General features: G+C 46.2%; 1 protein-coding gene across 1 annotated transcript; it reads right to left on the bottom strand.

The window, feature by feature from the left end:
* Positions 1-59,683: 59,683 nt before the first annotated feature.
* LOC138287989 (annexin A1-like) lies at positions 59,684-184,755 on the bottom strand. Its single transcript, XM_069229075.1, has 13 exons — positions 184,604-184,755; positions 180,670-180,740; positions 169,864-169,948; positions 161,469-161,563; positions 126,384-126,497; positions 104,388-104,478; positions 98,763-98,842; positions 98,249-98,305; positions 93,483-93,576; positions 86,251-86,346; positions 84,931-84,989; positions 83,249-83,371; positions 59,684-60,165 (listed from the first exon to the last, which is right to left on the bottom strand). Exons 2-13 carry the CDS (start codon positions 180,736-180,738, stop codon positions 60,106-60,108), a joined length of 1,023 nt encoding a protein of 340 aa, XP_069085176.1. The 5' UTR covers positions 180,739-180,740; positions 184,604-184,755; the 3' UTR covers positions 59,684-60,105.
* Positions 184,756-288,358: the final 103,603 nt, after the last annotated feature.

The following is a 288,358-nucleotide window of genomic DNA, read 5'->3' as shown; positions in this document are numbered from 1 at the left end:
AGGCCCAGTAAAGCCTAAAGAGTACCAGGCTGTAGTCTCAGATACCAACCCCATTGAGAATTGTGTGTTTAGTGATGTGTTGCCGGAGTATGGTGGAAGCAAGGTAAAATTTGATATGAGTGCACATACCATGGACGCAGGACACAAATGCATATGCCTTGTCTCTAGAATGTAAGTATCTTCAAATGTCCTCAAGTCACTCTCCCTGTGGTAAGTCAAACAGGAGAACCCAGTCCCCATTGCGGTTCTTCTCAGGTCTACCTAATCAGTCCAGATCTGGTTTAAACGTCATATTCCACTCCAGTCATCTCCCATGGGAGCCTTGTATCATGCAAACTTTGCTATTGTTCTAGACAGATGGGAGAAGAAGGGTGCTTTGTACTCAGAAGGTGCATAAATTGAGCTCAATATCAGTGTCTTACTCTGAACAGAAAGGCAACAACATAATGTCCTTCATTATCCCTACACACCTAAAAAGGGTGTCCACCACACACTTTCTGTACGTAGTCGTATTAGGTTCCTCTTGTTAATATTGGATCAACTGATGTTGATGCACACAGAGATACATTTCTATACACAAACAAAGTCCCATCACCATTATTAGATTCCCCCTTTGTGAACTCTTCGTCAACCCCGGCACATAGGTGTTGAAGCAGATATGCTAATTGAGAAAATTATTAATGATGTATATGTAATTACTATTGAGAAAATGTGTAGAGAAATTAATCATAGAAAAATAATATGCACGTTTGAAAATGTGCCCTCTGGTAATGATCACCATGTGTACTAAAATGGCTGAAATTGTCTGAAATAATGAAAATATGTGAGAAAAATGTAATAATATGTCATAATGGGATTTATAACCTATGCTTTATATTAACTTGTAGTATTAAGTAAGCTGGACTAAGGGCCTAGTTCCACTGGGCCTCGCACACTCTGAAAGTATGAAATACTGAGAGCTTTGCAAAGGACTGGGAACCGCTATAACCAACCTTGACCCGTTCGAAGTTCAAGTAGCTAGAACGTTCTGCAATATACCGGCTGACAGGAGACGATGAAGACAATTTGATACAATTATGTGTAGAGCAGGCTAAATGTACGTTCCCAGGACTTGAGCAATAGGAGCACTGACTGAAGAAGGATATGCAACAATTTTGATACCTGAAGGGCCGGAGGATGAGGACATCATATGAAAAACCAATCCGCTTCTTGTGAACAGAGACATATGAAAATTAGTAGATTTGGTAAACAAAAACTATAGGTTAAAATCATATCTGCCGACTGACTGACCAATTAGCAATTAGGGGGATGGACTGGGAGACCCTAATAAAAAGTCATGACACGGGGCAAGAAATGAGAGTTGATGACGCTGTCCGAGGTGCTGATATTGGGCTCATGGTCTGTGAGCCTGATCCGTAGCTGACTGATAGATGACCTGAGGACGAAGACTGACTTGTTGCTGATCCATCCTGGATGGGTAGCTATGAAAATGTGACCGATTATTTTTGTGCCTTTTCTTCTAGGTACCAACTGCACTGTGTTTTAAAGATTCTCACTTAGGTAGATTATTTCCAAATTGATGTTTTCTCTAAATTGTTTTCCCATGAAGACCCCCATGCTAATGTTAATCTTGGTTAGGTAGGTTGTTAGGGTGACGCTGACAGTGACAAATGACTGACAAACTTAATTGCTGAATTTCACTACTAATGCTGGTAATCTTAGTTTGTGGTATTGCATTGTCGTATAAGCTTTCTTTAAAAATGTATGTCTTTATAATTGAGTGATAAAATATTGATTTGAATAAAGATTGAACTAACTGATGATCTAGAATTGTAATCAATAGGGAATAAAAATTGTTAACTCCTTCCTGTGTAGTGGTTATTCTTGAGTATTATGGTGTAAAGCTGTTTTCCATAGAATGTTCCTTGAGTATTGATGTTAGCTATCGATTCAGTAGTTACTGCATGACTACAATACTCCAAGCGATTCAAAAGGTTCATTGACCTATACGCGTTCCCTTGTAAGTTTACTTACTAAGGACAAGGAGTGCTAGCATAGGTATGTGATCAGACAGGCTCTGAGACCTAAGCCTGAGATTAACGACTGACAGGTCACAGGTGGGATAACACTTAGCCAGCAGGAAAATGCACAAACAGGAAAACTTCGATCAGATCCCACAGATAGGCAGCAATACTACAATGGCCCCCGGAGATTGTTCCTAATAGCGCACACATGGCCAGAGAGATGTGTGCATTCCCAAAAACACCATAATGTTAGATGCCACATATAGTTAGGAACGCTTTGCCAATCAGGACACAGCACACGCAGTACATGCAGTGACCGCACGTCCCTAAGGCCAAACATCAGGACACATACTCGCTGACCCTCATTGTGTCAACGCCAAGTTGAGGCCCATTTGCATTCCCTATCTGGAATTGTATTTATGACTCCATGGCAACTGCACACATTTTTACCAGAAATAAATTATTTTTGTGGATTTTTTGGTACTCAGAGAAATGTATAAAAACCAGCTTCAATTCAATGTACATTGAGAGACAGTCCTCAGACCCTGGTTCCGTAACTGCTCTCCTGGCCGTAATGTTTAATTAAATGAACCATTCCTGAGTGAATGAATTAATACGTTTATTGTTTTAATGAGTTAAAACAATAACAATATTTGCAACACAATCAAAAACTTTCTTAAAATAAATCAATGAGTGTTCTTTTAAAATAAAATAAAGTTATTAAGAATAAAAAGAAGTAAAAAGAGAACATCAAGATGGAAAGGTGGAGAAGGGAAGAAACTTGGGAATTTGCATGTCAATTGTGTGAATGCTGACCCATGCACACTAACCACTGTGGCTGCTTCAGAACTTATCACGTGGGGTGAAACCAGCCTCTGGTGTCTGTCTGCCAGTTCAGCACATGTGGTTCCAAGGCAGTGTAGATGACTTTATGGTGGGATGATCAAACATGCGCCAAGTACAACTTGACCAATTTACAATTTAAGGCTCACTATTATGGCGCTTCTGCATGTGCGGATGTTTCTGTCACTAAGCCCCTTTTTTTAAAGTTCTACACAGAGAGGGCGCAGAATGGGACGGATGCATAGAGGATGAATAAGGTCCACTTTTTTAGCTGTGCAATATCTGCATTCCAGCGATCTGGAGTACTCCCATTTTGGCTGACTTGCCATTGCCAGGGTGCATCCAAAACAAATAGACATTAATTAATGTTTTATGTAAGCTGGGTAGGGGGTACCAAGATACGCTGCTGGTTTCAAGATACCATAGCTATTGATCACTGTCCAAGCATGATATCTGGCACCAAGGGCGATTTTATATGTCAGGCATGAGTGAACTTTCACTATTTTATTTACTGCCCTTTTAAAAAAAGCACACTTTGGATTCAAGGTCCATAATTCCAATAAGGACAGCTTTTTTATGGATTTTTCTGAGTAGTCGTGGTAAGCCAACTTTGGATCTTAGCATGGGTGTCCATAAAGTGCGGTTTAATGGAATATCCTGTGCTTGTCATATTTTTAGCCAGATTTTTATAGTAGTTGGTCTTCTATCCAGATCTTGGTTCCTAACTCTGAACTCAAGTCAAACTTGTGCTGGTGATGAAGTATGTGGCAAGGAAAATGCTTTCCTGTAGGTGAGGATCTGCAGTTTATCCAGCCGTGCTGTATCTTGGCCTCATAGGGCTGCACTTGCATAGGTGAGGGTGGGGAGCAGTTTTGCTGATATAACTGCCAATAATGGTTGGAGCGAAGGGTCGATCAGCTTTTGACATAGTAAACTAAAAGCATTAGTTAGTGCCTTCTCTTTATGCACCATTGTTAGAAATGGGGTCTTTGGTTGACAGTCAGGTTACCCCCTGTTCAAGCAAGGACCCTCACTCTAGTCAGGGTAAAAGAGAATCACCCTAAGCTAACACCTGCTTACCCCCTTGGTAGCTTGGCAGAGCAGTAGGCTTAACCTCAGAGTGCTAGGTGTAAAGTATTTGTACCAACACACACAGCAACTTAATGAAAACACTTCAAAATGACACAACACCGGTTTAGAAAAATAGGAAATATTTATCTAAACAAAACAAGACCATAACTACAAAAATCCGACATACACAAGTCAAGTTATGAATTTATAAAGATTAAACTCAAAAATAGCGCTTAGAAACAAAAATGCTTCAATGAGATTTTAACACGGCGTCGTGACGGAGTCGTTCCCAACAAGCCGACACCAGCGGCGCCGGACACAGAGTCGTGTAGACCCCCAAGTACAGTACCTTTGGTGTAGAGTGAAAACAAGCCGAGGCGCGAAGTCAGGTATCGCGGCGTCTGTGCAAAACGTTGAATCCGTGCACTTCAAGCGGCGTCAGTCACGACGTGGTGCGGCGACTTCCACGGAGTCGCGGACTTCAGCGGGGCTGCTGCAGCGACGGGCCTGCGAAGAGTGTCGCGTTCCAGCGAAGGTCACGGCGTGAGGTGCAGGCGGCGTTACCGGATTCAGCAGCGGCGTCGGTCCGAAGTCGATTTCCTTGGATTTCCACCAGCTTTCCTTTCAAGGGCCCAGGGACTGGGTAGGGCACCACTTGTCAGAGCAGGAGTCTCTTCAGAGACTCCAGGTGCTGGTGGAGAGAAGTCTTTGCTGTCCCTGAGACTTCAAACAACAGGAGGCAAGCTCTAAATCAAGCCCTTGGAGATTTCTTCACAAGATGGAAGGCACACAAAGTCCAGTCTTTGCCCTCTTACTCTGGCAGAAGCAGCACTGCAGGAAAGCTCCACAAAGCACAGTCACAGGCAGGGCAGCACGTCTTCCTCAGCTATCAGCTCTTCTCCAGGCAGAGGTTCCTCTTGGTTCCAGAAGTGTTTCTAAAGTCTGTAGATTTGGGTGCCCTTCTTATACCCATTTTAGTCTTTGAAGTCACCTTTCTTCAAAGGGGACTCACACCTACTTGTGAAATCCTGCCTTGCCCAGGCAAGTCATCAGACACACAGCAGGGGGTTGGAGCCGGCATTGTCAGAGGCAGGCACAGTCCTTTCAGATGAGAGTGACCACTCCACCCCTCCCTCCTAGCAGAGATGGCTAATCAGGAAATGCAGGTTACACCCCAGCCCCCTTTGTGTCACTGTCTGGTGTGAGGTGAAAAACAACCAACTGTCAAACTGACCCAGACAGGGCATCCACAAACAAGGCAGAGTCACAGAATGGTTTAAGCAAGAAAATGCTCACTTTCTAAAAGTGGCATTTTCAAACGCACAATCTTAAAATCAACTTTACTAAAAGATGTATTTTTAAATTGTGAGTTCAGGGACCCCAAACTCCACATGTCCATCTACTCTCTAGGGGAATCTACACTTTAATCATATTTAAAGGTAGCCCCCATATTATCCTATGAGAGAGACAGGCTTTGCAACAGTGAAAAACGAAATTGGCAGTATTTCACTGTCAGGACATATAAACCACATTACTATATGTCCTACCTTATCCATACACTGCACCCTGCCCTTGGGGCTGCCTAGGGCCTACCTTAGGGGTGCCTTACATGTAAGAAAAGGGAAGGTTGAGGCTTGGCAAGTGGGTACACTTGCCAAGTCGAATTTACAGTGTAAAAATACACACACAGACACTGCAGTGGCAGGTCTGAGACATGATTACAGAGCTACTTATGGGGGTGGCACAACCAGTGCTGCAGGCCCACTAGTAGCATTTGATTTACAGGCCCTGGGCACCTCTAGTGCACTTTACTAGGGACTTAACAGTAAAACAAATATGCCAATCATGGAGAACCAATTACATACAATTTACACGGAGAGCATATGCACTTTAGCACTGGTTAGCAGTGGTAAAGTGCTCAGAGTTGAAAAGCCAACAGCAACAGGTCAGAAAAAAATAGGAGGCAGGAGGCAAAAAGACTGGGGATGACCCTGCATAAGCAAAAGTCCAACACGACCCCCTACCAGCCTAAAGCCAGGGGAGAACAATCAATACCTTGATGTACTTCCCTGATTGGGGCGATAGAACAAGGACCCAGGCCCACAACAGCAGGGGCATGTTCCAGTTCTACGCCTTCCTGACTCCAGTTGGATCCCTCTGTCCATACTCTCAGGGCCCACTAAGCTAACCCATGGAGAACCCTTCTCCACATCTACAGACACCATCTGTGCAGCACCTAACTTTACTTTGCTCACAGATGTATTGCAATGGGCAGATAGTACCACCAGGGCCAACACAGTGGTGTTGCCCACTCCACCCCCGGGGTGTGACTCTCGTCCCCCCCCCCAGGGGCAACTCTGTCCACCAGGACAGCAAGCCACGGTGGCCCCGGACAACTGTCAGGGATGAGAGCTCGACCTCAGGCCTCTCCAACCACTGTGACTGCGGAGAGTGGGGGGCGGTAGCCCCAGGTGCCTGGCACCCTTTGACCACTCTCTCTTCCACCAGGTCAGGGATGACAACCTGACCCTGGTCCTCCCCTTTGGGGCTCTGTACCCTCCCTGCAGAAGCGGCACCCCCAGAGTCAAAAACTGTCAGGGTGCTTGTAGAAGCAGTTCTGCACAATTCTTCCACCAGTGCAGGGCTGTTAACCTGCAACTGGTCCGCCAACCTGGGGTCTGTACCTTCAGGTTGGACCAGGGCCAGGGGTGAGGCTTCCCTCCCCCTGCCCTCCCTTCTGGGGTCCTGCACCCCCCAACTAGGAGTGGCCACCTCAGAAGACAACATGGGATGGGCACTGTTAGCAGTAGCCCCTTCCTCCAGGTCAGGGGGGACACCCTGAACCTGGCCTTCCAGTCCAGAGTCTGTACCCACAGACTGGACCACTACCTGGCAACCCAGGAATTCCTGGGGGGCATACCTACCCCCCACCAGGTCAGAGTTTACCCTCTGAACCTGGTCATCCAACCCAGGGTCACCACCCTGCGGTTGAACCACTGTCTGGCGCACCAGGACTTCCTTGGGAGCACACTTACCCCCCATCAGGTCAGAGTTTAGCCCCTGAACCTGATCATTCAACCCAGAGTCACCACCCTGCGGTTGAACCATTGCCTGGCACACCAGGACTTCCAGGGGGGCACACTTACCCCCCTCAAGGGACACACTGTCCCGAAGGGCCACACAAGAGTCTGGCTGGCGCAGGTCTCCTGACCTCTGCCCATCTGACAGAGCCTGGATTCCTCCCAACCCAGAAATGGTCTCACCAAGGTCATTCATGGGGGACTCTGCTCTCAGAGCTGACCCCTGACCCTCCAGGTTCTCCACTGGGGTCCGCAACCCCCTCTCAACCCTCTGTCTGGACTTCTGCACCCCCTCACTAGGAGTGGTACTGCCAGACACCAGAACTGGTGGGACGCTGGCTACAGCCGCCCCCCCAAGTTCTCCTGACACTGTGGGATCTCCCTCAACAGATGGCCCTATGGTACAGGCTAGGCTCCCCTCCTGGTGTTCCCTCATGGAACCCTCCAGGACCTGGGACCGGATCTCGGGCACCTTGGACCTCAGCCCATCCCCATTCCCTCTCCTCAGAGACTGGACATGGGGTCCCTCACCCATCCCACTACACGGGGACCTACCTGGGACACTACAATCCTTCTCTACCTCACCTGGTTGGGAAATACCTAGACCACTCCTCTCAGGAGCCCCCCCAAATGCCTCTTCAGACTCTCTGGTACTCACCAAGAGGTCTGCCTCTATTGTAAGCTCCCTGGGGTCAGAGAACTCACACTCCACCTGGTGTTGGCGTAGCTCTGGAAAATAAGGACTAGACATATGCTCTCCAGCAATTACATCACTCAGCTCCTTACATGAATTAACCAAAGTACCCTTCACCCAACCATCCAGTGACTCTGCTTTGAAAAAGCACCCCACATCACCCTCCTGAGACTGGTGAGACAGTACCCGACTGTCCCTGACACTCAACCCACACTCTTCTGGGATGTCTTCACACTCCATAACCAGGACTTCTACCTGGGGGGAACCCCTCTCCCTGTCACTCTCACCTAGAGTCAGTAGAGTGTCCCTCCCACCAGTAGGAATATGACTCCCCATGCCAGTTCCCCAATCCACCTCAGGGACTCTGTGCATCACTGGAGCTACCTCATACCCCTGAACCTCCTGGTGTGTGTTAACTCCCTCCTTCAAGTAGGGCACCACATCTCTGGGCATGTGCACTTCTTCAGCAGCACTAGATAAAAAATTGTTGCTGCCCCCATTCCAGCTGGATTCAGCCCTCATGACTTCCAGCTCCTTCATTTTGAGCTCATAAGCCCAAATCCTCTTTTTGATCTCTAAGTCCCTCCTCCTTTCTTCCAAATCCTTCTCCCTTTGCATCCTCAACTCCTTGAACCGGCGAGCCCTCTCTGCCTGTCTGTCCTGTAACTCTTCAGGAGTCAGACCCTTGGACGACACCCTGCTACCCCTCCTGGGGACCCTCCCCCCAGGCGTAACAGGTACCTCCACTACACCACTGTGTATCCTCTGCACTTCCCCACCCACATTCTCCTCCTCTGTGTGCCCTCCAGCCTTCTTGATTGTCACCCAGGCCCTCTGTGCCTTTTGCAGCTCCCCCTCCCTGGTGGAGCTCTCAGTGGGACAGTCAAGATCTTTAAGGAACTGTTTCAATTGAGCAACTGAGTACTCCTTCAGTTTCTCCATTTCAAACACAGCTCCAGCTGTTGCATCTCCAGATTGAGACATGATGGTCACAAGTGCAAAGTTCCAAAGGCAGAAAATAAGTTCCCAATGAAGTAAAAAGAATCAGTCAAGGGATCAGCAAAATCATGGAAGTAAAACAAAAAGGAGTCCTTAAGAGAAAAAGCAAAAGATCACCAAACAAGTAGTATGTGGTCACGTAGTGGTCTGAACTCAAACAGTAGTGTACACTTAATCACTGTATGTCAAGTACAAATACAAGTCCAAATCCCAACCGCTGATCACCAATGTTAGAAATGGGGTCTTTGGTTGACAGTCAGGTTACCCCCTGTTCAAGCAAGGACCCTCACTCTAGTCAGGGTAAAAGAGAATCACCCTCAGCTAACCCCTGCTTACCCCCTTGGTAGCTTGGCAGAGCAGTAGGCTTAACTTCAGAGTGCTAGGTGTAAAGTATTTGTACCAACACACACAGCAACTTAATGAAAACACTACAAAATGACACAACACCGGTTTAGAAAAATAGGAAATATTTATCTAAACAAAACAAGACCAAAACTACAAAAATCCGACATACACAAGTCAAGTTATGAATTTTTAAAGATTAAACTCAAAAATAGCGCTTAGAAACAAAAATGCTTCAATGAGATGTTAACACGGCGTCGTGACGGAGTCGTTCCCAACAAGCCGACACCAGCGGCGCCGGACACAGAGTCGTGTAGACCCCCAAGTACAGTACCTTTGGTGTAGAGTGAAAACAAGCCGAGGCGCGAAGTCAGGTATTGCGGCGTCTGTGCAAAACGTTGAATCCGTGCACTTCAAGCGGCGTCAGTCACGACGTGGTGCGGCGACTTCCACGGAGTCGCGGACTTCAGCGGGGCTGCTGCAGCGACGGGCCTGCGAAGAGTGTCGCGTTCCAGCGAAGGTCACGGCGTCAGGTGCAGGCGGCGTTACCGGATTCAGCAGCCGCGTCGGTCCGAAGTCGATTTCCTTGGATTTCCAGCAGCTTTCCTTTCAAGGGCCCAGGGACTGGGTAGGGCACCACTTGTCAGAGCAGGAGTCTCTTCAGAGACTCCAGGTGCTGGTAGAGAGAAGTCTTTGCTGTCCCTGAGACTTCAAACAACAGGAGGCAAGCTCTAAATCAAGCCCTTGGAGATTTCTTCACAAGATGGAAGGCACACAAAGTCCAGTCTTTGCCCTCTTACTCTGGCAGAAGCAGCACTGCAGGAAAGCTCCACAAAGCACAGTCACAGGCAGGGCAGCACGTCTTCCTCAGCTATCAGCTCTTCTCCAGGCAGAGGTTCCTCTTGGTTCCAGAAGTGTTTCTAAAGTCTGTAGATTTGGGTGCCCTTCTTATACCCATTTTAGTCTTTGAAGTCACCTTTCTTCAAAGGGGACTCACACCTACTTGTGAAATCCTGCCTTGCCCAGGCAAGTCATCAGACACACAGCAGGGGGTTGGAGCCGGCATTGTCAGAGGCAGGCACAGTCCTTTCAGATGAGAGTGACCACTCCACCCCTCCCTCCTAGCAGAGATGGCTAATCAGGAAATGCAGGTTACACCCCAGCCCCCTTTGTGTCACTGTCTGGTGTGAGGTGAAAAACAACCAACTGTCAAACTGACCCAGACAGGGAATCCACAAACAAGGCAGAGTCACAGAATGGTTTAAGCAAGAAAATGCTCACTTTCTAAAAGTGGCATTTTCAAACGCACAATCTTAAAATCAACTTTACTAAAAGATGTATTTTTAAATTGTGAGTTCAGGGACCCCAAACTCCACATGTCCATCTACTCTCTAGGGAAATCTACACTTTAATCATATTTAAAGGTAGCCCCCATATTATCCTATGAGAGAGACAGGCTTTGCAACAGTGAAAAACGAAATTGGCAGTATTTCACTGTCAGGACATATAAACCACATTACTATATGTCCTACCTTATCCATACACTGCACCCTGCCCTTGGGGCTACCTAGGGCCTACCTTAGGGGTGCCTTACATGTAAGAAAAGGGAAGGTTGAGGCTTGGCAAGTGGGTACACTTGCCAAGTCGAATTTACAGTGTAAAAATACACACACAGACACTGCAGTGGCAGGTCTGAGACATGATTACAGAGCTACTTATGTGGGTGGCACAACCAGTGCTGCAGGCCCACTAGTAGCATTTGATTTACAGGCCCTGGGCACCTCTAGTGCACTTTACTAGGGACTTAACAGTAAAACAAATATGCCAATCATGGAGAACCAATTACATACAATTTACACGGAGAGCATATGCACTTTAGCACTGGTTAGCAGTGGTAAAGTGCTCAGAGTTGAAAAGCCAACAGCAACAGGTCAGAAAAAAATAGGAGGCAGGAGGCAAAAAGACTGGGGATGACCCTGCATAAGCAAAAGTCCAACAACCATCTACTTTTTTTGGTGTAAGAAACTGCCATTTGAAGCCAAATACATGCCAAGATACATGTAGGTATCTACTACTTCCAGAGCGGAGTAATTTATCCAAGCCATAGCCCTGCTCCCGGAGGGGTTCGAGCTTGACATTGTTTTCGATTTTGTTGTGTTAACCTCTAAGTGATTTGTGTTGACATAAACAGCCAGTGCATTAAGTAATCTTTGCAGGCGCATTTCATCATGCTAAATGGCACAATGTTGTCGGCATAGGAAAGGTGGGGAAGGCGTAACGGACCAAGCCAGAGGGGGATGCAAGCCGTTCCTGTTTTGCCAGACACCTCATGCCTTTTGTTTTTTAAAGTAAATTCTCATTCCAGTAACACTCTGACCCATTGTGACCTTAATTATAGGCAAAAGAAGCCTGCCCACTCAGTCCCTTTTAAATGTCACCCCATCAGTGGGTGAAAGATGCATCTCTCAATAAAACAATGTTAGGTGTTTTGAAGAAAAGAAACAACAGAATTTTCTAAAGTTCAGTTAAAGTGTCAGCCCATTAACATTCAACAATCTTTTGTCGCCAGCCCAGAGATGGCTATGTGAACAATTAAATTATACTAAGGCATCAGTGGCATAGCAGTTAGTATATGGCGACTTATAAACCTTCATTTAAATGCCTAACAGATAAATTAATGCAAAATTAAAAATGTGCATGTTTGAATCATGGTGAACAATGTGACCTCCATTCATATTTGACATCATGTTTTGTAATGAAAGATATAGGGCATTTATATTTGAGTGATCTACTGACATAAATTATTACGAAAAGTATTATTTTTAGAAGAATAGTAGAAATGAAGTATATTATGAGTACTCAACGAACATGGATTAATTATACTTTTACTGATTTAAATGGATTTATTATTGTAAGTTATATGTGTGCAGAAAATTAATTCATGATTAAACATTTTTAATATAGTAAAACATGTTTGTAATTGGATTTGCATATTTGATTTAAATTGCAAGGTGTGCAATAGGATTTATATGTATTAATTGTATTAACATGTATTTAGGCTTTCTTGGCTACATCAGGCCTGAAATTCATTTTGCAGCTGTAGAGGAAAACTGCTAAATCATTTTGTTCTCCCTGACCTAAATTATTTCCTCAGATTGGTGATGTGTTAGAGAAGGTCCTATTGTATTAATGTCGGAATCCATGGTTATGTTACCAAAGGTAACAGTATTTGTTCTAGCTGTCGAACAAGACAGGAAGCCTTATTCATTTTGCCTGAGAACTCCTAGAATAAGCCAGTGTGCTGTGGGAAATAATTGTAAAGCAGCGATTGGCGAATAAATGTTATATTTTGGTGAAACTGTATGAATTCCTCGAGATGACTTTGCATCTTCCCTGAGAAAATCCACAATAGCTGCAAACTTGATGTCGTAAAAAAATGTCCATTGGTTATTGATTGATCTGTGCAAAATGGGCCCACATAATCAACCAATCAGAAACTTGAAGACATTTCTAGTTAGGGAGGGACTTTTGAAACGTTTAGGAGTCGAGTCAAGTTACTGGATGTGGGGCTGTTCTCTCTCTCTCTTCTCCTGAATCCTTACGGGCCTTAGATGTGTTCTGAAGAATTAAAGTCATTGTTTCAAATTGCCTGCTTGCTTATACTGTTCAGTACTGATATGCCATATAAATTCTAAACTGCTGACCTGCCCTAAGTGCAGCCCATGTTCTGCACTGTCCTTGATGCTGCAGTCTACTTATGCTGAGAAGCTGCAAACCCTCTTTTCAACTGATCTTTCCTGTCTGCTGCCCCATGAGGAGAAGTCTAATTTATAATGTGGTTTCTTGTTTCTTTTTCAGCTTAGATGATTACACCAGTGTACTTTTATAGTAAGTTACTCTAGTTAGATGATTTTCCAAAATATTTTTGTCTTTCTTTTGGTTTTGCCTGCATGTATTAGCCCGACCCACACATGCAAGTCTAAATTCGTACTAGAGAGAAGGATGGCCCAGCTCTGAAAACTGATTGTGGTTATCTGAATTTTTATGATTTACTCATGTCACCATCATCTGCTTTGAAATCTGATTTTAATGTGGATATTATAGTTCTGTTGATTTGTGCTATCCTCTTTGAGTGTTTAATAGTATTGATATTCAGTAGACAATCTTTCCAGACATTTTGGTCAGCCTATGGTTAACATGCATGTTTGTAACTTGTTTTGCCCACCATTTACGTTACATTGGCGTTGTGGTTGTAATAAAGCTTTGAAACTTTATTCAATTTGAAGTCTCATTTTGTATTGAAATTGGTCATAGTGTTTAAATTTGTTTATTTTTCTCATGTTATCAATTGTGTTCAATAAATTTGATTACCACACTGCTCACTGAGTCCAAAGATCTGTTCGGCCTCTAGTGTAGGTGCAATAAGTCGTGACATCTCACCAGATCGCATACGGTTTTTGAACCTGAGACAGGAAAAAGACCTCCGCGAGTGCCATAGCAGTTTTGACTGCAGGGGTTTGAACCTCTGGCTCCGGGCTATAGGACATGGCACTTGTGATAGTAGAGTACCAAAGGGCAATACGATAAAGGTGTACGAGGTATGCAAAATATAAAGATGGAGAATTAATAACTGTTCACAGCAGGGCCAGGCATGAAGGTAACCCCTTGTAAAGAACTTGTGTGCCATGGTACCAGATAGAGCAAAACGCAACAAAAACAGGGCCCTCTACAATGTAGTGGATGATATGGAGGAAAAAGAGTGGAATTAAAAAGTACAAGAAGGGAATGGGTCACCCAGCTGATAGAGGAAATAATAATATAGTGTTGATCGAAAAAGGTTAAGGTGGGCCCTCAGCAAACAAATGTCTGTGTGATCATGGTTATGAACCAGGAAGAATTTCTCAGATTTCAACTTTTAAACCTTAAACTTTGAACAGGAGGCTTAAACATTTGGTCCTGCTGCAGCGCCATGGAATCCTAGATATTATTTTCACCAAATAGGGGATTCTGTGCTAGAGGACGATGGATCGAAGCGACATAGGTTTTGAGGGGATGTCATCAATGAGTATTATGAGCATCAACAATTGTCAACATAATCAATAATACTAAACCTTACTCAATAACCACACCAGTGTATTTCCCTATATTAACAATGCTAATGTCACGAAAATAACTCTCAAACACAAATGATAAGCATATAAGACTAATAGCAGTTGATTAAAGCATCTTGTATATCTCAATCTAATTAAAACAACCAAATTATCTCCAAAAGTATCATGCTTATTAATAATACAAAAAACGGTAATAATGGCAATGTATACATTAGTTCAGCATTAAAATGATTTCAAGATAAGTCATGAGCATTCCAAATGAGTTCCCTCACTAACTACAAAATAGCATCAACATGTTGGGCTTCATGTGAAAAGAATTTAGTAACACAAACATAGAAAACTTTTAACTTCATTAATAAAAAATATTATTAATGTGCAGCAGTTTAATCATTAGTTGCAGCTGGTACCTGAAAAGCAAAAGAGACACATCATACAATACAATGACATACATTACCAGTAATGAACAGCTAATAGCTTGCTTCGCCAGGGGACACCATCAGTTGTATCATCAGAAGATTTGGGCCTAACAACAGCTAAACCCACTGAGCTAAACTCGAACCATCGGAATCCTCCTCTCAAGTCTCTAACATGGAATTTCTCTTCATCTCAGGCATAGGATTGCTCTAGTCTTCTTCTGCCCACCATCGTTTGTTATACCAAATCCTAATAAGCTTATGGTTGGTCAATTTATGGGGTGGTTACGTTTCAGCCAATCAACAACTAAATTGATGACCTAGAACACAACAATTCTACATTAAGAAGAACATTTTTCTTCAACAGTAGCATTTCCTCTTCTGTCTCACCTGTAGCTCCATTGTTTCATTGCTTCTCAAATGCCTCATCTCAGGAAGAAACTTACAGTTTCTCTTTACTTCCATCCTCGAGGAAAGACCAAACATTAGTAACATTCTCAAACAATAGGACATTTCAACTTATGCAATGCTCGGTTAAAACATGACCTTGTAAGACATAATGCAGCAACCCACTAGGGGTAGCTTTGGGCACATCAACACAAACTTCGAAAACACTTTTATGTAAGCTTTGAATTATGGAAAATAACCATCACATTTAGTTAGAATTTTGCTCAGTTAGGGACAGGAAACAAACATTAATAATCATTTTTTTAAAGTTACTTGTTTTACACGTTAATTCATTACACATTTTAGTATGGAAATTATTAATAAACATATTAGAAAACTCACACTCTCACAGTCTCAACCTTCCTGGCTTCCAGACTTAAACACATATGAGCAACATACTGTAATGGAAAGTATAAAGAGCAGGAAATGTAGGAAGAGAGAGGAGATAGGGTATAAAAGCTAGTAATTTGCATAGACAGCAAATCTACTATTAAAAGGAGAAAATGTGTACTGTTCTTACACAGTCAAATGTTCTACCTCGAGCTCCACCATAATTCTGAGGACTCCATACAATTGCCTCACCTTCAGGATATCTGTACGAGGTTCCATCAAACAGTAAGATTCTACCTCACAGGGTATATTGTGTAGAGACACACAATCTTGTAGGAGGATTTGTGGAACTCTCAATTAAACAGTCCCAATAATTGTTGTTATACCTTTTTCCTCTTGTTGCCTGTTACTCAGAGTGGTCATCCCTTCATAACCAATTATATCCAGTCGAGCATCCAGCATCTAGATTCTCAGGCTCACAGAATTCCTTGTTTCTACCATGCACTGTGATTAGCATTGTAGCAGGTTATATTAGACCATATTTGATGTCACATTGGTAAAAGAAAATCAGAAATGTATTTTGTTTAATGTTCAAATAATGTGAACAGTCTGCCAAAAATAAAATATTGTGGTTCTCATAAAGAAAATAATTTGACAGCCATCATGATTTGTCAACCCTGCAGGTATTTGAGAAAACTGAAAAGAATGGATCTCTGCATACTGTTTTTTGTGGAGAGTCTGGTCCAAACGCTATGGCCTCCTTGAGATTTAATTGGAGGTGAGACGATTTTGCCCACTAGAGTGGGGTGAAAGGTTCGCAGAAAAGTCACGATATCTGTGCCCATAGCATTTTCAGGAACAAATGAAATCTTTACATTGTCCCACTTGCTCCTATCTTTTAAGTCCGGAACGTTTCGGTGGAGTTCCCATAATTCCTCGTCCCAGTTTGGTGACCTACTAAGCCGGTAATGTTGCTTTTTAACTGCTGCAAGATAGTGGCAAACAAAAAAACACCATGCAGCACGCTCGTAGGTAACGCACAAATCCCTATGAGTGCCTGGTTGTCCACAATACTATGTAAAGGAATGATTATTTCTATTATCAGAAGGCGTGCAACTCCACCAAGGCCCCTGCTGCATAGAGAGCCTGAGAGGCAAAAATAGCCCCAATAAAATAAACTCAAACAGGCGGTGCACCACTAGAAAAGCAAACCATTAAATACAGAAAAAAGAGAGTCCAATACACCAGTAATAGTGATAAAGCAAATCTTCCATTTAATTCTTTTTAATTTAAATTTTTGATATTCGCACAGTTCTCTGATTGCGGCATAAGGTACAGAAAATTGACAGCCAACGCCTTTCGCCCATTGTTAGAAATGGGGTCTTTGGTTGACAGTCAGATTACCCCCTGTTCAAGCAAGGACCCTCACTCTAGTCAGGGTAAAAGAGAATCACCCTCAGCTAACCCCTGCTTACCCCATTGGTAGCTTGGCAGAGCAGTAGGCTTACCTTCAGAGCGCTAGGTGTAAAGTATTTGTACCAACACACACAGTAACTTAATGAAAACACTACAAAATGACACAACACCAGCTTAGAAAAATAGGAAACATTTATCTAAACAAAACAAGACCAAAACGACAAAAATCCGACATACACAAGTCAAGTTATTAATTTTTAAAGATTAAACTAAAAAATAGCGCTTAGAAACAAAAATGATTCGATGAGATGTTAACACGGCATCGTGACGGAGTTGTTCCCAACAAGCCGACACCAGCGGCGCCGGACACGGAGTCGTGTAGACCCCCAAGTACAGTACCTTTGTTGAAGAGTGAAAACAAGCCGATGCGCGAAGTCGGGGATCGCGGCGTCTGTGCAAAACGTTGAATCCGTGCACTTCGAGCGGCATCGGTCACGACGTGGTGCGGCGACTTCAACGGAGTCGCTGACTTCAGCGGGGCTGCTGCGGCGTCGGGCCTGAGAAGAGCATTGCGTTCCAGAGAAGGTCACGGCGTCAGGTGCAGGCGGCGTTACCGGATTCAGCAGCGGCGTCGGTCCGGAGTCGTCCGAAGTCGATTTTCTTGGATTTCCACCAGCTTTTCTTTCAAAGGCCCAGGGACTGAATCGGGCACCACTTGTCAGAGCAGGAGTCTCTCCAGAGACTCCAGGTGCTGGCAGAGAGAAGTCTTTGCTGTCCCTGAGACTTCAAACAACAGGAGGCAAGCTCTAATTCAAGCCCTTGGAGATTTCTTCACAAGATGGAAGGCACACAAAGTCCAGTCTTTGCCCTCTTACTCTGGCAGATGCAGCACTGCAGGAAAGCTCCACAAAGCACAGTCACAGGCAGGGAAGCACTTCTTCCTCAGCTATCTGCTCTTCTCCAGGCAGAGGTTCCTCTTGGTTCCAGAAGTGTTTCTCTAGTCTGTAGATTTGGGTGCCCTTCTTATACCCATTTTAGTCTTTGAAGTCACCTTTCTTCAAAGGGGACTCACACCTAATTGTAAAATCCTGCCTTGCCCAGGCAAGGCATCAGACACACAGCCGGGGGTTGGAGCCGGCATTGTCAGAGGCAGGCACAGTCCTTTCAGATGAGAGTGACCACTCCACCCCTCCCTCCTAGCAGAGATGGCTAATCAGGAAATGCAGGTTACACCCCAGCCCCCTTTGTGTCACTGTCTAGTGCGAGGTGAAAAACAACCCAACTGTCAAACTGACCCAGACAGGGAATCCACAAACAAGGCAGAGTCACAAAATGGTTTAAGCAAGAAAATGCTCACTTTCTAAAAGTGGCATTTTCAAACTCACAATCTCAAAATCAACTTTACTAAAAGATGTATTTTTCAATTGTGAGTTCAGGGACCCCAAACTCCACATGTCCATCTACTCTCTAGGGGAATCTACGCTTTAATCATATTTAAAGGTAGCCCCCATATTATCCTATGAGAGAGACAGGCCTTGCAATAGTGAAAAACGAAGTTGGCAGTATTTCACTGTCAGGACATATAAACCACATTACTATATGTCCTACCTTATCCATACACTGCACCCTGCCCTTGGGGCTACCTAGGGCCTACCTTAGGGGTGACTTATATGTAAGAAAAGGGAAGGTTTAGGCCTGGCAAGTGGGTACACTTGCAAAGTCGAATTTACAGTTAAAACTGAGCACACAGACACTGCAATGGCAGGTCTGAGACATGATTACAGAGCTACTTATGTGGGTGGCACAACCAGTGCTGCAGGCCCACTAGTAGCATTTGATTTACAGGCCCTGGCACCTCTAGTGCACCTTACTAGGGACTTACTAGTAAATCAAATATGCCAATCATGGATAAACCAATTACATACAATTTACACGGAGAGCATATGCACTTTAGCACTGGTTAGCAGTGGTAAAGTGCTCAGAGTTGAAAAGCCAACAGCAACAGGTCAGAAAAAAATAGGAGGCAGGAGGCAAAAAGACTGGGGATGACCCTGCATAAGCAAAAGTCCAACACCCATCAACAAAAGGGCTTCTTCAGGGCCAATGATAGGCAGTTGGCTGATGGTGTTCAAAACCTCGGTAATCAGGTAGGTCTGTATTTGTAGTCAAACGAAGATAATAAAGGGTCTGTGGTATGTAGTTGTTGTGACTTCGGAGATAGAGTTCCGTTATTCTTCATAGAATAAACTATATGGCAAGGCTATGATAAGCCTTATTCTTGGTATTAGTGCTGTGTAGCAAGTGCAGTAGGTGAGGACTAACACAAAACATCTCAAAGAGTACTGAGCTGGTAGGGTCAGAAGCCCAGATCTTATACCGAGTGGTGCCTTTGAGGTGTGGGAGACTTCAAAGAAGGGCTTTGAAGTGCACAGAGGGCCTCTCTTCCTGCCCTGGCTCCAGACTCACTAGAGGGAGGTCTGAAATCCTTTGTGTTGGGACTGGACACTGCTTATTCAGGTGTATTAGTCCCTTCCTCCCATCTTGCACAGAATGACCCATCAGGATCAATCACACCTAAGCTCTTTTTGTGTGTGGCTGTCTAGAGGCAATGCACAAGTCCAGCTGCCACCCCACCCAGACGTGTATTAGAGACACGCTGAAGGTACACAGGGCCAAGAGCAAGAAAATGTCATCTTTCTAAAAGAGGCATTTTCAAATTTGTAATATTAAATCTGTCTTTACCATTAAAGAGGATTTGTCAGTACAATTCCATAGGTACTAAACATGCTAGGTCTACTCCTTCTCTCATCAGGAATTACAACTTGTTAAGTGTAATAAGGAATCCCCAATGTTATCCTATAAGGAGGGTAGGCCTCACAGTAGTGAAAAATGAATTTGAGAGTTTTTCACAACCAGGACATGTAAAACTTAAAAGTATATGTCCTGATTTTTACTGACATAACACCGTGCCCTATGGGCTACCTACAGCCTACCTTAGGGGTCACTTACATGTAATAAAAAGAGAGTATAAGGCTTGGTAGGGGTTTTTAAATGGCACAAAAAGATGATGTATGGACTGAATGCTGATTATTGTCAAATGCTCACCCCCAGTCACAGATCTGAGTTAAATCCATCGTTTTTTTGGTCACAATGCCACCCCAGTTGAGACACAGCCATAGGCAAATCACTCTTGACCCTGCTCCCCATATGAACAGTCCAGGCCAGGTCCTCACTGGACCGAAAACAAGCATTCTGGGCCTGGTAAGCTTGCATCCAGTGGCACAGTGAGCATGAGACCCACGTATGGGCATCACCTTTCCACTTAGGGCAACTACAGCAACACAAAAATATGGACGGAATGCTGAACATTGTCCAACACTCACCCCCAGTCGCAGATCTGGGCTAAATCTATCATCCAGGCTGTACTGCTCCTATAGGGAGCAGGGTCAAGACTGATTTGCATATGGGTGGGTCCAAACTGGGGTGTCATGGTGGGCAAAAAAACAATGGATCTGGGCCCAAACCTCTGACTGGGGTGAGTGTTTGACATTGTTCAGCTTTCTAACCATCATCTGTCCTTTTTGCATTTGTCAACCTTGGTGCATCAGGTGTGCCCAGACGTGGCTCCCAAGGCTCACTGTGCCACTGGATTCAAGCTAGTCTGGTAGGTGAGGGATGATACCCTGAAACCGGTCCTAGGATCGGTGTTTCTGGTCCAGGGAGGACCTGACCTGGCAATTTGGGCTGGGAGGTTCCAATGGGGAGAAGAGTCAAGACTGAGTTGCATATGGCTGGGTTCAAACTGGGGTGGCTTGGTGGGCAAAAAATGATCTATTTAGGCCCAGATCTCTGACTGGGGATGAGTGTTTGACATTGCTCAGCATTCAATCTGTCATCTGTTCTTTTTGCATTTGTCAACCTAAGTGCATTCAGTATGCCCAGAGGTGTGTCAGGGGCACACTGTGCCACTGGATTCAAGCTAGCCTTCCTGATGAGGAATAATACCCCAGAACTAGTACTGGGATACTTGTTTACGGTCAAAGGAGAACCTGGCCTGGCAGTTCAGGTTGGACTGTTTCCATGGGAAACAGGGTCAAGAATGATTTGCATATGGCTGAGCCCAAACTGAGGTGGTATGGTAGGCCAAGAACCGATGGAGTTAGGCCCAGATCTCTGACTAAGGGTAAGTGTTTGACATTGTTCAGCATTCTCTCCATCATAAATCTGGGGAAGCCCAACTTAAGGCTGTCAGGTTTAACAGCCTTTCGGAGAACCTTACCCATCACACCACCATATGCTGGGTCCCATAACACGATAACTGTACCTCAGTGGTCATCAACACAACTTGAAAACATTTCCCTTCATAGGCTCAAAACAAAAACAATGCCCTGCCAACCATACACCCTAAGCAGTGTAGCTTGATATACATTTGGATAATCCCCCCACTTAGGGGTAGTAAACACCATACAAATGAAACATTAAAATACAAGGATTAGGCTTGTGAGTACTCCTGGCAAGCTAGGACAGACACAGACAGATTCGTAGAAGTACTCCTGGACATCTTTGTGAATTCCGACGTTACAGGCTTTGGACTTTCTTTTCAAATGGGTCCAACATGTGAACCCAGAAAAAGCACAATATAAGCCGTATTTAAGCCAGAAATAGAAAAAAAAAGTCTGTGGATACTGCATCTGTTATTACTTGTTTTTCCCATCACAAATTCCATCTACTCGGAGCAGGTGGAATTTTCGTGCCGAATATGGCATAGAATTTAAGAATAGCACACAGTATGTAGCTCAGTAATACAAGGTCCTGTAAGTTGTTCGCTTGTTGGGCCTCACATTACATTTCCCAGTAAATAGGGACTAGTCCCACCTAGTAATGGTGATACTGGGCTAGTATCACCACCTCAATTAACCATCCAACTAGAAATGAGGCCATTACCACACTTCTTAATACTTATAATCAAGTGCAGTAGAACTAATTGTAGTTCCAGCTTCGGGTGAAATACAATGGAAATTCCAGGCAGCTCTTACTGAGAGCCTGTAGGAAGTTGGCTCTGTATGTGCTATTTCAAAGTAAGGAATAGCATGCACAGAGTCCAAGGGTTCCCCTTAGAGGTAAAATAGTGGTAAAAAGAGATAATACTAATGCTCTATTTTGTGGTAGTGTGGTCGAGCAGTAGGCTTATCCAAGGAGTAGTGTTAAGCATTTGTTGTACATACACATAGGCAATAAATGAGGTACACACACTCAGAGACAAATCCAGCCAATAGGTTTTGTTATTGAAAAATATATTTTCTTAGTTTATTTTAAGAACCACAGGTTCAAATTTAACATGTAATATCTTGTTTGAAAGGTATTGCAGGTAAGTACATTAGGAACTTTAAATCATTTCAATTGCGTGTATACTTTTCAAGTTATTCACAAATAGCTATTTCAAAAGTGGACACTTAGTGCAATTTTCACAGTTCCTGGGGGAGGTAAGTTTTTGTTAGTTTTACCAGGTAAGTAAGACACTTACAGGGTTCAGTTCTTGGTCCAAGGTAGCCCACCGTTGGGGGTTCAGAGCAACCCCAAAGTCACCACACCAGCAGCTCAGGGCCGGCCAGGTGCAGAGTTCAAAGTGGTGCCCAAAACGCATAGGCTATAATGGAGAGAAGGGGGTGCCCCGGTTCCGGTCTGCTTGCAGGTAAGTACCCGCGTCTTCGGAGGGCAGACCAGGGGGGTTTTGTAGGGCACCGGGGGGGACACAAGCCCACACAGAAATTTCACCCTCAGCGGCGCGGGGGCGGCCGGGTGCAGTGTTAGAACAAGCGTCGGGTTCGCAATGTTAGTCAATGAGAGATCAAGGGATCTCTTCAGCGCTGCAGGCAGGCAAGGGGGGGCTTCCTCAGGGAAACCTCCACTTGGGCAAGGGAGAGGGACTCCTGGGGGTCACTTCTGCAGTGAAAGTCCGGTCCTTCAGGTCCTGGGGGCTGCGGGTGCAGGGCCTTTTCCAGGCGTCGGGACTTAGGTTTCAGAGAGTCGCGGTCAGGGGAAGCCTCGGGATTCCCTCTGCAGGCGGCGCTGTGGGGGCTCAGGGGGGACAGGTTTTGGTACTCACAGTCGTAGAGTAGTCCGGGGGTCCTCCCTGAGGTGTTGGTTTTCCACCAGCCGAGTCGGGGTCGCCGGGTGCAGTGTTGCAAGTCTCATGCTTCTTGCGGGGAGTTGCAGGGTTCTTTAAAGCTGCTTCTTGAAACAAAGTTGCAGTCTTTTTGGAGCAGGTCCGCTGTCCTCGGGAGTTTCTTGGCATCGTCGAAGCAGGGCAGTCCTCAGAGGATTCAGAGGTCGCTGGTCCCTTTGGAAGGCGTCGCTGGAGCAGAGTTCTTTGGAAGGCAGGAGACAGGCCGGTGAGTTTCTGGAGCCAAGGCAGTTGTTGTCTTCTGGTCTTCCTCTGCAGGGGTTTTCAGCTAGGCAGTCCTTCTTCTTGTTGTTGCAGGAATCTAATTTTCTAGGGTTCAGGGTAGCCCTTAAATACTAAATTTAAGGGCGTGTTTAGGTCTGGGGGGTTAGTAGCCAATGGCTACTAGCCCTGAGGGTGGGTACACCCTCTTTGTGCCTCCTCCCAAGGGGAGGGGGTCACAATCCTAACCCTATTGGGGGAATCCTCCATCTGCAAGATGGAGGATTTCTAAAAGTTAGAGTCACCTCAGCTCAGGACACCTTAGGGGCTGTCCTGACTGGCCAGTGACTCCTCCTTGTTGCTTTCTTTGTTCCCTCCAGCCTTGCCGCCAAAAGTGGGGGCCGTGGCCGGAGGGGGCGGGCAACTCCACTAAGCTGGAGTGCCCTGCTGTGCTGTGACAAAGGGGTGAGCCTTTGAGGCTCACCGCCAGGTGTTACAGCTCCTGCCTGGGGGAGGTGTTAGCATCTCCACCCAGTGCAGGCTTTGTTACTGGCCTCAGAGTGACAAATGCACTCTCCCCATGGGGCCAGCAACATGTCTCTAGTGTGGCAGGCTGCTGGAACTAGTCAGCCTACACAGACAGTCGGTTAAGTTTCAGGGGGCACCTCTAAGGTGCCCTCTGGGGTGTATTTTGCAATAAAATGTACACTGGCATCAGTGTGCATTTATTGTGCTGAGAAGTTTGATACCAAACTTCCCAGTTTTCAGTGTAGCCATTATGGTGCTGTGGAGTTCGTGTTTGACAAACTCCCAGACCATATACTCTTATGGCTACCCTGCACTTACAATGTCTAAGGTTTTGTTTAGACACTGTAGGGGTACCATGCTCATGCACTGGTACCCTCACCTATGGTATAGTGCACCCTGCCTTTAGGCTGTAAGGCCTGCTAGAGGGGTGACTGACCTATACTTGCATAGGCAGTGAGAGGCTGGCATGGCACCCTGAGGGGAGTGCCATGTCGACTTACTCGTTTTGTTCTCCCTAGCACACACAAGCTGGCAAGCAGTGTGTCTGTGCTGAGTGAGAGGTCTCCAGGGTGGCATAAGACATGCTGCAGCCCTTAGAGACCTTCCTTGGCATCAGGGCCCTTGGTACTAGAAGTACCAGTTACAAGGGACTTATCTGGATGCCAGGGTCTGCCAATTGTGGATACAAAAGTACAGGTTAGGGAAAGAACACTGGTGCTGGGGCCTGGTTAGCAGGCCTCAGCACACTTTCAATTGTAAACATAGCATCAGCAAAGGCAAAAAGTCAGGGGGCAACCATGCCAAGGAGGCATTTCCTTACACAACCCCCCCCCCAAACGAAAGAGGATGAGACTAACCTTTCCCAAGAGAGTCTTCATTTTCTAAGTGGAAGAACCTGGAAAGGCCATCTGCATTGGCATGGGCAGTCCCAGGTCTGTGTTCCACTATAAAGTCCATTCCCTGTAGGGAGATGGACCACCTCAACAGTTTAGGATTTTCACCTTTCATTTGCATCAGCCATTTGAGAGGTCTGTGGTCAGTTTGAACTAGGAAGTGAGTCCCAAAGAGGTATGGTCTCAGCTTCTTCAGGGACCAAACCACAGCAAAGGCCTCCCTCTCAATGGCACTCCAACGCTGCTCTCTGGGGAGTAACCTCCTGCTAATGAAAGCAACAGGCTGGTCAAGGCCATCATCATTTGTTTGGGACAAAACTGCCCCTATCCCATGTTCAGAGGCATCTGTCTGCACAATGAACTGCTTAGAATAATCTGGAGCTTTGAGAACTGGTGCTGAGCACATTGCTTGTTTCAGGGTGTCAAAGGCCTGTTGGCATTCCACAGTCCAGTTCACTTTCTTGGGCATTTTCTTGGAGGTGAGTTCAGTGAGGGCTGTCACAATGGCTCCATATCCCTTCACAAACCTCCTGTAATACCCAGTCAAGCCAAGGAATGCCCTGACTTGAGTCTGGGTTTTTGGAGCTACCCAGTCCAGAATAGTCTGGATCTTGGGTTGGAGTGGCTGAACTTGGCCTCCACCTACAAGGTGGCCCAAGTAAACCACAGTTCCCTGCCCTATCTGGCATTTGGATGCCTTGATAGAGAGGCCTGCAGATTGCAGAGCCTTCAAAACCTTCTTCAGGTGGACCAGGTGATCCTGCCAGGTGGAGCTAAAGACAGCAATATCATCAAGATAAGCTGTGCTAAAGGACTCCAAGCCAGCAAGGACTTGATTCACCAACCTTTGGAAGGTGGCAGGGGCATTCTTTAAACCAAAGGGCATAACAGTAAACTGATAATGCCCATCAGGTGTGGAGAATGCTGTTTTCTCTTTTGCTCCAGGTGCCATTTTTATTTGCCAGTACCCTGCTGTCAAGTCAAAGGTACTTAAGAATTTGGCAGCACCTAATTTATCTATGAGCTCATCAGCTCTAGGAATTGGATGAGCATCTGTCTTGGTGACAGAATTGAGCCCTCTGTAGTCCACACAAAACCTCATCTCTTTCTTTCCATCTTTGGTGTGAGGTTTGGGGACTAAGACCACTGGGCTAGCCCAGGGGCTGTCAGAGCGCTCAATTACTCCCAATTCCAGCATCTTGTGGACTTCCACCTTAATGCTTTCCTTAACATGGTCAGACTGTCTGAAGATTTTGTTTTTGACAGGCATGCTGTCTCCTGTGTCCACATCATGGGTACACAGGTGTGTCTGACCAGGGGTTAGGGAGAAGAGTTCAGGAAACTGTTGTAGGACTCTCCTAAAATCAGCTTGCTGTTGGCCAGAGAGGGTGTCTGAGTAGATCACTCCATCTACTGAGCCATCTTTTGGGTCTGATGACAGAAGATCAGGGAGAGGTTCACTCTCTGCCTCCTGATCCTCATCTGTTACCATCAACAGATTCACATCCGCCCTGTCATGGAAGAGCTTAAGGCGGTTCACATGGATCACCCTCTTGGGGCTCCTGCTTGTGCCCAGGTCCACCAGGTAGGTGACCTGACTCTTCCTTTCTAGCACTGGGTAAGGGCCACTCCATTTGTCCTGGAGTGCCCTGGGAGCCACAGGCTCCAGAACCCAGACTTTCTGCCCTGGTTGGAACTCAACCAGTGCAGCCTTTTGGTCATACCAAAACTTCTGGAGCTGTTGGCTGGCCTCAAGGTTTTTGGTTGCCTTTTCCATGTACTCTGCCAGTCTAGAGCGAAGGCCAAGTACATAGTCCACTATGTCTTGTTTAGGCTCATGAAGAGGTCTCTCCCAGCCTTCTTTAACAAGAGCAAGTGGTCCCCTTACAGGGTGACCAAACAGAAATTCAAAGGGTGAGAATCCTACTCCCTTCTGTGGCACCTCTCTGTAAGCGAAAAGCAGACATGGCAAGAGGACATCCCATCTCCTTTTGAGCTTTTCTGGGAGCCCCATGATCATGCCTTTTAATGTCTTGTTGAATCTCTCAACTAAGCCATTAGTTTGTGGATGGTATGGTGTAGTGAATTTATAAGTCACTCCACACTCATTCCACATGTGTTTTAGGTATGCTGACATGAAGTTGGTACCTCTGTCAGACACCACCTCCTTAGGGAAACCCACTCTGGTAAAGATACCAATGAGGGCCTTGGCTACTGCAGGGGCAGTAGTCGACCTAAGGGGAATAGCTTCAGGATACCTAGTAGCATGATCCACTACTACTAGGATGTACATATTTCCTGAGGCTGTGGGAGGTTCCAGTGGACCAACTATGTCCACACCCACTCTTTCAAAGGGGACCCCCACCACTGGAAGTGGAATGAGGGGGGCCTTTGGGTGCCCATCTGTCTTACCCCTGGATTGACAGGTGGGGCAGGAGAGGCAAAACTCCTTAACCTTCTGGGACATATTGGGCCAGTAGAAGTGGTTGACTAACCTCTCCCACGTCTTGGTTTGTCCCAAATGCCCAGCAAGGGGAATATCATGGGCTAAGGTCAGAATAAACTCTCTGAACGACTGAGGCACTACCACTCTCCTAGTGGCACCAGGTTTGGGGTCTCTGGCCTCAGTGTACAGGAGTCCATCTTCCCAATAGACCCTATGTGTTCCATTTTTCTTGCCCTTGGACTCTTCAGCAGCTTGCTGCCTAAGGCCTTCAAGAGAGGGACAGGTTTCTTGTCCCTTACACGGCTCCTCCCTTGAGGGTCCCCCTGGGCCTAAGAGCTCAACCTGATAAGGTTCAAGCTCCAAAGGCTCAGTTCCCTCAGAGGGCAGAACTTCTTCCTGAGAAGAGAGGTTCTCTTTTTCTGACTGTGTTGCAGTTGGTTTCCCAACTGACTTTCCTTTTCTCTTGGTAGGCTGGGCCTTTCTTCCAGACTCCAGCTCTACTTTTTCACCCTGTGCCTTGCATTGTGCTCTTGTTTTTACACACACCAGTTCAGGGATACCCAGCATGGCTGCATGGGTTTTTAGTTCTACCTCAGCCCATGCTGAGGACTCCAGGTCATTTCCAAGCAGACAGTCTACTGGGATGTTTGAGGAGACCACCACCTGTTTCAGGCCATGGACCCCTCCCCATTCTAAAGTTACCATTGCCATGGGATGTGCTTTAGTCTGATTGTCAGCGTTGGTGACTGTATAAGTTTTTCCAGTCAGGTATTGGCCAGGGGAAACCAGTTTCTCTGTCACCATGGTGACACTGGCACCTGTATCCCTCAGGCCCTCTACACTTGTCCCATTAATAAAGAGCTGCTGCCTGTATTTTTGCATGTTAGGCGGCCAGGCAGCTAGTGTGGCTAAATCCACCCCACCTTCAGAGACTAGAGTAGCTTCAGTGTGGACCCTGATTTGCTCTGGGCACATTGTTGATCCCACTTGGAGACTAGCCATTCCAGTGTTACCTGGATTGGAGTTTGGAGTGGAACTTTTCTTGGGACAGGCCTTGTCTCCAGTTTGGTGTCCAGACTGACTACAGTTTCGACACCAGGCCTTTTTGGGATCAAAGTTTTTACCCTTGTACCCAGGATTGGTTTGTGAAGAGGCTCTGGGCCCACCCTCCTGTGCAGGTTTTTGGGGGCCTGTAGAAGACTCTTTACTATTTTTATTTTTGGCTGTCTCACCACCTTTCCCCTGGGGAGGTTTTGTGACCCCTTTCTTTTGGTCACCCCCTGTGGAAGTTTTGGACACCCTAGTCTTGACCCAATGGTCCGCCTTCTTTCCCGATTCTTGGGGAGAAATTGGTCCTAGGTCTACCAGATGCTGATGCAGTTTATCATTGAAACAATTACTTAACAGGTGTTCTTTCACAAATAAATTGTACAGCCCATCATAATTACTTACACCACTGCCTTGAATCCAACCATCTAGTGTTTTTACTGAGTAGTCTACAAAGTCAACCCAGGTCTGGCTCGAGGATTTTTGAGCCCCCCTGAATCTAATCCTATACTCCTCAGTGGAGAATCCAAAGCCCTCAATCAGGGTACCCTTCATGAGGTCATAAGATTCTGCATCTTTTCCAGAGAGTGTGAGGAGTCTATCCCTACACTTTCCTGTGAACATTTCCCAAAGGAGAGCACCCCAGTGAGATCTGTTCACTTTTCTGGTTACACAAGCCCTCTCAAAAGCTGTGAACCATTTGGTGATGTCATCACCATCTTCATATTTAGTTACAATCCCTTTAGGGATTTTCAACATGTCAGGAGAATCTCTGACCCTATTTATGTTGCTGCCACCATTGATGGGTCCTAGGCCCATCTCTTGTCTTTCCCTCTCTATGGCTAGGATCTGTCTTTCCAAAGCCAATCTTTTGGCCATCCTGGCTAACTGGATGTCCTCTTCACTGGAGTTATCCTCAGTGATTTCAGAGTTGTTGGTCCCTCCTGTGAGGGAACCAGCATCTCTGACTATTATTTGTGGAGTCAGGGCTTGAGTAGCCCTGCTCTCCCTAAGTAGGACTGGAGGGGGGGAATTTACCTCCAAGTCACTATCTTCATCCTCTGAGTTTCCACCCTCAGAGGGGTTGGCCTTTTCAAACTCTGCCAAAAGCTCCTGGAGCTGTATTTTGGTAGGTTTGGGGCCCATTGCTATTTTCTTTAGTTTACAGAGTGACCTTAGCTCTCTCATCTGTAGATGGAGGTAAGGTGTGGTGTCGAGTTCCACCACAGTCACATCTGTGCTAGACATTTTGCTTCTAAAAGTTGGAATACTTTTTAAGAATCTAAAACTGGTTCTAGAATCTAATTCAAACTTTTACAAACTTTTAAACTCTAAAAGAAATGCTAAACAGGATCTAACACAAGGCCCTAGCAGGTCTTTTAAGAATTTAGAAAACTTTTCAAATTGCAAAAATCAATTTCTAATGACAATTTTGGAATTTGTCGTGTGATCAGGTATTGGCTGAGTAGTCCAGCAAATGCAAAGTCTTGTACCCCACCGCTGATCCACCAATGTAGGAAGTTGGCTCTGTATGTGCTATTTCAAAGTAAGGAATAGCATGCACAGAGTCCAAGGGTTCCCCTTAGAGGTAAAATAGTGGTAAAAAGAGATAATACTAATGCTCTATTTTGTGGTAGTGTGGTCGAGCAGTAGGCTTATCCAAGGAGTAGTGTTAAGCATTTGTTGTACATACACATAGGCAATAAATGAGGTACACACACTCAGAGACAAATCCAGCCAATAGGTTGTGTTATAGAAAAATATCTTTTCTTAGTTTATTTTAAGAACCACAGGTTCAAATTTAACATGTAATATCTTGTTTGAAAGGTATTGCAGGTAAGTACATTAGGAACTTTGAATCATTTCAATTGCATGTATACTTTTCAAGTTATTCACAAATAGCTATTTCAAAAGTGGACACAGTGCAATTTTCACAGTTCCTGGGGGAGGTAAGTTTTTGTTAGTTTTACCAGGTAAGTAAGACACTTACAGGGTTCAGTTCTTGGTCCAAGGTAGCCCACCGTTGGGGGTTCAGAGCAACCCCAAAGTCACCACACCAGCAGCTCAGGGCCGGCCAGGTGCAGAGTTCAAAGTGGTGCCCAAAACGCATAGGCTATAATGGAGAGAAGGGGGTGCCCCGGTTCCGGTCTGCTTGCAGGTAAGTACCCGCGTCTTCGGAGGGCAGACCAGGGGGGTTTTGTAGGGCACCGGGGGGGACACAAGCCCACACAGAAATTTCACCCTCAGCGGCGCGGGGGCGGCCGGGTGCAGTGTTAGAACAAGCGTCGGGTTCGCAATGTTAGTCAATGAGAGATCAAGGGATCTCTTCAGCGCTGCAGGCAGGCAAGGGGGGGCTTCCTCGGGGAAACCTCCACTTGGGCAAGGGAGAGGGACTCCTGGGGGTCACTTCTGCAGTGAAAGTCCGGTCCTTCAGATCCTGGGGGCTGCGGGTGCAGGGCCTTTTCCAGGCGTCGGGACTTAGGTTTCAGAGAGTCGCGGTCAGGGGAAGCCTCGGGATTCCCTCTGCAGGTGGCGCTGTGGGGGCTCAGGGGGGACAGGTTTTGGTACTCACAGTCGTAGAGTAGTCCGGGGGTCCTCCCTGAGGTGTTGGTTCTCCACCAGCCGAGTCGGGGTCGCCGGGTGCAGTGTTGCAAGTCTCACGCTTCTTGCGGGGAGTTGCAGGGTTCTTTAAAGCTGCTTCTTGAAACAAAGTTGCAGTCTTTTTGGAGCAGGTCCGCTGTCCTCGGGAGTTTCTTGGCGTCGTCGAAGCAGGGCAGTCCTCAGAGGATTCAGAGGTCGCTGGTCCCTTTGGAAGGCGTCGCTGGAGCAGAGTTCTTTGGAAGGCAGGAGACAGGCCGGTGAGTTTCTGGAGCCAAGGCAGTTGTTGTCTTCTGGTCTTCCTCTGCAGGGGTTTTCAGCTAGGCAGTCCTTCTTCTTGTTGTTGCAGGAATCTAATTTTCTAGGGTTCAGGGTAGCCCTTAAATACTAAATTTAAGGGCGTATTTAGGTCTGGGGGGTTAGTAGCCAATGGCTACTAGCCCTGAGGGTGGGTACACCCTCTTGGTGCCTCCTCCCAAGGGGAGGGGGTCACAATCCTAACCCTATTGGGGGAATCCTCCATCTTCAAGATGGAGGATTTCTAAAAGTTAGAGTCACCTCAGCTCAGGACACCTTAGGGGCTGTCCTGACTGGCCAGTGACTCCTCCTTGTTGCTTTCTTTGTTCCCTCCAGCCTTGCCGCCAAAAGTGGGGGCCGTGGCCGGAGGGGGCGGGCAACTCCACTAAGCTGGAGTGCCCTGCTGTGCTGTGAAAAAGGGTTGAGCCTTTGAGGCTCACCGCCAGGTGTTACAGCTCCTGCCTGGGGGAGGTGTTAGCATCTCCACCCAGTGCAGGCTTTGTTACTGGCCTCAGAGTGACAAAGGCACTCTCCCCATGGGGCCAACAACATGTCTCTAGTGTGGCAGGCTGCTGGAACTAGTCAGCCTACACAGACAGTCGGTTAAGTTTCAGGGGGCACCTCTAAGGTGCCCTCTGGGGTGTATTTTGCAATAAAATGTACACTGGCATCAGTGTGCATTTATTGTGCTGAGAAGTTTGATACCAAACTTCCCAGTTTTCAGTGTAGCCATTATGGTGCTGTGGAGTTCGTGTTTGACAAACTCCCAGACCATATACTCTTATGGCTACCCTGCACTTACAATGTCTAAGGTTTTGTTTAGACACTGTAGGGGTACCATGCTCATGCACTGGTACCCTCACCTATGGTATAGTGCACCCTGCCTTAGGGCTGTAAGGCCTGCTAGAGGGGTGACTGACCTATACTTGCATAGGCAGTGAGAGGCTGGCATGGCACCCTGAGGGGAGTGCCATGTCAACTTACTCGTTTTGTTCTCCCTAGCACACACAAGCTGGCAAGCAGTGTGTCTGTGCTGAGTGAGAGGTCTCCAGGGTGGCATAAGACATGCTGCAGCCCTTAGAGACCTTCCTTGGCATCAGGGCCCTTGGTACTAGAAGTACCAGTTACAAGGGACTTATCTGGATGCCAGGGTCTGCCAATTGTGGATACAAAAGTACAGGTTAGGGAAAGAACACTGGTGCTGGGGCCTGGTTAGCAGGCCTCAGCACACTTTCAATTGTAAACATAGCATCAGCAAAGGCAAAAAGTCAGGGGGCAACCATGCCAAGGAGGCATTTCCTTACAGAGCCTAACTGCATAGAATTCTCCACATAGGTACTTGGTGGTCAGCTCCTTGGACGTAACTTCCCTGCAATGACAAAACTTGAAAATCACCTGCCATATCCAACATTAACAAACTTTCACACAAATTAAGGATCCCACTTCAAGGTTACCCTTACAAATCCCTGGCCCTATACCGCACTTCAATCTTCTTTCACTAGTGTGTGCCTTCTTTACTGATTCCAAGTAAGATTCTGAATCGATGTAAGACACTAAGGCTACAATGTGTTTCTATTTGAGGACAAAAAAATATAATTTTGCTTTGCACTTAATTAATGCATGTCTCTGGGAACTAACGAGCTCCGGCATAGGGTAAAAAGGTAAGATTACTTTTCTCGAGTAAATATTATGCCATGTAAAAGTAAACCTAGCCAAATTATTTAAATGTATACCTTCGGGACAATATTAAATGTAATACACCGGATTCAATTTATGACAGCAGTTGGCTATTGGACTGCTTTGGTTGCTTTCTAGGTACAGCTAAATGGAGAAGAGTTTTTTTTCGGTAGGCAGCCACTGCCTGTTTTCAGAGTTTTTTTCACACCTCACGATATACGGGAGGAGTCGGCTAAGGATGAAAAATCAGAGTAATGAAAATACAACTACATCAAGTAATCATTCCTCATGCTATGGGCTTCCACAACACAGACCTACACTGTCCTCTAATCTTTGCTGGTATGTCCCTGAATGAGGTTATCTGATAGCGATTTCTAGTTGCAGATACCTTACCTTTGAATTCTACCCAAGGGTCAGACTGGCTCTGGAAGATTTTCATGAGCAGTACCCCTAAACTCCATTAGGTGGGGTCAATTGGCTCTGCATCCATCATCGGCATCGTCTGCACCAGGTATGTTGCAGTGGTTCCTATATTAGAGCTACCCAGGCGTTCTGAAGTCAGTTCTTTTCTTCCCACACCAAGTGCTGATCCAAATAGAGCTACCCCTCAGTCAATTTTTTACAGTTTTTTTTCTCCAACTTTTTGTCAAGTGTTTTTCAAGTGTTTTACTCCTGGTGGGTCGAGGATGTCCTCTAGAAAGACTGTCTCAAAGCCCTGTGGATCCTGTCATTGGGTGATCCGCACCGGATATGTCATTGGTGCCTAGAGCATGACCATGACCAGAAATCATGCCCCAAGTGTTGGGACATAAATCCAAAGGCTTTGAGGGAGCAGTCACTGAGGCAGATGGCGGCCCAATGCTCAACTCTGCACAAGTCGAGATCTAAGTGGAGAGGAAGGTCCCGGGATTGGTCGGGGAGTCCTCCATTGTCCTCGTCCCACTCCAAGTCCTTGGGGATATCGTGTAAGTCGAGGCACAAAAATCCCAAGAAGTTGAAACACTCTTCGACTTCTCCTCACCTGTCGGCCAATGAGATGAGGGAGCATTGACGATCTAGGTCTCATTTTGTAGAACCTGCACCTGGGCCAACTCCACGTCTCCCTGAGTTTTTGGGAGCCAGAGCGACCCCTGCCCAGCTCATAGACTCTTACAAGGTCATGTGCCTCATTTTTTAGCAGCCCGATACATCTGGAGCACCTTTGGGCCTCTGGAGACTGAAGAGACCCGTTCAGGTTCCGCGCTAGCATCTGTGACCTTGGCACGAGAGGCACCCAAGGATCCATTTCCTGAATCTGGAATGGCATCAGTTGTACCACTCTGACCTTTCTGTCAGTCCTGATGCCAATGCTCCTAGCACCGTTTGCACCCACGGATGGCGGCGTCACACCCATTGTCATCGCCAACTCTGATACAGAGTCAGATAGACATCATGCAACGCCGACTCCAACAGTGACAGGAGCCTTGCCTCCTAGGTCGGATCCTGAGTCCTTTTCTTATGCCCTCTGCTCATCTGAATAGGGAATCCAAAATATTGGACTCACTTGGGAAGAAGATTGTATTCTTTTGTTAGACTTGCATTGTGGTCCGTGAACACCACATGCCTTTTGGGACATTATTCCCACACAATGTGGGATACAATTTTGCAAATGCTGCCACAGATCCCAGAGGAGGCCGGGCTGTACTCTTGCAGGCTGTTGCATATAGGAGAGACGCAGCGATGATGACACTCCATTGCAGACTAGACATGGCCGAATCACTGGGCAGAGCGGTTTCATCAACAGTAGTCCTGAGGTGCCACACCTGGCTGAGAATGTCTGGCTTTTCAGGGGATGTCTGAGCTTCCTTGACGGACATGCCCTTTGATGGCACTCTTCTCTTCCAAGACAAGGCGGACTCTGTGCTTGAGTACTTCAAGGATTCCCGGGCTACGGCCTGGTCCTTGGTCATCATGACTGCACCACATCCCCCCAGTCTACCTTTTCCCCCTTTTGTGGCTATGGAAAGGGTCTCCAAGCACATCCATACCAGCCAGCCACTGTGGTACGCATATTGCCCAGCCTTTGCATGGCTGATGGCATGGGATCCATCGACCTTGTGGACCAGGTGATCAGCAATCTCGACAGTCTACCTCCCCACCTTCTGCAGCAGCCTCTAAACTTTCCTGGTCTGACTCTACCCCCACCAAGGGCCAGTTGGAGGACGGATTCACAATCACCTGCTCTGCTGGCAATCTCTCACGTCAGACAGATGGGTTTTGCTGATAGTCCAAATGTGCTACTCTCTCCCCTTCAAGACTACCTCTCCATCCATGCCACCATCCTGCAATTGATTGATGGAGGATCACTTGTCCCTTCTCCGGGAGACATTTATGGCTCTCTTGGCCAAGGAAGTCATAGACAGGGTTCCCCTTGCCAGAAGTAGGTTGTGGTTGTTATTCCCACTACTTTCTGGTCCCCAAAAAGGACAAGGGCCCCCACCCTATCCTAGACCTTCAATCCCTCAATCTCTTCCTCAAGAAAAAGAAGTTCAAGATGCTCACCCTGGCTCAGGTTCTATCTGCCCTGGACCCAGGAGATTGTATGGTAAAGTTAGACTTGCAGGATGCGTATTTCCATATACCCATTGTAGGAAGTTGGCTCTGTATGTGCTATTTCAAAGTAAGGAATAGCATGCACAGAGTCCAAGGGTTCCCCTTAGAGGTAAAATAGTGGTAAAAATAGATAATACTAATGCTCTATTTTGTGGTAGTGTGGTCGAGCAGTAGGCTTATCCAAGGAGTAGTGTTAAGCATTTGTTGTACATACACATAGACAATAAATGAGGTACACACACTCAGAGACAAATCCAGCCAATAGGTTTTGTATAGAAAAATATCTTTTCTTAGTTTATTTTAAGAACCACAGGTTCAAATTCTACATGTAATATCTTATTCGAAAGGTATTGCAGGTAAGTACTTTAGGAACTTCAAATCATAAAAATTGCATGTATACTTTTCAAGTTATTCACAAATAGCTGTTTTAAAAGTGGACACTTAGTGCAATTTTCACAGTTCCTAGGGGAGGTAAGTATTTGTTAGTTTTACCAGGTAAGTAAGACACTTACAGGGTTCAGTTCTTGGTCCAAGGTAGCCCACCGTTGGGGGTTCAGAGCAACCCCAAAGTCACCACACCAGCAGCTCAGGGCCGGTCAGGTGCAGAGTTCAAAGTGGTGCCCAAAACACATAGGCTAGAATGGAGAGAAGGGGGTGCCCCGGTTCCGGTCTGCTTGCAGGTAAGTACCCGCGTCTTCGGAGGGCAGACCAGGGGGGTTTTGTAGGGCACCGGGGGGGACACAAGTCCACACAGAAATTTCACCCTCAGCGGCGCGGGGGCGGCCGGGTGCAGTGTAGAAACAAGCGTCGGGTTTTCAATGTTAGTCTATGAGAGATCTCGGGATCTCTTCAGCGCTGCAGGCAGGCAAGGGGGGGATTCCTCGGGGAAACCTCCACTTGGGCAAGGGAGAGGGACTCCTGGGGGTCACTTCTCCAGTGAAAGTCCGGTCCTTCAGGTCCTGGGGGCTGCGGGTGCAGGGTCTCTCCCAGGCGTCGGGACTTGGGATTCCAAGAGTCGCGGTCAGGGGAAGCCTCGGGATTCCCTCTGCAGGCGGCGCTGTGGGGGCTCAGGGGGGACAGGTTTTGGTACTCACAGTATCAGAGTAGTCCTGGGGTCCCTCCTGAGGTGTTGGCTCGCCACCAGCCGAGTCGGGGTCGCCGGGTGCAGGGTTGCAAGTCTCACGCTTCTTGCGGGGAGCTTGCAGGGTTCTTTAAAGCTGCTGGAAACAAAGTTGCAGCTTTTCTTGGAGCAGGTCCGCTGTCCTCGGGAGTTTCTTGTCTTTTCGAAGCAGGGGCAGTCCTCAGAGGATGTCGAGGTCGCTGGTCCCTTCGGAAGGCGTCGCTGGAGCAGGGTCTTTGGAAGGCAGGAGACAGGCCGGTGAGTTTCTGGAGCCAAGGCAGTTGTCGTCTTCTGGTCTTCCGCTGCAGGGGTTTTCAGCTGGGCAGTCCTTCTTCTTGTTGCAGGAATCTAATTTTCTAGGGTTCAGGGTAGCCCTTAAATACTAAATTTAAGGGCGTGTTTAGGTCTGGGGGGTTAGTAGCCAATGGCTACTAGCCCTGAGGGTGGGTACACCCTCTTTGTGCCTCCTCCCAAGGGGAGGGGGTCACAATCCTAACCCTATTGGGGGAATCCTCCATCTGCAAGATGGAGGATTTCTAAAAGTTAGAGTCACTTCAGCTCAGGACACCTTAGGGGCTGTCCTGACTGGCCAGTGACTCCTCCTTGTTGCTTTCTTTGTTCCCTCCAGCCTTGCCGCCAAAAGTGGGGGCCGTGGCCGGAGGGGGCGGGCAACTCCACTAAGCTGGAGTGCCCTGCTGGGCTGTGACAAAGGGGTGAGCCTTTGAGGCTCACCGCCAGGTGTCACAGCTCCTGCCTGGGGGAGGTGTTAGCATCTCCACCCAGTGCAGGCTTTGTTACTGGCCTCAGAGTGACAAAGGCACTCTCCCCATGGGGCCAGCAACATGTCTCTAGTGTGGCAGGCTGCTGGAACCAGTCAGCCTACACAGATAGTTGGTTAAGTTTCAGGGGGCACCTCTAAGGTGCCCTCTGTGGTGTATTTTACAATAAAATGTACACTGGTTTCAGTGTGCATTTATTGTGCTGAGAAGTTTGATACCAAACTTCCCAGTTTTCAGTGTAGCCATTATGGTGCTGTGGAGTTCGAGTAAAACAGACTCCCAGACCATATACTCTTATGGCTACCCTGCATTTACAATGTCTAAGGTTTTGTTTAGACACTGTAGGGGCACAGTGCTCATGCACTGGTACCCTCACCTATGGTATAGTGCACCCTGCCTTAGGGCTGTAAGGCCTGCTAGAGGGGTGTCTTACCTATACTGCATAGGCAGTGAGAGGCTGGCATGGCACCCTGAGGGGAGTGCCATGTCGACTTACTCATTTTGTTCTCACTAGCACACACAGGCTTGTAAGCAGTGTGTCTGTGCTGAGTGAGGGGTCTCTAGGGTGGCATAAGACATGCTGCAGCCCTTAGAGACCTTTCTTGGCATCAGGGCCCTTGGTACTAGAAGTACCAGTTACAAGGGACTTATCTGAATGCCAGGGTGTGCCAATTGTGGATACAATGGTACATTTTAGGTGAAGGAACACTGGTGCTGGGGCCTGGTTAGCAGGGTCCCAGCACACTTCTCAGTCAAGTCAGCATCAGTATCAGGCAAAAAGTGGGGGGTAACTGCAACAGGGAGCCATTTCTTTACACAAGCCCCCCCCAGCCCACAGGCCAGGAGACTCAGCCCAAGCTGGGAGAGTCTTCCTAGTCTGTCAGGCGAGGAAGAGTAGGAGAAATAGGCTGGTTAGTTGCAGGGCCTACTCTGCCTTACATCCTTCTGTTCAGGTCATTCCCTTTGGGGAACTGACCCACTTCCACAGTGATAGGACCTAGTCTGAATTGCCTCTTGTCTGCCTCTTCAATGTCTCCACCCATTCTTTTTATTTTGGGTTTAGAGGTATCCACCTCTGCTAATCTTATCTTAGCCAGGGTCATCCCTAGCTTACCCAAAGAGGTTACCCAGAGCTGGAGTAACCCCACCATGACCAACAGGGTCAGGGGGCCTAACTTGCTATTTGGCATGGGGTCTGACCACCATGCCAAGGATAGTGCAGCCATAAAGGCTAACACCCAGCAGAGGCCACTGACAGCTGTCAGTGCCCAGAACCACACCTTTAGCTCTTCACCTAAAAGGGAAGGGGCTAAGTTACAGGCCTCTTTGGGTTCAGGCTGCCTGTCTGCTGTATTAGAGTGGGGGGTTACCACATCTTGTAGTAAACACCCTTCTTCCACTCTTTCTTCTGTTAGCTGAGGAGCCACCCACTCAGGTTTAACAGTTGCCTGACTAGCCAGGACTTCTTGTGGGTCAGGTTGGACTTTATCAGGGCCATTTTTGGAGTTCTCCCCTACTGGAGCAGAATCTCCTTGGCTTGCTGTAACCTTGGCTAAAGGTTGTCCACCCTTCCTACTCTGTTTTCTTTTCTTCTTCTTCTGGGGCCTGCTTGCATTTACTGCAGAGGCAGGACTTCCAGAATCCTTGGGAGAGGACTGGCACTGGACCAGTTCCTCTCTTGGGCTCTGACTAACCTCTGGGTAGTCATTTCCAAGGAGACAATCAAGGGGGAGGTCTGTACTGACTACTACCCTTCTCCAGCTAAGAGTGCCACCCACTTCTATGGGTACTAAAGCCACAGGCCTCTTAGTGACCCTGTCTAGGCTAACTCTTACCCTGGCAGTCTCACCTGGGATGTACTGGTTTGAGAGCACCAGCCTGTCATGCACAATAGTGTGACTGGCACAAGTGTCTCTCAGGGCAGTGGTTGGGATTCCATTCACCAGTAGGTGGTGGAAGTGTCTACTTCCCTCTGGAATCTCCAACTCACCTGTTGGGCCCTGTTTCCAGTTGAAGGCTATGAAGACCTCCTCATCTGAGGAGTCATCTCCCATGGCTACACTGGTTACCCCTGGAATTTTGTTCTGGGGTTTGTTTTTGGGACAAGAAGTGTCCTTGGTGTGGTGCCCAGACTGTTTACAGTTGTGGCACCATGCCTTAGTGGCATCCCAGTTCTTACCCTGGTACCCACCTTTGTTTTGGGTTGTGTCTTGGGGCCCACCCACCTGTTCTGGTTTTTGGGGGCCTACAGAGGACTCTTTTTCTTTGTTTCTAGTGTCACCCACTTTCTCCTGGGGAGTTTTTGTAACCCCTTTCTTTCGGTCACCCCCAGTGGAAGTTTTGGTTACCCTAGTCTTGACCCAGTGGTCTGCCTTCTTTCCCAATTCTTGGGGAGAAATTGGACCTAGGTCTACCAGATACTGATGCAACTTTTCATTGAAGCAGTTACTTAAAATGTGTTCTTTCATAAACAAATTATAAAGCCCAACATAGTCACACACTTCATTTCCAGTTAACCAACCATCTAGTGTTTTTACTGAGTAGTCTACAAAATCAACCCAGGTCTGGCTCGAGGATTTTTGAGCCCCCCTGAATCTAATTCTATACTCCTCAGTGGAGAATCCAAAGCCCTCAATCAGGGTACCCTTCATGAGGTCATAAGATTCCGCATCTTTTCCAGAGAGTGTGAGGAGTCTATCCCTACACTTTCCAGTGAACATTTCCCAAAGGAGAGCACCCCAGTGAGATCTGTTTACTTTTCTGGTTACACAAGCCCTCTCAAAAGCTGTGAACCATTTGGTGATGTCATCACCATCTTCATATTTTGTTACAATCCCTTTGGGGATTTTTAGGATGTCAGGAGAATCTCTGACCCTATTTAAGTTGCTGCCACCATCGATGGGACCTAGGCCCATCTCTTTTCTTTCCCTTTCTATGGCTAGGAGCTGCTTTTCCAAAGCCAATCTTTTGACCATCCTGGCTAACAGGGGGTCATCTTCACTGGAGTTATCCTCAGTGATTTCAGAGGTGTTGGTCTCTCCTGTGAGGGAACCAGCATCTCTGACTATTATTTTTGGAGTCAGGGTTTGAGGGACCCTGTTCTCCCTAGATAGGACTGGTAGGGGGGAATTTTCCTCCAAGTCACTATCCTCTTCCTCTGAGTTGCCACCCTCAGAGGGGTTGGCCTTTTCAAACTCTGCCAAAAGCTCCTGGAGCTGTATTTTGGTAGGTTTGGGGCCCATTGTTATTTTCTTTATTTTACAGAGTGACCTTAGCTCCCTCATCTTAAGATGGAGGTAAGGTGTGGTGTCGAGTTCCACCACAGTCACATCTGTGCTAGACATTTTGCTTCTAAAAGTTGGAATACTTTTTAAGAATCTACAACTGGTTCTAGAATCTAATTCAAACTTTTACAAACTTTTAAACTCTAAAAGAAATGCTAAACAGGATCTAACACAAGGCCCTAGCAGGTCTTTTAAGAATTTAGAAAACTTTTCAAATTGCAAAAATGAATTTCTAATGACAATTTTGGAATTTGTCGTGTGATCAGGTATTGGCTGAGTAGTCCAGCAAATGCAAAGTCTTGTACCCCACCGCTGATCCACCAATGTAGGAAGTTGGCTCTGTATGTGCTATTTCAAAGTAAGGAATAGCATGCACAGAGTCCAAGGGTTCCCCTTAGAGGTAAAATAGTGGTAAAAATAGATAATACTAATGCTCTATTTTGTGGTAGTGTGGTCGAGCAGTAGGCTTATCCAAGGAGTAGTGTTAAGCATTTGTTGTACATACACATAGACAATAAATGAGGTACACACACTCAGAGACAAATCCAGCCAATAGGTTTTGTATAGAAAAATATCTTTTCTTAGTTTATTTTAAGAACCACAGGTTCAAATTCTACATGTAATATCTTATTCGAAAGGTATTGCAGGTAAGTACTTTAGGAACTTCAAATCATAAAAATTGCATGTATACTTTTCAAGTTATTCACAAATAGCTGTTTTAAAAGTGGACACTTAGTGCAATTTTCACAGTTCCTAGGGGAGGTAAGTATTTGTTAGTTTTACCAGGTAAGTAAGACACTTACAGGGTTCAGTTCTTGGTCCAAGGTAGCCCACCGTTGGGGGTTCAGAGCAACCCCAAAGTCACCACACCAGCAGCTCAGGGCCGGTCAGGTGCAGAGTTCAAAGTGGTGCCCAAAACACATAGGCTAGAATGGAGAGAAGGGGGTGCCCCGGTTCCGGTCTGCTTGCAGGTAAGTACCCGCGTCTTCGGAGGGCAGACCAGGGGGGTTTTGTAGGGCACCGGGGGGGACACAAGTCCACACAGAAATTTCACCCTCAGCGGCGCGGGGGCGGCCGGGTGCAGTGTAGAAACAAGCGTCGGGTTTTCAATGTTAGTCTATGAGAGATCTCGGGATCTCTTCAGCGCTGCAGGCAGGCAAGGGGGGGATTCCTCGGGGAAACCTCCACTTGGGCAAGGGAGAGGGACTCCTGGGGGTCACTTCTCCAGTGAAAGTCCGGTCCTTCAGGTCCTGGGGGCTGCGGGTGCAGGGTCTCTCCCAGGCGTCGGGACTTGGGATTCCAAGAGTCGCGGTCAGGGGAAGCCTCGGGATTCCCTCTGCAGGCGGCGCTGTGGGGGCTCAGGGGGGACAGGTTTTGGTACTCACAGTATCAGAGTAGTCCTGGGGTCCCTCCTGAGGTGTTGGCTCGCCACCAGCCGAGTCGGGGTCGCCGGGTGCAGGGTTGCAAGTCTCACGCTTCTTGCGGGGAGCTTGCAGGGTTCTTTAAAGCTGCTGGAAACAAAGTTGCAGCTTTTCTTGGAGCAGGTCCGCTGTCCTCGGGAGTTTCTTGTCTTTTCGAAGCAGGGGCAGTCCTCAGAGGATGTCGAGGTCGCTGGTCCCTTCGGAAGGCGTCGCTGGAGCAGGGTCTTTGGAAGGCAGGAGACAGGCCGGTGAGTTTCTGGAGCCAAGGCAGTTGTCGTCTTCTGGTCTTCCGCTGCAGGGGTTTTCAGCTGGGCAGTCCTTCTTCTTGTTGCAGGAATCTAATTTTCTAGGGTTCAGGGTAGCCCTTAAATACTAAATTTAAGGGCGTGTTTAGGTCTGGGGGGTTAGTAGCCAATGGCTACTAGCCCTGAGGGTGGGTACACCCTCTTTGTGCCTCCTCCCAAGGGGAGGGGGTCACAATCCTAACCCTATTGGGGGAATCCTCCATCTGCAAGATGGAGGATTTCTAAAAGTTAGAGTCACTTCAGCTCAGGACACCTTAGGGGCTGTCCTGACTGGCCAGTGACTCCTCCTTGTTGCTTTCTTTGTTCCCTCCAGCCTTGCCGCCAAAAGTGGGGGCCGTGGCCGGAGGGGGCGGGCAACTCCACTAAGCTGGAGTGCCCTGCTGGGCTGTGACAAAGGGGTGAGCCTTTGAGGCTCACCGCCAGGTGTCACAGCTCCTGCCTGGGGGAGGTGTTAGCATCTCCACCCAGTGCAGGCTTTGTTACTGGCCTCAGAGTGACAAAGGCACTCTCCCCATGGGGCCAGCAACATGTCTCTAGTGTGGCAGGCTGCTGGAACCAGTCAGCCTACACAGATAGTTGGTTAAGTTTCAGGGGGCACCTCTAAGGTGCCCTCTGTGGTGTATTTTACAATAAAATGTACACTGGTTTCAGTGTGCATTTATTGTGCTGAGAAGTTTGATACCAAACTTCCCAGTTTTCAGTGTAGCCATTATGGTGCTGTGGAGTTCGAGTAAAACAGACTCCCAGACCATATACTCTTATGGCTACCCTGCATTTACAATGTCTAAGGTTTTGTTTAGACACTGTAGGGGCACAGTGCTCATGCACTGGTACCCTCACCTATGGTATAGTGCACCCTGCCTTAGGGCTGTAAGGCCTGCTAGAGGGGTGTCTTACCTATACTGCATAGGCAGTGAGAGGCTGGCATGGCACCCTGAGGGGAGTGCCATGTCGACTTACTCATTTTGTTCTCACTAGCACACACAGGCTTGTAAGCAGTGTGTCTGTGCTGAGTGAGGGGTCTCTAGGGTGGCATAAGACATGCTGCATCCCTTAGAGACCTTTCTTGGCATCAGGGCCCTTGGTACTAGAAGTACCAGTTACAAGGGACTTATCTGAATGCCAGGGTGTGCCAATTGTGGATACAATGGTACATTTTAGGTGAAGGAACACTGGTGCTGGGGCCTGGTTAGCAGGGTCCCAGCACACTTCTCAGTCAAGTCAGCATCAGTATCAGGCAAAAAGTGGGGGGTAACTGCAACAGGGAGCCATTTCTTTACACCCATATTGCCTGCCCACAGACGTGACTGGCGGTTCACAATAGGTTATGAGACCTTTGAGTTCACTGTGCTTCCCTTTGGCCTTACCAGTGCCCTTCGGGTGTTCACCAAGGTGATGCTCATCTGCAGAGATCAGGGGTTTCAGTTGTTTCCTATATCAACAACTGGATGTTGAAGATGGGCTCAATTCAGGCTGTCACCTCCCTCCTCCAGACTACGGCGGACCTCCTGCATTCGCTGGGGTTCACTATAAATGTGCTGAAGTCATACCTTACTCCCTCTCAGATGCTCCATTTTATCAGAGTTGTTCTGGCCACAGTGCAGTTTCGGGCCTATCCTCCCAAGAGGTGAGTCTGGGATATTCAAGCATGATACTGATGTTTCAGCTCTATCCTGGATTTTGGTGAGAATGACTCTAAGGCTGCTGGGCTTCATGGCCTCCTGCATCCTGCTGGTGACAGATGCCAGATGGCATATGTGGGCTCTGCAGTGGGACCTGAGGTTCTAGTGGGAACAGCATCAGGGAAATCTGTCTGATAAGGTCCCGATTTCAGAGGGAACTGAAAAAGATCTGCAGTGGTGGTTAACGAATCACAATTGGGTCAGAGGCAGATCCCTCCCTCTTCCCCAAGAAGTTCTGACAGTAGTGACTGAGGCATCACTGCTGGGATGGGGTGGCTACTTGGGGGAGGTGGTGATCAGACGCATATGGTATCTGGTGCAATTCAGACTCCATGTCAGCCTGTTAGAGCTCCATGCGATCTGACTGGCATTGAAAGCATTTCTTCCCTTTACTAAGGGAAAGATGGTGCAGGTATTCACAGACAACTCCACTGCTTCCTTGTAGCCATTACCTCTGCCTGCAGGGTGAGTGAATTGCAGGAATTGTCATGTAAGCTGCCCTACCTTTCCATCTATCCTACAAAGTGGTGCTTCATAATAGGGCCTCCTTTCTGCCAAAAGTGGTTACGCCCTTTTAAACAGGCCCATTCATCACCTTGCTTACTTTTTATGCACCCCCACATCCTTAAAAGGAAGAGGAGAGACTCCACCACCTGGACCCAAAAGGAGCACTTGCATTTTACCTTGATTACACGAAAGAGTTCCTGGTGGATGACCAACTCTTCGTAGGTTACATGGGTGCGAAGAAAGATCGGGAGGTACAGAAGCGGACCATTTTCAAATACGTCATACTCTGAATGAAGGTCTGCCATGCACTGGCCAAAAAGCTAATTCTTGAGGGTTTGTGTGCTCATTCTGCCCCAGCTAAAGCTGCAACTACTGCATTAGCACGTGGAATTCAGCCATTATTCTTGGATTCTGCTTTTAACTTTTTGCCACAAGATGAGCAAATGGAAAAGTATCTCTGCAGACACTGGGAGTTGAGCATCAGATGTAGCCCAGAAGGACTCAGCCCCAAAGGCCTCTTCAAGTCAATAATACTTTCCTACCTAACTACAGTGGTGGGGGGCAATTAATGACGAAATTAGCACATGTGAGGAGAGGTTGGGTATCCCATTTGCCCCAACTGTATCAGTTTAACTTCCGAATTTATTCCTGTGGAAGCTCCCACAATGGGCCTTGATGTCACGATCCAAAGCGTTGAAGGACGGTCTAAGTATTCCCAGCCAGCAACTGCCACAACTCTTATTGCTGATATTTATCAATGGGAGGCGGAGGTTGGGACCAGAGATTCCCTTGTGGACTGTCGGCCCTCAACACAGAAACATAAAAAAAGCAAATGGGCAGAAATAGCTACTGCACGAACTGAAACTAAGACCAGTGGCAGGCTAGTTCAGCAGTCATTCGCAGAGCGTAACGGCCAGAAACTGTGCAGCGACCGCATTGCAAATACCAATCTTAGTGAGTTTTCCCCAATGATGCAGTCCATGATAGAGGCAGCGGTCAGTAAATGCTTAGACAAACTTTCATCAATTGAGGCCAGTTTAGATAGATTAATACAGATCTCTAAAACCAATTTGCCCAAGAACCAATTTTAGACACTGACAGTCTTACCCCATGAAGAGTTGCGGTAGGTGGGTGCAAAGACTGTGATGGAGGCGGTATTGTGCTCTACAGGTATACATTGTTCAATTAAACATGGTGCATTAATGTCCCCTACTGACCCACCAGACAGGAACATTTAAAGACTCAAATCAGGTGGCCTGGCACCTATAGGCACCCTGAATTGTTAGCACATCTGATGGACCCTTGGTATAGTAAAGCTGCTAAGCCCTCACAGGGGGTTAGGTGCTGTAAGTAACAAAGATGGCCCAATACCTCCTCATTAGTTTTAAACTTCCCACCCATCTTGGCACCTTATGTTGTGGTACTTACTGGGGTTCCTATTTTAAAACACAGAACCAGGAAAGATTATCAGGGCCTAAGGAATAAAAGATCATTGTTTGTCCCTTTTAGGCAATGAAGGTCACAATTTGGCGAACAGGCTCATCATGGCCCGGGGGGTTGATTGGGTGGGCCCTCCACCTCCACCACCACCACCCCACTCCCCCAAGCCCTCATTGGGGACTGTGTTGTTGTCAACTTTGGTTGCTATGGAGTTTTACCCACAGTTTTGGATCTTGCCAGTCTGATGACTTCATTTACCATCAAGGCCGGCCCTTGAGATATTTTTACCGGCCAACGACTGCCTCAATCCATCGGGATCCAGTGTAAGCACCAAACGCCACAATATTAGGAACATGAGACAACATGAGGCTAACTTTGTCTTGAAAAGGTAGAACAGGTTTGAGACCTTGGGAGCTGACGCACTGGATTGAATCACTTTCCCCAAAAATACAGTTCATTCAGGGGGGGTAGGGCCTGTGATTGGGTCCAGTAGGGCGTTAACTCAGTTGCTAGATCCTGGGGCCCTGTTACCTAAGGTGAATGGTGCTTCTGTGATGAGACCATCATGTTCTTTGATGCAGGATGTTAGTGGGCTTTGTATACAAACTGAGGGTAGCTCCAGTGACCAGCCTGTGAAGGCACTCGTTGTGGGGAACTGGTGTAAGTCACTCATCCCAGGTGAATGGAAATTACCTATCTTGTATTGGGGTTCACTTGAGTGGATCTCTCGGCATGGACACATATGTTGCCTGTAGCTCGACTAGTTTCAGAGGGAGTCATGTTATTAACGGTATCACCAATGCAAGTCCCTCTGGGCTGGCTCCCTGTATTATGAACGAGGTCTCCAGCACTACCAACATTACAGAGGCCAAATATTACCTAATGGTAGTACGCTGTCAGTGTCCCTAGGTTGGCTTCCTGGAAAGTGGCATGAGTAATAGCAAAAGATATCACCCAGATTGGTTGGAATACCTTAAATCATTTGCCACAATTTGTCTACAGGAGATGGGGGAGGTTGAGGGATCCCTTTTTCTGGATGGCTATATGTCTTTTTCTAATCCTGCTGTGCCCTCTACAAATGGATGCTTAAAAGGTGGCTGGTTAATTCTGGTCTCACTCTCTTTAAACTGCAGGTTGGAACATTCGGCTATAATTTCACCTTCTGTGCAAGTCATTCTGTTTTCCTCACCAGTTGTCAGTAGTTTTGTTGTGCTGAATTTTTACAATGCAACCAATGGTCCTACTTTTTGTAATGCACTTTCCGCCCTTAAGGACCGTTTGGGATCATATAAATAGTGAAGATACTTTGCACCTTGAGCATAGCCAAGCTGGAGTTGTTTTTTTTAATAATATCCCGGCAGAGATTAATTTGGAATGTTATGACTAAAGCATCTCAAAGTTCATATAGTACTTTTCCTCCCACGTCTGTATGAATTCTACAATAGATTTTATTTTTGTTTCTGTATTTTAGTAGAATTTGTTACGCCATTTTGATATAAGGGTCTCTGGTTTCACTGACCACTACTGCATTCCTGTTTGTGTCGATGACCTGTTTGTACGAGCCCCAATACATAGTGCCATAATCCACTGGTTGTAAGGTAACCAATCAGGGAAGAGGAGTAAGGTTGTCTAAGATCATTCCTGAGGATTTTCGGAAGTGTCTTGTTGTTGCTAAGGGCAGGGAATTTAACTTGTGCTTAGGGGACCTGTAGATTATAATGCATTTCTGAATGCTTACGCTGATATTTGGGGTGTATATTAAAGCTAGAGTATCCTTCCACCTAAATTGGTGGTTAATAACAAACCTTGATGGTCAATAAAAGACTGTCAATAAATTGTTAACATCTGCATCCAAAGCTCAGGCCAATCATCGGCACCTAATATCTTCTAGACGCATTACTTACAATAAAGCTCTTGAGGGGAGAAAGAGGGAACTTAAAGAGGATGATTGGTATGATCTTATGGAAGGCTTAACCAAGGCTTACATCAGCCGACTTTGGGAGATAGATAATCGCCCATTATTTAATGACAGTGGGCCAATGCCATTTCTTCCCATATCCTTCCTGAGAAGTGGAGTGAACATTTTGAGGTCATTTACAGTTCTTTCGATTGTGATGTCTCTCATGAGCCCCTGGCACTAACAAAACATCAGTGTAATTTAACATTTGAAGTGGACAAGGTTATGTTAACAATTGAATGCATTACAGGTCACAAGGCCCCTGTCCCAATGCGATTCCTGCTGATTTGTTGAAGATGTCATCTAGTTTGCGAGCCCTGATATTAGGTTGACTATTTAATCTGGTTGTGCACATTTTGACTTCTGCACTCATGGTCCCAGTCAATTACTATCGGTGTATATAAAAAGAGTTCTAGAGATCTCACTTGTTGTTATAGGCCCACCTCTTTGACAGATTCAGTAGTCAAGGTGATGGGCAGGGTGATTCTAGAGAGGACCATTTCATGGGAGGGGGACCAGTCCATTCTTTCAGATTTGAAGTATGGGTTTTGACCAAGTCTGGACACGTGTGACCAGTGCTTAAACCTTTTTTTGTTGATCAACAAGTAGATTGTTGCTAAACCAGAGTCATTTTTCATTGCATTAATGGATCTTCTGCCTTTGATAAGGTGAACAGATCCAAATTGTGGCAGATCCTGTTGGATATAATTGTTTATTTCCTTAGCGAGTTAAACAGGGACTTGAGGGTGGTTGTCCATTAAAAGATGGACAGGTCTTGTATCAGCTCCTTTTGTCTGAAGAGTGGAGTAAGACAGGGTTATATAATGGCCCCTTTCTTGTTCACTTTGTATGTGAACAACCTGGGGGCCAGGTTACTAGGTAAACAACCAGAAACTGCTCAATGGTTTTCTATCATATATGAATAGCCTCGACCTTTCTCCCAGTTATAGCAAATCACAGCTCATGGTTCTGGGACCTAAAAGGACAAAGTCGAGATCTTTTCATGTTCAGGGCAATAGGTTGTCCAGGGTCCTGACCTTTACTTATTTAGGGGTCATTTTTGATGGTCGGTTCATATAGGCCCCTTCAAAAAAAGAATCTAAGAGAATGGCCTTGTATACATCTATAAGTGCACTTCACTCCTTCTCCACTAGAATTGGTAGCAAACCACTAGGTACTCTGATTAAGATTTGTCAGGCCAAATCTGTTTTGGTAGCTACCTATGGTAGTGATGTATGGGGATATGTAAACTCAAGGGACCTCCAACTGAAGGAGACTGGGTTTTGTAGGCATCTGTGCGCCACTCCCGCTTCTACCCCTGCTTTCATGGTCCACAAGGCGCTTGGGCTGCCTTATATGTCAGATCTCATTGCCCTATGATCCCTGATTAGGAGGCTTACTATCTGGAGACATCCGAAGAACCATCTAAGTAGGAAAATAGGAAAAGATTGCTTGAAGTTGGATGGATGGAAGTCAATCAAATGGCTGACATATATTCAGGACACTTTTGTCAAGTTAAGTAGACCTGCCCTGTTTGACTCACCATCTACTCTTTTGAAAGCAGATATTCCTTGGACTAGGGACAATTTTCCACTATGAAGGACATCTGAGAGTGAGTACGGAGCTGGTGAAACTCTTGGTCCGAGGATATCCAATCATTCTAACAGGTCCTGCCACTGAACCTTACTTGCTTAGTATTCTTGAAGTTCATCATTGATTCCTCCTTAACAGGTTTAGGTTCAACCAGTTTCACATGTTGCTGGTTTTTGTTAAGCCTGGAGCCTAGAGTATGGAGTCGAGCTCTTGCACTTGTGACAATTTCTTCTCAGGGCCTTTTGCATTTTGTATTTTTTTGTGCTTTTTATGACATCCCTCAAAGAACATTTTTATTGCATTTGTTGAAATCTCTACACTTTGTTCAGGTTCAGCCCACTCTTATGCACTTACAGTTACTCCCGGATGTATGTATAACATGCTGTAGCCTTCTTTCTGGCCTCATCGCTGAGGTTGAGAAAGACGTTCGAAGAGGGGCCCAGAAATCTTACCTGATCATCTTATGCATTACAGGGGGAGTCAGCTTTTCATATAATGCACTTTATCATGCCTCATTGTTTTTGGTTACGTTAGTATGCTTTTCAACCATCTGGTATGTTTATTTGTTTGCCTTATTTGCACAATGTCTACTTGAAACATATTTAGCTGGACTTAAATGTGGTGGTATTTTATACTGTGACTGTTGTCTGTACAGTATGGTTTCTAGGGTTGCTAAAGGATTCATTGTTTTAAGTAGGACTGTTTCAAATGGTTATTATAGCCCCCCCCCCCCCCACTTTGTATAATATGTTCCTCGTCAGTTTTTAATTGTGCATGGTGATTACTGTTGAGATGCACTTTGAGTAGGACTTAAGTTTTGCTATCGTTTTTTTTTACTAATTTTTCTCTTGTGGATATGGTTTATTTTGTTTAATTAATTGATGTATATAACTATGCTCTATGTAATGTTATGGTCTTGTTAGACTGAATAAACGTATTTTTGACCTTGAGATCCCAATTGTCAAGCCCACAGAGTGGGAGCCCCTAGACCTGCAGCCAGAACAAGACCAAAAGACCTTATTGCAAAAAGAAACTGTGGGCTTCTTGCAGAGGTGACAGAATAATGTGAGAAGCCAAGTTGACGAGCTCACCTACCAGGACCAAAACATGAACTTGTATCAGGATCGATGCAAGGCTACCTTGAACAAGAGACAAACACTAGCCTCTGTGTAAGCGGAGATGCACAAACGACAGATTCACTAGAGTTGGGTCTACCTGTTTGTTCTCGGATTTCAGCTACACAAGAAAATCCACATGGTGCGCACTCTGGGAAAGGTTCAGGAGATCTTGGGCCTGTCCTTGGAACACCTGTAATCCCCAGTAAAAGAGGAACACAACTCGAGATGGGGTCCAAGGGGATAAATGGGGGAAAACGCAAACCACCACGCTTGACTATTCAGAGGTAAGGAGGCTTATGGATACAGGAATCATACAGGCATTATAATAGTGAACTACCCCATGTGTGTTTTCCTGAAGTAGCTTCTGAAAAAATTGCCACATGATGTGCAGACAAACTTTACAGCGGATTACAACACGACTCATCCTTGTGTTAGGGATGTATCTGACCCAATCTCACCTGGAGGAGGATGTCAGAAGTTATTTGGAGGGGGGGACTGGATAGAAGTGGGGAGCTGGGAGGGAAGGAGAGTACGAGGTGAGACCAAACAAGGGTCAGAGAGAGCACAGATAGAGTCACATTAAGCATAACCTTGTAAATAAGAACGTGTGCATGGCAAGTCAGGTTCAGAATGTTTTTGTCCAAAGTTGCACTCACATATTACTAGGAATATGATCAGAGTTATCTCATAGAATCTAAACGGTCTGAACTCGCCCATTAAGCATCACAAAATCTGGAGGGGGGTGAGCAATTACACCCAGATATCATATGCCAGTAGGAAACACACTTGGAAACTACAGACACCCACCTGATGATGCACAAACTCTACCCCACACAATACTTTCTATTGGGATCCATAGGGACTTGCAACTTGAGGAAACTGGAGCGATCAGGGATACTAAAAAGGGTGTGCTTATTTACTTAGTGCAGGAGATACCAGGGACTTCCCTGCATTGCCCACAACCATGGACAGGAACAATTCCTGGCCCGTGTGTTGACCTTGTTTGGAGATTGAGACCCGACTAGCTTGCTGAGTGCCCCCTGATGCCCTAATGGATAGACCCCCTTCAGGTAGCTATTTGCATAGCACAATTTCATCAACCCTGTTAAGGGAGATTAAGGAGCTAGGCTTGGTAAACCTATGGTGCAGCAAACACCCTAATGTTGGAAGCTACCTCGTCTACTACCCATAACACGATAGCTTTATCCAACCATGCTTTTATTATTTGGGAAGATAGAGAAAATTGAACTAAAAAGTTAGGCCAGACTGGAGATATGACAAATCCCTGTTGAAAGACGGACCAGTGAGACCAGAGTTCGGCAGAGTAATTAGCCAGTATTTTGAGACAAATTATTCTACAATACATCCCTAAACACATTGTGGGATGCTTTCAATGCGGTTATTCATGGGTGATGTATTGCTAAAGGAGAGCCCCAGCAACACTAACTAGACGTTCCCTAAAGTCAGACCGGAAGGCAGCATCACAGCATCATCAACGCACGGGTTCCATGAAGAATCGACTAGAAGCCATCTCCCTGAAAGGTCAGATCACTCTCCGGGCAACAGAAAGGAAAAAAAAAAAAAAAAAGAAAGAAAGAAAATCAGAAAAGCGCTGCTGTGAATTGCAAAAGTGGTTTTACGAACAGGTTACTCTAAAAGGGTCACTTCTTTCAGCTAACAGCTCACACACTGACACAATTGTCCATCAGTGTTTTGTTGGGATCTGTTGGGCAAAACAGAATACTAATACGTTTAAGGCTTTTGAAGACTATTATACATCACTGGTAGATGTTTTTATAGTGGCAGTCCATGTGCTAGTTCTAAGCAGGACTAATATGGACATGCTGGGGGAACTTATTACAGAGGTGTTCATCAATGCTATCAAGGAGTTACACGTTGATAAATCTCCGGGTCTGGATGGGTTAACATATGTCTTCTAAAAGCACTTTAAACTTGTACTGATTCTATATTTAGCAGACCTATTTCATTTTTACCATCTTGCAATTTGACTGACAATGGCAGATGCCAACATTATTCTCATACATAAACTGGGTAGGCCTCCTGATGGGTGTGAGGCTTACTGTCCGATAGCCCTGCTAAATACCGATGTCACAATCTTCACAAAAATCCTCATGGACCTACATCGGTCGGGCTTTCTCCCACAGAGACAGGCAGTGGATAATATTAGGAAGTTTCTTAATTTAATCGAAAAAGCCAACCACAATGGGATACCCACATTAATTCTGTCTGTAGACGGTGAAAAGGTGTTCAATAGGGTTGATTGGAGTTTCCTATCTAGAACGCTTGAAGCAATAGGGCTGGAGCCACCGATGCCAGCCTGGCTGGCTGTTAGCTATGCTCACAATGGAGACAAATCAGGCAAGATCCTGCGACATAGTGACCCACACCAATGGCTGTCTATTCTCCCGCTTCCTATTTGCCCTTCCAGTGGAACCTCTTGCAGTGATTATTCACCAGCAGGCGAAGATTGCAGTGTGCCCTTCAGAAAGAATAGCACAAAATCCACCCATTTGTCAATGACATACTGCTAATGGTGACTGGCCTACTTAGTATCATCCAGAAAATTGTGGTAATCCTGGATTCCTACAACAGTGTCTCAGGATTTAAAGTGAATTAATGATAAGTCTTAGGTGCTCAGAATAGGTTTAAATCCTGGACTCAAACAAAAGCTGAAAGATCTACGCATATATATCACCCCACAACATAGGCAGTTCTATACTGCAAACTACCCCTGCTTGCTTATTGCTATTAAAGCAGATTTGGCCAGGTGGAGGAACCTTTAGATAGTGCCCCAGTGATTAAAAATATGTACTTTCTTGACTAATTTACATTTTCCAGGCCCTGCCTGTAAAGCTACCCGAGAAACATATTTGCAATCTCCAATAGGCTACCAACTAACTTATTTGGACAGGAAAGTGGGCAAGAGTGTCCACAAGTGTGTCAAGAGCTCCTAGGACAGTTGGGTCTCCCACAAAATAAAAAATCTTACCAGGCAGCCCAATTGAGAATCCCATTCAAATGGTCAATTATCAAGACTGACCTTCACTGAATCCATATGGCTGCAGGGGTGATGGGCTGCGCCACACAGCCAATCCCCTGGCTCTCCCTAGACATGCAGGACCACCAGTCTGTTACTGCTCAGAGATGATTAGACCTAACAAGGACATATGGGATTCCTTCACTTGAATCCAAAGCCTGACCTCATTCCCCTCCCCGTTTATATCACTGTTTGGCAGCTTCTATTTCTTTTTGTGCATATTGGGAATGCCTTTGTGAAATGGGCAAATGCAGAGTGGTATGTGAATTTAGAATACCGCTTAAACAAAAACGATTGTAGGCAATACTTTCAAGTACAGAACAGGGTACTCTTTCCACTGAATACACTGGTGGCCATTAGACAATTAGTGGGAGAACCTATTTAGAACATACAAGAATCCCTACGATTTCGACGGATAGTTATCTGTGGCTAAGGACTTGCGAACAGCGACTTGTCACTTAACCTATGTATGAGGAATAATCGTTGGATGACTACAGAAAACCTACTTCACTTGCACACATAGTTGTGTGTTTACAGTTGCTGGGGGTGCTTGGGGAAGGGGTAGGGGACGAAGCTTTCAAACAGTTTGGGAAATACTGTGTGTAATGCTGAGAAACCAAGTAGTGGAGGGAGGATCCACCTCTCCTGGTGGAAAGATCGAAATATAAACCTAAATAAAATGTGAATGGGTTTAAATAAAGAGAAAAATAAATCACTACTTATGTTTAAGACAGACATGCTATTCTATTTTAAAACAAGTTACATGGTCCCTATTTGCAGCAATTTATTTAAAAATATTGAAGACGCAGACTGTTCCAAATGTAACCTCGGCAAAACTATACATTCTTGGTACAACAATTTTGAGTTATCTTGGTGCGTAATATAAAATACACTGCACACAAATAGGGTGCAAATAAAATTACAACCAGAGGCACAGTGAAACTATAAATACCTGTATTAACATGCAGCTATATACCCACAATAAAATATAATAATGAATTATTTGCAGACACCATATCATTTTTAGAAAACCATATCCCATTTCCGCTCTGTGCGTGAACCACCCCTCCATTCTACCATACTCCCGATAGCTTCAGTGGCTCCGGTATGCTTCATTACTAGTTTTAAGTTCTGAACTTTGGTCTGGCCAGATGTCCCTGTGTCTTCACTCAGCTTTTGGATCTGCTTGTTTGTTGCATTTTCAGTGTATTGTTTTGTATCCTTATCTTGACGACTGGTTGATGTCTGCGCGTTCTTTTTCCAAAGCAATTCAAGATGTGGATCTAGTCCTCTCTACTCTGCAGTACGTCGGTCTTCTGATGAATGTGTCCAAGTCACATTTCATACCCTCTCAGGAACAGACTTTCATCGGTGCTTATCTGGACATTCGAGTGGGTGCAGCTTTTCTCCCAGAAGACAGGCTTCTTCCCCTCTAGTCGGGGGTACGGACACAATTCGTCAAAGTGTTGGTTGCGGGACAGGGTCTCGGCGGCGTCAACTGCAGTGGTCGGGTTGGCACATTTTTATTTAAATCTCATTGCCAACCACATCCTCCCCCATTAGGATCTCCCCTCACAGCACTACAATGTGTGAATTCCCATGTTGGATAAGGCTGTGCCGACCCTGTCATGGTGGCTCGATTGGGCCAACTTGTTGAAAGAGGTTTATTTCCAGCTGCTAACTCCTGCTCTAGTGACAACAGATGCCAGCATGTGGGGCAGTGTTGGGTCTCCAGGAACTGAGTGCCCCTTGGTCCAGGTGGGAGAGTAACAGTCCTCGAACTGGAGGGAATTGATGGCTGTCCTTAATGCATTGGTGGAGTTCCAGGTTAGTCTACGGGGCAACAATGCTGTATTCCCCACCAACAATTAAGCGCCAAGGGCATACTTGAAGAGCCAGCAAGGCACATAGTACGGCTCCCTAAATCAGATTGCGTCCCCGATCTTTCACTGGGCAGAAGAGTAAGTTCTGGGGCTGACTGCAGTGTACATTCAGGGGAGTTTAAATTTTGGGCAACCACCTCAGCAGGAACATCCCTTCCTCAGTGAAGTACCATCTGCCTCTTCCCCCTTTCTTGTCTGTCAGAAGTACTCTGTACCCAGCTTTTTGTACAGATTCCATCTCCTCTGGCATACGGGTGGGAGGTGTTGATGCCCTGTCAGTCCTATGGCCTCAGGGGATGCTGTATGCTTTCCTTCAGATTTCCCACCTTCCACACGCCCTGCAGAAGATCAGACGGGGGAGGTTCAGGTGATCTTCACTGTCCCAGACATCTGGTTTCCTCTCCTTCTGGCTTTCTCCTAGGGTTGGATCCTTCATCTTCCTTGCAGGCCCTCTCCTCTTCAGTTTCCATGTTCTGTCTCTCAAGATGCTCCACAGGTTGAGTCTGACAGATTGGCACTTGAGCTTAGGGTTGGATTCTCTGGGTTGTTCCTCTCAGGTGGCTTTGGAGATCGAGTCGTCTCGTAGGCAGTCTACACTTAAATCCAAAAAAAAAACCACTGGGCTTATTTTTCCAAGTGGTGTTTCTCCCAGTCTAAAAGTTCCTACAGCCATTGACTTCTTTCACATTCTTGACTTTTTGCATAATGGGTCTCTCAACGGGCTGACTCCTAATACTATTTCTGCTCAGTGGGAGCGAATAAGGCATTCCAGTCCTTTTGATATTTTCTCTACCATTTCTCCTTTGGTTTACCGATTGCTTAGGAGTCTCTAGCTGTAGCACCTCTCTGTTTGGAAGGAGGTTCCTTCTTGGCACTTGTTCTTTAAGAGTTGTAGGGGGCTCTTTTTGAACCTTTTAAAGAGGTGGAGTTGGTGTGGTTCTCTGTTAAGAGGATCTTCTTGATGGCCATTACTTCTGCTAGATGCCTTGGGGAGATTGGGGCTCTCATGGCACTTTTCCATTTATCTGAAGTTTTTCCTGACCGTGTGGTGCTTTGCCTGGCCCCTAAGTTTATTCCTGAGGTAGCTTCTTCCTTTCATTTGGCTCAGGAGGTCAGTCTCCGTTTTTTGGTGGATTCTTCCTCTATGCTCCATTCCAGTCTAGATGTCAGCTCTTCTGCTTTATTTGGAGAGCACAAAACTGCTTAGGATGTCCAACTCTTTGTTCATTGCTTACAGGTTTGTCGTGAGATGCAAGGTCTCCACTCCACTCCACTCTGGGAACCCAAAGCAGATCTGGCAAATTCCGTCAGACCAGACCCTGTTCAGAGCAGAGCAAGCTTCTTTGCTACAAGGGATGTTTGGAGAGGCCCAGCACCCCCCCAACCCCCCCCCCCCCCCCAAAAAAATATAAAAAAATAAAATAAATTGTTAATATGGTGCATTCTACAACCCGTATTTCGTTATATATTCACTTTTAAAGCATAGCAAATGCTGACCTTATAGTGCACCAGTAAACAACAGTTTTTGTTGAGGCTCTTCAACAATTCCCTCACTATCACCCTCCTACAGCCTCTCACCCTCCTCAGTGTCCCTAGCCCCTCCCTCCTATGTATTTCAGTTGTTTTATAGTGCCTCTTACACCAGTGTAGGGTGCTGTACCACGTTACATCATGTATATATATATATACACACACACACACATACATATACATACACACAAAGAATCATACATGTACATGATCAGTGCCATTGATCTGATATTGCAAGAACATTTTAGTTGGAGGTGCTCAATGTTAAATTTGCTGTCCAAAATTATTCTTAAGCTTATTCGTAAGCTAAAAGACAAAGTAGGTATAGAAGACGAATGTATATTTATTGTGACAACAAGGTGATGGATGGAATGCTTGAATCTATTTCAGCCACTGGCAATTGCTCGGGCCACATCCCATTTCAGTTTTTCACCAACCATGCCACCTCAGTTTGGACCCAGCCATATGGAAATCAGTCTTGACCCTTCTCAAATGAGAACTGTCCAGCCTGAACTGCCAGGCCCTCTCAGAATTGGAACACAAGAACCTAGGACCAGTTTCTCTTTGATTAGGGATTATTTGCCAGTGGCACAGTGAGCACAGGACCTATGTTTGTGCATACCCACCACACTTAGGCTGTCAACTGCAAACAATGTGATGAATGGAAGGATTGAATTAATCGAGGCCACTAGCAATCGCTTGGGCAGTGTCCCAGTCCATCCTTTTTCACCCACTATGCCTCCTCAGGTTGTATGCTGCATTTGCCTTCCACTTACTTTATTGGTGATATTTTGTTGCATTATTGAATTCTGTAGTTTCTACTGGTTGGTTCATTTTTTTTACTGTGTATATCGGTTCCCTTTTATTTTTAGTAGTGAAATCCTGGATTAATATTTTATCTGTATTGTTACTATAATTGGAAACTGCCTTTTATATGCAGCCGGATCAACTCATAGCATTACCATGCTTACCTGAACCATGCAAATGCGCGGTTAAGGCACCATGCATATGCGTGGTTCAGGCACGCAGCAAGAACAGCTAGAAGAGGAACGAGGTCGCCAGGTAAGTGGGGCTGGGACAGGTGGGGTAATTTTTAGGACAGGGTGAGGGTCGGTTTTAGGACAGAGAGGGGTACTTTTTAGGACAGGATGTGGTAGGTATTAGGGTGGGGGTCAAGGTAGTTTTTATGGCGGGTAGGTTTTAGGACAGAGTGGTGTAGTTTTTAGGGCAGGGTAGGTTTTAGGGTGGGGGTCAAGGTAGCTTTTACGATGGGTAGGTTTTAGGACAGAGTGGTGTAGTTTTTAGGACAGGGTAGGTTTTAGGTTTACGGCAGGGGCATCGGGGTAATTTTTAGGACAGGGTGGGGTAGGTTTTAGGGGTCAGGGTATCTTCTAGGACAGAGTGGTGTAGTTTTTAGGGCAGGGTAGGTTTTAGGGTGGGGGATTGGGGTAGTTTTCAGGATGTGGTAGTTTTTAGGACAGGACGGGGTAGGTTTTATAGTTCAGGGCAGGGGTGGGTCAGGGTGGTTTTTAGGACATGGTGGGATAGGTTTTAGGGTAAGGGCCAGTGTAGTTTTTAGGACAGGGCGGATTTTAGGGTAGTTTTTAGGACAGGATAGGGTTTATGGCTAGTGGAGTCAGGGTAGGTTTTAGATTTCTGGGTGGGGTCGTTTTTTTTCCCAACAGGGTAGGGTTTAGAGCGGGCAGGGATAGTTTTTAGGGGTTACAGCGGGGTAAGGGTAGTTTTTAGTACAGGACAGGGTAGGGTTTAGGGTAGGATGATGGGGTAGTTTTTAGGACAGGGCAGGGTAGTTTTTAGGACATGGTGGGTTTTAGGGTTTAGAGGGTTGGGGTAGGTTTAGGTTCCAAGGTGGGGGGGGGGGGTCAGGGTAGTTTTTAGGACAGGTTAGGTTTTAGGGATTAGGTCGGGTAGTTTTTTTAAGACAAGGGTGGGGTAGTTTATTGTACAGGGTATATTTTAGGGTGGGGGCGAGGTGGTACCACACAACCACACATGGCGTTACCTCATAAATCTACTATAAACGTTATACTGTATCAATTTTTGACCTTCACAACACTGCCTTTGAGCTAGGTCTTGACTTGTTACAAAGTTACCATAGACAGTCAAAGAAACTTGGTAGGCCAGCTCTCAATCACAGACATATCTAGTGCCCTGTGATGTAAAGGACAACAGAGTGGTTCCTGAGATTAAAGCTACAGGTACAAAGTTTGACAGGTATATAATGGTTCCAAGACATGACAAACTTTGTCAACGTTTGTCATATATGGGAACCACTGTATGAACAAATTCATTTGCAGATACACTGGAGCTAGCTCTATGAAAATTACATAAGCTTTCCATTGAGAACCAATCCCTATTTGAATTATTGAGGCAACTAGACATTGTGGCTGTGAGCTCATTGCTAGACAAAGCAACTAAGACATCACCAAGCTGTCCAAAAGTACTGAATACATTTGACGGGGGAAAACAATTGTTTTTCAGGATTATGTAATTAAAGTGTAAATGAATACTGGTTGACAGGAGTCAGCTGCATAGTTTATTTGCATCTTTCCTGCAAAAAGAAAAAATACATTGCGGATACAACTCACCTTGAGACTGCTAAAGCAACGGAATTACAATAGTCACTTGAAAATGGAGAGCATCTTTACAAACTGAACTGAAAATGAGTCAACTATAGGCTATTGTTTAAAAATATATAAACAATATTATTTTGGTATGAGTGAGTGACCACAGGAAAATAAATATTCCAAACTAGTTAAGCAAGTGTTTTATTTTATTAAAAAAAATAACAGTGAAACAAACAAGCATGATATAAATTGTGTCCAGTGCCATTTATGGCATCCATGTTCCTTGCCGGTAACAAGAGCTGTGCAGTGCTTCAAGCAGTTGCTGCAACATAAACCAAGCACATGCTGTATCTCAGGCATTCATGCAATAATTCAAGTGAACTAAGTGTTTACATTGAAGTTTAATCACAACTTCTGCTAAATAGAATGCATGGCTTAGAAAACAGAAAATCTGAGGCCTTTTTTGGATTACATGCACACAGGTCAAATCCGAACAAAGAGTTAATGGAATAAATGCTGGGTTTCGATTGCTAGTTGAGCACAGCCTAAGCAAGAGGCAGCAAAATTCTTTGGTCAGCTAGAAGTCCACCAGATGGAAGCAGGCCATTTAACTGTCAAAGCCACACAGAGCCACGAGAATAGTTTCATAATCGCCTTTGGTTTCATCCTGTGAATTTAAGCATAAAAGAAACAAATTAGAGCCGCTAAACAAGCATAGCAAACAGAATTTGATGGCTTATGATGGCCAAAGGCCAACCAACTGAACTGCTTTTAGTTTGTGCTGTCTGAAAAATACAATATAAAAACAAATAAAAGGGACTATCTTCTTTGACCATCACTATCCTTACATTATGGATGTTAACTATTCTCCAGCTTTTCCTTTATGATTGATTTGCCAGACTGTACCAATATAGGATTTTTTTCCCTAGAGATTATTTATATAGATATATGCATATACTTAAACATCAGAGTTGGCCATCCTGCGTCTAGTCTAATTTTAGTTCTGAGAATTCACTTTCTGCTGCAATGTGTGTGCCTTTCTGTACCCAAGCCGCCCCTGTAATGGATCCTTATTCCTTTTGGCTTATCCTCTCCATTTATATCTTTCATAAAACAGGTTAAATCCTAGAGGCATTTCAATTCATCCCTTCAGGGTGTTCTTTGAATCGCCTTTATCACAAGCTTGCATGTCGTTATCCAGACAAATTCCTCAAGATTTTCAGTAAAAGTAAAACAAGTTAAATATAAAGCGGCACATATCTACTGCTTTGCTTCCACGCGACCAGTCAATTTGCAGTGGTCTCTCAAAAATGCCAATTAGGACCATCAGGAAGGTAAAGATTTACAAATTGAACTAAGACTGCACATAAAATTAAAGATGATCCGACACGTCTTTGTAATCTAAAATTTTGCATTTAATTATATCACGCCGATCGCCATCAGAAAAAAGCAGTGGCAGCTCCTCCGTTAGGGCGGAGGAGCATTGCCCCCTCACCACCCACCAGCAGAAGCTGCAAAACCTTTCACAACCAAAGAAAAATAAACGGTTTGTCAACCTTTCGTTATGAAAGGGGCGGGGCATTGGGGGATGACAGGAATGAGGGGAGTGCACTCTCCACTACCCTCAGAGCGCATGCATGTTTGTCAGGCCGTCTCGGGCTGGCCAAACACACATGCGCAGTGTGCTCTCTCCAGCCAAGCACTGTGTTGTTGGAGACAGAAGGCACAGGCTCCCAGTCTGCCTGGGAGCTCTCTAGCTCTGTGCTCCCAGCCAATCCTGATGCTGCTCTGAGCAGCACTGGGATTGGCCGCAGGACAGGAGAAAGAGGGGCACATCGATGGATCTGGTAAGCTTTATTTACATGTTACCCCCTGCGACAAACCCACACCCCTGCACACCGCACCCATCCCTTGTGAGCGCAGCGAGCTGCGGTTGGAAAACAGATAGATGCATTGTTGTCATGCCTTCAAAATCTATTTACTTTGAGCTTCAATTGCTCTTCAATGACTACCTTCAAACCCTTCTTTGATGAAATAATATTCAATTTATGAAACCGTTTTATAGCCTTTTAGCACTTTAAGGGTGGTTCTCTCTGAGCTCTCTACTCCCCTGCATGGTATACGAGTTTCATTACCAGTCTACCCTAATAATGCATTTGGCTCAGATAGAACACTATGTTACAAGCCCTCCTTTTCCTTCAGCTTTGCTAGTGCTGCTCCCAATATGTGTTCTGTTTGTTAGACATTTTCAAAGGATCATGAACAAAATGCATAAAGGTGACCCTCCTAGATCAAAAATACATACACCTACAAGCTTGCAGTAGGGCAGGTTTAATATAGTAACACTGTCTTCCAATGCCTTGACGGCAGGCACTGCAAACAACTCAATGCAACTTTAACTGTATTACACAGTCTGTAATGATTTTAAGGTTCGTCAATATTGCAGAGTGAAAAAATTAAATAAAATCACTTCCAAAATGTTTAACTAGAGGCAACATATGCTTTGTATGAGTAATACAAAATAACTAAATGAAGGAGGAAATTGTTTTTCCAGGATAGTGTGCTGCAAAAAAAAAAAAAGTGATTTTTGGGTGAGGGTTTCCCAGCTGCAATTGGTTTTGCTATGATAGATGCACGCTACAAGTCTTACCTTTCAAATTCTAACTAGTATCATGATTTACTTAAACAAGCTCCAATCTAAAGAAAAGAGCAAATGAAAGGTACAATTTAATTTAAAGGCATGTTCTAGTTTAACTGTCATAGGAACGCTCCTGTAGGCTATCCTATATGTCAAACAATTGGAAAGTCATCTGATTTATTAATCTGTGTGTGTATATATATGGAAAATGTCACTTACCCAGTGTACTTCTGTTCGTGGCATGAGACGCTGCAGATTCACATGCTGTGCATTATCCTGCCATCTAGTGTTGGGCTCAGAGTGTTACAAGTTGTTTTTCTTCGAAGAAGTCTTTGAGTCACGAGACCGAGGGACTCCTCCCTTTCAGCTCCATTGTGCATGGGCGTCAACTCCATCTTAGATTGTTTTCCCCACAGAGAGTGAGGTAGGAGTTGTGAATATAGTAAATGTGACCATGCAATGGAGTAAATATGTATGTACATAATGTGTATTAAAATAGTATTTATTTACAAATTTTCAATTTTCATTCAACTTATAACGGCTACAGGCTCCCGGGGAGGTGGAAGGGCGCATGTGAACCTGCAGCGTCTCAAGCCACGAACAGATGTACACTGGGTAAGTGACATTTTCCGTTCGATGGCATGTGTAACTGCAGCCTGACCTACTGTGGCTTGTTGTGTTGTTAACACATCTACACAGTAATGTTTTGTGAATGTATGAGGCGTAGACCATGTGGCTGCCTTACAAATTTCTGTCATTGGTATATTTCCTAGAAAAGCCATTGTGGTGCCTTTTTTCCTAGTGGGATGCGCTCTTGGTGTAATAGGTAGATCTCTTTTTGCTTTAATATAGCAAGTTTGAATACATTTCACTATCCATCTGCAATGCCTTGCCTGGATATAGAATTTCCTGCATGAGGTTTTTGGAAGGCTACAAACAATTGTTTTGATTTGCGAAACTGTTTTGTTCTGTCAGTGTAATACATTAGTGCTCTTTTTATGTCTAATGTATGTAAGGCTCTTTCGGCTACTGAGTCTGGTTGGGGAAAGAAGACTGTGAGTTCCACCATTTGGTTTAGGTGGAATGGTGATATGACCTTTGGTAAGAAATTGGGATTTGTACGGAGAACCACTTTATGTTTATGTATTTGTATAAAGGGTTCTTGAATAGTAAATGCTTGTATCTTCTAAGTGATGTGATAGCTATTAGAAAGGCTACTTTCCAAGTTAAGTATTGTATTTCACAAGAGTGCACGGGTTCGAGTGGTGGTCCCATGAGTCGTGTTAATACAATATTAAGGTTCCACGAAGGTACTGGTGGTGTCCTTGGAGATATGATTCGTTTCAGTCCCTCCATAAATGCTTGAATGACTGGGATTCTAAAAAGCGATTTTGTATGTGTAATCTGCAGATAGGCAGATATTGCAGTGAGATGTATTTTAATGGAAGAGAATGCTAGATTAGACTTTTGTAAGTGTAATAAGTAGCTTACAGTGTCCTTTGTGGAGGCATGTAGTAGTTGAATTTGATTAGTGTGGCAGTAGCAAACAAATCTTTTCCATTTGTTTACGTAACAATGTCTTGTTGAAGCTTTTCTAGCTTGTTTAATGACCTCCATACACTCTTGTGTAAGGTTTAAATGTCAGAATTCTAAACCTTCAGGAGCCAGATTGCTAGATTGAGCGATGCTGGATTGGGGTGTCTGATCTGTTTGTGTTGTGTTAACAGATCTGGTATGTTTGGTCATTTGATGTGAGGTACTACTGATAAGTCCAACAGTGTTATGTACCACGGTTGGCGAGCCCAGGTGGGTGCTATGAGTATTAGTTTGAGTTTGTTTTGACTTAGTTTGTTGACCAGATAAGGAATGAGTGGGAGAGGGGGAAAAGCGTAAGCAAATATCCCTGACCAACTGATCCATAGTGCATTGCCCTTGGATTGAGGGTGTGAGGACCTGAACGTGAAGTTTTGGCATTTTGCCTTTTCTTTTGTTGCAAATAGGTCTATATTTGGTGTTCCCCAGCGGAGGAAGGGATCCTGTAGGATCTGGGGATGAATTTCCCATTCGTGAGTTTGCTGGTGACCTCGACTGAGATGGTCGGCCAACTGGTTCTGAATGCCTGGTATGTATTGTGCCATCAGGCGAATGTGATTGTGAATTGCCCAATGCCAAATCTATTGTGCTAAGAGACACAGTTGTGACAAGTGTGTCCCCCCCTTGTTTGTTGATATAATACATTGTTGTCATGTTGTCTGTTTTGACAAGAATGTGTTTGCGAGCTATCAGTGGTTGAAATGCTTTTAATGCTAGAAACACTGCTAGCAGTTCCAAATGATTTATGTGAAGTTGTTTTTGTTGATTGTCCCATTGACCCTGTATGCTGTGCTTGTTGAGGTGTGCTCCCCACCCTATCATGGAAGCACCGGTTGTGATAACAGCTTGAGGCACTGGGTCTTGGAATGGCCGCCCTTTGTTTAAATTTATAGGGTTCCACCATTGAAGCGAGAAGTGTGTTTGGCAGTCTATCAACACTAGATCTTGAAGTTGACCCTGTGCTTGTGTCCATTGTTTTGCTAGGCACGGTTGTAAGGGCCGCATGTGTAATCTTGCATTTGGGACAATGGCTATGCATGAAGACATCATGCCTAGAAGTTTCATTACAAACCTTACTGGGTAGTGTTGGTTCGACTGTATGCTTGATGTTCTAGTTTGGAACGCTTGGACCCTTTGTGGGCTTGGAGTGGCAATTGCCCTTTGTGTGTTGAGTGTTGCTCCCAAGTATTGTTGTATTTGGGATGGTTGCAGATGTAAGCCAGTCGTCTAAATATGGGAATACGTGCATGTGCTGTCTCCTTACGTGAGCAGCTACTACTGCTAGGCATTTTGTGAATACCCTTGGGGCCGTTATTCCGAACGGTAACACTTTGAATTGATAGTGTATGCCGTGAATTACAAACCTTAAGTATTTTCTGTGAGAAGGATGGATGGGTATGTGAAAGTATGCATCCTTGAGATCCAATGTTGACATGTAGTCCTCCTTTTTTAGTAAGGGAACCACGTCTTGAAGTGTTACCATGTAGTAGTGGTCTGATTTGATGAAGAGATTCAGTGTTCTGAGATCTAAGATAGGTCGTAACGTTTTGTCCTTTTTTGGAATTAGGAAATATAGTGAGTAGACGCCTGTTCCTTTCTGATGGTTGGGTACTAGCTCTATTGCTTGTTTTTGTAATAGTTCTTGTACTTCTATTTGTAATAGGTCTAAGTGTTGTTTGGACAGATTGTGTGCTCTTGGTGGCACATCTGGCGGGACATTAGTGAATTCTATGCAATAACCATTTTGGATAATGGCTAGGACCCATGCGTCTGTGGTAATGTGTGTCCAGTTTTGATAGTATGCGGTCAGTCTCCCCCCCCCCCCACTGGTGATAAGTGTTGGGGTTTTGGGACATTGAAGTCACTGTTTGGTCTGGCTTATTTTGGGTGTCTGGAACTTTCCCCTTCCTCTTGGAAATTGTCCTCCTCTATAGGAGCCACGCAACCCTCCCGTTTGGTATTGTGCCTGATAGGTGGGTCTGGTTTGAGAGGTGGAAGGCGCTGATGTTTGCATTCGAAAACCTCCTCTAAATTGTAGCTTCCTAAATGTGCCTCTGACTTGTGGCTTTGGCTGTGTCCGTGTCTTTTTTCAACTTTTCAATTGCTGTGTCCACTTCCGGCCAAAACAATTGTTCTTGGTTAAATGGCATGTTCAACACCGCTTGTTGTATTTCTGGCTTGAATCCAGAGTTTAACCATGCATGCCTGTGAATGGTTACTGCAGTGTTGACCGTTCGTGCTGCTGTGTCTGCCGAGTCTATTGCGGACCTTTTTGGTTGTTGGATATTGCCTGTCCTTCTTCCACAACCTGCTGGGCACGTTTCTGGTGTTCTTTCGGCAAGTGTTGTATAATGTGTTGCATCTCGTCCCAGTGTGCCCTGTCGTAGCGAGCAAGTAGGGCTTGCGAATTAGCGATCCGCCATTGATTAGCTGCCTGTGCTGCCACTCGTTTACCCGCTGCGCCAAACTTTCTACTCTTTGTCAGGCGGTGGTGCGTCTCCTGATTGAGAGTTTGCTCTCTTTCTTGCTGCTCCTACAACCACTGTGTCCGGTGTAAGTTGTTGTGTTATGAACACAGGATCCGTTGGGGGAGGCTTGTACTTCTCCATCCTAGGCGTGATAGCCCTTCCTTTAACTGGCTCCTGGAATACTTGTTTTGCGTGTTTGAGCATACCCGGGAGCATTAGCACACTCTGGTAGGAAGCATGGGTGGATGCCAAGGTGTTGAACAGGAAATCATCCTCTATTGGCTCAGAATGCATTGCTACGTTGTGGAACGTAGCTGCCCTGATAGTACCTGTGTATATGCAGTACTGTCCTCTGGAGGTGACGGTTTTGTTGGGTAACAATCTGGACTGTTATCTGATACTGGTGCATCATATAAGTCCCATGCATCAGGATCATCCTGTGTCATCCCTGTATGTGTGGGTGGCTGCATTGGAGGTGTTCCCACTGGCGACAGTTGTGGTGAGTGTGGTGGTGAAAACCTTGGTGTGGGTATTTTTCTCTAGCCACCTTCGCCTGCATTTCTGTCTCCTGAAATGCCAGTTTCCTTTTGGTCTTAATTGGGAGAGTTTTTATTTTCCCAGTCTCTTTCTGGATAGGTAATCTCCTCTGTGTATGGTCCGGTTTGTCCATACTTATTTTCTGCTCAAACCTATGTCTTTCCTTCATTTGGCTGGAAAGTCCTTGCTCTTCTGTGTAAGAGCTTCTTTTCAGCTCCGAAGCCACTTTTTTTCGGTACCGATGTTTCCGAAAATTTCTTTTTCGGTTCCGATGCTGTTTTTCTCACTTTGGGTGAGTCGAACTCTCGGTGTCGAGATCGTTCGGTGCCGGAATCTCGACCGGAGTCGGAAGTCTTTGGCAAATCTCTGGCCTTTTTCAGTGCCGATGTTTGTTCACCTTCTTTTTGATGGGTAAGCCATGGCCTGCTGGCAGTGGCGTCCCCTTGGCCTTGAAAATCTTTGTGTGAGTTTTGGACGGGGCAGGTTTACTCACTGTTCACTGCACCGTCGAGGTTCGGTCACTTTTGGATTTGTCCGAGTCCGATCCCTGGATGGAAATTCTTTCCTCCTCTCCGACGTCTAGTTGCTCTCTCGGTGTCGACGCCATTTGTAGTCTTCTCACTCGTCGATCACGTAGGGTCTTTTTAGATCGAAGCGCTCGACAAGCTTCGCAAGTATCCTCCCTGTGTTCTGGTGATAAACACAGATTACAGACCAGGTGCTGTTCTGTATAGGGATACTTGGAATCGCACTTCGGACAGAAGCAGAAGGGGGTCCCGTTCATTAGTTTTCGATGATGGATGTGGTCGGGCCGACCAGGCCTCGCTGAAGAACGGAAGCCCTGAAGGGCCGCTGGAGAGCTCCTGCAGTCGGTGCCGATAGAATAACACTAACCCGGTACCCAACGAGAACAGTACCGTCGAATTTTCGATATTTACCTAACTTTCCCAATTCAAAATACGGAGCGAAGAGGAACACGTCTGAACCCGATGGCGGAAAACAATCTAAGATGGAGTCGACGCCCATGCGCAATGGAGCCGAAAGGGAGGAGTCCCTCGGTCTCGTGACTCGAAAAGACTTCGACGAAAAACAACTTGTAACACTCCGAGCCCAACACTAGATGGCAGGATAATGCATAGCATGTGTATCTGCAGCTACACATGCCATCGAACATACATATAAATATATATGGAAAATGTCACTTACTCAGTAGACATCTGTTGGTGGCATGTAGTGCTGCAGATTTGCATAAGTCCACCATCTAGGGTTGGGCTCGGAGTGTTACAAGTTGTTTTTCTTCGAAGAAGTGTTTGAGTCACAGGATCAAGTGACTCCTCCTCTTCGGCTCCATTGCACATGGGCATCGACTCCATGTTAGATTGTTTTCCCGCAGAGGGTAAGGTAGGAGTGATCATAAAGAAAAGAGATGTCCATGCTAATAGAATGTTAAATAAGAGGATTACGTCCAAACTCGATGGCGGAAAGAAAACTATCTAAGATGGAATCGATGCCCATGCGCAATCTAGCCGAAAGGGAGGAGTCACTCGGTCCTGTGAATCGAAAAGACTTCTTCAAAGAAAAACAACTTGTAAGGCGCCGAGCCCAACACTAGATGGCAGGAACAGTGCACAGCGTGTGTATCTGCAGCTACACATGCCAAACATACATATATATATATATATCTGCATATGTACAAATGGTGTTAACTTAAATGACTATAGGCTGCCAGGGAGGTGGAAGGATGCATGTGAATCTGCAGTGGAACATGCCACGAACAGATGTACACTGGGTAAGTGACATTTTCCATTCGATGGCATGTGTAGCTGCATATACACATGCTGTGCATAGACTAGAAAGCAGTTAGTCCTCCCATAAAAGCGGTGGTTAGCCTTTAGGAGTTGAAGTTGTTTGAAATAATGTTCTAAGTACAGCTTGACCTACTGTGGCTTGCTGTGTTGCTAAAACATCTACACAATAGTGTTTAGTAAATGTATGTGGTGTTGACCAAGTAGCTGCTTTACATATTCCAGCCATTGGTATGTTTCCTAAAAAGGCCATTGTAGCACCTTTCGTCCTTGTGGAATGTGCTTTAGGAGTGACTAAGAGTGGTCTTCTGCCTTTAACATAGCATGTTTGGATGCATCTTACTATCCATCTTGCTAAACCTTGTTTTGAAATGGGATTACCAGTATGGGGTTTTTGGAAAGCTACAAACAGCTGTTTAGTTTTTCTGAATGGTTTTGTTCTATCTATATAGTACATTAGTGCCCTTTTAATGTCTAAGGTATGTAGAGCTCTTTCTGTGACAGAATCTGGCTGTGGGAAGAAGACTGGTAGTTCCACTGTTTGATTGTTATGAAAAGGTGATACTGCTTTAGGAAGAAATTTAGGGTTAGTTCATAGTAAGACTTTATATTTATCTACTTATATGAACGGTTCTTTAATAGTGAAAGCTTGAATTTCGCTAACTCTTCGCAATGATGTAATTGTGACTAGGAAGGCAACCTTCCATGTTAAGAATTGCATTTGACATGAGTGCATATGTTCAAATGGTGGGCCCATAAGTCGTGTAAGCACTATAGTTAAGTTCCACAAAGGAACTGGAGATGTTCTGGGTAGAATGATGCGTTTTAAGCCTTCCATAAAGGATTTGATAACAGGAACTCTAAATAAAGAGCTGTGCTGTATATTTTGCAAATATGCAGAAAACTGCAGTAAGATGTATCTTTGTGGAAGAGAATGCTAAATTTGATTTTTGTAAATGAAGTAAATAGCATACAATATTTTGTATTGATGCTGTAAGAGGGGCAATCTGTTTGACAGTAATATACAAATCTTTTCCATTTGTTAGCGTAGCACTGTCTAGTAATGAATTTTCTTGCTTGCTTAATCACTTCCATACATTCATACCCAAATTCTATGACCTCAGGAGCCAAATCACCAGATTGAGTGTGTTGGGTTTTTGGGTGCCTGATCTGCCCTTGGTTTTGCGTCAACAGGTCTGGTCTGTTTGGGAGTTTGGAGTGTGGTACTACTGACAGGTCTAAAAATGTTGTGTACCACGGTTGACATGCCCACGTTGGTGCTATGAGTATCACATTGAGTGTGTTTTGACGCAATTTGTTGACTAGAAATGGAATGAGTGGGAGAGGGGGAAAGTGTAAGCAAATATCCCAGACCAATTGATCCATAAAGCATTGCCCTTGGATAGGGGATGTGGGTGTCTGGATGCGAAGTCTTGGCATTTAGCGTTTTCGCTGTGGCAAACAGATCTGTGTTTGGTGTTCCCCATTGTTGAAAGTATTTTTGAAGTACTTGAGGGTGACTCTCCCACCCGTGTGTTTCTTGATTTCTGCTGAGAACATCTGCCAATTGGTTGTGTATCTCTGGAATGTATTGTGCTACCAGGCGAATTTGGTTGTGTATTGCCTATTTCAACATTTGAGCTAGGAGGGATAGCTGGGACAAATGTGTCCCTCCATGCTTGTTTAGGTAATACATAGTGGTCATGTTGTCTGTTTTGATCAGGACATTCTTGTGAGTGAGAAGAGGCTGAAAGGCTTTGAGTGCTAGGAAGACAGCTAACAACTCTAAGCGATTAATGTGTAGCTGTTTGTGTTGGGCATCCAATTGTCCATGGATGTTGTGATTGTTGAGGTGAGCCCCCAGCCAATCATTGATGCGTCTGTTGTAATTATGGTCTGAGGCACAGGGTCTTGAAATGGCCGCACTTTGTTTAGATTTGTGGAATTCCACCACGGAAGGGACATGTATGTTTGGCGGTCTATCAACACTAGATCTTGAAGTTGACCCTGTGCTTGTGACCATTATTGTGCAAGGCACCATTGTAAGGGCTGCATGTTTGGTCTTGCATGTGGAACAATTGCAATATATGATGCCATCATTCCTAACATTTTCATGACAAATTTGACAGTGTACTGTTGACCTGTCTGTATGTGTGCAATTATATTTTGGAATGCTTGCATTCTCTGTGTATTTGGACTTGCTAGCCCTTTTTAAGTATTTAGTATTGCCCCTAAATACTGTTGTATTTCCGCAGGTTGTAGTTGCGACTTTTGGTAATTTATTGAGAACCCTAGCGTGTGCAGGGTTTGTATTACGTAATGCGCATGGTTTTGACACTGTATGACTGTTTGATTTTATCAGCCAATCGTCTAGATGTGGAAAGACATGTATTTGTTGTATATGTTGTCATCTTAGGTAGGCTGCGACTACCGCTAGGCACTTTGTGAATACCCTTGGAGCTGTTATTCCAAAGGGTAACACTTTGAACTGATAGTGCTTTTCCTTGAATGACAAACTTGAGATATTTTCTGTGCGCCGGATGGATGGGTATATGAAAATACGCATCCTTGAGGTCTAATGTTGCCATGAAATCATGTTTCTGGAGTAGTAAGATAACATCCTGGAGGGTTACCATGTGAAAGTGTTCTGACATGATGTAAAGATGGAGGGTCCTGAGATCTAATATTGGCCTTACGGTGCCATCCTTTTTTGGAATGAGGAAATATTGTGAGTAAACTCCAGTCCCCTTCTTGATTTTGTGGCACGGGTTCTATTGCTTGTTTGAGTAATAGACATTTGACTTCTTCCTGTAACAGAGTGATGTGTTCTGTGGATAGTTTGTGTGGTTTTGGTGGAATGTTTAGGAGTTTGTATCAATTCTATGCAATAGCCTTTGCGGATAATTGATCATACCCAATTGCCTGTGGTAATGTTTTGCCAATTGGTGAGGAACTTTTGCAGTCTCCCTCCCACAGGGGAGGTGTGGAGTGGAAGGGAAAGAAACAAGTCACTGTTTACTGTGTTGTGAGGCTTGTTTAGGTGTTTGATATTTCCCTCTACCTCTGGGGTACTGGCATCTATATGTGCTCTTAAAACCACCTCGTTGGTATTGAGGTTGGAAGGCCGGTTTTGGCTGCGATGTGGATGCCTCTGCAGTTTGAGCCCTAAATCCACCTCTAAACTGGTGTTTCCAAAAGGATCCCCTGTATTGTGTGGTGTATAGTGTACCCGTCGCTTTTGCGGGGTCACAATCCTTACGCATTTTTTCAATTGCAGTGTCCACCTTTGGACCAAAAAGCTGTTTTTTGCCGAACGGCATAGTCAACACCTCTTGTTGGATTTGGGGTTTTAACCCTAAGGACCTGTGCCATGCATGCCTCCTAATTGTTACAGCAGTGTTGATGCTCCTGGCCGCTGTATCTGCTGAGTCTAGGGCAGACCTAATCTGATAGTGGAGGAAGGGCAAGCCATCACCAACAATCTGCTGTGCCCTCTTTTGATGTTCCTTGGGGAGATGCAGAATTATATCTTTCACCTCGTTCCAATGGGCCCTGTCATATCTAGCCAACAACGCCTGCGAGTTGGCTATTCTCCATTGGTTGGCTGCCTGGGATGCCACACTCTTCCCTGCAGCATCAAATATTCAACTCTTTGTCTGGTGGGGGTGCATCACCTGACGACTGAGTTTGCCCTCTTCCTGGCAGCACTTACTACTGAGTCTGGAGGGAGTTGCCGAGTTATATAGACAGCATCAGAGGGAGGTGGCTTGTATTTTTTTCATACTTTAAGTGTCATTATTCTTGCTTTGACAGGCTCGCTAAATATTTGATCAGCATGTTTTAGCATGCCCGGGAGCAAAGGGAGTGACTGGTATGTTGTATGCGTGGAGGAGAGTGTATTAAACAAAAAAATCATCCTCCAATGGTTCAGTGTGCATGGTGACACTATGGTATGCTGCAGCCCTAGCTAACACTTGATTGTATACTGTACTATCCTTAGATGGTGAAGGCTTAGAGGGATAGCAATCAGGGTCATTGTCGGGAACAGGGTCTGGATCATAGAGATTCCATGGGTCCACATTGTCTTGCTGCGAGTCAAATGAATGTGATGGTGACTGCTTTGGTTTAGGACTGGTAGTAGGAGAGATATGCAGGTGTAGAGTGAGGAGGAGAAAATTGAGGAAGTGGAGGTCTCTCCTTTGTCTTTGGCACTTTAGCTGGAGGCTGTGTAGTGTCCAATTCCTCCTGAAAGGCTAATTTCCTCTTAGGTTTTAGAGGAGGTGCTGTTAAAATCCTGCCAGTTCATTTATGGATATGAATCCTGGCTTGTCCTTCATCCATTACTTCCAGTATTGGCTGTATTTGGGAGAGAGTCCTCCTGAGTAGTTTTATGGCTTTCTTTGAGTGTTTAAGAAAGTACATGCTCCTCAGTGTAACCTGCTGTTTTCGGCTCCAAAGCTGGCTTTTTCAGTATTGAAAAAGATGGTGGCGTGGATGGTCTCGGCTCCGAAAGGTTTTTTTCAAAATTTCAACTCGGAAGAGCAGTGTTTGCTTGAGTCGGAGATGGAGCTTTTGGTCGACTCAGATGGCTTCGGAGGAGTGGCCTTTTCCGTTGCCGAACTGGGGGTTTGGTCACCGGGTGTCTTCTTTCGGGTCCAGCCAGGGCCTTCCGGCAGTGGCGTCCCCAAAGCCTTATATTTCGGTTTAGATGGCACAGGGGCAGGCGTACTCCCGTGCTGTCCTGCCGTGACCGGTCTGTCCTCCTCGGAATCCTGGTCGGAGTCGGATCCTCAAATGGAGACTGCGGTCTGCATAATCTCTTCCTCTTCGACGTCGAGATGTTCGGAGCTCTTTGACGCCATCTCGAGCCTTCGTGCTTCTCTGTCCCGAAGTGTCTTTTTTGATTGGAAGGATTGGCAGGCCTCGCAATTTTCTTCCTGATGATCTGGGGAAAGGCAAATATTACAGACGAGGTGTTGGTCTGTATAAGAGAATTTAGCGTGGCACCGAGGACAGAATCAAAATGGAATCTGATCCATGATGCTTGCACGCAGTCGGCCCGACCAGGCCCGAGTTGGGCGCACGGACCCCAAAGGGCGAGTAGAGATGTTTGTTCCGACGGTACCGAAGTGTCGATAGAAGATGTAACGCGATCGAACAATACTGATGAGTAATAAAGCGTTTTCAAAGTTTTCCGGATCGAAATATCGAAGCAAAAGGAAACCCGTCCGAACCAGACGGCAGAAAGAAAACAGTCTAACATGGAGTCGATGCCCATGCGCAATGGAGCCGAAGAAGAGGAGTCACTTGATCCCGTGACTTAAAAACACTTCTTCGAAGAAAAACAACTTGTAACACTCCGAACCCAACACTAGATGGCAGAAGTATATGCACAGCATGTGTATCTGCAGCTACACATGCCATCAAACATTATATATTTATTAAGAAAAGAAGATGCCCATGCAATGTATATACATATTTACATAAAGAAAGTACTACAACGGCCACAGGCTTCCAGGGAGGAGGGAGGGCGCATGTGTATCTGCAGCACTACATGCCACAATCAGATGTCTACTGGTTAAGTGACATCTTCCGTTCAATAGCATGTGTAGCTGCAAGTACACATGCTTTACATAAACTGAAAAGCAGTCCCCTCCTAAAGAAAGAGGTGGCAAGCCTTTAGGAGTTGGAGTAGCTTGAAATAGTGTTTAAAGCACTGCTTGACCAACATTTGCCCGTTGGCAAGATACACATCCACACAGTATTGTTAGTAAATGTGTGTGGTGTGGACCATGTGGCTGCTTTGCATATGTCTGCCATTGGTATATTTCCCAATAATGTAATTGAAGCTCCTTTCTTTCTAGTAGAAAGTTCTAAGGAGTTACTAACAGCTGTCTTTTAGCTTTAAAATAGCTAGATGGATAGTAAAGTGTATTCAAACCTGCTAATCCCTGATTTGAAATAGGATTACCCTTATGGGGTTGCTGAAAAGCTACAAAAAGTTGCTTAGATTTTCTGAAGTCTTTTGTTCTATCAATGAAATACATGAGAGCTCTTTTGACATCAAGGGTGTCAAGAGCTCTTTTGGCAACTGAATTTGGCTGTGGAAAGAAGACTGGCAACTCCACTGTTTGGTTTATGTGAAAAGGTGATACCACTTTTGGCAGAAATTTGGTATTTGTTCCAAGTACAACTTTATGTTTGTGTACTTGGTAGAAAGGTTCTTCAATAGTGAATGCTTGTATTTCACTAACTCTTCGCAATGAAGTAATGGCCACTAGGACGTAACTTTCCATGTTAAGAATTGAATCTCACAAGAATGCATGGGTTCAAAAGGTGTGTCCATCAGTCTGGTGAGTACAATATTTAGATTCCAAGTAGGAACAGGTGGTGTTCTAGGGGGGAAAAATACCTTTTAGTCCTTCCATGAAGGCTTTTATAACTGAGACTCTAAAGAGAGAGGTATGTTGAATAGTTTGCAAGTATACTGATATTGCAGTAAGATGGATTTTAATGGATGAGAAAGCTAGATTTGACTTCTGCAAATGAAGTAGATAGCATACAATATCTTGTATTGATGCTGTAAGTGGATCAGTATTTTTAGATTGACAGCAGTAAACAAATCTTTTCCATTTGTTAGCATAGCATTTCCTAGTTGGAGGCTCACATGCTTGTTTGAGAAGTTCCATGCATTCTAATGCAAGTTTTAAGTATCCAAACTATGATTTCAGGAGCCAAATCACTAAGTTGAGAGCACTGGGATTTGGATGTCTGATTTATCCTTTGTTTTGTGTTAACAAATCCGGGCTGTTTGGAAGTTTGGAGTGAGGTACTACTGACAGGTCTAGGAGTGTTGTGTACCAATGTTGCTGTGCCCAAGTTGGAGCTATGAGTATCATGGTGATAGAGGTATGACGTAGTTTGTTGACTAGAATGGGAAGTAGTGGGAGGGGGAAAAGTGTAAGCAAATATTCCTGACCAGTTGATCCATAGAAAATTGCCCTTGGATAGAGGATGTGATGTGGGTGTCTGGATGCAAAGTTTTGGCGTTTTGCGTTTTCGCTTGTTGCAAATAGGTTTATTTCTGGTGTTCCCCACTTTTGAAAGTACTGGTGAAGTACCTGAATGTGAATTTCCCATTCGTGTGTCTGTTGGTGTGTCCTGCTTAGGAGATCCGCTAGCTGATTGTGTATTCCTGGAACGTATTCTGCTAATAGATGAATGTCATTGTGAATTGCCCATTTCCATATTGTTTGGGTTAGAAGGGACAGTTGAGATGAATGTGTTCCACCTTGTTTCTTCAGGTAATACATGGTGGTCATATTGTCTGTTTTTATCAGAACAATCTTTTTTTTGAGAAGGGGTTGAAACGCTTTTAGGGCAAGGAACACAGCTAATAATTCTAAATGTTTTACGTGAACATTTTGCTATTTTGAATCTCATTCCTCTTGAATGGTAAGGTTGTGGAGATGAGCTCCCCAACCTGTCACTGATGCATCTGTTGTTATTGTGGTCTGAGGCACAAGGTCTTGAAATATCTGCCCCTTCATTAAATTGCTGACATTTCACTCTTGAAGGGACTTGTGTGTTTGGCGGTCCAACAACACTAGATCTTGCAATTGGCCCTGTGCTCGAGACCATTGTTGTGAGAGGCACTGTTGTAGTGACCTCTTGTTTAGTCTTGCATGCAGTACTATTGCTATGCAGGATGCCATCATTCCTAATGGTTCATGATAAATCTTACAGTGTATTGTTGATTTGGCTGCATTTATGGTATGAGATTTTTGAACGCTTGTATCCTTTGTGTATTTGGATAAGCTAAGGCTGTTTGTGTATTTAAAATAGCACCTAGGTAAGGTTGTACATGTGTGACTGAAGATGGGAGTTTTGGTAGTTGAGTGAGCCCTAGTGTATGTAGGGTCTCTATTACGTATTGAGTGTGTTGTTGGCATTGTATAAAATTGATTGATTTTATTAGCCAATCGTCTAGATATGGATAGAGATGTATGTGTTGCCTTCTTAGGTAGGCTGCTACTACTGCTAGACATTTTGTGAATACCCTTGGAGCTGTGGTTATGCCGAATGGTAGAACTTTGAATTGATAATATTTTCCTGCCATCACAAACCTTAGATATTTTCTGTGAGCTGGATGGATGGGTATGGAAAATGTCACTTACCCAGTGTACATCTGTTTGTGGCATGTTCCGCTGCAGGATCACATGCTGTGCATTATCCTGCCATCTAGTGTTGGTCTCGGAGTGTTACAAGTTGTTTTTCTTTGAAGAAGTTTTTTCAGTTCATGAGAGAGTGGGATGACATCCTGCAGGGTTACCATGTGAAAGTGTTCTGACAGGATATGTAGATTTAGGGACTGAGGTCTAGGATGGGCCTAAGAGTGCCATCCTTTTTGGGAATGAGGAGGTATAGCGAGTATACTTCTGTTCCTTGTTGCGAGTGTGGGACCAATTCTATTACCTGTTTTAGTAGTAGCAATTGTACTTCTTGCTGTAATATAACATTGTGTTCTGGGGACAGCTTGTGGTAATGTGAGGAATGTTTGGAGGGGTAGAAATAATTTCTAGGCAATAGCCATTGCACACAATTGACAATACCCAATGATCTGTGGTGATATTTTGCCAATGGGAGTGGAATTGCTGCAGTCTGCTCCCCACAGGAGAGGTGTGGGGTTGAGGGATGGTAAATAAGTCACTGTTTAGCTGGAGTAGTGGGTTGTTTTGAAGTCTGGAACTTGCCTCTAGTTCTAAAGTATTGACCTCTATAAAAGACCCTCTAAATCCCCCTCTCTGGTACTGCTGTTGTTGTTGCCCTTGTTTTGCCTGGGAGGTAGAAACCTCTGTGGATTGTTGTTTGAATCCTCCTCTGAACTGTTGTCTGTGAAAGGAGGCTCTATAGGGTGTTTTGTATAAGGCTCCCATTGCTTTGGCAGTGTCTGAGTCTTTTCTCAGTTTTTCTATGGCCATGTCGACTTCAGGGCCAAACAGGTGTTTTTTATTAAAAGACATATTGACCACTACCTGCTGTATTTCTGGTTTGAAACCAGATGAATGTATAGTAATGGCAGTATTCATGCTTCTAGAGCTGCTGTATCTGCAGCATCACGGGCAGACCGTATTTGATTGTTGCTTATGGTCTGACCCCCTTCCACAATTTGTTGTGCCCTTTTTTGGTGTTCCTTTGGGAGGTGTTGTAGGAGTTCCTGCATCTCGTCCCAGTGGGCTGAATCTTTTTACCTTGCTATCAAGGCTTACGAGTTTGCAATTCACCACTGGTTGGCAGCCTGTGTTGCTATCCTCTTGCCAGCAGCATCGAATTTTCTGCTCTCCTTGTCAGGGGGAGGAGCTTCCTCTGATGACTGGCTATTAGCCTTCTTTCTAGCACCATTCACTACCACGGAGTCTGGAGGAAATTGGTGGGTAATATAATCAGGGTCTGTAGGAGCAGGTTTATATTTTTTATCAATGTATGGTGTTATAACCCTAGCTTTGACTGGCTCATTGAATATTTGATCTGCATGTTTAATCATGCCAGGCATTGATATTTTGAGTGCGTGGAGGATAATGTGTTAAAGAGAAAATCTTCTAGGGGGTTCAGTGTGCTTAAGCACCCCATGGTACCCTGCCGCCCTCGGAATAACCTGCGAGTATGCAGTAGTGTCTTCTGGAGGAGAAGGCTTAGAAGGATATAAGTCTTTGTCATTGTAAGGAATAGGATCTGGATCGTAGAGATCCCAAAGATCAATTGTATCACCATGAGTATTGTGAATGAGTTGGTGAAGGCAAAGGTGGTGGGCTGGTGGCAAAAAAGAAAGTTGTGGTGAATGAGGGGGGAGAAGTATGGATGGGTCATGGCTTCTCCTTCCGTTTATAAATCTTTGCTGGTGGTTGAGCAGTGTCTAAATGTTCTTGAAAGGCCAACTTTCTCTTGGTCTGTAGAGGAGGTGTAGTAATTATTCTGCCAGTCTCTTTATGGATGTGAATTCTTGATTGTCTTTCATCCAGGATCTGAAGTACAGGTTGGATTTCAGTGTCCTCAGAAACATGAGAAGGTTTATAAGACTTTTCATCCAGTGATTTTGAGCTCAGTTTGAGAGGACTCGAAAGTGCTTGCTCGTCTGAATAAGAAGACTTTTTCGGCTCCAAAGACCGTAGTTTTTTCAGGCCCAAAAATACAGTCGGTTGTTTCGGCTCAGAAGCAGGGCGTCGAGGCTTCGACTCCGAGGAGGGAGGATGCTTGCTCTAGTCGAAAGCTGAACTTTTGATGGACTTACTCGACTGCGATACTGATGGAGAAGTGTCCTTTTTCGACACCGAACCCGAAAGTCGGTTGACGAGAATCTTTTTTCGGGTCGAACCATGGCTCTCTGGCAGTGGTGTACCCAAGGCCTTTGAGGACTTTATATAAGTAGGCGTGGGGCAGACGTACTCACATGCTGACCAGCAGTGATGGGCCTATCGTCTTCCGATTCTTCTTCGGCGTCTCTGATGGAAACCGCCGTCTGCGCCTGTTCTTCTTCCATGGTGTTGAGATGCTCCATACTCTTCAGCGCCATTTCCAATCTTCTGGCTGTTTGATCAGACAGGGTCTTCTTGAATTGAAACAATAGACAGGCCTCGCAATCCTCTTCTTTGTGATCAGGAGAAAGAAACAGATTACATACAAGGTGTTGGTCTGTGTACAGAAATTTTGCGTGGCATGGAGGACAAAATCGAAATGGAGCCCGATCCATCAGGTTTCGACGCGGCAGGCCCGAATAAGGCGCACGCGCCCAGAAGGGCAAAATTTAGTTTAAGCGTACTATCCTTTTGAGGCTAGGTGGAAACGTGATCAAAACAATACCGACGATTAAGGGAGTTTTCGAAAGTTTGATTCAAAATCTCTGAGAGAGAGAGGAAACACATCTGAACCAGACAGCGGAAAGAAAACAATCTAACAATGGAGTCGATGCCTATGCACAGTCTGACAAAGAGGAGGAGTCACTCGATCCCGTGACTCCGAAAACACTTTTTCAAAGAAAAACACCTTGTAACACTCCGAGCCCAACACTAGATGGTGGAATAATGCATAGCATGTGTATCTGCAACTACACATGCCAATAATCATGTTAGTTAATACTTTCTATTATGACACAGGAAGTAGTCAGTTCTACATTGTAAATATTGCATTCATCAATTACATGCAGTTGCAAAAAGTTGTTTGCTTTGACTGAATTCAAATCCTTCAGACCACAATTTCAATAGTACAGCTCAAGTTATTTTGCCAGACTTGTCATAGTGCTATAACAGATCATTCAAAAGATGTAACTCAAATCTGCTTTTCTAAACATTCAAGAAAAATAGGTGACTGCCTCAAGAAGAGTAAATAGGAAAATGTAGTTTGCTATGAGAAATGAGTAACGCTACGACAACTGAGAGGTAAAGTAATCACCCAGAGAATGCCACAAAAAATGGTTTTATTTAAATTCAGTGCTGAAAGATGACTGCATCAATATCCTTATTTGTGAATCCCCGAGATTCTACTATCCCCAATAGTTTGCCACGGGCAACTCTAGTTTCCTCTTATTCGCTGCTCCTAGTACTTTAATTTTGCCACAATGATGTTGATGTTTTCCCTTTTACTTATTCCACATCAAGGTTCTGCTCCCAGGCTGTTTTACAAACTGCCCCACATAGGGCCTGATTGCAAGTTGGGTGCTTACTTCTGTCCCATGCGTAAAGCCCTGTTTACGCACATGATGAAATTACGAGTTTGACTTTATTAATTATCAGATGCGTTAAACAGTTCAACTGTTGTTAAATTTCAGTAGGTCAAGCATACCAGTATTTAACAGAGGAAAATATACAGTATTTATTGTATCATGCGGATTGTAGTGCTTTACCGACAAAATCCACATATCATTCCCCATATACTCCTAATGGGTGCTATTTATGGCACCTGATAAATAACATCCCCCTTGGTATTGCTATTTATCAGGGGCGACAAATAATGCCTTAACTTGTAATCAAGGCCCTTGGTACTGGTGTGCTTTTGGATATCTTTACAAAACCTGGTATGCAAGAATTAGGACAACTAATAGGACTGGCCTTGGCAGGCTAGCACAAGAGCTGAGTAGTCACTTTTTTATTTTTTATTGCAAGCATGTGCCACAAAGAAAAAAAAATGCTGCCACCTGAACGTGGCAACCATCTGACTGCAATATAAAGTTTAAATAAAACAAATAACAGTCACATATTATAATACACAAGTTTGGTGTTTCATAGCAGGCAAATGTACTTAAAACAGGTAGAGAAACCGGTTAGTTTTAATACACATGCCTGGAAAATAAGATCCTCATAAGCTTGAACAAAAGGTACTATTAACATTGAATTACTGTAACCTGACCACATGGATGACAAAAACGATGAACAAGTGAAAGCACAAAGAACTGAACTGGATCTTTTAAAAGGTAGATTTACACATGGGATAAGGCACAGTGCATGACAGCTAACCGCTGAAGGGGGCTGTCTCATACTGTATTTTTGGTGGGTGGAGGCAAAATGACAGTTGAACAAAGAAATTGATGAAGACAGCTGACCCGATGCCCATATTTATACATATTTTTCTATTTATGATTCTCTTTAGTATATCAGGCTAGCAACATTGTCTTTAGGCCAGCCATAAAAACAAATACAATTGAAAAAATAAAAACATACAAAACAAAGTAAGGCACAAGTCCAGGGATAACTTTAGTTAGTTGGCATCCATTTTAAATCAGTTTTAGCCCATAAACAGAAATAGCCACAACACTAACAAAGCACTGACAATATCTGAAGGAGCAGGTAATAAGAAATGTACATTTGTATGTATCCTCATGGATTCAAAAGATTCTTCACAGGACCTTATATGTGAAGGTAGTGGTAGTCAGTTTTCATAAATAAACAGGGTTAGGATGTAGAGGTGGCTTATGAGGACAGTTCTACAGATCACCCACCACTGACTGGAGACTAGACTTTCAGTGCTTATAAAATCAGTACACTAGCCCATCTGATTATTGCCTCGAATGTTAAAGAGTGACCGTTCTACCGAATAAGGAATGGGCTCAACAGGGGCCTTATGGTAGATCTGTAGAGGACAGCAGGATGGGATGTATGAATTATGCTGATTGGCTTACTGCTCTCCAAATTTTGATGCCTCAGTGAATTGTCACAATTGTTTGATATAGGTGTTCTCTGGAGTTGCCGCAATAGTAATTGCATTTGTAAGGAAATCAACGAGTCATGTGCATCACTCTGACAGGACACATGGCTTGTTAGAGCGTGCACAATGGTGGACAAAGGTCAGTGCTTGGAGAGTGGATTCAATCTGCTAACATGATGTACTCGCAGTCTTGAGTCTAAGCTAGTGTTGCCATTTCTCTGTACCCTCTCCTAAAGGTATTTCACTCAAAATCAGGCAAAGTTGAGACTGCTTGGGTGTGCTGGATTTAGGCAATTGATAGCAAGTGCACTCAGCCTCCCTGCGCACAATTTTTAGATCAGAATATCAATTGTGGAAACAATTTTGAAAGTGTTGCTCCTCCCAGAAAATACCTCCAAAATGATCAGTGAAACACCATTTCCCGTTGTAGCTAATTTTGTATCAAAGCCATGGTAGGGAGGGACGTAAAAGACTAAAAGCCTCATTTAGAGTTTAGTGGACGGTTACTCTCACAAACATGACGGATATCCCTTCTGCCGTTTTACAATCCTTTTTATCCTACATACATCGTAATATGGTGGCCAGGATATCCTTCAAATTTGTGACGGAGTAACCCGTCTGCCAAAGTTTAAATCAGGCCATAAGAGTGCCGAGTTAGGATTTTAAGTTATGTGCAAGTCCAGCTCCTGTTTAACACACAAATCTCACAGAATAACAACTGATACCGTTGGTGTAGGGTGTAGCCAGGAATGGGAAGGAAACTGGAGTTCTAGAAATGTGAGAGATTGAAGAAAGATAGGTTTTGGGAATGAAGACACTGTTTGCAATGAGTACTGTATAAAGAGAAAACTGGTCATAAACTGTTGATCCATATTTTCACTATACGTGGATCAGATCTGGTGATGAAGAGTATAGGAAGTATTTAAAAGATTTCAGGAGTTTATGCCATGTTTCCTACAATGGATTGGTCATTTAGGGTTGTAAGTCTAACTGGTCAAGTATGACGCGATTCTGAAGTGAGAGCAAGTCATGTGTGTAGCTGTGATCAGTTCAGAGGGGCATATCGTAGTAGAAAATGAAAATGCGAGGTTAGCAATGATATGGGGTTTTGTTGAGACAGCAGTAGATAGAGACCTACTTGCATGAAGCATTAGTTAAAATATTTTACATCAACTTGGTTCATGGCTATTTGATATTAAGTAATGAATAATTTGATTTATAGGAGAAGAGAAGTGAAATAGTATTGTGGACTAGTAATTACAAGTTGTGAACTACTAGTAATAAGATGAGAATTATAGTTAACATACATTCCATGGGCATGACATTAACGCCCCAAGAATTTTTGACAGGCAAGAAAAAATAATGCAGAAAAGCAAAACTAAATACGCGGCATGTAGCCTACTACCTTTCATGTGTTAGAGGATCTAAAGCTTAGTCACTGATGCTGATAATTCGCAGAAACCTTTTTTTTTTGCCAAACAGTTTTACTGTAGAGAATGAAGACAAAGTACTTACCAAAATAGCCTGGCGGAGTGGTATGCCATACTTTCGCTTGTAATGCACCTTGATCTCATCCATATCAATTCCGGATCGGGAAACCATGATTCTAATTAATTGCTTGTCACGAGTTCCAGATCCCTGTTTGGAGTGTAGGCATTCTTTGTTAGCTATCTATCACATCAATGCATATTCTTGGTACGATTCCTGTACCATTTCCACTCACTTAGTGGCAGGATCATCTAATTTTCACCTAAAATCATGGACCCTATTTAGATCTGGTTTGAGGACCCTCATCCACCCAGGTATGAACTTCAAGACCAACTTACCAGTCTGCTGCCACATCAGATGGTGAATTTGCCTACTAATTACAGTGATGGGACTGGCGAAGGGAATACCCAGAATTACACTGTTGCAGGAGGCAGCTATGTGCCCCATAATTATTACTAGAGTCCCCCTTTTTCTCCCTAAAAAACAAGCCTGCAGCTGATGCAGCAGGTGAATGAAAACTCTCAGGATCTCTGCAAGTCCTGGAGACGGGAACTGAGCTATCACACGCAAGAGCTGGCAGGTCCTACCACAATCCCATCCCCTTAAGAAGCAGGCATTGCTTGCAACCTCCAAAAAATTAGGCATTTTAATTTGTCAATGTTCCATAATTTAGCTGTCAATTGCATGCCCCAGTGTTGGAACAAATGAAAAGCAGGAGACCAGAAATGTTGAGAGTTCTTTTCAATTAAACTGAATACGCCTTTAACACAGGGAACTACAAAGCAGCCATGTGCTTCTAATCTCTATACAATGGTTATAATCAGACTACCAACTATCTTGCCAGCAGATTGCCCTGGACAGTTATTACAACATCTTGGCAGACAACTCAAAACAAGGTACTTCTCATCCCTTTCAATAGAAACTCGCTGTAATTCCTTTGGCAAAAAGCTATTAGTGGAATTCTTAACTTTAGATCCATAACCTCTCACTTATTTAGTAGTTTTACATAGTAACAGTAAGAACTGTCATAATGATACAGTAAGTACACTGATAGAGCTGAGACAGTGTGATCATATATCTATGGCTACAGCAATTACACTAAGTTTTACAATCAAAATAATTATTTTCAAAGCAGCATATATGCACTTGTTTACTGAAGGCACGTCACAACATATGATCAAGACATATACTAAATAACACCCTCGTACACCAAAGAGGTACGCTTTTCTCCTCCCGCTTACAGTACCAGAATGAGATATACTTTAACATGTTTTTTTCATTTCTTCATCCAGTACTTAAATGATTCCCCATTCAATTCTGTACTCGCTAATAAACCGAAATAGAGTTCTCCTAATCTAAACTGTGGTTCGTCATGTTTGTATCACGTTAGTTTTGAACTCCGTGTGGTGCTTGGCTAAAGATTGATCAGTCCAGATGGCCTCTTTCGGCATCCAAAAATGACTTCTTTGATAGTTACTATGCTCATTTGAAGGGAATTCTTCGTCAGGTACCCTTACACTTGGGAACCTGTAGTGGGTGGATGGCAGTCTCATAGAACGATCATTCACCAGCCCAGAGTCCTGGCAGAGAACCTAACATTCTGAGAGTTCATAAACTGACTTATATTTTAAATTACAGGGTTGAGGGTCTACTTTGGGTCATGGTCTGCAGGCAGACAGAGGTAATAGTGTTAAGAGTAATGTAATTACCTTCATAGACAAGTACAGTCGTTCAGCAAAGTAAGATGGCTTGCTTACTGCACATTGCACTGCAAAATTAAATTATTAATACATTAAAATAATTGCAAAAATTAATACAGGTAATACTAAAACAGTTCAATAACTTCAATGTCATTAGCCAATTAAAAATGTTTTACAAATAGGAATATTATTATTTTCAAATCATAATAGTATATTACATTTCATCATTGATAAGAGAATCCATCTAATAAAATTAGGTTGTCAAGAAAACAACGTTAGGGGCCTGACTTAAGGTTTGACTGATGTTACTCTGTCACGCTGGTGGATAAACATAACTCTGCAGTCCTGATGGAACACCCTCCATCAAATTTAGAGAGGACTACGTGCCCAGAGGTCATCTCCATAACTTGAGGGAAGCCGCTGTCACAGTGGTTCCCTTCAAACTACAAATATTTGGTGAATAGCCTCTGTAGGTTTTGACAACTTTTTCAATGATTTTATTTTTCCGAAACAAACTCCTTAATATTCAAGAAACTAATGACCGCCAAACCCTGGTGTTTCTCTCCCAAGGTGTTTAGATTTTTTTTTCCTGCCATACTGCCAAGATTTTTATGGTGGTGACTAACAGAAAAGAAAATACATTACACCTTCCACATTAAATAGTCCTGGCAGTGTAATGTCCTTCTTTCCATGCCCACCTACTCCATTGGAGAAAGATTTCCATCAACCGAGCCGTAACAAAGTTCCACCGTTCAACTCTACCACTTTTCAAGTCTGTATTAATTTTCCAAAACACCTTCCTAAACAAAATATGTAAAGAAGCTGTCAAGATCTGTCAATAAAATATGGTTGTGAAGGAGTAATGTCTGAAAAGCAGGAACATCACGGTTAAACAAGTTATTTGACTAATGGATGCTACCTTGCATTCCAGAATAATAATCTTCTACATAGCAATTGCTACCACTGTTTTGCTCTGTAGTAGAGTAGTAACTAACTGGAGAGACTATTAAGCCATTTCATGGTACTCAATTCCTAATAACAAATGGAAAAAAGCGGAGTTGGATAGATCAGGATTAAGACTTCTGTCCTGCAAGTCAAAACACATTGTCCGTATTGTAAAAGTACTATATTTTTAACTATACAAAGTATAGCAACAATATTTTTAATTAATTATGGTAAGTTAAAATGACATCCCAGCAATATATGAATGAACAATATTTATATTCCATAGATGAACACTAGAGCAGCAAGATTACTATCAATACAGACCTACCAGCCTAATGAAGAAAACCTTGAAGCATGCGTTCTAGTTGAAATAAAGTTACATACCAATAGCTGTCAGGCATTTTTCAATATCACCCTTTAGCTCGAGATCCAGGGCCTTGTTCATGTCATGCTTGCTGTAGCTGGTATACCTCTGAAAGACTAATCAAATATGAGTTGGTTAGTTCAAGAAAAGGAACGCTCTTAAATCACACTCCATGCAGTGCCATCTTTTTCATAGATGACAGAGGTGTGGATTACTTTGGATTTACGTGAAGAATATATGAACAGTATGCCTATTGGGTACTAGATTGTCTGCTCGGAAGTCAGATTAGTATGCATAGCTTTACTGTATGTACTTTGAAGTGTTGTTTTCCTTGAAGAGTGAATGAGTGAGAATCATCACCTATACATGCCCAGTGGTGATAGGAAGAATTAGCTTAACAATGAGAAGAACCATCAGCTCAAATCGAGAGAAGTTTGTGGATTCCACAGTTTCTTGTGGTGGACTGTGCGCTTGAAGTCAAAATACATAAAGAAGACATCTGACTAGGAAAACAGAACAGTGGCAGTCACGATTTTCAGTGCCAGTTGTTTCTAAAGGGCAAATAGACAATTTTTGTAAGTACTGCTGATGTGGTTGGAAACACAGAACCCAGACAATAGTGCCAGCGCTCTAAATACGACAGGGAGTAGCCAAGTGACAGTCAAAGCTTACTCTTGGAGAGTAGAGGTGGCAGAGCCTCTATTGCATGCAGCACACGTACCACTCACAAATATAATGTAAGCACGGCTGTTTGTATAAACGAATTATATTAATATTAAGGTAACTAATTCCCACTTTACAGCAAAGTGCAGCACCCACTTCTGTGTATTCTTCCAGTGCACAGTTCAATTCCTCACTCTTTTTATAGCAAAGAGTTATAGGACTGCTTATGGTAAGACATGTATGGCAATAACGCTGCTTGGCGGCGGTCACACAATTTGAGTGTACCATTTGTGGGTTATTCAGCAAGCCTTAGTCGAAGCCAACCATGAATAATTACCAGCAGTCACAGCGGGCATACAGGCACACCAGTTGCAACCAGTAGTTATTAGGAGTCGGAGAACAGTTCTTTAGTAGCAGATGCAAGGTGTAGTGCATAGGCTCACATGATCAGCATGTGAAACAGAAGACAAGCAGCCTTGCAGGGTGAATCTCAGGAGCTCACATATCATCACTTGCAGAAAAATTGATACGCAATGCCGAATTTAGCACACTGGCTCACACAGTCCTTGGCTGCAAATACATTTGAGGCAATGCAGGGTGCACTACATGAATTCGCAGGCATCAGGCACAGTAGAAAATGCAGGCTAAATGCACAGCACATATGAAACGATCATCAATCAGTGTAGAAGTGCACTAAAAGCAGTGTGTGGGCTCACCAAGCCTTGGAAATTAATCACAGAAGAAGCTGCCATGGAGTAGCAGCAGGATGAAACATGCAAGCTTTGGGGACAACACATGGGGAGAAGGCAGGTTAGCCAGGACAGTGGCTTCATGTTCTCAGTCTAGTCAGTGTCTCTAACTTCCTCACAGAAGATGCTGAATGTTGAACTTCAGCTCAGACTATGCAGGACAGGTGCTTTACAAGGCACCTCCTGGGTCGTTAAGGGGCAGCAGAGGTTCTTTATCAGTCCTTGCTGTATAGTTCTTATCCCTACAGGAAGTCAGACAAGATTTCCACCTCCGGTTCTCACCTTTCTCTGCAGCAGAATGCAGAGCTCCTTGAACTCAAAGGAGAACACTGGAGATGTCAGCCTCCTATATCAAAACAACAGGGGGTGGGAGGGAGTAAGAAGTAAACAGAGTGAGACCACTCAACTTTCAAGAATATATAGAACTAATTAGAGAGGAGTGGTGTCACTATGGCACCTTTCCTATCCTGGATATCCTAAGAAATTTTTAAAAGGACTCTCACTCACTGGAGTTAGCTTTCGTGGCATGCTTCATCATCAAGTTCACATCCAAAGCATATTATGTGCCCGGATGGGCTAGCCCACTAAAAGAAGGGCGCTCTAAGGATAACATCCTTATCAGGATCCGTGTGTATTTAAAATTACACCTAGTACTCAAAAGGAAGGATTCTTTAATTGACAACTGGTACTATGATAAGGTTAAAAACAAATGTTTGGCTAATGACGCAAATTAAGATTCCCCCCATGCATCAAACAAATCTTGGTTGACATGTTTCAGGTATCTTAGCACTCACCGGGTCTTCTGGCTTTCTTCAGGACCGCAAGTTAACATAGCCTGTCAAACAACCGTTCTTAAATGGGACGTGTCTGCTGATTTGCCAATTAACGTTATTACAAATCTTGAAAGAAAACAGACATTCATGCGTCTTAGACTTAGAGCCCTTTAAAAGGCACCCAAACTTGAGTGCGTAACGAGCCCCATAGGGTAGTACTGGTGGAGGACCGGCCTTGCAGTCAAACACTCATCAAGGATCCTTTCCTGCCAATAAACCTAGTGAAGTCTCCAAATGCAGGGTATGGGAGAAGCCTCCTTGGTGCTTCAGGCAGTGAGTTTGGAGTTCTGTGATCTATACTTCTACGCACAACTCCAGCACCTTCATCCTCCTTGATAATCTCAATTTCCACCAGGAGGATGCCACCGACCCAACATTGCCAGCCTCCTAGAAACCCTGAACATATTTGGACTCACCCAACTAATAAAGGATCCCACCCACACTGCCAGATATCTCTGTTCAACCTTCATCAACTTCTGTGACATCACAGTGGACAAGCCCAACCCTTGCCCTGGACAAACCACTCTCTCATCGGACTTGATCTTCATCTAACTTACAAGCAAATAACTGCTCCGACCAAAACCAACTGACACAACTAGAACACAATTTCTGATAAAACAGATCACAGAACTCCAAACTCATTGCCTGAAGCACCAAGGAGGCCTCACCCAATCCATTGACAACTGGCTTGCCTCCTGTGCAAACACCCTGGCCCAGCTCAAAACCAGTAACACTTCTCAAACCAGACCCTAAGCAAGCTGGTATTCTGACAAGGTGCTTCTTACCATGCACCACTGCATACACTGGGGCACAGACAGAAACTCACCTAAAATAATAGACCTATATATCAGCCCTCCCACACTAACCCCTGCAGCTCACAGCCACTAAGTACTCAGTCCTGACTAAACTGACTGACAAGACAAATAACTCAAAGGAAATCTTCTCCACAGTGAAAGAATTAATTACCCACACACTGCTTCCAGCGGACAACTTTGCACACAAAAACGACCACTCTCCTCTGCAGCCCTCCAATGAGACTATGAGAACACACCAGAAACTGCCCTGGCCTGCTGGAGCACCATCGCCCCCAAGGAAACAGTCACCATCCATTCTATCCATTCAGGAGCTCCTTTGAACCCCTGTCCGCACTTTACCTGCACCAAAGAACTCAAACCCATCAGCACCACCATCACCATGATCCTCAACAACTCACTACTGCTACCTTTCCAGACACATGAAAAACACCTTCATCCTGCTGCTAATGAAAAAAAACTACAGCTGATCTAAACACAGTAAAGCACAGACCCATGTCCCTGCTACCCTACCCAGAGAAACTCATCAACAAGGGACAGCCGAACACCTAAACACCAACAACCTCTTGGGACTCAACCCAATCATGATTCAGACCAAGCCACAGCACTGAAACTGCCATTACTGTTATCAACAACATTTGTCCCATCATGGACTAGAGCAACACCTTCACAACCTCTTCACAGCCTTCAAAACAGTCTCCTACCTGATCCTCAAACACCACCACGAGACAGAAAAGTGGACCAGCTCTTCAGTGAGCCAGCTCCATCCTCGCAGGCCGCATGCAGGCTGTCAGCCTGGCCCCATACATCTCAACCATCCAATCGGAACTCCCCTAAAGCTCACCTCTCAGCCCCATGGTCTTCAATATTTATATGGCCCCGCTCACCAACATCTTCCATACCCATGGCCTCATCTGGTACGCCGATGGCACATAGATCATCCTCTCCGGAGGAAAGTAAGGTGGTATTCTTCAGAAAGGACATCTCTCTAGTTCTCAGCCTTGTGGCCATCAGAACTAGGACCCCACCCGATCTCATCTACCTAACCTAGGAATCTAGGGATTGTGATTGATCGATATAGCTCAATGTCCAGCCACATTAACTTCGATTGCCTCCTCCTTTTTCCACACCCTCAAGCTTCTAAGAAAATGTTCAGATGGCCTCCTCTCAACACCGGTCATACAATCCCCCAAGCTCTAACAACCAGCCAGCTAAACTACAGAAAACTTTACTATCTCTGTTAAACTCACCAAGAGGCTCCAGGTCATCCAGAATGCAATAGCTAAACATTCACTCAACCTTTCACTCAGCATTCATGTTTCCATTAAACTCCAGGACCTCCATTGGCTGTGCGTCCACAAATGCACCCTTGTCAAACTACTCATGGACACAAAGCAATGAACAAGTTAGGACAGTGTATCTGAACAGCCACATCAGCTTTCACACACTTGCAAGGCACCTTCACTCGGCCAGCCTTCTGCTGGTCTCGGTCCTTTACATCTGAAGAGCCAGAGCTGGCGCACGTGCCTTTTCTTACCTGGCTCTTGAAGCCTGTACAGCCTTCCCTCTCAGTCCTAGAATTCTGAAAGAAACTGAAAACCGGACTTTGCTACATATGGCCCCTAGTGCCTATTGGGAAAAGTTTACCCATTCTGTGTCTATGGGAAAAAGTGTTCGTACATATGGCCCTAAATGGGGAAACTACCCTTTCTCCTAAAGGGTCAGGATACCCACACTCGGTGAGTTGCATAGGGTACAAGAAACCATAACTTAACAGTTGACAAAATAATATAATATAAAATCTCTCATAATAGGGCCTAAAAAGAATAATCATAGTGCAAATATTCTGTGTGCATGATTTGTTCCAGTAGGTCACAAACACTAAAACCTTACCTACTATGGTAATCAGTGAGATTGTTTGTTACAAAACACCTGCCGATAGGCTTTAGCAAAGTGTAAAAACAACCCACCTTTAAAAATCTATTGCCTTTTATACATGCTCTACTCAATAAGTAAAATCAGGCCTACTGGCATTGTCATATCTTGTTTATGGAAAACAGATCAAAACTATAGCATATGGCATAACGTTTCCCAAGAAACCAGTAAGGCTGGTAGCCTTTATCATGGACTTCTCACAATTAACATAGGCCTACTGAACTGCAAATATGTTCGAGATCCATCAAGCATACAGTTGAAACACTGCAAGTATGTAAAAAAATTACAATTGGCAAAAGAATACACAACTCCACTCAAAAGTAGTAACAAGGATTATAGCAGTGAAATTATTCTAACCCCAGGGTTTGCCTGAGGTGGTGAGCATCACTAAAACCCTTGCCCACTACGTAATCTGTGAAATTCCATTGAACAAAATACCTCTCGGCAGGAATTCATACAAAGTAATAACAATCCATCCTTAAATATGTTTTTTACAATTAAAATATAGGGTCTACTGCATACATTTTCGTAATAAACAGACCGGGCCTATAGCTGCAATCACTGACCTCTTGCCATAAACTCAATCCTGCCATATTAAACATAAGTGTTCTCACAAGGCAAAACATGCATTACAGACAGTGGAACACATTCTCAGTAGAAGTGAACAGATTCTACACAACAGCGGCTCCTCCGCCTTAGCGCTGTTTGCAGTAGACAAAGGGAAAAATAAAATGATAATAACGCGTAAAGTTATTATCATTTTATTTTTCCCATGGGAGCCAGGTTAGGGCAGGGTGGGGCTGGAGGAGGAGGGCTGGAGGGGTAGTGGTGAGTGCACATAAGTGCGCTTGACGCTTTGGCCGGCTAAACAGTCATGCACATTTTGCATTCCTCCATCTGGCTGTACTGAACAGCCGGAAGGAGAAAGTGCACAGAGCCCTACTCCCTGTTTGAGCACCAAAGCAGGCGCTCAGACCAATCACGATGCTGCTGTCATGCTGTTGAGTGCATCGTTGTGACGGGAGGGGAGACTGGAAGCTTTGTCCTTCTGGGAGCCTGAGGAGGACACCGTCTCTCACAACACAGAGGTACGTTTTTTTTGTGTTTATTAATTTATTTTTTTAATACCCTTCCCTGCCCGCCACCCTCTTTGACAAGAGGCCGCCACTGATTCTACCCAATCAAATGATGTACTCAAGAAAATCAACAGGTGGGCACAGCCAAAGTCTTCTTCTTAGTAGTACCTTTGAAAGCTCCTTTTCTGTTAATCATATAAGGTTATACAGCTCTGCTGTCAAGCTAGACCTAAAAAGATATACAGTAAATGGCAATCTAGTCTTAGCTCCTACTGTTGGATTTCCCTGAACTAAAAGCTGCATGTGCAAAAGAAAATTACCTATGATCATCCACATCCAAACCCTCCCTACCGCAGTCCTCCTTCGGAAGATTCCATTGACGAATTTAGACAAAAGCTTCTGTAAGATTTAAAAGTTATTATTTTTAAACCGGTGTAGGTTCTCTACCCAGTTCATGATATGTATCCAGGTAGAAAAAACGAAACAAAACACAGTGTAAGAAAATACCCTGCACTTTTTTTCCATCATTTTTGATCAGGGTACTTCTTGTGCAGGTGAAGTTAACAAACTTGAAGTCAAAGGGCAAAGTGTTTTATTTCACATAACTTTCTCGCTAGAATTATAGCTCACGCCCTAGAGTAATGACCACTCCAGAATGTGGCATAATATGCTTTCATGTAACTTTTGTTAACTATTCACACCATGTATTTTTTTCTGTTATGTGCTCAATTCTTCTGTTGCACTTTTTTAGTGCTATAGATTTCCTTAACACAAGTAACAACAATACATATGTTTAACCTCTGATAGAAATTTAAGTGTGTACATAATTCCTCCAGGTACAAATGCACTTTAGTGTGAGAATTAAATGTCATGCATTTGCATATTCCTAGGAATCTGTTAAATTCGCTGGTTCCTGGCAGTGTTCCTGAAGTTCTTTGACACTTAAAACAGTCAGAAATATATGCAAAACAGTGGTGCAAGGCTTTAAAGACTTTTTTGAGACTAATGATGGAAATAATCCATTGTTTTGCTAAGCATTAAGTGCAACACTACGAAGAAATCTTGATTATGCAAGTTTCCTACTCAACCCGATCATTCACTATTTAGAAGTTGAGATTCTTTCATTAATGTTTAACCAAAATTCTGAACTACGTTTATGTGCGAAATTGGTCAGTGACACCTACCCTTACGAAGGTGTGCATAGCTTCTTGTAGTAAGAATGTTGATGAACACCTTAACATCGGTTCCTTTTCTCCTTTCTCCTGCTTCATACAAGGCCTGGTGAAAAACAGAATGAGAAAAATATTTCAGCCAGTATGGGTTTTCAGAAATGCATTCGTTCGTTCACCTGTGTATCTAATTGATTGAACACTTCTACCCAACTGCTACAAAAAGCAATTAAATTGTCCTATTTAGGAAAAAGCGAGTAACCGGATTTTTTTTGTTTTTTTGGTACAATGTCAATTATAGTAATCATGATAGGGATTCAGTTAAATATGTAAGAAGTAAAACACTAGGTTTTTAGATGTTTAACCCAGGGAAAATGCTCTCTTTTGCAGGGAGGCAAGTTCCAAACCGCAGGCCAATTCGTGGGTTAATAGGCCTCCATTGTGGTGATTGGGTAGGTTTGCCTCTGAGGTCCTGATGCTGATTTACAATGGCCTTGAAAACTGAACACCATTACACTCCTTCAGCACTTGAGTATCAGGGTAGCAAGAAGAGTAGTCCAAGATTTACTGAGGAGGTGGAGTAGGGTTTCAGGCTCAGAACCGGGAAACTCATGAATTAGCCCCCAATTGAGTTTTGTTTTTTAAAATATTTATTTAGCACAAAACAAGACCAAGGAGACATGAGAGTTCTGGAGTCAGAGCTCCTTAATTGGTTTATTGATGCCATTTGAATCTGGCCCCTCCACTAAATTCTCACAGGAATGAGGGCTAAGTCACTCAAGGCTCAGCTGAGGGCATGAGGCACACGAACTTTAGCAGCCAGTAGCAAAGGGGCTCACCACAGATCCTTGCACCATTCTCGTACTAGGAGTTTGCAATGCAGTGATCCCCTGTACTCTACTGTGCAGTCTCGCCTCACTCTGGGCAACTCCTCCACTAGGTAGTCATGACTGCCTTCTCCTCTGGGCAGACTCCTGCTCAAGGGACACCTCCAGTACCCCTTACAGCAGCAAGGTAAGCTCCTCAAAGCCCAATCCACTGCACCTCTAGCAGGAAGTTGCAGACTTCTCAGCTAGTGTCCCCACACTTGACTGGGAAGGTGGCTGTTAAGAAAGCCTGTTCTGAATCTCAGAAGATTCTTATCTACACCAGTCAGCAAGATTCTTGTTACACTGACTTGAGATTTATCCTATTATACCACTTTTGCATACAGCTTGTGTATTTCCATGGCACAGTTCCGGGACAGGTTTAAAACAGTTCTTTCACATTATTTATTCATCACTAGATGGGATATCCAGTGTTTTCAAGTGGCAGCAGGAAAAAGGGATGGAGCTGGGAATTTCCTACTTAGACAATAAAAACATGGGCACAAAAAGGAGAGAAATGTCACACCTTATTCTCTTCAACCTTTTGGGACCAACTTCTACAGGTGTACAAAAGGGCAGGTGAAGGTCACAAACTAAGGGGGATATTTAGTGGATAAGGTAATCTACCCCAAATTTGGCAGAGTACACTGCCTGCCAAATTAATGGTCCACCTGTTCTATTTGGATTTGAAGGATATTTGTTTTTGCCTGCGGTGCCTCAACTTCCTCCACCATCAGAAACTTTGCAGCCTAATGGAATTGGGGCCATTGGTGTAAGTACCTCAGACTGTCTGCCCTATTTAGAGCAGATGGTCTGATGCAATTCACTTTTTCAGGGAAAGCCTAGCTGTCCTGAAAAGAAATATGAAAACATACCTCTACACTGTGAAAGTAGACCCAAAGATTTCTAGGGTTATTAGTATTTTGTTTTACAAAAACAGCTTTATGAGTTTGTGCTACACATCAAAGTTTGCTAGGAAGCCACATGAAACATGATGGACGCTGATTAAACATAGTGCTTTCAGGGGAACCACCACTAAATATGGTGGGTGATAGTCTGCCAGAAATGCTAAGGTAATGACCACCACTATACTGGCAAATGACACCACCTGCCTGACTCTGCACATGTTAAGAAACCTCTATCTCCTTTCGTCCCACATCTCCCAGCAACCCGACAAAGGTGACACCTGATGAAAATAAAGGGGCAGGATCTCACAAAACACTATCCCTTGCATGTCTAATGACACCATATTCCACATACACCACATTCCATCCACACCCTCTAGTCTGGGGACTCTCGCGTGCATCAGGAGGGGCAGGGATAAACAAACTAGTCTGTGATGCTACCTTCAAGCTACATTTTGTACACCATTTTCAAGAGTGGAAATTTAAAATGGATTCAACTGTGACCACAGCTATTCTTGACACACAAAAACTCCCGCCTCATCCTGCTTCACAGATGTAAGGTACACATATGTGGACCTGCTGAAAAACAATGTGTTTCAAAAGAATGGACAGGACCATTTTTTATCAGGCAGGGCCAGTAAGCCAACCACCAGCCGATGCAGGGAACAGACAAAAAAGCCTGCCTTGCCAATATAAATATACACGCCAGTACCATCAGGACCATCTAGGGCAATACACAGGAACAGACAGTAATCATGCTCACTATGGAGGGCATGGATAGTGCACTCCTCCTGACCACGGAGGCTTGCTCTGGGTCTCAATTCATAACTTAGTTGTCCTCACCATGTAAGTGCAATTGTCATTATGTGTAGAAGCCAAAGAAAGAAAAAAAAGCTATTTCATGGCAGAAGTGATTGCTTAAATATCCATGCAAGGAGTCATTCACATCTCAATGGCAATGCAGAAAGCAACAAAGCATTATACAACAAGATTTCTTTCTTTTGCCTATGATGCCATAAATGTGGGCTAGAGCACAATATGAAAAACATCACTGGAATTCAAAGGTCCAACTCCCAGGATCAATGAAACCCCATATTGCTCCAATACTGAGCTCTAGATCTAGATGTAGCTTTTACATTGCAAGTAACTTGAAATATTTTAAGATGTTTGTCTCCGTGATCTTGATAAAATTGCGTTAAGTGTATGATATCACCTAAAAGGAACTTCATCGAACAAAGAGCACCAAACATCAGTGGAATCAAATAGGTCTGGCTAGTGACATATGCAGAATATTTCAACCTTCTCAAAGCCCACACAAAGGAGCAAGCTTTCCAATGTGAAGTCATGCACTTATATAAAGTCACTATTTACAGCGAACACAATAATTACAGTGAACAGAACCTTTGTAATGGGGCTTCATATTGAGATGGTAGATCCGAACAATTAACATTTTTAATCATTAATCACATACTTACGTACATATCATTTACAGAGCCACCATGATCACCGCCCCACTTATATTGACATGCTCACTATCTCTGGTGGCTTTCTGCTGCAAGTCACCTTCAGACTGCAGACCAAGAAGTGTAAAAAACAAAAACACAAGACAGCAGGCCTTCTCCATCTATGCACAGAGGATCTGGAACAGCACCCTTGTATCTATAAGGACTGTTTCAACGTTGCTCTAATTTAAGAAGGAGCTGAAGGCATGTCTATTTAAAGAACACTACCATAATGCAGTAACATTCCAGTAGCCAACTACGTCTTCCACTTGTTGACTGTGTGCTTGCCTCTTAGCCTGTAAAGCTCTCCACTGCCTTTTTGGCTAGGTTTGTACTGTACAAATAGCACATACATAATTGGACAGCTGGATTCATTGCAGAGGCTTTCCAATATTTAAACACTATTTTGCACCATCAATGGAAAGACGAACACTTGATGCAGACCTGCTATCATTTTAAAATATGATCCTGAGGACTGTATAGCCTGAGGCAGAGATATAGGAACTTTGTATGAGTGAAAGAAGGGGTAAGTGTAGTTCTGCCAGTGTGGTTGCTTATTTAACATCAAACTGAGAAACTGAGTCAGTACAACACAAAGACTGGTCTCTGGGCAAACTAATTGCATACTATTGGTACTGTATTTTCAGTCCACCTCTTTACTCAATACAGAAGTATACCATAAATAGAGCAACATCGCCAGGCTATACTTTTAAAGACAATGGTTTAAAAAAAAAAAAAAAGTGTTACATACTTAGTTGGTAGCAATAGTTCCACAATCCATTTGGCCGTGTAGAAACTATTGCTGTACTATGGACTACACTGCCATGTGCTTTAACAAGCAGTAGTCTTTTCACAAATATATTGCATCGAGGCAAAGCAGAGCTAATCTAATCTATTTTGCACTATTTTGGTGTTTCTGTAGTAAGGGATTGTGCGAACAGGTTTTACTCTGGTAATTGTTACAAAACAGCTCTTGCCTTACCAGCTGATTGAGAACAGATTATTTTGAGGGGGAGCGTTTTTGACAAAGAACACCTAATCGTGAATAATTTGGCACCTTTTTTGCAATCTATACAACAACAAAAATGGAACAAACTGATTTTGCCTTAACCTTACATTTTATATTTTAAAAGCAGAGGAAGTGTATTTTATGTAATCTACAAAAAAGTTAATTTGGTTCATATTTTGCTCTGGTAAAAACGCCATTAACTCGATACTGTATTATGGTTGCAACAATGGAGCAAATTGATTTTGGTGCACTAATGCCAAGGTTGTATACTATGATTTCACATTTTAACAGAGATTTTTGCCAGCAGAATAGAAACAATCATCAGCAGTACGGTAAGGAACACTGTAGCCATTTACCCTGCACCTACTTCAAGTATACTAGAATGCTATAGGACTCATAGTAAAAAAATTAAATTTTTTAACCAAGGCAAAGCTTTTGTAAAATAGATATTCAAAGTTTTTGGGAGAAAGGCAAATGGACAAACTCATTTAGTCCTTACCCTTGCATCATTATCAACTAGTTCATCATTCACACGATTATCTTCACTTCTTTCACCCTAAAATATAAGGATACATTGTTAGAAGGCAAAAATGATTGTTACAAAAACGACTAGCGGGAAATAACGGGTAGAAAAGTAAACAAGGAGACACTTTATTGGTGAAAGTTAACCATGTTCACTAATTTTGACAGCGAGTGATTCAGTAGTCCAAATAACTGTCCGAAAACACCTACGATGCTAGTGGTCAGGTCAAAATTAAAACATTTGGTAAAGATCAAAATCATTGGTTATTACCTATTTAGGAGGTATTGCAGAAAAGGACCAAAAAGGCTAACAGCTTTACATTAAAACAATTCTCAGGTGAGAGCACTACTAAATACTTCGAATGTAATTACGCATGGAGAAAAACAATATTAAGTGGAAGAGAATTGCATGCTGTCAATCTACGAAGACAGCAGAAAACATTTACAAAATTGAGGATCATATGTATAGGTTCGAGGTTTGAAAACTATACCTTGGCTAGTTCCAACAGGACCTTCTGGAAATCTCCACTTGTGTCACCAGCAAGGTCTTTGGCGAGCTCAGACTTATATGCTGCATAAAGTAAAAGAGAATCAGTTACAAACTTTAGCAAAAAGAGGGATTGAACCCCATTTTTATCTTTAAGACTAAGAAACTAGCTGCAACACATTCCAATTATAAAACAGCTTCAATGATCCCCAAATTGGGACTAAGACAGAGCGACTATTTTTAATTAAGATTAAGCTGGATGCATTAAAAAAATTGTTTTTAAAAAGGAGATCTTGGCCTTTCCTTGCATAGATTATGATTTGACAGCAGTTTTACATACCACTCTTGTTTATGTAGAGCTTAAAAGGCACCCAAAAAAAAAAAAAAAACACACACACCGCAAATCATTTGCTCTCGGGAATAGGGATGAGGACAAAAAAATAAATATATATAAGGATACTCAAAGATGAGGTTAAGTAAACCTGCAACTGGGTCCTTTTCCAAACTTTGGCAGAAGGAGCAAAACGCAAGACTTCCATTTTGGAATAACACATCAGAAAGCATTCACTTTCTGACAATAGCCCTTAGCCAGAGAACTACCTAAGCTTCTGGGACATGGCATTTAACAGACAAGCTATTACATTACGTTGGGAAAAGCTTGGGCTAACAGTCACATATCCAAAATAAATTGCCAAGTTTATAATTAATCACACATCTGCAATAGATACTTGTGTGGGTTGGGGGTAGGCACTTTATCATCCAACAGTCAATTTGGCGGGGTGAGTACACGCATGTTTCCCCATTTTCTTTGTTCTCCAGACAAACATATATATATATATATATATATATATATATATATATATATATATATATATATATATATATATATATATATATATATGTGTACCATTTGTGTACATCTGGAATTGCACCTACATTGACTAGTAGATGCACCAGAAAAAAGCATGTCTTTGTTGAAGAGTTGAGGAAAACAGATACATGGTGGTTGTCCCCATTGCACTTTGGGGGAATATTAAAAAGTACATGCTATTCAAATTTGCTGGCACCTGGTTTTAAGGCTGGCTCAACTCCAAATAGAAGCCAGCCCAAATTCAAGATGAGGTTCCGCTCTACATACTCTCTTGCAAATTAGCTTGTAACTTCCCTTTTCAACATTTTGCTTGTAAAAGGGAATGGATTAATAATTAGTCAGCACTCAGGGCTTATTTATAACGCAGGAGCTGAAGATAGCATGTTTTAGTAAAAAGGCAGCTATGCCTCTTACTCATAATGCCATCTGAGTTTTGTGGGAACATTTTGCACACAGGCGGATAGCCATGTTTCCAAAGACAGGCTCAACAATTTGATTTTCATATAGTTTAGAGGCTTCCTCCTTGGTCATTGTTTTAATGAGGTGAATGGTGAGTTGAAAGGTGGAGGACTAGTGAAGTCAGGGGACTGTGCATCGTTGGACAGAATCAAATATTTGAACTCTTAGGATCAAAGAAGTATAGCTGAAAAGTGCGGGGAATGTTCTTCAGTACTTCAGGCTTGCACATTTCTTCAAAGAAGTGAAAGATTTCCTTTATTTCAGGCCCTCATTTATGTGGCTGATGAAACATTTTTGTTCACATTCATGTCTACTATTCTATATTCAGCACAGATGCAGCGATATCTGGATCCTTCAGACCGAAGGACCATTTTGTATGCTCTAATTCGAGGCGGATGAACCTTTGCCTGATTCCCTAGTTACCCATTATGCATGGTTCCAAAGTCAATCAACATTTACAGTGTAACCCATTTGGCCACACAATAAAAACACAAATTGGAAATAAAGTTAAAGGGTTTTTATTACAAATTACCACTGAGGTTAATGAAAACAAAATCTCAAGAAGATACTGTAAAGCTACAATATAACCATAGGGTAACCGAACAGTCCAAAGAAATTAAGTCAAGTTAACGTGAGAAACCAAATACTCTGTAACCGCAGTACAGAATTTTAACAACAGAATCTGGTGTCTAAAAAATAATTACTGGCCATTTCTCTTACACATTAGTGCAAGTCCGAAGAATCTAGTTATGTTAACTAAGGAACTTTCTCTAGAACCTAAGCTACAAAGTGAAGTGCAAAATTATGACAAACAGAATTTGGGAAAATGGAAATGGATATTAAAAGAAAGGCGTGTGGGGAAATGAAAGGGGTCCGCATTTCAGAAGCTCGGTCAAGAGTCCTCTTAGGGGGTTAAGTGTAAGCCACACTCACTAAGCATGTGGCAAAAGGGAAAGTCAGAGGTCTGTACCTCTCAAAGTCTAGGGGAATCTCTCCTACTCTTAGTTAGGGAAAGTTCTAGTTAATACTGCACATCTTGATCAGGTAACGCCTCTGGATCACCCCATCATATGCGTCATTCTGCTCCCATCACATGGTGTAACTTGCAACACTGGGATTAGGTCCCACAGCAACTCTGGGAAGGTTGTGGTCCTTGGTTTTCTGTTCAACACTAGCAACATGTATGAGTAGGGACAATCACCTCTTTCTCGACCTCTCCATGTACCTTCTCCAAGGTTGTTCTCTCAGACCCTCTATGAATAAGACAATAGCACATCAATTTTTAAACTAACAAATTCAGGAGAAATACCTGCAATGAAATGGTACATTAGCAGAAATGGAAAACAGTTTCTCATGTTAAGGAAATTCAGGCCTAGTACAGCTAACATTAAGAAAACATTTAAATGTATGTTATGATATGCACACGCTTAAACCTGCATCAATATAATGTTGGTTACGCTTTCATTTTAAACTTCTTGTTATAATTCATTAAAGCACAATGAAATTGTTAACTTATCTATTCAATTATGATGGGGAACTACATTTTTCAACGTTAACCTTTAGCATTAGGGCACACATCACTTAAAACTGTTATCTTGACTGAAATTACTCTGAAATAAAGTGAGGATGGTTAATATAATGTACTCGATGATCACATTTCAATTAGTAATGTCAGATCACACAGTACATGTCCTTTCTCCAACCCTACAGTGAATGCACTTAGTATTGACTTCAAGTGCACCACTTTATGTTAGTGTAACATTAATTAACAGGTTATGGGTTCATGATGGTTACATATAAATCAACATTATAAAACCAAGGGTAGCATCCAGTTCTCTGCTGCACCAATACAAAATTATTGTCGGGTCAACATGGACCATGACCTAAGCCCATCTCATGGATTGCGGACTGGTTAGACTGGGAGGAGCGTACAATGCGCTACCCATATAGTGGTGAAGGGCTACAGCCCGTAAAAAGAGCTAAGTAGCCTGAGCAGGGTGGTGACAACATACCTTTTTCAATGAATAATCAGTAGCATGGCCAGGCTGGTTTATCTCTGCCATGCGCCTACTGGCCCACTCAACAGCTATTGCTGTGTTCTTCGTTTGCCCTTGGCCTGCCTCAGGATGGATGGAGGGCTGGAAAAGCACATTATGTTACATTGCATGCTTTTATGTATGGATACCGGTGGTAGCAGTGCATGGAGACCTGCAGAGGATTCATTGCACTGTGTGCTGTTATGCATGTGTGCTGAAGGCAGCAGTGCATGCAGGCCTGTACACATGAGCACTGTTATATACATGTGCCCATGGCAGCAGTGCAAGGAGTCACTATCACAACAAGAGATAAAGAGGAAAATAGACTAACTTTTGCTCTTTATTTTTACTCGAATTTGGGAATGGCATGTTTATCAGTTAAATACCCTAGCTCTAAACAAAATCAAACTTTATTGAAATAGGTTAAATTCATTCATTTTACACTGTAACTGGTAAATCCATCATAATAAAATACCGTCTTTGCATCTATAGCTGAAAAGCACCCTCACTCTACCCCCAAAAAGAGAAACAAGATTATAACCGAAGAATCAAAATTAAAATTTCTGCACTTGCCCACTTGAGAGTTCTCTATAACTAGAGCCCTATTCTACCTGATCTCCAATGACAGCAGAGGGATGTGGACTTGATGGAACTTCAGTCTATGAGAGGTGGTCGAGTTGCATCCTAATTGGGCCTACTGTGAGTGCAGACCAGAGAGAACGTAACAGGCGTGCCTCACAAAAGTGATGCACCAGTAGAGTCCTGGGAGGGTATACCAGTTGGGCATTCTAGGAGTGCTAGACCAGAGAGCGCACAGGAGGGGCACTGAATGGATGAATATCCAATGTAGACCCAAAATGGCATGCAATAGGGCAGTTAGGTGTGTTGGTCCAGACAAGAGATGATAAAACAAAGAGGCATTCTGTGGGTGATGGCCCAGTGAATATCTGATGGGGTAGCCAAGATGTGAATTCTAGGGGTGGAGGTTTAGTGTAGATGCAAAGATGGCAATGCTAGCTTTGAAGTGCGCTATTTTTTCCAAATGTTTTGTGGAGGATAACCTCCCACCTTGAATCTCCCTAATGCCCATCAGCCTCACTCCCTATTCTCGCTCACTAAGTCAAACTTGCCCCTATCATTTATGCCACACCACTCTGAAAAGTCACTAGCCACCATTATTAATGCAAGAACATTTTTGCACTTGTATTCAGTTATTTTCTCTGCTTTACTTTGCTTTTGAACACCTGGTTTTCCTTATTTTTGTCTGACTTATTCTATTTTTTATTCTTAAAATTGGTGTGTTGCACAAAACATTGCATTTTCTAAATGGACTGTCTTGCTGCTCAGGCTGGCACACCAAAGACGACTGCCACTAGTTTTACTCAGTGAAACTCAAACTCTACAGTGTTAGAAGCACAGACAGCAGCCACACCCACTAGTAATAAGATGCACCCTCGCACAGCCTGCACACGCTTTCTTCTGCATACGTAGCCTGGGTCAAAGCGGTTGAAATGTGATCAATGGAAAGAAACCGTAATTAAGAGTCTATTTAAAGGACCCAACTGTTTTGTTTTCTGTACTAGCCAATGTTCTTCCTAAGAAAACAAGTATCTATCATGTAAAAAGGACTTACAATGTTGTCTAGTAAAGTGTTATTTTCACACAGGGCAGCCTCTCCATTGTCACTATTCCATCAATATTGATCAAGTGAGGGGACATTGTCTGGTGGTTATTGGCTGAACACGTGTCAGAATGTTTTGGGATGAGCCCCAATGCTCCAACTACTCTAGGTTAATAACTTTAGCTGCATGTTGTACAACACACACTAATCAAATGGGGAGGTTTTTTTTTAATGTTAGTGCAGTATACTCAATCTTATTTCACGGACCCCACTGAACTCTGGTGCCTTTAGTAACTAAATGATGTGTGCGAAACTAATGAGCTGCCCAAGTAAAAATGCAAATTCCATGTTGTAACATTTACAGGCTGTTGCACAACACAAAAACTCTTTAGGAAGACGTGCAGAGTCTTGAAATTCAGATTTTTTTCAGTGTTTGGCTAATATGGACAGTGGCCTTACTAGCTCAAGTGCATTAATTTGACAGTTCTCCTAGTTTTGTACAAACACATTTTAAATTGTATATTGATCAATATTTTTACCATGATGACTTTCTTGGGCCTCTGGAAGTTCATAGAGGAAGTTCATACCAATGATATGGAAAAATTAGCACTTCCATTTAGGAAAATGTGATTTAAGGTTTACCTTCTCTGTAACACCTATTGATCTCCCTTATCTCTTTGTTGTTCCTCGACGCGAGGATTTCAATGAGGGTGTCTTCATCTGTTCCCAGGCCCTATGTTGAAACATAGTTAATTTAACGGTTAGCAGAATACTGTACCATCTGGCATTACAACAGGAAGGAAGAGCAGATCGGACAGTTACTTCCTTCCCCTAAAACATAAAATACTGAAATACAGCACATTTACCACAGAATTTCAAAATGCATCTAGTCAGCTAAGTATAAATTAGAAAGACTGTCAGAACTGGGAAAAAACTCACTCTCTATGGCATGTGGATGCAAAAAAAAACTTGTTTGGGCTACTGGGCATGCCCGAAGCTACCAGAATTGCCATTTTCCTTAACATGTTTAATGAAAAAGGAATCCCTTGGAAATGTTCCCCAGTGATAGTTTGTTTATATTGTACCAACAAGTCAGTACAACAGTATGCAAATCACGTGTGGTAGTGGCGAGAGTACAGGTTAGCATAACCTGTGCAGGTACATGTGATAAGGTAGTAGACTGGGCCATTGGATGTTAAGCACTTTTGGGTATTCATAAATTGCAATTCCCATCCAGGTCTTTGGGTCTGAACCACAAAAAGAAGCTTGACAATGGGGGGGGTGGGGGGGCATGGCCAAGATGGCGGCCAGGACAGTTGCCTAAACGTGAGCTCAGGCTAGCCACCTGTTCCTGACATCCAGAGGATGGATCTGAGCAATGGCAGGTAACGTGGATTAGCGAACATGCACCCCCCAGAGGCGGCACATAAGGGACCCAGCCATGGGCCCTGAGGGGGGACACATGGGCAACACTGCATCCAGTGGCCGCCATCTCTTACTCAACCAGGAGAAGTGGAGACGACCTTGCTGGGCACTGGTAAAGAGGCAACAGGAGCGGAGATGCAAGATCAATTATGTCCAATCGAGCGATGTGAGGTCGGACGGTATGCCTACGCACATCCAATACTAGCCATAATCACGCTGCAGGGGGCATTTTGGGTACTCCCATCAGTGGAAGAGCTTGCGACCTGCCCACTGCTCCCAAGGTTTGATCAGAGGACCGCTGGATGTTTTGCTGGTGCCACGGAAGAGGGCCGGTCCAAGGGAGGGTCCACCAACAGTGAATGCACACCCCTCCCCATTACAAATCACACTAGATCTCAGATGGTCTCTGTGGGGAGCGTCAGCACAATCCACGCACTTGATCGCTAGGAGGACTGAAAGTAAGACACTGCTCACCAGGAGGGACTGACCCACTGGTGTGTTTTCTTTGGCGAGAAAGGAGAAATAGGGGACTTTGGATTCCATCTCTCCATTCAGCAGGCCACCAACAGATAGGACTGGCTGCCTAAACTTACTGATTGCCTCCCCTCGCCATACCTGTTCTGAGTGATTGGCGGCTGTTCCTCCTCAGGGGATTTGATCTTCAATTTCCCCAATGTGGACTGTTTGCTCTGCACCCGATGAAACTACCTGTTCCTCCCAGACAGACTCATGCTGGTCTGGCACCTGAATATCATCATGGCCAAAGTGAAGGCTGGTAGGACTGGTGAATGGACCGCAATAATACTGCATCCTACAGTTGAACATGGGTATCTGACTGAGGGGTCAGTGGTGCAGTGCCTGCTACATGACCACTGAGAGAAATTTTCTGAGTTCCTAGCCATTGTGGGTAATCTTAAAACCTCACTGGAACCTAAGCTGGACACACTGATGTTGGAAGCAGGGTTTCTGCATGAAGACCACAAAAAACTGAAAGAGTGAAGCATGCGGAGTGGGAAATGGCGACCATGCGCCCCTCTGTAGCTGATCATGATCAACACAGTGTCACTCCAGAAAGAGGTAGCGGTGTTGCATGCAGGGTGGATGACATGGGAAGGTCGCTCCAGGAGGAGCGATATCAGGGTGGAGAGCCTGAGCATGGACCTGTATCTAGAGACTTGGTTGACCGAAAATGTTTTGAGGGGCAAGACGCCAACCTTCTTATCGGTAGAACGGGCTCACAGAGAACTGGGTCACCCCCCTTATCCAGGCTCTTGTGGCAAGCGCTATCAAATTCATTCATACCTGCAACACCATGAGGTACAGTTTGCAGGTATCCAAGACACACACTTAACAACTGGGGAACTGGGCAAGCTACTCAAACACTGGCAGGGAGCACTCTACAGCACCGCCTACTCGGCCTAAGCCAGGGGGTTTGTGGTATGGGTGACTCCTGGAGTTCAGTTTGTTGTGGAGCATTTCATAGTAGACACTGAGGGTCGCTATGTTATTCTGGAAGGTACCCAGGATGGGGAGCCTCTTACACTGGTCACACTATACGACCAAAATGGTGCAACCTCCTCTGCCTTCCTAACACCTGCTCTGGTGCTCTGCACTTGCTCTAGTTTTCTGGTGTAGGAACTTTAATTGTGTTCTGGATCTTGTGAGTGATAGATGGAGCTCTTCATCTGTGCCTGCAGGGCTATTCACACTACTCTGCACTGCATGCCCTACACACACAAATTGATGTGATATATGGCAGTGGGGCCTTGATCAGTAAGTGTATGCATGCTGAACACCTGGGCAAGTCACCTTTGGACCATTGCCGATGTGTCCAGTGATTCCCACCTGGCACTTATAGCCTCTGGCGTTGAAGGATGGGCCATTCAGCACACATGTGGGTGAGCACATTACCCATTATTTTGCTGACAATGAGTGTCTGTTTGATGCAGTGGTGGAATGGGATGCATCCAAGATGGTAATCAGGGGGTTTCCATGACAACACAATATGGCATTAAGCGTGAGCTTAAGAGGGAGGTTTTGGAGCTAGAGGATTGATTGACAACCATAGAGAGGGAGTGGGTTGCCAAACTGGAGTTGTTTGCACCATTAAAGGGCGTCAGAGCTGAATACAAGGAAATGCTACAGCAGTGGTCTGCATTTGACTACAAAGAATATGTTAAACATGAGCTGGGCGATAAGGCCAGTAGCCTGCTAGCTTGGTGCTTACAGTCAGAGGTACCAAGCGCCCCCATGGGGCAATCCACACCTCCGAAGGCCTCATGGTGAACTTGCAGTTCAGTATCTATGGGAAGTTTGATAACTACTATAGGGCATTTTACAGGGTCTTTGGGGACTCGGACCAGGGGTCGATAGCAGCTTATCTGAGTACTATTGGATCCTCGACCCCCCTACAGAAATGGGGATTGAACACTCCACTGTCTCTTGAGGAGGTCAAATTGCTATACAGCAGACGGCCAGACTTCGGGTACGTATTGCTTCAGACTCCAGGAGAGAGGCCATAATAACAGTATTCCCAAAACCAGGGCGTGATTCGTTGGAGGTCAAAAAGCTCTCCCTTCATCAGAGCGGAGCAGAGGTTTCCTCTGTCTCTTTGCCTTCATCTTTGCAGGCAAGGATACAGAGGAAACAAATGCCCTCACAGAGAGAAGGCTAGTTTACTCGCAACAAAACAGAAATTTAGCAGTTATAGTTGAAGTTATTTCAAGTAACTATAACTCATGGCCTAAGGTAACTATAACTCACGCCCTCACCATGCACTGCTAATTACCCCAGATATTACAGCACTCATGACAACTTTTATAACGTCAATAAAAATATCACTGAACATTAGAAGTCAAATTATTAAAGAAAAAAAATCCTGGGGTACGATTTATAGTTACCTTAGGCTGCAAGTTATAGTTACTTGAAATACCGCCAACTATAACTGCTAAATTTCCCTGGTTTTGTGCAAGGAAAATCAGAATTCCTGTTCTCCATTGTCCATTTTTCTGCCACTCCCTTCTGCCCTCCATGCTCTGTTGCGCTGCAACTGCCCCTCCTGCCTGCTCTACGTGGTCTGTTGTGAAGCCCCTTCCCCTGTCCTCTCTTGTCTATGTCCAGCCCCTACCCCTCCTTTCTGTCCTCCATGGTCCCCTGTGCATACCCCTGCCCCCTCCCTCTTACCCACCATGGCTGTTGTGCTGCTACTAACCCTCCTGCTTGCCATACATGGTCTTTTGTGCTGCCACAGCCCCTCAAACCTGCCCTGTGTGATCAGCTTGCTGCCCCTGATTCCCTCCCAACTTCCCACTGTTGTCTGTGTGTATGCCATTATAGTCTGTTGCCCTTCATGGTGTGTTGTGCTTCCAGTGCCCATTCCACCTGCCCTCCATGGTCAGCTTGCTGCTCCTGCCCTGCCCCCCTTGCTCCCTGTTTTCCATGTGCAGACCCCTATCCCCTCCCTCCTGCCTGGTTTGGTCAGTTATGCTGCAGCTGTCCCTCCTGCCGGCACGGTATAGTCAGCCTGCTGCCCTTGCCTCTTTCCCCTCTGCTCTGTTGTCCATGTGCATGGCCTTGTCTCCTCCCTATTGCTTTCCATGGTCCGTTGTGCTGCACTACCGTCCAGCATGCCTGTGTTGTGTATTGTACTGCTGACACCCCCCCCCCCCCCCACGCTTGCCCTGTAAGATCAGTTTGGTGCCCTTTCCCATCTCTCTCCTGCCTTCTGTTATCAAAGTCCATATCCGTACCACATTCCTCCTGCCCTCCATGATGTACCATGCTTGCCAACATTTAGAACTTGTTAAGGGGGTGAGGGGGGAACCTGGGGAGTTGATTTTCCCCATAGACTTAAATTGAAAAAGAGGTGCTTTTAGGCAGGGGGCCGATAAAATAAAGCCCTTTTGGGTTTACAACATCAGGAGTCTCCTGCCTGAACCAAGTCTGTTAGCATGTATGTCACTGTCACTGCCTCTTCTTTCTGCCCTCAGTGGTCTGTTATATAGCCGCAGCCTCTCTTGCCTGTCCTGCATGGTTCGTTTGTTGCCCTTATCCCTCTTGCCGTCCATGATCCGTTGTGCTGGCCCTCCAGTCTGCCTAGCATGGTCAACCTGTTGCCTCTGCACCCTCCTCCCTGCCCTCTGCCTCCTCACAGTATTCTAATGAACAACTAGATTGCTAACATTCTATATTTATTACAAAAGTGTAGCACACCTGGCGTCATCTTAATGTGCCACATTAGGTATTACAGATCTGTAATACCTAAATCATTTTCTTTAAAATTATAAAAGTGAGAGGGTCTTATTCCCATAGAAGTTATGGTTAGTACTCAAAAAATCTAAAATGAGGACATATTGTTCTAGTTCTCAAACAGTGACAAGGCACTTTTCTTATTTGCTATCTTTATGTTTTTTTATCCAGTTGAGCACTTGATTATATGTTACACTCGGGGAAGAGGATGTGGTGTTCTGGCCAGAGCTGCAGACTCTACAACTGGGGAACCAGGTTAGAGTTTCAGCGTCAGCTAGACATCCTGGGATTCAGGGCAAATCACTTAATCGACCGCCCCCATGCTTAAAACCAAAATGAATGTGTCCTTGTGTAATGTAACTGATGTTCATGTAAAGCACTCCAATACCTTCCGGTCAAATCTGTGCTATGCAAAACTGCAAAAAAATAAAATAATAATAATTGTTTTGCACACTTCTTTTATTGGGCTATATTTGGGTGGTATGTGCGCTACATTTGGGCTCTTTTTTTCCTCTGGTGGCTATCAGTAGAAAGTGCTTTCAGGTATCTACTTCGATTCCATTAAGATGGCCACATTTTGGCATAAATTCAGAATGTTACCAATCTAGTTGCTCATTAAAACACTGTAGTAGAGCTGCAGATCACCAGGGAGTTAAATGGCAGTCTGCTGCTGGTGTTGATAGTGCATGTTTCAGTCTGCATGTCAGAATGTTTTAATGAAATAGAAGAGGAAGATGTTTCTGAACTCGCTTAAAACATGTCCTAATTTGTCTTTCTACAGCACTAGCCATCATTTCTATGACAAAATGAACCCTTTCATTTTGTTCCTTTCTAGATTGAATCACACTGGTAAAACTTAAAACATTTAATCAAGAAGACTTCAGGTGTGCCACACTTTTGACATAAGTAAAACTGTTAGCACTTTAGTTGTTTTTTAGAACACTGGGAGGCTATAGTACAACACAAGGAAATCAACTGACAAGCAGTTCCTGTCCTGTTTGACGTACATGTTTTACTGAAAATGTCAGACTTCATTCTCATATGGTTAAGAAAGATAGAGTGATTTTACACAAAATAAGCTCTCATTTTTGGTTCTGGAGCACCTCCCATAACCTCTATGGGAATATCACGAGAAAACGGTTCTCTCAAACTGAATTCAGAAATCCTAGGAGAAGGCTTTTACACAGAGTAAAATCACCTTAGTACACACCACAATTCCTAAAATTAGAATGGTACCATCAAAAAATGATATATGTTGTAGCTAAAATCTGTTATCACCCTTCACACGTTCTTTTTGTGGCCCTCAAAACCCACCATTCACTACAATGCATTTCAATGGGGTGCTATCATATATATATTGGTCTCAAGATGGCTGCCAGCACTTCCTGGTTGAAGAGCTGACAGACAATCAGATTTTACCATGAGATCTGTGCTTAGGCTCCACCCAGATATGCACATTTCTTTTTCCCTTAATACCTCAAAATCTACTGAACAGATTCCCACAAAAATCACAAAAACTGCACTTTCTGAAACAAAAGCTACCTTTCTGCCAAATTTGGTGCAATTCAGTCCAGCGGTTTAGGCTGTTGTAGTGTCTAAAAATCTTTATGGAAATTGCATGGGGAAAAGTGTTTTGGGCCCCCCCCCCCACACTTTTTTCCTTGGCCCCAGCTTGACAAATCACCCAGAAATCCCACAGCAGCGGAACTGACTGTCATACTAGTTCTGAAAATTTCGTGAAGATTTATCAAACAGCGTCAAAGTTATTGGCAAAACAAAAAACACTTTTCCTATGGAAACTAGGTCCTAACTTTAACTACCTAATGGTGACTCCGCTTCAGCAGAGTCCCATGATGGCTTACCACACTTCTATTGCTGAAGTGTTATCAGCCAATCAGATCTCTGCACAAGATCGTTAGGGGTCACGAATCCTTTGCATCCCTATATATACACACAGAACTGGATTTCTTTAAATTTCCCAAAAACTACTCAACGGATTTACACCAAAAAACAAAAAGGGCCATTTCTGGACCAAGAGCTACCTTTCTGTCAAATTTGGTGTCATTCAATCCAGCGATCGCTGTTCAATTTTTCCTATGGGAATTAACACTGGAAAAGCTCTAAATTTCCCCAACTCTTTATCTCAGCCCCTGCTTGATGGATCACCCTGACATTTTCCAGACAGCAGCTCACGTGACTGTCGAATTTCTTGGGAAAATTTTGTGAAGATTCGTCAAACGGCACCAAAGATATAGGCAAGCAAAAAGCAGCTTTATCTATAGAAACTAGGTCCTAACTATAACAATCTACTGGCGACTGTCAGTAGGTAAGATATTTATTTATATATATATATATAGAAAATGTCACTTACCCAGTGTACATCTGTTCGTGGCATCAGTCTCTGTAGATTCGCATGTTTTGCATAGCTCACCATCTGGTGTTGGGCCGGAGTGTTACAAGTTGTTTTTCTTCGAAGAAGTCTTTCGAGTCACGGGACCGAGTGACTCCTCCTTTTGTCTCCATTGCGCATGGGCGTCGACTCCATCTTCGATTGTTTTTCCCCGCAGAGGGTGAGGTAGGAGTTGAATTGTAGTAATAGTGCCCATGCAATGGAGTGACTAAGTATGTACCTATTTAAGGTTGAGATGATACATATACAAATAGTTGAAGGTAACTTCCAAACTGCTACAGGCTCCCGGGGAGGCGGGTGGGCACATGCGAATCTACAGCGACTGATGCCACGAACAGATGTACACTGGATAAGTGACATTTTCAGTTCGATGGCATCTGTCGCTGTAGATACGCATGTTTTGCATAGACTAGTAAGCAGTTATCTCCCCAAAAGCGGTGGCTCAGCCTGTAGGAGTGGAAGTAGTTTGAAATAATGTTCTTAATACGGCTTGACCTACTGTGGCTTGTTGTGCGGATAACACGTCTACACAGTAGTGCTTGGTGAATGTGTGAGGCGTAGACCATGTGGCTGCCTTACATATTTCTTGCATTGGGATGTTTCCTAGAAAGGCCATGGTAGCATCTTTCTTTCTGGTTGAGTGTGCCCTTGGTGTAATGGGCAGCTGTCGTTTAGCTTTAAGGTAGCAGATTTGGATGCATTTAACTATCCATCTGGCTATACCTTGTTTTGATATTGGGTTTCCTGCATGAGGTTTTTGAAATGCAATAAATAGTTGTTTAGTCTTTCTGATGTTCTTTGTTCTGTCAATGTAATACATTCATGCTCTTTTGACATCTAATGTATGTAGTGCCCTTTCAGCTACGGTATCTGGCTGTGGAAAGAACACTGGAAGTTCCACTGTTTGATTTAGATGGAACGGTGAAATCACCTTTGGCAAAAATTTAGGATTAGTCCTTAGGACGACCTTATTCTTGTGTAGTTGTATAAAAAGGTTCTTGTATTGTAAACGCCTGAATCTCGCTTACTCTTCTTAGGGAAGTAATGGCGATGAGAAATGCAACCTTCCAGGTTAGGAACTGTATTTCGCAGGAGTGCATGGGTTCAAAAGGTGGACCCATAAGTCTAGTTAGGACAACATTTAGGTTCCATGAAGGAACAGGTGGTGTTCTTGGTGGTATAATTCTCCTAAGGCCCTCCATGAATGCTTTAATGACTGGTATCTTATAAAGGGAAGTTGAATAGGTAGTCTGCAGGTATGCAGATATTGCTGCAAGGTGTATTTTAATGGAAGAGAAAGCTAGGTTAGATTTTTGTAAGTGAAGTTAGTAACCCACTACATGTTCTGGAGTTGTGTGTAATGGTTGCATTTGATTAATATGGCAGTAGCAAACAAACCTCTTCCATTTACTTGCATAGCAGTGCCTGGTGGATGGCCTTCTGGCTTGCTTTATGACTTCCATACATTCTTGGGTAAGTTGTAAGTGCCCGAATTCTAGGATTTCAGGAGCCAGATTGCTAGATTCAGCGATGCTGGATCTGGGTGTCTGATCTTTTGGTTGTGTTGTGTCAACAGATGTGGCCTGTTGGGCAATTTGATGTAGGGTACTACTGATAGGTCTAGCAGCGTTGTGTACCAGGGTTGCCTTGCCCAAGTTGGTGCTATTAATACGAGTTTGAGTTTGTTTTGACTGAGTTTGTTTACCAGGTAAGGAAGGAGAGGGAGAGGAGGAAAAGCGTAAGCAAATATCCCTGACCAGTTCATCCATAGGGCATTGCCTTGGGACTGTTTGTGTGGGTATCTGGATGCGAAGTTTTGGCATTTTGCGTTCTCCTTCGTCGCAAACAAGTCTATTTGAGGTGTTCCCCAGAGTTTGAAATAGGTGTTCAGAATTTGGGGGTGAATTTCCCCATTCGTGGACCTGTTGGTGATCGAGAGAGATTGTCTGCGAGTTGATTTTGGATCCCTGGTATAAATTGTGCTATTAGGCGAATTTGGTTGTGAATTGCCCAACGCCAAATTTTTTGTGCTAGCAGGCTTAACTGCATGGAGTGCGTCCCCCCTTGCTTGTTTAGATAATACATTGTTGTCATGTTGTCTGTCTTGACGAGAATGTATTTGTGAACTATTATTGGTTGGAAAGCTTTTAGTGCTTGAAAAACTGCTAGAAGTTCTAGGTGATTTATATGCAGTTTTGTTTGATGTACGTTCCATTGTCCTTGTATGCTGTGTTGATCGAGGTGTGCTCCCCACCCTGTCATGGAAGCATCTGTTGTTATTACGTATTGTGGCACTGGGTCTTGGAAAGGCCGCCCTTTGTTTAAATTTATGTTGTTCCACCACAGAAGCGAGAGGTAAGTTTGGCGGTCTATTAACACCAGATCTAGAAGATGACCCTGTGCTTGAGACCACTGTGATGCTAGGCACTGTTGTAAGGGCCTCGTGTGCAGTCTTGCGTTTGGGACAATGGCTATGCATGAAGACATCATGCCTAGGAGTTGCAATATCATCTTTGCTTGTATCTTTTGTGTTGGATACATGCGTTGTATGATGGTGTTGAAATTTTGAATTCTTTGGGGACTTGGAGTGGCTACTCCTTTTGTTGTGTCTATTATGGCTCCTAGGTATTGTTGTACCTTGCACGGCAGAATGTTGGATTTCGTGAAGTTGACGGTGAACCCTAGTTTGAAGAGGGTTTGTATGATCTGATTTGTGTGATTTGAGCACTCTATTAACGAATGGGCCTTGATTAGCCAGTCGTCTAGATATGGGAACACATGTATTTGCTGCCTTCTGATGTGTGCAGCGACTACCGCTAGACATTTGGTAAAGACTCTTGGTGCGGTTGTTAATCCGAAAGGCAGTACCTTGAATTGGTAATGTATTCCTTTGAATACAAACCTTAGGTATTTCCTGTGCGATGGGTGTATTGGTATATGGAAATACGCGTCCTTGAGGTCTAAAGTGGTCATGTAGTCGTGTAGTTTTAGCAATGGTAATACTTCTTTTAGTGTGACCATGTGAAAGTGGTCTGATTTGATGAATGTGTTCACTATTCTGAGGTCTAGGATTGGTCTCAGCGTTTTGTCCTTCTTTGGTATCAGAAAGTACAGTGAGTAAACTCCTGTGTTTATTTGTGTGTTTGGCACTAATTCGATTGCATTCTTTTGCAATAGTGCCTGCACTTCTATCTCCAGGAGATTGGAATGATGTTTTGTCAAATTTTGTGCTTTTGGTGGTATGTTTGGAGGGAATTGTAGAAATTCTATGCAATAACCATGTTGGATAATTGCTAGAACCCAAGTGTCTGTAGTGATTTCCTCCCATACTTTGTAATAATGACTTATTCTTCCCCCCACTGGTGTTGTGTGGAGGGGGTGAGTGACATGTGAGTCACTGCTTAGTAGTAGGGGTTTTGGGGCTTTGAAATTTTCCTCTATTCCTAGGGAATTGCCCTCCTCTATATTGTCCCCGAAAACCTCCTCTGTACTGTCCCTGGTAACTGGACGGTGTTGCCTGTGAGGTGCTGGCTTGTGTGCTCTGACCCCGAAACCCCCCTCTAAAGGGTGTTTTACGGAATGTGCTGTAATTCCCTCTGCTCTGCGGGGAGTAGAGTGCGCCCATGGCTTTAGCAGTGTCCGTGTCTTTTTTGAGTTTCTCAATCGCTGTGTCCACTTCTGGACCCAACAGTTCTTTTTCGTTAAAAGGCATATTGAGAACTGCTTGCTGAATCTCTGGTTTAAATCCAGACGTTCGGAGCCATGCATGCCTTCTGATAGTTACAGATGTATTAATTGTCCGTGCAGCTGTATCTGCAGCGTCCATGGAGGAGCGGATTTGGTTGTTGGAAATGGTCTGTCCCTCCTCAACCACTTGTTTTGCCCTATTTTGTAGGTCCTTGGGCAGATGGTCAATCTCATCCCAATGGGCTCTGTCATAGCGCGCAAGTAGTGCCTGGGAGTTAGCGATGCGCCACTGGTTTGCAGCTTGTGCTGCGACTCTTACCAGCTGCATCGAACTTGCGGCTTTCTTTATCTGGGGTGGTGCATCTCCAGATGTGTGGGAGTTGGCCCTTTTCCTAGCTGCTCCTACAACGACAGAGTCTGGTGGCAGCTGTGTAGTGATGAAAACCGGGTCTGTAGGAGGCGCCTTATACTTTTTTTCCACTCTTGGTGTGATTGCCCTACTTTTGACAGGCTCCTTAAAGATTTCTTTTGCGTGCCGGAGCATACCAGGGAGCATAGGCAGGCTTTGGTAGGAGCTGTGGGTGGAGGAGAGTGTGTTGAATAAAAAGTCATCCTCGACCTGTTCTGAGTGGAGGCTTACATTGTGAAATTGTGCTGCTCTAGCCACCACTTGAGAATACGCAGTGCTGTCCTCTGGTGGAGATGGCTTCGTAGGGTATGCCTCCGGACTGTTATCTGACACTGGGGCGTCGTATAAGTCCCATGCGTCTTGATCTTGGTCACCCTGGCTCATGGTGGTGTGAGCTGGGGAATGTGATGGAGTTTGTGCTGGTGAGACGTTAATCACAGGTGGAGGAGAGGGTGGTGGGGTAACTTTTCACCACTTTTGTATTGTGGTGTTTGTTCAGTTTGGAACTCCAATCTTCTCTTTCTTCTAATAGGGGGAAGGGTGCTTATTTTTCCTGTCCCCTGCTGTATGAAAATACGCTTTTGCGTATGGTCTACATCAGTTGAGTGTAGCTCTTCCTCAAACCTATGCTTTTGCATTTGGGAGGTTAGCGAGTGCTCTTCTGTATAAGAGCCTGAAACTGGGTCGGTTGCAGTTTGTTTTGGCACCGAAACCCTGTCTGCATCTTTTCGGCTCCGAGGTGACTTTTTTCTTTTTCGGGGCCGAAACCTCTCGGCGTCGATCTTCTTCGGTGCCGCTGTCTCGGCGTTGAGCCGTGTCTACACCGGCATCTCGGTGTCGATGCTTGTCTCCAGCACTTTCTCGGTCCCGAGAAGGCTGCGTGCCGGTGTCTCGACCGGAGTCGGACGATCTCGGCACTGTTTGGGCCTTTTTCGGTGCAGACGGTCGGTCACCGAATTTATGGGTCGAGCCATGGCCTGGTGGCAGTGGCGTCCCCTGGGCCTTGTAAATCTTCTTCTGAGTGGTTTTCGACGTCTTACTCACGGTTTGTGTATCGTCGAATCCTTCGGAGTCCGATTCTTGGATCGAAAAGGTTCCCTCCTCTTCTTGTTCCTCGAACTCCCGGTGGGCTGTCGGCGCGGACGCCATCTGAAGTCTTCTGGCTCGACGGTCTCGGAGTGTTTTTCGGGACCGGAACGCACAACAGGCCTCGCAGGTGTCTTCACTGTGCTCAGGTGACAGGCACAGGTTGCAGACCAAGTGTTGGTCTGTATACGGGTATTTATTGTGGCATTTGGGACAGAAACGGAACGGGGTCCGTTCCATCGGCGTTCTTCTGCACGTGGTCGGGCCGACCAGGCCCCGACGGGGGATCGGAAAAATTACCCCGAAGGGCACCGGAGCTCTTCAATCTTAGACGCGGTGTTGAATCCAACTACGCCGATCCCGAATGCAACAATACCGACGAAAATATTCCGAAATTAGCTATCTTTCCGTTCCGAAACTCGGAGCGACAGGAACACGTCCGAACCCGATGGCAGAAAAAAAACAAATCGAAGATGGAGTCGACGCCCATGCGCAATGGAGACAAAAGGAGGAGTCACTCGGTCCCGTGACTCGAAAGACTTCTTCGAAGAACAACAACTTGTAACACTCCGGCCCAACACCAGATGGCGAGCTATGCAAAACATGCGTATCTACAGCGACAGATGCCATCGAATATATATATATATATATATATATATATATATGGAAAATGTCACTTACCCAGTGTACATCTGTTCGTGGCATGTTCCGCTACAGATGCACATGCTGTGCACTGTTCCTGCCATCTAGTGTTGGGCTCGGAGTGTTACAAGTTGTTTTTCTTTGAAGAAGTCTTTTAGACTCACAGGACCGAGTGACTCCTCCCTTTGGCTCCACTGCGCATGGGCATCGACTCCATCTTAGATTGTTTTCCCACATAGGGTGAGGTAGGAGTGGTAGAATGAGAATACTAAAGATGTCCATGCAATAGAATAGATATGTATGTACATAGTTTGTGCTAAAGGAATGTATATTTACATATATACAATTTTTAATTGCAACTTAAACAGCTACAGGCTCCCGGGGAGTTGGGAGGGCGCATGTAAATCTGCAGCGGAACATGCCATGAACAGATGTACACTGGGTAAGTGACATTTTCCGTTCGATGGCATGTGTAGCTGCAGATACACATGCTGTGCATAGACTACAAAGCAGTAATCCTCCCCAAAGTGGTGGTCAGCCTTTAGGAGTTGAAGTCGTTTGAAATAATGTTCTTAGTACAGCCTGTCCTACTGTGGCTTGTTGTGTTGCTAACACATCTACACAGTAGTGTTTGGTAAACGTATGAGGTGTAGACAAAGTGGCTGCCTTACAAATCTCTGTCATTGGTATGTTACCTAGAAAGGCCATTGTTTCTGCTCCTTTCTTTCTAGTGGAGTGTGCCTTTGGTGTAATGGGTAACTCTTTTAGCTTTGAGGTAACAGGTTTGTATGCATTTGACTATCCATCTGGCTATGCCCTGTTTGGATATAGGGTTACCAGCATGGGGTTCTTGAAAAGCAAAAAAAAATTGCTTAGTTTTCCAAAATGGTTTTGTTCTGTCTAAATAATACATTAGTGCTCTTTTTATGTATAATGTATGTAGTGCTCTTTCTGCTACTGAGTCTGGCTGTGGAAAGAAGACTGGAAGCTCCACAGTTTGGTTTAGATGAAACGGTGAAATAACTTTTGGCAGAAATGTTGGATTTGTGCGGTGAACCACTTTAGGTTTGTGTACGTGTATAAATGGTTCTTCGAGAGTGAACGCCTGTATTTCGCTAACTCTTTGTGGTGAAGTGATGGCTATTAGAAATGCTACCTTCCAAGTTAAGAATTGGATTTGGCAAGAATGCATGGGCTCAAAAGGTGGACCCATGAGTCGTGTAAGTACAGTATTCAGATTCCACGAGGGTACTGGTGGGGTTCTTGGAGGTATGATCCTTTTTAGTCCCTCCATAAAAGGTTTTAATAACTGGGATTCTAAAAAGTGACTTTGTATGTTTAATCTGCAGGTAAGCAGACATTGCAGTGAGATGGATTTTGATGGATGAGAAAGCGAGATTTGCTTTTTTTTTTTTAATAGGTGTAGTAAATAACTCACAATGTTTTGTATGGAGGCATCTAACGGTGTGATTTGGTTTGGTTGGCAGTAGAAAACAAACCTTTTCCATTTATTAGCATAGCAATGCCTTGTCGTCGGTTTTCTTGCCTGTTTAATGACTTCCTGTAGGAAGTTGGCTCTGTATGTACTATTTCAAAGTAAGAAATAGCATGCACAGAGTCCAAGGGTTCCCCTTAGAGGTAAGATAGTGGCAAAAAGAGATAATTCTAATGCTCTATTTTGTGGTAGTGTGGTCGAGCAGTAGGCTTATCAGAGGGTAGTGTTAAGCATTTGTTGTACACACACAGGCAATAAATGAGGAACACACCCTCAGAGACAATTCCAGGCCAATAGGTTTTTTTTGTATAGAAAAATATCTTTTCTTAGTTTATTTTAAGAACCACAGGTTCAAGATTTACAAGTAATACTTCAAATGAAAGGTATTTCAGGTAGGAACTTTAGGAACTTTGAATTAGCAAAATAGCATATACAGTTTTCACATAAATGACATATAGCTATTTTAAAACTAGACAGTGCAATTTTCAACAGTTCCTGGGGGAGGTAAGTGTTTGTTAGTTTTTGCAGGTAAGTAAACCACCTACGGGGTTCAAGTTTGGGTCCAAGGTAGCCCACCGTTGGGGGTTCAGAGCAACCCCAAAGTTACCACACCAGCAGCTCAGGGCCGGTCAGGTGCAGAGGTCAAAGTGGTGCCCAAAACGCATAGGCTTCAATGGAGAAGGGGATGCCCCGGTTCCAGTCTGCCAGCAGGTAAGTACCCACGTCTTCGGAGGGCAGACCAGGAGGGTTTTGTAGGGCACCGGGGGGGGGGGAACACAAGTCCACACAGAAATTACACCCTCAGCGGCACGGGGGCGGCTGGGTGCAGTGTGTAAACAAGCGTCAGGTTTTCAATAGAAAGCAATGGGAGACCAAGGAGTCTCTTCAGCGATGCAGGCAGGCAAAGGGGGGGCTCCTCGGGGTAGCCACCACCTGGGCAAGGGAGAGGGCCACCTGGGGGTCGCTCCTGCACTGGAGGTCGGATCCTTCAGGTCCTGGGGGCTGCGGGTGCAGAGTCTTTACCAGGCGTCAGGTCTTTGAAGCAGGCAGTCGCGGTCAGGGGGAGCCTCGGGATTCCCTCTGCAGGCGTCGCTGTGAGGGGTCAGGGGGGTCAACTCTGGCTACTCACGGTCTCGTAGTCGCTGGGGAGTCCTCCCTGTGGTGTTTGTTCTCCACAAGTCGAGCCGGGGGCGTCGGGTGCAGTGTGTAAAGTCTCACGCTTCCGGCGGGAAACGTGTGCTGTTTCAAAGTTGCTTCTTTGTTGCAAAGTTGCAGTCTTTGGGAACAGAGCCGCTGTCCTCGGGAGTTCTTGGTCCTTCTAGATGCAGGGTAGTCCTCTGAGGCTTCAGAGGTTGCTGGACCCTGGGAACGCGTCGCTGGAGCAGTGTCTTTAGAGGGGGGGGGGGGGGGGGGGGGGAAGACAGGCCGGTAGTGCTGGGGCCAAAGCAGTTGGTGTCTCCGTCTTCTCTGCAGGTTTTTCAGTTCAGCAGTCCTCTTCTTCTTAGGTTGCAGGAATCCGAGTTCCTAGGTTCTGGGGAGCCCCTAAATACTGAATTTAGGGGTGTGTTTAGGTCTGGGGGGTTAGTAGCCAATGGCTACTAGCCCGGAGGGTGGCTACACCCTCTTTGTACCTCCTCCCTGAGGGGAGGGGGGCACATTCCTATCCCTATTGGGGGAATCCTCCATCTGCAAGATGGAGGATTTCTAAAAGTCAGAGTCACCTCAGCTCAGGACACCTTAGGGGCTGTCCTGACTGGCCAGTGACTCCTCCTTGTTTTTCTCATTATCTCCTCCGGCCTTGCCGCCAAAAGTGGGGCCGTGGCGGGCATCTCCACTAGCTGGGGTGCTCTAACAAAGGGGGTGAGCCTTTGAGCCTCACCGCCAGGTGTTACAGTTCCTGCAGGGGGAGGTGTGAAGCACCTCCACCCAGTACAGGCTTTGTTACTAGCCACAGAGTGACAAAGGCACTCTCCCCATGTGGCCAGCAACATGTGTGGTGTGTGGCAGGCTGCTAAAACTAGTCAGCCTACCCGGATAGTCGGTTAAGGTTTCAGGGGGCACCTCTAAGGTGCCCTCTGGGGTGTATGGTACAATAAAATGTACACTGGCATCAGTGTGTATTTATTGTGCTGAGAAGTTTGATACCAAACTTCACAGTTTTCAGTGTAGCCATTATGGTGCTGTGGAGTTTGTGCATGACAGACTCCCAGACCATATACTCTTATGGCTACCCTGCACTTACAATGTCTAAGGTTTGGCTTAGACACTGTAGGGGCATAGTGCTCATGCACTGAGGCCCTCACCTATGGTATAGTGCACCCTGCCTTAGGGCTGTAAGGCCTGCTAGAGGGGTGACTCATCTATACTTATAGGCAGTGTGAGGTTGGCATGGCACCCTGAGGCGAGTGCCATGTGGACTTAGTCGTTTTATCCCCACTAGCACACACAAGCTGGCAAGCAGTGTGTCTGTGCTGAGTGAGGGGTCCCCAGGGTGGCATAAGACATGCTGCAGCCCTTAGAGACATTCCCTGGCATCAGGGCCCTTGGTACCAGAGGTACCAGTTACAAGGGACTTACCTGGATGCCAGGGTGTGCCAATTGTGGAAACAAAGGTACAGGTTAGGGAAAGAACACTGGTGCTGGGGCCTGATTAGCAGGCCTCAGCACACTTTCAAATCATAACTTGGCATCAGCAAAGGCAAAAAGTCAGGGGGTAACACCATGCCAAGGAGGCATTTCCTTACACTTCCATACAGTCATTTGAAAGGTTTAGATTCTAAGACTTCAGGAGCCAGATTGCTAGGTTGAGCAATGCTGGATTGGGGTGTCTGATTTGTTATTTGTGTTGTGTTAACAGATCTGGTCTGTTTGGGAGTTTGATGTGAGGTACTACTGAGAAGTCCAACAGTGTGGTGTACCACGGTTGGTAAGCCCACGTTGGTGCTAGGAGTATTAGTTTGAGTTTGTTTTGACTCAGTTTGTTGACTATGAAAGGAATGAGTGGGAGAGGGGGAAAGCGTAAGCAAATATCCCTGACCAATTGATCCACAGAGCATTGCCCTTGGACTGAGGGTGTGGGTACCTGGATGAGAAGTTTGGACATTTTGAGTTTTGTTGCGAACAGATCTAGGTCTGGTGTTCCCCAGCAGTAAAAGTATTCTTGTAGAATCTGGGGATGTATTTCCCATTCGTGAGTTTGCTGGTAATCTCGACTGAGATTGTCGGCTAACTGATTGTGAATGCCTGGTATATAATGCGCTATCAGGCGAATGTTGTTGTGAATTGCCCAATGCCAAATTTTTTGTGCTAGAAGGCATAGTTGTGATGAGTGTGTTCCCCCCCCCCCCCCTTTGTTTAGATAGTACATTGTTGTCATATTGTCTGTTTTGACAAGAATGTGTTTGTGGACTAGAAGGGGTTGAAAGGCTTTTAGTGCTAGGGAGACCGCTAGCAGTTCTAAGTGATTTATGTGTAGCTGTTTTTGTTGATTGTCCCATTGTCCTTGTATATTGTGATTGTTGAGGTGTGCTCCCCACCCGATCATTGAAGCGTCTGTTGTGAGAATGGCGTGAAGCACTGGGTCTTGAAATGGCCGCCCTTTGTTTAAATTTACAGGGTTCCACCATTGAAGCAAAAAGTGTGTCTGGCAGTCTATCAACACAAGATCCTGAAGTTGACCCTGTGCCTGCGTCCATTGTTTTGCTAGGCATTGCTGTAAAGGCCGCATGTGTAGCCATGCGTTTCGGACAATAGCGATGCATGATGCCATCATGCCTAAGATTCTCATGACAAATCTGACTATGTACTGGTGATTTGGTTGTATATTTGACACCATAGTTTGAAATGATTGAACTCTGTGGGCTTGGAGAGGCAATTGCTTTTTTTGTGTTGAGTGTTGCTCCCAAGTATTGTTGTAGCTGGGATGGTTGCAAGTGAGATTTTTGGTAATTTATTGAGAAGCCTAGTCTGTGTAGGGTATCTATTACATGCGGTGTATGATTTTGACACCGGTGTCGAGTGTTGGCTTTTATTAGCCAATCATCGAGATATGGGAATACGTGCATGTGATGTCTCCTTATATGAGCTGCTACTACAGCAAGGCATTTTGTAAATACTCTGGGTGCTGTTGTTATCCCAAATGGCAGTACCTTGAATTGTTAGTGTTTGCCCTGTATGACAAAATCGGAGGTATTTTCTGTGAGATGGATGGATGGGTATATGGAAATACGCATCTTTTAGATCCAATGTTGCCATGTATTCTCCATGTTTCAGTAACGGAACTACACCTTGTAACGTGACCATGTGGAAATGTTCTGATTTGATGAAGAGGTTTAATGTCCTGAGATCTAATATTGGTCTTAGTGTTTTGTCTTTTTTGGGAATAAGGAAATATAGCGAATAACCCCCTGTTCCTTTTTGGTGGTGAGGTACTAGTTCTATAGCTTTACCTCTATTTGTAATAGTTGTATATGTTGTGCCAACAGTTTGTGCGTTTTGGGGGGGGGGGGGGGGACATCTGGAGGGAAATGTGTGAACTCTATGCAGTAACCATGTTGGATAACTGATAGGACCCATGTGTCCATGGTTATGTCTGACCAGTTTTTGTGGTAAAGTGTTAATCTTCCCTCTACTGGTGATGTGTGTTGGGGAAGTGTGACATTGGAGTCACTGTTTGTTGCTGGGGGCCTGCTTGGTAGGCTGAAACTTTCCCCTTGATCTTGGGAATTGTCGCCTGAATGTTCCGCGAAACCCCCCCTCTCTGGTATTGGGACTGGTAGGTGGGTTTTGCTTGAGAGGTGGATGCCTCTGAAGGTTGCTGTCTAAAACCTCCCCTAAATTGTGGTTTTCTAAATGTCCCTCTATACTGGGAAGAGTAGAGCGCGCCCATGGCTTTGGCCGTGTAAGTGTCCTTCATCTTTTCGATGGCTGTGTCCACTTCTGGCCCAAATAGTTGTTGCTGGTTAAACGGCATCTTTAATACTGCCTGCTGTATTTTAGGTTTGAATCCGGAGCTTCGTAACCAAGCATGTCTCCTGATTGTGACTGCCGTGTTTACAGTTCTTGCGGCAGTGTCAGCGGAGTCCAGTGCATAACGAATATGGTTGTTGGAGATGACTTGCCCTTCCTCTACTACCTGTTGAGCCCGTTTCGGATACTCCTTAGGTAGATGCTGAATGATATCATTCATTTCATCCCAGTGAGCTTGGTCGTAATGGGCAAAGAGGGCCTGTGAATTAGCAATACGCCATTGGTTGGCAGCTTGCGCTGCCACCCTCTTTCCCGCTGCGTCAAACTTGCGGCTTTCTTTATCAGGAGGTGGTGCATTTCCCGATGATTGCGAGTTTGCACATTTCCTTGCGGCCCCAACCACTACAGAGTCCGGTGGGAGCTGCTGCGTAATGAACACAGGGTCCGATGGGGGTGGTTTGTACTTTTTTCCACCCGGGGTGTGATGGCTCTTCCTTTGACCGGCTCTTGAAAGACTTGCTATGCATGCTTAAGCATGCCTGGTAGCATTGGCAGGCTTTGGTATGACGCATGCGTGGAAGCCAGGATATTGAAAAGGAAGTCATCCACCAATGGTTCCGAGTACATAGTGACATTATGGAATGTTGCAGCCCTGGCCAAGACTTGGGTATAAGAGGTGCTATCCTCTGGAGGGGATGGTTCTGAGGGGTAGCACTCAAAGCTATTGTCGGAAACCGGGGGATCGTAGAGGTCCCAGGGATCTACCTCATCCTGTGTTTGCACAGTATATGTGGGTGACTGTGCAGTTGGCGTGCCAAATGGTGACCCTGTCCTTTGTGGCGAATGTGCTGGCGATATTTCTGGGGAGAAATGGCTGGTTGGCGATTTCTCTCTAGCCACTTTTGCTCTTGGCTGATCAGTTTCAGTCTCTGTCTGTTTGAAAAGCCAATTTTCTCTTAAATTTGAGAGGAGGGACAGTTTGAATCCTTCCAGTATCCTTCTGGATCTGTATTCTTCGTTGATTTTGATCAAACTCTTCAACATCCAGCTCCTCTTCAAACCTGTGCCTCCCTTTCAGTTGTTTGGAGAGCCCCTGTTCCTCTGTGTAAGAGGCCTTTTTAGGTTCCGAAGCCGGTTTTCTCGGCACCGAAATGCCCATGGAAATGGTTTGCCTCGGCTCCGAAAGGCTCTTTCGAGGCTTAGTGGCTTAGATCAAGCGATGTCGACTTTTTTCAACACCGGTTTCTCAACTCGAGTCGGAAGACTTCGGCATGATTTTGGCCTTCTTCGGTGCTGAAGGTGTTGCTTGGTCACGGCTTTTTTTATGGGTCAAGCCATGGCCTTCAGGCAGTGGTGCCCCCGAGGCCTTTTGTTTTTTCAGCTGACTTTGGGGATGGGTTGGGGCAGGCGTACTCATTTTGGCCCGCTGTCGGTGGTCGGTCTCCGTTGGAGTCGTCCGAGTCCGATCCCTGGATGGAGATAGCCATCTCCTCCTCTTCGACTTCGAGGTGTATCGACGATTTCGACGCCATCTGTAAGCGCCTTGCCCTCTGATCTCTTAAGGTCTTTTTCGACCGAAAGGCCTTGCAGGCCTCGCAGGTATCCTCTCTGTGATCCGGTGACAGACACAGATTACAGACCCGATGCTGGTCTGTGTAAGGATACTTAGTGTGGCACGTCGGACAGAAACGGAAGGGGGTCCGGTCCATGAGGCTTCGGCGACGGGTATTGTCGGGCCGACCAGGCCTCGAATGGGCGCAGAAGCCCCGAAGGGCCACCGAAGCGGTTGTCTCGTCGGTGCCGATGTATCGATAGAAGATCTTTCCCGAATGCAACAATACCGACAGATTTTCGATGATTTTTATACTTTCCCGATTCGAATCACGGAGCGAAGAGGCACACGACCGAACCCGATGGCGGAAAGAAAACAATCTAAGATGGAGTCGATGCTCATGCGCAATGGAGCCAAAAGGGAGGAGTCACTCGGTCCCGTGACTCGAAAAGACTTCTTCGAAGAAAAACAACTTGTAACACTCCGAGCCGAACACTAGATGGCAGGATAATGCACAGCATGTGTATCTGCAGCTACACAGGCCATCAAACATTATATTATTATACATATATATACATACATATATATACTCACACATAAATATACATACACACACAGATTTAACATGTGCATTAGACCTGAAGAAAATTAAGTAAGCATCAAAGCACCATTTGTTCTTCCAAGAAACAGTTTGTGATATTAGTATGTAGTCTTACCTTAGTGGCTTGCTTCAGCTCCTGGGCATCAAATTGAGCAGGGGTCTTCAGCAAGGCCAGAACAACTTCTTCATAGTGACCAGAACAAGCTTTCTTCAGAGCTTCTTCCAGGGACTGAGGGAAGGTAACACAGATGGGCAAATGTCATTAAAGAAGCATCCAAAGTGCTCTTGAAGACATTTGATGAGACCATCCAACTCCCACCCCCTAAACTGTTGCACGGATGAGAAGACCCTGTAATGAAGCATGACACCCAGGTTAGTGTGTGACTTTCCGTAAAATATTCTAGACATGCATTCTATTGATGGTAGGTTCTTACACATAGGAAATTCCTTGAGAATCTTCGCTCAGATCGTTCCCAGGTAACTCATTCTTTTTTTTCCTCAATGCTTAATTTTTTTTAAGCCAGTGGATGGCAGCATGTTTAGTGCTATTGCCTTTGTAACCGTATTATTCTTTCAAACTCATTGAAGTGTGTTTCACTTGACATATTTTTTTATACCATTCGTTTTTGTCATTTCATTTTCAAAACTAATGATTTTGGGGTTTTACACTTTCTGCATTGTTGCCAACAATCTACAACAGAGTTGTCATCTTGCTGCACTGTGAATACCTAAAGTTCTGTCCTTACACAAACGTGTAAGAGAAATAGCTCAGCAAGTGGATTGCATGCAAGACCTGCAGATTTCAGGCTTGAATCCTGGGTGGTACAACTCAGACTTTCAATCTTTTGAGGTTTATAAAAAGTTCTCAAGGTTTGGTAACACCAATGACAATCACCAGTCACCCCTCGACACTCAAGATGATGGTGACCCCTATATAAATATCAATATCCTCATGCTGTCATCTCAGCACTAAAAACATTATAGGCTTGCAGGCGTTGAAGAACTGAAACTATAGTAAATTGGAGTGGAGGTTTGAACCCAGCGCTAGCGAGGAGAGAACCTAGGTAAACATTTAGGGCCCGATTTAGTTCTTGGCTGACGGGTTACTCCATCACAGTGGTGATGGATACCCGGTCCGTTGAAATATAAATCCCATAGCATATAATGGGATTTTTATTTCGGCAGACAGGATATCCGTTATGGTTGCGACGGAGTAACTCGTCTGCCAAGCTCTAAATCGGGCCTTCAATGTGTTGGGCAGAGGTCACTGAGGTGTGCAGCATCCTGCCTGGGTGTAAGGATTACACCTGGGGCTGTATCATGAGCACCTGCTTGACCAGTCTAAATTGCATTCATTTAGCAGGATATTTCTCCAAATTAAAGCAGGATGTTCAGATGGCACAGCTTCCAAACAGTGGGTAATGCCTCTTTCTGGTTGGTCTGATAATCATGCACCAGTTCAGTTAAATCTCTGGTTAAATGAATGTACTTTAGAAGGTGAAAGCATATGAAAACAGGCCCTTAGCTCTGGGCAAGCAAGTGCAGCTGATCATGATACAGCCCCTGTACCTCTAGGGCTGACTCATGAAGAGCTGTGCTGGTGCAGCACAGAGCTGTGCTCCTCTTTTCCTGTGAGATGAATATAGTTCATACACATAACTTAAAGATTCTCAGAGTTAGCACATGAAATTCAGACAGCACAAGTCAGAAAAAGAAAGTAGCGATGGTCTGTCATGGTTTCCACTTTTTCTGTCTAAAGTTCATGCATGAACTCTTAAGAAATCCCAAGTTATTAGTACGAACTGTAGACAGTGCAATAGCCCGCAACCAGAGGGTGCTAGAGGGGCTGGAGCGGAAAGGCACGCCGGACAAAAGGGTGCAAAGTTTAAAGGGCCAATGGTAGGACTTGTTTGGATTTGAATTTTTCCCTTCACACCTTGAGGGTAGTGAGACTCTTAAAAGGGGGCTGCCGTGGCTGGGATCCCTTCTTTTAGCAGGGCAGGCGGGCAGCAATTTAAGAAGAAAACCAAGATGTTATGCTAGTCTCACCTCCGTGCACCACAGAAATGCACAGAGAAGAGGACCCCTTTCCTGGGAGCGCTCGTCTGCTTCATGGTCATCAGGAGAACCCATCTTACACCCTGCAACCCAAGGGGGTGCCAAGGAGTACCCTAGCTTTTGCCTCAGCACAGGAAGAGTGGCCAGCGGCCATTGAGAAAGCGAGGACACCACCACAGCTGAGGACCCAGCGAAGGAAGACAGTACGGTGATCCAGGTCACCGGAAGCACCATAGCGAGTCAGCCATTTAACACACAGGAGGAGCAGTCAGCAGCCATCAAAGGAGTGAGGTCACCAACGCAGGCCAAGCGAAGGATGAAAGCAGGGTGATCCAGGTCTCTGGTAGTACCAAGACGGTGCAAGCGGCAGATCCAGCAAGCCAGGTCAGACAGCAATGGAGCCGGAAGGCACAGTCGGAGCAACCGGCCTGAGCCCCGCCCATAGCGAATGCGTTCCGTGGGCATTTCAAGTTTTTCTGTCCATGCTAGCAAACTGGGGCAACCGGCTGTGGAGTACTTATAGCAGATATTGCAAAACACATTGAGTGGGGGAGGCAATAAGCCCCTCAGCAGCTGGGCATAGGCAAAAAGGGCAACAACAACTGCAGAGAAGGCAAGCAAACAAAAGGGGTGGCCAGGGACTGCTTCTGGGTGATGTGAGCTGGCTGCAGAAGCAGCCAAGAAGCAACAGAGGTAACCTACGCGACCTGAGCTGACCAGAGAATGGGCTATTATAAAGGATAGTCAGGAACTGACCGCAGGGGCGACGTGACCCGGTTGCAATCCACTGAGTAGCAGGCAGCTGGGGACAGCCTACTGAGGCAACTCAACCCAACGGCCATGAGAGCAGTAACTTCAAACCATACCTCCTCCTCCCAACTTGAACATGGACAGCCAAGGTACCAGTAAAAATTCCAATCTGGAGGAGATAATCAAGGCAGAAAGGGAGGCTGCAGTGACAGAGCAAAGAGTGGATCCTCAGGCAAATCAGGGGAAAGGGACCAAGGGGGCAGCCTGCGCAAGAAGCGCCCAGCGACGTGGGCAACACAGAAATAGCCAGGGAAGAGACGGCAGCCAGAGAAGCCAAAGACGCAGCATTGGAATCCAAGCAGAGGCAGCAAGAAAGGAGAAAAGAAGGACACAGGAGATGCAGTAGCAGCATTGGGGTTCCCAGGACCTAGCAAGTGGGCAAAGGCAAATTATGGTGAGCAAATCAGGACAATAGTACAAGAATGCTTACTCATTTGCGCCACTGCTGTTTGCAAGTAAAGGGGGCTTGGTCACAACAGGTAGGACTGAGGATGAATCACTCAGAGGCCAGGAACACACCAGGCTCCCCTAGTAGTAGGGCTCCATCGCTGAGGATCACAATCAAGGGTGCCCATCACCAAAGAGGGTAGAAGATGAGACGGCAGCAACAAGCACTGAGGCACTGCCCACACAAGTATGGGGCACAGAACCAGGAGTTAAAGGGAAAAGGCAGGCCAACGGAGCCACAGGAGAAGGTTTGGCCCCAGAAGCATACATAGGGGGCAGCCTAGGGAGGCCTTATATGGTCACCAGGGCCCCTGGTTTAGCAAGCATGATACAGCTGGCGGTCAAAGAGTGCATTTGGTGCAGGGAATTCATGGACATTCCCACTTCTAGAGATAAAGGTAGAGGGCCTTGATTTGACCACGGTAAATAAATAAAAATAATTAAAAAAAATAAAAAAAGGGGAGGAGAAGAAGAGAGGAACAGGATGAAAAAAAAAAAAAAGGAGAGGAACTTTGATAACTGGCTTGATGTCTTTAGGATCATGGCCTGTATCATAGTTGAGAAGTTCCCGCACTGTGCAAAAGATCTTTGGCTATATGAGTCAAAGATACATGAGGCACAGAGGCAGTGCGTGGGATATGCATGGCTAGATTATGATAAAGGATTCAGGCTAAAAATACAAGCTCATCCAGAAATGGAATGGGATGAGGAAGACGTGGGAGGTACATGCACAAGATGATAGCAATGGAGGCCATGAGCTGGTCTGGGAAACGTGACCAGCCCTTTTGTGGGAGCTATCAAAAAGGGAAGCATGAGATGCAGAAGCCCTACTACAAGCAGCCCCACTACACAAGCTGGAAGGGAACACAGTCAGGGAAAGGTGCATTGTCCATTAGTTTTAAATATGACAAGGACGAATGTACCTGTGGGGCAGCATGCAAATTCAAGCATGTATGCTCCATATGCAGGGGCGGGCACCCTGCAGCTGAGTGCAAGAAAGGAAGGGGAGTCAGTCACAAGCGGTGAAGAAGAAATAGCCCTAGCAAATGCAAAGCCTGGTCAGCGGAGAAAGTGGAGTTGGCTCGGTCCCTTGTGAAAAGATGCAGGCTAAGGAAGCTAGCCCACGAATACAATAACAAAGATCAACAGCAAATTACTGTGTGATGGCTTTGAGCAACGATTTAGAATCTCATCCAAGGGAGAGTCCTAAGGACAGAACCAAGGAACATCTGCTCGGCAAGCGAGCACCCAGAAACAGTCAGGAAGAAAATCAACAGGGAAATGGAGCTAAGGAGGGCGGAAGGCCCTCTGAAAAACAGTGCCTCCCCTGGCTTGGTCTCACCCCTCGGTTTGGTGCCCAAGAAAGAACAAGGCCAGTTCAGACTGATCCATCACCTTTTGTTTCCAGGAGGCAAATCAGTGAATGATGGACCAGCCCCTGAAGACTGTGCAGTGTGGTTTGCATCAGTCGAGGATGCAGTAGAAATAGTGCCCTCAATGGGCCGAGGGGCGGCTCGGATGGTGAAAGCAGATATTGAATCCCCCTTTAGGCTACTGCCAGTGATCCAGAGAGCCATCACCTCCTGGATTTCAAATTTGAGGGGGGAAAACACATTTTGACAAACCGCTGCCCATGGGGTGCTCTATCTCATGCCTACTTTGAGCTCTTCAGCACCTTCCTAGAGTGGACCCTACATAGGTGACACCCAGAGGGTGGAAAGCTGCACTACCTAGATGATTTTCTATGTGTAGGTAAGCCTGATAGACCAGAGTGGGGAGAACTGCTAAAGGCGTTCCAAACCCTACTAGCAGAAATAAGAGTGTCGCTGGAGAATACAAAACAGTGGAACCCACTACAAAGTTGGTATTCTTAGGCACATAGTTGGACTCTGAAGCAGGCACATCCAGCATGCCCCAGGACAAAGTACAGGATATGAGGAACGACATACAAAAGGTTTTGGGTAAACAGAAAGGCACCCTTGGGAACTGCAGGAGCTAACTGAGAAGTTAAATTTTGCAGCCAGTATCATCTCAAGAGGGAGGGTGTTCGCTAGAAGGCTCATACACTTGACAAGGGGGCTTCAGAACAAGCATCACCACACGAGACTGGGCTCAGGTGTGAAGCGGGACCTACAAACCTGTCTAACATTTCTGGAAGAATTTAACTGGACTCTCACCAGTAGAGAAGGCTTGGTTTCAGCAAAACAGATAGAGCTATACACCGATGCATCCGGCAGCCTAGATTTTGGGGTGATACCTAAGAACAGGTGGTGTGCCAAAGAATGGGCTAGGGTGGGTCTCACCAAAAACATCACACTCCTGGAGCTATTCCCCATAGTGGTGGCCCTGACAAAATGGCAAGAACAGCTGATGAACATGAATATCAAGCTATGGTCAGATAATCCAAGCATTTAACAAAGGGGCAGCCCAGTACCCACGAGTATTGAGTCTGCTTCAGTACTTGGTTAAAACGCAGCTAGCAAGCAATTTAGATATCAGGGCGAGGCATGTCCCCGAAGTAAATAATGTTAAAACAGATGCACTCTCTCGCTTCCAGATGAAGAAATTCAGGAGACTGGTGCCGGAAGCTTGTGGGGATTGGTAGAAGTGACCTGTCCCACCTAATAGAGAATGCGTTAGCCCCCAAGGCATCCAAATGCTACACAAAATATGCACAAACAGTCAAGAAGATAACAGGGCCGACAGCTTTTGATAATCACAAGGCAACAAGCAGGGCAAAGGAGGGGCTCATACTGTGGGCTTCCTAACAAAAGAAGTCAAAGTCATGGGCACAGGTGCATCTAACAGCAGTGGCGCATTTTAGGTGAATAGTAACAGGGAGGGATGCCACAAGGGTGGCAAAGGCTGAAAGGTACCACACAGGATACAAGGTGCCTGATTGAATTACACACACTGAAACTGCTGGTGTCTGTGTGCACAGACACCTTTGAGACCACGCTGTTCAAAGCAGCATTTACGCTAGTACTGTTTTTGGGGCATTTTGTGTAGGCAAACTAGTGGCCCCTTCAAAGCTGGGGGGGGGGGGGGGGGGGGGGGAGATCTGAGGCATGCCTACAGAGCCAGGACATAGATAAAGGCACAGGGTAGATGCAAGTGCTATTGAGGAGATCCAAGATGGACCACCTGGATACAGGAGCCAAGGTGGAACTGAGGTGCATGGTTGATAACAGCCTATGCCCGGTGTGCAGTGTCAGGAGTTACTTACTGCTGAGACCAACAGGGGACGTGGACCAACGGGGGGTGGAGGTTGCCCCCAGGAAATCCCTGGCAGAAAGGAGGTATAAGGTGGACCACCGGGCCGAAGGTGGTACACCTTTGGCCCAGTGGTCCCACCACCCTGGTGGTACAGGCAGTGAACTGGCTGCTTTGTAGCCAATTCACCGCTGTGGTCATGATTTGGCGGTCCTGCTCTGCCAGGCTGTCAGCAGTGTTATCGCCACCACCGGCGTGGCGGAGCAGGACTGCCAAACTCATGACCACCTGTAAGGAAATGCCTCCTTGGCATGGTTACCCCCTGACTTTTTGCCTTTGCTGATGCCAAGTTTTGATTTGAAAGTGTGCTGAGGCCTGCTAATCAGGCCCCAGCACCAGTGTTCTTTCCCTAACCTGTACTTTTGTTGCCACAATTGGCACACCCTGGCATCCAGGTAAGTCCCTTGTAACTGGTACCCCTGGTACCAAGGTCCCTGATGCCAGGGAAGGTCTCTAAGGGCTGCAGCATGTCTTATGCCACACTGGGGACCCCTCATTCAGCACAGACACACTGCTTGCCAGCTTGTGTGTGCTAGCGAGGACAAAACGAATAAGTCGACATGGCACTCCCCTCAGGGTGCCATGCCAACCTCACACTGCCTACAGGTATAGATAAGTCACCCCTCTAGCAGGCCTTACAGCCCTAAGGCAGGGTGCACTATACCACAGGTGAGGGCATAAGTGCATGAGCACTATGCCCCTACAGTGTCTAAGCAAAACCTTAGACATTGTAAGTGCAGGGTAGCCATAAGTGTATGTGGTCTGGGAGTCTGTCATGCACAAACTTCACAGCACCATAATGGCTACACTGAAAACTGTGAAGTTTGTTATCAAACTTCTCAGCACAGTAAATGCACACTGATGCCAGTGTACATTTTATTGTAACATACACCCCAGAGGGCACCTTAGAGGTGCCCCCTGAAACCTTAACCAACTACCCGTGTAGGCTGACTGGTTTTAGAAGCCTGCCACACTCCAGACATGTTGCTGGCCACATGGGGAGAGTGCCTTTGTCACTCTGTGGCTAGTAACAAAGTCTGTAGTGGGTGGAGGTGCTTCACACCTCCCCCTGCAGGAACGGTAACACCTGGCGGTGAGCCTCAAAGGCTCACCCCCTTTGTTACAGCACCCCAGGGCACTCCAGCTAGTGGAGATGCCCGCCCCCTCCGGCCACGCCCCCACTTTTGGCGGCAAGGTCGGAGGAAATAATGAGAACAACAAGGAGGAGTCACTGGCCAGTCAGGACAGCCTCTAAGGTGTCCTGAGCTGAGGGGACTAACTTTTAGAAATCCTCCATCTTGCAGATGGAGGATTTCCCCAATAGGATTAGGGATGTGCCCCCCTCCCCTCAGGGAGGAGGCACAAAGAGGGTGTAGCCACCCTCAGGGCTAGTAGCCATTGGCTACTAACTCCCCAGACCTAAACACACCCCTAAATTCAGTATTTAGGGGCTCCCCAGAACCTAGGAACGGAGATTCCTGCAACCTAAGAAGAAGAGGACTGCTGAACTGAAAACCTGCAGAGAAGACGGAGACACAAACTGCTTTGGCCCCAGCTCTACCGGCCTGTCTCCCCCACTTCTAAAGACACTGCTCCAGCGACGCGTTCCCAGGGTCCAGCAACCTCTGAAGCCTCAGAGGACTACCCTGCATCTAGAAGGACCAAGAACTCCCGAGGACATCAGCTCTGTTCCCCAAAGACTGCAACTTTGCAACAAAGAAGCAACTTTGAAAAACACAAGTTTCCCGCCGGAAGCGTGCGATTTGGCACTCTGCACCCGACGCCCCCGGCCCCACTTGTGGAGAACAAACACCACAGGGAGGACTCCTCGGTGACTACGAGACAGTGAGTAGCCAGAGTTGACCCCCCCCTGACCCCCCCAACAGTGACGCCTGCAGAGGGAATCCCGAGGCTCCCCCTGACCGCGACTGCCTGCTTCAAAGACCTGACGCCTGGTAAAGACTCTGCACCCGCAGCCCCCAGGACCTGAAGGATCCGACCTCCAGTGCAGGAGCGACCCCCAGGTGGCCCTCTCCCTTGCCCAGGTGGTGGCTACCCCGAGGAGCCCCCCCCTTGCCTGCATCGCTGAAGAGACTCCTTGGTCTCCCATTGCTTTCTATTGAAAACCTGACGCTTGTTTACACACTGCACCCGGCCGCCCCCGCGCCGCTGAGGGTGTAATTTCTGTGTGGACTTGTGTCCCCCCCGGTGCCCTACAAAACCCCCCTGGTCCGCCCTCCGAAGACGCGGGTACTTACCTGCTGGCAGACTGGAACCGGGGCACCCCCTTCTCCATTGAAGCCTATGCATTTTGGGCACCACTTTGACCTCTGCACCTGACCGGCCCTGAGCTGCTGGTGTGGTAACTTTGGGGTTGCTCTGAACCCCCAACGGTGGGCTACCTTGGACCCAAACTTGAACCCTGTAGGTGGTTTACTTACCTGCAAAAACTAACAAACACTTACCTCCCCCAGGAACTGTTGAAAATTGCATTGTGTCTAGTTTAAAATAGCTATATGTCATTTATGTGACAACTGTATATGCTATTTTGCTAATTCAAAGTTCCTAAAGTACCTACCTGAAATACCTTTCAATTGAAGTATTACTTATAAATCTTGAACCTGTGGTTCTTAAAATAAACTAAGAAAATATATTTTTCTATACAAAACCTATTGGCCTGGAATTGTCTCCGAGTGTGTGTTCCTCATTTATTGCCTGTGTGTGTACAACAAATGCTTAACACTACCCTCTGATAAGCCTACTGCTCGACCACACTACCACAAAATAGAGCATTAGAATTCTCTTTTTGCCACTATTTTACCTCTAAGGGGAACCCTTGGACTCTGTGCATACTATTCCTTACTTTGAAATAGTGCATACAGAGCCAACTTCCTACACCACCATAGTGCTTCACTGATAGATGTACCTGACTTTTCTTAGCACTGTGCACCTTAGTTTCTTTAAGAAAGTGGTCAAACGATATCTATTGTGATTAACCATCCTCTTTATTATTTGAAAATTCCATCCGAGAAACAGAAATTAGCAGGTGCACTCTCCGGACTTGAGGATGTAACTAATCGATGCTTTTGGGATGTGGTGTTTTCTCACCGTTTATATTCTTTCAAGCTACTATAGTATTTATGGAATTGGATACTTCTTAATAATAACAAGACTGTTTTTTACTTATTTTAATTTTAACAAGGAACACATTTAGTTTTATTTCCAGAGGAGTATCATGTGGGTCCTAAATCTTGACTTAATATATGTACCAGCTGTATTATGATGGAATGTTTCTAGATGTGTGCTTTTATGGTTTATGAATGCAGTTAACCGAATAAAGATAATTTGAATCGGAGTTGTGGACTTCAGGATACCATCCCAACAAGTCTCACAAAATCCTGTTTGCCTTTGTATATGCAGTTCAGTACACTCGGCCACGAGGTTGCACTCCAAGCATCCACCATTGTGATCATATTACTTGACTCAAAGTGTCTCTTCACAAGCCACTTATCGATTGTATCCTTCATAAGGCTTTCTTGACATACGAAGCTATGTAAACGCTCAAGGAGCTGCCTTGATGTTGCACTACGTGGGAACTGACAAAAGTATCTGCTGCCAGAGTAAAATAGAACAGAACAAGTGAAATGCAGCTGGTGAGTGAACACTGGCCTAACCTTTCCCATCTGAAGGGACCTAGAAACCGTGATGGATAAGATGAAAAGGGGGAGGGAATTGGAGTTGTTCCGCACTATTGCGCCAAAGGCTGAAAACCAAGTATGCAAACGTAAGGCTACAAAAAAGGAGGCCTTGATTATGAAAGAGCAAAGAAAGTGTAAGACAAGAGCTACCAGTATTAAACAAGGATCGGCAAAGCCAATAGGTCTCGCCTATACAAGATCTATTGGTTTTGTTGTGCCCTGTTGTACATTACTGAGGCTCCTATCCAGCATGGCTAATGGTTAGTGGTATGGAGTGTCAGAGTGGAGGAGTAGAGAGGAGTGGATCTGTCTGGAGGTAGAATAGAGTAGGAGGATTAGAGAGTTGTAGAGTTGAGTAGAGGGGGAGTAGGATTCAGTGGCAGAGAATTGTAGAGTGGAATTGAGTGGAGTGGATTGACGTAGTGGGGTCGATTGGAGTGAGTTGGATGGGATTGGTCTGGATTCAAGTAGTGTGGATTAGGTGGGAGGTTTGGTTTGCAGGGATAGGGCTGCAGTGGGGTGGACTGGATTTGAGTGGACTGGAGTGGGGTGAATTGGAGTGTGGTGGGGTGGATTGATTGGAGTACGGTGGACTGAACTGGCATGGGGTGAGCTGGATTGGGGTAGAGTGTGGTGGATTGGTCTGAGTGGGGTGGATTAGGGTGTTATGGGGTGAATTGGATTGAGTGTGGTGGATTGGATTGGGTGGGGTGGACTGGAGAGTGGTGTACTGGATTGAAGAGAGGTAGATTAAGGGTGTTTGGAGTGGCGTGGATTCAACTGGAGAAGGGTGGATTAATGTGGACTAGATTGGACTGAGTGGGGTGGATTAAAGTGGACTGTATTGGAGTGGACTTTATTGGAGTGAGGTGGACTTGACTGGAGTGGGGCGGTTTGGACTGGAGTAGTGAGGGCTGGATTGGACAGGGGTGGAATGACTGGAGAAAGTGGGATGATTGGAGTGGTGTGGATTGTAGTGGACTGGATTGGAGTAGGGTGGATCAGACTGTAACGGGTAGAGTGGGGTGGACTGGAGTGGAAGTGACCAATTGGGGTGAGATTTATTGGCCTGGAGTGGCGTAGGTTGGACTGCAGTGGATTGGAGTTCGGTGGGCTGGATTGGTGTGGAGTGGGGTCATCTGGGTTGTAGTGGGGTGAATTGGAGGGGGGGGGGAATTGGGATGGAGTGGGTTGGACTGGGGTGAGGTGGACTGGATTGGGGCAGATTGTTTTGGATTGGAGTGGGTTTTTGGCACTGTAATGAGGCAGGTTGTTTTGGATTAAACTGGGACAAACTGGAGAGGGGCAGATTGAAATGGATGGGAGTGGAGCAGGCTGTTACTGATTGAAGTGGTGGAGATTGTTTTGGATTGGAGCAGGGCAGATTGTTTTAGATTGGAATGGGGCAGAATTGAATTAGGGTGGAATGAAAAGGGGTGGGTTGACTGGATGGGAGTGGGGTGAATTTAGATTGAGTGGGGGGTTGGATTGGGGTGAGGTGGAATGGGGCATATTGTTTTGAACTGGATTGGGGCAGATGGGGGTGGGGCTGATTAGAGTGGGGCAGGTTGTTTTGGATTGCAGTGGGACAAATTGGAGTGAGGCAGATTGTTTTGGAGTGCAACAGATCGCAGTGGGGCAGACTGTTTTGGATTGGAGTGTGGCAGACTGCTTCAGAGTGGTGCAATTGTTTTTGATAAAATGGAGCAAAATAGATTGGGGCAGATTAGATTGGGGTGGGTTTGGAGAACTGATGTGGGGTGGGTTAGAGTGGACTGGGTAGGGGTGGGGTAAAGTGGGTTGGATTGGGGTAGATAATAGTAGGGCAGATTTGAGTGGGGTTGATTGGGGTGTACTGCATGATTATGTGTTAAAGCATCATTTCAGAGATTACACATAATAAAGAAACACCACAGCTTTGCAATATTTCTCTTTGAGAACAGTGCCCACGAGCAAAAACAAAAGAAAACTTGAGTGGAAAGTGAGAAAAGACTACTTGGCAATATAAAAGCAAGCTAGCTTTAAAAAATGAAAAACACTTTGCAATTTTGTTTGTCCTGCTGTGCACGTTTTTTGCCAGTCACAAGCTTTTTATTTGTGGAGCACCGGAAGTTAAAAATAACTAAATAGTACCTGGATTACATCAGGGGCAGCACATGGGCACTAATTAAGTTGAATCAATTAGAGCGTCATCCCTGCATTACACAGAGGAATGGAAATGAAGCCAGACCTGCCTTGATGAATTACTAGGCTTTAAAGAAGAGTGCCATGCAAACCAACCAGTGGTGAGAGACAGGCCAGCTCGAAACCCTTTACTGAACACAACAGTCTTGCAAACAAGACGCATGCACTCGCAGGCTCGAACCTTGAAAAAAAAAAAAAAAAAAAAAAACACACCAAGAAGGGGCCTAAAATAATGGTTTATTTACTTATGTCCTATTCAATGTTTTTAAATGCAGACAGATCTACTGCATTGTGGCTGCTGGTAACCATTTAGTGCTAAAAAAAAAAAAAAAAAAAAAAAAAAAAAAAAAAACCTCCAGGTCTGGCAGGAAGCCAGATTCTCTGGCACTCCCTGCTGAGCGGGTCTACACATCTCCAGCTGCACAAAAAACCCTGTGAATTCACATCACGCCCCATTAGTCAGCTCTTAAAAGGCTTGTCTCTCCCTCTCACGCAGACATGAAGGGAATTCAAATAATGTTGACACTGCCCATGCACACAAGGCTCCACACACAATCGAGCGCATTTGTTAAGTTATAGGTGCGATGTGGACAAACTTGGAACAGATGCTGGAACAGCAGAACAAGCACTGGAAAAGCTAATAGGTCTCACCTATGCAAGAGATATTGCCTTTGCCAGCTTTGGTGTTTTAGCCATGTTGTACACTACCGTGGCTGCTGCTCACCATGGCTAAAAATCAGTGGCATCAAGAAGAGTCATGAGGAGTGGCACAGTGTGGAATGGCAAAGAGTGGAGTAGATCAGAGAGCTGCACAGTGGAGAAGCAGACGGTGTCATGTATTGGAGTGGTATAGTGTGGAGTCACAGAGTGGTATACACTGGAGTGGCAGAGTAGAGTGGACTGGTGTAGAGTGCATTGGCAGAGTGTGGCAGAGTACAGTGGCATAGAGTGCAGTGGCATTGAATTCAGCAGCCTGCAATGCAGTGTCATAGAAAGCAGTGACGTAGATTAGAGGAGAATGGCGTGGCGAAGGAGCAGCACAGAGTACCTTAGAGTGCAGTGCTGTACAGTGCAGTAGCACAGAGGTACAGAGTGACGTAGCATTGAGTGGAGTAGTGCATAGTAGAGTGGTGTGAGTTCAGTGTTGCAGAGTAGAGTGGCATAGAGTACAGTGATGCAGAGTAGAGTGTAGTGGCACAGAGTGCAGTTGTTGAGAGTGCAGAGGCGTATAGTAGATTGTTTCAGAGTAGAGCGAAGTGGCAGAGTGGAGTGGTGTAGGACAGAGTGTAGTTACGTAGAGTGGCAGAGTGTAATGATGTAAAGTGGTGTAGAGTGGAGTGGCACGGCACAGAGTGCAGTGTTGCAGCGTGTCAGAGTACAGCAGCGTAGAGTTGTGCAGAGTAGGTTGGTGTGGCCTAGAGTGGTGTAGAGTATAGTGGCAAAAAGTGCAGTGGTGTAGAATAGAGTGTCGAAGAGAACATTGACAGAGTGGTACACGGTAGAGAAGAGAGACATAGTGTGAAGTGGCGTAGAGTGGTGCAGAGTAGAGTGCAATGGTGTAGAGTCGAGTTGAGTGGATTATTCCTGGTGTGGTAGCACACTGGCACTACAGACAACATATTTTCAATTGAACAGACCATTACATTTGCACAGACATACAGTTTTACTAAACATTCTATACAGTGAACAGAAGAATATGTGTGGAATTTACATCACTTAGGGTGATGATTTGTTTTGATCATATTAAAGTATTGGTTTCCAATACACTTCATAAATAACAAGAACAATTGTTTAATTGTGTTCCTAGTTCTGAAATACAGTTAGTTTAAATGGTGTCATGTGCTAGAAAAAAACCTCTTTCCTACCCCTAGTATCCAGCAAGATTGTCACCTAAATCCTCTCACTTTGAAGTCAGAAAAAGAAAGTAAACAAGCGCCCTATGAAGGCAGTGCCTGACGATTGACCTCGATCTCTGAATGCACAGCAACTGTGACAAGATCAAAACCAAATTTACAGGCCTATTTACAGAAAGGGAGCAGTCAGAAGGATGCTGTAAATAAGGTTTTGACAAGGGAAGGACCGAACTCAAGCTGGACAGCCTAAAACAAAAAAACAAGCAAATGTAAAGCAAGAAAATGTGAGTTACAAACCAGAAAGCCAATGGCAAGCAACAGGCAGAATGCATTCCTAGGTCAACTTTCTGAATATCCCTAAGATGTCTTTAGCAAACCAGACAGCTGCGCTGTCTGGTAGGTTGAGACGTTAAAAAGGAATGTTTTGGCAGTTTGGTGGCTGTAGCAGATCTGATGGAATCAGCGGTCCTTGGACACTGCCTCCGCTATAGTTAACTTTTTCAGCGTTTTCTGCGGAGAGGTAGAGGATGTTAGTGGGAAGGAAATCCTTATGCATTTTAAGCAATGCCAGCAAAATAAAATTCATCCTGAGATCCTTATGGTGGGCACAATGCGTAGCCCTTAATGGCTGACTGCAATCTCAATGAGACAGAAGCATGACTGCACACTGCTAACTCTACACATCTGGAACGTCTGCTGCTTTTAAACACATTAACTACTTGTAGGAAGTTGGCTCTGTATGTGCTATTTCAAAGTAAGGAATAGCATGCACAGAGTCCAAGGGTTCCCCTTAGAGGTAAAATAGTGGTAAAAAATAGATAATACTAATGCTCTATTTTGTGGTAGTGTGGTCGAGCAGTAGGCTTATCCAAGGAGTAGTGTTAAGCATTTGTTGTACATACCCATAGACAATAAATGAGGTACACACACTCAGAGACAAATCCAGCCAATAGGTTTTTATATAGAAAAATATCTTTTCTTAGTTTATTTTAAGAACCACCGGTTCAAGTTCTACATGTAATAGCTCATTCGAAAGGTATTGCAGGTAAGTACTTTAGGAACTTCAAATCATCAAAATTGCATGTATACTTTTCAAGTTATTGACAAATAGCGGTTTTAAAAGTGGACACTTAGTGCAATTTTCACAGTTCCTAGGGGAGGTAAGTATTTGTTAGTTTTACCAGGTAAGTAAGACACTTACAGGGTTCAGTTCTTGGTCCAAGGTAGCCCACCGTTGGGGGTTCAGAGCAACCCCAAAGTCACCACACCAGCAGCTCAGGGCCGGTCAGGTGCAGAGTTCAAAGTGGTGCCCAAAACACATAGGCTAGAATGGAGAGAAGGGGGTGCCCCGGTTCCGGTCTGCTTGCAGGTAAGTACCCGCGTCTTCGGAGGGCAGACCAGGGGGGTTTTGTAGGGCACCGGGGGGGACACAAGTCCACACAGAAATTTCACCCTCAGCGGCGCGGGGGCGGCCGGGTGCAGTGTAGGAACAGGCGTCGGGTTCGCAATGTTAGTCTATGAGAGATCTCGGGATCTCTTCAGCGCTGCAGGCAGGCAAGGGGGGAATTCCTCGGGGAAACCTCCACTTGGGCAAGGGAGAGGGACTCCTGGGGGTCACTTCTCCAGTGAAAGTCCGGTCCGTCAGGTCCTGGGGGCTGCGGGTGCAGGGTCTCTCCCAGGCGTCGGGACTTTAGGTTCAAAGAGTCGCGGTCAGGGGAAGCCTCGGGATTCCCTCTGCAGGCGGCGCTGTGGGGGCTCAGGGGGGACAGGTTTTTGTACTCACAGTCTTAGAGTAGTCCTGGGGTCCCTCCTGAGGTGTTGGATCGCCACCAGCCGAGTCGGGGTCGCCGGGTGCAGTGTTGCAAGTCTCACGCTTCTTGCGGGGAGCTTGCAGGGATCTTTAAAGTTGCTGGAAACAAAGTTGCAGCTTTTCTTGGAGCAGGTCCGCTGTCCTCGGGAGTTTCTTGTCTTTTCGAAGCAGGGGCAGTCCTCAGAGGATGTCGAGGTCGCTGGTCCCTTCGGAAGGCGTCGCTGGAGCAGGATCTTTGGAAGGCAGGAGACAGGCCGGTGAGTTTCTGGAGCCAAGGCAGTTGTCGTCTTCTGGTCTTCCGCTGCAGGGGTTTTCAGCTGGGCAGTCCTTCTTCTTGTTGCAGGAATCTAATTTTCTAGGGTTCAGGGCAGCCCTTAAATACTAAATTTAAGGGCGTGTTTAGGTCTGGGGGGTTAGTCGCCAATGGCTACTAGCCCTGAGGGTGGGTACACCCTCTTTGTGCCTCCTCCCAAGGGGAGGGGGTCACAATCCTAACCCTATTGGGGGAATCCTCCATCTGCAAGATGGAGGATTTCTAAAAGTTAGAGTCACCTCAGCTCAGGACACCTTAGGGGCTGTCCTGACTGGCCAGTGACTCCTCCTTGTTATTCTCATTATTTTCTCCGGCCTTGCCGCCAAAAGTGGGGCCTGGCCGGAGGGGGCGGGCAACTCCACTAGCTGGAGTGTCCTGCTGGGTTGGCACAAAGGAGGTGAGCCTTTGAGGCCCACCGCCAGGTGTGACAATTCCTGCCTGGGAGAGGTGTTAGCATCTCCACCCAGTGCAGGCTTTGTTACTGGCCTCAGAGTGACAAAGGCACTCTCCCCATGGGGCCAGCAACATGTCTCGGTTTGTGGCAGGCTGCTAAAACTAGTCAGCCTACACAGATAGTCGGTTAAGTTTCAGGGGGCACCTCTAAGGTGCCCTCTGTGGTGTATTTTACAATAAAATGTACACTGGCATCAGTGTGCATTTATTGTGCTGAGAAGTTTGATACCAAACTTCCCAGTTTTCAGTGTAGCCATTATGGTGCTGTGGAGTTCGTGTTTGCCAGACTCCCAGACCATATACTCTTATGGCTACCCTGCACTTACAATGTCTAAGGTTTTATTTAGACACTGTAGGGGTACCATGCTCATGCACTGGTACCCTCACCTATGGTATAGTGCACCCTGCCTTAGGGCTGTAAGGCCTGCTAGAGGGGTGTCTTACCTATACTGCATAGGCAGTGAGAGGCTGGCATGGCACCCTGAGGGGAGTGCCATGTCGACTTACTCGTTTTGTCCTCACTAGCACACACAAGCTGGCAAGCAGTGTGTCTGTGCAGAGTGAGAGGTCTCCAGGGTGGCATAAGACATGCTGCAGCCCTTAGAGACCTTCCTTGGCATCAGGGCCCTTGGTACTAGAAGTACCAGTTACAAGGGACTTATCTGGATGCCAGGGTCTGCCAATTGTGGATACAAAAGTACAGGTTAGGGAAAGAACACTGGTGCTGGGGCCTGGTTAGCAGGCCTCAGCACACTTTCAATTGTAAACATAGCATCAGCAAAGGCAAAAAGTCAGGGGGCAACCATGCCAAGGAGGCATTTCCTTACACAACCCCCCCCCAAACGAAAGAGGATGAGACTAACCTTTCCCAAGAGAGTCTTCATTTTCTAAGTGGAAGAACCTGGAAAGGCCATCTGCATTGGCATGGGCAGTCCCAGGTCTGTGTTCCACTATAAAGTCCATTCCCTGTAGGGAGATGGACCACCTCAACAGTTTAGGATTTTCACCTTTCATTTGCATCAGCCATTTGAGAGGTCTGTGGTCAGTTTGAACTAGGAAGTGAGTCCCAAAGAGGTATGGTCTCAGCTTCTTCAGGGACCAGACCACAGCAAAGGCCTCCCTCTCAATGGCACTCCAACGCTGCTCCCTGGGGAGTAACCTCCTGCTAATGAAAGCAACAGGCTGGTCAAGGCCATCATCATTTGTTTGGGACAAAACTGCCCCTATCCCATGTTCAGAGGCATCAGTCTGCACAATGAACTGCTTAGAATAATCTGGAGCTTTGAGAACTGGTGCTGAGCACATTGCCTGTTTCAGGGTGTCAAAGGCCTGTTGGCAGTCCACAGTCCAGTTCACTTTCTTGGGCATTTTCTTGGAGGTGAGCTCAGTGAGGGCTGTCACAATGGATCCATACCCCTTCACAAACCTCCTGTAGTACCCAGTCAAGCCAAGGAATGCCCTGACTTGAGTCTGGGTTTTTGGAGCTACCCAGTCCAGAATAGTCTGGATCTTGGGTTGGAGTGGTTGAACTTGGCCTCCACCTACAAGGTGTCCCAAGTAAACCACAGTTCCCTGCCCTATCTGGCATTTGGATGCCTTGATAGAGAGGCCTGCAGATTGCAGAGCCTTCAAAACCTTCCTCAGGTGGACCAGGTGATCCTGCCAGGTGGAGCTAAAGACAGCAATATCATCAAGATAAGCTGTGCTAAAGGACTCCAAGCCAGCAAGGACTTGATTCACCAACCTTTGGAAGGTGGCAGGGGCATTCTTTAAACCAAAGGGCATAACAGTAAACTGATAATGCCCATCAGGTGTGGAGAATGCTGTCTTTTCTTTTGCTCCAGGTGCCATTTTTATTTGCCAGTACCCTGCTGTTAAGTCAAAGGTACTTAGAAATTTGGCAGCACCTAATTTATCAATGAGCTCATCAGCTCTTGGAATTGGATGAGCATCTGTCTTGGTGACAGAATTGAGCCCTCTGTAGTCCACACAAAACCTCATCTCTTTCTTTCCATCTGTGGTGTGAGGTTTGGGGACTAAGACCACTGGGCTAGCCCAGGGGCTGTCAGAGCGCTCAATGACTCCCAATTCCAGCATCTTGTGGACTTCCACCTTGATGCTTTCCTTAACATGGTCAGACTGTCTAAAGATTTTGTTCTTGACAGGCATGCTGTCTCCTGTGTCCACATCATGGGTACACAGGTGTGTCTGACCAGGGGTTAAGGAGAAGAGTTCAGGAAACTGTTGTAGGACTCTCCTACAATCAGCTTGCTGTTGGCCAGAGAGGGTGTCTGAGTAGATCACTCCATCTACTGTACCATCTTTTGGGTCTGATGACAGAAGATCAGGGAGAGGTTCACTCTCTGCCTCCTGATCCTCATCTGTTACCATCAACAGATTGACATCAGCCCTGTCGTGGAAGAGCTTAAGGCGGTTTACATGGATCACCCTTTTGGGGCTCCTGCTTGTGCCCAGGTCCACCAAGTAGGTGACCTGACTCTTCCTCTCTAGTACTGGGTAAGGGCCACTCCATTTGTCCTGGAGTGCCCTGGGAGCCACAGGCTCCAGAACCCAGACTTTCTGCCCTGGTTGGAACTCAACCAGTGCAGCCTTTTGGTCATACCAAAACTTCTGGAGTTGTTGGCTGGCCTCAAGGTTTTTGGTTGCCTTTTCCATGTACTCTGCCATTCTAGAGCGAAGGCCAAGTACATAGTCCACTATGTCCTGTTTAGGCTCATGGAGAGGTCTCTCCCAGCCTTCTTTAACAAGGGCAAGTGGTCCCCTTACAGGATGACCAAACAGAAGTTCAAAGGGTGAGAACCCTACTCCCTTCTGTGGTACCTCCCTGTAAGCGAAAAGCAGACATGGCAGGAGGACATCCCATCTCCTTTTGAGTTTTTCTGGGAGCCCCATGATCATGCCCTTTAATGTCTTGTTGAATCTCTCAACTAAGCCATTAGTTTGTGGATGGTAAGGTGTAGTGAATTTATAAGTCACTCCACACTCATTCCACATGTGCTTTAGGTATGCTGACATGAAGTTGGTACCTCTGTCAGACACCACCTCCTTAGGGAAACCCACTCTGGTAAAGATACCAATGAGGGCCTTGGCTACTGCAGGGGCAGTAGTCGACCTAAGGGGAATAGCTTCAGGATACCTGGTAGCATGATCCACTACTACCAGGATATACATATTTCCTGAGGCTGTGGGAGGTTCCAGTGGACCAACTATGTCCACACCCACTCTTTCAAAGGGCACCCCCACCACAGGAAGTGGAATGAGGGGGGCCTTTGGATGCCCACCTGTCTTACCACTGGCTTGACAGGTGGGGCAGGAGAGGCAAAACTCCTTAACCATGTTGGACATATTGGGCCAGTAGAAGTGGTTGACTAACCTCTCCCACGTCTTGGTTTGTCCCAAATGTCCAGCAAGGGGAATGTCATGGGCCAATGTTAGGATGAACTCTCTGAACAGCTGAGGCACTACCACTCTCCTAGTGGCACCAGGTTTGGGGTCTCTGGCCTCAGTGTACAGGAGCCCATCTTCCCAATAGACCCTATGTGTTCCATTTTTCTTGCCTTTGGACTCTTCAGCAGCTTGCTGCCTAAGGCCTTCAAGAGAGGGACAGGTTTCTTGTCCCTTACACAGCTCTTCCCTTGAGGGTCCCCCTGGGCCTAAGAGCTCAACCTGATAAGGTTCAAGTTCCAAAGGCTCAGTTCCCTCAGAGGGCAGAACTTCTTCCTGAGAAGAGAGGTTCCCTTTCTTTTGCTGTGTTGCAGTTGGTTTCCCAACTGACTTTCCTGTTCTCTTGGTAGGTTGGGCCATTTTTCCAGACTCCAGCTCTACTTTTTCACCCTGTGCCTTGCATTGTGCTCTTGTTTTCACACACACCAGTTCAGGGATACCCAGCATTGCTGCATGGGTTTTTAGTTCTACCTCAGCCCATGCTGAGGACTCCAGGTCATTTCCAAGCAGACAGTCCACTGGGATATTTGAGGAGACCACCACCTGTTTCAGGCCATTGACCCCTCCCCATTCTAAAGTAACCATTGCCATGGGATGTACTTTTCTCTGATTGTCAGCGTTGGTGACTGTGTAAGTTTTTCCAGTCAGGTATTGGCCAGGGGAAACCAGTTTCTCTGTCACCATGGTGACACTGGCACCTGTATCCCTCAGGCCCTCTATTCTAGTCCCATTAATTAAGAGTTGCTGTCTGTATTTTTGCATGTTAGGCGGCCAGACAGCTAGTGTGGCTAAATCCACCCCACCCTCAGAAACTAGAGTAGCTTCAGTGTGGACCCTGATTTGCTCTGGGCACACTGTTGATCCCACTTGGAGACTAGCCATACCAGTGTTACCTGGATGGGAGTTTGGAGTGGAACCTTTCTTGGGACAGGCCTTGTCTCCAGTTTGGTGTCCATGCTGTTTACAGCTATGACACCAGGCCTTTTTGGGATCAAAGTTTTTACCCTTGTACCCATTGTTTTGTGAAGAGGCTCTGGGCCCACCCTCCTGTGCAGGTTTTTGGGGGCCTGTAGAAGACTCTTTACTATTTTTAGTTTTGGTTGTCTCATCACCCTTCTGCTGGGGAGTCTTTGTGACCCCTTTCTTTTGGTCACCCCCTGTTGAAGTCTTGGACACCCTTGTCTTGACCCAATGGTCCGCCTTCTTTCCCAATTCTTGGGGAGAAATTGGTCCTAGGTCTACCAGATGCTGATGCAGTTTATCATTGAAACAATTACTTAACAGGTGTTCTTTCACAAATAAATTGTACAGCCCATCATAATTACTTACACCACTGCCTTGAATCCAACCATCTAGTGTTTTCACTGAGTAGTCAACAAAGTCAACCCAGGTCTGGCTCGAGGATTTTTGAGCCCCCCTGAACCTAATCCTGTACTCCTCAGTGGAGAATCCAAAGCCCTCAATCAGGGTACCCTTCATGAGGTCATAAGATTCTGCATCTTGTCCAGAGAGTGTGAGGAGTCTATCCCTACACTTTCCTGTGAACATTTCCCAAAGGAGAGCACCCCAGTGAGATCTGTTCACTTTTCTGGTTACACAAGCCCTCTCAAAAGCTGTGAACCATTTGGTGATGTCATCACCATCTTCATATTTAGTTACAATCCCTTTAGGGATTTTCAACATGTCAGGAGAATCTCTGACCCTATTTATGTTGCTGCCACCATTGATGGGTCCTAGGCCCATCTCTTGTCTTTCCCTCTCTATGGCTAGGATCTGTCTTTCCAAAGCCAATCTTTTGGCCATCCTGGCTAACTGGATGTCCTCTTCACTGGAGTTATCCTCAGTGATTTCAGAGTTGTTGGTCCCTCCTGTGAGGGAACCAGCATCTCTGACTATTATTTGTGGAGTCAGGGCTTGAGAAGCCCTGCTCTCCCTAAGTAGGACTGGAGGGGGGGAATTTCCCTCCAAGTCACTATCTTCATCCTCTGAGTTGCCATCCTCAGAGGGGTTGGCCTTTTCAAACTCTGCCAAAAGCTCCTGGAGCTGTACTTTGGTAGGTTTGGGGCCCATTGCTATTTTCTTTAGTTTACAGAGTGACCTTAGCTCTCTCATCTGTAGATGGAGGTAAGGTGTGGTGTCGAGTTCCACCACATTCACATCTGTGCTAGACATTATGCTTCTAAAAGTTGGAATACTTTTTAAGAAACTAAAACTGGTTCTAGAATCTAATTCAAACTTTTACAAACTTTTAAACTCTAAAAGAAATGCTTAACAGGGACTTAACACATAAGGCCCTAGCAGGACTTTTAAGAATTTAGAAAACTTTTCAAATTGCAAAAATCAATTTCTAATGACAATTTTGGAATTTGTCGTGTGATCAGGTATTGGCTGAGTAGTCCAGCAAATGCAAAGTCTTGTACCCCACCGCTGATCCACCAATGTAGGAAGTTGGCTCTGTATGTGCTATTTCAAAGTAAGGAATAGCATGCACAGAGTCCAAGGGTTCCCCTTAGAGGTAAAATAGTGGTAAAAAATAGATAATACTAATGCTCTATTTTGTGGTAGTGTGGTCGAGCAGTAGGCTTATCCAAGGAGTAGTGTTAAGCATTTGTTGTACATACCCATAGACAATAAATGAGGTACACACACTCAGAGACAAATCCAGCCAATAGGTTTTTATATAGAAAAATATCTTTTCTTAGTTTATTTTAAGAACCACCGGTTCAAGTTCTACATGTAATAGCTCATTCGAAAGGTATTGCAGGTAAGTACTTTAGGAACTTCAAATCATCAAAATTGCATGTATACTTTTCAAGTTATTGACAAATAGCTGTTTTAAAAGTGGACACTTAGTGCAATTTTCACAGTTCCTAGGGGAGGTAAGTATTTGTTAGTTTTACCAGGTAAGTAAGACACTTACAGGGTTCAGTTCTTGGTCCAAGGTAGCCCACCGTTGGGGGTTCAGAGCAACCCCAAAGTCACCACACCAGCAGCTCAGGGCCGGTCAGGTGCAGAGTTCAAAGTGGTGCCCAAAACACATAGGCTAGAATGGAGAGAAGGGGGTGCCCCGGTTCCGGTCTGCTTGCAGGTAAGTACCCGCGTCTTCGGAGGGCAGACCAGGGGGGTTTTGTAGGGCACCGGGGGGGACACAAGTCCACACAGAAATTTCACCCTCAGCGGCGCGGGGGCGGCCGGGTGCAGTGTAGGAACAGGCGTCGGGTTCGCAATGTTAGTCTATGAGAGATCTCGGGATCTCTTCAGCGCTGCAGGCAGGCAAGGGGGGAATTCCTCGGGGAAACCTCCACTTGGGCAAGGGAGAGGGACTCCTGGGGGTCACTTCTCCAGTGAAAGTCCGGTCCGTCAGGTCCTGGGGGCTGCGGGTGCAGGGTCTCTCCCAGGCGTCGGGACTTTAGGTTCAAAGAGTCGCGGTCAGGGGAAGCCTCGGGATTCCCTCTGCAGGCGGCGCTGTGGGGGCTCAGGGGGGACAGGTTTTTGTACTCACAGTCTTAGAGTAGTCCTGGGGTCCCTCCTGAGGTGTTGGATCGCCACCAGCCGAGTCGGGGTCGCCGGGTGCAGTGTTGCAAGTCTCACGCTTCTTGCGGGGAGCTTGCAGGGATCTTTAAAGTTGCTGGAAACAAAGTTGCAGCTTTTCTTGGAGCAGGTCCGCTGTCCTCGGGAGTTTCTTGTCTTTTCGAAGCAGGGGCAGTCCTCAGAGGATGTCGAGGTCGCTGGTCCCTTCGGAAGGCGTCGCTGGAGCAGGATCTTTGGAAGGCAGGAGACAGGCCGGTGAGTTTCTGGAGCCAAGGCAGTTGTCGTCTTCTGGTCTTCCGCTGCAGGGGTTTTCAGCTGGGCAGTCCTTCTTGTTGCAGGAATCTAATTTTCTAGGGTTCAGGGCAGCCCTTAAATACTAAATTTAAGGGCGTGTTTAGGTCTGGGGGGTTAGTCGCCAATGGCTACTAGCCCTGAGGGTGGGTACACCCTCTTTGTGCCTCCTCCCAAGGGGAGGGGGTCACAATCCTAACCCTATTGGGGGAATCCTCCATCTGCAAGATGGAGGATTTCTAAAAGTTAGAGTCACCTCAGCTCAGGACACCTTAGGGGCTGTCCTGACTGGCCAGTGACTCCTCCTTGTTATTCTCATTATTTTCTCCGGCCTTGCCGCCAAAAGTGGGGCCTGGCCGGAGGGGGCGGGCAACTCCACTAGCTGGAGTGTCCTGCTGGGTTGGCACAAAGGAGGTGAGCCTTTGAGGCCCACCGCCAGGTGTGACAATTCCTGCCTGGGAGAGGTGTTAGCATCTCCACCCAGTGCAGGCTTTGTTACTGGCCTCAGAGTGACAAAGGCACTCTCCCCATGGGGCCAGCAACATGTCTCGGTTTGTGGCAGGCTGCTAAAACTAGTCAGCCTACACAGATAGTCGGTTAAGTTTCAGGGGGCACCTCTAAGGTGCCCTCTGTGGTGTATTTTACAATAAAATGTACACTGGCATCAGTGTGCATTTATTGTGCTGAGAAGTTTGATACCAAACTTCCCAGTTTTCAGTGTAGCCATTATGGTGCTGTGGAGTTCGTGTTTGCCAGACTCCCAGACCATATACTCTTATGGCTACCCTGCACTTACAATGTCTAAGGTTTTATTTAGACACTGTAGGGGTACCATGCTCATGCACTGGTACCCTCACCTATGGTATAGTGCACCCTGCCTTAGGGCTGTAAGGCCTGCTAGAGGGGTGTCTTACCTATACTGCATAGGCAGTGAGAGGCTGGCATGGCACCCTGAGGGGAGTGCCATGTCGACTTACTCGTTTTGTCCTCACTAGCACACACAAGCTGGCAAGCAGTGTGTCTGTGCAGAGTGAGAGGTCTCCAGGGTGGCATAAGACATGCTGCAGCCCTTAGAGACCTTCCTTGGCATCAGGGCCCTTGGTACTAGAAGTACCAGTTACAAGGGACTTATCTGGATGCCAGGGTCTGCCAATTGTGGATACAAAAGTACAGGTTAGGGAAAGAACACTGGTGCTGGGGCCTGGTTAGCAGGCCTCAGCACACTTTCAATTGTAAACATAGCATCAGCAAAGGCAAAAAGTCAGGGGGCAACCATGCCAAGGAGGCATTTCCTTACACTACTTCTTCAATTATTACCCACTAATATATTTTTGTTGACCAGAGGATGTTTAAAAGTTACTGCTTACAGTCCAAATTGCGTTTTGTTATGTCACTTTAAGCAGGATAATGGTTTATAGACCAACTGTGTCCTAGAGCCTGTATCCTTTTGTAAACATCTTACAATGCATTTTGCTTTAGGTTTATGGGGTTAATAAGCAATAACTTTTGATCAGTAACAGGTAGGAACATCAAGTTCGGTCTCAAATGAATTGTCATTTAAAACCCTCTTCAATGGTAAAGTCTGATTTTACGTCACAATTCTGAAAATGTCCCATTTAGAAAGTTGCCATTTTCTTGTCCTAATCATTTGGTGAGATGTATCTAGCAATTTTGCATTAGGAAATGGTGTGAATCGCAAAATTCAGCCGTTTGCGAATGCAAAAATGCCTTTCAAGATGTATGAAAGGCATTCGCTGTGCAATTTTAAGGAATAGCAAAAATAGCGATTCCTTAAAATTGCGACCCTATTTAGAGAATCGCAAATTGTGATTCTCTAAATAGGAAATCACAAAAAGTGAATTCCTATTTTCGATATTAAACACATGTATCAAGCATTTCCGAAATGTGAATTGGGCATGTAGGAAATGCAATTACCACCAAATCTAATTTGGTGGTAAGCATGTGCAATTTTAAAAAATGCATTATAAATGCATTTTTTTAAATGACCTGTAGTGCACACATGCCCGTAGGGCATGTGTGCAGTTCAAATGTCCGCAAATATTTTTTTTGGGGTGCATCAAAGGTGGCCTTAGGCCCCCAGCACCCTGGGGTTTGCATTACCTAATTTGCGAATTCCTAACTGGCATTAGCAAATTAGGAAATGCAAAACCACTGGCACCTATGGTCATAGGGATGAATGGAGTCCCATTCCTTAATTGCGATTAAGAAATCGCTATAATTTTCATATATCCCATTTTGCATTCCATAAATATCGATTTCTTAAAATTCGCTATTTAAGAAATACAAACCGGGAGCTTGATACATCTAGTCCTTGGTTCCTGCAGCCTGTTTCCTTGGTTACATGACTATGTGTAGCTGACGAGTATTCCTCCCACACAGGATCACAAAGGGGAAATGGGTGTTCGCAGGATAGGCCATACTGATCTGATGGGAGGGGCAGAGCTGTCATCTAACATATTTGTACATCAAAGGAGCTGCCCCAGCGCACACACACACACACACACCCCCCCCACACACACACACACACACACACACACACCCACACCCACCCAGCACAGGGGAAGTCTAAAAGTTTCTTCCACTTCAAAGCTGGCACCAGAAATAAATATTGGCCCTCAGAGCAACTTTTTAGTATAGTCCTGGGCCCGCAGAGGAACACAGAAGGATTGCCTTGTAACTCAAAGGCCTGCCCTGCTGCCGGAGGCCTTCCTTGTTTCTCAGATGATCTAAAATAGTTGTTTAATTATTTTTCTAGCTAGTACCATTACAGAAATAAAGTACAGATTAAAATACTGATGCTGCGTTTTTCTACATTAGGGCAGATAGACCTGCCTCAGTAAAAAACAGTTTTTGGATGCTAGTCACTGTATGCACCGGTTGAAATTCAATTTCTACATGTTCTACTTTCACATACAAAGCACCCTGCTTTGTGAGTCACAAGGCCTATATAGGGGTAACTTATCAATATTTAGAAGGGAGGTTTTGACCTGTCAAAAGAGTCTATTTTGGCAGGTCGAATTGCAGTTTTCACACTGCTACATCCATGCTTACACTGCCACGGTAGGGGATGGCAAAATACATGCTGCAGTCCTCTAGTGGCATTTAACTTCCAGACCCTTGGTATGCTTTGTACCATATACTAGAAATGAGTAGGCAAATTAATTATAGCAATTAGAAATATGCCAGTTTGACCATGTTCAAACGGGGAGCACAGGGAATTTACTGCTGTTTAGCAGGTGTAAAGTTCACAGGGGTCCAAAAGCAAGCAAAAATAAAGGATCTAGCAAAATGTGAACTACTTGGGGTGACCAGACAGAAAAGGCAGATTCGCTACACCCACATTTTTGGATCTCTTCCATTGAATGGTGGTCATTTTGAATTTTGTCTGTCTGGAACAACCAGGGTTTGCTTAGCGATCCTGGGAAAGACTGCCACCAGTGTCAAGCGAGCAGTTAGGTAGCTGACAATGGCAGAGTAAGAAGCAGATTAGTTCTATGGAACACTACCTTCCCTATTTTAACATAGTTAATGCACATCTGGCCTTTGTCCCAAGATACACAAGGTCTGAAATAGAAAAAAAAAAAAAATGATTTCTTAATTTATTTATTTTTTTTAACACAAAAGCTACTATTTTCATTATATTCGAATAATTTACTTTATATTTATTAAGATACAATAACTGCTCAACTGAACTCAATGTTTCTTTCCCCATATAATCCAATATTTTTTCTCAATTTATTAAGAATTTACACAGTAAGCGATACTTAAACTTAATGCCTTAGAAGTTGCTATTTAGACAATGGCACTTCATTAAAAATAGTTAGCTGCAAGTTCAATAGTCATGAAAGATTTTGGTTGTGTAAACGGCAGCTGGTACTGTAGGACAGTTTGCAAGCAGGTGATCCAAAGGCCAATCGTTCTTGTCATTAGCGTTTCCCAGAAGGATCTTCTAACGTGATGCGATTGTGCTCAAAGGATGCAAAGCCCAGGCACAATTAGTTCAGTAAAATATGGCTTAAGGTCAGGGCCTTGTAGTAGACTAGGCCCGGAGCTGAGAACCCACTGTACAGGTCTGGAGATCGTCCCCAGTAGAACTGGGGTGGAACAAGGATGGGGCCTGCCCTGCGTCCAAAGCACTCTGCACACAGCCAAAGACGATTCATACCTAGTTTGGGTGTGTTGGGAGCCAGTGCAGCCTGGGAACAATGGACAGGTCCTTTGCTCAGAGCTGCTGCACATATACAAACTCCTGTGCGGTATCATTGGATTGGTTGAGGTTGGCAAAGTCAATGCTCTTAAGAGCATGGATGGAATGGGGCATGTTGCAAGTATATCAAAAATAAAACTGTAAATGATAAAACTTTGTTAAAGTTGATCACGTTAAATTAATGTTTGTTAAAAAAATAAACACAGTTTAAGTGATCTTATGGTTATAATGCAAAACCTAACAAACACGTAAGTTCACCATTTGTAGTAAGCCGTGCCAAGTATAACAGGCCAGGTAGCATGCTGCTCATGACTTCATGTGTGACATCACTCATGAAACCATTTGAGGGTTAATGAGGAAAAAAAAACTAATATTTGGACAGATGCAGGGGGCCAACGGTTGTGTGCAGTGACTTCTAACCGCACATGGGTGCAGTGTTTGTCAAGGAGCCAAACCGCGATTTCAAACCCAAGGAAAAGGATGGGCACAGGGCTTGGCTTTTGACTAGGCCTGGGCCAAACCGCTAGTGTGCAGAGCTCAAGGGTGTGCACAGTCAGTATCCACACAGGAATGGTTTATGTCCCTATGTGTGCTTGACTGAGCACGCACTGTGCCTCAATATCCTTGTTCTGCACTGTTGATATTATCACTGGTAATATCAAGCATGTATATTTTAGAGATCAGTGAGGTCACAGGCAGTGCACGCAGGAATGAAAATGTCACTTACCCAGTGTACATCTGTTCGTGGCATCAGTCGCAGTAGATTCGCATGTTCTGCAATAGCTCGCCATCTGGTGTTGGGCCGGAGTGTTACAAGTTGTTTTTCTTCGAAGAAGTCTTTCGAGTCACGGGACCGAGTGACTCCTCCTTTTGTCTCCATTGCGCATGGGCGTCGACTCCATCTTCGATTGTTTTTCCCCGCAGAGGGTGAGGTAGGAGTTGAATTGTAGTAATAGTGCCCATGCAATGGAGTGACTAAGTATGCACCTATTTAAGGTTGAGATGATACATATATAAATAATTGAAGGTAACTTCCAAACTGCTACAGGCTCCCGGGGAGGCGGGTGGGCACATGCGAATCTACTGCGACTGATGCCACGAACAGATGTACACTGGGTAAGTGACATTTTCAGTTCGATGGCATCTGTCGCTGTAGATACGCATGTTCTGCATAGACTAGTAAGCAGTTATTTCCCCAAAAGCGGTGGATCAGCCTGTAGGAGTGGAAGTAGTCTGAAATAATGTTCTTAATACGGCTTGACCTACTGTGGCTTGTTGTGCGGATAACACGTCTACACAGTAGTGCTTGGTGAATGTGTGAGGCGTAGACCATGTGGCTGCCTTACATATTTCTTGCATTGGGATGTTTCCTAGAAAGGCCATGGTAGCACCTTTTTTTCTGGTTGAGTGTGCCCTTGGTGTAATGGGCAGCTGTCGTTTAGCTTTAAGGTAGCAGATTTGGATGCATTTAACTATCCATCTGGCTATACCTTGTTTTGAAATTGGGTTTCCTGCATGAGGTTTTTGAAATGCAATAAAGAGTTGTTTAGTCTTTCTGATGTTTTTTGTTCTGTCAATGTAATACATCAATGCTCTTTTGACATCTAATGTATGTAGTGCCCTTTCAGCTACGGTATCTGGCTGTGGAAAGAACACTGGAAGTTCCACTGTTTGATTTAGATGGAACGGTGAAATAACCTTTGGCAAAAATTTAGGATTGGTCCTTAGGACGACTTTATTTTTGTGTAGTTGTATAAAAGGTTCCTGTATAGTAAACGCCTGAATCTCGCTTACTCTTCTCAGGGAAGTAATGGCGATGAGAAATGCCACCTTCCAGGTTAGGAACTGTATGTCGCAGGAGTGCATGGGTTCAAAAGGTGGACCCATAAGTCTAGTTAGGACAACATTTAGGTTCCATGAAGGAACAGGTGGTGTTCTTGGTGGTATAATTCTCCTAAGGCCCTCCATGAATGCTTTAATGACTGGTATTTTATATAGGGAAGTTGAATAGGTAGTCTGCAGGTATGCAGATATTGCTGCAAGGTGAATCTTAATGGAAGAGAAAGCTAGGTTAGATTTTTGTAAGTGAAGCAAGTAACCCACTACATGTTCTGGAGTTGTGTGTAATGGTTGTATTTGATTAATATGGCAGTAGCAAACAAACCTCTTCCATTTACTTGCATAGCAGTGCCTGGTGGATGGCCTTCTTGCTTGTTTTATGACTTCCATACATTCTTGGGTAAGTTGTAAGTGCCCGAATTCTAGGATTTCAGGAGCCAGATTGCTAGATTGAGCGATGCTGGATCTGGGTGTCTGATCTTTTGGTTGTGCTGTGTCAACAGATCTGGCCTGTTGGGCAATTTGATGCAGGGTACCACTGATAGGTCTAGCAGCGTTGTGTACCAGGGTTGCCTTGCCCAAGTTGGTGCTATCAATATGAGTTTGAGTTTGCTTTGACTGAGTTTGTTTACCAGGTAAGGAAGGAGAGGGAGAGGAGGAAAAGTGTAAGCAAATATCCCTGACCAGTTCATCCATAGGGCATTGCCTTGGGATTGTTTGTGTGGGTACCTGGATGCGAAGTTTTGGCATTTTGCGTTCTCCCTTGTCGCAAACAAGTCTATCTGAGGTGTTCCCCAGAGTTGGAAATAAGTGTTCAGAATTTGGGGGTGAATTTCCCATTCGTGGACCTGTTGGTGATCTCGAGAGAGATTGTCTGCGAGTTGATTTTGTATCCCTGGTATAAACTGTGCAATTAGGCGAATTTGGTTGTGAATTGCCCAATGCCAAATTTTTTGTGCTAGCAGGCTTAACTGCGTGGAGTGCGTCCCTCCCTGCTTGTTTAGATAATACATTGTTGTCATGTTGTGTGTTTTGACGAGAATGTATTTGTGAACTATTATTGGTTGGAAAGCTTTTAGTGCTTGAAAAACTGCTAGAAGTTCTAGGTGATTGATATGCAGTTTTGTTTGATGTACGTTCCATTGTCCTTGTATGCTGTGTTGATCGAGGTGTGCTCCCCACCCTGTCATGGAAGCATCTGTTGTTATTACGTATTGTGGCACTGGGTCTTGGAAAGGCCGCCCCTTGTTTAAATTTATGTTGTTCCACCACAGAAGCGAGAGGTAAGTTTGGTGGTCTATTAACACCAGATCTAGAAGGTGACCCTGTGCTTGAGACCACTGTGATGCTAGGCACTGTTGTAAGGGCCTCATGTGCAGTCTTGCGTTTGGGACAATGGCTATGCATGATGACATCATGCCTAGGAGTTGTAATACCATCTTTGCCTGTATTTTTTGTGTTGGATACATGCGTTGTATGATGGTGTTGAAATTTTGAATTCTTTGTGGACTTGGAGTGGCTACTCCCTTTGATGTGTCTATTATGGCTCCCAGGTATTGTTGTACCTTGCGTGGCAGAATTTTGGATTTTGTGAAATTGACGGTGAACCCGAGTTTGAAGAGGGTTTGTATGATCTGATGTGTGATTTGAGCACTGTATGAACGAATGGGCCTTGATTAGCCAGTCGTCCAAATATGGGAACACATGTATTTGCTGCCTTCTTATGTGTGCAGCGACTACCGCTAGACATTTGGTAAAGACTCTTGGTGCGGTTGTTAATCCGAAAGGCAGTACCTTGAATTGGTAATGTATTCCTTTGAATACAAACCTTAGGTATTTCCTGTGCGATGGGTGTATTGGTATATGGAAATAAGCATCCTTGAGGTCTAAAGTTGCCATGTAGTCGTGTAGTTTTAGCAATGGCAATACTTCTTGTAGTGTGACCATGTGGAAGTGGTCTGATTTGATGAAAGTGTTCACTACTCTGAGGTCTAGGATTGGTCTCAGCGTTTTGTCCTTCTTTGGTATCAGAAAGTACAGTGAGTAAACTCCTGTGTTTATTTGCGTGTTTGGCACTAATTCGATTGCATTCTTTTGCAATAGTGCCTGCACTTCTATCTCCAGGAGATTGGAATGGTGTGTTGTTAAATTTTGTGCTTTTGGTGGTATGTTTGGAGGGAATTGTAGAAATTCTATGCAATAACCATGTTGGATAATTGCTAGAACCCAAGTGTCTGTAGTGATTTCCTCCCATGCTTTGTAATAATAACCTATTCTTCCCCCTACTGGTGTTGTGTGGAGGGGGTGAGTGACATGTGAGTCATTGTTTAGTAGTAGGGGTTTTGGGGCTTTGAAATCTCCCTCTATTTCTAGGGAATTGCCCTCCTCTATATTGTCCCCGAAAACCTCCTCTATACTGTCCCTGGTAAGTGGACGGTGTTGCTTGTGAGGTGCTGGCTTGTGTGCTTTGACCCCGAAACCCCCCTCGAAAGGGCGTTTTACGGAATGTGCTGTAATTCCCTCTGCTCTGCGGGGAGTAGAGTGCGCCCATGGCTTTGGCAGTGTCCGTATCTTTTTTGAGTTTCTCAATCGCTGTGTCCACTTCTGGACCGAACAGTTCTTTTTCATTAAAAGGCATATTGAGAACTGCTTGTTGAATCTCTGGTTTAAATCCAGACGTTCGGAGCCATGCATGCCGTCTGATAGTTACAGATGTATTAATTGTCCGTGCAGCTGTATCTGCAGCGTCCATGGAGGAACGTATCTGGTTGTTGGAGATGGTCTGTCCCTCCTCAACCACTTGTTTCGCCCTATTTTGGAAGTCCTTGGGCAGATGTTCAATGAGATGTTGCATCTCGTCCCAGTGGGCTCTGTCATAGCGCGCAAGTAGTGCCTGGGAGTTCGCGATGCGCCACTGGTTTGCAGCTTGTGCTGCGACTCTTTTACCAGCTGCATCGAACTTGCGGCTTTCTTTATCTGGGGGTGGTGCATCTCCAGATGTGTGAGAGTTGGCCCTTTTCCTAGCTGCTCCTACAACAACAGAGTCTGGTGGCAGCTGTGTAGTGATGAAAGCCGGGTCCGTAGGAGGCGGCTTATACTTCTTTTCCACCCTTGGTGTGATTGCCCTACTTTTGACCGGCTCCTTAAATATGTCTTTTGCGTGCCGGAGCATACCAGGGAGCATAGGCAGGCTTTGGTAGGAGCTGTGGGTGGAGGAGAGTGTGTTGAACAAGAAATCATCCTCGACCTGTTCTGAGTGGAGGCTTACGTTATGAAATTGTGCTGCTCTAGCCACCACCTGAGAGTACGCGGTGCTGTCTTCTGGTGGAGATGGCTTTGTAGGGTAGGCCTCCGGGCTGTTATCTGACACTGGGGCGTCGTATAGGTCCCATGCGTCCTGATCTTGGTCACCCTGGCTCATGGTGGTGTGAGCTGGGGAGTGAGATGGAGTTTGTGCTGGTGAAACGTTAATCACGGGCGGAGGAGAGGGTGGTGGTGTAATTCTTTTAACCACTTTTGGTTGTGGTGCTTGTTCCGTCTGGAACTCCAACCTTCTCTTTCTCCTAATGGGGGGAAGGGTGCTTATTTTTCCTGTCCCCTGCTGAATGAAGATACGCTTTTGCGTATGGTCCACATCAGTTGCTTGTAGCTCTTCCTCAAACCTATGCTTCTGCATTTGGGAGGTTAGCGAGTGCTCTTCTGTATAAGAGCCTGAAGCTGGGTCGCTTGCAGTTTGTTTCGGCGTTGAAACTTTGTCTGCGTGTTTTTTCGGCTCCGAGGTGACTTTTTTCCTTTTCGGGGCCGAAACCTCTCGGCGTCGATCTGTTTCGGTGCCGCTGTCTCGGCGTCGAGCCGTGTCCACACCGGCATCTCGGTGTCGAGGCTTGTCTCCAGCACTTTCTCGGTCCCGAGAAGGCTGCGTGCCGGTGTCTCGACCGGAGTCGGACGATCTCGGCACTGTTTTGGCCTTTTTCGGTGCCGACGGTCGGTCACCGAATTTATGGGTGGAGCCATGGCCTGGTGGCAGTGGCGTCCCCTGGGCCTTGTAAATGTTTCTTTGTGTGGTTTTCGACGTCTTACTCACGGTTTGTGTGTCGTCGAATCCTTCGGAGTCTGAGTCTTGGATCGAGAAGGTACCTTCTTCTTCCTGTTCCTCGAACTCCCGTTGGGCTGTCGGTGCGGACGCCATTTGAAGTCTTCTGGCTCGACGGTCTCGGAGTGTTTTTCGGGACCGGAACGCACGACAGGCCTCGCAGGTGTTTTCGCTGTGCTCAGGTGACAGGCACAGGTTGCAGACCAAGTGTTGGTCTGTGTAGGGGTATTTATTGTGGCATTTGGGGCAGAAACGAAACGGGGTCCGTTCCATCGGCGTTCTTCAGCACGCGGTCGGGCCGACCAGGCCCCCGACGGAGGATCGAAAAACTACCCCGAAGGGCACCGGAGCTCTTCGATCTTTGATGCGGTGTGAAATCTAAGTACGCCGATCCCGAACGCAACAATCCCGACGAAAATCTTCCGAAATTAGCTAATTTTCCGTTCCGAAACTCGGAGCGACAGGAACACGTCCGAACCCGATGGCGGAAAAAAAACAATCGAAGATGGAGTCGACGCCCATGCGCAATGGAGACAAAAGGAGGAGTCACTCGGTCCCGTGACTCGAAAGACTTCTTCGAAGAAAAACAACTTCTAACACTCCGGCCCAACACCAGATGGCGAGCTATTGCAGAACATGCGTATCTACAGCGACAGATGCCATCGAACATAAAATTACAATATTTAAAGATTAAGATAACTGGTGTTTTAGGTTTCAAAATGTGAACACTTTTAAACAAATGTTAATGTAATATGAACAATTATAACATATTCAAGAATGCTTTTCAGTGAATACAAAGAAAGTATGCTTTCAATAAGGTTACATTTTAAAAGGGAAAATAAAAGATTACTTACCTTTCCAGTGGCGTGCTGGTATGCAGCTTTAATCTGCTGCCTTTCTTCGTTGTTTCGCTTTGTCAAGATATCAGTAATGGTTGCTTCATCAACACCTGAAGAAAGTGTAAAAAACATTTGAGAAGTAAATTGTGGTATGGGTAAGCAAATCACTCTGACGACCTATACTATAAACATCTATACATATTTATAGTCAAAGGTCCATTTTTACCTACGTAATGGCCTATAGTGTTCTTAAAGTCATAAAATCAATCTGTCGTGCTCTTTGGGGGTATTGGGTATGTAACTGGCACTAAAATATGTAGTTTTGTTGGTATAGGTTTTGAGTTGTATGTGTTGCTATGACACTTGATTAATAATGTAATGATTATAATTCATAAATATTTTGGCACATTCATGCAGGAGTGTGGAATATTTGTAAATGTGCTTCACACAGAAAAGTAAGCCATCATCAAGGAAGTGGCAAACTATCACACACCCATCAATCCCACCTCATGATGAATGGCATACGAGAACTTCAATTTCTAGTTAATCATGCGGTCGGTGCATCCTCTGCCTCCGTCATGGGGTGAGCGACAGTAAATGGGTGCAGATTGGAGGATCTGTACCCGAGCACAGAACAGGAGGCAGAGACGCTGCATGATCGTCCAAGAGGTAGAAAGAGGTTTTGATTAAATGTATGTTTCAGAGTAGGAGTGTCAGATTCAGCATGTGTGTCTTAGGAGTCCCGATATCTTCCACACTCTAACCTCACAACCACAAATTACATCTGGTATCAAACACAGGACCGTCTGTGTCCCACCGCCAGCGCAATAATGGTAATTGTTGCCATGTTATGGCAATGTATGTGTAGTGCCAGCCCTGGTATCAAGCTTGCTATGTCACAATCATGGTAATTTTTGCAATATTACCATGTTAGTTCTCATGCCTGGCATGATACTGGAACTGGCTTTTTGCCGGTAATGCATGACAGATTATGGGAGTCTTTGCATAGTGATGCGCTCCAGGTAAAATTCTTGGTATAGATTTCATATTGCTTACATCAGTTGTGATTCATAGGCATGTAATGCACAATCCATCCATGTGTAACAGTATTAAGTGTGAATAAGAATGAGACCAACAAGCGCAAATTTGGATCAAAATGAGGATTTACTTAAAATGAAAATGTTACTTCTGGAAAAGAAGAATTTTTGTTTAGGAAAACAACATTTTTGCTTGTCTGTATTCTAATCAATGGCACTGTAGTGAAAGCAACGTGTCATCACCTTTACCAACAACACTATAATGTGAACCAGTTTCATCACGGACATCTGTATTTTGAGCCATTTTAGTGAGTTATGGTGAAAACTTGCCACCAACTTCTTAATCATTTTGAGAAGAGGGACCATGGATTTGCTTATCATAACATTATTGGAATATTTCATAACGGCTAAGCCGGAATTATGGCTAAGTAGCAGCATATGTATCTCAAAACTGTTTGTGCTATTAAATGGATTTTTGGCCAAATGGTTGGGAAAAGGAGAATTCCCTGTGAATATGCAATTGCTTTTTCTCAAAAGCATAAATATACATATGCATCTTTATGTACAAAAATAGATGGGAATTCACAAAGCATTTTCAGGTTTATGCCTTGAAAGCTGCACTTTATCATGCGAAACCTTGAAAAACTTAGCAAAAATTACTTACCTGCAACTATGCGTCGTAGGAAACCTGGAAGTGCAGATAACCCCCAGTTTTAAGAATTTGACTCTCCATTTTAATTTTCAAAGTCGCAAATATATCCCTTCCTTTTTCCAAACACTGTAGTTGATGTAGTATTCACCATCATGCTGCTGTGGACACTGATCAGAGTGCAGGTTGAGTGCCCTGCATAGTTCTAAACACTTGCACCAAAGCACACATGAAGATAGCAATCAAGTATAATGTAAGTCCAGAGACAAATTTCAGACCATTGAATTCACTTAGACTTCTTATGTTCATTCATTCTTAAAAGTACAGACGAGAAAGAGGTGTGCGAAATACAGAAGGCAGCCGGCACGTGTTTCGTCAACTAGACTTTTTCCAGGCGGAGATTATGTAAAAAATTAAAGGACGCTGTATGTACTTTAATATCCTTCTTATCTGTGCTTTCAAGAATGGATAAACATTTAGATTTGAAAATAAAAGACGTCTAAATCACTTCAATGGACTGAAATTTGTTTCTGGACTTACATTATACTTGATGGCTATGCTCATGTGCGCTTCGGTACTAGTATTCATAACTTTTCTGCTCTGGATCAGCTGTTCCAGGGCGGATATTTCACTCTTGGTGGCAGAGTGATTGCACCATGTGAGCACCAGCCTACGGAATATCTTTTTATTGGCTCATGATGACACCCCTACACTCTTGCTTATATATAGATGTGTGATCGTAGAGCATAGCCACCACTTTGATCTTTGACGGCCTTCATAGTTAGTCTTCAGAGCTCCTGTTCAATGTGCTGGGTTGCACAAGGGACAAAACCCGAGGGCAGCCTAAGACACCATGTCCATGCTACTTGTTGTACCCTACTCTGTCCTTGTTCAGTTGCACGTAGTATCCAACACTGAGTTCACGACTACCGAATTTATCAGGACTAATGATGGCCTTTGCTGGTTAAGAAATACATAGTCCCTTTAAGCCAGAATCTACATAATTCTCCAATGCATGCAGATCTACAATAACGGGCATCAACCATGCAGGGTCTAGAGCTCTTCAAATATGTATTTAAATGAAAACAGCTATTATTTATTTAGATTTTTACGTAGCACTATTCTACTCAGTGGAATATCTCTGTGCTTTACGGGTACAGTTGTCCACAAGGAAAAGGGCCCCAGATGTACATTTATTTAACTATAAGCAAACTAACAACTGTAAACTTTTAAACAAGAGCTGAGAAAGATAAAGTTGCCAAGAGACGAGTGAAGGATAGTAGAGCAATTGAGGGGGGAGGTAGGTCAAGAGGAAAAAGACAGGTGTGAGCCTTTTCACACTGAATTGAGATCACAAGAGAACTGCACATCTGAGTTCTAAATGTATGCATTTTTAGTTTTTTTTTCTGAATTCACAGCTATTATTTTGACGTCTTGGATTTTCAGGGGAAGAGTTCTATAAACACGGGGCACCCCAGAAAATGGAGTTCAATTGGCAGAGTTAATGTTGACTATTTTGTCTCAAACCTAAAGATCTCCTTTCGTCAGAGACATTTTTTGGAAGGGAGGAGTGTAGATAAGATGGTAGGTGTAGCTTTAGCACTTTAAAATTAGGCTTGCATGCCTCAGTTTCACCTCCTCTGGTGGCCTAAGCAGGTCACTCAAGACTGGTGTTATGCCATCAAATATTTGGAACCTATAGCCGGTCTTTCATCTCAGTGCAGTAGAGCTTTTATAATCACCAAGTAGTTTTAAGGAGTTTCTTGGAGTAGTGGATTTCCATAATCATTCTTAAAAATGGCAATAGATTTTAAGACAATATGCAAGTTTAGTTTATTAGCAGTTTAAGACACTTCAAAGTCAACAACATACGACTGGTGGATTTTACCATTCAATCAATGTGCGTTTTCATGGGGAGATCTGTGTCTAGCTAAACAAACAGGGAGTTAGATGAAAAGCAGCAGGTTTTCAGTCCATCAGTACAGCTAGTGTTTATTTTAGAGCGGCCTCAAATTGAGTTTCTATGGTATTACTCTGACCCACCAAATGAGACACTTCTGGACCTACACCTGCACTGTTAGAGACTGCCTGGCCGCCCAAAGGACTCATCTGGACTGCTTCCTGCACTGCTGCTTGGTAGTCCTGACTCTGCCTTCCTCCTAAAGTGCTCTCCAAGGGCTTTGATTGAGCTTGCCTCCTGTTTCTGAAGTCTCAGGGACAACAAAGACTTTCCCTCTTCAAGAAATCCTTGTGTGTCGAAAAATCCACACAACACCTGCCAAAATCAACACTGCAACTGCATTGCAGCTAGCAAATCGCTGCACCTCCAACCGGAATGACAGCGATAACCTGAAATCCGATGCAGCTTCTGCCTCGCGGCTGAAGTTTCACTGTATCGCCAACCGGAACACAGCACCTGCTCCCTTCACCCAGTGCGTCAGGGATTTTCAACGCATCACCCCTGGATGTCAAAATATCCCCGTATCGCAGTATGGAACCAAGGCCGAGCTCCTGGAAATCGACGCATCACCTTGCAGCATGGAAAAAAACAACGCATCATCGGTGCCGTGCCAGAAAATTCAACGCAACACCTTATTTTTTCACACATCTCCTCCTCTGTGGTCCCCATACATAGTTATTTTTGACACATCCCAGGTACTGTGTTACAAAAAAACAACAACTGATTCTTAAGGATTGAGAATTTTAAATCTTTAAAAAGTGATATTTCAACATATGCCTATTGGATTATTGTTGTTTTTACCTTATTTTTTTCAGATAAACATTACCTTTTTTTCTAAACCTGTGTGATGTATTTTTGTGGTGTTTGCACTGTTACTGTGTGAGTTATTGCACAAATACTTTACACATTGCCTTTTAAGATAAGCCTGCCTGCTCCGTGCCAAGCTACCAGAGGGTTAGCACAGGATAATTAAGTTGTGTTGTGACTTACCCGGACTAGGACTGTTGTCCCTACTTGGACAAGGGTGTATACCTCTGCCAACTAGTAAGCCTAGCTCTAACACCATCTTTGAAGATGGACGCATGTAGACAGTAACAGCCTCTCCAGTACGAGTCTACACAGCTGCTCTGATTTGAAGTATGGGAAATATAAGAGGCTTGAATGCTTACGTCTGAAGCTTGGCAAAGTGGCTAAGGGACTACTTTGCACTGTTTCTCTAATATATCTGGGCATGGTTTTCATTCAATCACCACAAATTCAGACTTGATTCAAGGGTTTTTCCTCAGTCACATCTGTGGATCTTGTCCATTCAAAAGCAATTTGCTTCTAGTAAAGTGTCCCATCAAAATTAGTAGATTAGGATAAGGTTATCGTGGCGGCATGTGTTGTACAGAGAAGTGGAGCGTAAGACTTTTCAGATGACAACCTTTTAGTGTGTGAAGATTTGATTTCACTAGAGCGAGACAGGTTAGTAAAACCATTGGAATTATTCTGTTTCAGTATAAGCAGTGTTTTTTTAAACAAATCTTCTGCATTACCAATAACACTTTAATATTTTGCACTACAAATATATTAGTGCCTGGCCTGTTTCATTGTGTCAGTCACAGTCTGTATCCAGAGGCTTAGTGATCCTCTCATTGTCTGTACTTTTGGTTTCTCTATATGTGCTGGTTCACCCAGTAACTTCAGCCCTGAGTGTTCCTTCTCTCACTAATCTGCACTCCCACTCGGCACACTCTCTCCTCTCCTGTTACGCCTAACTAGGTGTTTGTTATTTGTGCTCTCTCCACAATCTGTGGCCTACCAGCAGAAGGCAACCACCCCAGTTCAGCCCCCACTTTAGGTGGGAAAACTAGGAAAGATAGGAGGAGTGGCCACCCTCAGCCAGCACCACCCCTCAGGTGTGTCAGGCGAGGTGGCCCCTCCATTTCATTTTCCTCCATCTTGGATGGAAGGAAAAATAGCCAATTAGGGTCAGGGTTGTGTCCTCATCTTAAAGGAAGTGGTCACATAATGGGTGTAGCCACCCTAAGGTAGGCAGCCCATTGGTTACTACCATGTATCCCCCTAAATACAGTATTTAGGTGGCACCCTCTGACCAGAACTTTAGATTCCTGATGACCTAAGAAGAGCTGGATGCCACCAAAAATGCACCATCAGAGAAGACTGCGGACTTCAACTGACTTGCCCCAGCCCTACTGGCCTGTCTGCAGACCTTGAAGAACCTGCACACCTTTCTCTGTCTGCTCATGTTTCCCTCCCAGTATGTGCCTTTTCTCCCAATCTGTGCTCACCCTTATTACGTTGCTACCACACTTCACATGCAGTATTCTTTTTCACCCTGTACACACTTTCAGTTTCCTTTTTCAACTTTTTGCTCCCTCTCGTTCCTTCTACTATTGTCAATGTCCACTTGTCTAGTCTATGGCTTTTTGTAAACGTTTTCAACAGTATGCATGATACATAAACAATTTCTTAGGGGACCGTAGTACATCAAGCAAAGGCTGCTTGGCCATCCAGTGGCAGGCAGACACAGTGGGAGGTAATGATAGTTGTACAAGGAAAGTATCTTCCATCAGTGAGAGAAGTCAATCACTGGAATAAGTGTTCAATACAGTCCAAAAATTAGTAAATCCAAAAGTTCAGAAATTCCAAGAGTCACTCCTCTGAGATTACAGTCGACGCGTTTCGGCCTTAACAAATCCGGCCTCCTCAGGCCAATGGAAACAGTGCCTTATGGCAAATGGATGCATAAACTGCACTAACGCTGGAAAAGAAGTGGCATGGCGCAGCTAGACTAATACTCAAAAGGAACAAATCAGACCATCTACATTCCCAGCTTGAAGCTTTACCAAAGTTGCAAATTGGCCACAATTTATGTAGGAGCCCCTGCCCGGTTTGTACTTTTAGCTGTAGGAAAATGTCTGTGTCTACCATAAAATGGAGTTGGAGAAGCCTTGCGTGCACATCAAATTAAACTTGTGACCTCTTATAAGGTCATAATGAAGTAGTGAATGTGTTCAAGGTGTGGCACCACCACTGCTGTTCCATCTCAGCCACTGTCTTGACAAGCTCTGTTAAAGGTTAAGTATAATGCACCATTCCACAAGTGGTAATGTTCAATTTTTAATGTCAACATCCAGATAATCCCATCACTGATAAATCCATTCTAAGCAATTCAATTTTGACAAGTGGCCTCTGTGTTTTTTCCAGGCGGAGGTAAACAACACCCTCCGTTCCTTAACTGAGGATAAACCATACAGCTATATTCCCCATCCCTACCAGCCTCGCCTTTGTGTTCTTGATATCACAACACTTCCTCCTCTGCTAGAAACCCAGCAGACCTTACTTATTGCAGAGTGGGATAGTGCACATCAAGTCTTTCTTCCACACACTAAAACTGAAAGGTCACTTGTGCCATATTATCCTCCTCTGTAATGGAGCATTCATAAACTGGCTTCATGACACATTAGTGTTGTTCTTCATTGGGGTGTGGGATAAAACTCTACTAGACCCTTTCTTTAATTTTTGCATGTCTGATAAGGCACAGGCAATGCACTGCCCCGCTATGTATGAGAACATAGCTGTGCTTTGGACTTGCAAATTACATTGTTCTTCACCTAATGCAACATACTGCTGCATGCTGTTCCACCACCCAGCCCCGGACAATATGGACATTAATTAGTATTAGCAAATGTGTTATCAGAGATTTTCATCACAACAGTATCAATTGGTGAAGACTTTGTAGTACTATTTTGGCAACTGGCACATAATAATTACCATATTGGATTCATTCTTAGATTACTAATTTGATAAATTTGCCCCAGAGAAATTTGGGTTTGTGCCAAGTAAAACCATAATCTGTAATTCATCTCACGTGGTCATTTCTTTGCACCGCTGCCACTTGGAAAACATAAAACAAAAAGACACCCATAGACATCAAAGGGAGACGGACTCAAACTAGTAAATAGCTACTGAAGAATAAGGAGATATTCTTCCTCAGAAAAGGTAGTAACCAGATTTAATTTTTAACAGTAGTAATAGTCAAATAATTAAAATCAATATCAAAGGACTTTGATAGACAGGTGGATAACTGCATTGTGAAAGAAAAGAAGCATGACGCGGAACAGAAATCTGTTCTGTAACAATTCTATAGGCATTGATGAGTGTAGACTAGAAAGCTGTGCTGGTTGTTCTTATCTGTTATTATCTATGCATCTTTGCAACTCAGGCCAACCCCTTAACAAATCAGGAAGACGTCTTAGGGAAATTCAGAACAAAGTGTTTCTGCAACTTGAGTGCAACTATGCTGGGCTCATCATCAATCAACTATGAACGTAGTCAACTGTTGATCCAACAATGGAGGGCAGAGACACTACATGGCTCAGCAAAGTTAAGTTCATTTTAACATTATCACATGATAGCCTCAGCTTAGAAAACCAATTAAAATGTCCTCTCATTGCTGCAGCTCTTGAAAAAGTAGAGCTTAACTAAAGAAGCCATGATCTTGTTTGTAGATACAACTAACGGCTCAAATAAAATGACATGGACAGTATACAGGCGTAAAGTGAATAACCAGGCAAAAAGCGGAAACTGTTTGGATCATTAAGTGTATTGAAAGTCGGAGTTACACTTGAAAAATGTACAACTACGTGCTAGAGGGTTTGTAGCTTTGTCTAAATTGAACAGCAGTCTAAAGTCACACTGTAAGCAGGAAATCCATAAAAAATACAAATAATCAATCTTATCTTCATTCAAATTTACCTTTAGTTTTTATTGCTTTCTCCAGAGTTGCAGCATCAGTAGCAGCACTGAAGCCAGGGGTTGTTTTAACTGTTGCAGCATCATCCTAAAAATATAATAGCATATAATAGTATATATGAACTAACACTATAAGTTTGCTGGCAACTTTCCTATCAACAACAGGTTATGATTGCAATATTCAAATAAATTACCCAAAATCTTCCACTGTGTCCTTTGAAACGTTAAATCGTTTATTATAGGTCTTCAGAATGACAGACTTGAAAGCAACTGGCAATACTGATTTAGAGAGAGAAAACTGAATATTTGCTCAAGATCCATTCAGGTTGAATCTGAAAAGAATCCAGCATAGTAAAATCCCAGTGAAGTTCTATGTAAAGGAGAACATTCGAGCAAAGAGTATCCAGTAAGAGGTGTAACATTTTCCTTTCGCTCGGATATGTGCTATCGCAAGTAGGATCAAACAAAGAACATGAAAAACTGTTCAGATTAAGTTCCTCGTATACCTTAAAGTCACAAGATAACTAAGATGCAAACTATGATGCAGAAAAGGATATAGACAATTACTACAATTCATGAAATTAAAGTTCTCTGCTGTTGTCGCTGGTTTAAAAAGATGAAAAAATATAGTGAACATTTTTTAAAACGAAGATCTACAGAAAAAAAAAAAAAAAAAAAAAAAGTTATTTACCTTCGGGAACAATATTTCTGGTGGAAGCATCTTCTCGCATACTCCTCACCCTATCACTACTCCTTCCACAATCCTATTTGTCCAGAAAATGTCTTACCCAGCAACGACTCACTTGCAATGCAAGGCGGCTTTAGCTGCGACGCCGCTTCCTAACATGACATCAGTGGGGTAAATCAGGTACCAATGTTTATGCTAACAGCCATTTCCTTTCTGTGCCCCATCAAGGATTACGGCGTGAAGGAAAGCCACAACAGTGAAAATGACAATACAATATACGTTTGCTTACTCGGAATCTTATTAATCAAGACACTAATTCATGGGAAAGGAAGGACTGCCCAGTGAGGAATGAACAGTAACCTCATGTATCCACCAGAAACATGATTACTGAAGGTAAACAACGTTTTGTTCTGATGGGTACATCTTCCTGCAGATTCCTCACCGTTTTAAGGAGTTTCAAATCAGTACCTCCCAGATATGTGGGATTAAATCGTGCTGTTTATCCGAAGAAATCATACATCAAAGCTCAGACAAAGTACCAGTCTTTGTGTGCCTGCAGCATGAAGCAGTAGAGCTTTGGATAGGTACGCAAGGATAACCACGTACCTGTCAAGCAGCAGTCAACACCTGAGATGCCACGGGAAAGAGCCTTGTAAGCCACCACAACGCTGGTGAAATGAACATGAATGCCCTCCAGAGTATAGGGGTCTATGCAGACATTCCTCGTCCTTTGCTAGAGGAAGAAAGTTGGAAGGGTAAGATACTGGCTTGTATGAAATGGGGAAACTACTTTGGACAAGTATGGCCTGGTGCAAAGGACCAACATATCCGGATAAAAAAAAATAAAAAAAATGAACAAGGGACAAACCAAAAAGACCTGAGGTACTCCAAGCAGAAACCATCACTTCTAGCAGAACTGTTTTTAGCGTACAATGTTGAACTGGGCAACTGGTCATAGGCTGGAAAAGAGATGTAATGAAGAAAGCCAAGTTAAAAAAAAAAAAAAAACTGAGTAGAAGGAAACAAGTAAAGTAAACCTTTCAGAAAATTTGCCACTCGTGGCAACTTAAATAGGGAAGGTTGTTCAGAAAGACAGAGACAGATCTGCTACAGTTAAGAGCATTTAACTGTAGCTACCGTCAGAGCCTGTTGTGCAAGGGACAATGCAGAACGCAAGCATTGGAGAGGGAAGATGTAGGAGCACTAAAGATTTCGGTCACAAATTTGCACAAATCTGCTCCAACGGCCAGTGCACATCGATTTCGGGCAGGTTTCATGGACCAAAGACGACATCTATAACTTCACCAGGAAGGAAAAATGATTCTAGCAGGCACTGCTCAATCACCACATGTAGCAAATGCATCAAGGGATTAGAGAAGAGGGCCCTTCAATCCTGTTGAAAGAGCAAGTTTGCTTTGAGTGGAAAGTAACAGAAGGCTAAATGTTGAGTGCAGAATATCAGCATCCCAGATCCTTATTGCTCAGTTGGGATCAAACTGTGTGATCTTTCTTAACTTTTCACAAAAGTCTGAATAGAAGCAGAATAGGCAGAAAAGCATGCAGCAATTCCCAAGGCCAACTTGAAGGCATTCCCTCAGCAAATCTTTGAGAGGGAAGTATCACACCAAACGGAGTACGCTTCCTGCTCTGGGTGGTGACAAAGATCAACATAAGGAAATCCCAATCTGGAGAATAACACCTTCCTCACTACAAGGTGTAGCTCCCATTAGTGGTCCTCAAGTAAGACAAGACTGAAAGCATCTACTATCACATTGAGCATGTCCGCTTGATGGGCCACTACAGGAAAGACTCCCAGTCAATGCGCCCATGTCCATAGGTGAATCAGTACCCAACACAGGGTCCACCACCCAAGTTGCTGATATAATGGAGGTCAGTGGTGTTATAAAATCTGAATCTAGATGGCGTATCCCTTCCATCTCGGGTAGCAGGTGTTGCGGACAACACAGACCACCTATAGCTCTAGCAAACTTATGTGCTGCTCCGACACCAACCAAAGGGCCCATGTGGTCACATTGCCCAGATGAACGCCGCAGCCCACGAGGAGGCATCTGTCACCATGATTGCCTGAGCATGTGGAGTGCTGAGTAGACCATTCTTCAGAAGGTTGAAGAGGTGCATTAACCGATGAAGCTCCCTTGTGCACCGAGTGGAAGATCCACACCCAAGCCAAGATAATACCTATGTGGTACAGCTACTGCCTTCTCAGTTATTTCATCCTCCAACTGGATACACAAGGTCACAAGGGTTAGCAGTCTCAGTACCTGTAGGAATGGGATCTGGATTGGAGTGTGACACACAAATTATCACCCATCCTCGATCATCTAAGGAGTAGGAAAAGGCTTAATGAGGGTTGTAGCACAACACCAATAACAGTCTGACTGTGTGGGACCGAGGTGAGACTTCTGGGCCCTGATCGTAAAGTCTAGGCTGTGAGAAGAGTCACTGTCCACTGGAGTGGTTCTGGACCAGTGCAAATGACTGTCTTCACCAGTCAGTTGCCTTCCAGAGGTATGACTTCTATGGCCCTCTTGTTCAGCAATGGAACAACGTCTGCCTCAAGATAAGAGGTATGAGCCAGTGAGCACGCTCTGAAGGAAAGAATGTTGGTCTGGAGGATAGGTAATTGTAAGGAAATGCCTCCTTGGCATGGTTGCCCCCTGACTTTTTGCCTTTGCTGATGCTATGTTTACAATTGAAAGTGTGCTGAGGCCTGCTAACCAGGCCCCAGCACCAGTGTTCTTTCCCTAACCTGTACTTTTGTATCCACAATTGGCAGACCCTGGCATCCAGATAAGTCCCTTGTAACTGGTACTTCTAGTACCAAGGGCCCTGATGCCAAGGAAGGTCTCTAAGGGCTGCAGCATGTATTATGCCACCCTAGAGACCTCTCACTCAGCACAGACACTGCTTGCCAGCTTGTGTGTGCTAGTGAGAACAAAACGAGTAAGTCGACATGGCACTCCCCTCAGGGTGCCATGCCAGCCTCTCACTGCCTATGCAAGTATAGGTCAGCCACCCCTCTAGCAGGCCTTACAGCCCTAAGGCAGGGTGCACTATACCATAGGTGAGGGTACCAGTGCATGAGCATGGTACCCCTACAGTGTCTAAACAAAACCTTAGACATTGTAAGTGCAGGGTAGCCATAAGAGTATATGGTCTGGGAGTTTGTCAAACACGAACTCCACAGCACCATAATGGCTACACTGAAAACTGGGAAGTTTGGTATCAAACTTCTCAGCACAATAAATGCACACTGATGCCAGTGTACATTTTATTGTAAAATACACCACAGAGGGCACCTTAGAGGTGCCCCCTGAAACTTAACCGACTGTCTGTGTAGGCTGACTAGTTCCAGCAGCCTGCCACATTAGAGACATGTTGCTGGCCCCATGGGGAGAGTGCCTTTGTCACTCTGAGGCCAGTAACAAAGCCTGCACTGGGTGGAGATGCTAACACCTCCCCCAGGCAGGAGCTGTAACACCTGGCGGTGAGCCTCAAAGGCTCACCCCTTTGTCACAGCCCAGCAGGGCCCTCCAGCTTAGTGGAGTTGCCCGCCCCCTCCGGCCACGGCCCCCACTTTTGGCGGCAAGGCTGGAGGGAACAAAGAAAGCAACAAGGAGGAGTCACTGGCCAGTCAGGACAGCCCCTAAGGTGTCCTGAGCTAAGGTGACTAACTTTTAGAAATCCTCCATCTTGCAGATGGAGGATTCCCCCAATAGGGTTAGGATTGTGACCCCCTCCCCTTGGGAGGAGGCACAAAGAGGGTGTACCCACCCTCAGGGCTAGTAGCCATTGGCTACTAACCCCCCAGACCTAAACACGCCCTTAAATTTAGTATTTAAGGGCTACCCTGAACCCTAGAAAATTTGATTCCTGCAAACTACAAGAAGGACTGCCTAGCTGAAAACCCCTGCAGAGGAAGACCAGAAGACGACAACTGCCTTGGCTCCAGAAACTCACCGGCCTGTCTCCTGCCTTCCAAAGAACTCTGCTCCAGCGACGCCTTCCAAGGGACCAGCGACCTCTGAATCCTCTGAGGACTGCCCTGCTTCGAAAAAGACAAGAAACTCCAGAGGACAGCGGACCTGCTCCAAAAAGACTGCAACTTTGTTTCAAGGAGCAGCTTTAAAGACCCTGCAATCTCCCCGCAAGAAGCGTGAGACTTGCAACACTGCACCCGGCGACCCCGACTCGGCTGGTGGAGAACCAACACCTCAAGGAGGACCCCCGGACTACTCTACGACTGAGTACCAAAACCTGTCCCCCCTGAGCCCCCACAGCGCCGCCTGCAGAGGGAATCCCGAGGCTTCCCCTGACCGCGACTCTCTGAAACCTAAGTCCCGACGCCTGGAAAAGACCCTGCACCCGCAGCCCCCAGGACCTGAAGGACCGGACTTTCACTGGAGAAGTGACCCCCAGGAGTCCCTCTCCCTTGCCCAAGTGGAGGTTTCCCCGAGGAAGCCCCCCCTTGCCTGCAGCGCTGAAGAGATCCGTTGATCTCTCATAGACTAACATTGAAAACCCGACGCTTGTTTCTACACTGCACCCGGCCGCCCCCGCGCTGCTGAGGGTGAAATTTCTGTGTGGGCTTGTGTCCCCCCCGGTGCCCTACAAAACCCCCCTGGTCTGCCCTCCGAAGACGCGGGTACTTACCTGCAAGCAGACCGGAACCGGGGCACCCCCTTCTCTCCATTCTAGCCTATGCGTTTTGGGCACCACTTTGAACTCTGCACCTGACCGGCCCTGAGCTGCTGGTGTGGTGACTTTGGGGTTGCTCTGAACCCCCAACGGTGGGCTACCTTGGACCAAGAACTGAACCCTGTAAGTGTCTTACTTACCTGGTAAAACTAACAAAAACTTACCTCCCCCAGGAACTGTGAAAATTGCACTGTGTCCACTTTTAAAGTAGCTATTTGTCAATAACTTGAAAAGTATACATGCAATTGAAAGGATTCAAAGTTCCTAATGTACTTACCTGCAATACCTTTCAAACAAGATATTACATGTTAAATTTGAACCTGTGGTTCTTAAAATAAACTAAGAAAATATATTTTTCTATACAAAACCTATTGGCTGGATTTGTCTCTGAGTGTGTGTACCTCATTTATTGTCTATGTGTATGTACAACAAATGCTTAACACTACTCCTTGGATAAGCCTACTGCTCGACCACACTACCACAAAATAGAGCATTAGTATTATCTATTTTTACCACTATTTTACCTCTAAGGGGAACCCTTGGACTCTGTTCATGCTATTCCTTACTTTGAAATAGCACATACAGAGCCAACTTCCTACAGTAATGAAAGGAATAGCCTCTGTAGATCACCCAGATGATTCAGCTGCCTCTCATGATTTACTACCCAAGTATGGAAAACTGGAAGATAATGTAATGGGTGGAGATGTCAGGGAGCCTTGGAAGTAGCAGAGCTGGGTGGATGGTAGGTGTTAGAAATGGGGTCTTTGGCTGACAGTCAGGTTACCCCCTGTTCAAGCAAGGACCCTCAGTCTAGTCAGAGTAAAAGAGAATCACCCTCAGCTAACCCCTGCTTACGCCCTTGGTAGCTTGGCAGAGCAGTAGGCTTAACTTCAGAGTGCTAGGTGTAAAGTATTTGTACCAACACACACAGTAATTCAATGGAAACACTACAAAATGACACAACACCAGTTTAGAAAAACAGGAAATATTTATCTAAACAAAACAAGACCAAAACGACAAAAATCCAACATACACAAGTCACGTTATGAATTTTTAAAGATTAAACTCAAAAATAGCGCTTAGAAACAAAAATGTTTCGATGAAGTGATAACACGGCGTCGTGACGGAGTCGTTCCCAACAAGCCGACACCAGCGGCGCCGGACACGGAGTCACGTAGACCCCCAAGTACAGTACCTTTGGTGAAGAGTGAAAACAAGCCGATGCGCGAAGTCGGGGATCACGGCGTCTGTGCGAAACGTTGAATCCGCGCACTTCGAGCGGCGTCGGTCACGACGTGGTGCGGCGACTTCCACAGAGTCGCGGACTTCAGCGAGGCTGCAGCGGCATCGGGCCTGAGAAGAACGACGCGTTCCAGCGAATGTCACAGTGTCGGGTGCAGGCAGTGTCACCGGATTCAGCAGCGGCGTCGGTCCGAAGTCGATTTCCACCAGCTTTCCATTCAAGGGCCCAGGGACTGGATAGGGCACCACTTAGAGCAGGAGTCTCTCCAGAGACTCGAGGTGCTGGCAGAGAGAAGTCTTTGTTGTCCCTGAGACTTCAAACAGGAGGCAAGCTCTAAATCAAGCCCTTGGAGATTTCTTCACAAGATGGAAGGCACACAAAGTCCAGTCTTTGCCCTCTTACTCTGGAAGAAGCAGCACTGCAGGAAAGCTCCACAAAGCACAGTCACAGGCAGGGCAGCACTTCTTCCTCAGCTATTCAGCTCTTCTCCAGGCAGAGGTTCCTCTTGGTTCCAGAAGTGTTTCTGAAGTCTGTGGTTTTGGGTGCCCTTCTTATACCCAATTTCTCCTTTGAAGTAGGCCTACTTCAAAGTAAAGTCTCTTTTGAATGTGAAATCCTGCCTTGCCCTCGCCAGGCCCCAGACACTCACCAGGGGGTTGGAGACTGCATTGTGTGAGGACAGGCACAGCCCTTTCAGGTGTAAGTGACCACTCCTCCCCTGTCTCCTAGCACAGATGGCTCATCAGGAAATGCAGACTAAACCCCAGCTCCTTCTGTGTCACTGTCTAGTGTGAGGTGCTACCAGCCCAACTGTCAAACTGACCCAGACAGGGAATCCACAAACAGGCAGAGTCACAGAAATAGTATAAGCAAGACAATGCTCACTTTCCAAAAGTGGCATTTTCAATTGCACAATCTCAAAATCAACTTTACTAAAAGATGTATTTTTAAATTGTGAGCTCAGAGACCCTAAACTCCACATGTCCATCCACTCCCAAAGGGAATCTACACTTTAATCAGATTTAAAGGTAGCCCCCATGTTAACCTATGAGAGGGATAGGCCTTGCAACAGTGAAAAATGAATGTAGCAATATTTCACTGTCAGGACATATAAACCACATTACTATATGTCCTACCTTAACCATACACTGCACCCTGCCTTTGGGGCTACCTAGGGCCTACCTTAGGGGTGACTGACATGTAAGAAAAGGGAAGGTTTAGGCCTGGCAAGTGGGTACACTTGCCAAGTCGAATTTACAGTTAAAACTGCAAACACAGACACTGCAGTGACAGGTCTGGGACATGATTACAGAGCTACTTATGTGGGTGGCACAACCAGTGCTGCAGGCCCACTAGTAGCATTTGATTTACAGGCCCTGGCACCTCTAGTGCACTTTACTAGGGACTTACTAGTAAACCAAATATGCCAATCATGGATAAACCAATCAACAATACAATTTACAGAGAGCATATGCACTTTAGCACTGGTTAGCAGTGGTAAAGTGCTCAGAGTTCAAAAGCCAACAGAAACAGGTCAGAAAAAATAGGAGGCAGGAGGCAAATAGATGGAGGATGACCCTGCATAAGCAAAAAAGTCCAACAGTAGGGACTAGATCTACCGCTACTGGTGATGCCCCCTTAATTCACTCATGCCCCAAAAGGAAAAATATAGCTGCTGTGACATTTGAACGGACTGCCTTTGACAAGGCTGAACAGCCTTCCCAATATGGTTGGTGGGATTGTCATACTGAGGATGCCTTTCCCACGGCACAAGCCTTAGCCCTGCTGTTCTTAAAGTGTTTTAAGGAGGAATAAGCCATCCCATCAAAGTCACTCACCTTCAAAAAGGCATATCCGTGAGTGTAGCTTGCACATCTCTCGAAAAACCAGTGCAGACCACAGCACAATGACAGTTGAATTTTAGACCAAGAACAAGTGTCTGCAGAGTCCAGGCTACACTTCAGATTGGTTCAGCTGCATCCAGGCCATCATCCAACAGGTGAAAAACGTTTTTCATATGGTATGGTTAGTGGGTAATACATTTTCACCAGTTCCTATAAGATGAGAGCAAATTCTGGAACTTTCCTTCACTGAAATTTGAGGAAAATGCATGTTTTACCCAAAGTATGTTTGCAGGGCATTCTAAGTAAGAAAACAGAGGGATCCAGAAGAGCAACCACCATGAATGTATCTGGGTCTCTAAATTGCAAAAGAGCCCAGCGTCCATAGTGTTTTCCAATGGGCAGCCGATCTGGAGCCTGAATAGTGCAATCATTCACTGTGGCAAGTGAGAGGAAATTTGGATGTATCCCCTTTCTTCTAGCTCATATGTCAAAACTACACACACAAAAAATCCAGATTTCCTGTCACTTGCCATCGGGCTAGGGGTGCTCCAGGCCCCAGGTTGGGCCTATTCAGGAGAGCATGGCATTTTATTTTGGACCTTTTCTCTTTGGAGGCTAATGGTTTTTCAGCCCCTAGAGGAAAGTAAAGTGGAAACCTCCTCAATCCACTCCCTAGGGGTGTGTGTGGTTGGCTGGAATCAGAAAGATAGTTTGGTCAGTTCTAGGGTTAGGGAAATGCCTGGGTGGGCCACCACAGCTTTTTTTCCTTTTTCCACGGCACCTAGTTGGCTTTCTACATGGGGAGAAGGACACACTGGGGTTCCAACCTTAATCTGGGAGACTTCTAGTGTCTAGTAGGCTTTCTGCCCCACTATTCCACCATCCATCTAAGCAGACATCAGATATATATATATATAATTTTTTTTTTTACACAAAGATTTGTTAATATTCGGCCACTATAAATATTCTACACTTGACTGGTCACTACAATTAACACCTTTTATGAGCAGTGTAAGTCGATACATCTATACCACCATCCAGGTTGCAGTTTGTCCAAGTACATCCCAAATACAAATTTCCAAATCAAACTTCCTGAAAAGGTCTCTTTAAACTAGGACACCCCTTTAAGAATATGAAATATTGGGAGGCTATGTGATTTAAAGTAACTCACATCCCTATGAGATTGGCTGTATGTTGGTTTAGGTCACTCACATCGCTTGACCACTTTGGGTACAAGACCAAATGAAGTCTCCAAGGATGGTAGTGTGACACTCTTCAGTTTGGAAGGAGACCAACTGTGCCAAAAGGACTTGTCAAAATCTGCTTCTTTCACCCTATAACCTCAATGTGGGGCTCAGAGATGCAGTTCTCTGCACCTTGAGGTAAGGTAGAAATGCCTTGATACTGCCAGTCCCAGTGACTGGAGAATCACTGGACCAAAATGTAGCCATGTTGGCTAACACCACAACAGGAGGGGTGGGGTGCACCTTCAAAAGGAGGGTGAGGCTGTTGTCAGCCAACTTAAGTATTTGGAGGAGGGTCGAAACCAATTGGAACCCTGGGAAGAGGGACTGGGAGAGGAGTGATTTCCTTGTTCCTCTATATAATATCCCATCCTTCAGGCAGAATGGGACGCAATCGATCCCCAATACCCATCGTGACACATGCACCTTGTCCCTTAACAGACAAGTAGGAACCGGGGAAATTTAGAAAGGGAAGTTAGATGCACGACACAATAGAACTCAGATACCTATGCTGGTGCATCTACCTTCTCTCTTTGCAGGCCACAGAAGTTAGCCAGAGCCCTCATCCATTGAGCCAGTAAATAGAAAGCACAGAGTTAGATTGGAAAATATTAAACCCTATTTCAGAGGAGAAAACTGAAGACTGTGGATTAATGGTTTAATTTATTTATTTGTGAACACTAGAACCCATGGAAGATCTTTACTTTTATGTGGGAATAAGGACTTTGACTATTAGCCATTATACTAAAGAGAGAGACTGAGAATTTTGAAAAGGTGTTCTTTGGTACAGGAAAAATGAACCCTGAATATCATGACGCCCTGTCTGTCACATATTTTTATCTGTTTTCTTGCTGTGAAAAATGACGCTCATGGTACTATGTGCCCTACTGCATTGTAAGTTATGATCCAAACCCAACTCAGACAACTGAAGCTAGTATACATGGCATGCATAAATCAATGGGTATTAACCTTGTTGAATAGTATCCTCTACAAATGCATTATTTAATTTTACCACACCGAAACAAGGAATAAAACAAACTTATTTAGCCACATGCAAATAATTATACTTACACGTTTAACCATTTCTGCATGATGATCCAGAAAGCAAGCTTCCCGAAGAAAAGTAGATACGATGCTCATTTCTGTATGAAATATAGTAAATACTCATGATTTATTTTCACATTTCAAAACAGAACAAAAATCTTCACGTACTAACTTTACATTTTAGCTTTCAGTGGTGCCCAAGATGTCAAAGATGTAATGCATTGATACGATATAGAAAAGGAACTTATGTTCATCATAGACAAAAACACTATTTCCTTCCTATCTGATCTTCTCCTAGATAATAGTCTAGCAACAGCAAATTACCACATTGCTGTCTAGCTATGCATTTCACAGAAATTCACTTATCTTGAAACACCATGCATTGTGGTTGGTACATCTGGCTCTATTCCAGTTGGAAGCACTTCATTGTGGGCTCCTTAAATATATGCTTACAGCACTCTGTGAACCACGTTGGAAGGGACCTAAAGCTTGCTCAGACCCTCTTCTGTGGTGTTAGACAGTCAAAGTAAATCCGGGACATATGGTCTCTCTGTTACTGGAAAGAGAAAACCATGATCCTTTAATCCTTAATTAGGGACCAACTTTCTCTCACACGTGAGGCATACATTTGATCACACCTAATCAAATTAGTGGTAGTAATCCAATAATGGCGAGAAATAGTTGAATACACTGAATGGCACGATCACCAGAGGTTCTGACATGGGGGATAGCATTCCTGGAAAGGCTCCTTCAAGACATGGCCTCAGTTTAGTTTAAGATAAATCTGCATCGGATATAAAGTGAATTATTAAACAAGATACATAGAAAATTGAGGTTTTTAATGGAATATCTTCAATCATAATGAATGTAGTAGGATTGGGGAACCAGCCGAATTCAATTACCTCCTGGACTTTAGTTTCACAAGGTATTAGTCCAGGAAAAGAAGAAAGGAAAAAAAAAAAAAAAAAAAAAAAAAACACACAACTATAAAAGAAAGGAAGTTGCTCTTGATATTTTTATAGAAGGGCTATTAACTCACTATTGAAGCACTTTTTAAGTCTGGCTATAGTCAGATTTAGCTAAAAGAATGTCATGTCATCACTTCTTCAAAAAGAACAGTATGTTATACAAAAATAGAAAAGGCTTTAGAACAACCCTTCGGTCACTGGTTTACAAGTATTTGTTTGCATGGTTTGTCATTGCTTCAGTGGGACGTCCATCAAAACTATGGTATATTGTGGATGGTCCCTTTTGCACTCTCACTCAGGTCTGGTGATGAGACACCAAATAGACCATTTGTGACAGGATGTGTGTAGCTGAGATTATATATCTATTACTCCTACACAATAACACTGAAAATACTGGTTTATAGATTTTTTTATTTTGGAATATTGTTTTGGGTGCCTCTACTTGTCAAAGACACACAGGGCTATTCTCTAAATGTCTCTGTGTTTTTGTTTTATTTTGCTGTCATGATAACTTGTGGAGTTACTGTTTTTTTTGTTCACAAAGTGGGTGCATATAAGCTTTCATAGGAAAGAAATGTATTTAACAAAATTATCTACAATGCAATATTTGTTATATGTGTTTGCCTTTTATGTTCACAGCTTACAAACTAATCAGGGGTGTGGAATTCCTATAGCCTGATGCCCAGGCATTGTTTGGGGTCAAGGACAACAAGTTTTAAAATGTATTTTGTCTTTGGGACAAGTAGGCCCAACCCCCGCAGCACAAACCCTTCGGCTGCCAGTTAAAATCACATTGTGGATCAGAGAAGGGCATTGCCTAGAGTTAAAGTAACATTTGTTTTTATCATTTATTAATTCAAAGACTTTACTATTAGGGTGAGTGTGCTAAGAAATTGTGGTAAGCTTGGACGGCACTACTGTTAGTAGTTCCAGTAAAATATATATATATATATATATATATATATATAAAGTGTGCACACGTTTGCAAAGTTGAACAATATGAGGCTATGTATAATGATTCCAGAATGCGCTCTGATTAGAAGCAAATATTTACAGAAGCTTGAAAGCAAAATTGAGGATTCTTTGCTTTCAAAATGAAAATATTCATCTAACAAATATACAACTAGGAAAAAAAACATTTTGCTTAACTAATAAGAAATATTAAAAGACTGTTTCTTTGAAGAATCATTTAGCAAAATGTGTTGATGCATGCTAGTACTTCCCAAAAATATACCCATTATTTAAAAAAAAAAAAAAAAAAAAAAAAAAAATCTGTGTAACTAGTTTCAACAAGATTATGGGAAACATGAAAATGAACAAGCATTGGCAAAGCCCGTAGGTTCGACACTGGTAGTCAGCCTTTTGGTTTTGTTAATGCATGTCTTGCTTTGACATGGTTTTTGTAAAACTTTATTGTTGTGGGAGATTTACAATTTCACAATTACAAAAATACTTGTAAAATGTAAAAGTATTTCTGGTCTCAAAAAGCACACATTGACACAGTATTTCCTGGGACTGAACAAAACTACTTTATGTGCCAGTATGCTCCTTGTGAAAGACCACACTGCTGTCACTCATAGTGAAAAGGAGAGACAGAGAAAGAGAAAAAGAGGAAGAGATTTTAATGAACACAAAAAGGTCTTGGTTAACACCAGACCTAATTAGGGACCCAAATTTTTAAAGAAGTCACTAAAAAAAAATCACCCTTGGTATATGTTCTTGCATTAGTGCAGATTTACGACTTTCACGAATCACCAAGAATGTACCAAAGTAGGCCAGAAAATGAACTCCTGACCCTATGTAAAAATGTTTTTAAATGCTCTCAACTTGTGACGAGTGACACTGTAGTAAGTGGAACAAATGTAATGCAAGCTCTCGTTAAAGGTAGTTTATAATCATAGATTGAAAAGTAGATTATGGGCGTGACCACAGGTCGACCCACTAGATCCAGCATTACTAAATATGTGTTACTTGTGCTTTATAGAGATGTCCTTATTGGACAGATTATGTCAGAGCCTCTAGAATCGGGTCCAAATAATATTTTGGTTATTTTCCCCGTTATCTTAATGACCAGCCCAGGCTTCTTCGCCACACTCCCGGACTGAAGGCTCCATCATTTAGTTACGCCACTGCGAAGTGCTGCAAACGAGTTTCCATACTACGTTTCTCCATTATACGAACATGAGAACAAGTTGCTTGCGCCTTCTCTTGCTCCATTCCGCGGTTTCTCCTATACATGCACAGCCAGAGTAAATGCTGGCAGGTCTTGGTTTGCTGGTGCATGTAAAATCCCATTTGTAGACACTGTCAAGAAGCCAAAATTACTTAATGCTTTGCTGCACTCTTTGAACTTGAAACACCCGTTCCCGAATGACTGGGAAACAAACGAATCTTAAAAACCACACCCTTCTTCTTCACAATTTCTCTAAAGTCCTTGACCGTGAGCTTCGATCATCGTCACTCTATAACGGGTTGCTCGGGAAGGGGCGGGAACGAAAGGTGTACAATATCTGCAGAGTAGCCGCAGCCCATACCGCAGAGTAGTTTACATGCCAATGGGTTTGCAGCTCTGCCACTCACAAACTCACTTCGAGTGCTTCTGAAAGGACTGTCTTCCCCTACCACGCTCTTAATTAAGCACACAGTCGGCCATTTTCTTACTTTTTTTTGCGAAATTAAACAATCACTCCCTGTGACTCACAGTTTAACAGCTGCAGTTCTCCCGGTGGTGCAACCATAAAAAAAAATACTATTTTTCCGAAATGAGTGTCTTTTCAAATTAAATTAATGGATCGTATACTTCCAGATTTTGTTGCAAGATTAACACACCGTGTTAAAACAATGTAACAGCTGTGTTGTACCCACTGTTTTACGCCCAAGTTTTTGACTGTTTACTCGCTCCCGCCCATGAACCTGAAAAGTGTTTAAGCATGAACAACATGCTCCGATTTCTAATCGGTAAATCAAACCAGGTAGCAAAATGAAGAACTTACTTCCTTTGTTGCTGAAGGATACCTTCTTCACTGCAAGCTCTGAGTCAGAAGAGAGGAGCTCCGGCTTAGGGTGTTTATGTAGCCAGGCAAAACCACACCTAGCGACGGAAGACTATTTCCTGTGCATCAGTGATTGGTCCTTATGTCTCAGACAACCTCCTCTCCGCCCCAAGAAACGGATGGCTCTTGAAATTCTCATTTAGCAACACTTTTGTTCGCACAACGATACAGAAACATAATTAAGGAAAGGTGGCTGCTATATAACCGGTAACCGGGTAAATAGTGAATTTTATTTACTATTTACCTGAGCCATTCCCAAACACTCTGAACAATGGCCTTGCAAACAGCAGTGACACTTTACTATTTATCCCGCTGCTTGTTACAAAAGAGTCCAAATACTCAGTTTGGCAGGCAACTGTACAAATAGAAAGGAAACAGCTCTCTTTACCCGGCTTTTGCCTAAATACCGGATATTATGTACTATTTGGCCGGCAGCCATGCACATGACAAAAAAAAAATGTACCATTACGTGGCCTGTGGCTAAATAGCATATGTTATGCACTGTTTGGCACCGGTCGAGCAAATAGCATAGACCTTTTACTATGCATTCTGCCAGAGGCTACATGGCAAACATTGGGCATTACCTGACTCCTTGTGAAATAGCTCACATTATGTACTATTTGGCACTGGTCTTGCAGATAGCAAATAAGCGGAATTATTGACGTGGCAGATGGCTAGTAAGCAGAAATTTTGCCCTATTTTCTGGTGGCCATGCAGATAAATGTGTCTGTTTATTCAGTTGTTATGTTATGAAGATTTGTAGGTTACACATAGCAACCGGGTGTATTCTAGTGCCTAAGAAGGGCGGGGCAGGTGAGTGCAGCTGCCCTGACTGCTAAAGTATTGGAAGAAAAAGCTTATTTTAAAAATGCTTGTATAGAGGTGGTAAATTTGATGTGTAACAGGAGGTTGGCCATGCTTTGGGAGCCAGGTAAGAAAATGTGTGACCTCCGGCTCTACAGATGCTGAGGACATGAGCAAGCAGGAAGCTGGCAGAGTGGAGTGCAAGAAATTGGGCCATTAGTTGAGAGAGGTAGAAGCCCCTCTCAAATAAAAAACACAATACTTTCCAAGGGTAAACCACAAAAGCCACTAACTAAACCCATGCTTTACCCCCAAGTAGCCTGGCACAAAAGTAGTCAGGTGAACTTAGAAGCAACGTGTAAAGTATTTATGCAATACTAAAACAGTAATGTTGAAAACAGCACAAGAAAAAACTCAAACTAATTTGAATAAATAGTGTGCATTTTACTTAATAAAACAATACCAATAGGACAAAAATCTAAAAAGTAGAACAGGAGATATGAGCTTTTAAAGTTTTAGGTGAAAATAGCACCAAAAAGCATGAAGCCCCACTCGCAGTTATGTGGTCGACGCTAGACCGGGAAAAAGCCACAAGTTCACACCAACTGTGATGGAGCGAAGGTCAGATACACAGAACTGGGTTAGTCCAGGTGAAGCTTTCTGGCAGTTTCTCTGGAAGTTTCTCAAGTCTGCCACAAACAGTGGTGGGCAGCAGCTTTAGGAGGGAGAGGGGCGGGCGGGCAGGGCACACACACACACACACACACTCATTCTTTCACACACAGACACGCACGCACGCACACACATCCATTAACAACACTCATACCATTCAAACATGCACGCACTCACCAAACATTAATTTTGAAAAATCACACACACTCATTCTTTCACACATGCACGCACATCCATTAACAACATTCATACCATTCAAACATGCACGCACGCACCAAACATTCAATTTGAAACATCACACACATACACACACACACACACACACACTTACCTTTGGCCTCCAGGTCCCAGGAGGGTTGGGACTGCTGCCTTCCCTCATTGGCTGACCTTAGGTTAGCCAATGAGGGAAGACAGCAGTCCCAGCCTCGTCACAGATTGGGATGGGGTCAGTGAGACTGGTGACCCCACCCCACTCTGTAACGAAGTGTCACTGATTGACACTCGCCCTGGGCGCTTCAGGGCTTAAACCTGAAGCACCCAGGGATAGTGTCAATTGGTGACGCTTTCCTCGTCACCCAGGGGAGGGCCTCAAGGCACCTTTGCTGGGCTGAGGAGGTCTCGCCCATAGGAGCTGTGATCTGCTCAGCCAAGCAAAGTTCAGCTCAGGCAGCCAGGAGTCTGCGCAAATCGCGCATGTCTGCTCCTGGCTGCCTGACCTGAACATGAAGACCTTTGTTCAGCCTGACAGACACTCTTCATGGGGGGCAAAGGACGGGCCACCACTGGCCACAAAGTGTGCCTTTCTCATTGATTAGGGCCGTCAGAAGGTCAAGTGTCGCTGACAGTTGTTACTGTAGCATGAAGAGCCAAATGTCGCTCAAGCTTCGCGTTGGCAATCATCGCAGGCAATCATCGTGGGCAGGTGCGAAGTGCAGGTCTCTTGATGCCGGTCATCCCAGATGGTCAGTGTTGGCATGGGCAGTTTGTCCTGCTGAGGCTTCGCATTGGACCTCGTCTCAGTTAGTCAATTCTCAGCACAGAGTGGTCACTTTGTGGTGGCAAGAAGCACAAAACTTCTGTATCTTCACCTTTTTTAGGAGTAGTTTACACTTATCCTAGCCAAGTGTCCAAGAGCAGGGCAGCACCTTTTGGAGATCAGGACTCACTTCAGCAGAGGCCAACAGCAGGGTTCATGCAGACTCAAGGCATATCCAGTTGGTGCTGGTCAGCTGAGTGGTTAGAGAGAGGCCTCTTGTAGCTTGTTGTGTCCCTGTAGCTCACACAGGTGGCCAACCATCTGACACTTGGAGCCACTCTGCATAACTCGGGTTCAAGGCAAGCAGATCCAATCTTCCTTCTTCAGTCAGCAGACATTCCATCTTCCTCAGAGAGCAGGGCAGTACTTCTGAATATTTCTCAGGTCCATGAGTGTTCTGGTGAGGGGCTCCGAAGGTCCCATTTGTATTTTCCAGTCTTTGTAAAGAGGAATTTCCTAGTCTGCCACAAATCTAGTTCTGGTCAGTTCTTACTCTTACCCTCCCCCAGGTTCTGGATCAAAACTGATTAGAGTGACAAAGGCAAAGGAAGGCCTAAGTTCCTGTGTGTGCTACAGGCAGTGCCCTTTAAAAGTGTTAACAGGGCTGGGCACAACTCCTCCCCAGCCATCCTGTCAGGAAAACCCGCTCCCTCCATTCGTATGCCTTTTTCGTCTCACTGTCTGGAAGCAATATTTATTCGTTGAGCCATTCAAAGTCATGTGACTCTGGACACAGGCAAAAAGACACATTTGGTTTACGGTATTCAAAAAGCCAACTTTCTAAAAGTGGCAATTTCAGTATAGTAACTTAAAATCTGACTTCACCATTAAAGAGAGTTTGAAATTACAGTACATTTGAGCTCAAACAGCATATCTCTGTGCTGTCCCAAACTGAAGATTGCACCTATTAAGTGTAACCCCCAGTGTTAGTCTGGGAGAACTAACCTTATGGCAGCGAAAAACGCCTTTGTGAGTTTTTCCTTGCCAGGGCATGTAATACTTAAACCTGCATGTCCAATTTTTTAAATACAATGCCCTGTGAGCATTTAGGGCCTGTCTTAGGGGTGACTTATACATATTTAAAAAGAAGGTTTAGGCCTGGCAAAATATTCATTTTGCAAGGTCGAAATGACAGTTTAAAACTGCACTTCAGGCTGCAGTGGCAGGCCTGAGGCATGTTTTAAAAGACTAATTTAGTGGGTCGCACAATGAGTGCTGAAGCCCACTAGTAGTATTTAGTTTACAGACTCTGGGTACCTGTAGTACCATACACCAGGGATGTACAAGTAAATTAAATATAGCAATCAGGTGTAGGCCAACTGAAACAGCTGAAGAAGGGAGAGCACACACACTTTACCATTGTTTAGTAGGGGAAAAGGGCACAGAGTCTTAAAAGCCAACAATAACTTGTTCAACAAAGAAAGGCAGAAATCTGGAGCAAGTGTAAAGGGTCAGATCCAATATGACTCTCTTCCAGGGAAAAAGCTAGGGTAGACTAATCAATTCCTTGATGCACCTCATGTCAGGTGATAAATATGGGCTATCGCCCTTTTCTGCAGAGGCACTGGTTTTATGCCCTTCTAAACCTAGTTGGAACTCTCTGACGACACTCTCCTGAGCCACTGGACTGACCCATTGGGACCCTTCTCCTTATCAGTGGACCCTCATCGGTGAGATTCCTAACCTTAGTTTGCTCACAAATGCATCCCAGTAGGCAGAGAGTAACACTAAGGCCAACACACTGATGTGGCCTATTCTGTCCCTGGGATCAGACTTCTGTCCCCAAACAAAGGGAAACACTGCCTAAAGGGTCAACAACCAACAGAGGCCACTGACAGTTGTCAGTGTAGCTGTCAGTGTCAAGAGCCAGACCCTAGGCCATCCACTGCCAGGTGGAGGTGTCAATCAGGGATCCTAGGCAGACCTTACTTCCAGCTTTGGGGGTGGCAAGGAGTTTACTTCCTTCTCCAGATTTTTTCCAAATGTTTTAGGTTGCTCAGATTAGAGGTCAAAAGCCCTAGGTGTTAGGCACTCTATGTCCACTCTATTTCTTAGCCAACTCACAGATGGTATCCTGGTATCCTCTAAGCCCAGGATCTGCACCCTGACGCTGCACAGTTGCCTGGAAAACTAAGACTTCCAGGGGGGAATTTAATGGTGACACACTCTGTCTGTCTCATGCAAGACTGCAGGTCTTCTATCCTCTGTCTCTATGACAGCACAGGCAGCATCTCTAGGTCAGAAGGGCCTTTCCCTCATCCACTGGTCCTCCCACTGTGGACTGTATCCAACTCCCCAGATTCAGCCACCTCTCCTAGCTCTTTTATTACTGTGGTAACTCATTTCCCAGGATGCAGTCAATAGGTATCTGGTGACTGATTATGACCCTCCTCTGGGCCACTTCCCCACCCCCTTCCCGAAAAAACAGAACCATAGGGCAGACAAATGTCCAGCACCTGAGCCTGGGCTACCCTACACACATGTCCATGTACAGATGTGGGGAAACCAGCCTTTGCACCACCGTGGTCTGACTGGCACCAGTATTCCTGCCTGCAGTGATCCCATTTACTGTAATCTGGTGGAAGTGATGACTCCCACTCTCAAGGATTGCAAACCTACCCTCTGAGCATTTCTACCAGTTAAGGGAGACTAGGGCATGTTCCAGCCTCTGCTCCTGTGCAGTACTACCCCCTAAAGCCACACTGGCCAACCCTATAGAGTTCCAACAATTGGTTGGTTTCACAGTACATATAGGGTGCCCCTCCTTCTATCCTAACTGGGAACGATCAAAGCACTGGGGTTGGAAATGTGGTGGCCTGGGCCACACCCCACAGAACCTCCCCAATGTTTCTCAAAAATGGTATGGAAACCTTATCCCTCCATCTTATTTTGGGACCTGTCTGTGTCACAATGGAACTCCACCTCACTCTGCTGGGGGACTTAAACCAATTGGGGTCACACTCCAGTACCATCGTTTCGACTCTGGTGCTGAGGCAGGGTTCTGCCTCCATTGCAAGCTCCCTCAGGTCAGTGAGCTTGGAGTCTATCAAGTGTTGGCACAACTCTGGAAAATATTTGTGTAACATATGTGCTTTGTAAAATCCACCTAGTACTGGCTTGACAGCTTCTTCCTGTCTCTAAACTTCAACCAGTCCTTCTCAGTGGTGAGATGATTTTCCTGACAAAGGCTTCCTTCATGAATGAGTACTTCATCCTGTCACCCTTCCCTAGGTTCAACAGTGATTCCCTTTCCTCTGTGGGAATAAGTCTCGATAGACTGGTTCCCCATTCCTCTTCAGGGACTATATAAGCCCCCACCACAAAGATCTGTGACAGATCCTTGGGTATGTGGACCCTCTTATCACTATTTGGCAATGTGTTGAAGCTGCCACAGTTAATGCTGGACCCTGAGAGTGGTTTGGCTTTTAGGCCCAGCTCCTTCTGACTCATCCCATGAGCCAGAAATATGTTTGTTTCTTCCAAGGCCCTCTCAGTCTTCCCCTTCTCCTTTGTTAAGGCTCTCTCTTCCTCATCCTTTTCCTTTTCTAAGGCTCCCCCTGCCTCATTCTTTTTCTCCCAGAGAGCCAACCTTCTGTCCTCCAGGGTCATTTGCGCCTCAGCCTTTCTCTCCTCTGCAGCCAATTTCAGTTTAGCTAGCTGTATTCTGAATTCCCTTTCAGCTCTCCTACCTTCCAACTCCTCAGGGGACAGCAGGGATCAGGCAGGTCCAGTTTCAGGTCCAGGCTGGCCCAGTTGAAGCAGGTCAGCAGGGCAGTTGCAGGGAGACATCTGGAGTTTGTTGTGACTCTGTTTCACAGAACAGAGGTAGGCTAGCTGATCCTATGAATCACTTCAGCCTGGGATCAAGGGTGCAGGTCCAGTCTTCCTTTTAATGCAGCAGGGCAGGCCTCAACAGCAGGGCAATCCTTTTTCTGTAGTATTTATTGGTCCGGCAATATACTGAAGAGTGTGTCTGAGGGTCTAATTTTTATAGCTTCTGGATCCTCCCCCCCCACAGAGGTGTCTGGGATTTCCTGCTTCCATGCTTTTCTCCCATGCTGTCTGGGGGCACAATAGGCTAGCGTGATGTCCGTTGTGTGTAAGCTGGGTCAGTGCCTTCAAAGTGCAAGTGTAGTAGATGACAGCTCCGCCCCCATCAAGCCAGGATGGCCCATTCTGCCAGCATCCAGATCCGCTATTGTGATGCTGTCTGGGAGGAATGCACATAGGCTAACTGTCTACTACACCTATGAAACAGGCCCCAAATGGCTAGGACAAGAAAATGCCAACTTTCTAAAAGTGGCATTTTCAGAATTGTTACTTAGAATCTGACTTGGATAAAGTGAGTGATATACGGCACACCCAGTTTTCCAACAGCTTTAACCTTTTTTAACATGCTCCAAATCAGACATGTCTGTGCAGCTCCAAGTTCATGTTCTGCCCAAACCATGCACAAAATTGATACCAAAATGTTGACCTGATTAGGCTCAACAATCCCAAGGTGTACACTCCTGAAATGTTAGAATCCGACTTTACAATTAAAGAAGGATTTAAATTTCAATTCCTCAGACACCAAACATGACATTCCAACCTGCTCCCATGCAAAAGTTAGCACTTATTAAATGTACTAAGGCTGCCCAATGTTATCCTATGGGAACGACAGGCCATGCAATAGTGAAAAACAAATTTGAGAGTGTTTTTACTACCAGGACATGCACAACTTAAAAGTACACGTCCAACGTTTTAAATACAATGTAGCCTATGAGTTGTTTAAGGCCTACCCTAGGGATAAATTATCAGGAATATAAAGGAAGGGTTGGGTTTATTTTCCCAGGTTAAAATGGCATTTTAAAACTGCACACACAGGCTGCAATGAAAGGCTTGCATCATGGTTTTAAAGGGCTACCATGGGTGGCACAGCAAGTCCTGCTGCCCCCCTGGTAGCATTTTACAGCCCCTGGTTACCATGTACTAGGGACTTGCAAGTAAATTTAATTTATCAATCAGGTGTAAGCCAATAATACCACGAATAGAAGGGAGAACTGAAGCACTTTACCACTGTGTAGAAGAAAAAACTAAACTAGGTTCAGCAAAAAACATCAAAGGATAGCAGAAATCTGGGATGACCCTGCAGAAAGAGCCGGATCCAACACTCAAGATGTGGAATTTGATGCAAGAGTTGAACTAGGCAAGGGCTTTGCTTCTGTAACGACCTGTAGGTGTGAGTGAGGATTTTTTAAATCAGGCATGTTTGTGTATGGGAAGCAAGTGGAAGTCACTCAGGTGTTTGGATATATGTGTGTGAGTTTGGGAGATAGAGCATAAATCTGGCTACTGCGTTCTGGATTACCTGGGGTCAGTTGGCGAGCTGCAAGGTGATTCCAACGTTGTGGGGGTTTCCACAGTCCAGGTAGCTAGTAATTAGTGCTTGAGTGACAGATCTCCAAGTGCTTAGTGGGAGCCATCTGAAGTAATCTGAAGACTTTGTTGATGCGTTTGAGGGAGTGGAAGCAGATGGAGGTGAACGTGTTGACATGCTCAAACATTGAGATATGATTTTTGATCAATATCCTTGGGGTCCTTGCAGAGTTTGACAGGGTGGAAGTTGGTCCTAGTTCTAAGGGCCACTAGGCTGCTGACAAGAAGAAGGTGTCTTTCCCAAAGTAGACCACTTCAGTCTTGTCTGCGTGCACAGAGCCCTATATGCAAGCCACCAATGAAGTATATTTGAGAGGCTTCATTCTAATCTCAAGGCGGACCAGATTGACAAAGACAACTTGCTGTGCTGCATGGCATCACATGGAAATGGCAGGAATTTGCCATTTCTATTAGGATATGGCACATTCCTGCTCACTCTATGTGCTGTCACACACAGTGCAGTTTAGTGCCAATGCAGGCACCCATGCACCATGGTCAAGGGTGCCTGCTTGGCAGGCAGGATTGTTTTTGCACAGGAAGGAATATCCACTTGCACAAAACAATCCTTTTAGGCTTTTTCCTCTTTTTAGAAAGAGGTAAAAATAAGGAGAAATATATTTCTTCTCATTGCCTCTCCCCCAGTACTTAATTTGTAAAAACAAAATGTGAGGGCCCCCGTCAGAAGGCCACTGCAGCTTGCACAACCAAAGTATGTCATGAAAAAATTCAGGTATTCCAAAATGCTGCCACCAGAATTCTTCTTAAAATTGCAATATGTGACTCAGTGAAAGAGGCCATGAGAATGCTACATTGGCTGCCTATTGATTCACAAATTAAATATAAATCTCTATGTTTGGCACATAAAGTTCTCAACCTCAAGGGCATACCCAAGATTGGAAGACTCCTCTCCCCATTCTTACTGACTAGATCCCTACGCTCCACCCACAGCTGCTTATTGAGGATTCCAAGAATCCATAAGGCCAGATGGGGAGGCAGCTCATTCACATACCTGGTTTGCAAACTTTGGAATTCACTGCCCCCTCAGTTGAGACTTCTGGATGATGAATCCCATTTCAGGAAAATGCTCAAAGCTTGGCTCTATCCACAGTAAATTCCTGCAATAGACCTCCTGCATTGCTTCACCCATAGAAAGCTTCCCAGGGCATAGTATTGCAAGGTAGAGACTTGCGCTCAATTGTGTTATTTCAGATTTACTATACCATGGAGAGACACTGCATAGTATAGTAAATCTCACTTTGCTTGTGCAGCTACTCTCTAAGGTCTCAGAACTGGTTTGGGGTGGTTCTCTTCCAAATGTAATTTTCTGGCTGTAGTTCAGATGCAACCTTTGTGCAAGGTGAAGCCTGTCAAATCAGGTAGTAAAGGGGATTACCTCAGGTAGGAGTATGCAAAACAAGGGAACAATAAAGTGTGAAATCTCTGCACCTAGCTTTCATCAGCCTTCCTGAAGCAGGCATCAGGCATCTGTCAGCCCCCGGATAATCTCTGCATGATCTCTACTGGCCTCACAGGACTTCCAACCATGTTTTAGCCTTGAAACCCTATCAACAATCCTCAACTTAGTTTGACAACCAAGAGTTTCACAGACTGCTCTACCACTCTTAGCACTTGGAGCTTTTTGCTGGCCTTCCAAACCCTTCTGCTGCATATGTACCACAACCACTCTTCAACTTGCCCTCAGAATTTCTCATATCACTCTTCTGGTACTAAAGCTGCTACTGCTGGCCTTGGTTCTCAGTACTAACACAAATGACAATCAGAGCCCTTTTTTTACTTAAAGTCCCTCTGGGGGCATCTGATCCTTTATATCTGCAACCCCTCTGACCCACTCTTTTGCTTTAGCAACACAAAAGGATGGTGGACGGAGTGCTGAACAATGCAAACACCACCCCCAGTCACAGATCTGGGTTTAATCCATTGTTCTTTTGCTTACCATGCCACCCCAATTTGGACCCAGCCATATGCAAATCAGTCTTGACCCTGTTCCTCATGGGAACAGTCCAGCCCGAACTGCCAAGCCAGGTCCTCCCTGGACCAGAAACAAGCATCCTGGGACCGGTTTCACAGTATCATCCTTCATCAGCCAGGCTAGCTTGAATCCAGTGGCACAGTGAGCACGGGACCCACGTCTGGGCATACCCTTCCAACTTAGGGCAACTTTAGCAACACAAAAGGATGATGGGCAGAGTGTTGAACAATGCAAACACTCACCCCCAGTCACAGATCTGGGTTTAATCCATCATTCTTTTGCTCACCATGCCACCCCAGTTTGGACCCAGCCATATGCAAATCATCTTTACCCTGTTCCTCATGGGAACAGTCCAGCCCGAACTGCCAAGACAGTATCTGCTATTATTCAGAGTATAACAGTCCAGGCTTTTTATTCACTTTGCATGTTCTGATTTTTAACCAAATATTGTCAACACCAGGGCAGTGCGCGCTCTATTGGCGACTAGAATGCAAAAACCCAGCACTCTCAAAACAACGTAATTTATGCATTGTGCGGATATATTGTTGTTTAACCTTTTGCATTGCAGAGTTCAATCCTGAAGACTTATTTTTAATGTGCTTACAAATGCTGTTCATTTGCAATGTATTGCTGCAGGCTTTCAGAGTGTGTTAGGGTGTGGTCCCTTTCCAGGGCCTTCTAGAGACTTTCTCTGCAAAATGCCTGGGTGTGGTTGTGGGCTGGGCCAAGACTCTATAAAAAGGAGCCAGCCCAGCTCTATTTGATCTTCCAGACATCTGACTTTCATTCTTCATTTGGAGATCCTTTTTCTGGGCGGTAAGACGGTGGTTGGGCTGGCCTCCCGATGCCGTTATCGAGAACTCTCATGTTCTTGGGCCTAATTCTTTTATGATTTGACAGAGTACTTTGCGCATGTGAAATATGCGCTTGAGTGTTTGTGACATTTGCAGGGTGACTTGCGAATCGGCAAGACGCGCGATTCGTGTCATGATAATTTAATCTTGTTATATATTACAAGCTACCATTTCTTGACAGTTACATGGTGGTTTAAGAATCGGCAAGACGCACAATTCGTTTTATGGTGTTTTAACTTTGTTGTTCATTGCGCGCTACCATTTCTTGACATTTACATGGTGGCTTAAGAATCAGCAAGACGCGCGATTCGTTTTATGGTGTTTTAACTTTGTTGTTCATTGCGCGCTACCATTTCTTGACATTTACATGGTGGCTTAAGAATCGTCAAAAGACGCGCGATTCGTTTCATTGTACTTTGATCTTGTTAGTCATTGTGAGCTGTTATTTCTTGGCATTTACATCGTGGTTTACGAATCGGCAAGACGCGCGATTCGTTTAATGATGATTTGACTTTGATATTCATTGCGTACTACCATTTCTTGGCTTTTTACATGGTGACACTCGAATCAGGCAAGATGCACGATTCTCTCCTCGAGTTTAATTCATGTTGTTTATTGTATGTCACTATTCTAAGATATTTGTCATGTAATATTCGAGTTGACAAGTTATGTGATTTGTTTTTTCCTGAATCCATATTGTGTTATTCATGGTGCACAATCCTTTTATGGTGTTTACTAGATATATATATATAAATCTACAATATGCGCAATTTGTGTTGAAACATTTTAAGAGTACACAGAAGATCAGAGTTTCTAGATGCAATATTGAATGGTCCTAGTATGCATTCTCAAAAAAGGATTTATATGACTGGTTTAAAATTTAGTCAGAATGTTTTTCTGATTCTCATGTAAAGGAAAGTACTTGAATAAGAAAGTTTTCATTTAATCCATATTGATTCCCTTACAGGTATCCGGCCATCTTGAAACTTAGTCATTTTAAACTTAATTCTTAGATTGTTCATGTTTTCAGAATGACTATGCTTAGAATCATAGTCTAGTATTGATTTCATGAGATATAATTTTCATATTGTGTGTTCTAACCTTTTTCTTACTACAGGTCTCCTTCCCAGCTGTTTCCCTTCCTAATCCCCTCTTCCCCTCTTGAACTCTCTTAGCCTCTGTGATTTATCTATCAGAGTCTTGGAGCTGTTCAGTGGTGGACGTGTTGGGAACGTGCGCAGACCCCGAGGATCTGGTGACTCTGACAAATACTCACCATCTTTCTATAAGTGGGATGAAAACGAATGAGGTTTCCCAGGATTTACAGCATAAGAACCATGAATTGGAACTCGTTATAAAAGGGTTATCCTAAAACATGTGGCCTAGAATCACACAGGTCTCTTCTCCCAGTTTTCTACTTTCTCTTCCTGGTTCTTCTTTGCCTTCTGGTCTTTGTCCTCCTCCTGGCCCTGCGTCTCTATGTTCATGTCCTCCTTTACTGATTTGTTTTGGTCATCCTTGTCCTCCTCCTGCCTCTGGTCCTCCTAGCCCTAGTCCCCTGGTACTGGTTTCCTGAATTAGGTGATCTTTGTTCTAGTTGTTCCTGGCCCTCCTCCTTCCTGGTTCTTACCATTTCTTGTATTGGCCCTTCCTGGACTTCCTACTGATCTTTCCCACCCTCATCTTGCTGATCTGATAGAAGTGAGTCTGGCATTAATCCTGCTGGTTTGGGTCATCCTGATCCTACTGGATTTGGTCCCTGTCATTTTGGTCCACCTGCCACTGTGTCCACTGGTCCTTGTCCTCCTTAGTAGGTCCTCCTGGGTTGGATTTGGTCACCTTGGTCTTGGTCTGGTACACTTAGTCCTATTGAGTCTTGTCACCTTGGTTCTGCAACCCATGATCCTGGTCTCCCCGCTCCTTTGGTCCAATTAGTATGTCAGATCCTGGTCCTGTTGATTTTAGCCCCCTGGCCCTCCTAGCAGAGCTCATGGTCCTGCTTAACTTGATTCATCTACTCCTGCAGATCCTCCACTATATGATCCCTGGTCCTAAAGGCCATAGTCCATTTGCTCCTGGTCCTCCTCCATCAGGTCATGAAACTCCTCAAATCCTCCTGCACCTTGTCACACTGGCTCTGAACTAATCCACCCTCTTAATCCTGATCCTCCTTGTTCTGGTCATTCTTTTCCGAGCCATCCAGGCTGGTCATCCTGGCTCCTGTAATACTGATCCCCCATGACCTGGTCCTGCTTCTCCTCCTCACCATTTCTGATTTTCATGATGTGCCAAGCCTTGATCCTCCTGGGATTCTGTGCCTTAATCTTCCTGGTCCTCTTGGTAGTGGTCCCACTAATTCTCATTGCTGTGATTCTCTTAGACCTTATCCTTCTGACTGTGGCGGTCTTGACATGCTCCTGACCCTCTACATCCTGTCCTCTTAGTCTTCCTCATGCGGGTCTGGTCTCATAGTCCCGATATTCTTAATACTGGTCCTCACCGTCCTTGCTCTATTGTTGGTTTTATGCCCAGTTGACATGGCCCTCTTGCTCCTCCTTGTTCAGGTCTTTATTTGCCTAGTCATTTTAATCATAGTCTTCCTAGCCATCTTGGTCTTTCCAGGCCCACTTCTCCTATCCCTACCTGTTCCTTTCTGGTCCTCTTGACATGGTCCTTCTGATCTCCTGCACCCTGTTCATCTGATTCCTAGTCTCTCAGCTCCTGGTCTGGATGGTCCCCTTGTTGCACCTGGCCTCATGTGCACTGGTTTTCTCAGGCCTGCCTTTTAGACCTTGTGCTCACCATTTGGCGTTTTCTGGTCTTGCTGGCCCTTTGCCTTGTGCTTGTGGTCCTTCTGGCATGGTACCCACTGCCACTGTCCTTCTTGATCCTGGTTCTCTTTGTTTGGGCCCTTCTGAGCCTGGTCATTATGGTTATGGTCCCAGAGGCCAAGTCCCCTTGGTCTTCCTGACACTGGCTGTCCTGTTGTTCTTTACCTTTTTCACCTAGGTCCTGATACCACCAGGTCCTTGTCTTTTTGCTCCACTTGGCATTCTGAGTCCTTGCCCTGATGTTCAGCTCCCGCCCCACAACACTCCTAGACCTGTTTCATCTAGGTCCTGATCCTTACTCTGGTCCAAGTCCTCCTGTCTCTGGCCCTCCTAGGATCCTTGGTCCTGGCCCTCCCTCATCCTCCTTGGTTATTATGGTCTCATGGATCTTGTGGTCATAGATTTCATGATCCTGACTTTTGAGTCCTCATGGATCTGGTCCTGATCTTCCAGACCAGCGTCCATCCTTCTGGTCCTGGTCACTGCTCTTGGAACCTCCTAGCCCTTCTCACCCCAACCCCTGGTCCTTCTCTTCCTTTAGCCCTGGCCCACTGGATTCTGATACCCCTGTTCCATATCCTCCTGATCCTCTTGATCTTTTTCATCCAGGCCCAGGTACCCCTAGTCTTGTTTCCCCTGGTATTGTTCCTCCTCGTCTGTTTGTTGCTGGTTCCTTCTGACTTTGGTCACCCAGGTCCTTGTGGATTAGGTGTCCTTGATCCTGGTTCTTCTCATCCTGGTCCTCATGGCTCTGGCCATCCCATCCATCCTGGTGGTCCATTCCTGGTCCTCATTCTCCTATTGAACATCACCCTTCTCCTAATGGTCCTCCTCCTTCTTTTCCCTGGTTTCCTTCACAATTACTTTAGTGAGGCACAGCCTCTTAGTTTTTGGCTTTCAGGTTTATTTTACTGAGACAACACTGTCAAGGAATGTAATGATTGCCCAGTGAAACCAGCACCTAGCCCACTTAATTTACTGCTTAGCATATTCCAAACAAATCTGCAACTCTCAAGATACATTGGGCAGGTGACTAAAATGTCAGTGTGATTGAAGAGGCCACTTATGGCAAGGGACCAAATAGGTGTCCATGCCTGAAACCAACTCTGCTGGGTGAATACAGAGAAAAAGTGTGTTTATTCAGCTGGCAGCTAAATTAACACACACCTCCCTCATGGGTTACCTTAATGCCTTACTTGACTGTTTTCACTTCCCATGTTCCACAGAAGCCCCATTACTATGTCTCACCTATAGTGCCTCAAAGCATTGTGCCCCCTTGCTCTAATTGCCTTATTTAAGTGCATCCCTCCTGTGGCCCAGATACCTCCTGTTTCTCTGACCACCCGCCTGCTTCTGTTGTGTTGTCAGGTCTGAAACGCTAAGCAAGCACAACCGCCATTAAAATGAAACCTAAAACTAGCACAAGGCCATCCATTAGAAGCTCAAAATGATCCCACCCCTCAAAGGAGGACCATAAACATTGAAAACATAATGTATTCTCCTGAGATTAGAAAGCGTTTATGAAGCATACATTAAAAACACACTCATTATTCTTTGCAGGCAGCCAAAAACTCCCAGGCGGCAGCACAAAATATCTGTGTGCCATATCCTGAATCTACTGAAACAGAAGTGTGATTCCTGTAGCTCTCATTTTCATATTGTATTAACCTAAATGTATTTATTTAAAATTGATTGTACTGTTTTTATATGTAAACATCTTAGCTTTATCCATGCTCTTACCTCTGTACATACTTTAGTACATTTCGTATACGCAGCCACTTTTGAAAGCTTAACACACTTTCCTGCACCCATATTATAAGAATGCCACCACTCTGCCATTGTTTGATGTCATATTTTCTTTCATCCAACTTAATAAAGACCTCCTTCACACTAATTATCCAGATGCCTATCAATAGTACATTGTTAGAAATTGGGTCTCTGGTTGGCAGTCAGTTTGCACTCTGTCCAAGCATGGACCCTCACTCTACTCAGGGTACTGGAGATACACACTTAGGATAACCCATGCTATCCCTCTTGGTAGCTTGGCACAAGTAGTCAGGCTTATCTCAGAGGCAGTGTGTAAAGTATTTATACCACCACACACAGTAATACAGTGAAAACACTACAAAATGGACACCACACCAGTTTAGAAAAACAGCCAATATTTATCTAAATCAATCAAGACCAAAATGACAAAAATCCAAGATACACAAGTAAAGATATGAATTTTCAAAAGAGTAAGATTCTTACTCCATAGAAAAAAATGGAAACGTTGTTGCTACACAAGTCCTTGATTTGCTTCAAAAATAAAGCTGCATGGGCGCGCGTGCGTCGGAAAAGTCAGCAATGCATCGATTCCTCACTCACAAGTGAGGCCGTGCATTATTTCTGCTCTTGTCAGGTAGGGGATGCATCGTTTTTCTCCCCCACAAGAGAATGATGCATCGATTTCCAGACAGGGCACCTCGGATACACACAGGTTCACAATGACTTTGATGCTCAGTGACGATGTTTGAGAAATCCGGTCACACGGTGTTAGAAAACCGCGCTGTGTGGGGGTTTCCGTTGTTATCAGCAGCCGCAAGCGGGTGTGGTGTTGTTGCTCCAGCCGTGATTCATCGATCTCTCAGCCGCAATGCAGGTGGAGGATCGATTCTTGCCACGAAGCAGGTGGCATGCTGGCCACATTGCCAGTGGTGCATCAAAAGTTTCCCTGCACGGTGTTCTGTGTGTGGATTTCAGTCCTTGTTCTGCCAACTTCAGCTTTCAAGGGCCCAGGGACTAGATGGGGCCCCAATTGGCAGGGCAGGAGTCTCAGCAGAGAGTCCAGGTGCTGGCAGAGGAAGTCTTTGATGACCCTGAGACTTCAAAACAGGAGGCCAGCTCAGTCCAAGCCCTTAGAGATTCTTCTCAAGCAGGAATGCACAACAAAGTCTAGTCTTTGTTCCCTCTCACAGGCGGAAGCAGCAACTGCAGGACAGCCCAACAAAGCACTGCCACAGTCAGGGGCAGCACTTCTTAGCTCTTCATCTCTTCTCCTTGGCAGAAGTTCCTCTTGAATCCATAGTGATCTTGAAGTAATCTACAATAAAGTCTGGGGGTTTGAGTCCAGTAACTATACCCTTTTCTGCCTTTGAAGTAGGCAAACTTCAAAGGAAACTCTCTGTTGTTTAGAAGATCCTGCCATGCCCAGGCCAGGCCCCAGACACACTCTAGGGGGTTGGAGACTGCATTGTGTGAGGGCATGCACAGTCTATTCAGGTGCAAGTGACCACTCCTCCCTCCACTCTAGCCCAGGTGGCTCACCAGGATATGCAGGCTACACCCTAGCTCCCTTTGTCTCACTGTCTAGAGGAGATTCACAAACAGCCCAACTGTCAGTCTGACTTAGACAGGGAATCCACAAACAGGCAGAGTCACAGAATGGTTAGAGCAAGAAAATGCCTACTTTATAAAAGTGGCATTTTCGAACGAACGATCTAAAAACCAACTTCACTAACAGATGTATTTTTAAATTGTGAATTCAGAGACCCCAAACTCCAAATTTCTATCTGCTCTCAAAGGGAAACAGCAGTTTAAGAATATTTAAAGGCAGCCCCCACGTTAACCTATGAGAGAGATAGGCCTTGCAACAGTGAAAACCAAATTTGGCAGTATTTCACTGTTAGGACATGTAAAACACATCAGTACATGTCCCACCTTTAACATACACTGGACCCTGCCCATGGGGCTACTTAGGGCTACCTTAGGGGTGCCTTACATTTATAAAAAGGTAACGTTTGGGCCTGCAAGTGGGTACACTTGCCAATTCGAATTGTCAGTTTAAAAATTGTACACACAGACACTACAGTAGCAGATCTGAGCCATGTTTACAGGGTTACTCATGTGGGTATCACAATCAGTGCTGCAGTCCCACTAGTAGCATTTGATTTATAGGCCCTGGGCACATCTACTGTACTTTACTAGGGACTTACTAGTAAATCAAATATACCAATCATGGAAAAGCCAATCAACAATACAACTTACACAGAGAGCATATGCACTTTAGCACTAGTTAGCAGTGGTAAAGCACCCATAATCCTAAAGCCAACAAAAACTGGTCAGAAAAAATGAGGAAGGAGGCAAACAGTTTGAGGATGACCCTGCAAAAAGAGCAGGGTCCAACATACATGATCTCTAATATTTAAACTATGGCTGGATAAACAGTGATGTTTCATCTATTTACCTACTATCTAACCAGCTGTGGGGTAACCGACAGAGATGATGTACTAAATGGACAGTGGTTGGAGAAATAGCCACTTTCTTAGGGGTAACATCTATAGTAGAAATATCCTGAGACACATTTTCAACCCTAAGAAGACTATTGGACAGCAAACCTGTAGGCAAATGCTTGGATTTGTGAGATGTTCAGTCTGTTTGGATGCTCATCTTCAATTTCTTTCCAAAATGAATTACTGTTACAGCCCTGAATTTGTGATGGAAACTATGGACCATATTTACTTCCACTACTGTTGTGTCCTTATTTTTGATGCTCTGTCAGTGCCGGAAGTACTCCATATTTACAAGGCGAAACATCTACACCAATGCGTCAGTTTTTAGAGGCCTGCATCAGAAAATACCTGTGGTAGATCCGGCTGTTCCACACTGACCCTAAAATATGCAAAGTAGGTGTTCCCTCGTAAATTCTAACATAAAAATGATGCAGTGATATTTACGAATTTTGGTAAAAGTGATACATCATCAGCAAGTGGCACGCAGATCAGGAAATGCGTCAGAATTTCTGTTCATCTGAATCCAAGCATAAGAAATTGCACATTGGCTCTGGTACATAAACAGAACACACACAAAGCACTTTGGCAAGCTCAACTACATCATGGAGGTGCTAATTCTTCAGCTTGGAGTAGCGAGGAGACTACGACTACTCTATCCCACCACCACCACCACAACTACATTGGCAGTACAGGAGAAGGGAGCATGTAAACTGCCAGAGGATTACTCTCATTGACCTCAGGGAGGATGAGGTCTTCACCTATTATAGACTTTGGAGGGAGTCCATTATACACTTTCTGAACCAGATTGCACCAAGGCTGAGATTCTGCAAAATCCCTCTGCAGGTCAATCTGATGGCAGTCCTCCTCATGCTGGCCAGACCACAGCAGCCAGAGTGGTATGAGTGCCCCAGCCATCTTTCTTTGCATTCCTCCCCTCTGTCCTGGATGCAGTTATCAGCCCACACCCCAGTACCTCCTGTTCCCCAATACACAACAACAGCTGGACACTAGGCAAGGCCTTTTTACAATTTCTGGCTTTCCATGTCTTGGTGGACTATGGACTGTAGATATGTACAACTGGTTCCCCCTGCTGCAGCATCAAATCTGTTCAAGAACTGGAAGCACACATACTCAATCAATGTGCAGGCAATTGTGGACCATCAGGGGATCTTCACAAATGTACTGGCAAGATACCCAGGGAGTGAGCATGATGCATACATCTTCAGGCACTCCATCATAAATGACCGGTTTCAAAATGTACAATATGGGAATGGCCTACTTGTTAGTAAGCAAAACTGAAGTACATTGCAGATCAACTAACAGTAACAAAAGTATGACATAATAGCTATCTCTGTGTACTGCTGACGAACATAAGAACATATGTCTGACTGGTGTGCCTCATACATGTCCCATGCATCATGGTAAATGGGTAATGCAAACCCACAAGTCACACAGCTTAAGACACATAAAGCCACTTCATGTGCCTTTGAAAGGTGTAAAGGTACAGAGCAATGCAACGCTGACCAAAATGCAGGTAGTCAAGCGTCAATGTGTGCAAGTGAGGGGTTTCATGTGTGTTCTGGGGGTGTCTCTATGCGACTCCCATGGTTCATGAGGCATGTCATGTTTCCCACACCAGGTTAACTTTGGAATGTGACAAATCAATTGGGTCCCTCAGGTGCTGTTTAACAAGGAAACTAAAGTCATCCAAGTCACTAACACTTCATATGTGTGCTGCAGCCAGTGGCAAACATACATAGACAATTGTGGCTCTAAGGGTACATCTTGTGCAGGAAGGTGCCTCCCCCCCCCCCCACACAAAGATAATCCCACATGCCAAGCAGGCACCCAAGTATTGTGATGCAAATGTGTCTGTGTTCGTGCTAGGCCGCACATTGGGCAATATATATGGAGAATTGGTGTAGGGCATAGCAGCAAGTCTTCTGGGTGTGCTGTCCTACACCAATATGAAAGGGCAGGAATTAATTATATTTCTGAAGTATGACACATTCCTCTACTTTCCCCCTGAGCTGGCACACAATTGGTTGCCTAGTGCCAATGCAGGCGTCTTTGCACATGGTGCACGGGTGCCTGTGCTGCAAGATGATTGCTTTTGTCCATAAAAGGACACCTTCCTGCAAAAAAAGCAATCCCCTGAGGCATATTCCTTTTGCTATGTGTGCTGCACAATGCAGCACACATGGAAAGATGAAAAAATGAGGAAAAAGGAAAAGCAATCTCCTTGTTACACCTGCTGTGAGGAGGTAGAAGGTTTTGGCACTGACCCAGGTTTATTTGTTTCAGTAAATCTGGGGCTGGGTAAAAAGCCATGTGTGTTCTGTGTGAACACCAACCGCAAAACCCATGGAACACCTCTCTGGTGAAGAGTAAGGCAACGCAGCAATTTCCATTCTTTTGACTTGCTCCATACTTGTGAGGCCATGCAAAGCCATGCGGAGAGGCATTGCATGGCTTCATGCATATGGTTGAGATGCTGGTGAAGTTGGAGCCCCACAAAAAATTAGGCTAGTATGGGGCAAGCCTCTCATAAACATGTCCCATTGTGTGACAGTGTATGGGTAGAGGTCAGGGATGTGATGTATGGCCAAAATACTGTGTACTACTGGCCTTTCTCTTAACCGCAATGCAGAGCAGACAGATGACATATCCAGGGATGCTGATGTCATCGACACCAACACAGGCACTCTTGCACCATTGTATAAGGGTGCCTGTATTTTTGTAAGGATTCGTCTTGTATAGTAATGTGCAATTCTATAGCAATAGAATGTTGTGGCCCTTTCTCCTCGATTTATGTGTGTTGCATAATGCAGCACTCATGCAAACATTAAAACACCAGGAGAACTCAGATAATGTCTCCTGCTTGTGCCACCCCTGCGGAGCCATGTTGTCTTTGCACATCCCCAAGTCCACATGTATAATAATTCTGGGTAGGCGTCATTATACATGGGTGTTGGTTAGGTACAGCCCCTACAAGGCCCATGGAAGGCATCCCTAACGCTGAGTAAGGCTATGCTGCAATTTGTGCTGCATTACCTTACTACATATCTATGAGGCCATACTAAGCCTTCAAAAGTGGCTTTGTGTCACCTCATATATATGTGATATATAGATTTGACCCACTGGAGCATCTCAAAAAGTATGCAGGTGGGGTACAAGGGACTCATTACCTTGCCCCTTAGGTACTCCTAGAATAAATAATGTCACAGGTGTTACGGTACACTGGACTTTGCCATTATGCTACTCAGCATTAGTCACTCTATATCATCCTGGAGGCATGTCATTATTGGTACCCCCTGAAGTCCAGCATACCACCTGCTCTGGTCTGCAAATGGATTAGATGCTTGCAATGAGCTGGCCGTAATGCCATTTATGTGTATATGTGGGTGTGAAATTCATAAATACTATGATTTCATAGTATAGTAAATAATTATGTTAACACGCGAAATGTAATGCTCACAATGCTATCTCCTCCTTCGTGTCTTCTAGGTGGCCATCTTCCATTTTCATGGGGAAAGGTACAATCTTTCCAAGACCCAAATGCTACCAGTAAGTGTAAATAGTATATGTATGTACCATTATGGTGTCTGCGTATGATCTATGTAGAAATGATCAAATGTGATGTGTGGTGGGAGATAACACTCACCTAACAGCAATGAGCTGTCAATCTGTGAATCAGTACAGAACCTGACCAAAGTGTTTTTAGGACTGCTTATGGACAATGATTATGTTTTTAACTCTTAGGTGTATATAAGCCGGCTCACAGCAAGTACATATCTCTTCAGATGTAATTAGGCCCTTATTCATGGGGGTTTGGCTTAGGGCAGGACAGCCAGTCACCTTGCTGTGCTACCCTACACCAAAGTGTAAGGGCAGAAATGCACCATAATTATGAAATACAGTACATTCCTGTCCTTTCGCCCTGTGCTAGCACAGTTTAACCTGCCAAACGCCAACACAGGCACCCTTTGTCATACCCATGGGTGTTGTGTGGGCAAACACCCGCAACAGCCATGGAAGGCCTCGGGAGCGTTAAGGCAACACAGCTATTAAGCCTGCCCACTGAAAACCATGCAGGGTGCCTTTGTGTGGTTTTTTAAATTTAATTCTGAACTCCCTGTGAAGGTTGTACTGTATCACCTCATCCACCTGCACTTATGTTCATGATCAATGATTTGTACTTTAGCTGGATGCAACTCCAACTCCCAATGTTGATTAACTAGGCCCATATGTGATATTTGTAGATCTGGATATCTTCATGAGTGTGAATATTTGGCCTGTAAGATATATGAGCTATCTCATTATGAGTACTGTTACAGTTTGTGCAATCACACATATGGCACTTGACTCAGTTTTACTGGTTGTAGTAGGGGATGTCTATGTAGTAACAACATATTGTCCAAGGTTCAATCAGCAATGTGAGGAAGGCACTTAAAAAGATGCAAAAACCGTATGTGTGGGTTAAAACTGCGGTGATATGGAACATTGCCAGACAAAGCACACCAGCAGTCCCTGCCCAGGAAGGACCAATACTGAGCCGCCACACACCAGGACCGAATCAGCCCAGACCAGGACGAAGCCAGGCCAGAGCAGGGCCAAGTCAGGACAGAGCAGCCCCAAGCAACCCACAGGCAAGCACAAGTGTGGAACCATCGGCTCCACCAGGAACAACACATCTGACCACACAAGTAAGGAGGGAATCTCTTTGGGACTCGGTGTTCCAGTACTCCATCATTTGGGAACTTAAACATAATTGAAAGGTGACAATGTGATAGAGGAGCAGCGCTGGCAGGCCACCCACCTGACAAATTTTGAGGAGGCTGTGGAGCAGTTATCCCAGCTTGTCTGAATGTTTTTTATATATTTTCCATAGTTAGCATATTTTTAGGTAGTTTTAGATAGTATAGTTTTACGTGAGTTAGCTATTACAATACACATATTCATAGGTTTGAATTTTTAGATTTTTGTAAGGTTTTAGTGGGTGGGGGATAATGTTTAGTCTTTGTAAAAAAAAGGAAAGAAAAAAAAAACATACCACAAAATATATATTTGTTAGGTTTTAAAGTGTAGTTAGTTGGTGTATAGGTGTATAGGTGTAGTTTATGTTTCTATTGTGTGACTATGGCGGTCATTATGAACATGGCGGTAAAGACCGCCGTGGCGGCGGTGAACAGAATCTCGCCGGCGGCGGCGAATGGAAACCCGCCATATAATGAACAAAAAAATGAACCTGCCAAACATTCCCACACCACCACTCCCCGCCAGGACCCTGTCGGCAGGAATCCCGGCCCACCCAACTCCGCCACCGCCAACCACACCCACATCCCGCCCTCCAAATAGAGATGCACAAATCACCTCGGCGGACAGTGGAGGCCGGACGACCATTGGAGGCTACGACCGCCACGGGCAGCAAGTGGGCCCAACAGCAACCACAGCACCCATTGGCTAGGCCTAGCACCCACACACCTGACACACATCCAGAACACCATAAAACACCCCCAGACACACCCCACAATCCCGTGCAAGGAAACCACGACCAGAAGATGGAAAGCACCAGAGCCAGACAGAGAACGCCAGCACACAGGACACGCATAGAGACCCACACAGGAGCACCCAAACACCGTCCCCAGTCCCAACGCCATCCACCACCCTCACCATGTCCCCCCAAAAATCAGCGATTCACCGAAAGGGAGCTAAGGACCACGTGGATGAGATCCTAATAGTGGAGCCACAAATATTCGGCTCCGAGGTGCAGCACACACCCATCGCCCGGAAAATGGAGCTGTGGCAGACCATCGTCAACAGGGTGAATGTAGTGGGACACCATCCACGCACCAGGGACGACATCCGCAAGAGATGGAACGACCTGGAAGGTCCGGACCATGGCATCCAGGCACCACATCGCCTTGCAGAAGACTGGGGGAGGGCCGCCACCAACACCACCCGACTACACCGACTGGGAGGAGAAGGTACTCACCATCCTGCACCCAGAGGGACTCACTGGAGGAATGGACTCGGGTAAGTTATCTACATTTACCCCATATACACCATACCTGGAATGCATGCACCACCCCACCCCACCCACACCCACCTAGACCAACACCCCTCCCAGCCATTATCCACCACACTGCATCGCCCACAACTCACTACCAGGCCCACATCACTCCCGCTGTGCACAGACACACACCCCTGCACGTACCCACAATGGAAGAATAACCCCAACCACAATGTAACGCCACCACTGCCACTAGATGCTATGTCCACCTCACAAAGGCACCCCTGAAGGCCACTGAAAGGCACAGCACCACTACGTTGTACAGTACTGCCCACCTCAGACCCTCCTGCATATATAACAAACACTTCTATGTCCCCCAACAGGCACCACCACCCATGCAACCCTAATGGAGGGGACAAGGAGTGGCACAGCATTCCAGGGAGACAGAGGCACATCACAGGACACTGGTGAAGGATCCCTGGACACGGATGAGCAGGCAGGCCCCTCACACAGCCCTGGATGCTCACCATGCAGCAGCCCCACCCAGGAAAACACAGTCACCCCTAACACCCAGTCAAGACCAGCAGGCGAGGGGAGGCGTGCCCACACCAGTGGACCCAGGACACAAACAGGTGGAACACAGCAACAGAGGCCCCAGTCTCCCACCCCCAACATGAAGGAAGACGAGGGCCCCAGTACTAGTGGCACGTCCAGACCTGCGCAGGGCACACAGACACAGGGGGCCAGGGCAAGGTCAAGTGCCCCAGTGGGTCAGGGGGTAGGGCACCGGATAGATGCAGCAGCCCAGGACGTCATTGCAGAGGAATTGTGGGCATACCAAAATACCCAAGACAGGTTGGCACAGATTGTAACCACCCTGGAGCAAAGTCAGAGGATGCAGCTGGAACACCACCAACAGGCCATGGAGCAGTGGAAAGAACACAATGCCACAATGGCCACCATTGCTGGAGCACTGCTGCAGTTGATCAACAAACCCTCAGACACCCACACCGGACAAGAGGCCCCCACAACAGCCCTGGACAAACAGCAACAGTTGTCCCAAGCAGCTAAAACTGCACAGGAAAAACCCTCCCAGGAATCAAAAGGGCCGACCATGTCACCCCAAGTAGCTTCACAGCAGGCGCAAAAACGTAGCCTCAGGCCAAGACATGGCACTGGAAACCCAGCAAAGAACAAGCCCCCTACCAACAATTGACACTGCTCCTACTGCCAAGCAACTAACCCACCCATTCACAAACTGCACTTAGCTGAGGGCTAAATGATGAACAGAACTACAAATAGGACCCACCAATGAAATCAAACAGGCCTGCCACCAAGTCGGTTTTGAGGACAACCTACCATAACGACTTCCATCACTGTACATAGCACATTTCACTGTATTCCACCAATAAACAACATATCTCACCTGTAACACTGTCCCCTGTCTTAATTGTTGAACAAAGTGGACTAATGATGCAGAAGGCAGGGATAAGCTTTATTGTCAAATTTTGCATGCTGGTGGTACAGTGTATTTCAAAATAGACAAGAAGGGAATGCTTATATTGTCTGTCTGTACCATGCTAAAGAGGTCCATGACTCACATATCATGACCAATTCCCCCTAGTTGACATGGCACACTTACAGTATCAGTCACTAACCACATATACAGGCTGAAGTCCCAGACAGTTATTGGAAGTAGAGTTGTATCAGTTGGTCTCTGGAATTTACATCTTCCCCTTCCTCATCCTCACCATCACTCCTCACCTCTCTGTGGTAACAGATCAGGACCTATAGCACCCTCCACCTCCAAAAGGGGGATTGAATGTCTCACTGCCACGTTGTGCAGCATGCAGCAGGCCGCCACTATCCTGCACACCTTTTCAGGCCCATAAGTCAGGGAACCCCCAGAGATATGTAGGCACCGAAATCTAGCCTTCAGGAGACCTATAGTACGCTTGTGGCAGTGGGTATGGCGATAATAAGGACTAGACTGCTTGAGTGGGTGAGTATCAGTGATTTTATTTAAAGTTCTTTAAGGATGTGTGAATTATTCAAGCTTATATAGGTGGTGTGCTCTTCATAATAGGATGTCCCTTCTCTCTTTTCCAGCTCCCCTCTTGACTGGCGAAGATGTTCTTCTCGGGCTCCCAGATGTACCGAAAATAAGAGGAACGGAGATATGGGTAAGTCAGGATGGTATAGGGGTAGAAGTCTTATTAATAGTATAAGGAGAGAGAGACACACAGAAAGAGAGAGAGAGAGAGAGAGAGACCCCTTTGGAAAGTGTGTTGAGTTCGAAATCAGCGGGTGCAGGAAACAATCACCTCTTAGTGTCCTCTTAGAACTAGTTTTCTGTCCCTGGGTGCTTTTTAAGTATTGGTGAGTGGTGCTCTTTAGTTCTGTATTTTTACTCTTCTCCTTATGGTTGTCTTATGTCTTCATACTCTTCTTTCATCTTATTACTGCCCTTTTTCTCCTCCCCTTCCCTCTCCAGATACCCCTCCCGTCTCCTTGTAATATCTCTTCCCTCCCCTCTCCTGCCGTCCCTCTCCCCTTTTCAATAGAACTTGTCCTTTATAAAGGACCGTACCTTGGTTAGCCACGTCCCTCCTGGGACGTGGCGGAGTTCGCGTCCTTCGGCTCTTCTTTCGGTCCGAGTTTGGATGCTTGCTTCCAGAATGTCGTCGCTGTTCCGGTTTCTCCTGGTGTCTTTCGTTCCTTCGTTTCCTTTCCGTTCGTCTCTGTCGGCGTTTCCTCCTTCTTCTGCGCCCCGCGCGTGAAGTCCGCTGTCTTTTTCTATCTGTTTGGGAACCCGGATATCCGGGTTCCCTGGGATGTTTCCGGCATCCCCGTCGCCATGGGATCCAGGCGTGGCATCGTCTACGAAACAGAATCAGGAGTCCGTTCCCGATTCTGTGAAGCTGGGAGCCGGAATATCCGATAACCGGCTACACACCCCATCCCAAGAATGGGACTGATACAGTTCCGAAGAACCAGGAAAGCGAGAGAGGTAGTCAGCAGGCCCCTGGAGAGTACCCGGAATATGACGGACCTGAAAAGGGAAGGGTTGAAGTTACATAAACCACCGAAGGATTCGGGAGTTGGAATCCTTATTGGAAGCCAACCAAGTCAAGGGAGCATGGTCAGTGAACAGCACGAAAGAGCTGCCCAGTAGATGATATTTCAGATTTTCCACAGCCCACTTGATAGCCAAACACTCACGTTCAATAATCGGATAATTACATTCTCTGGGTAGTAACTTCCTACTGATGTAAACAATGGGGTGGTCCTGCCCATCGTCGCCGGGTTGTGAGAGCACCGCACCCATCCCCACATCCGAGGCATCTGTATGGAGATGGAAAACCTTAGAAAAGTCGGGACAGCGTAAGACTGGTTCTGTAGTGAGGCACGCTTTCAATCGGTGAAAACTAGTCAATTGTTTGTCAGACAGGGCTGAAAATTTGGAAGGGAGGTTTTTCTTGAGGAGATCAGTGAGGGGGTGGCTAAGGTAGAATACTGAGGTATAAAACGACGATAATACCCAATTAACCCCAGGAAAGAGCGAAGGTTCCGCTTAGTAGTGGGTGTAGGGACTTGCTGGATGGCGTTGATCTTGCTTTTTTGAGGTCGGAGCTGGCCCTTTCCTATAAAATAGCCCAGGTATGCAATGTGGTCATATCCCACATTGCATTTCTTTGGATTGGCAGTGAGATTGGCCATGTGTAGTGCTCGGAATATTTCATGGAGGTGTGTAAGGTAGTCATCCCAGGTGTTGCTGAAAATCACAATATCATCTAAATATGCTGCAGCATATTTTTGGAAAGGTCTCAAAAGGGGGTCCATCAGTCTTTGGAATGTGGCTGGGGCCCCGTGGAGTCCAAATGGAAGTACCGTAAAATGGCAGAGACCTGACTGAGTGGAGAACGCTGTCTTCTCTTTATCAGCCGGTGCAAGGGGTATTTGCCAGTACCCCTTTGTCAAATCGAGTGTTGACATATATCGGGCTTTCCCCAGCCTTTCCAGTAAGTCATCTACTCGGGGTATTGGAAATGTATCGAATAAGGACACTTCATTTAGTCGGCGGAAGTCAATACAGAATCGTATTGAACCGTCAGGCTTTGGGACAATGACAACAGGGGAGCACCAAGGGCTTGTCGATGGTTCTATTACTTTTAACTTTAACATAGCCTGTACCTCTTCTTCAATTAAATGCCAGCGAGCTTCGGGAATGCGGTAGGGTCGTAAGCTTATTACTTTTCCCTCAGGGGTTCTGATATGATGTTGTATTAGATGGGTTCTTCCTGGAATCCCTGAGAAAAACTGGATATGATGTTTTAACAAGTTCTTTAGTTGGTTCCTCTGTTCTTCTGTGAGGTCGGTATTGATATGAGGGGTCTCTATTTTATCCTTGGTGTTTGTAGGACACAACTCAATGTCTAGTGGTGCCTCAGGTGTTATTAGGAAACATGTAGCTGACTGGTTTGGGGCTGTTGGGGGTTCTTCCCATTTTTTTAACAGGTTTACATGGTAAATCTGAGTTCTTTTGGGGTGTTTGGATAATTCTATCAGGTACGTAACAGGAGAAATGGCTTTTTAGATAGTGTACGGGCCCTGCCACCTAGCAAGGAGTTTATTATCGGAACAAGGCCTTAATTATAAGGACCTTATTCATTCGGTTGAAAATATTGGGGTTTTGTTCCTTTATCATAATACTTCTTTTGGATACTTTGTGACTTTTCTAGATGTTTACACACGTCCTCCCATACAGAGTGTAGGTGATCTTTAAGTTTAACTATGTATTCTAATAGAGGTCTTTCCTCCTCTCCCTCTTCTTCCCATAATTCCGCTGCCATGTCTAACAGACTACGGGGTTGTCGCCCGAATGCCAGCTCGAAGGGGCTGTGTCCTGTCAAAGCCTGCTCATGTGTTCTTATGGCATATAGGACTAAAGGGAGCTTTTGGTCTCAATCACGTCCAGATTCAGAGACTATTTTCCGTAAAAGCGTTTTTATAGTGCGGTTGTACCGCTCAACCAAGCCATCCATCTGGGGGTGATAGACTGAGGTCTTGATTTGCTTGATCCCAAGGATCTTACAGATATTATTCATCAGTGAAGACATGAAAGGTGTTCCCTGGTCAGTCAGGATTTCCTGAGGAAACCCGACTCTAGAGAAAAAAGTGATCATAGCTTGAGCTACAGCTTTAGAGGTCATACTAGAAAGGGGTATAGCCTCAAGATACCTGGTAGCGTAATCCACTAGCACTAGAATATATGTGTGTCCCTTTGTGGAGGGCAAAAGAGGACCTACCAGATCCATACCGATCCGAGAGAAAGGGACTTCAATGATGGGAAGGGGTAGAAGGGGTGCTTTCCCTTGGGGTCCCAGATCTATTAATTGGCACCGGGGACACTGGGCGCAGTACTGTCGAAGTTGTGCATAAACTCCGGGCCAATAAAATCGCCTCAGTAAATATTCTTCGGTCTTCTCCCTACCATAGTGTCCCCCTCCTGGTTGGTTGTGGGCTAGAAAGAGTACCTGTAAGCGATAGGGTTCAGGTACTACTATTGTCGTTTCTCGATGTTATTATGTTTTATGACCCGATAAAGGAGATTGTTTTGGACAATGAAGTAGGGACCCACCTCAGTAGTAGACTCAGATTTTGCTGTTCTCCAAGCATTACATAGCAATGGATCTTCTTGTTGGCTGACTCTGAAGGAAGGAGGAGGAAACGTAATGTTGGCCACTACCTTCCCTATGTTCTTTCTCTTTTCAGAACTCCAATATTGTTGTTTTATTTGTATCTTCTCTCGTCTAGTGGGTTTAGGACGACATGGTTTGTCTTCGCTATGACTATCGTAAAATGGGGCCTCTGCCCACCAGTCCTCTGAAGTAGTTTGTGACCTTACCCTTTGTAACAGCTCAGGGAAGCGTATATAGTCCGTTCCCAATATACAGTCCTCCACTAAGCAGTCCATAACGCCTACTGGTAGTAAGTCATGATTATCTTCCCATTCTATGCTTACAAGGGAAAGGGGGTAGATGTTTTAGTCCCCGTGTATACAGCAGATCGATACTCATTGGGTGGAGTTTTGTTCTGAGAGGTTCAGCACATTAGCTCTTATCACAGATTGGCTACATCCAGAGTCTATAAGGGCCAGGAGCACCTTCCCGTTTATTTTAACCTTTTGTTTGTATCTGGGATCACCCCCACCTGTACACAAGACTCTTCCTCTAGTAACCCCGATCTCCATGGGTTCAGGTTTTCCCCCTTTCTGGGGACATAGTCGAGCTATATGCCCCCATTCGCCACAGCTATAACACTGTGGCTGCTGCATAGGCGGGTTTTCCCCGAGTCTGGGATGTCCTGCTTCTTCTGGGGATTTTCTGGAAAAATTTCTTAAAGGTACAGCTGTGGGTCTAGGTGATATCTTAGAGCTAAGGTTCTTGAAGTCGAGGGATCGGTGGTAAGCACAAGCTAAATCCACGACCATATTGGTATTGACATTCGGGTGCTGTCGTATCCAACTCCGAGTGGAAGGGGGAAGGGACTCTAGATATTGTTCTAAGATCACTGCCTTTATAATGTCCTCCCTCTCTGTCCCTATAGGCCCCAGCCATTTCAATCCCAGGTCCTTGACTTTATAATAAAATGTCCGGGGATCCTCTGCTTGTCCCCATTTGATCTTCCGGAATCACAGCCGATAGTACTCGGAATCATGACCCACTCTCTCCAATATGCTCCTTTTAATGTCTTTTTAGGGTGTGGTACCATCTGGATTAGCGGCCTGATAAGCTGTTTGTAGGATACCTGTCAATAAGGGCGCTATATATTGGCCCCAGCGGTCTTCTGGCCATTGGGCAGAGGAGGCCACCCTTTCAAAGTTAGTAAAGAAAGCGTCGGGATCCTCCCCGTCCTGGTACTTCTGGAGAACTGAGCTAGGTACATTGGGGTGGACCTTGCTAGCTGCAATGGTATCTGTGAGTTCTTGGAGGGCCGTCTCGTGCACTAATTGATTATTAGCCAGGATGGTGGCTTGGCTTTTTAATGCACTCTGCAGTATCTCTCGGTCCTCCTTAGCCTCCATCTGATGGGCCTCCCATACTAGCTGAAGGTGTTGTTGTCCTTCATCTAGCTGCTGTATCATGTCCTCCGAAGTGGGTTTCTCCCCCATTGTCTCCTTTCTAAGTGGTCCTTTTATCACACCTTTCAAAATCCCACTTCTGACACCATTGTGGCAGTGGGTATGGCAATAATAAGGACTAGACTGCTTGAGTGGGTGAGTATCAGTGATTTTATTTAAAGTTCTTTAAGGATCGGTGAATTATTCAAGCGTATATAGGTGGTGTGCTCTTCATAATAGGATGTCCCTTCTCTCTTTTCCAGCTCCCCTCTTGACAGGCGAAGATGTTCTTCTCGGGCTCCCAGATGTACTGAAAATAAGAGGAACGGAGATATGGGTAAGTCAGGATGGTATAGGGGTAGAAGTCTTATTAATAGTATAAGGAGAGAGAGACACAGAGAGAGAGAGAGAGAGGGAGAGAGAGAGAGAGAGAGACACCCCTTTGGAAAGTGTGTTGAGTTTGAAATCAGCGGCTGCAGGAAACAATCACCTCTTAGTGTCCTCTTAGAGCTAGTTTTCTGTCCCTGGGTGCTTTTTAAGTCTTGGTGAGTAGTGCTCTTTAGTTCTGTTATTTTACTCTTTTCCTTATGGTTGTCTTATGTCTTGATACTCTTCTTTCATCTTATTACTGTCCTTTTTCTCCTCCCCCTTCCCTCTCCAGATTCCCCCTCCTGTCTCCCTGTAATATCTCTTCCCTCCCCTCTCCTGCCGTCCCTCTCCCCTTTTCAATAGAACTTGTCCTTTATAAAGGACCGTACCTTGGTTAGCCACGTCCCTCCTGGGACATGGCGGAGTTCGCGTCCTTCGGCTCTTCTTTCGGTCCGAGTTTGGATGCTTGCTTCCAGGATGTTGTCGCTGTTCCGGTTTCTCCTGGTGTCTTTCGTTCCTTCGTTTCCTTTCCGCTCGTCTCTGTCAGCGTTTCCTCCATCTTCTGCGCCCCGTGTCGAAGTCCGCTGTCTTTTTCTATCTGTTTGGGAACCCGGATATCCGGGTTCCCTGGGATGTTTCCGGCGTCCCCGTCGCCATGGGATCCGGGCGTGGCGTCGTCTACGAAACAAAATCGGGAGGCTGTTCCCGATTCTGTGAAGCTGGGAGCCGGAATATCCGATAACCGGCTACAACGCTCTATTACCCTTCTAGTACGTCCATGGGCCTCATTGTATTTCCTCTCTGCATCCTTCCTGGGATTCCTCACTGGAGTCAGGAGCCAACGCAAGTTTGGATAACCAGAATCACCTAGAGAAATGGTCAATACAGAGTCGTCATTGGAATGTCCTTAGCCTGACAGGCTGTTTATCAGCAATGTGTCAGTTAGTGACAGGCACACTTACCTATGATCCACCCTCTGTCCTCTTGGAGTTGTTCCATCTTTTGTGGCACACTACTGCTCCTCAAAACAAATGAATCATGTACTGAACCAGGAAACATGGCATTCACATGGGATATGTACTGGTCTGCTGTACATACCAATTGGATGTTCATGGAGTGAAAGTTCTTCCTGTTTCTGTGCACCTGTTCACTCACTCTTGGGGGATGATGGGTATGTGGGTTCCATCGATGGCACCAATAACATGGGGAATGTTTGCAAAGGCATAGAAGTCTGACTTGATGGCAGGGAGATCAGCACTTTGGGGGAATCGCACATAGTATTGCAGATTTTGGACAAATGCATTTAGAAATCTTGTAAGTACCTGGCTGAACATTGGCTGTGAGAAACCAGCACCCATGCCCACTGTCACTTGAAAAGAGCCTGTGGCCAGGAAATGGAGTGCGGAGAGCACCTGCACCTCATTTGGAATGGCATGCTGATTACGATTTCCGGGAGTCAGTGCAGGATCCACTAATGCACATAGGTCCTGAATAGTTGCACATGTGAGTCTGTAAGTGATAATGATCTGACCCTCCACCATGGTCACCATATCCACAAGTGGTCTGTACACAGAAGGTGCCCTTCCTCGCCACAAGGGTCTGTACCTGTGAGGGGTAAGAACAAGGAGTCATGTGCACACATACACAGGCATATTTGCTAAACACATTCACTGCATTCTTCATAGTAGTGTCTGTACAATAACTGCAACCTGACAGATGTACATTGTTATCACTAAGAGGGAACGGAGTAAATCATGTGTGATTATCTACTCTATGGATAGAGACATATTTGATTCATATGGCTAGTAGGCCCAGCATTGTGACTAAATTGAATTTCAAGATGCGTGGGTGATGGCAAAATGTCTGCCCACTGTGGTTCTGCCCCTTCATTGTGGAAGTGACGTAAGACCGCTAGCAGTTGACGTCACAGTGTTCGGCGGTGTTTACCGCTGTTCACACCCTCATTGGATAACATGGATGCCAATGGGGAATCTTGGCGTATCATGATCACCGCCGGCGGTGACGGTTCATTCCGCTGCGGTGGGTACGCACCTTCGTCATCGTGTGCTCACTTGACTCCCTGATCTTGTGCGGACAAGTACTCCACTCTGTGTACTGCTGTGGCCTGCCTCTGGCTATGGATGTTCCACGTGGTGCAGGGGAAAGGGCCCCGGCCTTCACCCAGGAAGAACTGGAGAAACCGGTGGAAGGGGTCCTGCCCCTGTACGGCAGACTCTACGGCCGGCCAGAGGTACAGGTGAGTCCGGGTTTGGGGGGCACTGTGTGTGTCATGGATGGAGTGGATTGCTCAGATGTGCACTCCTGTGAGCCAGGATGTGGCTTGGTGCATGGAATGCTGCGTGCCTCTGTCCTGCATGTCTGGGAGTACTGTCTATCCTATGTCTAACAATCAGCCAGCTATTGCCATCGTGCAGGTGCCAGACCTCTGTGTTTCTTCTCTGTGTCTCCCTACTAGGTCAGCGCCCACCAGAAGATGACACATTGGCATGCCATCGCCAAGGAGGTACACCCCCTGGGGGTCTACAACCGGCAGAGCACCCACTGTCGGAAGAGGTGGGAGGACCTGCGGCGCTGGGCGCAGAAGATCAGTGAGGCCCAGATGGGGAAGTCCTCCCAACGTGATAGGGAAGCCTGTCGGGCACTGACCCCCCCTCATGCGAAGGATCCTGGCGGTGGTGTACCCAGACCTGGATGGGCGCTTGAAGGCTGCACAGCAGTCACAAGGGGGTGAGTACTCACAGCCCATACCTCAGCCTGGAAGGATGAGTGTGTGTGTGTGATAGGGCTCATGGGGCTTAGAGCAGGGTTTTTACTGGTGTCCGGCTACTGTGTGCTCCCCAAAGGGTGTAGGGGTGTCACTGTCAAGTTTAACCTACCTCAGATTCAATGCAATTACAGGATATGGGTGTAGGTCAGTATACTGATCTGTAGTCAGAGCCATGGTCATGGGCCTACTGCAAGGTGCTGCCTGTTGGGTGTGTCTGCTGGGTAGGTGTATGTCTGGCCATTGTGTATCAGCATTCAGCTACTTACAAGTGTCTCTCCTGTTTTGTCTCCCAATCCCTGTTCTCTTTTGTGTGTCTGGTACAGCATCAACATCAGGTGAGGAAGCTGAGGCACCGGCTAGTGGGGAGACAGCGGCCCACGTATCCTCGGAGGAAGAGACAACGGACGCCCAGGGGACCAGTGGGTGGGAGGGCGAGGGGACTTCCACGGGGAAGGCTACTACCACCGGTGGTAGTGACTCTGAAACCTCCTCCGATGGGGGTCCTCCGGCGGTGGCGGACACTAGCAGACAAATCACGACCGTGACATCTTCTGCCAGCACCCATACCATCAGTGCCCTCCCTTCTGTTCCCCAGTGAGTTGGCCGTGCCTGCCCCAGAAAGGTGGGCGTCTCCTTTGCCCCAGGCACCTCCTTCCCTGCCCCAGTCAGCCCTGCTGCCCTCACAGAGGTGGCTATTGACCTCCTGAGAACCATCTCTGTAGGGCAGACAACCATCTTCAATGCCATCCAGGGGCTAGCATCAGAGGTGTAGCAGACTAATGCCTATCTGGATGGCATTCACGGTGCCGTGTCTGCCCTACAGAGATCTTTTCAGGCTCTGGCCTCCTCTTGGACGGCAGCCAGTTTCCCTGGCCATTCCATCCCCCCTCCAACCACCTCTACCCCTCCCAGCACCCCACTCCCTTCACCCGTCCAAGGCACACATTCAGACATGCAGTCAAGCACTTCTACACACAAAAAAACACTTCCAAACACAAGCACCACACCTCCCACCACAAGCATTCCCACAGCCAACATACACCTGCACACACAACAACGTCTCTTCCGCCTCCCTGTCTGTCCCCTCTACATGCACCCCATATACCACACCTGCACTCACCACCTCCACTGTAGTTGACACATGCAGCACACTCACCTGACTTGCAGACACCCACCCAACATACATCCACACTAGCTGTCTGTCTTTTCCCACTGTGTCCACCCCCCACCTCCCAAAACACTCAAACGCAGCAAGACACCCACCCATCAGACATCCACCACACCACAGCATACTGAGCAGTCACTGGCACCCACTGCACGCACACCTACACCCCCATACATCAACTCCCTCTGCCTCCACTCCCACGCCCTCATCCATGCCCATCCCAATTGCTCCCAAGAAACTTTTCCTCTCCCGTGTAGACCTGTTCGAACCCACTGGCCTACCCCGTCTTGTCCCGAAAGGTGCCCACCTCCTTGCCCTTTCCGCTCCTTCCACATCGCAGCCCACCCCGGTCCAGCCTTCCCATTCCCGTGCCCCTTCTCCACTTAAGAAGAAGGCCCGCTCTGAGCCTAAGGCATCCAGCTCCGCCCGTGCCAAACAGCCCCGCCCCCTTCTAAGGAGAAACCCACCCCCCTCCAACCTCCTCCCGCAAGTCAAAGTCCCACCCCCGTCGCAAATTGTAGGTTGCAGTACTTACTGTCATGGTCTTCGTCGGCGGTCTCGGTTGTGTAGATATATGGCAAGGAGCAAGGCTGGCATGATAAGCAGCTCTCTGTCCATGGCTGCAGCTGCACGTTTTGTTGAGCTCCGGTGAGTGTTTCCTCCTATTTGTTTCATTTCCGCCTGGCTTTGTGTGGCGGTGGTTCCCGCCCCAGAACTGGCGGTGGAATGGTGGTTCATAATTTGATGGGCAGGTTGGGCCTTTCCGACGGCCTGTGGGCGGCCTCTGTCTTCGTCAGCAGGAATCCTTTTCTGGCGGTGGGTGGTGCGCGGGATACGCGAGTTTCGTTTGGTTAATTATTTGGCGGTCCGGACCGCTCCTCTGTTGGCGGTTTCTGCCGCCACCGCCGGCGGTGCGGAATGGACTGCCATGTTTATAATGAGGGCCTATGTGTGTTAAGGGGCGGGGTTTTGTGTTTAGTGTGTATGTTGAGGTATATGTGTAGAGCAGAGTAAGACAAGGTTAGGTAGGTTAGGATAGAGTTAAGTTAAGTTAGAGTAGGATAGCTTAAGTTAGTTTAGTCTTGGTTTAGATAGGGTTAGTTAGTGTAGCGTAGGTAGTTTTAGATTTTGCCATTTGATACTACATATATTAAACAATGTTTTCTACTTTCACAACTGCTTCATGATTTACTGCATTGGAGTTGTTATATATGCTTAGGTTGATTCAAGCACATGCTGTAGGATATCCCTGCAGTATTTGTAGATATCTGTAACTTTGTGAGATGCCTATGGACAAGAGTCTGACAATTTTGGCATGGAGTCACTTAAGGGATCTTCAATCATATTTGGGCACTCTAAATGGCCCTCTTTGTGTGAATGGACACACAGCCCAACCCAGTTAGTCACCTACTTTTGCATTGTGTGTGTGTGTGTTATGCCACATGTATTGTAGGGATGAATATGTCGACCCATACTCACAAATCATGGATGTGTTTGGAAACACACTTATGCCAGACATTACACACTGGCCCTTGCACCATTTTACTGTATCACCAGTGTTTTTTGCTGGCTAGCATCCATGCAATTGGCCCACCTGCCTGGAAACTTGACTACTTGGTAAGTGTGGCACATCATGCTTATGAATTGGGGCAGCTACTTGCTAGTTTAGAGGAACATAGGATTTACCTTACCTCTTCCTCTTGGCATGTGTAGCTTTTTCCTTGGGTTTGTGGCCTGGATCATAATATTTGCTATGTATTTAAGTTCAGTCGCGGCTTGCGGGTGTTAAAGGGGGCTGGTGGGATGGTGCACGTGGGGGGTGGCAGAGGGTTTGCGGGGGGGAATAGTAATAATAAAAAAAAAAGTAGAATAAACTTACCTTGGCTCCCGCGCCGAGTGCCCCTCCTCTGCTGGCTGCAACAGACTCCCAGCCTGACTGCGGCCAATCCTGACACTGCTCAAAGCAGCATCAGGAGTGGCTGGGAGCACCCAGCCAGGACGCTCCCAGACAGACTGGAGCCTGTGCAGGCTCTCTTCAGCCCAGCAACAGTGTTGCTGGACTAGAGAGAGCCCTGTGCGCATGTGTGTTTGGCTGGCCCGAGACAGCTGGCCAAACACATATGTGCTCTGAAGGGGAATGCCCCCTCAGAGCACGTCACCCCCGTGGCCCAGCCCCTTTACAAGGAAATGATAACAAACACTGTTTGTTAACGATTCCTTGTAAATGTTTTGCAGCTGCCGCTGCTGGCAGGGGGGTGACGCTCCTCCTCCCTCATGGAGGAGCCAACCCCTGTGTCATGTATTCATATTGATGTAATGTGTGATTACACTCACACTCAATGCATGTGAGGTCTGTCAGGGGCAGAGTAACACATTGACCATACGTATGCCAGTGTGCCTTACTACACCATTTATCATTTGATTCAGAAAGCAATTGACATAGTTGTTGCAGTTCATGCTTATTGACATCCATGGTGTACCACTGACCTTCAACATCCTTCACTGGCATAGGTATGATACAAATGAAGAAGGAGTTTGTTGATTGGTATCAGCTTTTTCTCAGTGCATGATTTCATATTGTACTTATGTGAGATCTCCAATGTAATCATTCAGACTGACATATGCATGATGACATTGTTGTGATTACTGAGCAAGACATATGTTGGTGTATGAGAATGTGTTAGTGGCTCATTTGCCTCACAGGACACAATTTGCGCCTGTATGCAAATGTGAGATTGTGTGCGATTATTCACTGTGTGCCACTCTAGTTACTGATGCGTATTTAGCACCATGAAGTTCAATAGTTCAGAGAGACTTTACACATGATGCCCTGGCAGGGCAGGTCCATGATGCTTGACCTTGCCCTTGACCTTGTCCAACAAGAAAATGTGACAAGGACTGTAGTAAAATTACCTTTACATGGTAGAAAGTGCCTTTTGGGTCACGCAGGTTAAAGGTAGTGCATATATGTACAGGTGTGTACATAGGCTGATTCACAGTAGCAGCTCTTGCTGCAACAACCCCAACGTTGAGAGTCCATCGGGATATATGTCATGTAACATGTGTAAGAGAGGAGTATTCCAGTGAGGAGGAGGTCCAAATTACCATTAGGGAAGGTAGGTCTCATTGACAGTCTACAATTGAATCCGACTAACAGGTGGGCAAACACAAAGGAGACAGAAACAGGTGACAAGGGCCATGGCATGTCCAATGGGAAACTGCCCAAGAGCCATAGACAAATGTTAGTGGCTAGTTCTCCATAGAAAACTGGTGAAGTTCACATCTTCCTCCTCTGATTTGTGTTGTGCTTCCCTTGAGGGTGGTGGTATTTGTGCAGGAGGCATCCGAGGCACACGCACATCAGATGCTGAAGATGTAGCTCCCCTGTCCCCAGCAGCATTTGCCTGTGCCAACAAGGAAGGCAGCACAGCGCTGAGAAGGGCCTGCTGGCTTGTCAGCACAGCAGCAACCTGACGGGGAAAGGCACCCATTGTTGCAGTTTAGGAGTCCTGCTTCATCTCCTTAGATTTAAGGATGGTGTGTATAGCCCCAAGCTGGGTGGAAGCAACATTAGTGTCACATCGGCAGGGCTATTGTTCTTGCCTCTGCCTCATGACACCAGCTATGTCAGCCAGCCAGAGACTGTTCCAATCTCTGGAGGGGAGGGGAGGTGCCTCTTATTGCCTCAGAGATGTCATTATTGGAACTAAGGCACTTACATACTCCCTCTAGGGTACCCATAACAGTCTCCATCCTTGCCTGTGCCTCATCTAACGGGGAAAGGCACCCATTGTTGCAATTCAGGAGTCCTGCTTCCGCTCCGTAGATTCAAGGACGGTGCATATAGCCCCCAGCTGGGTGGCAACATCATTTGTGTCACATCTGCAGAGCTATTGTTCTTGCCTCTGCCTTATGACACCAGCTATGTCAGCCAGGGACTGTTCCAATCTCTGGAGCCGAGGGTAGGTGCCTCTTATTGCCTCTAAGGTGTCATTAGTGGGACTAAGGCACTTACAGACTCCCTCTAGGGTACCCATGACTGTCTCCAGGCTTGCCTGTGCCTCATCTAACAGCTGACGCTGGAATCCTATCGCCTGCTGTTGGAAGAGAACTTGGGAATCCTCGGAGACCAAGGCTGGGCTTAGGCTGGAGGATGGGGTAGGTCCCATTCTAGGTGGTTCCTCTGGAGACCCATCAATGGTGTCAGCAACACCCTCAAGTCGAGAAGGTGCGACCTCTCTCTCTCTCTCTCTCTCCTTAGTTCAAGCCTTTCCTCTAAATCTCACCTAGATTGCCTCCTTTGTTCTGAAATATGTGCTGTTCTTCTTAGTTGGGACCTGCCATCCAACTTGCTTTCTGTTGTTTCTTCAGCTACTTGAACTTACCCTGTGGCTCCCTCCTCGTCATGGGATCTGGGAGGACTGGAACCCCTTTCCTCACTCTCACTAGGTGCCTCAATGTTCAGAACTGCTATGAATCTCCCTGTCACTCTGGTGCGTTCCCCGGAACCAGTGGGAGTGCATGTTCTCCATGCTGCTGGGGTTTGGCAGTCTGAATGCAACGGATAGGGGTTGAATTTCAGGGGGCTCTAGCACTGGACTGGGATGGTGCTGGGATTGCTTGAGTCTGTTAGCCTGTTAGTCTGTCATGCCCAGACCTGATAGCCTGTTGTCTCGTAGTGTCCCCTTGGGCTTCCTTGACTGGCGGATTGGTGTAACCTAATGCAAGGATAACACGCATCGGAGAGAACTCCATCATTCTTGCATATGGCAGGGGAGGTGAGGACGCCTTGCTTGCAGATTGTAGGTTAGTGTTATCAGCCTGGGCCTCCTCGAAGATGGTCCATAATTCTAGTATTGCTTCTCTTTTGTCCTTCTTTTGCCCTGTGTATTTTGTTTGGCTGTGTGTTCTCGTGTGTTCGATTATGTTAGTGTCAAAGGTTCGCTCCTTTGGCCATGGGTAAGCATTTGCCTCAGTGTGTGTACCATTTGTGGAAGAACTTGCTAACTTTTTTAGCCTTGTGGGGAACCTGGTTTGCATATGTCTTAGTGGTGATTCCATGATAAAATTGATAGTTTTTAGAGGACTGTTACATTTAGACCTTTCATGACCTCATGGAATCTTCAGTTATATGTGTCTAACTTTTTCTGGTCTCAGGGAATCTTAAGCTTTACTCTGCTAGTAGGAAAATATATTAACAGGGTTTAGATCTGATATGGTACTGTGAAAATATGTACACAGTGTAGGAGGTTGGCCTGGTTTGTAGTGGGTACCTTGGGTACCTACACCTTACACCAGGTCCAGTTATCCCTTGTTAGTGAATGTAGTAGTGTTCTAGCAGCTTAGGCGGATAGAGGTAGCTATAACAGAGCAGCCTAGGCTGAACTGGGAGACATGCAAAGCCCATGCAATACCACTTATAGTTACACAGTACTTATACACAAGTAAAAACAATACTCAGTGTTACCAAAAATAAAGGTATTTATTTGGGTGACACAGTACCAAAAATATCTTAGAGACAATACTCCTTCTGGGTGTAAGTATTATACACAATATATACAATAGACACCCAAAATTAGACAAGTAAATAGTCATAGAACAATGCAAACAGTAGGAAATCCTATAGAATGCAACAGGAGAAAATAGGTCTGGGGCAACACAAACCATATACTAAAAAAGTGGAATGTGAATCACAAACTCCCCCCTAGACAAGTGTAGTGTGTGCAGAATCTCTGGGAGAGTAAGAATACAGTAAAGCTAAGTAAATTACCCCACCCCAGAGCCCAGAAAAGTAGGAGTAAAGTACTGCATGTTTCCTTAGGACACACTACACATCAGTTTTGGGATTTTGCAGCAGCCAACCAAGTCTGCAAAGAACAACTGCTGGATTATTGGACCTGAAGACCTGCAAAGGAAGGGGGCCAAGTCCATAAGTCGAAAGAAGTTTCAGGAAGGACAGGAGCCCCTGCCAACCCAGAAGAGGGTGCAAAAGAAGAGTCCATGGTTAGTTGAAGACTGCAGAAATGCACCCTAGGAAGATGCCAGCGGGTTCCTGCAAAAGATGTCCCACAGCGTGAAGATCGCTGCAGATGAGATTTCGTGTTGGAAGGCGTCAACAAGCCTTGGCTACGGCAAAAGTGCATTTTTCATCAAAATGGCGCTGGATGGACCCAGGAGAGACCTGGGGGCCTCAACTCCGTGTGAGGAGGAAGAAGGGGCTCTCATCACTTTAGAGAGCCCTCAGGATGCCAGCCAGCACCCCCAGAAGCCGCAGGATCTGGGTTCAAAGGAGGTGCAAAGCACAGTTGATGTAGCTCAACAAAAGAAGGTCCCACGCTGCCGGAGAACAACTCAGCGAGTTGAGCGTCGAGGGTGGAGTGCTGGGGACCTGGGACAGACTGTGCAAGCAGGAATTTTGCATAGAGTGCACAGAGGCCTCAGAAGGTGCAGAAGACACAAAACACAGGGGTACTGTCTTTCTCAGGGAAAGCAAGGTCTTACCTCCTCCAATTTGCGTCAGCAGGACCTCAGGACAGTCTATGTTGATGATGTCCACCCACTGTGTCCTTAGGAGCACACTCGTCACCGTGAGAGGAGTCCCAGGGTACCAGTCGTCGCCTTGGAAGGTGCCTGCTTGGAGCAGGGGAGTGACTCTGTCACCCCACAGGAGATTTCTTTGGTCCTTCTGGTGCAGGATGAAGACAGGGAGTCCCCGGAGCATGCACACCCTGGAAACTGTTGCAGTTGCTATCTTGGAGCTGAGGTTGCTGAAGAAAAGTGTCTTTTGTAGACACTTTGTTGCAGTTACAGCATTTCTTGGAGCAGGCTGCAGTTGATCCGAGGTCAGAGGTTGCTGAAGTTGTTGCAGAGGATTTCTGAAGGAAACTTGCAAGCAGAATCTGAAGAGAACCCACAGGAGAGACCCTAAATAGCCCTGAGAAGGGGATTGGCTACCTTATCAGGGTTGGACCTATCAGGAGGGGTCTCTGACGTCACCTGCTGGTACTGGCAATTCAGAGCCCTCCAGAGTGCCCCCATACCTTGCAAAGCAAGATGGCTGAAGTCCGGGACACACTAGAGGAGCTCTGGGCACCACCCCTGGGGTGATGATGGACAGGGGAGTGGTCACTCCCCTTTCCTTTGTCCAGTTTCCCGCCAGAGCAGGGGAGAAGGGGTCCCTGAACTGGTGTAGACTGGTTTATGCAAGGAGGGCACCATCTGTGTCCTTCAAAGCATTTCCAGAGGTTGGGGGAGGCTACCCCTCCCCAGCCTGTAACACCTATTTCCAAAGGAAGAGGGTGTAACACCCTGCTCTCAGAGGAAATGCTTTGTTCTGCCTTCCTGGGACTGGGCTGCCCAGATCCCTGGAGGGCAGAACCCTGTCTGAGAGGTGGCAGCAGCTGTAGCTGCAGTGGAAACCTCAGAGAGCTGGTTTGGCAGTACTGGGGGTCCATGGTGGAAGACCCCAGGATGCATTGAATTGGCTCCCCAATACCAGATTTGGAATGGGGGGACAATTCCATGATCTTAGGTATTGACCTATATGTAGTGCACGCATGTAATGGCATCCCCACACTCACAAAGTCCGGGGAAATGGTGCTGAACTCTGTGGGGGCACCTTTGCTAGTGCAAGCGTGCCCTCACACTTAGTAACTTTGCACCTAACCTTCAGCAAGTGAAGGTTAAACATATAGGTGACTTATAAGTTACTTAAGTGCAGTGAAAATGGCTGTGAAATAGCATGTGCACTATTTCACGCAGGCTGCAGTGGCAGTCCTGTGTAAGGGTTTGTCTGAGCTCCCTATGGGTGGCAAAAGAAATGCTGCAGCCCATAATGCTCTCTGGAACCCCAATGCCCTGGGTACCTAGGTACCATATACTAGGGACTTATAAGGGGGGTGCAGTATGCCAATTTAAATTGGTAAATGAAGTCACTGGCCTACAGTGACAAATTAAAAAGCAGAGAGAGCATAAGCACTGAGGTGCTAGTTAGCAGATCCTCAGTGACACAGTTAGGCACTACACAGGCATACACATTAGACCACAAACTATGAGCACTGGGGTCCTGGCTAGCAGGGTCTCAGTGAGACAGGCAAAACATACTGACATATAGGTTTTTGTCTATGAGCACTGGGGTCCTGGCTAGCAGGATCCCAGTGACACAGTAAAAACACACTGACACACACTCACAAACAGTCCAAAAGTGGGGGAAACCATGCTAGAAAGACACTATCGGGGTCATTCTGACCCTGGCGGTAATTACCGCCATGGCGGAGGTCGGCGGTAGCACCGCCAACAGGCTGGCGGTGCACCGCTGGGCATTCTGACCGCAGCGGTTCAGCTGCGGCCAGAAACGGAAAGTCGGCGGTGTACCGCCGACTTCCCGCTGCCCTTGAGAATCCTCCATGGGGATTCTGACACCCCCTACCGCCATCCAGTTCCTGGCGGTTCTCCCGCCGGGAACAGGATGGCGGTAGGGGGTGCCGCGGGGCCCCTGGGGGCCCCTGCAGTGCCCATGCCAATGGAATGGGCACTGCAGGGGCCCCCGTAAGAGGGCCCCAAAAAGAATTTCAGTGTCTGCCTGGCAGACACTGAAATTCGCGACGGGTGCAACTGCACCCGTCGCACCTTCCCACACCGCCGGCTCAATTCTGAGCCGGCGTCCTCCTGGGAAGGGTGTTTCCCGCTGGGCTGGCGGGCGGACTTTCGGCGGTTGCCCGCCAGCCCAGTGGGAAAGCCAGAATGACCGCCGCGGTCTTTTGACCGCGGAGCGGTCTTTCGGCGGGAACCGCGTGGCGGGCGGCGACCGCCGTCCGCCGCAGTCAGAATGACCCCCTATTTTCCTACACACAGCAGATGGTAGATCTAGTGAGCACAACGTTATTTACAGATGCATCAAAACAAACATTTAACAAACAGAAATTGCAATGTATATGAAGGATAACAACCTAGAAAAAAGTACAGTTGTTAATTCAAACTTTAAAATTTTGATTTGGCATCAAAATTGCAAGTCTTACTTTGGTATCAAATAGCAATTTGTGAGAATTAGCAATGCCTTCATAGCACATTAAGTCAACAAAAAACACAGTACTTAAGACACAGTTACATTAATTTACTTGTGCCACAATATCAAAACACCACCATTTCAACTGGCGTGAAGAAAAAAATGACAAAGCACAATAAGACAGAGGGTAACATTGTCAGAAATAACTTAGCCCACTCTTAGTGCATGCTATTCTGTGACCAGGGGAAGCTCTGCACAGTACTTAGGACTAAGTGAGCCTGATAATCTTGTCGATATTGGGTCCAGAGCAAAGATAACAACAATATATGCAGAGAAAGAAAGGAATAACTTCAGCAACCATAGGCCCTTCTTGGCAAAACATAAGCTATGCTTAATGTCCTGGATTCCAATTGTTTCTGTTCCCTAATGTCCAAATCTCACCCTTTATCACACCCTGGGGTAATTCGTACTATGTGTGTCATGCCAAGTGGTCCAAGAGAACACATCCCTCATTTCTTTCAGATACTAACAATGTTATGAAGCCAGTAGCACTGAGAAAAACCGTTTAGCCTAATAAGATTGAAGTGTGGGCTCTATATCACACCCAGAGCATATGTGTACCATCTGTGTCACGCCCAGTGCTGCAAGTGATAGACACATCTCAAAATCAAGATGTCAGCACTATATCTCACCCAGAGACTATGCGTCCCATCTGTGTCACCCCCAGTGGTCCAAGCTTTCAACCCTGTGTCACACCCAGGGCAGAAGCATAACATCTGTGTCACGCACAGCGGTCTAAGCAAAAAAAAAAAAAAATATATATATATATATACATATATTCATCTTTCCTGCTGCGCTATCGAAAAAAAAGGTGACTTCCACGGGTTACATTTTTTTCCTAATTTGCCATACGCCAAACGCTAGGACAAAGTCTCACATATAGGCCCTCATTATGACCCTGGCGGTCGGTGATAAAATGGCTGTAATACCGCCAACAGGCCGGCGGTAATTACTGCCAAATTATGACCATGGCGGTCATAGCTCTGAAAGACAGCCAATGTGCCACACCGACATCCAGGGTGGAAACAACAGCCACCACGGCGGTAGCCGTCTACAGCCAGGCGGAAGTCAAAGTTCCGCCCACCATATTAAGACCAGACAATGCACCACCTTCTCCGGGGCAGTACCTATGACATCAAAAGCCTAGAGGAAACAGAGCCCAGAAGTGAAAGGACTGACTATTGGAGACACAGGGAAGAACCACACCGCCATGGAACCCGAACTTAATGTATTTCTGATGATATTCTACGTTCTGCTCCAGCACGAACACCAATGCCGGCAAAGACGACGACGTTGAGTACAGCCGCGTAGCACACAAGGGAGAGGGGGAGGAAAAAGAGAGTGACAGACACACGCACCACACATACCCCATACACACACCCGGTACACACAACCAGATACACAAGAAAACAAGTTAATCCCCCTAAATCGGCTGAATAATGCAAGGAGAAAACAAATTTACTAGAGTCTAATAATATCAACACAGTATAAATAATAGCCAATGTCACAGATATGTACAAATGTACAGAAAAAGGGACACTGCCGAGTCCACATGGCCACAGGCCAAAGTCCAAGGCATCACTTGTCACCTGCATCAACACAGAGAGAACACTGCAGGGGCATCAGTTGCCAAATAGGCTGGCACCTTTAGGGGGGCACCTCATCCGGGAGTGGAAACAAGGCCACTGGTTCTGGAGGGGGCAACATGCCCATTGCTCTTTGTCCTGGGGAGTGCAAAGCCACAGTCTCTCAAGTGGGTAACTTGCCCACTGGTTCTGGAGGGGGCAACATGCCCTGTGCGTGGTCCTGGGAGGTGCAAGGCCACAGTCTCTCAGGTGGATGAATAGCCCACGGGTTCTGGAGGGGGCAACATGCCCTGTGCTTGGTCCTGGGGAGTGATAGGCCACAGTCTCTCGAGTGGGTGTCTTCCCCACCGGTTCTGGAGTGGACAGGCCGCACAGCAGCCCATGGAGGCAGGATTACATTGCATCCACTGGCGGTGACGGCTGCACTGTGTTGGTGGTGGTGGTGGTGGGAGGCTCCTGCACATACCCTGCACCCTCAGATGGATGCACTGTGGTGGTGGGAGGCTCCTGCACATCCCCTGCACCCTCGGATGGATGCACAACCATAGTTGGTGCAGGCTCCTGGCCCTTCTTGCCTGCTGGTGCAGGCTCCTTGCCCTTTCGGGTGGCAGGTGCAGGCTCCTTGCCCTTTCGGGTGGCAGGTTCATGCTCCTTGCCCTTTCAGGGGGCAAGTGCAGGCCCCTTGCCCTTCTTGCCTGCTGGTGCAGGCTCCTTCCACTTTCGGCTGGCTGGTGCAGGCTCCTTCGCCTTCAGTATATGTGGCCTGGAATCCTTTCCACCACGAGTAGGTGCAGATGGAACTGGACCCGTGGACTGTGTGGCTGAGGTGCTTGGCTGGGTTCATGATACCCTGGCCATACGTGCAGCACGGGGGGGAGGGATAGGGAAGAGGTCAATGGTGGATAGGAAAAGTTTCTTAGGGACTTTGGGGTGGGAAGAGGGAGAAGGAATGTGAGTGGAGGATGAGGGAGTGGTTGTTGGAGGTGTCTGTCTGCTGGATTTGGGTGCAGGTGCATGGACTGTATGCTGTTGTAAGGTGGATGGCTGTTGGGTGCCTGAGTGTTTGCATTTGTGTCCTTTGGGGGGACAGACACAGTGGGAGAGGACACAGGGGACGTGTGCATGGATGTTGTGGAGGTGTCTGCCAGTGAGGTGAGTGTTCTGCTTGGTGTGGTGATGATGCAGGTAGTGAACGATGATGTCGTGCACGCAGGTGTGAGTGTGGACAGAACTGGGTGGGAGGTGGAGGAGGAGGAGGAGGGGGAGACAGTGGAAATAGTGGATATTGATGTGTCTGCAACAAGATGATGTTTGTGTGAGTGCTGTGGGATGAAGTGTGGTGCTTGTATTTGCATGTGACACTCTTGTGTGTATGTATGCTTGGGATGGGTTTGGGTTGAGGAGAATGGGACTGGGAAGTAGAAGTTGGAGGGGGGACGGTAGAAACAGGGACAATGGCTGCCATCAGAGAGGAGGCCAGAGCCTGGATCGATCTCTGTTGTGCTGCCAATCCAGAGTGAATGCCCTCCAGGAATGCATTAGATTGTTGCATCTGGGCTGCCAGCCCCTGGACGCCTTCACAATGGTTGACTGCCCTACAGAGATGGATCTCAGGAGGTCAATAGCCTCCTCACTCAGGGAAGCAAGGCTAACTGGGGCAGGGTATGAGGTGCCTGGGGCGAAGGAGATGCCCACCCTCCTGGGTGAGCGGGCACGGGCAACTCGATGAGGGGCTGTTGGGAGGGCAGTGCTGGTATGGGGGTGGCGGTTGTACATGTAGCTGGGGTGGTCACAGAAGTGTCGGCCACCACCAGGGAGCTTCCATTGGAGGAGGTATTTGAGTCTGAAGTGTCCCCTCCAGTCTCCGCCATGGTGCTTCCCTCGCCCTCCGTCCCACTGGTGCCCTCAGCGTCGGTGGACTCTGCCTCCTAGATCCTGTGGGATGCAGCTCCCCTAGTCGTGGTGCCTCTGCTCCTCTGCCAGATGATGCTAATGCACATAAGGACTGGATGACAAAACAAGGGGGGAGAGAGACAGGATACACTGAGTCAATGACTGCACCAACACCGCCATTGGCGTACACAGCACCCTCACACACAGGGAACAGGCCTACGCACTATGCATTGCACCACCACTGATATGGCTAGCCACCATCGCATGAGGAGGGGCACACACCACCAACTGCAGCACACCTGGGGCTCACGCAGCCCTGACCAGTAGTGGATGCTTACAAGCTAGGTAGGCAGGATTATCCCTTCAGAACCCTAGCCACCAGAGGACCTACGCTGCGATGTCAGGCCTGTACTCACCCCCTTGTGGTTGCTGTGATGCCCTCAAGTGCCCATTGAGCTCTGGATAGGCCTCTGCCAGTATTCAGGCCATCAGGTGGGTCAGGGTTTGACGGGCACCCCTTCCTCATTGGGAGGCTATCCCCAGCTGGGCTTCCGCTGTCTTCTGTGCCCAGCGTCTCAGGTCCTCCCACCATTTGCGACAGTGGGTGCTCTGCCTGCCATAGACCCCCAGGGTCTGCACCTCCTTGGCGATGGCACGCCAAATACCCTTCTTTTGATGGGTGCTGACCTGCAGAGGAAAGATACACAGGAAAACACCATTAGACAAACAGTCCAGTCTGTTACACATACCCATTTCCAGCACACAAGCTGTACACTGCAAAGAGGACATCCAACCACCCCCTTACACAAGGCCTTCACACACAACTACATGCATTCATGCCACATGCATCATGACCACAATGTACTCACCTGTTACTCTGGAGGCCCATACAGCAGTCCGTACTGGGGTAAGACCACATCCACCAGACTCTCCAACTCCGACGAAGTGAAGGCCGGGGCCCTTTCCCCTGTCACACGGGCTATGGTAGGTTCCAGACACAGCTCACAGAAGCACATGCAGTGTAGGTGCTCTCCTACGGACGGTCAGGTAGCAAGTGATGAATATGATAGAAAATGGCGGTCACGTCCGCGGCGATGCATACCGTCACCGCCGGCGTAGATCACTATTGGCCACTGTATCCCATAGAGCCCAATATTAACCGATGAGGAGTTGCACAGTTGTTCCCGGCCGCCTCCCGCCACAGCGCACAACGTCAGCGGAATTACCTCGCTTCCACCTGTCCCTCCACACTGGACAGGCAGACGCCATTTCAGGGGAGGGCAGCCCTATGTATTCATGCTGCATCACAGGAGAAATAGGCACATGCTGGACAAATCACACTGACCCATTACAAGTTTACAGATTGCTAACTCCTGTTGTGGCTCCAATGTTAAGTTTGTGACAGCCTCCTCACTCTTGTGCCCTTAGATACCAACCGCTGCAGATGAATAGGAGATGGAGGCACACCCCTGTGTACAGACCCCTGGTGGACTTGGCTACACACGATGACAGGCACATTATCCTCACCTATAGACTTGACAGGGCCACGATCACAGACCTGTGTGCCCAATTGGAGCCTAACCTGATATCTGCTATCCGTCATCCCACTGGGATCCCCCTCTTGTGCAAGTGCTATCTGTACTCCATTTCCTGGCAACTGGTTCTTTCCAAGTGACAGTGGGCTTGGCAGCAGCAATGTCACAGCCAATGTTCTCAATAGTGCTGACAAAAGTGTTGTCTGCCCTGATAAAACACATGTGCAGTTACATTGTTTTCCCCCAGGTTGAGGATTTGGCCACTCTGAAGGCCGAGTTTTATGCTATGGGGCATATCCCCAACATAATTGGGGCGATTGATGGTACACATATTGCATTTGTCCCCCCACCGGCAGAATGAACATGTGTTCAGGAATCATAAGAGTTTCCACTCCATGAATGTGCAGATGGTGTGCTTCACGGACCAGTACATCTCCCATGTCAATGCTAGGTTTTCCAGGGTCAGTGCATGATGCCTTTGTCCTGAGGAATAGCAGCATCCCTAATGTGATGGGCCAACTACAGAGGCACAGGGTGTGGCTAATAGGTGAGCCCTGGTTCCCACCCAGTATATGTTGGTGTATGGGTATGGTGTGCTCCATGTGGGATAGTGTGTGGCTAAATGTTGTCCCTCAATATTTGCAGGTGACTCAGGTTACCCAAACCTATCGTGGCTGCTGACCCCTGTGAGGAATGCCAGGGCAAGGGCAGAAGAAAGTTATAATGAGGAACGTGGGTGAACCAGAAGGATCATTGAAAGGACCCTTGGCCTCCTGAAGGCCAAGTTTCGGTGCCTCCATCTAACAGGTGGATCCCTGTGCTACTCACCCAAGAAGGTCTGCCAGATAGTAGTGGCATGCTGCATGTTGCACAACCTGGCCCTCAGATGCCATGTCCCTTTTCTGCAGGAGGAGTAGACTGAAGATGCGCGTGTGGAAGCAGTGGACCCTGTGGACAGTGAGGATGAGGAGGCAGAGGATGAGGATGAGGACAACTGAACATCTGTTATACGACAATACTTCTAATGACACACAGGTAGGACAGTTTAACTTTACATTTCAATGACTTTGGTTGCAATCTGTGCGGCAATGGCTTGCTGATATTTCCCACTTCTATGCTCACTTACTGTTCCCTCTGGCAATTCATTTTGAAGATGTTGGTGACTTGACATATACTCCTGGTGTGATCACTACAGCCAGCAACAGGTCATTAATCTATGCTCATTCTATGTACAGTTAATTTGCAATGTTTGTACCTGTTTCAAAGAATACATATTTGATATACATGCCATACTCGAAATGGATTTTGTTCTAAGGGTGTTTATTGAAGTGCTAACATATAGGGGGTAAGTGCAATGGGATGGGGTGATGAGGGAGGAAAGTCCAGGGTATTGTTCCAGTCTGTTTGTAGCACAGGTGCATTGTCCAAGGGGACATAGGAAGGGGAGCAATGGCAGTTCAAGGTGGACAGGGTGACTAAGTGGGACACAAGGGTGACAATCAGGAGAGTCTCATTTCCTGGCGGGAGTCTTGGCAAGTGTCTCTGGCTTCTGTCTGGATCACAAGGAATGCTTGCAGGGTGGTTCACCTTCTGCAGGGGGATGGGTGCTGGTGGCCTGTGAGTCCTGTGGCGGGGCCTTCTGGCCACTAGCTGCAGCTGAAGTGGAAGGCTGTTCAGATCTCTGGCTAGTAGCAGGGGCCCGCTGGTGTGAGACTGCCTCTCTCATAATGTTGGCCATGTCTGCCAGCACCCCTGCTATGGAGATCATGGTGTTGTTGATGGCCTGCAAGTCCTCCCTGATCCCCTGGTTCTGTCGCTCCTGCAGCCACCTGTTCTCCTGCACGTTGTCCAGGATCTGGCCCATCGTGTCCTGGGAATGTTGATAGGCTCCCAGGATCTCGGAGAGTGCCTCCTAGAGAGTCGGTTCCCTGGGCCTGTCCTCCCCCTGGCACACAGCAGTCCTCCCAGTTTCCCTGTTGGCCTGTGCCTCTGTCCCCTGAACCGTGTGCCCACTGCCACTGACCCCAGGTCCCTGATTGTCTTGGGTATGAGGTGTGGCCTGGCGCCCCTGTAGAGGTGGACACACTGCTGATTGATGTGTCCTGGGGACAGAGGTGTGGGTACGCTGGGTGGGTGCTGTGGTGGTGTTTCCAGATGGGGGAGGCTCTGTGGTGGTGTGTGACTGGGCTTGGGTAACCAGGTGTCCAGTGGTCCCTGATGGGCCAGGTAGGTCATCCAGATCCTGAATACCAGAGTTACTGTCATCACTGTGGGCCTCTTCTGTTGGGGGACTGGATAGTGCTGGCACCTCCTCTCCGCTGACATTGGCTGGGGTACCTGTGGGGATGTAAATGATGTGTTATGGTTTATGTGTCTGACATATTGTACATCTGTGGCTTCCCCTCTATGGTTGGATTTGCCCTACCAGCTTTCACTTGTGGAAGTTAGTATATGGTGGGATTGTTAGTTCTCTATGGTGTGCATGCTTTAGTGATGAGTTTCCATGCAGGGCTGTGAGGGGTGTCCATGCGTTGGTACAGCATGCAGGGCTTGGCATTGGGATGACTGAGATGTGATAGTGGGGTGTGTGGGATGTAGTGGAGTGATGGGAGTGAGGGTGAGGCTATGTGATGGCATGTAGGTAGGGGGGTGATAATAGTAAAGAGTTGACATAACAGAGTCCAGTCCTCCTCTGACTCCGGCCAGGCCCTCAGGATGCAGTATAGCCAAGACTTGCTCCTCCCAAGCTGTGAGTTGTGGGGGAGGAGGTGGCAGTCCACCGCCAGTCCTCTGGATAGCGAGCTGGTGTCTTGCTGCTATGGAACTTACCTTCCCCCGTAGGTCGTTCCACCTCTTCCTGATGTCATCCCTTGTTGTGTGATGCTGTCCCATGGCGTTGACCCTGGCCACGATTCTCCGCCATAGCTCCATCTTCCTGGCTATTGATATCTGCTGCACCTGTGCTCCAAATAGCTGTGGCTCTACCCTGACAATTTCCTCCACCATGACCCTTAGCTCCTCCTCTGTGAAACGGGGGTGTCTTTGTGGTGCCATGGTTGTTATGTAATGTGTGTTGGTAAGGGTGTGTTGGGTAATGTGATGGGGTGTGTGATGTGGAGTGCGTGAGTGGTGTATAGGTGTGAGTAGTGTGTGGCTCTAGTTGTGTCAGTGGTTTTGGTGTCCATCTGGTGGCAATGATTTGTAGTCGTAAAGGGTTGTGGGTAATGTGGGTGTGCGTTTTTATAGTGGTGTGGGTGTGAGGGTGTGGTGTGTGTATGGGTGTCAGGTGTGTGTTGTTTGAATTGTCCAATGTGGTGTTGTTTTGTCTGTGGGTGTCCATTGGGAGCGCAGCGGTATATAATGCCAATGGTTTACCGCTGCTGAATGTCCACCATGGTGATTCGTGGGTCATAATGTGATGGACGTTGTTCTGTTGGCGTAACGGTGTGGGTTTTGGGACCGCCACTTTATCACTGACCTTTGGGCTGGCTGATTTGTGTGTGTGGCTGAATTCTGTCGGATTGGTGTGTGTGTGTCATAATATGGTGAACAAAGATCCACCGCTGTGGCGGTATGTTGGCGGCCGTCAGCATGGCAGGAAGTGGGATTTACCGCCAATGTTATAATGAGAGCCATAGTCTCTTACCCTTCTGACAGTGGCTTCAGGACAGACCTACACCACGGGGAGTCAGCAGAACTTCCAATTAATTGTGGCGTCTGCTCACCTTTTTTGTTGCACAAATGTGAATCCATCCACGCGGGGTCCCCTTCCTTCGGTCCCAGTCAGGTCCGAAGACCCAATCAGTTCCTATTTGGCTCGCCAAAATGTTGCTTGAATGTGAATTCACCTTAAAAAACAGAAGACAAGAGGCGTTTGGCAAAATAGGAATGGTTTGTTTAATTAAACAATACTATTGGGAGAGCAGTTACAGAACTGAGGCCTGAGGTTTGTCTCTCAATGTACATCAATTTGGAGTGGTGCTTTATATATTTCTCTGAGTACCGTAACATAATGAAAACATTTTTCTCTTGGTTAAAAATGTGAACAGTTGTCAGACAGTCATAAATGAGGTCCTGATAACAAATGCCGGTGGGCCTCGACCTTGTGTGGACACAATGCGGTAATGTGTCCAGATGTCCCGCCTGAGAGGCGCGTGGTCACTGTCTATGCTGTCTGGGCTGTGTTCTGATTGGCTAAGTGTTCCTAACTACATGTGGCATCTAACTTTAGGGTGTTTTGGGGAATGCATGCACCGCTCTGGCCATGTGTGTTTTCATTTTGGCCAATCTCCTAGGACTACTGTGGTGTTGCTGCGCCTATCTGTGGGATTTCATCTAAGTTTCCTGTTTGCGCATTTGTCTGCCGGATACGTCTCACCCCACCTGGGACCTGTCACTCAGTAACCTGAGGTCTAGGTCTCAGAGCTGCCCTGACCACATACCTACATGTCAGGGTTGATGGAAAGTTCACAACGAGGGAATCTAATAATGGTGATGCAACTTAATTCTTATATATGAATGTTTCTTTGTGTGCATCCACATCGATCCAGTATTAACATTCCCCCCTTTACTTGAATTTTCAACTTCACCATCTAATCCATACATCATGACAGTCACATTATTGAGGGCCACCTCCCCAATCACTTGCATTCTACCCAATTTGAGGACTGCAACTTTACAGCAGGAACCCCCCTACTTGCAGTAAACCACACAAAAACAGTAATATGATGAAAACAAGCAACAATGACATGCACAGACCGGTGAGACACTAGGAGAGCCTGGAGAACCAGTTCATGAACCACTCCTGCTCAGGTCTACCTCCTTCTTCATGCATGTCTTTTTGTAATCAGTGCAATGCTTGGATGGCAAAAGTCAGAGTCCCACTGTCCATGTCATTGCCAGGTATGAACGTACAGCAAGATGCACCAATCTTTGTTCATACCCCACCCTCCTTACGGTCATCAAGTCCAACACTTACTGATGTTGCATCAAACATGAGGCGGATTGCTCTCAGTTTTTCCTTGACTGCATTAAGGCTGCGCTCAGTGCTGATCATCATTTTGAGCATTTCCTGCCTGGTTATTTGCAACCAGCAGGCATTCACATTTGTCTGCAAGGCGAAGGAGGGTATGGACCTTCCGCTGATACTTGTGGGTCAATGAACAGCCTTAATTCCTCTGGAATGTCCTTGTACTGAGCCCAGCCAAAATTATTAGCAGTTCTTTTCTCTCGAGATGCAACAGAATTGTCTTCTTCCTTAGCAGGTGTTGGTATAGTTCTAACAGATCTTCTCTGAGAATGAATAGGGTTGGGGTGTGTATGTATGATGATGATCCGGGGATGAGCTGAGTGGAAGCAAACTCGGCGCATTGCCAGTAAGTGTCCATCAGGGTGGAGGTGCCCCATTGCAGGTCATGAATGTGCAGGATTGTGCCACAGATTTCATTCATACCCAGCGGAATTGTTCCTTTGCCTTTGAAACATAAGGAATACAGAGTAATCTCACATATAATTAGGGCTGCCCCTTCCCTTCTATCCACGTATACCTATCTTTCTCAGTTTCCCAGATTTCCTGTCATAAGGTATCTAAGTTGTTATCCAACCCTCCCCTACAACACCCATTTCCATTCATATCATCGCGGTGGATGGACCTGCACTAAAACTCCATGTCTAGGGTCCACCTGTTGTTGATGAGGAAAGCCCTAGATACCCTAGGGCCACCCTGGGACCACAGATTCAAACAGGAGTGGACGTGTTTGTGCACTGGTTTGGTGGTTTTGCTACCTTCAAGAATCTCTTTTCTGGAAAATCTCGAGGCCAAACAGTATCCTCACCTATAGCACCTTTTCTCCACATCCTATCTAGCTTAGTTTAGATATCGCTAAGCTCAGTGAGAAGGTAAAGTGCTGTGGGATTGGTCTCATAGCAGGTGAGATTTACTACTACCCTGTAGGTCCCAACTCTGTAGAATTGTATCTTGGCCTAATCCTACATAGGTATAGATGGAGAAGGCATTTTGCCTTTTCAGGGGCTACCTCTTGCAACAAGTAAAGCCTGTCTGCGCCTACTGCATGTGGTATCAACGAGCAGACGTAACTTGACCTTGCTGATGTCCTGGAGCCCATGGTGGTCATGTGCTGATGCCATGTGTAAGAGAGCACTGTGTAGTGTACGTGGAATGCTGGTGTTATGTTCATTGTAATTATAAGTAGCATGGGAGGGGTCCCTATGCAAGCACAGTGACACCTTCTGAATGGACTCCAGAAGACAAGGCTGTTCCTTAACTCATCAATGCAGTCCCATTAATAGACAGAGAATGTACACGTGCAAGAATACATAAAGGATTGAACATCTTGTGATGAATCCAGGGGAGATGTCTGCAGCCCTCTGATTGTTGGAGTTTCGCAGTTTCAATAGTTAAAAAAAATTGTGGTTCTTGATGCTGTTGGGATTTGTGATGTGGTATACTTAGATACAAAAGAGTTCACAATACAGTTTGTCGTAAAAGGTGGTCTTGTTGGGGTTACTGATGTGGTTGTTCAAGAAGTGATGGTTTGTTGTAAAGGTGTTGCACTTGGGGACTCGTTTGCAGACCTGTTGGATAAGAGTACGCTTGGTTCCTTATTCAAGAAAACATTGCACCCTTACATGTTTTGTTGCCAACTATTTCCTAGGAACTCCTGGGTGTTCATCATTTCAGTGAGGCACCTGAAGGAGGCCCTAGTCACAGTATTTAAATTGAGGTCCTTTTTGACCTAGTTATTGGAACTTGCACTAATTTGTTTGTGGTGCAAGGATCTCGGTGCCTGTTTTTTTAAGCAGTGGTCATGGAGCTGTCCTGCCCACCTCGTCAAACTGCCCTCCCCCTGGGGCGTGGCCAGGCAACCCCATCCTAGGGGATCATAGTGGGGCCTATGCCATCACAGCCACCCTGAATGGCAGACTCTAGTGAGGATTTCCAATCGGCAAAACACATGCAGCAGCCCTGAGTTTCCAGAACGCCAGTGAAGGTTTGAATCTGTAATGTTGTCTCATTTGTCCTTCAATGAGTTTTAGTGCAGCAAATTTTAAGGTGTGTGTGAAATTGATGCTTTGCATTGGGGTATTGAGTTTTACTGTACGTTTGTGTTCTGCGTTTGCACAAAGGCATTATTTCCTCAAAAAGTTACATCTCCCTGCTGTGGACATGGCCCTGATCCTTTTTGGACTGGGTTCCATGTCTGTGGTGGCTGATGCCATGAGTTGGTCCAACTTCCTGACCCCTGTTGCAGTGGTGCAGCAGTGGACTGACTTCCATGCGGCTGAGCATAAGGTGCATTCTGGTTTCCCTGGCTTGGTTTGGCAGATGGAAATTGTGTGGGGCCTGGCCCTGGCTGATTGACTTCTGCTCATGATATGCCTTTAGCTGGCATCTGTTGGTCTTGTTGCCCATTCTGTGGCAAAAGTAACATTCTGTGGGGGTTGGCTGCTTCCAAACTCCCTGGTTTCTATCATTATAGCTATGTTGAAACCTTCTGGGGTTTTGCAGTGGCACTCCCTTCAGAACTGGTGCTATTTGCATGCTTGCTGCCAACGTGGCCTCCTTGAGGGTGGTCTTCCTCAGTTTGTGTTGGACCAACTTAGCGGTGTCTCTCAGGGCTTGCTACTGTTTTTCCCTGTCCTTTCCCTGTTTCCTTTTGTGATAATGCAATATATGAGCTTGTATCTCCCGCCTGGGTTTGGACTCTACCCCCACTACACTGTCCAATCCACTTTGTATTTTAGTGGGCAGCCCCTTTTTGAGGATACTGTAAAATAATATGACCTGGGGGCCTGTATCATTCCATGGCTGTCTTCTCTCCTACCCCCACTGTTCTCTCATCCTGTCTAGAAAAGTGGTTATGGTCTCCCCATGATTGATGGTTTTTGCCATTAACGCTCCTACATCTGGGAAGTGAGGCAACATTTCCCTCAGGGCCATCCATATTTGGTCCCTGTACAAATTGAAAATGGCCCCATGGTGCTCAGTGATTGTCAGCGTGCTTGCTGGGATGCGAGCTTGGGAGAACACAGGGTTAGTCTGCTATCCTATAAGACTATTTGGCAGATATTTAACATTGCCTAACAGTGGGGTTATTCCCTTGGTGTTCTTCTCAAAGCATGAGATCCATTTCCCCACCCCATCCAACAACGGTGGCAGTTTGCCTCATCCATCTGAACCCATGGCATATAGATGTTCCCTGATGTGCCCTTCTGCAGTGGGGGGCACATTCTGGTTTTGGGCAGCTCCACTGGTTTCTCCTCCACACAGATTTTCCATCTCCTTAGACAATCCTGCATGTAAGAGGAGGGATCTTCCCTCCATGCTGGTTGCAGTCTTCTGAAACAGTTGTGTCCTCTGGTTCAAGGATCCCTCCTTCAGCCAGGACCTATCATACTGGTCACTTTCTTCAGCCCAGTGAACTAGCAGGTGACAAAGTGGTTGCGCAAAGATCTCGCCTTCCTCTCAAGCTATTATCTCCCTTGGGGTTAGTTATCTGTCCTGCTTGTTTGGGAGGAGCAGCGGATGCCTTAGTCGCTTCTCTGTTACTGCAAACGCAAAGGTGCCATAATTTGAGTTTGCGCCAGGCTACCCTGGTTTCTAATTTCCTGGTCAGCCCCTTTACTATGTTAGCACTCTGGTGAGCCTCGGACCCAGTCAAAAGCCTCCCTTCTAATTCTACCTCAACCAGGGCTCTGTACCTACCTCTGCTCTCCTCAGGTGGAGGGCGTGCTGCTCTACACTCTTGTTTGGCTTCCAGAGTGTGAGTTCTCTATCTCCTTAGTTCACGCCTTTTCTCTAAATTCCACCAAGATCGTCTCCTTTATTCTAAGCTATGCGCTGTCCTTCTTAGTAGGGACCTTCCCTAAAACTCATCTTCTGTTGCTTCTTCAGCTACCTGAGGGTACCCTGGGGCTAACTACTCGGGATCCTGGAGTACTGGGACCCCTTTCCTAACCCTCTCTAGTTGTCTCACTGTCCAGAACTGCCATGAATCTCCCTGTCACTTCAGTGTGTTCTCCACACCGCTGAGGTTCAGTGGCCTGAAAGCGATGGATGAGGGGTCAAACTTCTGGGACCTCTAGCCCTGGACTAGGGTGGAGCTGCGATTTCCTGGGCTTGTTGGCCTGTTAGTCTGTCATGCTTAGACCTCACAGCTTCTTGTTTAGTCGGGGCCCCTTGGGCTCCCTCGACCGGCAGATTGGTAAAACATAATGCGGCCCTAGCAGACATCGAGGAGAGCACCTCCATTCCTGCATGTGGCGGGATAGATGTGGACACCTTGCTAGCTGATTGCGGGTTAGTGTTATGGGCCTGGGCCTACTCGAAGATGGCCCATTATTCTAGTAATTCTTCTCTTTTGTCCTTCTTTTGCTCTGTGTATTTTTTTTGTATGTGTGTTCTCCTGTGTTTGATTATGTTAGTGTCAAAGGTTCACTACTTTGGCCAGAGGAACGCATGTGCCTTAGTGTGTGTATGAACCATTCGTCGCAAAACTTGTTAAGATTTTTACCTATATGGGGAGCCTGGTTTGCAAATGCTTTAGTGGTTATTCCATCATAAAACTTCAAGCTTCCATGACCTCAAGGGATCTTAAGTTAACCACGTCTAACTTTTCCTGTTCTTAGGGAATCTTAAGCTTTATGCTAGTAGTTGGGAAATGTATACATGGGAATTACTACATCTGATCAGGAAATATATACAAGGGAATTGCTAGATCTAGTGAGTGCCACGTTATTTACAGATGCATCAAAATAAACATTTAACAAATACAAATAACAATGTATATGAAGGATCACAACCTAGAAGAAAGTGCAGTTGTTAATTCAAACTTATGAAATTTGGCATCAAAATAGCGAAGCTTACTTTAGTATGAAGTGGCAATTTCTGAGAACTACGAACACCTTCATAGCACAATAAGTCATCAGCAAAACACATTACTTAACACAAACACAGTTACCTTAATTTACCAGCATCACGATATCAAAACAACACCATTTCAAGTTGCACGAAGATAAACTGACAAAGCACAAAAAAAAGGTACAACCGTGTTAGAAATACCTTAGCCTGCTCCTAGCGCCTGCTATCCTATGCCTAGGGAACGCTCAGTGCAGTACTCAAGACTAAGTGAGCCTAATAAGCTTGTCGATATTAGCTCCAGTACAAAGATAAGAACAATATATGCACAGACAGAAAGGAATAGCTTCAACAACCATAGGCCCTTCTTGGCTAAACATAAGCTATGCCTAATTTCCTAGATCCTAATTTTTTCTGTTCTCTAATATCTGAATCACACCTTATATCACACCCAGGGGTCATGCGTACCATCGATGTCATGCCTATCAGTCCAAGCAAACACACCTCTCATTTCTTTCAGATACAAACTGTGGTAAGAAACCATTAGCACTGAGAAAATTTGTTTAGCCTACTAAGATTGAGGTGTGGTCTCTATATCGCACCCAGAGCCTATGCATACCATCTGTGCCATGCCCAGCAGTCCAAGCAATAGACACTTCTAAAAATTGAGATGCCAGCCCTATATCACACCCAGGGCCTAGGCGTACCATCAGTGTCACATCAAACTGTCCAAGCGATCAACCCTGTGTTACACCAAGAGAACAAGAGTACCATCTGTGTGTCTCCCAGTGGTCCAAGCGAAACAAATCCAAACAATATTCACCATTCCTAGTGTGCTATTGAAAAAAAAGTAGTTCCGCAGGTTACGTTTTTTCCTAGTTTGCCATACGCCAAATGCATGTAGTCTCTTTCCCTTTTGACGACAGCTTCAGGACGGACCTCCACCCCGTAGATTCAGCAGAACTTACAATCAATTGTGGCGTCTGCTCGCCTTTCTTGTTGTGCAAATGTGAATCCGTCTGGGCGGGGTCCCCTTCATACTGTGGCAGTCTAGTCCACAAAATCAATCAGCTCCTATCTGGCTCACCAAAATGTTGCTTGAATGTGAATTTACCTTAAAAAACAGAAGACTAGAGGTGTTTGGCAAAACAGGAATGGTTGATTTAATTAAACATTACAGCCAGGACTGCAGTTAAAGAACCTGGGTATTAGGACTGTCTCCCAATGTACATCAGTTTGGAGTGCTGTTTTATACTTTTCTCTGAGCACCATAAAATAATTAAAACATTCCTTTCTTGGTTAAGAATATGAACAGTTATCATGGAGTCATTAATAAGGTCCCGATAACAAATGTAGGTGGGTCTCGACCTTGCATTGACACAATGTGGGTCAGCCTGTAATGTGTCTGGCCTGAGGGGTGCGTGGTCGCTTTGTGTGCTGCATGTGCTGTGTTCTAATTGGCTAAGTGTTCCTAACTATATGTGGCATCTAACTTTATGGTGTTTTGGGAATGCACGCCCCCCTCTGGCCATGTGTGTTCTATTGGGGTCAATCTCCTGGGACCATTGTGGTGTCGCTGCTCCTATCTCTGGGATTTGATCTAAGTTTCCTGTTTGCGAATTGTCTGCTGGCTGTCACCCCACTTGTGACCTGTCAGTAACATCAGGCCTAGGTCTCAGGGCCTGCCGGATTATGTACCTAGGTGCAAGGGTGGATGGAGAGTTCATGACGGGGGACTCTAATAATGGTGATGTGACTTTGTTCTTATATATGAATGTATCAACATCAAATATTCCAATATTAATATTGCCTTCTTAAGTTGAATTTTCAACTACACCATCTAATCCATACCTCATGACAGTCACATTATTGAGGGCCACCTCCCTAGTCACTAACATTCTACCCAATTAGAGGACTGCATTTTTACTGCAGGAAGCCACCCATTTGCAAGGAACCACACAAAAACAGTAATACAATGAAAATGGGCAACAATAACATGCACAAACTGGTCAGCCAACGTAGTAGCCACGAGAACCAATGTGTGAACCACTCCTGCTCAGGGGCACCTCCCACTTCACGCATGTCTTTTTGTAGTCAGTGCAATGCTTGGATGGCAAGAGTCAGAGTCCCATTGTCCATGTCATTGCCAGGTATGAACGCACCAATCTTCATGCATATCCCACCCTCCATTTCAGTCATCAAGTCTGACATATGTTGCATCACCATGAGGCACATGGCTCTCAGTTCTTCCTTGATTGCATTAAAGCCAAGCTCAGTGTTGTTCATCATTTTGAGCATTTTGAGCATTTTGCGCTTGTCTGCAAAGCGAAGAAGGGTATGGACCCTCCCACTGTTACTTGTGTGTTGATGAACAGTCTGAATTCCTCTGGAATGTACATGCATTTAGCCAAGCCAAAATAATCAGCAGTTCCTTTCTCTTTCCTGTGTGTGCATTTGTCTGCTGGCTACGTGTCACCCCACCTGTAACCTGTCAGTCAGTAACATCAGGGTTGGGTCTCGGAGTCTGCCTTACAAAGTACATGTGTGCCAGGGTTGATGAAGAGTTCACAACAGGGGAATCTAATAATGGTGATGCAACTTCGTTCATATATGTGAATGTATAGTTGTGTACATCGCCATCCACATCCAATAATAACTGGTGTCATTGCCAGCAGGTTGGTCATCCAGGACATGCACCAGGTCAGGAGGAGTAGTTTATCCGTCTGCAATAAAATGGAGATATGTCAATGGGGATCTATGCTAGATGGCATGAGTAATCTGGATGACATACAGGGGGTGATTCTAACCCTGGCGGTCGGTGATAAAGCGGCGGCCAACCCGCCAACAGGCCGGCGGTCGAAAAAATGGAATTCTGACCCTGGCGGGAACCGCCAACACAGCCCGCCACATTAACACTCCGACCGCCGCGGCGGTGCAGACAAACAGCGTGGCAGACACCGCCAACAGGCAGGCGGCAGACAATGTACCGCCCACACTATCACAACTCACCAATCCGCCACCTTTTCCGGGGCGGGAGCCCCGCTGATAAAAACACGGCGGAAACAGACTACGAACGGGAAAACGCGCACCAAAACACACTCCACGAGGAAGGAGGACAGCATGGAACCCGAATTAAACATCCTACCTGCTCTCGCCTACCTTCTCATCTACCACGAGTACGAACTCCGGCGCAGATGACAACGGTGAGTACTGCACCTACGACACACGGGAGGGGGGAGGAGGGAAGGTTACGGCACACACATATGCGACCCCCCCACCCCCAAACTATGTACACACTAATGCAGAGCAACAATGCACAGTGACACCACCCAAACCCCCCTTAAGAATGCAAAGACAGAAATAAATTGGGACGATTTTTTAAAATAAAAAATAGACTCTGATATGGAGCGATCAACTATGCAAAATATCCATAACAAAATGATACTATGTACACTGCCATGGAGAACCGAGGCAATCAGTCCTGTACATGAAAGTTAAATGGAACAGTCCGTGGGCTACAGTGTAGCGACACAAGGGCAAAGCCCACACAGGAGACCTGAGTCCTTTGGAGAGAACACTGCAGGGGCATCTGATGAAAAAATTACAGGCACCTCAGGGGGAAGGGAAGGGGGAGGCACCACAGCCACATGAGTCCACAACGCCAGATCCACGAAGGGGCCACCATGCCCATTGATGTAAACTGGGGAGTGCAAAGCCACAGTCTCTCAAGTCTCTACAGTGGGTGGGTTGCCCACAGCTTCATCCTGGGGAGTGCAAAGCCACAGTCTCTCAAGTCTCTACAGTTGGTGGGTTGCCCACTGCTTCATCCTGGGGAGTGCAAAGCCACAGTCTCTCAAGTCTCTACAGTGGGTGGGTTGCCCACTTCACCATCCTGGGGAGTGCAAAGCCACATTCTCTCAAGTCTCTACAGTGGGTGGGTTGCCCACTTCACCATCCTGGGGAGTGCAAAGCCACAGTCTCTCAAGTCTCTACAGTGGGTGGGTTGCCCACTGCTTCATCCTGGGGAGTGCAAAGCCACAGTCTCTCAAGTCTCTACAGTGGGTGGGTTGCCCACTTCACCATCCTGGGGAGTGCAAAGCCACAGTCTCTCAAGTCTCTACAGTGGGTGGGTTGCCCACTGCTTCATCCTGGGGAGTGCAAAGCCACAGTCCATCTGGTGGATGACAGTGTCCACTGCTCAAGGAGGAGGCATGGTGGGCACAGTGAACCATAAACAGTGCTTGAGAGGAAGGGCCCAGCGGAGTGGTGCTTGAGATGGTGGGGCCCAGCGAAGCGGTGCTTGAGACGGCGGGGCCCAGCGGAGCGGTGCTTGACAGGAAGGGCCCAGCGGAGCACTGCTTGAGACGGCGGGGCCCAGCGGAGCGGTGATTGAGACGGCGGGGCCCAGCGGAGCGGTGCTTGAGACGACGGGGCCCAGCGGAGCGGTGCTTGAGAGGAAGGGCCCAGCGGAGCGGTGCTTGACAGGAAGGGCCCAGCGGAGCGGTGCTTGAGACGGCGGGGCCCAGTGGAGCGGTGCTTGAGACGGCGGGGCCCAGCGGAGCGGTACTTGAGAGGAAGGGCCCAGCAGAGCGGTGCTTGAGACGGCGGGACCCAGCGGAGCGGTGCTTGAGAGGAAGGGCCCAGCGGAGCGGAGCTTGAGACGGCGGGGCCCAGCGGAGCGGTGCTTGAGAGGAAGGGCCCAGCGGAGCGGTGCTTGACAGGAAGGGCCCAGCGGAGCGGTGCTTGAGACGGCGGGGCCCAGCGGAGCGGTGCTTGAGACGGCTGGGCCCAGCGGAGCGGTGCTTGAGAGGAAGGGCCCAGCGGAGCGGTGCTTGAGACGGCGGGGCCCAGCGGAGCGGTGCTTGAGAGGAAGGGCCCAGCGGAGCGGTGCTTGACAGGAAGGGCCCAGCAGAGCGGTGCTTGAGACGGCAGGGCCCAGCGGAGCGGTGCTTGAGACGGCGGGCCCAGCGGAGCGGTGCTTGAGACGGCGGGGCCCAGCGGAGCGGTGCTTGACAGGAAGGGCCCAGCGGAGCGGTGCTTGAGACGGCGGGGCCCAGCGGAGCGGTGCTTGACGGGAAGGGCCCAGCGGAGCGGTGCTTGACAGGAAGGGCCCAGCGGAGCGGTGCTTGAGACGGCGGGGCCCAGCGGAGCGGTGCTTGAGACGGCGGGGCCCAGCGGAGCGGTGCTTGAGAGGAAGGGCCCAGCGGAGCGGTGCTTGACAGGAAGGGCCCAGCGGAGCGGTGCTTGAGACGGCGGGGCCCAGCGGAGCGGTGCTTGAGAGGAAGGGCCCAGCGGAGCGGTGCTTGACAGGAAGGGCCCAGCAGAGCGGTGCTTGAGACGGCGGGGCCCAGCGGAGCGGTGCTTGAGACGGCGGGGCCCAGCGGAGCGGTGCTTGAGACGGCGGGGCCCAGCGGAGCGGTGCTTGACAGGAAGGGCCCAGCGGAGCAGTGCTTGAGACGGCGGGGCCCAGCGGAGCGGTGCTTGAGACGGCGGGGCCCAGCGGAGCGGTGCTTGAGAGGAAGGGCCCAGCGGAGCGGTGCTTGAGACGGCGGGGCCCAGCGGAGCGGTGCTTGAGAGGAAGGGCCCAGCGGAGCGGTGCTTGAGACGGCGGGGCCCAGCGGAGCGGTGCTTGAGAGGAAGGGCCCAGCAGAGCGGTGCTTGACAGGAAGGGCCCAGCGGAGCGGTGCTTGAGACGGCGGGGCCCAGCGGAGCGGTGCTTGAGACGGCGGGGCCCAGCGGAGCGGTGCTTGACAGGAAGGGCCCAGCGGAGCGGTGCTTGAGACGGCGGGGCCCAGCGGAGCGGTGCTCTTCTGCACGGCGGGGCCCTGTTCAGCGGTGCCTATCTTCACGGCGGGCCCTGTTCAGCGGTGCTCTTCTCCACGGCGGGCCCTGTTCAGTGGTGCTCTTCTCCACGGTGGGCCCTGTTCAGCGGTGCTCTTCTGCACGGCGGGGCCCTGTTCAGCGGTGCCTATCTTCACGGCGGGCCCTGTTCAGCGGTGCCTATCTTCACGGCGGGCCCTGTTCAGCGGTGCTCTTCTCCACGGCGGGCCCTGTTCAGCGGTGCTCTTCTGCATGGCGGGGCCCTGTTCAGCGGTGCCTATCTTCACGGCGGGCCCTGTTCAGCGGTGCCTATCTTCACGGCGGGCCCTGTTCAGCGGTGCCTATCTTCACGGCGGGCCCTGTTCAGCGGTGCTCTTCTCCACGGCGGGCCCTGTTCAGCGGTGCTCTTCTCCACGGCGGGCCCTGTTCAGCGGTGCTCTTCTCCACGGCGGGCCCTGTTCAGCGGTGCTCTTCTCCACGGCGGGCCCTGTTCAGCGGTGCACATCCAGTAGGTCAAGGGAGCCAGACCTGGCCTGGACTCCCTGCTCAGTCGCCCTCCGACCGTGATGCTTCTGGACCCTTCGGGGACGGAGTCCTGGGCCCTTTGGTGTCCTCCTTTCCAACTGGGATGTGGCATGTGGGGCCCACCTGCTCCGCGCTCCTGCTGCCTGACTTCTCCGCCCTGCTGCCCTTACGCTCCTTAGATGGGGCTCTCGGGCCCTTGCCTCCCCTAGATGATGTGGCTGGTGAAGTGGGCGAAGTTTGCTCCTTGGGGGCAGCCGTGTCAGTCCTCGCACGGCGGCCCTTGTGTTTCCTGGTCCTCTTGCCGGGGGGGGGGCTGGATGTGTCCTTGCTGCTGATTGAGGTGTCACTGCTGGCAAAGGGTGGACTCCAGAACCCATGCACAACAGTGACACCCGAAGCTGGGCTGGTGGTGGCTGTGGTGCTCTTGGGACTCTTTGCAGATGGAGGGGGTAGGTCATCGGAGGGAAAGAGGTCAAGATTAGCCAGGAAAAGTTTTTTAGGGCCAAGGTAAAGGGTAGGAGAAGTGGTGATGGGAGTGGAGGAAGAGGATGTGGTTGTAGGAGAGTCAGGTGTGCTGTCATTGGGTGAAGGTGCTGGTGCTGTAGGCTGTCGTGAGGTGGATGTCTGTTGGGTGGGTGGCTGCCTGCGTTTGTGTGTCTTGGAAGAGGGGGTGACAGACACAGTGGGAGAGGACACAGGGGACGTGTAAATGGCAGTGGGGGTGGTGACTGCACGTGTGCGGACTGTACAGGAGGGTGTGGTGGTGATGGAAGCACTGGCTGATGTTGGTGTGCATGCAGGTGTGAGTGTAGACGTCACAGGGAGGGAGGAGGGAGACGAGGAGGAGGGGGACACAGGGGTGGCAGTGACTGTTGGAATGTCTGCATCTGGGTGTTGCTTGGGTGAGTGTTTGTGGGATCTGTGGTGCTTGTGTCTGGATGAGCTGCCCTTGGGTGTTGAGGTGTGTGCAGGCTGGTCAGATGGTGTGGATGGGATAGGCTGAGGAACAGGAGACAGAGACAGGCTGGAGGCAGTCAGAAGAGGGAGGCTGGAAACAGGGACAATGGCTGCCGTCAATGCTGAGGCCAGAGCAGTGAACGATCGTTGATGGGCAGCCTGACCCGAATGAATGCCCTCCAGGTAGGCATTGCTCCGATGCACCTCCCTTTCAACCCCCTGGATGGCATTCAAAAGGGTAGTCTGCCCAACAATGAGCGTCCTCACAAGGTCAATGAGCTCCACACTGAGGGCAGCAGGGGTGACAGGGGCAGGGGCTGAGGTGCCTGGGGCGAAGGAGACGCCCGCCTTCCTGGGCGAGCGGGCACGGAGCGTAGGCTGAGAGTCTGCAGGGAGGGCGGTGCTGGTGCGCTGGGTGGCGGCTGTACCTGTAGAGGCGGGGGTCCCGGATGTTTCCGCCACCGCTAGGGAGCACCCATCCGAGGACGTGTCTGTGTCGCTGCTCTCACCACCGGTCCCCGTTGTGGTGCTCCCCTCGCCCTCCAGATCACTGGTGCCCTCGGTGTCTGTTCCTGGGCCCACCGGGGCCTTGTGACTTGCAGCTCCCTCGTGCTCCGATGCCAAATCTCCTCCGCCTGATGATGCTAATGCACACATGCACAAGAAGATGAAGAAGAAGGGTGGGGGGAGAAAAAAGAAGACCAGGTTGAGTGCATGCAATGTCAACACCGTTGGCGGAGAGGACAGACACAGGAGCCTCATGCACTAAGCCACGCATTCGGGGTACACTACTCAGTACTTCTGACTAAGACAACAGGTCAAGAGAGGACAAAGGCGCAGATGTGTGAGGCTGGACCATCAATAGCTGTACTTGTCACCCTACAGAGGTGGGGGCCGGGAGCACAGGGCCATGCCTAAGGGAGAGGATTACACTACAGAAAGCGCCCTGGCCTAATGTCACCCACAACCCTCCTCCCCCACCCAGACGCCTCCACTGCGCAGAAAGATAGCAGAATGTGCTGATACTCACCCCCTTGTGTCTGCTGTGATGCTCTCAAGCGCCCATCCAAATCAGGGTAGGCCACCGCCAGGATCCGGGACATCAGGGGGGTCAGGGTACGACTGGCACCCCTCCTAGGTTGGGAGGCCATCCCCAGCAGTGACTCGGCGGTCTTCCTGGTTCCGCGGCGGATGTCCTCCCACCTCTTGCGGCAGTGGGTGCCCCGTCTGACGTGGACCCCCAGGGCCCGGACTTCCTTGGCGATGGCACGCCAAATCTCGACTTTCTGATGGGCGCTGACCTATGTGACATGTACAGGGTGGGAAGGAAACATTCATCAACTTACTGCATGTTAGATGTGATTGGCCCCCCCTCCCCAACCTTGCCATATGGCACATGCTCTCATCTGTCGTGCGTTGCACTCCTCATTCGCCCCCCACCCCACCAACTTACATCCACCCCACTCCACACAGGCATCGCCCATTCCATGTGCACCCGGTGTACTTACCTGTTGGTCTGGAGGACCGTAGAGTAACGCATACTGGGGGAGGACCCCATCCACGAGCTTCTCCAACTCTTCAGACGTGAAGGCAGTGGCCCTTTCCCCAGTCGCAGCAGCCATTGTCACTTCCAGACCGAGGTCACAGCAGCACTTGCAGTATAGGTCCTCTCCTGTGGATGATCAGGTCTCGAGTGATTAGGCAGATAGAAAATGGCGGTCACGGCCGCCGCGGTGCGTACCGCGGCGGTGCGTACCGCTACCGCCGGCGCACCTCGTCATTGGCTCCTGAAACCCATAGGCTTCAATGTTAACCAATACGGCTCCGTGTAGCGGTCTTCGACCGCCTACCGCCACGGTGTGCTCCGCCAGCGCATTGACCTCACATCCCATTGTCCCACTTCACAGGTCAGGCAGCCGCCATTTCAAGGGCCCACATGGCATAATTTCTACTGCGACACACAGGCCTAGGCCTTGCATTGCCACTCATACACGCCTTTCAAAACATAGATAACCGTGTGCTATGCAAGCTGTGGTGAACGTACCAGTGATTGGCTTGACTCTGTGCTCCATGTTGTCATTCCTAGGCACCGTCCGCTGGGACTTGCGAGGAGAAGGATGAATCCTCGCGTGTACCGACCGCTGGTGGACCTGTCTACAATGGAAGAACGCCACATCATACTACAATACCGACTTGACCGTGCCACTATCCATGAACTGTGTGCCCAGCTGGAGCCAGCCCTGATGTCCCCCATCCGCCAACCCACAGGAATTCCCCCTCTGGTGCAGGTTCTGTCAGTCCTCCATTTTCTTGCAAGTGGCTCATTCCAGACAACAGTGGCCATGTCATCTGGAATGTCTCAGCCTATGTTTTCCAAAGTTTTGTCTAGAGTGTTGTCTGCCCTGAAGAAACACATGCGGAGTTACATTATATTCCCTGAGGAGGTTGATTTGGCCACTGTGAAGGGTGATTTTTATGCCCTTGGACATATTCCCAACATCATTGGTGCCATTGATGGGACCCATGTAGCCTTAGTCCCCCCAAAAGACGATGAGCAGGTGTACAGAAACAGGAAAAGTTACCATTCTATGAACGTCCAGGTGGTCTGTTTGGCTGACCAGTACATCTCCATGTTCCCTGGGTCAGTGCATGACGCGTATGTGATGCGTAATAGCAGCATCCCTTATGTGATGGAACAGCTACAGAGACACCGTGTGTGGCTAATAGGTGACTCTGGTTACCCCAACCTGCCTTGGCTATTGACCCCAGTGAGGAATCCCCGGACCAGGGCTGAGGAACGGTACAATGAGGCCCATGGGCGAACTAGGAGGATCATAGAAAGGACCTTTGGGCTCCTGAAGGCCAGATTTAGGTGCCTGCATATGACAGGGGGATCCCTGATGTACTCAAAGAAGGTGTGCCAGATCATCGTGGCCTGCTGTATGCTTCACAATCTGGCATTGCGACGTCAGGTGCCTTTCCTGCAGGAGGATGGTCCAGATGGTGGTGTTGAAGCAGCTGTGGAGCCTGCGGAGAGTGAAGAGGAGGAAGACTCAGAGGACGACACAGACAACAGGGACAGAGTTATCCAACAGTACTTTCAGTAGCACACAGGTAAGAATCACCCACGCCATTTTACTTTTCCTGCAAACCTCCTGCTTCTCAACTTTGTCTATGACCCCCCCAGTTCTTTTAAACTGATGTTTGATTTTCCCTTCCCTTTTCAGTGCTGTATGACCCACTCCGTGACTACTGCTTGGTTAGCCCATGGACTAATGCTTATTGATCTCGGTATGTGTTCAGCACAAAGTTAACAGAACATAATTGATCGGTAATGTGTTATACATTTGTAAATAATACAGCCTGACTCCTGTTTGATTTCAGTGCATTGAGTGATTTATTTTTTGTGCTAGATAATGGTACATGATATAAACACGGTGATGGGTGGGGGTGGAGTAATGGCCATGGCAGAGTCCAGTTCTCAGTCTCACAGGTGCATTGTCCATATGCCTGTGGAAGGATGGAGCAGGGGCAGTTCAAGGTTGGACAGGGTGGCAATGGGGGACAGTGGGATGACTTCAGGGGGTGTCTCATGCTGGCGGGGGTCTTGACATCCTACTCTGTCGATTTTTTTGATCTCAGGCTCCTCTTGCGGGGTGGTTGTTCTTCAGCAGGAGGTGGGGTTCTGGTGGCCTGTCGTTGTGGTGGGGCCTCCTGTCCACTAGCGCCGGCGGAGGTGGTAGGCTGTTCCTGGCTAGTGACAGGGGCCCTGTGTGGTGCCACATGGTCCCGCAACGTGTCTTCTATCCGGTTGAGGGCCTGGACTATGCTCCCCATAGCGGTAGAGATGTTGGTGAGTTGATTGCTGAACCCCATGTAGCGTTCCTCCTGCTGTGACTGGATCTCCTGGAACCTGGCCAGTACCGTCGCCATCTTCTCATGGGAGTGGTGGTAGGCTGCCATGATGGTGGTGAGGGCCTCTTGGAGAGTGGGTTCCCTGGGCCTCTCCTCCCCCCCCTGTCGCACAGCAGCCCTCCGAGTTGCCCTGTTTCCCTGGGCCTCTGTCCCCTGGACGGTGTGCCCACTAGCACTGCCCCCAGGTCCCTGTTGTTGTTGGGGTGGTGGGTTAGCCTGGGTGCCCTGTAGTGGCAGACACACCGCTGATTGACCTGTCCTAGAGACAGAGGCATGGGCCCGCTGGGTGGGAGCTGTGCTGTTGGTCCCAGAGGGGGTTGGGTCTGCTGTGGCCTGTGTGTGGGGAACCGACTGTCCAGAGGTCCCCGATGGTCCGGGCTGGTCATCAGGTTCCAGGTCGACAGAGCTGCTGTCATCACTGGGGGCCTCTTCCGGGGGGGGGGGGATGGACATTTCTGGACCCTCCTGGCCGGTGTGTTGGCGTTCGGGTCCTGCATGGGGTAAGAGAGTATGGTTATTGTTTCTGTGTGTGCTATTGCGTCCCATTGATTGGTGCCCTTGTCCCCCAGTGCTGCCATTCCCTTGGGGGAGGTGTTGTGGGGGTGTTTTGGGGGGGGGGATATGTGCAGTGGTCATGCTTGGGTGATGGGTGTCCATAGTTTGTGGTGGCATGCAGGGGTTGGTGTTGGGTGGGTTGTGCTGGAGAGACATTCTCAGGGAGGATGTGTGATGGGGGGTTGGGGGTGAGGGTGGTGGTGGGGGTTAGCATGCTGGGGGGGGTGAAGTAGTTGAGATTGTACTTACCAGAGTCCATTCCTCCGTGTACTCCAGCGAGGCCATCAGGATGCAGGATGTTTAGTACCTCTTGCTCCCATGCTGTGAATTTGGGTGGAGTGGGTGGGGGTCCCCCGCCAGTCTTCTGCACTGCGATGTTGTGTCGCGAGACCATCGAGCGCACCTTTCCCCTTAAGTCGTTCCAGCGTTTGCGGATGTCGTCTCGATTTCTGGGATGCTGTCCCACCGCGTTGACCCTGTCCACGATCCGCTGCCATAGCTCCGCCTTCCTGGCTATAGTGGTGTGCTGCACCTGTGAGCCGAAGAGCTGGGGTTCAACTCTTATGATTTCCTCCAGCATGACCCGGAGTTCTTGGTCCGAAAAGCGTGGGTGCCTTTGGGGTGCCATGGGGTGGTGTGGATGAGGTGTGGGGTGGTGTATATGGTGATGAGTGTGTTGGTGTGTGGTGCTTTGTGCTTCTATGTGGTGTGTGTGATGGTGTAGTGTGCCTCTGTGTGATGTAGCTCTCTATTCTGTGATGTGTCTCTCTCTCCTTCGTCTCTGATCTTCGGTCGTAGGGGTTTGTGGGTGATGTGGGTGTGTGTTTTATAGTTGTATGGATGTGTGGGAGTGTTGTTGGTATGTGTGTCAGGTGTGTGTATTTCAAATTGCCCAATGTGGCAGTGTTTTGTATGTGTGTGTGTATTTTGAGCGCGGCGGTGTGTACCGCCAATGGAATACCGCGGTTGAAAGACCGCCGCGTGGATTGGTGGGTCAGAATGGCATGGGCGTGTTTGTGTTGGCGTGGCGGTGGAGGTTTGGTCATCTCCAGTTTTCCGCGGCCCGCTGATGAGGCGGCCTTCCTTGGATGTTGGGTTTTTGGCGGATTCACAGTTGGTGGTCAGAATGACCATGGCGGTTTACCGCGGCCGCGGCGGTAGTATGGCGGAGTTCTGACCGGCGGTATGGGCCTTTTACCGCCAAGGTCAGAATGACCCCCACAGTATTTATCCTCATTCACTTTCAGTTAAACAGTGATGTGTAGGACCTGTGTGGCTTGTAGGTATTGATGCCAAGTGGCACTGTAGTTGACTTTCAGATGGCCATCTCTGTGCACTGTTCACACACCGCTGTGACAAGGGTGATTGTTTGTGTCACATCACACACAGCTTGCTGGCCTGCCCTGCCAGTGCGGGTAAATTGAGGTAAGCTACACATCTACCTTGGAGATTAGCTTTCTTTTTCATAATGGACATGCTGAATGTGTTTCAGGTATTGGCAGCACTACTGTGCACATTGTAAAAAGACACCAGGGTGCCATGCATTCCCTTTGGCCACTACTCAGGTCACAGCTCCTGTGAAAGTGATGTGGGTTTGGTAATGTCGTTAATTGGATCCTGCTGTCTGCCTTACACACAGTACACCACAGCAGTTTGCCTTGTTGTGCTGTCTTGCATGCACATTGTGCATTCATGTGGCCAAGGGCTCACATTGGTCACTTATCTACACTACTCTACACAGCTAGCAAGCTTCCTACACTGCGGGAATGTGTACTTACCATGGTTGTGATATCTGTGTATAATCATGGTATTTCATTACACACACGGTAGGCTCCATAGTTCAAAACGGTCTAACCCTGAGGGGATCGGCCTAGTCAACCTAGGTTGATTGCTAGCATTGACGCTCATCCCATTTCATCATTGCCAGAGTTGGTTATCTGAAGAGTAGCACACATCGTTTGACTCAGCCCAGCTCACTTGTACATGTGCATGACTCCTCTGGCAATCCTCATTTAGGGTCAAGGACTCCACTTCCTATCACACATAGATGGATCCCTGATCAGACATTGACTCTAATGTGATGACAAGCCCTACAATAAGAGTCACCACTTCCAATTGCCCAACATGGCTGCCTGTATTTGAGGGCTATGTTTCAAGCTGTACCCGCACATGCTGACTGTATTTGAGGGCTATGTGTCAAGCTGTACCCGAACATGCTAGTAGTTGGAATATTCATTGACATGTACCTATCATGGTTTGGTGCAAAACTAAACCCATACTTCTCAGCATCCAACCATCACTGAATCATGCACATAGTTGTGGAAACCTAGCTCAACCTGTCACTTCTAAGTTCCCTGTTTGACATACTCCTGCTTTGACATATGTAGCCTGGTAAGACATTTTTTCTTCCATCTCCCTCCTGACACATGCTACATCTTCACCCAGGTCCACATCACATGTAGGATGTTGTGCAGCTATGCCCTCTTCTATGTCCTCCCTTCCCAGCTGCATTAGAAGAGTGACACTATCAGACACAGCAGTGCATGTGTATTGTTCAGGCTACCTTGCAGTACAAACGTGACTTCTCACCTCCTTGCTATGCAATGTGCACCCATTCAGACACAGTGCCAGTCCAATGTGCTCAGCCACACCTACATTGCACAGTACTACCAGGGGCCCACCGGGCTCATACACCATCAATTGTCTCTGGTGTGCATCACTTGCATCGCTCCAATAAGCTTTAGTACATAACAGGAGTTAAGGTGGTGGCTACCATAGCAGGCTACACCCCACACATCAGGGCAGCTGTGTGCAATGTAGTTTCATGCTAGTGACCATAGATGTGACGCTTTACATGTTCCTATGTGGTGGTACGTCACATGTCCAACACCTGACCACCTCTCAGGGGAGGAGTTTATCCTCTGACAAGCCCATTCCATTTCATCGCTTTTCAGTCCAGATTTGGCTGCAGTGCCCCAAGATAGACACACTAGCCTCATGGTGCAAAGGGGCATGAATTATTCAAGTCAGGGTGAGCAGGGTTCTAGCGTCCTGGCATGTTGGGGTGTTCCAGTCTAGATTTTTTGCTTTATATTGTGGTACTTGTAGTCCTAGTCACTAATGTTACATGTTTCACAACAAGTCACAATAAACAAAGGTGTAGCAGGACTGGTGCTGCACAACACACATGGACTGGACATACTTGATGAAGCTGGACTGGGCTGTGCAACTTGTGAATAGTCATTTTCACTTACATTTCTATGATGTTTGACCGGGCATGTGGACAATAACATCTCTTTCCTTTACACTCAGAACATTTCAGTGCAGGAACGTGGCATGGTGTGCTGCAGAGCATGATGTTTTTGGTGATATTGTCCCTTGTTGCCATTTAACCTGTAAATCTTGTTAGTCCTCATAGACTGCACTGTCAGGTCCTTCCACTCCTGCCACCAACTCTGTTGGGGTGACTGATGCCACCTGCTCCTCCAAAGACGTCGTCTCCTCCAGGACATCAGGTCCTCCCCCTCCAGTACGTATGGCAGCCTTCAGGTTGCTGGCCAGTTTCTCCCTGGTCCTGCACTTGTAATCATGCCAGTGTTTCTTGCACTCTAGCACTGTCCTTTTAACTTGCCCTGCACTGTTGATCTTGTCTACTATGGACTACCAAATGGGCTATTTCTTCTGTAATGGTAATTTTGAGGTGACAAGAGTTGATGTTCATAATTTGTCAGGATTTGAATCTCCTCCTCACTAAAACTCATCTTCCTCTTCCACCTGGGGGATCTGTCTGGACATCCTGGCTGGTACTATTGATGTTGTCGTGGCTGCTGCTGCCTATCGCCTGCTCTATCTCTCACTTTAGAGGCATTTGGGAAATGCTTTTTTTGCAAATGTCTTACTTTTTGCTGAATGTTTGACGAATTACACACTCAAATGTAAGGCAAAGCTGATTTGTTTTGCTTTACGTGCCGCAATGCATCCTAGTGTCACTTCTGCTGCACATGCGTCAGTTTTCTCTATTGCAGCTGTCCTACTGATGCGTCATTTTTTTGAAGCACCATAGGGCCTTACGCCCTGGTGCACTGCATCATAAATACGATGTATCCAAGGTATTTGGAACTGTCTTACTGCAGCACAATTATTTATGACACATCACTGCCTTACCTCACCGATGCATCAGATCTTTTAAGTGTGACAGAATGAAAACTGATGTGAGCTCAAATGTTGGGGTTGTTTTTACTTCTGTCACACCAGATACCTTGAGATCACAAGATGGGGAAGCAGAAGACATTCTGTAAACATCTGTAGGGGGCATAACTATCAGAAGTGCAGCAGGTGCAGTGGTACCAGCACCATGTGTATGGGGGACCATCTGCTCCCTAAATTACGTCTTAGAAAATGTAACTAGATTATATGGTGAAACATTTACTTGTTTGCTGTAGGGCCTACAACACCCTTGCTGTGTCACTGGATAGTTGCAAATTGTCTGTCTTGCGTTCCCATCTAGTTGGGTACATTCCTCTGCTTTCCCTCTGTTTTGTCACGTTGGCTCCAATCCCTGCTTCTTAGAAGGCAGTCCTGCTTTTCTAATACCTAATTTCTGCATTGTTGCGCATGCTCTGTTTCCTCTTTCTTGGAGTCCATGCCAATATTTCCATTTAATCAATAATTCCAACCATTAGAATAAAGGGGCTGTAGTGTGGCTCACCTGTGCACATGTTGGAACTTTACAAATGAAAGGTAGGTCCAGCCTATCTAAAAGCTGTGACCACCATAAAGAGACACATTGAGGTTTACAATCAAGCCATGACCTGGCAATACATAGCCAAGCAAATAAAATCATATAAAATGCAATTCCAATGTATATTAAAGGAATCACTGAGGAAGCACCCAGGATAATTGTTTCACAGGTCACACTCTCGTATTAGCCTGTTACTCTACATAGTTCCTCAAAAATCACATCCCACAATCCACACATTTTATGACAAGTAGCAAATATATGTATGATGTCAGTTGAAGGGAGTCTACAACGAAAACATAGCAAGTTTGTAGCAGCCCCGGCTGAATAAATGAAAAGGTTTGGGGTATATCCTGAATAACTCTATAATGATGGATACCTCATCTTGAAACTTTAAAAAAAATATTTCAAATTGTAACTGTTTCTTTAATGCTACATACTGAGATGTATGTCTCAATCTTGTTAGACCACTTATTAGCCAAAAACCTGGCTGCAAAAGCTACTTATTCAACAGACGTCTGAATAATTCAAAGTTCCCATCAGACTGTCTTCTGCATCAGAATATTTTTTTAAAAAAACCTTATGAAATATTGCAGATTTGGTATGGATTTCCTAAAGTTATCACGTGGCTCTCTTCAAAAAGTTGCCCAATATGTTCCACTCCTGCCTTAGACCAATGTTCCAGAAATAAATCAGGTGAAAATGTAATGAAGCATGGATTGACCCAAAGTGATGTTCATATTTATATTTTTGGAACTGAAAATTTCCCTGAGATAGATTGCCAGACACATGCATAGACAGTTAGGGTCTTGAACCAGTTTCAACTCTTCCACAATGGCAGAGGAGCTTTGACCCACTGGCTCAGGACCAGCAACTGAAAAATAAAATAATATTTTATTATCTTGTTGCATTTTTCAGCTGCTGGCTCAGCCAGAGTGTGCAGGGAGGGACAGGGCAAGGCCATAAGAGGAGAGAGGAAGAGTGGAGTGGAGTCACTGGAGTGGACTTAAAAGTGCACATCTCAGTTTGGCTGGCCGTCTTAAGCCAGACAAACAGACATGCGCACTTAGGTTTCTCCAACCCAGCTGTGCTGCACAGCCGGGTTGGAGAAACAGCACTGACTCCCATGCACCGTCTGAGCAGCAGACCAAGCTGTTCAGACCAATCATGGTGCTGCTCTCATGTTAGGCATAGCATGAGAACAGCACCAGGATTGCATGTGGAGCCTGTGATGGTGTCCCAGGGACTGCTAGGACACTCTCAGGAGCAGGAGAGAAGAGGAGCAAGGCGGTCAAGCAGCTTTGGCGGCAGGACAGATACTTTTTAAAAAATAATTTCCCTAATCCAGAGTCTCCCTCCCACCCTCTTCTTGAGATTTGCAGCGGCCACCACTATCTTATCATTGTATCCATGTAAACTGGGAGGAGATACTACGAGTACTTATAAGACCATTGAAAGTCTAACCACAAAAGTAGCAAACATTGAAATCTAAGTTTAGGTAGACTACTCAACCCTTGTCCACTGGAAGCTGTAATAAATTAAACACTATACATAGTCATTTACATTGCAAGAGGTATTTACTCCACACTTTTTCTACTTGGCTAAAAAACTAACATGGAAGATATAAAGGTATGGTTCACAATCAGAATAAAAAGTGTGGCAAAATAATCATCTTTATTAAATTGCATTGCCCCATCAATCCAAGTAGGAAACAATATAATTTGCAAGTGAAGCTCTGATCTTCTTTTTAATGATCTTTAATTGAGTAAAATACTTGTATTGATCTGGGGTGAAATCTATATACCTTAACAACTAGCTATCTGTAAGAAATTGGGTTGGGGTGAAAACCCCATTCAGGCAACAATTACAACCCTTGTCAGGTTGAACCACGAAAGGCACTAAATTAACCTGTGGTTAACCCTTGGGTAGCTTGGCACAAATGCAGTCAAGCTTAACTAAGAGGCAATGTGTAAAGTATTTATGCATCACATAAGCAGTGTTAAAATGAAACTACAGCACAAGAAAAATCCTACAACAGTTTAGAAAACTAGAGAGCAATTAAAAAAAAGTACTTGACACCAAAATGACAAAAATCCAATCACTAGAACCAGAGCTATGTAATTTCAAAGATGTAAAGTAAGTGTAGAGTCTAAAATCACAAAGTGCAGCTCAGGGTGATCTGGTCGTGCAAGCCTGGTTAAAAGTCACAAGTTCAGGCCAGCCATGATGGAGCACTGGCCGTATACAGGGACCAGGTTAGTCCCACTGAAAAAAGTTAGATTACAAATTCCAGCACAAAGAGTTCCATTTACAGTGGAGGGGGGCAGCTAGAAGCAGGGAAAGAGTCACAGATGATCAGCAATGTAGCGTAGAAACTAGGTTGGGTATCATGGACGGTTGTCGCTGTAGCATGAAAATCCTTTTGGGTGTCATGGAAGTTCGTTGTTGAGTTTTGCGTTGACAGCCACCGCAGGCAGTCGATGCTGTAGCACGAAGTGTGGATCTCATGTTGCTGGACATCCTTTATCTCTACGGATAATATCCAGCCAATGCTTTCACTGTTTTCACAATACTTGATGTGTTTTGATGTACATTACGAAACATTTTTATAGCTTTATCCCAGAAATTTTAGAAATTCCATCTTAACTATGAATACTGTTAAAAGGCCATTGATTCTTGTGAATTAAACATTGGTCTATTACAGTGGCATGTTCTACCTCTAGAATACCGAGTATATTATAAAGCGTGTCTGTCCTACCTTGGGTGTCCTTATTTTGATTTGCAGTATAACTAAAAGACAACTACCTTCATTGTATCTCAGAACATTGATAGAGAAGTTGACCCACTATTCTTCAAAAAGAAGTTACAGCTTAAATCTGACATATAACCACTATATGATCACACAAACGGTGTTCTGTCTGTCGTCCATCTTGTCAAACTGGTTTTGGCCCATAAATATGTCTGAGACCTAGACAGCGCAACAGGATTGTGATCAAACAAGATACATGCCTACAATCTACTTGAGATAAGAGGGACAGCGTTTCAATAAAGAAGGTCATCAATTCTAGCATATTGTATGGGGTTGTAAATACTATGTGGAACGTGGATTATGTGGATGACTGTACCTCCAGCTGTCAATGTAGCCATAAACTCTTGCACATTCCAACTCCCGAGTGTGGCACATATTCCTAGTAGTGAATGTGTTTGTGGAATCTACCAGTGAGTTGAATGTAAAATTATAAGCCCCTCAAACAGTAGAATGTCCTTCCCACGTAGCTAGTTCAAAAAGTACAATCTTGAAATGTTGAAGAATCTTGATTTGCACCAAATACAGAACATAATGCAAAGGCCCCACCCTTGCAACCGACTTTTCTGATTAACCACCTGCCATTGCGATTAGAGAGAGATTTGCCAGGATCTATTGTGTGAAAGTATGGCCATCCCTTCATAGGTTTGTGGCAAGAAGACACCCCCAGTAGTTAATAACCCAAATTGTGTAAGGCAGCTGGCTCTCTATTTTAGTTAGGTGAGTTTCTTGTAGACATACCATTCCGTACCAATATATAGAAGCACAGATGCAACACTTTTAGTGGAGCACAAAGACTGCTTGGAATTCAAAGCTATACCTATTTCTGTTCTGAATTCTCACTTTGCTACAGTGAGAACTACAATAATATGCTTACTGCCTTCAGGAGCCCACTGCATGTCTTCTTTTTTCCCCTCTGCTGTGTCCCTGCCTCTCCCTTTGTGCTCTTCGCCACATCGCAAACCGACCTTAACCACCCACCCCTACTATTTCCCTCCTGATTGCCCAAGACCACTCCTGTTGGGACTGCATGGGTTCGAGGATCAGGTCAGTCACAATCCCTGCCTATCCCATCCCATAAAGTTATTCAACTAATTAGTTGTCGCCAAATCTGGCGCAAACCTGGTGTGGTTCAGACAAGTCTTTCAAACTTTTGACTGTGGGTTACTAAAAAATACCTCACACCAATGTAAATGCCCTCCTGTACTTAAATGTACAAGGCTAGCATATTGATGATATGTTAATCATTCTCATACAGTGTACTCTGAAACCACTGTCACAACAAATTCTTAGCGTGAGATTCAGAAGTACAAAAAATGTGTGATTTTGCAAAATGATTGCAGACTCAAAAGGAAAAGAATGAAAGTCCCAATTCCTGAAAGGCAGTGACCATTCGTTCACCATTCCTCGAAGTTGCCAGCGTTGCAACTGTGACCACATAAAAGGTTTAGGGTACAAAAATGAGAAAAAGTGACACACCAGCGGTGCAAGGGGCTTGTAAGTAGGCCCCTCAGTTTGGTACAAAAGTTGGCAGAAGATACAATTTCCAACAAAGATCATAATAGCGCAGCGGTGTAGGTCGAGATCACCTTTACGTTCTTTAGGTCTGGTTAAAGGAAAGTGTGAGCTATCACGATCTGGCAATCAAAGGGGCATATTTATACTCTGTTTGCGCCGGATTTGCGTCGTTTTTTTTAATGCAAATCTGACGCAAAACTAACTCCATATTTATACTTTGGCGTTAGACCCGTCTAGCGCCAAAGATCTTGGACTTTGCGTCATTTTTTAGCGTGGACACCTTCCTTGCATTAATGATATGCAAGGTAGGCGTTCCCTTCTAAAAAATGACTCCGAGGCATGTGCGCCATATTTACACTCCCGGGCAAAAATGACGCCCGGGAGTGGGCGGGTAAAAAAAAATGACATCTAGCCGCTTTAGCGTCATTTTTTAACGCCTGGTCAGGGCAGGCTTTAAGGGACCTGTGGGCTCGGAAGGAGCCCAGAGGTGCCCTCCCATGCCCCCAGGGACACCCCCTGCCACCCTTGCCCACCCCAGGAGGACGCCCAAGGATGGAGGGACCCATCCCAGGGAACTTAAGGTAAGTTCAGGCAAGTATTTTTTTTTTTTTTTTTTGGGTGGCATAGGGGGGCCTGATTTGTGCCCCCCTACATGCCACTATGCCCAATGACCATGCCCAGGGGACATAAGTCCCCTGGGCATGGCCATTGGGCAAGGGGGCTCCTGTCTTTGCTAAGACAGGAGTCATTTAAATGGGGGTTGGGAGTAAAAAAAAATGGCGCAAATCGGGTTGAGGTGAAAATTTTGCCTCAGCCTGACTTGCCCCATTTTTTGACGCCCAAGCTCCATTTTCCCCTACGCCGGCGCTGCCTGGTGTAAGTCATTTTTTTTTACGCACACCAGGCAGCTCCGCCGGCTAACGTAATTCCATAAATAAGGCGCCCGCATGGCGCTTTGGAATGGCGTTAGCCGGCGTTAAATGTTTTGACGCACAACTGCGTTGGTGCAGTTGTGCGCCAAAAAGTATAAATACGGCCCAAAGTCTCAGTCAGACAGACTTTTATAATGGCAGCAGTGATTACATTAAGTGGTGATTACATTAAGTGGTACATTAATGTGTGGGTTAAGGTGGGAGCCAACAACAAGTTTGATGTATTCCCTTTTCTTGAGAGGCAAGTATTATGCTCTAAGAAAACACACCTTGCTATCTATGATGTTGTGTGTGGATGCCTATTACTTAGACACAAGAGTACTGACCAGTGCTTAATTTGTGCTTCTTGTTTCCGGTGCTGAGCACCAGCACTTATTTTTGAGGGCCGGCGCTTATTCTTCTGCCTCAAGCATTTGCTGCGAGCAAAAGATACATATGGGAAAGATGAAGGAAGGGAAAAAAGAAAAAGCGTCACAAAGGGAGAATGTAGAAAGCTGCCAGAGTGAGCTGAAGGGGCAGGGAGTGGCATTAATGGATTGAAGAGGCCCGAGATAGCTTCCGGATTACGCCGCCTCAGTATTCCGTGTTTCCACAATTAATTGTGGCGGCCGCGTGTTTAAGACCAGGGCTTTGGGTAACGACACGTTTTTATTTACAAATTAAGCATTGATATTGACATACATATGGAAGATTGCAGCACATGATAAAATAATAAAAATGTAATAAAATTAATTTGTACATTATCCCTTTTAAGTTGGGATAATGTCCATTCATTCATTTATTCTTCCTCAATGAATGTACAGGAAGTTGAAAAGACGTAACACGTAGAAAGATGAACAGCCAACTCATATTTCGCCCACACTGAACATTATCAAGGCTGGTAGGCGGATCTAATCTTGTAGGTGAAACGAGCATGGCAGTTTTAACAGGAACTTCAAAGTTATTTAATAGGCATTTTATGTGTTTGGGGAGATAAGCAGCACAGACACTATACTTTTATGTTAAGAACAAAGACTGATTATGTTTATGTACAGCCTCCTTCGATGCTTTTTTTTTCAGCAGCACAGTCACATAGCAACCAACGTAGTTTAAACAACAAACAATATTCTAAATCTACAGGAGTGCATCCTCTTTTAATGCTGCTTCCTGTGAGATACGTTGCACGCCTATTTTCTCTTATTTGATTGTTAAGGGGTTATGGGATGGTTTTCACTCATGATTTTCTCATTAGTGTATGTTTTCTAACTTTGGCCATAGATATAGTCAATCATAAGGCGGCACTTACTTTAAGGGTTGAGTCGATTTGTTTAAGAAAACTTTGAATAATGCATTTTAACAAAAGTAATTCTTACATTGAGTGGGAGGTTTATAGTAGAGTATACAGGACTTCTTTTCGTATTTTGGCAGACATTTTAGATTTGGGAATCTATATTTATGTATCTTGAGAAAGGCAGTAGTGTCAGCCATTTTAGACAGTGATAGAATAGGTTCGTGATTCATGAGACAGTCGTTTTATCAGGAGACTGATATTTAGGACAGATTACCCTGGGAGATATTGAAGACAAATATTGATTCTTTACTTTCAACTAGTGTATTTGCTAAAGAGAACTTAGAAATGAGAGCTGTTTTTTGACAAAGCTTCATAGAAAGGAAGTTCTTAAGAAGAAAGTACCTTCAACCCAAAATAAGCAAAAACAGTGTTTTTCACATTATTAGATTCTGAGAAGCCAGGTGTAAAACAAAGACCTTGTAAGAGGCTAAGGGCCTGATTTAGATCTTGGCGAAGGGGAATACTCCATCATAAATGTGAGAGGTATCCAGTCCGCCATATTACGATCCCATTATATCCTATCGAGGTTGTAATACAGCAGATGGGATATACGTCATGTTTGTGATGGAGTAGCCGCTCCACTGAGATCTAAATCAGGTGTAAAGTGCAGTGCTGAAGAGTGCAGTGGTGTAATGTAGAGTGCATTGGGGAAGAGTAGAGTGGGGTGGAACAGAGAGGTGTAGCGTGGTGCAGAGTGGAGTGCAGTAGTGCAGAGTGCACTGGTGTGTAGTGGTGCAGAGTAGAGTGCAGTGTGATTGAGTGGAGTATGCATGGTGTGGTACAATATTGCAATTACAGACAACACATTTTCACTTGAAATGACCATTACATTTGCACAGACATACAATTTAATAAATAAAACTATAAATCACAATACAATAACAATAACGTGTGGAAATTGCATCACCTATGTATTGATTTGTTCTGATCGTATTAAAGTACTTGTTTCTGACAATCGTTAGAATCAACAAAAATGTGCTTCATTTGTTCTTTTGTATTTCTGATATATTCTAACATACTTTTAAAGTTCATTTAAATGTTGATGTGTACTAGAAAAAAAAAACTTTCCTACTCCCAGTATTCAGCAAGATTGTCACATAAATCCTCTCACTTTGAAGAGAAAGAAAAGTAAACACCAAGGGGCATATTTATACTCCGTTTGCGCCGGATTTGCGTAGTTTTTTTAGACGCAAATTCGACGCAAAACTAACTCCATATTTATACTTTGGCGTTAGACGCGTCTAGCGCCAAAGTTCATGGAGTTAGCGTCATTTTTTTGCGTGAACACCTTCCTTGCGTTAATGATATGCAAGGTAGGCGTTCCCGTCTTAAAAAATGACTCCGATGCATATGCGTCGTATTTATACTCCCAGGCAAAAATGACGCCCGGGAGTGGGCGGGTCTAAAAAACCTGCATTAGCGCCGGATTTTAACGCCTGGGTCAGGGCAGGCGTTAAGGGACCTGTGGGCTCAGAAGGAGCCCAGAGGTGCCCTTCCCTGCCCCCAGGGACACCCCCTGCCACCCTTGCCCACCCCAGGAGGACACCCAAGGATGGAGGGACCCACCCCAGGGACATTAAGGTAAGTTCAGGTAAGTACTTAAAAAAAATAAAAAAATGGTGGCATAGGGGGGCCTGATTTGTTCCCCCCTACATGCCACTATGCCCAATGACCATGCCCAGGGGACAGAAGTCCCCTGGGCATGGCCATTGGGCAAGGGGGCATGACTCCTGTCTTTGCTAAGACAGGAGTCATTTCAATGGGGGTTGGGAGTGAAAAAAAAATGGCGCAAATCGGGTTGAGGCGATTTTTTTGGACGCCCATACTCCATTTTCCCCCTACGCCGGCGCTGCCTGGTGTACGTCGTTTTTTTTAACGCACACCAGACGCCGCCGGCGGCTAACGCCGGCTAACGTCATTCAATAAATACGGCGCCCGCATGGTGCTTCAGAATGGCGTTAGCCGGCGCTAATTTTTTTGACGCAAAACTGCGTTAGACTTCACACTTGTGGAGAAATGTTTTCTCCACCCCCACTAGATTCTCATTACCAGCTGACACCTTGGGCCTTCTAAAGGGAGAGAGAAAATCTCAAGAAGGCTAAGTTTAATTTTCCATTCATAAACAAAGACTAGGTTACATTGTACAGGTACTCAAGGAATAGGGTACCCATGTGAAATACTTTCTTCAATTCTGAGGTCTACAGGAGGAGAAACATTCTGAGCTTCAATGTGAGAAATTTGGTTGTTTTCAGGGTGAACCACAAAGTTACTAAATTAACCTATGTTAATTCCTGTGGTAACATGGCACACAAACAGGTTTAACTTAGAGGCAATGCATAACGTATTTGTGCAGCAGACAAATTAGAAAAATAGAGTACATTTCATAAATTACTTGACATCAAAATGACAAAAATCCAATCCGTAGTACTGGAGTTATTAATTTTTAATGTTTAAGGGAAAATCTAATGCCTAAAAGTGAAAGTGCCAACCGTGGATATCTAGTCACGTGAGACTGGATCAAAGTTAAAAAATATGCCCTGCCGCAATGGAGCACGAGTCGGAAACAAAAATTGGATTGGGTCTGGTCGGTGCTTACCTTCAGACTTTTGCAAAAACTTTCTGAGAGGGTAGAAGTTCAGTGCGGCAAGGTTGCAGTCACCATTGGGGAGCCTCTGGATGATATTGTGGTGAAGATTTCAGATCAGACTTAGGGCCTTAGGCCTTAGGGACTTAGATGTTGACGGTGTATCTGCCAAGCAGCGTCAGCGGCGGTCCTGAAAAGACTGTCAAGTCAACGGTGTTCCATCCGCCGTATATAGATGTTACAGCTCTGCAAGCAATGAACTGGCAGTGGATTGCTGATGGAGGGAGATGGCAGTAGGAACCAATGGACTTTGTACAATGGCAGTGGCTATGGAATCGAGGTAAGTGATACACACACACACTGTCCCTTTACCATATGTGTCCCCCCTGCACTACACACTACACAACACACCACAAACACACCATCATCCATTACAATTCCAACACAGCCTATAAATGCTGAAAACACACATTGACATATATCTATGACACAATATACACACACCATTGACACTGCACCCACACATGGCACAACCACAACCAGCACAACTACACACTCATCTACACAAACTCACAAACAAGCACAACTACACACATCATGACAATGTCTGCCACAAAACAACACACAACTGAATGTGTCAGATGGCAACACAACATATACAAAAACATCGATCTCACATGCAAGTGACACACATACAGACACAAGCACACCACCCACTGTCACTCCAGCTCCCTCCACCTCAATCAACCAATCCACACACACATACTGGCTCACATACACAACAGATAGCACATACCTACCAGTACAGGTCCCCTTGCAATGCGCAAACATGGACACTGTTGACAAGTGTGATTGTACAGTAATTGTGATACCAGCATTCATTTGGCAATGAATGATGGCACACAGTGTATATCTGTGCAATATGCGTGTAGTGCCAGTGTGTCCCCAGCCATGTGTAACACAATTGTCTCCCTAACATATGCATGTCAGAGTGATAAAAAAAATCACGCCATGTTCCCTACATCGGCGCCAAAGTGCCCAATATGTGGACAGCTGGAAGCAGGGTTCTACCACATCGTATGTGAGTGCATACGCTTACAACATATCTAGCATGAGATATAATCACTTTAACATCAGAATTGTCCAGACACTCATTATCCCACACTCCTGAATCCTGCCTATTCGGACTGTGCACTAAGCCAAGGGAGACAAGCACTTAGATAGATTTATTGATTTTGCATTTCTATTGTTCAAAAGACAAATAGCCATGCAGTGGAAAGCGCCCACAATGCCAGACATATCTAAAAGGCTCCAGATGTTATTGTAATGGGCACGAGCTGAGGAAAGTGTGCTGAGTTCCCTGACAGACAGAAGATTAGCCTGCACGGGATGAAAACAATGGGATGTGTTTGTTATGAATATTGAGACCAAAAATGATAACAAACTGCTCTGAATGGGCAAACACACACATCTCCCATCTACTGTAGATAATCATCATGAATTATGGCTGACACATAGGTTATACTAAACCTTGAACAATTGAAGGCCCACAAATCTGTTAACTCAAGATTCGCACCAGAAATACTTCTAACAGCTGCTTTCACACTACTACTTCCAGGTGTACCCTTTTGCCAGTGGGGAGCTGCCCCCGTCATCTCACCCAATTACAATATAAATATTGGGCTCCCCTGGCCTTGTCTTCACACCTCTCAAAGTGAATTTGAGACACATATATTTAATTAATCATTATGATGTCTGTTTTATCTGGATTGACAATATACACTGCACATGCAACGTTTTATTGTGTGTATCCTGTTAATGGCTTCTCAAGATTGTGGGATCTTTTCCCACTCCTTTCCTGCCTCCATTTGTCTTTGCCTGCGTTATCATTTATGCTATAAAAACAGATTTAAAAAATCAGAATTTACAGTTAAAAAGGATTTTTAATTACAGTTTCTCAGACACCTCATATGAAATAGTTTACCACTTCCCAATCAAAAGTTACCACTTATTACATGTAATATGGCAACCCAATGTTATTCAATGGGAGAGGTAAGCTAAACAGTAGTGAAAAACTAATTTAGGATTTTTTCACTACCAGGACATGTAAAACTTAAAAACGCATGTCTAACTTTTAAATTACACCACACCCTTCCCTAAGAGGTGAAATATATGCAATAAAAGGGGAGTTGAAGGCTTGGCAAGGGGGTTATATTGCCAAGTCAAACTGGCAGTTTAAAACCGCAATGGCAGGCTTGGGACATATTTTAAGGGGTTTCTTAAGTGGGTGGCACAAAAAGTGCTGCAGGCCCACTAGTAGGTTTTATTTTACAGGCCCTGGGTATATGATATACCACTTTACTAGGGACTTATATGTAAATTAAATATGCCAATCAGGTGTAAGCTAATTTTACCATGTTTTACGAAGTGAGCATAATCACTCTAGCCCTGGTTAGCAGTGGTAAAATAGTAAAGTGCATGGAGTCCTAAGGCCAGCTAAGACAAATTCAGCAAAATAGTAGTGTGAAGGCAAAAAGTTTAGGGAAAGACCACCCTAAGGCTGACAGGTCTAACACATGGCTACATCCAACACTCACTAGCCATCTGAAAGAAAGGACCATTGGACAACTTGTTTCATCTAAAATAAACTCATCACTCAAATACCGTATTGGTTTACACACTGTTTTTGCCCATACTAGAATAAAACCCTCATCTTATATTCCTGCATAAACTTAACTGGCTCTGTATCTTTTGAGCTACACAATGAGTCAGATAATAGGTATATTATAGGATAATTTAACTTTAAAAGACTCAGATGATCAATATGATCTCTTTAAGGAGATTTTGAAAAGTGATGAAGAGAATAAGGATGTCTTGAGAAGACCTAAGGGTGGAGAGATGTTTGATTGGAGGGTACCCATTATCCTAGGTCAAGAGACTGGTGACCTTTGAACCACACTGTAAAATATATACAGAGGTAAGATCATGGTGCTATTAAGGTCATCATGTTCCTGCTGGCAAGTGCTATACCTCTGAAGGTGACCAGAAGAGGGCAAGGTAAATGGTAAAATTAGGACAAGATCCTCAGAAGGGACTTGAGAAGTCTCTGGGTATCTGTAAGGTTAAGTTGCTGAAAATGATTGGAAAATTTGCTAGAACATTCAATCTGACCAAGGAAACACTAGCCAAGATGGAGTATTTGCAGGATCCAGTTCAGGTTAATTTTCAGAGTCAGATCCATTAGCCAGATTATTGAGAATGAACAAAACGTTAGGCAGACACCAAGCAAGTTTTATAAAATTAGATTTTGGTAAAAAAGAAAAGGAAAGGGATTTAAACTGCTGAGATGGGACCAGTGATAAACTTAATGATTTAAATCAATGAGTAGTTTCTCAGCATTTTAAGATGAAAGGAATTCATATTTTGAGGGATGCGCTGAGGCCTTTGGGCTGGATAGGTCATTTGGATCTCAAGGATGCCTATTTTACCAGCCCAATTCACAGGCATGGCTGCCTTTTAGGCTTTTATTTCCTCTATGTTGTTATACCAAGATGTTAACCCCTTCTGTGCCCAGGACGTAATGGTTACGTCCTGAGGCACACTGCTGCTGTGCCCAGGACGTAACCATTACGTCCTGTGCACAGAGCCCAGAGGGAGCGCTGTCGCTCCCTCTGTGGGGTTCCCCCCCACCCCCCCAAGTCAGGGATGGAAGGGGAAGCCCTTCCCCTCCCACCCCCGACCTCCCCCAACCCCCCCTGTGACGTCAGCGCGCGAGCGCGCGCTGATTAGTCACAGGGTCTCCCCCATCGCGCTGGAAGCAGAGCTTCCAGCGCGATTGAAAAAGAAATGCTTTTGCATTTCTTTTTCAATCCCATGGGGGAGGCCCCGAGAGGCTTCAAAGGGAAGGAAATGTATTTCCTTCCCTTTGAAGTCTCTCACAGGTTTCAAAAGCCGGATTGCTTGCAATCCGGCTTTTGAAACCCCACTAGACACCAGGGATTTTTTTTTTTCCTTGAAATTGGCAAAAGGGAGCGACCCCTTGGGCAAGGGTCGCTCCCAGGGGGGGCATTTTTTTAGGAAGGCCTTTTCTGCCCCCCCTGGGGGCAGATTGGCCTATTATTAGGCCAATCTGCCCCCAGGGGGGGCAGAAACCTCTAGGCACCAGGGACCTTTTTTTTTTTTTTTTTTTTTTTGTGATGATTTCTTTTTTTTTAGGTGGGGAGCGATCCCTTAGGCAAGGGTCGCTCCCCTACGGGGCAATATATATTTAGGCCATTTCTGCCCCCCTTGGGGGCAGATTGGCCTATTTTGATAAGGCCAATCTGCCCCCAAGGGGGGCAGAAACCATTAGACACCAGGGAGTTTGTTTCTGCGCGCGAATGTCACGCAACAAAGCGACCCCTTTGGCAAGGGTCGCTCCCAGGGGGGGCAATTTTTTGGGAAGGCCTTTTCTGCCCCCCCTGGGGACAGATCGGCCTATTATTAGGCCGATCTGCCCCCAGGGGGGGCAGAAACCTCTAGGCACCAGGGATCTTTTTTTTTTATTTTTCTTTTTGTTATGTTTTCTTTTTTTTTTAGGTGGGGAGCGACCCCTTAGGCAAGGGTCGCTCCCCTAGGGGGCAAATTATATTTAGGCCATTTCTGCCCCCCTTGGGGGCAGATTGGCCTATTTTGATAAGGCCAATCTGCCCCCAAGGGGGGCAGAAACCATTAGACACCAGGGAGTTTGTTTTTGCGCGCGAATGTCACGCAACAAAGCGACCCCTTTGGCAGGGGTCGCTCCCAGGGGGGGCAATTTTTTGGGAAGGCCTTTTCTGCCCCCCCTGGGGACAGATCGGCCTATTATTAGGCCGATCTGCCCCCAGGGGGGGCAGAAACCTCTAGGCACCAGGGATCTTTTTTTTTTATTTTTATTTTTGTTATGTTTTCTTTTTTTTTTAGGTGGGGAGCGACCCCTTAGGCAAGGGTCGCTCCCCTAGGGGGCAAATTATATTTAGGCCATTTCTGCCCCCCTTGGGGGCAGATTGGCCTATTTTGATGAGGCCAATCTGCCCCCAAGGGGGGCAGAAACCATTAGACACCAGGGAGTTTTTTTTTTTTTGTGTGAATTTCACGCAAGGGGAGCGACCCCTTAGGCAAGGGTCGCTCCCTGGGGGGGGGGGGGGGGGGGGGATTATTTTAGGCCATTTCTGCCCCCCTGGGGAGGGTAGATCAGCCTATTTTGATTCGGCTGATCTGCCCCCAAGGGGGGCAGAAACCACTAGGCACCAGGGATTTTTTTGTTTTTCTGTTTTACAGATGGGGAGCGACCCCCTTGGACAAGGGTCGCTCCCCTGGAGGGGCAAAATGTATTTAGGCCATTTCTGCCCGCTTTGGGGGCAGATCGGCCGATTTTAGGTCAATCTGCCCCCAAGGGGGGCAGAAACCACTAGGCACCAGGGATCTTTTTTTTGCGCCGTCACACAAGGGGAGCGACCTTGTAGTCAAGGGTCGCTCCCCGGGGGGGGGTAGGGGTGGGGGGGCAAAATTATTTTAGGCCATCCAATTGGTATTAGGCCGGTCTACCCCCAGGGGGGCAGAAACCTCTAGACGCCAGGGCAAATTTTTTTTTTGTGTTTTTTTAATTGGTTTGGTGTTTTTTTTAGAGGAGGGGAGCGACCCATCAGGCAAGGGTCGCTCCCCTGTGGGGCAAATTGTGTTTAGCCCATATTGGTCGATTTTAGGTCAATCTGCCCCAAGGGGGCAGAAACCACTAGGCACCGTGGATTTGTTTTTTGGCGCCAATGTCACGCAGGGGGAGCGACCCCGTAGGCAATGGTCGCTCCGGGGGGGAGCGGGGGGTTCAGGGGGCAAATTTATTTTAGGCCATTTCTGCCCCCAGGGGAGGCAGAAACCTCTTGTTGCCAGGGCAAAAAAAAAATTTGTGTTTGGTTTTTTTTAGACATGGGGAGCGACCCATCAGGCAAGGGTCGCTCCCCTGGGGGGCAAATTGTGTTTAGACCATTTCTGCCCCCCTTGGGGGCAGATTGGTCGATTTTAGGTCAATCTGCCCCAAGGGGGCAGAAACCACTAGGCACCGGGGATTTGTTTTTTGGCGCCAATGTCACGCAGGGGGAGCGACCCCGTAGGCAAGGGTCGCTCCGGGGGGGGGGGTGGGTGTTCGGGGGGCAAATTTATTTTAGGCCATTTCTGCCCCCCCTGGGGGCAGATCGGCCTATTATTAGGCCGATCTGCCCCCAGGGGGGGCAGAAACCTCTTGTTGCCAGGGCACATTTTTTTTTTGTGTTTTTGTTTTTGTTTGTTTGTTTTTTTTTTGAGATGGGGAGCGACCCATCAGGCAAGGGTCGCTCCCCTGGGGGGCAAATTGTGTTTAGACCATTTCTGCCCCCCTTGGGGGCAGATTGGTAGATTTTAGGTCAATCTGCCCCAAGGGGGCAGAAACCACTAGGCACCGGGGATTTGTTTTTTGGCGCCAATGTCACGCAGGGGGAGCGACCCCATAGGCAAGGGTCGCTCCGGGGGCGGGGGGTGGATGTTCGGGGGGCAAATTTATTTTAGGCCATTTCTGCCCCCCCTGGGGGCAGATCGGCCTATTATTAGGCCGATCTGCCACCAGGGGGGGGCAGAAACCTCTAGGCGCCAGGGCAAATTTTTTTTGTGTGTTTTTTTTTTTGTATGTTTGGTTTTTTAGAGATGGGGAGCGACCCATCAGGCAAGGGTCGCTCCCCTGGGGGGCAAACTGTGTTTAGACCATTTCTGCCCCCCTTGGGGGCAGATTGGTCGATTTTAGGTCAATCTGCCCCCAAGGGGGCAGAAACCACTAGGCACCGGGAATTTGTTTTTTGGCGCCAATGTCACACAGGGGTAGCGACCCCGTAGGCAAGGGTCGCACCTGGGCCGGGGGGGTTTGGGGGGGTGGGGGGTCAAATTTATTTTAGGGCATTTCCCCCCCCCCCCCCCCCCTGGGGCCGGCTGAGCTAGAGGCCAAAATCCACAGGTAGGCACTTTGCAAAAAACACCTCTGTTTTCTGTGAAAAAATATGTTGTGTTTTGGGCCATTTCCTTTTGTGGACGCTAGGCCTACCCACACAAGTGAGGTACCATTTTTATGGAGAGACTCAGGGGAACGCTGGGTGGAAGGAAATTTGTAGCTCCTCTCAGATTCCAGAACTTTCTGCCACAGAAATGTGAGGGACATGTGTTTTTTTAGCCAAATTTTGAGGTTTGCAAAGGATTCTGGGTAACAGAACCTGGTCCGAGCCCCGCAAGTCACCCCTCCTTGGATTCCCCTAGGTCTCTAGTTTTCAGAAATGCACAGGTTTGGTAGGTTTCCCTAGGTGCCGGCTGAGCTAGAGGCCAAAATCTACAGGTAGGCACTTCGCAAAAAACACCTCTGTTTTTTTCCAAAATTTAGGATGTGTCCACGTTGCGCTTTGGGGTGTTTCCTGTCGCCGGCGCTAGGCCTACCCACGCAAGTGAGGTATCATTTTTATCGGGAGACTTGGGGGAACACTGGGTGGAAGGAAATTTGTAGCTCCTCTCAGATTCCAGAACTTTCAGCCACAGAAATGTGAGGGACATGTGTTTTTTTAGCCAAATTTTGAGGTTTGCAAAGGATTCTGGGTAACAGAACCTGGTCCGAGCCCCGCAAGTCACCCCTCCTTGGATTCCCCTAGGTCTCTAGTTTTCAGAAATGCACAGGTTTGGTAGGTTTCCCTAGGTGCCGGCTGAGCTAGAGGCCAAAATCTACAGGTAGGCACTTCGCAAAAAACACCTCTGTTTTTTCCCAAAATTTAGGATGTGTCCACGTTGCGCTTTGGGGTGTTTCCTGTCGCCGGCGCTAGGCCTACCCACGCAAGTGAGGTGTCATTTTTATCGGGAGACTTGGGGGAACGCTGGGTGGAAGGAAATTTGTAGCTCCTCTCAGATTCCAGAACTTTCTGCCACAGAAATGTGAGGGACATGTGTTTTTTTAGCCAAATTTTGAGGTTTGCAAAGGATTCTGGGTAACAGAACCTGGTCCGAGCCCCGCAAGTCACCCCTCCTTGGATTCCCCTAGGTCTCTAGTTTTCAGAAATGCACAGGTTTGGTAGGTTTCCCTAGGTGCCGGCTGAGCTAGAGGCCAAAATCTACAGGTAGGCACTTCGCAAAAAACACCTCTGTTTTTTTCCAAAATTTAGGATGTGTCCACGTTGCGCTTTGGGGTGTTTCCTGTCGCCGGCGCTAGGCCTACCCACGCAAGTGAGGTATCATTTTTATCGGGAGACTTGGGGGAACGCTGGGTGGAAGGAAATTTGTAGCTCCTCTCAGATTCCAGAACTTTCTGCCACAAAAATGTGAGGGACATGTGTTTTTTTAGCCAAATTTTGAGGTTTGCAAAGGATTCTGGGTAACAGAACCTGGTCCGAGCCCCGCAAGTCACCCCTCCTTGGATTCCCCTAGGTCTCTAGTTTTCAGAAATGCACAGGTTTGGTAGGTTTCCCTAGGTGCCGGCTGAGCTAGAGGCCAAAATCTACAGGTAGGCACTTCGCAAAAAACACCTCTGTTTTTTTCCAAAATTTAGGATGTGTCCACGTTGCGCTTTGGGGTGTTTCCTGTCGCCGGCGCTAGGCCTACCCACGCAAGTGAGGTATCATTTTTATCGGGAGACTTGGGGGAACGCTGGGTGGAAGGAAATTTGTAGCTCCTCTCAGATTCCAGAACTTTCTGCCACAGAAATGTGAGGAACATGTGTTTTTTTAGCCAAATTTTGAGGTTTGCAAAGGATTCTGGGTAACAGAACCTGGTCCGAGCCCCGCAAGTCACCCCTCCTTGGATTCCCCTAGGTCTCTAGTTTTCAGAAATGCACAGGTTTGGTAGGTTTCCATAGGTGCCGGCTGAGCTAGAGGCCAAAATCTACAGGTAGGCACTTCGCAAAAAACACCTCTGTTTTCTTCCAAAAATTTGGATGTGTCCACGTTGCGCTTTGGGGCGTTTCCTGTCGCGGGCGCTAGGCCTACCCACACAAGTGAGGTATCTTTTTTATCGGGAGACTTGGGGGAACATAGATTAGCAAAACAAGTGTTATTGCCCCTTGTCTTTCTCTACATTTTTTCCTTCCAAATATAGGAGAGTGTGTAAAAAAGACATCTATTTGAGAAATGCCCTGTAATTCACATGCTAGTTTGGTCACCCCGGAATTCAGATATGTGCAAATAACCACTGCTCCTCAACACCTTATCTTGTGCCCTTTTTGGAAATACAAAGGTTTTCTTGATAGCAATTTTTTACTCTTTATATTTCAGCAAATGAATTGCTTTATACCCGGTATAGATTGAAAACGCACGTCAGGGTGCAGCTCATTTATTGGCTCTGGGTTCCTTGGGTTCTTGATGAACCTACAAGCCCTATATATCCCCGCAACCAGAGGAGTCCAGCAGACGTAACAGTATATTGCTTTCGATAATCTGACATTGCAGGGAAAAGTTACAGAGTAAAACGTAGAGAAACATTTATGTTTTTTTCACCTCAATTTCAATATTTTTCGTTTTCAGTTGTTATTTTCTGTAGGAAACCCTTGTAGGATCTACACAAATGACCCCTTGCTGAATTCAGAATTTTGTCTACTTTTCAGAAATGTTTAGGTTTCTGGGATCCAGCATTGGTTTCATGCCCATTTCTGTCACTGACTGGAAGGAGGCTGAAAGCACAAAAAACTGCAAAAATGGGGTATGCCCCAGTAAAATGCCAAAATTGTGTTGAAAAATTGGGTTTTTTGATTCAAGTCTGCCTGTTCCTGAAAGCTGGGAAGCTGCTGAGTTTAGCACCGCAAACCCTTTGTTGATGCCATTTTCAGGGGAAAAACCACAAGCCTTTTTCTGCAGCCACTTTTTCAATTTTTTTTGAAAAAAACGAAATTTTCACTGTATTTTGGCCAATTTCTTGGCCTCCTTCAAGGGAACCCACAAAGTCTGGGTACCTCTAGAATCCCTAGGATGTTGGAAAAAAAGGACGCAAATTTGGCTTGGTTAGCTTATGTGGACAAAAAGTTATGAGGGCCTAAGCGCGAACTGCCCCAAATAGGCAAAAAAAGGCCCGGCACAGGAGGGGGAAAAGGCCTGGCAGCGAAGGGGTTAAGGACTGTGGTATCTTTTTTACAACAGTGAGAAGTGCATCCAATGATGTATGGATCTGCAGGGCAAGTAGGCTTTATTAAATAAGTTTGACTTGACAATTTGGCACAGGACAAGAAGGATTTATTCGAAAATTTCTGTTAGAAATTGGATTTCTGGTTGGCAGAGGTACACACCCTGACCAAACAGAAACCACAATCCTAGACAGGATAAGTCAGTTACAAACCATAAATGAACCTTTGCTCATCCTCTGGTAGCTTGGCACAGACCATGCAAGCTTAATTTAGGAGGAAATGTTTAAAGCATTTGTGCAACACTTAAAACATTAAAACAGCAAAACCATTGCACACAAAGACTCTGTACCTGATTAGAAAAATAGAGTTTTGTTTAAGGAATTAAACAAGACCAAAATGGCAAAAGTTCAATAATTAGAAGTCTAGATATGAATTTTGAAAAGTTAAAATGCAATATATTGCTTAAAAAGATAAATCGCCAACCAAGGTTATCTGGTTGTGTAGACCGGGTGAAATCTGAAAGGTCAGGCTGAGAGTGATGGAGCATGTGTCGGATAAAAGGACCAACCTTGTCCCACTGAAAAAATACCTTATTGCACTGTTGGCAAGGCCCAGTGCATGGAGCAAAGGTGGTGATGTATCAGCGCCTATCCTGCTGGATGTAGGCAATCCATTGTGTAGGCAATGCATTGGTTTGGAACCACGCAATCCGAGATGCATCAGGGGCCCTTCATTAGCGATGTAGGTGATGCGTTATTGTCGAGCTGTGCATCAAGTGATGCAATGTTTTGTCCTCAGTGTTAGTGGCATGCGTGGGCGTCGAGAGGAGATCATTGGTTCAGACCGGTGCATCAACTGCGATGCATGGATTTTTACTTTACACCCACTTTCAAGGGCCCAGGACTGGATTGGCACCAGTTGGCAGGGCAAGACTTGCAGCAAGCAAAGTCCAGGTGCTGTTGCAGGATAAAGTGAAGTATTTGATGTCATTGACACTTCAGAACAGGAGGCAAGCCAGAAACCCCTTGGAATCACTTTGGTTCTGGTGATGTAGATATGCAGGTCCATTCATTTTCACTCCCAGGCAAGGGGTTCAGCAGGCAGCAGTGCAGGCTCAGCACAACAGGAGTCTAGCAATGTCCAGCAAAGTCTACAAGTGTGTCAGTCATTTCAGCAGTACAGCCGACCTTCTTCCTGGCAGAATGTCCTCAGGTCTAGAAGTGTACTGACTTGGTGTGGTCAGAAGTCCAGTTCTTATACTCCGTGATGCCTTTGAAGTGAGAGAGACTTAAAAGAGAGGTCTCTGAAGTTCACAGAGTCCCTGCCCTGGCTCCAGATTCACAACAAGGGGTTATGCAGCCCTTTGTGTGGGATCAGGGCACAGCCCATTCAGGTGTAAGTGTCAGGTCCTGCCTCTCATCCTGCCCAGGATAGGCCATCAGGATGCTGAGGGTCCATCAGTCACACCTAAGCTCCCTTTTTGAGGAGGTGTCTGGAGGGAATGCATAAGAGGCCAGCTGTCAGCCCCCAGACATGTATTCAGAGAAAGGCAGAAGGCACTAGGGGCCAGATGTATCATGCATTTTGCGATCACAAATGGCCCGATCAGGACGTCTGCGATCACAAAAATGCATTTTGGTATGTATGAATTCCAATTTGTGATTCAGTAACTTGTTTGCAAGGTCGTGTCAAGGGTGTCCCTTCCTAATACCGAATCAGAGCTGTATGTAGGAATGTTTTGTGACTGAAATGCAGTCGCAAAACATCACATTTTACCACCTACTTCAAGTAGGTGGTATCCCATTCGCAAACAGGGAGGGGTCCCAAAGGGACCCTTTCTCCTTTGTGAATGAATGCGAAAACATTTTTAAGAGCAGGCAATGGTCCCACGAACCACTGCCTACTCTTAAAAAATGAAAACACAACTTTTCATTTATCTTTTTTAAATGCATCATGTTTTCCTTTAAGGAAAACAGGCTGCATTTTTAAAAATATAGCTTTATTTAATAGCAATCACAGCCCAGCAGGTCCAGCCCTGTGATTATAGCCATTCACAAAGGGTCGCAAAATGCAATCTACCTCATGAATAATAATGAGGTAGGTAAATTTTCAAACCGTTGGGAATCGCTAAATGAAACTCCTGGAGTTTCATACATTCAAATAACAATTACTTATTTGTGATTCTCAGATAACTGCAATTAGGTAATCGCTATTTGGATAAATGAAACATCTAGCCCTAGATGGTTTAAGGTAAGGAAATGGCAACATTCTAAAAATAGCATTTTCAGAATTACAATTTAAAATCCAACTTTACCATCAGTTGTGATTTTAAATTGTGATTTGAGAGACACCAAACTTGAGGGTCCCATCTTTTCCCAACTAGAAGTTACATTTATAAAATGTAATAAGGCATTCCTAATGTTAACCTATAGGAGAGCTAGGCCTTGCATTAGTGAAAGATGAAGTTAAGTTTTTTTTCACTACGTGGACATGTAAAATTAAGAGTGATGTACAACTTTTAATAATACTGCACCCTACCCTGCCCTTGCGGCAGTCCAGGGCCTACCCTGGACACCTGGAGGGTTACCTTACCTGGTCGACATGACAGTTTAAAGCTACACACAAAGGCGCTGCAATTTCAGGGCTCAGTCAAATTTAAAGGGCTACTGAAATAGGTGGCAGTTATATAGATCCACTATGGGGGTCATCACAACATTGGCGGTAAAAGTCGCTTACCGCCGTGCAGAAGACCGCCAACACACCGCCGCGGCCACGGAATTCCGCCACAGCTATTATGACCCACATCCCGAAATCCGACCAAATTCAGACACCTACACAAGTCCGCCACACCAAAGGTCAGTGATAAACTGGCGAAAACAAAACCTCCACCGTCACGCCAATAGAAATACGCCCATGCTATCACGACACATGAATCCACGCAGCGGTCTTTCAACCGCGGTATTCCATTGGCGGTGCACACCGCCGCGCTCAAAATACACACACATCTCCAAAACACTACCACATTGGACAATTTGAAATACACACACCTGATACACATACACACACCACTTCCAAACACCCAATACTATATAAAACACACACCCACATCATCCACAAACCCCTACGACCAAAAAATTCAGAAGAAGGCCAGAGAGAGATACCACCATCCACAAACTAGTAGTCACAGGCACACAACACCATCACCCACACTACTTCCACGCACAAAACACCACACACCACTACATATCACCACACTTATCACCACATACACCACCCCACACATCACCTACACCACCCCATGGCACGGCAAAGACGCCCCAGGTTCTCGGAGGAGGAGCTCAGGGTCATGGTGGAGGAAATCGTCTGGGTAGAGCCACAGCTATTTGGATCACAGGTGCAGCACACCTCCATAGCTAGGAAGATGGAGCTATGGCGAAGAATAGTCGACAGGGTCAACGCAGTGGGACAGCACCCAAGAAATCGGGACGACATCAGGAAGAGGTGGAACGACCTACGGGGGAAGGTGCGTTCCGTGGTCTCAAGACACAACATTGCGGCGGACCCCCACCTCCTCCCCCACAACTAACAACATGGGAGGAGCAGGTCTTGACTATTCTGCATCCTGAGGGCCTCGCAGGAGTCGGTGGAGGAATGGACTCTGGTAAGTCAAATCTTAACTATCATATCCCCCACCCTACATGAATGCTATCACAGACCCCCACACTCACCCCCTCCCCTATCACTCCAACTCCTCACAAATGTACTAATAACACAAACCACCCATCCCAACCCCAAGCACTGCATGACACAACAAAGCATGGACACCCATCACTAAAGCATGCCCACTGCACATACCCATCACACCCCCCTCAACCATCATCACACAAGCCCCCACACAGGAGTGCTAGCACTGGGGTACACGGTCACCCACCCATTGCCCACCATGACACACACAGATGCAGTAATCATGCTTTTACACCCCTGCAGGACCACTACCCAACGTCACCAGACAGGAGGGTCCAGACATCTCCACCCCACCCACAGAAGAGGCCCACAGTGATGACAGCAGCTCTGTCCAACTGGATCCAGATGACCAGCCCTGACCATTGTGGGCCTCGGGACAGTCGGTTCCCCAAACCCAATCACTGGCCACCACAGACCTTCCACCCTCTGGTAACACCAGCACAGCACCCACCCAGCGGGCACATACCTCTGTCCCCAGGACACGTCAATCAGCTGTGTGTCCACCACTACAGGGAACCCAGGATAACCCACCACCCCAACAACAACAGGGACCTGGGGGCAGTGGTTGTGGGCACATGGTCCAGGGGACGGAGGCCCAGGAACACAGTGGAACTGGGAGGGCTGCTGTGCGACAGGGGGCGGACAGGCCTAGGGAACCCACTCTCCACGAGGCCCTCTCCTCCATCATGGGAGCATACCACCACTCCCAGAAGACGATGGCAACGGTCCTGGCCAAGTTTCAGGAGACCCAGCGGCTGCAGGAGGAACAGTATTTGGGGTTCAGGGAGGAACTCAGAACCATCAGCACCGCCCTGGGCACCATCGTAGGGGTGCTGAAGGAGATACTTAACACAAGGAGGGACACTGTGGCACTCCAAGGGGCCCCTGACACTAGCATGGATGAAGAACTGCCCACCACCTCCGCCGGCGCTAGTGGACAGGAGGCACCACCACAGGACCACCACACCAGCACCCCACCCCCTGCAGACAGAGAACCACCCCGCAAACGGTCCCTGAGATCCAGGAACAAGACAGAGCACGGTGCCAAGACCCCCGCCAAGAAATGAGACCACCCTGATTGTCATCCTACTGTCCCACTTTGTCACCCTGTCCATACTTAAACTGCCCCAGCTCCACTTCCTATGCCCATATGGGCAATGCACCTGTGAGACTAATAGACTGGACTCTGCCATGGACATTCCTCCACCATCACCCCTCACCATTGTACAACCCCCTCCACTATTGAGCACTGCAATAAACACCCTTGAAGCACAAAACAATCTGAAGTCAGTCTGTGATTTCGAAAATGTGTATTAGCAATGACAATGACAAAATGTGTTCTCAAATGTAATGTCAACATACCTATGTCACTCATCTCAAGTCCATGAGGAATCTTTGCAGATGACACACGTTGGAAACCACACCTGTGAAACCATAATGGAAATGTACAACTCAGTTACCATATACTGGTTGAAATCGACGGTAGAGGTAGAAGTGTGAAAGTACTTGTAGTAGGCAGGAATGTGTTCTCACCTGTGTTTCACTGGAAATGTTGTTGGATAACTGAGTCCCTGTTGTCAATATCTTCTTCCTCTGCCTCCTCCTCATCACTGTCCACAGGCTCCACAGCTGCCACAACACCGTCATCTGGACCATCCTCCTGCAGAAAAGGCACCTGTCGTCGCAAAGCCAAGTTGTGAAGCATACAGCAGGCCACGATGATCTGGCACACCTTCCTTGGTGAGCAGAATAGGGAACCACCTGTCATATGGAGGCACCTGAACCTGGCCTTCAGGAGGCCGAAGGTGCATTCGATCACCCTCCTAGTCCGCCGACGGGGCCTCATTGTAGCGTTCCTCTGCCCTGGTCCTGGGATTCCTCACTGGGGTCAGTAGCCATGACAGGTTGGGGTAACCAGAGTCCCCTAATAGCCACACCCGGTGCCTCTGGAGTTGACCCATCACATAAGGGATGCTGCTATTCCACAGGATGTGGGCGTCATGCACAGAGCCAGGGAACATAGCATTTACCTGGGAGATGTACTAGTCTGCCAAAATTACCATCTGTACATCCATGGAATGATAACTCTTCCGGTTACTGTACACCTGTTCACTCCTGTGGGGGGAGGGAGGACCAGAGCTACATGGGTCCCATCAATGGCACCTATGATGTTGGGGACATGTCCAAGGGCATAGAAGTCACCCTTAACTGTAGGCAAATCCTCCACCTGAGGGAAAATGATGTAGCTCCGCATGTGTTTCAGCAGGGCAGACAACACTCTGGACAACACGTTGGAAAACACAGGCTGGGACATCCCTGATGCCATGGCCACTGTTGTTTGAAAGGACCCACTTGCAAGGAAATGGAGTACTGATAGCACCTGCACTTGAGGGGGGATCCCTGTGGGATGGCGGATTGCTGACATCAGGTCTGGCTCCAACTGGGCACACAGTTCCTGGATTGTGGCACGGTCAAACCTGTAGGTGATGATCAAATGTCGCTCCTCCATTGTCGACAGGTCCACCAGCGGTTGGTACACTGGAGGATTCCGCCATCTCCTCACATGTCCCAGCGGACGGTGCCTGGGAAGGACAACAGCGACCACAGAGTCAAACAACTCAGAGGTATGTACCCACAGTCTACACAGAACACCATTCATACACAGAATCTGGCCTATATTTGTGTTGTGCGACAAGACCTAGGTCTGTGTGAGCAGTTGTGAATTAGGCCATGTGGGCCCCTGAAATGGCGGCTGCCTGACCTCTAAAGTGGGACAATGGGATGTGAGGTAACTGTGCTGGCGTTGTACAACGTAGCGGTAGGCAGTCGAAGACCACAGCGCAATGCTGCATTGGTTAACATTGGACCCTATGGGTCCCAGGAGCAAATGACGATGTACGCCGGCGGTGATGGCACGCACCGCCGCGGACGTGACCGCAGCGGACGTGACCGCCATTTTCTATCTGTTCAATCACTCGATACCTGATCTTCGACAGGAGAGGGCCTACACTGCAAGTGCTGCTGTGACCTCGGTCTGGAAGAGACAATGGCTTGTGCGTCTGGGGAAAGGGCCCCTGCCTTCACTGCAGAGGAGTTAGAGAAGCTTGTGGACGGGGTCCTCCCCCAGTACACGCTACTCTACGGTCCTCCAGACCAACAGGTAAGTACACAGGGAGCACGTTGTATGGGCTATGCATGTGTGGAGAGGGCTGGTTGTAAGAAGGAAGGGGGCACAGTTCTGCGTGCATAAAGGACTGTGAATGCATGTACCACATGGCAAGGGTAGGGATGTGGGCCACTCACTTCGACGGTGCAGTTGGTAATGACTTCTCTTCTTCCCCTGTACATGTCATGTAGGTCAGCGCCCACCAGAAGAAGGATATTTGGCGTGCCATCGCCAAGGACGTCCGGACCCTGGGGGTCCACCACAGACGGAGCACCCACTGCCGGAAAAGATGGGAGGACATTCGCCACTGGAGCAAGAAGATGGTGGAGGCTCAGCTGGGGATGGCCTCCCAACGTGGGAGGGGTGCCCGTCAAACCATGACCCCCCTGATGTTCTGGATCCTGGTGGTGGCCTACCCTGAGTTGGATGGGTGCTTGAGGGCATCACAGCAAACACAAGGGGGTGAGTACAACATCATTCAGCAGACTTTGTGCGCAGTGAAGGTGTCTGGGTGGGGGAGGAGGGCTGTGGGTTTCCCTAGGCCAGAGCGAGTTCCGTAGGCTGGACCCCTCCGTAATGCAGGCCATGTGGCACCCCACCCCACCTCTGTAGAGTGCCAAGTACAGGTATACATGCCCCTCTGTCATCTATGTGTGCAGATGTCTACCATAGCCATGTAGGACATATCCCAGGAATTGCATCTGTAGAGCCCAACAGCGTGACGTAGTGCAGGGGGCTGCTGTATCTGTATTGTCCACCAACGGTAGCGGTAAGCCATGCACTCAACCTGTCTTTCTTCTGTCGTCCCCCCTTTTTTGTGGTCTACCTGTTCTTGTGTGCATCAGCATCATCAGGCGGAGGTACAGTGGCACCGGAGCATGAGGGAGCTGCATCCCACATGGCCATGGAGGGCCACACCATGGGCTCAGAATACACCAGTGGGACGGAGGGGGAGGGGAGCTTCACGGTGGTCACAGGATCTGCAACGAGCTTCACGGACTCATCCTCCGATGGGAGCTCCCTTGTGGTGGCGGCAAAATCTGTCCCCCCCCACTTCTACAGGTACAGCCGCCACCCCCCCACCAGCACCGCCCTCCCAGCAGCCCCTCAGCCTTCGCCCCATGCCCGCTCACCCAGGAGGGTGGGCATCACCTTCGCCCCAGGCACCTCAGCCCCTGCCCCTGTCACTTCTGCTGCCCTCAGTGAGGAGGCCATTGATCTCCTCAGGTCCCTCACTGTTGGGCAGTCTACCATTTTGAATGCCATCCAGGGTGTAGAAAGGGAATTGCAACACACAAATGCATTCCTGGAGGGCATTCATTCTGGTCAGGCTGCCCTTCACCGAACCCTGAAAACTCTGGACTCAGCACTGATGGCAGCCATTGTCCCTGTGTCTAGCCTCCCCCCTCCAACATCCTCCACCCAGACCCAATCCCCTGTACCCCAGCCTAACCCAAACACACCATCAGGCCAGCCTGCACACACCTCACCACACAAGGGAAGCTCAGGCAAACATAAGTACCACACATCCCACAGGCACTCACGCAAGCATCACACACATACAGACACACCAACATCCACTGCCTCCAATGTGTCCCCCTCCTCGTCGTCTCCCTCCTCCCTCCCAGTCTCGTCTACACTCTCACCTGCATGCACTACCACTACAGCCACTACATCCCGCACCAGCACA

The sequence above is a fragment of the Pleurodeles waltl genome, chromosome 1_1 (genome assembly GCF_031143425.1).
Source record: "Pleurodeles waltl isolate 20211129_DDA chromosome 1_1, aPleWal1.hap1.20221129, whole genome shotgun sequence".
In the NCBI taxonomy this organism is placed as follows: Eukaryota; Metazoa; Chordata; class Amphibia; order Caudata; family Salamandridae; genus Pleurodeles; species Pleurodeles waltl.
Note: the sequence above shows the minus strand (reverse complement) of the source record. Positions and strands in the feature narration are given on the sequence as shown.

Coding starts and splice junctions, on each gene's coding strand:
- LOC138287989 (XM_069229075.1), bottom strand. CDS start 180,738: ATGAGCATCGTATCTACTTTTCTTCGGGAAGCTTGCTTTCTGGATCAT. Junction 93,577..98,248: donor TAGTTGATAATGATGCAAGG/GTAAGGACTAAA, acceptor GTTTTTCACCAG/GCCTTGTATGAAGCAGGAGA. Junction 84,990..86,250: donor AAAATGCCTGACAGCTATTG/GTATGTAACTTT, acceptor TTAATTTTGCAG/TGCAATGTGCAGTAAGCAAG.